General features: G+C 46.2%; 3 protein-coding genes across 12 annotated transcripts; 2 read left to right on the top strand and 1 right to left on the bottom strand.

The window, feature by feature from the left end:
• The first annotated feature begins 42,100 nt into the window (after window positions 1-42,100).
• TMEM37 (transmembrane protein 37) lies at window positions 42,101-49,519 on the top strand. The gene is made up of 2 exons (XM_082689848.1): window positions 42,101-42,242; window positions 47,342-49,519. The coding sequence occupies exons 1-2, from the start codon at window positions 42,222-42,224 to the stop codon at window positions 47,912-47,914; spliced, it is 594 nt and encodes a 197-aa protein (XP_082545974.1). The 5' UTR covers window positions 42,101-42,221; the 3' UTR covers window positions 47,915-49,519.
• Window positions 49,520-50,138: 619 nt separating this feature from the next.
• Window positions 50,139-139,258, bottom strand: SCTR (secretin receptor). 6 transcript variants are annotated; one of them, XM_082689841.1, is made up of 13 exons: window positions 138,989-139,258; window positions 102,005-102,125; window positions 83,767-83,874; window positions 78,533-78,636; window positions 71,176-71,273; window positions 70,106-70,238; window positions 67,903-68,056; window positions 62,107-62,167; window positions 60,801-60,870; window positions 57,158-57,249; window positions 55,757-55,883; window positions 51,678-51,719; window positions 50,139-50,583 (listed from the first exon to the last, which is right to left on the bottom strand). In XM_082689841.1, exons 1-13 carry the CDS (start codon window positions 139,178-139,180, stop codon window positions 50,413-50,415), a joined length of 1,473 nt encoding a protein of 490 aa, XP_082545967.1. In that variant the 5' UTR covers window positions 139,181-139,258; the 3' UTR covers window positions 50,139-50,412. The 6 variants fall into 6 exon arrangements, with proteins under 6 accessions (XP_082545967.1, XP_082545968.1, XP_082545971.1 ...); XM_082689842.1 differs by having other exon boundaries at window positions 67,903-68,023; XM_082689845.1 differs by lacking the exon at window positions 138,989-139,258 and adding an exon at window positions 122,911-122,991.
• Window positions 139,157-226,050, top strand: CFAP221 (cilia and flagella associated protein 221). Of its 5 annotated transcripts, none has more exons than XM_082689829.1 (25): window positions 139,157-139,263; window positions 140,786-140,971; window positions 143,177-143,277; window positions 151,279-151,365; window positions 151,486-151,584; window positions 153,222-153,322; window positions 166,609-166,712; window positions 180,559-180,718; window positions 185,434-185,554; window positions 185,639-185,750; window positions 185,949-186,057; window positions 188,559-188,646; window positions 192,873-192,962; window positions 193,905-194,003; window positions 197,222-197,327; window positions 199,385-199,518; window positions 201,667-201,747; window positions 202,547-202,654; window positions 202,963-203,094; window positions 212,382-212,540; window positions 213,875-213,966; window positions 218,731-218,823; window positions 221,192-221,287; window positions 223,061-223,181; window positions 225,824-226,050. In XM_082689829.1, the coding sequence occupies exons 2-24, from the start codon at window positions 140,833-140,835 to the stop codon at window positions 223,167-223,169; spliced, it is 2,520 nt and encodes an 839-aa protein (XP_082545955.1). In that variant the 5' UTR covers window positions 139,157-139,263; window positions 140,786-140,832; the 3' UTR covers window positions 223,170-223,181; window positions 225,824-226,050. The 5 variants fall into 5 exon arrangements, with proteins under 5 accessions (XP_082545955.1, XP_082545956.1, XP_082545954.1 ...); XM_082689830.1 differs by lacking the exon at window positions 225,824-226,050 and adding an exon at window positions 223,321-223,401; XM_082689828.1 differs by lacking the exon at window positions 225,824-226,050 and having other exon boundaries at window positions 223,061-223,287.
• Window positions 226,051-226,577: the final 527 nt, after the last annotated feature.

The following is a 226,577-nucleotide window of genomic DNA, read 5'->3' as shown; positions in this document are numbered from 1 at the left end:
AATGTTCTATAACAAGTAATTCCCCAAACTATGCCTTATAAAAATAAGCACATACTTTGCACTCATGGGGTTGCTCTTTTGTTATGACATGAGGGACTTCCCTGAGATCATTGAACCTGAATCCAGGTTGAGGTTTGGGTTTGGGTCTGTTCCACTCATCTCCTTATTCTTGAACTAGCAGGTATCTGGGAAAATGTTCTTCTCCTGGAAGACTGCAGAAAGTTCAAGAGGCTGAACCAAGTTGTACAAGCACATTCAAAAGCTCCCCTTGGGTCACAGCTGCTCACATTTCATTAATCAAAACAAACAAACAAACAAACAAAAAACAAGTCTCATGGCCAAGCCCAAAGTCAACAGGGCAGGAATGTTCACTCTACTTATTCTATCGGGAGGCATTACAGAGTTTCATAGCAAAGAACATGGAAAATAATTCTGTGATAAAGAAGAGAAAAAATGGGAACAATAAGCTAGAAAAGAGAATAGGTTTAGGAGCTGGGAAGTCCTAGTTCACAAACATATTCCACTACTAACATACTTCACCAAAGGTCATTCTCCTGGATCCATGAAGATCATCCTCTCTCATCAAGTACCCAATTTGAGAAGATAGACATGAAGTGATGAGGGAGAAAAAGGACACACAAGGAGACATGATAGAGGGAACTTCAGCAGCCATATCGAACCATGAGGAAAATTTGATAATGGCTAAGAAAGATAAAAGGATCCTGATTCCTGATGACTCTGAAAAAGTACTGGATTATCCTTGGACTGCTTATCTAAAGACATCCTCCTGTCAAAGAATAATATCTGTGTGTTTAAACCACCTTTTTTCCAGGGCACTATTACTTGCAGCCAAATGCAATTTCTATGTGATATAGGTACTATGAATAGTCACAGATAAGGTAAGTATGGTAATAACCAAGTGTATGGGACCCAGGATTCTGGAACAGGAACTAATGTACTTATAGTTTATCTGGAGGTCTCAAAAATTTGATGTTCCAAGAGTAGAAAAAGAATAGGGGCATCTGACTGGCTCAGTCAGTAGAGCACGTTAACTTTTGATCTTAGGGTCATGAGCTCAAGTACCAAACTGGGTATGTTTATGGGTATGGTATGTACACACACACACACACACACACACACACACATATGTGCGCCTTAAATGTGTGTGCATACACATATATGTGTATATATATACATGTATAGGTATATATATATATATATTTTTTAAGATTTTATTTATTTATTTGTAAGAGAGAGAGAGAGTGAGAGTGAACACAGGCAGACAGAGTGGAAGACAGAGTCAGAGGGAGAAGCAGGCTCCCTGCGTCCCTAGGTATATATATATTGGGGTGCCAGGTGGCTCAGTCGTTAAGCATCTGCCTTCGGCTCAGGTCATGATCTCAGGGTCCTAGGATCAAGCCCCACATTGGGCTCCCTACTCTGCAGGAAGCATGCTTGTCCCTCTCCCACTCCCCTGCTTGTGTTCCCTCTCTTGCTGTCTCTATCTCTGTCAAATAAATAAATGAAATCTTTAAAAAATATGTATACAGGGGCACCTGGGTGGCTCAGTGGGTTAAGCCTCTGCCTTCGGCTCAGGTCATGATCCCAGGGTCCTGGGATCGAGCCCCACATCGGGCTCTCTGCTCTGCAGGGAGCCTGCTTCCTCCTCTTTCTCTGCCTGCCTCTCTGCCTACTTGTGATCTCTGTCAGATAAATAAAGAAAAAATCTTTATATATATATATATATATACATATATATAAAATTTATAAATAATATATATAAAATACATATACTTAATTACATATATAAAGAATAGAATATGAATCTAGGGGGTTCTTTTAAGTAAGAAAGATTTCTTAAATTTGGGTTGTGAGTACATATTTCAGTATGTGATGTATTCGTCTCTATACTTTTCTATATGTTTGAAGTATTTTTTTAGAGTGGGAAGAAAAGAAAATCACTTTAGTACCCCTCCAGGTCAAGTGGGCATAAAGAAAAATCCCTTCAAAATGGCCCCATTGGTGAGAGAAATTATTTGGTTTACACCATTGTGACAAAGTGGATGAGGGCTCCCAACACTTTACAACCTTCACGTAACAGAATTATATATTTATGCAACTTTGGGCATTGCTCTGAAGACCCTCCCTCTAGAATGGGAATAATTCTAATTTCCACTCCATTGACACTAGGTATGGTCCTGTGGTTTTCTTTGGCCAGTGAGATGTGATCAGACGTGATGCAAGCAAGAACTGTGAACATGCTTCCTTGGCTTCTTTTGCCCTCATATACTTTGCCATTTGCCATGAGAAGAATATTCCTGAGGAGCAGCTGTCCTGGGTAGATGTGAGAGGCAGGTGGAGCACACCAAAATCTAACCCACAGCCTCAAGTTAAGTCCAGTTGGTCTCAGAGAAGCCTGACAGAGCCACCATCAACTGAAGACCCGTGAGCTACTACATGATGATGATAAATGTTGCTGGAAGGTCCGCAGTCTTGGGAGTTGTTGGTTATGCAGCTTTTTTGTAGCAGATGTTCATAGAGGACATTCGATGCTTTTGTCTATCCAGCATCCCCACCCCCACTCTCTGGTTTGAACATATTTCAAGAGGTGGTTCTGGCAGGCTGCCAAGCACAGTACCTCATCCCAGAAGTGGACATATCTGAGTCCATTCAAGACAGTAGGAATACAGTGCCTAGGTGGCTCAGTTAGTTGAGCTTCCGACTCTTGATTTCAGCTCAGATAACGATCTCAGGGCCAGGAGATCAAGCCCTGCACTGGGCTCCACACTCAGTGGGAAGTCTATTTGAGATTCTCTCTCTCCCACTCCCTCTGCCCCTCCCCCTGTGTTCTCTCTCTCTCTTAAATAAATAAATAAGTCTAAAAATCAAAGACGGGGGAAGGAGGAGGAAAGGACAAAAAGACACCCCCTCCCATCTGAGGATTTCTGGTAGGCAGAATAATGATGTCCCAAGAATGTCCATGTTCTGATCCTCAGAACTTCTGAATATGTTAGATTACACGGTACAAGGCAATTAAAGGTGCAGTTGGAAGTAAGGTTGTTAATTGACGGACCTTAAAATAGAGAGATGATCCTGCATTATCCAGCTAGGCCCAATATAATCACAAGGGTCCTTAGAGCAGTCAATGTCACTGTGATGTGACACTGGCTTTGTGATCACACTGTGATCGCTGGCTTTGAAGATGGAAGGGGTCATGAGCCAGGGCATGTAGCTGCCTCTAGAAACTGAAAAAGACAAGGAAAGAGAGACTCCCCTACAGCCTCCAGAAGGAATGCAGCCCTCCTAATACCTTGACTTTAGTCTAGTGAGGTCTGGGTCAGACTTCTGAAATCCAGAACTGTAAGGCAATAAATCTGTGTTGTTTTAAGCTTCTAAACTTGTAATAATTTGTAGAACCACATACATCTCTGCTTGTGTCTCATCGGCCAGAATTTAACCACACGCTTTGCTACAAGACAGACTGGGCACCTTGTCAACCCAAATAGAACTAGGATGTTGGGTGGCTCAGATGGTTGGCTGTCTGCCTTTGGCTAAGGTCATGATCTCCAGGTCCTGGATTCAAGCCTCATATCAGGCTCCTAGCTTAGTGGGGAGTCTTCTTCTGTCTCTCCCATGCTTGTACTTTTTCTGTTTCTCTCTCTCTCAAATGAATAAATTTTTTTTAAATCTTAAAAAAAAAAAAAAAAGGGCTAGGATCTCATTAACAGGGGAAAAGGAGAGTATACTGATAGCAACCTAGGTCACAAAACTCCATTCCTTGGGCCACAGTGAAGACCCAACATGGTCATGACTCAACAGACTAGCTCTTACCTCAGATTTGATTTCGACACTGGAAGAAAAAAGTTATTTGTTGCTGTGTAACAAGTCACCCTCAACATTAGTGGCTTAGAAGAACAACGATAATTCCATTATCGTTCTCATGGTTCTGGACTAGACTGGGCTCTGCTGGATGGTCATTGTTCAGAATGGCTCACATGGCTGCTGCTAGGTGATGAAAGGGATGGAGATCTCTCAGAGCCTCATCACTCATACTGGTTCCTGGTGGTTGATCCTGTTGTCAGCCAGGACCCCTATACAGGGCTCTCCATGTAGAGGAAACTTCCTAATAGCATGAGTTCCCAGAGTGAGTGTCTCAAGAGACCCAGGCAGAATCTGTATCACCTTGCCTCCCAAGCCACATAGCCTCACGTCTGCCAAAGCTCACCCAAATTCAAGGACAGAGGACACAGGCCCCATGGCTCAATAGGAGAAATGTCGAAGTCCCATCATTGGAAAGGCCTGTAGAATGGGAGACACTAGTGCACCCATTTGCGTGTGTAGGGGGCTGTGAGAGTGTGGTAGTAATCTCTCAGAGATTCATGACCTTATCACAGGAGGCTTCCATCAAGCTGTCCTTTCTAGATAACTGAACCATTACATCCCCTTTTTGCTTGAGCTCGTCTGATGCAGGTTTCCATCACTTCCTGGTTACTACATTATAATGCACGTCTCATGGGGCTTCTCTCAGGAGAAGATGATTGATAATGCTTTCGAACTTCACATCACAGTGAGAACTCTAGGGACTCCCTAAGTGAAAGTTGTTCCCTTCCCCTTGTTCCTTCCCTTCCAGTGACCCTTCACTTCCCTGTGGATGATGGGAACTGGCAACTAATGCCATCTATGCTGCAAGACAACAGTAACAGCAACCTTTACCACGATGGACGGTTCACTCACCCTGCTTGCAGTCATACTCCTGGGAATTTTGCAATGCATTTGCTCCAGCCCAGTGTAGACAAAGTTCCAGCGGGAGTCCTCCTTCCTTCTACCCACTGACTTAATATTTGCATCAATCTGATCCTAAACAGGGACCTGCACTGTCTTCATATTATAAGCAAAAGATTTTGCAAACTGATTTTAAGAGTTTTTCAACAAACTTTTTTAAGGTACTGTCTCTTTAAATGCATCATACCGTGAATCCCCAGTAGACCTCTCCTTCATATCGTGAAAATTTTTTTCTAATTTGAAAAACAATGTGCATGTATAACAGCTAATTTGGAAAATACCAGAAACTATAAAAAGGAGAAAAAATAATCTCACATAGTCCTTTAGCATAGCATAGGGATCACATTATGTATAAAGTTCTATAACCTCATTTCTCTCCCCTAAAAGTATACCATGAAAAACGTCTGGGTAATTTCTGTATCACATTGTTGAACTGCCAATTGAATGAGTATCTTTATAGGCAATACCAAATATTTGCTATTATTATGACAACTTATAAAATATCTTCATATTTAGATCTTTGAAAATGTTTTGCTTTTTCACTTAGAAATTAATCTTTGGATATAACTTATGGATTCAAAACATAAGAATCTTTTTATCATATGTAAATTATCTCTATTAAAAAAAGCTGTTACTGGTTATATACCCAAGTGCCCTGTCATCACCATATTCTTGCCAGCACTAAGTATTATCATTTTAAAAATTGGTTTGTTTTTAAACTTTAGAGGGTAAAACATGGTGTCTTGCAGTTTGAGGCTCTTTCTTGGGTCCAGCTCTGCTCTAGACCATGTGGTAAGGAAAAAGAAGTAAGAGCCATCTAGATTAGAAAGAGAAGAAGCAGTATCATAGGATACAAGATCAATATTAAAAAATCAATTCTATTTCTATGGATTAGCAATGAACAACTGAAAATCAAATTAAATTAAAAAAAAACTTTAAAGTAGCATCCAAAAACATGAAATAGTTAGAGATGAATTTAACAAAGTATTTGCCAAACTTATACCATGAAAACATCAAAGCATTGTGGGTGAAATTAAAGAAAACTCAATAAAGAGGTATATAGTACTAATGGATCAGGGAGAGAGATTTCTAGATGGTGGAGGAGTAGGAGACCTTAGTTTCATCTGATCCCAAGAATTTAGCTAGATAGTTATCAAATTCATCCTGAACAGCTGTGAACTCAACCAGAGACCTAAGAAAAGAATAGCTGCTACTCTACAAATAGAAAAGTGACTACTTTCTGCAAGGTAGGAGGTACAGAGAAGTGAATCCAAGGCAAAATATAGGAAGATAAACTGTGGGACTGGAAGCCTCCATCAGCCAGATACTGGAAAGTGATAATAGCAACAGAGCACAAATCAGATCTTTAGAAATCGGTTCCAGTGAGAGCCATCCCCACCTGAAAGGTGTTCAGGTGGTAAATCAGGTGGGAATCCTAGGTGGTACAGTCTGATCTCAGGATCCTTGGGGTCACAGGAAGACTGGGGGGGAGGGGTGCCTGAGTATGGCAGAGCTCCCAGGTATTGGAGCAAGGAAGCCAGCGTAATCGGTGAGCCCAGGAGTGGAGTCTCAGCTCAGGCTTGCCATAAACCCTGAACCTCAACATGGTCAGGCAACTGCTCTCCAAGGAGAGGCACAGCAAGCTGCAGAACCGGCAAGACCCCCCCACCCCAATCCACCTTCCCCCCCAGTAGGAGCATGGGAGTGTGCTGCAGGAGTGTGCAGGGTTTGGAGACTCAAAACCAGGTCACATGCCAGAAATAGAAATGCTCTGTCATAGGCCAGGTGAGTACGGAGGGCAGAGAGGAGTGACTGACTACTTTTCCCTGAGAGGGCACTGAGGAGTCAGCTCTGGGCCAGAGATTGGGAAGCTGCCATTTTCATTCTCATCCTCTAAAGCTGGATGAAAAGTCTCCAGAGAACAAAAGTCACATAGAGCAAACTGGAGCAGATTACTTAGCCTGGACCCTGGCAAGGGCAGTGCAATTCAACCTGAAGAAAAGGCACTTGAAAATCAATGCAACAGGCCCCTCCCCCAGAAGATCAGCAAGAACATCCAGCCAAGACCAACTTTACTGATCAATGAGAACTGCAAAATTCCAGTGCCAGGGGAATATAGGATATAGAATTGACGGGTTTTTCCCCACAATTCTTTAATCTTTCAATTTTAATTTTTTTCTCTTTTCTTTTTCAAGCAATTTTTATTTTGTCAACTTTTAAAAATATTTTTTAACTTTTATTTTCACAATTACACTGTCCTTTCATTGTTTATATATATACATATATATATTTTTTTCCCCTTTCTTCACAATTCTGGGATACATTTCTCTTAATAGACCTAAATACATACAGAATCTAGCATATGGCTCTTTTCTTTTCACCCATCAGATCATATTCTCTTGGGTTTTTTTCCCTCTCTTCTTCTCCTTTATTGTTTTTTGTTTTGTTTTGTTAAAGTCTTTTTAAATTTTCATCTTTACAGTTACATTCTGTTCTTTCAATGTTAATTTTTTTTGTATATATGTAAGCTTTTCTTTCTTTATAATTTTGAGATGTTATTTCTTCTAACAAACTGACAAAAATACACTCAGGATATAGTGTATTGTTCTGTTCTGTACAACTGTCTATTTATACTCCTTCATTTCTTTCCCCTTTTTTTGTCTTTTAATTTTAATTTACAGTTACAGTCTATCTCTTCATTGTATTTAATTTTATTTTTGTACATATATAAGTTTTTTTCTTTCTTTACAACTTTGGGATCTACTTTTCTAAGAAATGGACCAAAATACACACAGGATCCAGTGCATTGCTCTATTCTGTTCATCTGATTATATTCTCTCTTTTTTAAAGATTTTATTTATTTGAGTGAGTGAGAGAGATCACAAATGGGGGGGAAGGTTAGAGGGAGAAGCAGACCCCCCCAATGAGCAGGGTACCTGACATGGGGCTTGATTCCAGGACCCTGGGATCATGACCTGAACCAAAGCAGACACTTAGCCTACTGAGCCACCCAGGTATCCCTATATTCTCTTTTTTTTAATTATTTTTTTTGGTTTTGGGTTTCTTTGATTTTGTTTAGTGTGTATTTCTCTAGGGTTGTTGTTGTCATTTTATTATTTTGTTCTCTGTTTATCTATTCTTCTCCTGACAGAATGACAAGACAGAAAAACTCAACTCAAAAAAAAAGAACAAGAGGCAGTACCACGACTGCCAGAGACTAATCAGTATGGATATAAGTAGGGTGTCAGAACTAGAGTTCAGAATAACAATTATAAAGATACTAGCTGGTCTTGAAAAAAGCATGGAAGACACTAGAGAATCCCTTCCTGGAGAAATACAATAATTAAAATCTGATCAAGTTGAAATAAAAAAGACTATTAATGAGATGCAATAAAAAACGGAGGCTTTAAAAAAATAGAGGCTCTAACTGCTAGAATAAGTGAGGCTGAAGAGAGAATTAGTGATATAGAAGACAATATGATGGACAATAAAGAAGCTGAGAAAACGAGGTAACTATTGGATCATGGAGGAGAATTCGAGAGATGAATGACACCATAAAGCAAAACAACATTAGAATTGGGATCCCAGGGACGCCTGGGTGGCTCAGTTGGTTAAGCTGCTGCCTCCAGTTCAGGTCATGATCCCAGGGTCTTGGGATCGAGTCCCGCATCCGGCTCCTTGCTCAGTGAGGAGCCTGCTTCTCTCTCTGCCTCTGCCTGCCGCTCTGCCTGCTTGTGTTCTCCTCCCCCCCCCCTCTGACAAATAAATAAATAAATAAAATATTAAAAAAAAAAAAAAGAATTGGAATCCCAGAAGAAGAGGAAAGAGAGAGGGCAGCAGACGGTATATTGGAGCAAATTATAGTGGGAACTTCCTTAATGTGGGGAAGGACCCTTATGAAAGAAATTGAGGAGGACACAAAGAAATCAAAAATGGTCCTTGCTCATTGATTGCAAGAACAAATATTGTTAAAATGTCTATGCTACCTAGAGCAATCTACACATTCAATGCAATCCCTATCAAAATACTATCAACTTCTTTCACAGAGTTGAAACAAATAATCCTAAAATTTGTATGGAACCAGAAAAGACTTTGAATATCCAAAAGAATGTTGAAAAGGAAAACCAAGACAGGTGGCCTCACATTGTGGACTTCAAGCTCTGTTACAAAGCTGTAATCACCAAGACAGCATGGTGCTATCACAAAAACAGACACACAGATCAGTGGAACAGAATAGAGAAATGGACCCTTAACTCCATGGTCAACTAATCTTTGACAAAGCAGGAAAGAATGTCCAATGGAAAAAAGACAGTCTCTTCAACAAATGGTGTTGGGAAAACTGGACAGCCACATGCAGAAGAAAGAAATTGGACCATTTTCTTACACCACACACAAAAATAGACTCAAAATGGATGCAAGACTTCAGTGTGAGACAGGAATCCATCAAAATCCTTGAGGAGAAAACAGCCAGCAACCTCTTCAACCTCAGTCTCAGCAACTTCTTCCTAGAAACATCATCAAAGGCAAAGGAAACAAAGGCAAAAATAAACTATTGGGACTTCATCAAGGCAAAAAGCTTTTGCACAGCAAAGGAAACAGTCAACAAAACCAAAAGACAACTGACAGAATGGGAGAAGATATCTTCAAATGACATATTAGATAAAGGGGTAGTATCTAAAATCTATAAAGAACGTATCAAACTCAACACCCAAAGAACAAATAATCCAATCAAGAAATGGGCAGAGGACATGAACAGACATTTCTGTAAAGAAGACATCCAAATGGCCAACAGACACATGAAAAAAATGCTCAACATCACTCAACATCAGGGAAATACAAATCAAAACCACAATGAGATACCACCTTATACCAGTCAGAATGGCTAAAAAAACCACCACTCCTTTCTTTGAAAAAAAAAAAAAAAAGTTCTTACTAAAAACAAGTTCTTACATTAAAAAGAAGACAAACAACCCAATTTCTAAAAATGGGCAAAAGATTGGAATAGTCACTTCACAAAAGAAAATGTGCAAAAGGTCGGTAAGTACAAGAAAAGATGCTTAACATCATTGGTCATCAGAGTTAGTTAAACCAACAAGTAGATAACATTACATATCCACTAGAATGGCTCAAGTTATAAAAGAAAGATTAATTGTACTGGGGTGCCTGGGTGGCTCAGTGGGTTAAAGCCTCTGCCTTCGGCTCAGGTCATGTTCCCAGGGTCCTGGGGTCAAGCCCTACATCAGGCTCTTTGCTCAGCGGGGAGCCTGCTTCCCTTCCTCTCTTTCTGCCTGCCTCTCTGCCTACTTTGATCTATGTCTGTCAAATAAATAAATAAAATCTTCAAAAAAAAAAAAAAAGATTAATAGTACTAAGTGTTGAAGATGTGGAGCTGCTGGAATTCTTTTACATTGCTAATGGGAAAGTAAAATGGTGCAACCACTTAATAATTTAGTAGTTTCTTATAAAGTTAAAACCTTGCCAGATGAGTGAGCAATTCTCTCTGGTATGGACTAAAGAACAAATGAAAACATGTCCATACAAAACTTAGTACACAAATGTTCATAGCAATTTTATTCTCAATGACCAAAAAAGAACTCTACTGTCCATAAGGGAGAACGGAAAAGCGAACTGTGGTGTATTAATACACTGAAACTACTCTTCAACAATAATATGGAAATACTGGTCCAAGGATGAATATAAAATATATCATGATTGAGAGAAATCACAGACACAAGAGTACATATTTTATATTTCATTTATCTGAAACTCTAGAGAAGACAAATCTAATCTGTAGGGTCAGAAGGCAGATCAATGATAGCCTTGGGCCAGGATGGAAGCTGGGAAGCATTGACTGAGAAAAGACACATGGAAACTATTTTGGATAATATAAATGTGCTCTATCTTGATGATGGTGGTCGAACATGGTTATATACATTTGTCAAAATTCATCAAAATATGCATTAAAAATAGGAGCACTTTATAGTATCAAAGTATATCTTTATAAAGTTAATATTTTGGGATGCCTAGGTGGCTCAGTCAGTTAGACCACTGCCTTCAGCTCAGGTTGTGATCCCGGGGTCCTGGGATCGAGTCCCGCATCGGGCTCCTTGCTCAGCAGGAAGGCTGCTTCTCTCTCTGCCTCTGCCTGCCTCTCTGCCTGCTTGTGCAGATGATGATGCTCCATCTCTTTCTCTCTCTGACAAATAAATAAATAAATAAAATCTTTTTTAAAAAAAAGTTAATGTTTTTATAGTAATAAAAATGAGCATTAGAGGCAAATATAAAGTTGTACTTTAATTACACTTTGTATTTTAAGCCTATTAAAATCTGGATACAGGGGCGCCTATGTGGCTTAGTTGGTTAAGCAACTGCCTTCAGCTTAGGACATGATCCCCGGGTCCTGGTATCGATCCCCTCATTGGGCTTCTTGCTCAGTAAGGAGCCTACTTCTCCCTCTTCTGCTACCTGCTACTCTGCCTGCTTGTACTCTCTCTCCCTCCGTCAAATAAATAAATAAAAATTATTTTAAAAATAAAATAAAATAAAAATTGGATACATTTCCAATCTTTCTATAGTGAGAAAGGCTATCACATATATGATAACTATACTAATATAAATTATCATATGAGAGGCCTGTCTTGGGGCAACATGTGCTAAATAGATTTAATTAGTGTTTCAGAAACAAAGATAATATGGGCACCTGGGTGGCTCAGTGGGTTAAAGCCTCTGCCTTCGGCTCAGGTCATGATCTCAGGGTCCTGGAATCGAGCCCCGCATTGGGCTCTCTGCTCAGCAGGGAGCCTGCTTCCTCCTCTCTCTCTGCCTGCCTCTCTGCCTACTTGTGGTCTCTGTTTGTCAAATAAATAAATAAAATCTTAAAAAAAAAAAAAAAAAAAAGGAAACAAAGATAATAGGCAGGGATCCTTATGATCCAGCAAATTATCACCCTGGAGAAGGCAGAATTTGAGGCAGACATTCCATTGAGTAGAATCTGTGTAAGAAGCAGAAGACGGCATTGGAGGGGGGAGCAAACCCAAGCTTGAAGCTATGCAGGTGACCATGGCCATGATACTCCTGCGGGAGGAGAAGGCTGGGCTGTCAGGAGACCTGACTCCTGCATCTCAAGCAAAGGCTGGCCAGATCTACCCACTATCTCATAGGAAGGCGGGGTAGGAATGGAGACAGTCCATCAGTACATTGATAACCATGATAAAGTGTAATTTATCAGTTAGGCACAGTAGGAGATTAACAGAAATAACTAATAATAAAATAGAAGATTTAGAACAATATACTGTAATAAAAGTTAATGTGAATGTTGTCTCTCCCTCTCAAGACACCTTATAGTCCTATACTCACCCTTCTTGTGATGCTTCGAGATGATAGAATGCCTAGATGATGAGATGAATTGAGGGGAATGACAGCCACAGTGACGTAGCAGCAGGCTACTACTGACCTTCTGATTATACGTTGGAAAGAGGCTCCTCTGCTTCCACAGAGCGGTTGACTGCGGGTAATTGAAAACACAGGAAAGCTGGGTCTAAGTGGAGACTACTGTAGTCATGAGTGGACATTTATGGGAAGCCCTGGTGCGCCCTCTGGAGGCCAAGGGAAGAACGATGACGGTGCCTATCATACTTCCCAGAGTCCCCCCCCCTGGAGCTTCCTCAAGCCCATCACTCAGCTCGCTGGGTGGCTTCTCGGTATGGCAGCATTGTGAGAGTAGATCTCTGCTGAATCCTGAGGTTTTCGTGCAGAGCTCAAGCCTAGACCCCAACACCATCCTCTTGCCAGCTGCCTGGTGGAACCTGAGGGATGTTTGCTTCTCTAGACCACCTCCTGGTACTCCTGCCATCCTTACCCTCCCCCCCACCAACTACAGATGCAGGGGGCCTCAGGCTGTTCCCTCCTTTCCCCTAAATGGCAACTGCCTCCTCTATCCCACCCAGTCACATGGATGTACTTCCATCACAAGATGCTGTAAGTACGGTATTACGACTATTTGTTAGCACAACTCCCTGCTCCCTCCTGGATGAGGTCCTGGAGGGTCCTGGTGTCTTCTCTGTCTCTGTATCCTTGGAGCTTAGCCACGTAAATCCTCGGTGAATACTCGTTGAATGAACGGATGGAGAGTTGTAAAAATTCCATCTTCTTGCCTTTCTCCCCTCTCCCCCTTCAAAGATACTCCAAAATAAATCGATAAATCCTCACTGCTATCCACCATTACCATAATGAAGGTAACATCACGGGCTGTGACAGCTAAGCCAAAAATCTCAGTGGCTGACCACAACTACAACAGAATTGTATTGCTCACTCAAAGCAGATGAAGCGCAAAGCAGATTTCCCACTCAGTGGATGGTGCCCCCCAGATTCTGGCTCTGCCTTCCCTTCCCCAGCCTTAGAGTTGTCCATAGTCAGTGTGTGGACTGGAAAAGAGATGGAGGGGGCACCTGGGTTGCTCAGTCATTAAGCATTTGCCTTCCACCTGGGTCACGATCCCTGGGTCCTGAGATCAAGCCCCACGAGGGACTCCCTGCTGAGCAGGGAGCCTGCTTCTCCCTCTCCCTGCTGCTCCCCCTGCTTGTACTCTCTCTGTCAAATAAATAAATAGAATCTTAAAAAAAAAAAAAAAAAAAACCAGAAAGAAAGAAAGAAGAAAAGAGATGGAGGCTTTTGCAGGCCAGCTCTGAAACTGACATGCATCGCTTGTACTGATGTTCCATTGACTGGAATTCAGTCACATGGTACCCTAACTGTGGGGGTGGGGAAATGGAGTCTGGCTGTGCGTACTCAGAAAGAAGAGGAAATGGGCTTAATTAGTAGCCAGCCAGTCTCTGCCACAGCACCCTACTGAGAATTCTTTTACTAAGGGAAAGATGTGGGAATTTAGATTCTTTCATTTACATGAGTGGAAAATTATAGGATCAGAAGAACTTTTTCAAGGAGAGAGAAACACTTCCCATCACTTATATAGGAATTCATGCTTTTATTAAACAACACAATTTTAACAAAACCACATTGGGAGAATGACTTTTTTTTTTTTTAAGATTTTATTTATTTATTTGTCAGAGAGAGAGGGCCCAAGCAGGGGAAGTGGCAGGCTGAGCAGGTAGAACAGGCAGAGGGAGAAGCAGGCTCCCAGCTGAGCAGGGAGCCGGATGCAGGGCTCAATCCCAGGATCCAGAAACCATGACCTGAGCCGAAAGCAGATGCCCAACAGACTAAGCTACCCAGGCACCCCCATAACATTCTTCTCACTATTGAAATACATTTAAAATGCTGTCTTTTTGTATTTATATAAACATTTCCAACTATTCTTATGGTCTCTGGTCTTTTTAGACCAGACCTGCTCTTCACAACTACAATTGTTATTCAGCTTTGACACTCCAATTGTCCTCAGTGGTTGCCAACTGTCACAGTCTGGCCAAGCAGACCCTTTGTTCTGTTAACACGACCTGCCCCTCCCCACACCCCTGGCCTCCACCCCCACATTTACGCAACCCTCCATTCCTGGATGCCAACAGCCAGATAGTTGAGGCACATTCCTATCCGTTTCTCTTCCCTGGACATGGACTTCATTACCTTCTAATGGAGTCCTGATTCCCTTTAGCGCAGAATTATATTAAAATACCAAACCTGGCAACTTACAAATGAAGCAAAATCATAATCTTCATATTTGAAGTTAGAGACCTAGAAGGTGTCTTTTGAATGTTTCATTGTTCACCTTTCAAATTATTATTATTTTTTTACGCTGGAAAGACAGCAATCTTTTTTTTTTTTTTTTTTAGGTTTTATTTATTTATTTGACAGAGCCGAACACAAGTAGGTGGAGCGGGCAGGCAGAGGGAGAAGGAGAAGCAGGTTCCATGCTAAACAGAGAGCCCGATGTGGGGCTCTGGGATCATGACCTGAGATGAAGGCAGATGCTTAACGGACTAAGCCATCCAGGCAACCCTGGAAAAACAGCAGTCTTGAAAACTTGACTTTATGGAGAGAAGAGGTTTTCTGATTTCCAAAAATTTTCCCTCACTTATTGAAAGCAAAGCCTAGATGACAGAGAGTAGACCATTAAAATAAGCTACAATATAAAGAGGATATAGAGTCTGACCGAAGTGAGGAGTATTTGCACTTCCTTGGAGCAGGGGGAACCTCTAAGTAGGTCTGGGGGGAACAGAGAAGACAACTGGTAGGAGCAAGGGAGAGAGGGCAAGAGGTAGGTCCTGAGAACGTTCTCTTCTCTTTTCCCTTTTGTGGCTGAAGATGGAGGAGGGATATTAGGTATCCTAAGAGTAAAATACTGTGGTGTTTGGGGACGCTGACACAGCAAACAGTTAGCTTCCCCTGCTTCCAGGCACCTGTGGGGAGATCTGGGGAAGGTTTGAAGGCCTCTGCCAAGGAAAACAGTGTGCCCATGTTTCGGGGCAGGACAGGACAGCTCTAGGACCCAGACATGCCCATGGTCCCAGGAGGATAACCCAGGTGCTGATTCCCTCAGCCAAGTGCAAAGGGAGTCTCAGGAAGAGGGAACCAGGCCACCAGGTCTCAAGGATGGTCAGGCCAGCAAGCACAAGGTGAGGGCAAGCGAGCATAGGGACCCAAGAGCCCTGAGCTTGGGGCAGAAGGCGTCCACCCCTGCATCAGTAAGGGACTCAGGGGTGCCCCCGCACACAGCCCCAGGCCAAGCCCACCGTCTGACTATTAGGAAGGGTGGGAGGGAAGACGCCTTCAGAGAGGAGGCCTGATGCGGAGTCTTAAATTTGAAAACTTTTCGCAAATCTTGTAAACCGGGGGAGACCCGGTACCTTTAACCTGGGAGTTACCACCTCAGTTCCCATGCTTAGTGCGCTGGGGGCACAGCAAGGTTAGGCAAGGGGAACATCTGCCAGGACCAACGACTCATCCCCCGGGGCCTTGTCTTGTAATTCTCTTCCCTGTTGGATCTGAGAGGAGCAGGGGCCCGCGGGAGCTTGGACAGGGGCTCGCGCTGTACTTTGGGCACCTTGCCTCTAGAGGGCGCGCCGACACTTCCACTCGCCAGGCCGGCCAAGCATTTTTTTCCAGCCTTCAAGAAACCTGCGTTCTGCCTCGCGGGCCTGCCCCCGCCTCCCCCACCCGAACCTTCCCCCGCCTCGCCCTGCCCCCCAGCCCGGCCTCCGAAGTGCTCCTCACTCTTCCCAGCTTACCCCAGCCTCACGGATACTTCCTTACTTTTGCATGCTGTACTGCAGTTCGGTAGGGCTTTTCCCCTCTTTCAGACCTAAGTTATAATCCGATATAGTTTCCAAATCCTCGTGTTCCATCCCACTCCGGAGACTTTCATAACCCTACACACAGGCTTTTGAGAGTGACTCTGGAAGGCCTGTTCCCCCACGTGGCCATTCTCCAAGACAGTGGGACAGCCCCATTTACTTCTGAGGCTGTCTGCGCTGAGCATCTGGCCTGTGAGCTACTGCCCCAAGAATGGGAGGGGAACTCCCGTTATAGACACTCCCTGTCATGTCTCCATTTTCTGGGCTTTTCCCCCTCCTCTCAGCCTTTCTCCAGAAATTATTGGGATTTAATGCTGTCTAGGAACACCTGCTTTTCAAAAGGAGAAATGAGGACAAAAGCAATGTTCAACTCCAAGAGGGGACTCACTCCTCACTTGTGCAAGCATCAGACAGCCCGGGAAGCTGTGTCTGGGTGATGTCACCCACCTTCCCGGGGCCCCACCCGGCCTAGCTCTCACTGGCTCTCTCCCACCTGCACCAACGGAAGGGTTTGCCCGGGTGTTCAAGCAGATGGAAGAGCTGATCACAAGACGGATCGCTAACCTTGGGAACATTTAGCAGCTGTGTCCTGGGAAGGCTATTCTGAGCCTTTACAGTAGGAGATACTAGTATCCCCACCTAACAGGTTCAGAAACTGGGATCCAGAAAGTTCAGTAAGGTGTATAAGGGGCAGAGTGGTTGTGACCCAGGTGTCTGGCCCCAGAGCCCTGCCCCCTAATACTCCACCTGGCCTCCTCCCCAGGGCGAGATAGAAATGATGCCTCTACAAGGCCTCCTGTCCCCACCTCAGTCTGTCCTAGGGACAGGGACAGTCTGGGAAAGAGCTGCCATGGAGCCCACTCAAGCATCACATTGACCAGGAGAGGGGATTCGAGTGCCCTCGGCCGTGATGGGCACAGGGACCTAAAACATGGGGAGGCCAAGCTCTTGCCTTGTAAGGGGCATGGGCTAAAGCCAGGTCTTTGGACACAGAGGTGGGCAGAGATCCTGCCTCACACCACTGAATCCGACTTGCCCCTGTTTCCCAGAGTCCCCAGTCACCAAAGGACACTGCACATGGAACCACTGTTCCACCTCGGGTTCTTCTCACCAGCCATCTCCCCTCCCATCTCACCAAGACTCCAGATGGAGCTATCAGCTTTCAAGCAGTGCGGGAGACTGAGGAGAAGCCCAGTAAACCTCTCCAGAGGGAGGCAACCAGCACAATCCAGATGGGCAAATGCCACTGGGCAGAAACCCAGCTCTGTCCAAACTATGCCTGGTAGGGCCAAATGAGGGAGGGACGGAGGACCCCTATGAGTCAAATTGACCAAGGGCAATGCATGGACTGTGTGTGGATCCTGATGTGAACACAGTAAGTCTTTAAAAAAAAAAAGAAAAGAAAAGTGATGTGGGGTGCTGGGGTGGTTGACTAAGTATCTGCCTTCAGCTCAGGTCATGATCTCAGGGTCCTGGGATCGAGCCCCACATCAGGCTCCTTGCTCAGTGATGAGTCTGCTTCTCGCTCTCCCTCCGCCCTCCCTCCTGCTTGTGCTCTCTCTCTCTCTCAGATAAATAAATAAGATCTTTTTTTTTTTTTTTAAGTGCTGACATAATTAGGAAATGTGAATACTGATGGACATTGGATGATACTAGGGAATTACTATTTTGGTGGCAGTATGATAATGATAGTGGGTTTTGCTTTTTTTACTGTAAGAACTCTTATGTTTACATTTAACAAGACACACAGAAGTATTTCATCATATATGAAATATGATGTATTCACTTATAAATCACTGGGGAAATAACACCTGGGTGGCTCAGTGGGTTATGCCTCTGCCTTTGGCTCAGGTCATGATCTCAGGGTCCTGGGATCAAGCCCCATGTTAGGCTCTCTGCTCAGCAGAGAGCCTCCTTCCCCACCTCCCCTGCCTGCCTCTCTGCCTACTTATGATCTCTCTGTCAAATAGATAAATAATCTTAATAATTAAAAAAATCACTGGGGAAGGAGAGTAGGTAGTCACAGAGATAAGACAAGAGTGACCATGAGTTAGTAGTTGCAGAAGGGAGGTGATGGGTACATGGGGTTTTATCTCTGCCTCTGTGTAGAAATTTCCAAAACTACCATGTAAAATAGAAGTCTAAGAGCACAGGCATGTAAAGAATCAATGATCCTATCTGCAGCCCAGCCCTCAGGCTTGAATCCCCCCATCTGTGGAACCAGGCCTCTCCCACCACCAGGAATTGAGACTTCCCTGAATTCCTGCAGCTCTAGGGGAAGCCAGGAGCTTCTGTGTCTCCTGACACACTGAGCTGACTCCCTGACTTCCTGAGGAGCCAGAATTCCTGAATTCTGTAAGTAACCGAATCATTCCTTGACTACACTGAGAACAGTGTGAGCCCTGGCTGAGCGTTCCCTACTTACCTGTGTTCGCGTAACACGCGCAGCAATTCAGCAGGCGAGCACAACCGGCTTGGGGGACAGAAGCAGCTTGTAGCGGGCAGCCATTCATCCAGTTGGCTCAGAACTGTCCTGGTTTTAGCACTGAGAGTCCTCTGTCCTGAGAAGCAAACTCTCCTCAGCTCTGGGCAAACCTGGACGGTTGGTCACCCTGAGCCTACTTCTGAGGGGCCCATAGTCTTTCCACCATGTAACATGGCTCTCCCAAGTTGATGAGTAGAATGTTCTCAATGTTTTTTGGTTTTGTTTTTAAAGATTTTATTTATTTGACAGAGAGAGACACAGAGAGAGAGGGAACTCAAGCAAGGGAAGAGGGAGAGGGAGAAGCAGGCTTCCCACTGAGCGGGGAGCCGGATGCCAGGCTTGATCCCAGAATCCTGGGATCATCGGACTCAATCCCAGGACCCTGGGGTCATGACCTGAGCAGAAGGCAGACGCTTAACAACTGAGCCACCCAGGCGTGCCGAATGTTCTCAATGTTAAGGGCTTTGCCCGTATACTTTTTCTTCGTGGCAACCAATAAAAAATAAATGAAAAAATTAGTATTAATGGAAACCTGAGAAAATAATGATGAACATTAGCTTGACAGTCCATTTTTCCAAGGGGGTTTCATGGACTCGTGACCCCTTCATATAGTCATCTAGATCTTTAGCTCCTGGAGCCAGACTAGCCAGACTACAGAGAACTAGTGTGAGACTTTCTGCTCTATACTCCACTGCCTCTTTCTGACTCATCCCGCAGCAACTGCCCAGTAGGAAGGAAGAAACCAAACCAGCTTGGGGTGTGAACTCCCTGGTGCCAAGGGGCAAAGAGGGCAGGATTTGATAAGCTAATGCTTTCCTAAGCACTACAGGTAGCCGACTTTGCCGGAGACTGGGGAACACCCACAAAGGCTGGGCAAAGGTTCCTGGTTCCTGATCCCTCCAGCTCCACGCCACTCCATACAGGGCCTCAAAGGAATTTCTGCTCAGCATTGGAAATATGGGCCTAAACCCCAAACCCCCAAACCACAGCCTGAAAGCATTTGGAATGTGTTTTTCCTCCTTACAGGCATTATTCAGTTCTTCACTCATTCATTCATTCATTCATTCAACTCCTCCTATTAGTACAAGCTGGTCAATGGAAGCTTCCTCCATCCCCTTAGTGGTACCTTGGCCCCCACCCCTACAGCCTCCCTTCTGAAGGGTCCTCAACAGCCAGTGATGAAGGGTAAAGGCCAGCCCAGTGAGAAACCTCCAGGGCCCAGCTCCACCATGCCTGCTTCTGTACACCTGTCCCCGTTGCTAGGCAGGAGGTGTTGGGGGAAGGCACAAGCAAATTGACTTCACAGCACAGGGACCCAGCTAGCTCCTGGAGGAGGCCATCCAGCCCAGACGCTGAGAGTCCCAGAGTCCCACTGAATGTTCTGGGTCCCGCAGCCATCCAGGAGGAGGAATGAGCAAGGTGAACTAACACTTACAAAATGGCTTATAGGGTGTGATCAGCCCCTTCCAGTCCTCACAGAGTCCCTGTGATGAGTGAGCAGAAGGCTAACTGAAGAGACAGCAGAAGCTGACACCCAGCAACCTCCCCCACCCCCACTCCTGAGTGGGACACATGTGACATTCTTCCAGGAAGCTCCCAACAATCTTTAAATTTTTTTTTTTAAGATTTTTTATTTTATTTATTTGACAGAGAGAGAGAGAGAGAGATCACAAGTAGGCAGAGAGGCAGACAGAGGGGGCAGAGGGAAGCAGGCTCCCTGCCAAGCAGAGAGCCTCGTGTGGGGCTCAATCCCAGGACCCTGAGATCATGACTCCAGCTGAAGGCAGAGGCTTAACCCACGGAGCCACCCAGGCCCCCAAAGCTCCCAACTATCTTAATGTTAATGTCTTGCTAGAGGGAAGAAGACAACCTTAACCTGACAATGGCAAAGCCTCCAGTATCCTGTAGGTCCTCTTTAGCATATGAAAGTTCTTTTGAAAACTTCCCATTTTCCTTACCTCCCCCAACCCCAAAGTCTAATACTTCTGTTTCCTGCATAGGTATCGGGTTACCTATGGAGATGAGACCTAGGCATACATCCTTTTGGTGGGAGAATCAAGGGTTGAGGAAGTGGGGGGAGGGGCTGGAAGATGGCGGCCTGGCGGTCGTTTCTATCGTCCCTCCTGCATTCCCGGAGCCACCGACCCAACAGTTCTGGGTGCTGCTCTTCCCTTTTACCCACTCCTCCTACCTGAGCAGGATGGGCTGCCTACGCTACAGGCCCTAAACAAAATGGAAATGTGGAGCCCCTTGTTCAGACACTATTAAGAATTTCAAGGTGGTGGGGCGCCCGGGTGGCTCCGTAGGCTCAGGTCATGATCTTGGGATCTGGGGATCGAGGCCTGCATCGGGCTCCCTGTTCTGTGAGAAGCCTGCTTCTCCCTCTTCCACTCTCCCTGCTTGTGCTCTCTCTCTCTCTTTCTCTGTCAAATAAACAAACAAATTAATTAATTAAAAAAGAAATAATTTCAAGGTGGTAACAGCACAGCCCTGAAACAAGTATGGGTCTTCGGAGCATGGGGTGCTTTGTAACTGCATGGGCCAGCTCCTGTCCTGTGGTACGTGACAGAAACTGGTTGCTCAGGTGAAGCGCGAGATGGCACCTATGAGCACTCCCTGTGTTGTGTGGAGGCTCCCGGTACCTTGAGCCCTCAGGTTACCAGAAGGACAGGACGCTCTGCCTGTGGAGCCTTGTGGTTGATGAGTACAGTGGCCACGTTAAGAGCCACTCCTTACTCCGTGCTCGCTAGCAGGTTCCCAGACCCAGGCCAGAAATCACAGTTCGCTTACACCAAGCATGGGACTCAAACACAGCCCTGTGTTCTCCTGGGGCTCAGGGGAGAGATTTCACCTTCTCTGATAGTTATAACCCCTCTTTAAGCTGCTGTGGGCTTCTCTGGTGCCTTCTGCTTTTTCCCAGAAGTGGGCCGGAGGTGGTTCCCCACCGCCTTCTCCAGACCGATCCTGGATTTGAACAAACCACAAACCTTATGACCTATAATTTATAAGGTAGGAGGAAGACAAGATTAAAATTGTTTACAAAAATGCCAGGCACTGCGCATCTTAGGGGGCAGGCAAGGGTGTGTTCCGTGGATTATCTCATCTTCCGTGGATTATCTCACCTTCCTTGGATTATCTCACCTTCTGTCAGGGGATGGGGAGGGACCAAGTGACAGATTACCTCCTGGGTGCTTATCAGAAAATTCCTGATCTGCAACTTAAGATTTACATTTTTGGGAGAGGTTGAATCTGTGTTTAGGTTAAGTATTAGCTAGATGTGGTAACATTGGTCTAAGTGACACCATTTGGACCTTTGGCTTTCTTTGTACTTGGTCATCTTTTGACTGTGATATTCCAGTCCCTCAAAGGCAGAATGCGAGCTGGAGGGGGAGGGGTCCGGAGTGACACTTGACTAAGAGAGCTAGGTCTCTCAAGGAGCCGCAGGGGTGGGGGGCCGGCCTCGGACACATTCCTATGACACATGGCCACAGGAACATGGCAGGCTCTGGCTCCTGATCCTCACGGGTAAGACAAGGCTGGTCCTAAGAAGAGGACATAGTGACGCTAGCTTTAAAGATTAGAGGTCTTGGAGGGCCAGTGGAGCAGCCAGTCATAGCAAGATCCCCTTCCCCACTCCCCCTAATCTCTTGCTCACCCTTTCCTGATAGAGAGCACTCTGCTTGTCTTCCTTAACTTCGCCTCCCTGATACTGAGGAGAAACAAACACACTTTCCGTCTGTGCAACACTTGTTTAGAAGTTGGAGCCCAAACCCTTAACCTTGGCTTAACTGGACCTAGGACCTACCCCACCCCCCAGAAGAGCACCTTAAAATGGACAACCAGTGCACTTGGGTCTTAATCTGACTAGAGGGTACACAGGTATTTTGCATTCTGCATCCAATTCCAATGTGTGGAAGGACAGAGGAGGTTCACATTCAAAGTAATTCTCTGACACCGGCTGGGGGTCCTACAGTTCAACTCCACTCTGACACTATCTCCCCAGAGACAGCATCAGAGTCCACGGGGCTCCATCCCACAAGACTGCCCCCCACGGCCCCCCTCTTCAGACGCCAATCTCAGCCAGACGGTCCCCTGGGCTCCTGATCCCTGCCTGTATATCTGATATTCCCACAACCTCCTCCCCAGGTTCAATTAATTCGCTAGAGCTGCTTGCAGAACTCAGAGACACGTGTTACTTACCAGATCACCACCCCATATCATTCATGAAAAGATATAAGTCAGCAACAGCAGATGTTGGAGATGCGTGGGGAAACGTGGGGAAAAGGCAGGGGGCTTCATGTTCTCTCTGGCGGCACCCCTCCCCCAACACCTCCCTCTGTGTACAAACATCATAGTTCTCCCATCTGTCTTTTTGGGTTTTTCCGGAGTTTCATTACGTAGGCATGCTTGATTAATTCATTGGCCGCTGGTAACTGGTTCAACCTCCAGCCCTTCTCTCCCCCCTGCCCCAGGCAAGAGGCTGGGGGTGTGACTGAAAGTTCCAACCCTCCAATCACACAGTTGGGCACCCCCTTACAACCAGCCCCCATCCATTGTTGCATCTAAAATTCACTTATTAATCTAAGAAAAGACACCATTATCCCTCTTATCCCTTAGGGAATTCAAGGGTGTTAGGAGCTCTGTGCCAGAATGGGAACAAAGATCAAATATATATTTCCTATTATAAACCAAAATGTCACGATGGATTTCTTGAGATTCTCAGAGGGCTCTGATTTGCGAAAGAGATCAAGATTGGACATTCTTGAGTTACTCACATCTTGCCAGCTGAACTCTCAGTTTTCTCCTAGGCTGGAGGTTCTTTTAACATATTTCTGGGGTTTGAAGGAATGTTCAGGAACTCACTTCAGGCCAGTTGCTACAGCCCCCAGAGCCTCAGAGAAGATTCCTTGAAGATGATTGTAGAGAGCAAGATGGAGTCAAAAGAGTGAGTCATGTCAAGGAGTGAGTCATGCAACTGCCAAGGGCGTTGCAGTAACATCACAACCAGAGGAGGTCTGCAAAGGCCCAAGACTGACTGAACTCCTTGAAAAAAGGAGCACTTTAGCAGCCAGCTGTGGGACTCTCCAGATGCTGACCCTTCCGCACTGACCTCTGAACAGAACAGAGTTCCTCCACCCTGTGTGTCCATCCTGTCCCACCCCCCCACCCTGGGTGCCTCCAAGAGCTGAGCTCAGCTGCTCCTGATCTGGGCCTCACCCCCACCATGCCACGCTCAGGGACTCGCTGCAGGTTTGGATCATTAACATCTTACCCCTTATCGTATCTCGTTTGTCGTGTGACTTTGTCTTGTGCTTGCTTTGTGTGACCTGTATGAAGCCAAGTTAAATGGGTGTGAAATGTCATTGACTTTGGAATCTTGGATCTGCTTTGCAATTACATTAACCTTGAATGGATCAAGCTGACATTGTGGAAAGACATAGCCTTTGTGTGCCCCTCTTTGTGGCACGCTGGTGACAGCGGTACAGATGCTGTGGTGTGGGTGACTGGGGATGGAATATACCTGGAAAGACAGACTCTTTCAAGAATTCTAAAGCAGATTAATTCATTCACCTCAGAAGGGTTCAAGGAGCAGGCTGCTGAGTAACTGGTCCCAAAATGTTCCCTCGATGGAACAAAACCGCAGCTTTGACAAACATTCAATACAATGTTTTGGGGTTTTTTGTTTGTTTGTTTTTAAAGATTTTATTTATTTATTTGAGAGAGAGAGTAAGAAACAGACAGAGATAGTGAAAGAGAGCGGGAGGAGGGAGAAGAGGGATCCCTGCAGGGCAGAGATCCCAATTCGGGTCTCCATTCCAGGACCTGGGATCATGACCTGAGCCAAAGGAAGACACCTAACTGACTGAGCTACCTAGGTGCCCTGATACAATGTTTTTACTGGATAGCTCTTACCCAGGACAGTGGATGATTAGTTCTGTCCTCAATCAGATCACTGACATGGTGTCTGAACATAGTAAGCAAAGGAATTGATCTTTTTCCTCTGGAGTTCCACCCCATTTGGGTGGCTGGAGTACCAGGGACACACATTCAGGAATAATCAGTGGCCAAGGCACTCCTGAACACTTTGGACATTTCCTCAAATCAGATCAATTGTAGTAAGATACAAGATATACATGATTTGAAATTTATCACCTTGATCATGTTTAACTATACAGTTCCGTGTCAATATATTCCCAGCACCGTGCAGCCGTCACCATGGTCCATCTCTGGAACTTTTCATCTTGCAAAATTATACCCATTAAACACTAACTTTCCACTTCACCATCCCCCTCCCCCTCACTCCCCCCCCCCAACCCTATCCCCTAACAACCACAATTCCACTCTTCAATTCTAGGAATTTTACTACTTTATACTTTTTATAAGATTTTATTTCTTTATTTGACAGAGAGAGACACAGCGGGAGAGGGAACACAAGCAAGGGGAGTGGGAGAGGAAGAAGCAGGCTCCCCAGTAAGCAGGAAGCATGATGTGGGCTCCATCCCAGGACCCCTGAGATCATGACCTGAGCCAAAGGCAGATGCTTAAGTGACTGAGCCACTCAGGCATTGCAGAATTTTACTATTTTAGATACCTCCTATAAGTGAAATTATGCAGTATTTGTCTTTCTATGACAGACATATTTCATATAGCCTAATGTCCTCGGGTTTCATCCATGTTGCAGTGTGTGTCAGAATGTCCCTCCTTTTAAAGGCTGAGCAATTTGCCATGGTAAGTATACCCTTCATTTTCTTTACCCACTCATCTGTTGGTGGACACTTGTGCTGCTTCTACCTTTTCATGGTTGTGAATTCTGTGAACGTGGGGGTGCAGATATCTCTTTGAGACCCTGCTTTCAATTGTTTGGGGTGCATACCCAGAAGTGGGATCGCTGGATCATATGGTAATGCTATTTTTAATTGTTTGAAGAGCCACCATTCTGTTTTCGATGGCGGCCGCACCTTTTGATGTTCCCAGTACCAATGCGCAAGGGTTGCAATTTCTCCACATCCTCACCAAAACTCCTTGATATCTGCCTTTTTGATAGCAGCCCTCCTAAGGGGTGTGAGATCCAGAGGCCCAGCTTGTACCTGTGTCTCTCATACATAAGTTACTCAGCTCGGTAATGCCATCCAGCCACCTGCATAAAATCTGTCTGTATTTGGGACCAGTGCAGAGTATGGAAATAAATGCTAATACTAGGAGGAGCCATTAAGTGGAGACTCCAGGAGCCATGCATATCTCAGAACATTCCAGCACCAACCAGGTGTGGTCCTGTGGCAGACAGTGCCCTTACCACCGACCTGATATCCACGCCCCCTTTCCTTCTTGCCACAGGACACCAATTTTGCATGAGGAAGCCGGGTACAGTGAAAAACTACCAATTCCAGTCCCATCTGCAGCTAGAAATGGCCAGTTCTGAATGTGGAAATGCAAGGTTGTGAGATGAGGCAGCTGAGAAAATCCTTTGAGAAAGGGCTGGCATGTGTCTTTTGTTCTTAGCTCTGCCCTCTCTTTCTGCCCAGAATGGAAACACCATGTTGAAGGTGGAGCGGCTACTCCAGGCCCACAAAGAGACAAGTCTGAGACCCAAACACACTTGCTAAAGCTGGTCAAGCAGGAAGATGGAGTTTGAGCCCCACAGTGGCATGTGGAGTTGCTGCGTCAAGCTGGGAGGCCCTAATGCCAGCTTTTTTGACATGTGAGAAAAAAAATTCGGTTTCTGATGAAGAAAAAGAAGAAGAAGGAGGAGGAGGGGAAGAAAGAGGGGAAGGGAAAGTGGGAGAGGGAGAAGGAGAAGGAAGGAAGGAAAGGGGAAAAAAAAAAAACCATACCATATTTCTACTTTCCATTGTAGACATTGCTGTTGGGCCCACCAAGGGGTGGTTCCATTTTGGTCCTGCCCTGATATGTCTTGCCACAACAACCCTTGTTCCAAACTTTTCGGAGAAGAGTAGGAGAGAAAATCAAGAAGGTTAACATTAGATGGATTTCCAGAAATTCAGTAACTAATCATTGGCTCAACCTCTGCAATAAAAGATAATTTATTTATTTATTTTTTTAATATTTTATTTATTTGACAGAGAGAGATCACAAGTAGACAGAGAGGCAGGCAGAGAGAGAGAGAGAAGCAGGCTCCCTGCTGAGCAGAGAGCCCGATGCGGGGCTCGATCCCAGGACCCTGAGATCATGACCTGAGCCAAAGGCTGAGGCTCAACCCACTGAGCCACCCAGGCGCCCAAAGATAATTTATTTTTAAGGAGAAAGAAAGAAAGAAAGAAAGAAAGAAAGAAAGAAAGAAAGAAAAGGAAGGAGAGAGGAAAGGAAGGTAGGAAGAAAGAAGGGAGAGAGGCAAGGAGAGGGAGGAAGGAAATCTTTTCCTGTGGAAGACTTTTGCCACCATCCCAGAATGCCGAAATGATGCAAGCTTTAGATCGAATCCGCACTCTTTTGTTTGGCCTTGCTGCGTCTGGGACACGAGCTTGAGGGCGAGGAAAGTCAAATCTCCGCCCTTTGTGGGACACCCTGCCTCGGTGGGTCGTGTGTCACAGCCGGCAGCTGTGTGGACATGAGGAGAGGAGAGGTGCTCCTGCCCTACGGCCCCAAGCCACATCACCACGGAAACGGAGTCTTCACTTGAGGCCTTCCCACTTCAAACACACCGGACCAGAACCCCTGGAAGCAAGGAAAGCGTCTTCACCAGCTCAGGAGAGCGTGAAAGAACTTGGCATTTTCACTGAGGGGTACACAAAAGGACACATATAAGAAATGTTTGAAAAGCACCAATTCAATGAATGCTAACAAGCAGCGTGCTCCCTGACCGAGCGTTCTCCCAGGAACACATGGCCAGCTGGTTCAGCCGCATCCCAGGGAAGTCTGAAGATGGAAAACCCTCCAAGGAACCCCTAACTTCCTCCTTTGGGGGGCCTTACCTCCACTGGTTCCAATTCACACAGTGAAGCCTGCGTTCTGTTAAGGAACCAGGCCTCTCTGGGTCTAGGAACTCCTATGAGCCTCCTGCTCTATCCCCAGTGGGTTTCTCTAGGCACTGGCCTTACAGCGGGTGGCCTGGCTTCCTTATTATGTGGGAGGAGAACCAAGCCCACAGGGAGCCCAGGCTCTCAGCTCCTCCCCAGGAGACCCCAGGAAAAGGGGTCTTTCACAGCATACACCTTTAAGGCCCCACCCAGGACTACCCTGTTTGGGTTATGGATCCACCCATCAGGCACATTGCTGTCACTGCCTTGGGATTCTGTGATTTGTGGCTCTGTTGTAATGGAGAGACATGGACAGTGGGACAGAGCCAGTCCCCACTGGCCCAGCCCAGAGGTCTATAACCAGGTGGTGTGTGTGTATATGGAAGGCAGTTGGGCGCCATGTTTTGGCGGGGGAATAATACATCGATCTATTGACTGTAATCTCAGGCAGAGGCCAGCAGAGGGAGATGTTGTGATTTTTCTGGAATTTGTGGAGTCCGGGGGCCCAGAGACACGACTTGGAAAGCCAACTCTGTGCTCCGCTGGGACAATTCTGTTGGTGGTATTAGGGAGGAAACATTTTCATCTACCCTTCAAGGTTCTAGTGGTCCAAGAATTAGAATGACAGATTAACAGGAGAAAATAAAATATAACTGTGGACCTGTGGAGAGTCTGCATAAAAACAAGATTGCAAACACGGAATGAAGAATACACGTTATCCTGAACTAAGGAGACGTGCATAGGGGTCTGGGGCTTCAAAGAGGAGGAAGACAATTCACAGGAAGATGAAAGAGTAAATATTTGGTAAACAAATATTTGCTGGGTCCCCTCAGGAACAATGAGACAGAGGCATTGTAACAAACAGACTTTGCTGAATTCCTCCCTGTCCACTAGCCTCGGTTCATAATCATACTGTGGTTCTCTATGGTCATAGCTCCCTTCCTCAAACAGTTGCGTCCATTACCTACATACTTCTAGGCAGTTAAGGGGAAGGCTTGAATTTCTTCTTAAGTCTTTTGGGCCTTGATTATTTTAAGCTTGAAATAATTTGTAAGGCAAAGTGGTACATCTTGGGGTGACTCCTTCTAAACCCCCAGAGTGGTGTGACCTGGGATAAGTGGCAGAACAGTTCAGCCCAGTCCCCCTGCCCAGGAGGGTGTAGGGTGGGCAGACTGAGAGCCACAGACACACAGTCCTCCTGCCTGGTACACTTTCCAATGACATTTTGCCCAAAGAGAGGCATTTCCAGGTTCTTCACTTGCCATCTCTGCTCACCACCTAGAACATTCTGGAAAGCTCTAGAAAATAGACTTAAGAGACTCTTTGAATAAGCACTCTTTTCCAAGCAGTGAGTCTGGGTTGAGAGTGACATGCTGAGGTTCAGAGTGCTGACCTTGCAAAGAGGCCTGGGTTTGACCCCCCAAAATGGTATCCATTACCATCTGTGTGTGCCTGGGTCTGTTGCTTAACCTCTCTGAGCTTGTTTCCTCCCTCCAAATGGATATAATCATAGTTCCTGCCTTAAAAGGGGGAGATGAGGAATAAATCAAACAATTCACTCTAGCATGCTTGGCATGGGACCTAGGACATAAGTGCTCGGCAAATATTACTATATTATTGCACCTCTAACACAAACCACACATGAATACCTTTTTTATCTGAGGGTGCATAAATCAGATTTCCAAATATTTGCAGCTAGCCCTGTCAGGTACGGGTGACTTTAAGTCTTTTAAGCCCCTCATGGGCTCCTTGTCCTCTTAAACTTTTCCCATTGACCTGAGCACATAGGAACACGGAGCAGTGTAATAAGTGAATTCAGTACTAACTCCCCGGACTCTGTTGGGGAATTTTTGGAGGACTGATTTCCCAGTTCTTGCTTGTGTTTGAGCCGTGAGACACTGCTGGGTAAATGGATAAGCAAGGACTTTTGCGTCTCAAGAGAGATGTGCAAACAGGTGTCGCCATCTAGATCCACACCGTACATGCCTACACACGTGTGGTCTCTGACTTACAACGTTTACCGAAACAAAGAGCCAACACCCACCCTGCCCTTCGGAACCCACCTTGCTTTGTAAGTGGTGGGAAGCAGACACACAAGCAAAACTCTAAGGTCAAAATGTTATAGGACTTTTTTTTTTCCTCCATGGCTGCCTGTGGTTCTTGGTCACGCCCCTTCAAAGAATGATGAGGTAGACCAGAGGGATGGGCAGCAAAGCAAAGTGTGTTGAGCAATAGCTAAAGGATAGTACAAGCTCCCTGAGGAGGGAGGGGACCTGAAAGGGTTGCCGTGGGAGGTTTTAAGTTTAGGGGGTTTTAGGGGCTTCTTAGCAGGCTGTTTTAATGTGATTAACCCTCCTCACGCCTGTCATCTAATCAGGATTTTGTCACATGGAACAGGAGGGAGGGATCCTTGCAGGGCGGGGCGGGAGGGGGTGGGGTAAAATCCTTTTTTTAAGGGTAGTTTTCTGTTGTGGGTGCCTGGGTGGCTCAGGTGGTTAAGCATCTACCTTCAGCTCAGGTGCTGATCTCTCATTCCTGGGATCGAGCCCCGCATTGGGCTCCTGGCCCAGGGGGTGTCTGCTTCTTTCTCCTCCCCCTTGCAGGTACTATTTCTCTCTTTCCCTCTCTCACTCTCTTTTTTTCTCTCTCTCTCAAATGAATAAATTTTTTGAAAAGGGGGGGGTGGTTTCCTCTTAGGGCGGGGTTCCCTTGTCTCTGTCTGCCTGCCTTCCAATTATCCTACATCAAGAACATCTTCTGGGGGCACCCGAGTGACTCAGTCACTGAGCATCTGCCTTCGGTTCAGGTCATGGTCCCAGCGTTGTGGAATCGAGCCCTGCATGAGGCTCCCTGCTCCAAAGGAAGCCTGCTTCTCCCTCCCACTCACCCTGCTTGTGTGAGAGGGATCTCTCACTGTGTCTCTCTCCGTCAAATAAATAAATAAATAAATAAATAAATAAATAAATAAATAAAATCTCTCAAGAACCCAGAAGAGAAGAAGGTAAACAAGAAACTAAGGAAAGCAAAAAGCCCTTAGGACAGAGATTTTCAATCTCAGCTGCATATTTAAATCTTCTGGGCACCTGGGTGGCTCAGCTGGTTAAGCCACCGCCTTCTGCTCAGGTCATGATCCTGGAGTTCTGGGATTGAGTCCCATATCAGGCTTCCCCTGCTCCACAGTAGCCTGCTTCTTCCTCTCCCTCTGCCTGCCACACCCCCTGCTTGTGCCCTCTTGCCTCTCTCTCTCTGTCAGATAAATAAATAAAATCTTAAAAAAAAAACTCATCTGGGAAGCCTTAAGAAAGAATGTCCATCCGCAGCCCCACAGAGACACTGAATTGATTGGTCTGGGGTGGGGGTTGGTCTTGGGTGTCTTTTTACAAGTTCCCCAGGTGATCCTAGTGTGCAGGTTGGGTTGAAAATCCTGGTTTAGGGTCTAGCATCAGCCTAAAAACTTTCTGTAGTCCCATTTTTCTACAAGGCCTGGTAGTGTTCAAATTAGGGATCTGTCTTGGTATACCAGTATCTATCTGCATGTTAAAAGTTTACTTCCTTGAGGGAAGTAAATTGACCATCTACCCACTTAATGTTAATGGTTCCTCACACCCAGTTGAGTTCCAGGTCAATGAAGGAAGGAAGCTGGGGAAAGGGGAGTAGAGAACGTTAGGGAGGGGACCTGGGCAGGGTGTGCCCCAGTCACAATTCTAGAGTCTAGGACAATGTTTTTAACTGAGCAGCCCAGATCATTAAATCTAAACTTCCATCAGCTGAGCAGCCATAGTAAACCAGTTGGGGACCACTGGTATATGGGGAGAAAGTCACCAGGAAGCAGACTGGTAATGACAGAAGATACTGTTGGGAAACAAAGTTTTCCCCCACCCTCTTACGTTAGATCATTGGGCCCTGTGAATTAAAGAGACAAATGACATGGGTGCATGGGTGGCTCAGTGGGTTAAGCCGCTGCCTTCGGCTCAGGTCATGATCTCAGGGTCCTGGGATCGAGTCCCGCATCGGGCTCTCTGCTCAGCAGGGAGCCTGCTTCCTCCTCTCTCTCTGCCTGCCTCTCTGCCTACTTGTGATCTCTCTCTGTCAAATAAATAAATAAAATCTTAAAAAATAAATAAATAAAGAGACAAATGACAGCTTAGCAAGAACAAAGACGGAGTTTAATCATGTACAAACAGGGGTGTACACACACACATACACACACACACAACATGACTGAAAGAGGAGCTGGAATTTGGTGCTTCTATGCCACTAAATAGAGAAAGGAGAGAGGAAGAAGAATCTCTTGAAAAGAGCCAATGACTTCTTAAAAGGGGAAGTAAGAGAGAAAGGGCACTTACAGGAAAACAAATGACTTTGGGGAAAGATCAACAGGCTCTTAGGAGAGCAGATGGGAGATGTGATATGGTGACAACTTCTGTTTAGGTGGGATGCTGACTTTGTCTCTAGCGATAAGACTTCCATTGTTGGACTTCCATTCCATTTTCCATTGTTGCTCCCAGGGAGCGGATTGATGATGATTGGGTTAGAACGGTAGCAGAAGATGCCATCCCACAATATGCCACTTTGTCATAAGGATTATTTTGAGCTGAAGGCAACCGAGAAAAAGCAGAGACAAGAGAAATTCTCTGGGGCACCTGGGTGGCTCAGTGGGTTAAAGCCTCTGCCTTCCGCTCAGGTCATGATCTCAGGGTCCTGGGATCGAGCCCCACATTGGATATCGGATTCTCTGCTCGATGGGGAGCCTGCTTCCCTTCCTCTCTTTGCCTGCCTCTCTGCCTACTTGTGATTTCTGTCAAATGAATAAATAAAATCTTTTTTTAAAAATAATTTAAAAAATTAAAAAAGAGAAGTTCTCTGTCCATTCGCTATTTCCCTAAAAGCAGAACATAAACTTACCAAGGTGTCCATCCTCTCTTCTCTACCAGTAAGGATAAAACTTCATCACAGGGGACAACTGTAGACCCCTACCAGCTCAGACATGGCCCCAGAGGAAGCCACTTCACAAGATTACTAACTGGCCCTTACCTTCCACTAATCTCCCCCATGGATTTGCCTCCCCACGACTCACTGCCCTGGAAACTCAGCCTTTTTCCTTTGTCTTGCCATTTTTTTTTTTCACTTGCATGTGGAATCTAAAAAGAAAAAAAAAATGAACAACAACAAAAAAAGGGACTCAAATACAGAGAACAAACTGGTGGTTGGGGGAGGGGAAATGAATGGCATAGGGAAAGGGGATTAAGAGGTACCAGTTTCCAGTAATGAACTAAATAAATCACAAAGATGGAAAGCACAGCTGAGGGGATAGAGTCAATAGTATTGTAATAATGTTGTACGGTGACAGAGGGATACACTGACCGTGAGCAATGAGCAGTGCATGTAACTGTCCAGTCTCTAAGTTGTATATCCCAAACTAATCTAACATTGTCACTTATATTTCAATAATAAATAAAAATTATAAAATAAATGTAATATTCTTTTTAAAATGCTGCAGGGCCAAGTTCTAACCCACTTCTTTGAGTTACTAATCACTGAGAGCCTGCCTCCCCCCTGCCCCCAACCCAGTGTCCGTAGGTGATACTCCCACTAATAAACTATTACTTGTTTTTCTCTTGTGTATCCATCTTTTGTCAGTCCAGTTGACAGGGCCCCAGACAATGACCCAAAGATGGGTAGAGGAAAAACAGTGTTTCCTTCCCTTCAAGTTCTTTTGAGGCTCTGCTTTTAGGTGGATAAGGCAGATCAGAAAAACAAAGAAACATACAAACACAGCAACCTATTCTCAAACAACTTGAGTTCCAAAGGGTTTTGATGTCCCAGTGGTGAATTCTGAATCACTTCAACATGAAACCCTTAACTTCCGTGAGACCTGGGCTTTTTTCCTGGGAAAATGATAAAAAATGTCTTTTTCCCCTCCTATTCTCCAGTTCTCCAAGATGGCAGCCCTGGGGCCATCTTGGGGCCAGCTCTAATGGGCCAGGCCTTTTCACCTTGCCGCCATGGATAACCAGCTTCTAGGAGGGGCACAACCAAGTCAAAGCAGGAAACTACCCTCTGCTCCCCCTGTCCCTCCCCCACCAAAAAGTTTGGAAAACAAAAGGGGAGAAAGTTTGGAACCTACTTGGTTCCAAGTACCTCCATGGTTAGGAAAACCTTTTTATACCTACAAATAAATATGTAAATGTGTAATAAATACCTCTGTCATGAATTATAGTCCATTAGGAAGTTGAAGTTTGGGGACCTTCTCAGTCCTTACCATGTACTCATCACCCCACCATCCCCACAGAGCGCATCAGCAGGTCTTCAGACTGAGAACAGCAGTTCTTCGATACAGTCAATAGTTTGGACCAGTGGTCACCAATCATCATGGGAGGCAGAACTGGAAGAGCCTTTTGCAGTGCATGTCTAAGAGTCCACATGCAAACGTGTACTTTTCCCAATCAAGAAACTATCGTGTCGGATTCTGAAAATTTTTTGGAGTTATAAACATGCTCTGGTTTATACCCATCAAAATAGCAAATTTTAATAAAGAGAATAGAATCAGATGTAGACAAGGATGTGGGGAGACACAGCTGACACAGCTGTGGGTGCTGGTGTGCACCGAGGACTCATTCTGGGGAGCGACAGGCACATTCGGCATATTCAAGTACATATATGGGCGTCGTGCCCTGGCATCTTGGGAACAGGTCACAGGCATTTGCTAAATTGTTCGAGAACATTCAGTTCTGCCAGAAAAATGGGAAGGATGAAATTCAGAAGGCGTTGAGTACAGATGGATAGGACACAACAGACAGACCAGAAGATGGTACCGGGAATGTAGACAGAAGGGGGTTGAAGGAGCAGAAGATGGGAACTATTCCCGGTATGTTACATTTCCCCAGGGGCACAGACTAGTTATGAAACTAGGTATACACAAAGCATACAAGACATCTGATACTCATGATTTTGATGGGGCTTCCCACTGCTGACCCATTCTGCCCCCGGGGTCCTCTGCCAGAGAAAGTCCAGGGCTGTTCGTCAGACTCTTGGTGAGTTAGAGCTGGGTCTGGCCCACTATTCCTTTGACCCTAATAGAACAAGGGCACCTTCTGTCTTCTGGGCCCCTTGCTCAAACCTCAACCCCTGCCGGTTTAATTCACCCTCAATAGAAAAGGCTAATGTCAGGGAGAGAGAGAGAGAAGACAAATGATATGAATACCCAGTTAACGTAGCAAACATTTTTCTTTTAAAGATTTTATTTATGTATTTGACAGAGAGATAGAGAGAGAGCACAAGTACACAGAGCGGCAGACAGTGGGAGAGGAAGAAGCAGACTCCCCTACTGAGCCAGGAGCCTGATGCAGAACTCGAGTCTGCTTGTTCCTCTCCCTCTGCCACTCCCTCTTCTTGTACTCTCTCTCTCTCTCTCTCTCAAATAAATAAATAAAATCTTAAAAAAAAAAAGAAAGAAAGAAAGAAAGAAAGAAAGAAAGAAAGAAAGAAAGAAAGAAAAGGAAAGGAAAGGAAACAGAAGAAGATTGATAGCCCAATGCCACTTAAGAATGCCAAAGGCACACGTCTGTGTGTGCACACACGTGTATCTGCCCGTAGTTAAGGATACATAGTGAACACATTAAAGGGGGTGCCAGCAGGGGTATGAACAAGAAGAAGGTAAATGTTAGGCGGATCTTGAATGCAAGGATCTTGTCACTATGCCAGGCCCGGAGCAGAATGGTTGATTATGCCCTCAACGGGGGTCCGACAAAACAGAGCTGGGGTGGGAGTCCATCTCTTGGCTGAAAAGTTGGAGAATCACATAAATCTCTAGAAATACGTAGGAGCTAGAGAATGCCACATTTAGAATTCTTGAAATGCATTAATAAAATCAGTTTATAAGGGTCAGAGACAAAATATCAACCAGGGCAAACTTGGAAGCGAGGTAGAAGCGTCCTTTCACCATCGACAAAGAGATGCCCTCTGTAAAGGAGGTGTGGGCTTGGAACCTTGCACAGAGGAGCATTGGAGGCATGATTGGTCAGCATATATACCTGCCTTGCTCCCATCCCTTCCTTGCCCACAGCCTCTGCTGCCCAGGGGGCCATGTCTCATACCATGTGACCCTGTCCCCAGCCCTTGGTCACAGATTTTCTGGACTGGGTGGGCCCTAGCCCGAGAGTAATCAGCACTAGCCTGTTAGGTTCTCTTTAAAATGAATAGGGGGGCACCTGGGTGGCTCAGTTGCTTAAGTGTCTGCCTTTGGCTCAGGCCATGATCTCAGGGTCCTGGGATCAAGTCTTGCATGAGGCTCTCTGCTCAGCAGGGAACCTGCTTCTCCCTCTCCCTCTGCCTCTTCCCCTGCTTGTGCGCTTTCTCCCTCTGTGTCATATAAATAAATAAAATCTTAAAAAATAATAGTGATAAGCTGACCAGCTTGGCTCTCCTGGACTGAGGGGACTCTGTCTCCAGACCCTGAACATGGAAGAGAGATATCACTACCAGAGGAGTGACAGCTGCTGCAGGACAGTCATGAATTTGGGCAGGAGAGACTAGGGTGGGTCTCAGGCAGGCCAGAGTTATGGGGAACCAAAACCAAGGCCAAGGAAGAGAAGGCCGTGGTGGGGGTGGGGGGAGGTAGAAATATGCAGACACTGAAAACATGGCTGGGTTACTTTAGGAGTACAACGCAGAGCTGGGCTTACACACTGAATTCTTACAAGGGCCAGGCAGGGGACAGACCCAGGGTAAGATCAGTGGTGCCCACAGAGCCCAGTCTGTCCAAAGCGCATTCACCCAAAGTGGCCAAGAAAAGGACCCTCAGGGTTCCAAAGTGTTGTGTTTTCAGAAAAACTGGAAATCAAGGATTTAGAAGAGAGCCTTCCAATTTTTGGATTGATGATTTTTTTTTTTTTGCTTTTATTTAGGAAACACTGGACAAAACGTGTCCATGGATGGAGGATGGTAAGCAGTGAGCTCACAGAGGCCACTGCCCCTCTCCTGGCGAGACGGATTCTCCCCGGTGAATTCCCTAGAGATTTTTGTCTCCCTTATCACTCCTTCCAGATCCTTTGACCCAGCCAGTTTTTCTTGTAAACATCAAATCTAATAACCTGGGCGGAGGGGTGTTTCCCGGGCTTCCCCAGAGCTTAGGCAAAGCCCCGTCTACACTACTTAAATTCCCCTCCATTCCTGCGGTCTAATCTTGATTTCTGAACACTTTGATCTCGATGGGGTGCCGTGATTAGGGAAGAACCCTGCCTTCTTCTCAGGGCTGGGCTGGCAGTCTGCTCTTTGTGACTTCTGAAAGTACTAGGCTAATAGGGACCATCCCCAAGAGACCGGCTGCCTCACAGTATCCCAACAAGTCCGGTGTCCCCGTCTGAAAAGAAGGTGCTAGAAGTGTCCCCAGCATGGGTATGAAGTCTGTCTGGAAATCTTTGGGTCCCTGTAGCCTGGGGGCCTCCCATCTCAAGGAAGGACTTGCTTTAGAAAGCAGAGACCGCTTCAGAAAGGTCACCTTCACAGGGGCGCCTGGGTGGCTCAGTGGTTAAGCCGCTGCCTTCAGCTCAGGTCATGATCTCAGGGTCCTGGGATCGAGTCCCGCATCGGGCTCTCTGCTCAGCGTGGAGCCTGCTTCCTCCTCTCTCTCTCTCTGCCTGCCTCTTTGCCTACTTGTGATTTCTCTCTGTCAAATAAATAAATAAAATCTTTAAAAAAAAAAAAAGAAAGGTCACCTTCACAGACGGGTGGCATCACGACGTGGAGAAAATTGTTGGCTCAGCTGCCTTTAAAACATACTTTTGGGTGTATATTCTTTTTTTTTTTTTAAAAGACTTTATTTATTTATTCGACAGAGAGAGATCACAAGTAGGCAGAGAGGCAGGCAGAGAGAGAGGAGGAAGCAGGCTCCCTGCTGAGCAGAGAGCCTGATGTGGGACTCGATCCCAGGATCCTGAGATCATGACCTGAGCCGAAGGCAGCGGCTTAACCCACTGAGCCACCCAGGCACCCCTTGGGTGTATATTCTTTATAGAATGTCCTAAGGACAAAAATGCCTCCGAGAAATTTAAATCTGAGCTCCTTATTGGTATGGTTATTTTGAGACATTATAGGTATATTATAGGATAAAGCAAACGATTCTGCTAAAGTGGTTAGGAGACAAGAATTTTAGCCTAAGAGGACATTTTAAAAATCAAAGAAGTTAAGTAACCCTCTGGAATCTTAATGTTGAATTGATAATATCAGCATAAACTTATAAATTTTCATTGAAATTAAAAAAAAAAAAGAAGGTCATCCTCAGAGGTCCCATTGTCATCAGTCCCTGCCACCTTCAACATGTATGTGCCTCTGTGTGTGTGTGTGCGGTTCCTGCTTCATTCCTTAACACCTGCGGCTTGCCTGGGAGGAAGGAGGGACCGAGGAGAGCCCCGTGGCCCCCAGCCACACTAGAATGTGGTAAACCAGGCCTGTGTGTCGCAATCATGGGGCCTGCGACAGGGAGGTCAGAATGCAGGGCTGGAGTGCAGAGCCTAGGAGGCAAAGGGCAAGGAGAAGGCCTGATGAGGAAGGGACAGGGACTGGCCCAGAGGAAGGGAGCTGGGAGAAGAGGAAGACCCCGTGGGTGAAAGCAGGACCCTGGGAAGGAGGCACGGAGGGAAGAAGGGAGAAGGGAGAGGCAGAGGGAGATGCTGTTCTGTCTCCAAGACCAGAAAGCAGGCAAGAGTTGGAGAGGTCCAAGTACAAGGTGAGGGGCAGACTGGGTTAGTCATCAGCTTTCAAGCTGCTCAGTGAACCGCTGACTCCCTGCGTGCCTTCCAGGAGGGTCTGCCTCTCTTGCCCCTTAGACCCCAGCCCCAACCCCTCAAGGGAGACAACTCCAGGGCAGAGATCTCCTTCTGCAGGCTGACACTCCCAAACAGCAGGGCTGGAGCCCTGTCTCCTCTCTAAGTATCCCTGGTCCCTGGGGTCGGGGACAGTGGGAAGTCTAGACCACAGGACCTCAGGCACTGGTTTGCCAGACAGTCTTTCGGGCACTTCACAACAGTTGCCTCCTGTGACCCTCATGACACCAGGAGGGGTAGTTTCCCCATATGACATCAAAGAGGGGCTTCCAGAGGGGAAGTGATCAGCCCAGAAGGCATCTGAAGCCTGGTCCACCGCTCAGTGCACTCTGAGCTTTACTGAGGGTCCCTGTTTTTAGGACTGGCATGCAGCAGTGAGAGACAGTCCCAGGTCTCAGGGGGTTTCTGGTATTTTAGAGGGGAAGACAAGAAGCAAATAGAGAAATTGAGCTAATGACAAAGAGCATACAAAGGTCGTCGAGAGGGGCAAGCATATGGGGGGTGGGCGGCTGCTACTTAGGCTGGGAAGTCAAGCGAGGCCTGGGCCCAGCTGATGTCCCTGCCCAGTAGACACCCAGGAGCCGGGAAGTGGGAGGTCCTCCCGCACAGAGAGAACACAGTGAGCACGGAAGCCCTGAGACCAGGCAAGGCAAGGGAAGTAGGCAGCGATCCGACAACTCCAGCCTCATGGGCTTTGGGAAAAGGGGCTAGAAAGCTGCAAGAAGGAATAGAGGAAGTGGGGAGTGGGGCAGGGAGACCAAGCAGGAGGCTGGTCCACAGACATCGTGGGCTCAGAGATGATGGGGCCCATCGTAGGGAGGATAGATGGGATCCAAGGTGTGAGAGACTATGGGGATGGACAGCGTGGCCGGAACTGGATATGCCAGGGAGGGAGCCGAAAAAAACGGGGAAGCAGAATTTGACCCTAAACCCAAGCATTTTACCACTGGCAGAGACTTTGTCTTTTTCTCCCTTGTCCCTCATTGGCCAGGACAGTGGTGGGTACATGGTAGGTATTCAACCAACTCATCCATGTTCTCAGCGAATATTTATTGAGCACTTACTATATGCCTGACTCTGTCCTAGGCACCAGGGATATACCAGTGTGCATGGCAAAGTCCTTGGCCCCTTGGAGCTTATGCTACAGAGGGAAAGGGGATGTGTGTGTGTGTGTGTGTGTGTGTGTGTGTGTGTGTTGTGTGTGTGTGTGTGTGTGTGTGTGTGTGATTGGTGACTAGAGGTTTTAGATGTGGTAGTCACGGTAAGCCCTGACAAGGTCATCTCTAAGCCTAGATCTCAAAAGAATGGTGAGGCAGGGAGCCTTACAGGTGTCTATTTTGAGGAAGTACATTTCAAACGAATTTTTTTTAAATGATTTTATTTATTTGACAGAGATAGTGAGAGAAGGAACACAAGCAGGGGGAATGGGAGAGGGAGAGGCTGGCTTCCCGCTGAGCAGGGAGCCTAATGCAGGGCTCCATCCCAGGACCCTGGGAACGTGACCTGAGCCCAAGGCAGACACGCTCAAGGACTGAGGCACCCAGGCACCCCACAAAGTACATTTCAGACAGAAAGCAAAAAGTACAAAGGCCCAGAGGTGGGGGAGTGCTTGTTGACTGACCAGTAGATCTGTTACTTCAGTTGGTTGATTTATTAACCAACTGATCTGTTACTTCAGTTGGTTGATTTATTAATCAGCACCTGTGTCTCTGCCTTGGAAGTCTCTGAGAACAATGCCTTGGTCTTTCTCACCAAACAAGAGTGGTCAGAAGGGTGGAATGGGAGTCACTTCTTTCTTTCCTTAGGCCGTCCCTTTTTCCAACACCGGCCCAGCCTAGAAGCAGAGAATTGGGAGGAACAGGTATTGAAGCTGTCACGATGCCTGGAGGAAAGGCAGAGAAAGTCAAGGAACAGGGCTAGTTCTGTGCTGTCCCCATGCTATTTCTGCTTTTAATTCCTGGGGAACCCACCCCATCACCCCACCCCTTGTCTCTGCCCCTGCTGTAGCCCCCAATGGCATGGGGAACTCCTTGCCTCTCCAGATGGTCATCTCCTGGAGAGTTATTTGCCTCTCTCACCATGTCAGTAGGAATTAAGTGTACCCCAACGGGGTGCTGTGCGCCCACTTGGCCCCAAGCCCTGGGCACCAAGGTAAACTCCGGGATTCTAGAATGTAAAGGACCAGCCCAGGTGACCAGCTTCCAGACTTGTTGCCTGGTTCTCAGCACAAACTCCACCCAGACTCCTGGCTGTGCCCCCGCCTTCCTATGACAGTAGAATGACAGTCACTTCCTCCTTATGATTTCTAAGCCATTTCTCTTCTCTAGCAATCTTGCTGATGAGACATGTTCTAAATTCCACTGATTCAAGATTTTCTGTTCTTACCAAGGAAGCATAACAGGCAATGTATCCCCAAACATGCCTGACCACACATGGAATCTTAGAAAGCGTGCGAACACACACGGTGGGGGATGGGTCAGCCATCCTGACAGTTCTTCCTAATTTTGAGTCCAGGCACTCCCCTCTGGGTCAAGTGAAATTCTTCAGGTCCCAGAAACCCCAGAAAGTCCCTTCCACAGGGCATCCTAGGGCTCTGGAAAGGGCACCCCAACAGGGCCAGGTCCTCTTTTCCTGTGTGAGGCCCTCCTCTAGAGCCTAGGGCTCTGGAGGAAGGAGAGCCTGGCTTCTGGGGGCTGCAAGTGGAGGAGAAGGCCAGTGAGAGCCAGGGAGGAAAGGCCTCCCCTCCAACAGAGAGGGGCCTACCTGGCTGGGTCTGTCTGGCCAGCTGTCCTTTGCTTAGCTCAATGGTTCTCCTTTCATGGCTCCCAGACCAGGAGGAGCCATAGCCCCCTGTTGGAAACACACACACACACACACACACACACACACACACACACACACACACGTGGGGTCTTGCCCTCCACCTCCTCCATCAGAAATTTGGGGGTGGGGCCCAGCAATCTGAATTTTAATAAGTACCCCCCCCACACACCAGTGATTTTGGTGCATCAGCGTGGGAAGAAGTGAAACCCGGACTGGGATGAGCAATTATGTCCAGTCCTGGCTCTCCGCTGGACTTCAACCTGCGAGGCTTTGAGTGACTTTTGTTTTGTCCTGTTCGCCTTTTCAGTGGTCCCTAGGGCCAGGAAGTAGCCAGTTTGTATATCCCCCTTTGGGGGAGACAAAACCGATGCAAGGACTGCCCCCAGAAAGTTCCACTACGTTTATACTTACTGCGGGCCTCGGAAGACCCCGACCTTTCACAGATGTTTTATTTATTGACCCTGCCTCAGAGACGTTACACAAGCAGCCCAAGGCCACACAGCGGGTGACGAAGGCAGCAGAGCCCGGGCGCGGACCTCGCCTCTCTGGACCTTACCGCCCCCTCCGGACAAGCTGGGACTGGAACCGGCTCGTGTGGCGCCGGGCTGGCCCTCCCTTGAGGAATCAGAGCCCCAGGAGTAGTCGCCCCCCTAGGTTCAGGAGCAAGGAAGTTAACTCCCGGCGTCGAAGTCAGCCGGGTCAGCTCTCCCGCGAGGGCCGGATCCTCCTCCCTCAGACTGGAGGGGGGGTAGCGGGGGTAGGGGGGTGGGGGGGGGCCGGGGGACCCTAGCCGGCTCAGGCCTGGTCCGCGCCCCCTAGTCCGGAGCCCTCCCTCCCCGCCCCTGCCCCTGCCCGGGGGCTCCTCTGGGCCGCCAGCGCTGACTCAGCGTAAACCGAGCCGCAAAGGGCGGCGGGGCCAGACGTGCCCGCCCCGGGCTCAAGTGCTACGCTTTGATTGCCCTGTCCCTCTCCCCCGCCCTCCAGCCTCTCTGCCCCGCCCCCGGGGAGAGATCCAGACCCAAAGCAGCGGCGGCCGCGGAGCGGCTGGAGGGCGCGAGGAGGAGCGCGCGACCGAACCCGGCGCAGCATGACTGCCATCGCCGTGCAGGTAACCCCGGGGACCAGGCGGGGCGCTGAGCCGGCTGCCCCCGAGCGCCCCGAGGCTCTGCCCCACCGGGAGGCCGGAGGGGACTTTGCGCGGAGCACCAGACGCAGCCGCGCGGGAGGACAGGGGTGCCGGGAGTGCCGGGAGTGCCGTGTAGTGCCAGCGCTCTGTTGCGAGCTTGAGGGGCTCGGAGGAAGGTGGGCCGGAAGCAACCTGGGGCCCCCACCCTGACCCCACCATGCCCTCAGCCCAGTGCTACTCCTGCGCGAGGTCTCCTGCGGTCCCGCAAGCCCCCGTGGCTCCCAAGCTTCTTGGAGTAGATTTTTCTACTTCTTTTTTGGGGTCACCTGTAACCGTGGTGAGCCTCACCAGAGCCTTTTTAAAAGGGAGGGGTGCGTCTGGGATGGAGGAATGGGCACAGTCCGCTTGCAAAGTGAGGCAAGTCTTCTGTAACGTGAGGATGCGTCTCCGGAGAAGCGGGCACTTTCTCCCGCAGGGGCTAGAAAGCCCACCTCCCAGACGCGTCTCGGGGGCTGGCGCGGGGACGCACTCTCTGCTGCGCGCGGATACTTTATTAATAGAGAAGGCTGTAGCGAGGGGAGGTACCCGCATCCCCGAAGGTTTGATTTCTCAGGCTGATGAAAGACGGTTTAGTTGGCTGAGAACCTACCCGTTCCTGCCCCCTTCCTCGGGCGCGCTGCTGTCCAAAGGCAACTCAGTGGCGGGACAGCTAAGCTACCCTGAGAGCGTACTTCTCCGCCGAGGCATTTCACCAGCTCGCCCAGTCCCGAGTCTTCAGGCGGGACAATCCTAACGATGGGAGAGGCTCGTTGACTTTGCATGCAGATGCCCAAAGCCCCGCACCCCAACACTGACTCTGGTAGATGCTGTTCTGCCCAGTTTATAGACAAAATAACTGAGGCTCAGAGGTGAATTAGCCAGCCCACTGCAGCCGGCTGAGCGACATAATCGAGATTCAAAGCAGGAATTCTTGGCTCCGAATCCTACTTGCCCTTTCTGCTTTTTACTAGCAGGAGAAACCCTACCCACCAGTCACCCCCCACCCCAAACCCCATCTAGCCGGGACACAGCATCCTGTGCCCTGGCGAGAGAGAGCAAGTGCTTCCTCTTTGTTCTGGATCAGAACCTTGTGTCTTCAGGGGGAGCGTCTGGGACGGGCCCTGGGGAGAAGGGGACCCACAGCGAAGGTTGGGACTGGGTGTGGTTTCTTCCCTCCAGTAGCTCCGTGGTCCACTGCGGACAGAGACTTGTAAACAAGGATTCAGAAGACCTGTGAGGAAGTGAGTGCTAAATTAAGAGGTGCAGAATGGACTGGCTGGATTAACAGGGTGGGGCTTTGCGTGCTGGGCCTCGAGGGGCCAGAAGACTGGGAGCAGGGGAGGGACCTCGTTAGCGCATGGAGAGACAGGGAGGGCCATGGATAAGGGGGCATAGAGCACAGGCTGCCCCCTGCAGGGTGGGCGCACTGGACGCTGCACCTTGCAGACGCTGATTGTGGCTGCTCTTTTCCGAGCCCCTTAAAGCTGTGCCAGGGGCCGTTTTTAGCTCTTGTGATAATTTCTTCCTGCCCTACCCAGAGGAAGACCGCTGTATCTTCCTTTATGGTAAGAAAACCCCCAAGAGAGGGGATGCATGCATGCCAGAGCAGACAGCAAAAAGCAGGCTCGATGGGTCTGTGCAGGCCAAGTCTTCAGGAAGCTGGCTAAGAAGTTTCTGGTTAATAATGGTGGGGGCTTGACCTGGGCCTGTACAGAGTGAGCCTGTACAGAGGTTGTTGAGGATGTGAGCAGGGCCTGTGGGGTTGAGGGGAGCCGGTGGGGCCCTGGGGTATGGAGGAAAAGAAGACCTTGTCATTGGACTCAGTGGTGCAGGAATATTGAGTGACCCTGTCCTGAACATAGAATCATTCGGATTTAGAGATGGAAAAGAGAAACACATTTTTTCGCAGAGGAAAAGAGATTTAAGTGCCTTGGCCAAGGTCCCACAGCTGGAGGTCGGCAGGGCAGGGGCAGCTCTAGACAGCCTTGATTCCCTCTTGTCCATTGGCCCTCGGCTGAGCACACTGCTGCGAGCTGCCCTCCGGGAGGAGGTTTCAGGCCCTGGGTCACTGCAAGTCTGAAGAGGGGCAGGACGGAATGAAAACTCCAATATGCATTATTCTTGTTGCTCGTATTATCAGAGGTCCCCAAGTACCTTTACATATGTGATCTCATTTAATCCTTGGGAGTTTTCTAGGTGATTAGAGAGTTTACAAGAAAGCCTGCACAGAGGTGGGAGGGGAAAGAGATGAAATGACCTGAGCTGTTTTCTCTTTGATCTCAGTGTGGTGTCTGAAGGGTTGGAGACTAAAGTCCAGTCTGTGCCCAAGACAGGTGGTGCTGAGTGGGGCACAGAACATACCTGTTTTCTGGGTCCTGTGTCCTGTGTTTCATGACTTGATTGGGGTCTTGCATCTGGGGCTTTCCCATCTCCCAATCTTACCAACCGACTTTCTAGGGGCGTCTCCTAACCTGGCCAGGTAACTTCCTGGCACTTGGTCTCCTGCGGGGGTCACCAACTCCATTTTGTAGATGAGACACCCGAGGGCCAGAGAGGCTCAGAGAAACACTATGGGCAAACCCAAGAACAAACACCTTTAATGGTTTGTAGACACAGAAGTTTCAAGATTTCCTTAGTCTGTTTCTTAGCAGAAAAGCCGTTTGGTTTGGTTTTGTTGTTGCTGTTGTTTTCTGATGCAATTCAACATAGACTCCTAGGCTCCCAGTGTCTCCAGCAGGTAAGAAGGGCCTGTTGTGGTTGAAGTGGGGAAGCAGTCCTAGCTGGCCCACTCAGCGTCCTCTGGCCCCATCTCAGCCCCTGGAAGCCGCTTAGGAAGCAAGGGGTCCTTGTTGGAGAACCACAGCCGACTCCACTGGAGTGTTCTTTATAACGTGCCAGGCTGCCTTTGTGTGGGGTGTGAGTTAGGGCCCTGACCCTGCTTTGGGCATCCCTCTGCACTGTCTACTACTTTCCCTCACCAGTCATACTGAGCCCCTAACACAAAGGCCCCCATCACTGTGTGTTGGGTCACTGTGTTGGCCGGATGCATCCCACGCCCTGTACAATATACAGTTTTGCAGGCAGCGTAACGGTTTTTTTTACTGTGATTTAGGTGAGTGACGTGGGGGAGGTCATCTGACCTCTGCGTGACATAGTTTCCCTCCTTACATACCCCCGGTGGAGCTCCCTACTCAACCAGTCTCACAGGTTTGAGTAAAATAGGGCCCTGCTTTGGTAGAAGTGATGAAAGCAAACCAGGACCTTATTCTTTTATCCCTCGGGCTGAAATTAGCAGTGACTCTTGCTCAGGTGGGCAGGTTAGCCACCGACCTGATGTTCCTGCTGGGGCTGTGACAGCAAGAGTCTCCTTGGAGCATGGCTTTGCTTTCTGTTACCACCGATTGCTTTTGGAAGCCTCCATTCATACATGGTGTAGGGAGCACACTGTACGTAGTCCCTGTCCGGTTTCCCCGCGCATGACTCCCCGCTTTGCTTGCTTCCCAGACTGGGCTGTCGCCTGGGTTTCTTCCATATACGCTGTAAAGGGGGGGTAACTTATGACCGGGCAGGAGACTCATTGAGAGAGAGCTTTGGATGGCGGGGACAGTGGTGGCGATGACTGTTCATTCATCCTGCGGCTCCACTCAAACGCTCACTGAATGCCCAGGTCAGGCTCTGCGCCACAGACCAGGGATGCCTAACTGGGGGGCCCTGCCCTCTTGGAGAGCACAGTGTCTGCATGCAACAGGCAATATATAATCAGTACAAGTCAGAAGGGAGTGGATGACTGGTGGTCTGAACCGTGAAGAAGACAGAGCCCCTGACAGGAAGAGACCTGGTTTGGGTGGGGTTGGGGAGGCAGGAAAGCTCTCTGTGAGGAAGGCACATTTCTACAGAGACACGAAGACTGGAGAGAAGGAAGTAGCCTGGAGAAAAACCTTTTAGGTGGAGGGGCCAGTAGGTCTGAGGAAAAAGGCTTTGTCATTCGGTCTGGGTCTTTGGGTCTGTCTTTGGGTCTTTTGGGTCTGTCTTTGGGTCTGCTATCTCTGAGCAAAGGGGCCAGGAAGAGTGTGCTGGGGAGAGAAGTGGGAGAGGGAGGCAGGGCAGAAGAAGCAGGGCTTGTAAGCAGTGGTAAGGAGTTTGACTCTTTGCAATATTTTTCTTCTTTTGCTTTCTGGTTGGGGATGGAACCCATACCTGTTGGTGTCCCAGGGCTGTGAGATAAGGGACACCTCACTGGATGCCTGGCCCAGTTTCCAGAAGGGAGGGGCGGGTGCACCCTTCAGGGCTGGAAAGGGCCTCAGCGACCTCTCCATGCCCAGAAGCTACTAGACAGACATACTGATTGACAAACTCTGGGTGGGGTTCAGGTTCAGGCTGGACAAGACTGAAGGGCAAAGTGCAAACATCATTTTCAGTACTGAGGAAAACAAGGTAATAACATGGAGTCTGGTACGTGCAGAACCAGCTGGGTGGAGATTAGGGTAAAACTGAAGTGTACTGGGAAGTCCTGGGAGAAGGGGAATGTAGCTTGTATTAGCATGCTAATTAAAAAAAAAATACTAATAATCCGGTGCTCAGATTCTTGTTTTGTGTACAAAGAAACCCAGGGGGTACTGCAAATTCAAGGTCACACTAGCCTGGCCTGACAAGTTTACTGAATTCAGAACCGACTAGGATCTGCCAACCTGCTAGTCAATGGAATTTGGGTCTCTTATTTGTGGAGATCATTAAAGAAAGGTCAGGGAACTTTTCATGCCTGATGAATAGTTGGGACATTTGGTGCTTCTAGGTCTTGAATGGAGGACAGGGAGCAGGTAGAATGGGGGAAAGCCTCCCCAAGGAGGTGGGTCTTTGCTGAAAGGCAAGGAGGAGGGGGGACAGAAGCTACTTGCAAAGGTTGGCATTCTGGGCCTTGAAGGCAACTACAGCAGAAACTAAGGCTTTGGGAAGCTGGGGGCATGGATAAGAGTTTTTCCTGAAGAGGTTGGAGGGGTGGAGCAGGGCCCTCTTCCTGACATGCCCTCCGTGATATCTTCCAGGCCCAGAGGTTGCTGGCCCAGAGGAGGCCCCAGCGGCCCTTCTTGGAATCCTTCATCCGGGTCCTCATCATTGTCTGCGCTGCCCTGGCCTTGGTCCTCTCCTCTGTCTCCATCTGCGATGGCTACTGGCTCTTGGATGGAGACCACCTCTTCGGGCTCTGGCACTTCTGCACTTCCTCCAACCAGACGGGGACACACTGTCTCAGAGACCTGAGTCGGGCACATGTGCCTGGGCTGGCCGTGGGCATGGTCCTGGCCCGCAGTGTGGGCGCCTTGGCCGTGGTGGCTGCCATTTTGGGCCTAGAGCTCCTCATGGTGTCCCAGGTGTGTGAAGACCTCCACTCACGGCGCAAGTGGGCCATGGGCTCTGTCGTCCTCCTCATCTCCTTCATCCTCTCCTCCGGAGGCCTCCTGAGTTTCGTGATCCTCCTCTGGAACCATGTCACGCTCACTGGCTTCACCCTGATGTTCTGGTGCGAGTTCACGGCCTCCTTCCTCTTCTTTCTGAATGCCATGAGTGGCCTGCACTTAAGCAGCATCACCCACCCCTGGGGCCAACCAAGGAAATTTTAGGCCCCCCTCCTAAATCCGAGGACTTTGGTTTCTGCAAGAAAGTGTGGTCAAGATGGGACTTTCCCAACAGGAGACCTCCGGTGGGGGTAGGGGGAGCGGCGGGAGGGTGGGGCAATGACCTTGAAACTGCTGTCTCTCAGCCAATAACCTTTCGGGTGGTTGGCCAGAATCAGCCTAGCAGCCTTTGCAGCTGGCCTGCGGGGGCCAGAGGCCAGGATTGTGCTTCCGTGCCCCCAACTGCCCAGGCATAGCCAAGTTAGTAGGATGTTGGTTTTAGAAAAAGTAACACTTTAAAAAAACCCTTTTCTTGAATCCTTCTTCTCAGGATGGGAATAGATTTGCAAGCAGCATGGGAACCGGTACCTGGGCTGGCTGCAGAGCTAAGTGCGGCCCCTACTTGTTTTGTTGACTCTGTGCCAGGATACGGGCTCTGGGGTCTCCTGGGGCTGCCCAGAGTGGATCATTCCTCCAGCAAAGTGTATCTAGGCGGTGCCTCAGACTTTCTTCACCAGCTCAAAGGGCCTTATGGGCACATTTCCCTGCTGTAGCTTGGTCATGGCAGGGACGCAGAATTCAAGATTCCCTCGATTTCTTGCATATGCTGGGTTTTCAAACCATTTGATTCGATTTGAACCCTGCCCTTCTGGTTGGTGGGGGTGCATAATCCTTGAACAACTGGAGCTTCCAGCAGCCGGCTATCCCGTCTGGGAATCCTTCCCCAACCCTTCCAGCAAGCTTCCCAGGACAGCCCTCTAGCCTTCCAATACTTCCCATAGCCTCCTCCAGAGGCAAGGGTGTGTGCGTGTCTGGCTTTGATAAGGGCCAAGACGGCATCAGGTGCCATTTTTTATTCCAGAGCACATTTCCAAAGAGCACGTATCTGGGCCTGTCGAACTCCGGAGGGGTGAGGGGGCATCAAGGGGCCTTAGCAGGCCTTGAGTAATGATTAACAGCCGTCCTGGGAATGAGTGAGGGTGAAAGGGACCAGGGACCAGTGGAGATTTCCATCCTCACCCTCAGATGTGCATTTCTGGGTAACCAGTTGCCCCCTTTCCTGTGTCTTTTTTTCTGCCCCCAGAGCTGGGGTTTCTGCCTTCAGCCATTTCATTCCACACTGGTGCCTTCCCTCTGCACCGGATCTGCTCTGGCGGCTACTCCTACCATGGATTTTTGGTCTCTGCCCTGCCTTGATCATTGCAGGCTCCCCTCCTCGGCTGGTGCTCCTGTCTGTCTCTTGTGGGTTTTTAAAAAACTTTGATTCCTAAATATATATGGAGTCCATGGAGGTCACTGTAGAAAGGTGTCACGGGCCAACCTGTTTTTCAGAGAGTGGAACTCATCAAACAGACGGGCTGGGTTCTCTGCCCTGGGAAATAAGCACCTAACTTTATTCCTTCCAGGAGTGTTCACCAAGCGCAAAGGGGTGAACTTCTTGTCTCTGTGGTGGGGAGGTGCAGAGATGGGAAGCCAAGGCCCTAAGTGGGACGGCACTTGTCCATGGTCACCCACCAGCAAGATGCCTTCTCTATGTTGAGGCTTCTGTCCAGAATGCTTTCCCCGCCGAACACTGGGAGGCTTTGTTTTATAAAAGGGTTCAAATGTTCAGTTCACTTTCCTCCTTAACATGGTTGGTGGGGAGGGAGTGCTCACAGTGAAAAGAACTGAGATCCAGAGAATAAAGGGGAGATAGATCTACATAAGACAGGGAGACAGGCTCCTGTCCCCCGCCGAGTAAAGAGACAGATGGAACCTTGGAGCAGGGATTTGAAACCAAAGGCGCTAGACTGAACTGCAGCCCCTTCTTGCTGAGTATCTCAGGCAAGTCATGGGACCTTGGTGAACCTGTTTATCTTTTCTGCCCCATGGGATCATGTCCCATTCCCAGCTCTTCTGCCCCCAGGGCTGTAGATAACTGAAAGCAGCAGGAGGAGAGGGGTGCCTTGTACCATGCTAGGCTTACTAAGGAAGCTGGGGGTCTTGGGGCTCTCTTGGCCTCGCTGACTTGGTCAGATGAATTTAGTTGTCTTGCGGTTGTAGGGTCCAAGCTACTAGACAGGTGAGTTGTAGGGAGGGTCCACCTAGGGCCAAGGGTCTTCCATTTCTCCTGTTTCCTGCTCTTTAAACTTACCCTGGAAACTCCAGGAAGGAGTAGGGAAGTGAGTGGGAGTGTCATCCTTCACTTTTGTCTCAAGGGCCAAAAGAGTGGGCAGTTACAGACCAAACCTGTCCCAGCTACCATTTATTTCCCTGTCTTCTTCTGGAGCCCCTGACTTGGGCCCTCTTCCTGCCCCATGTGTCCTCATTCCTTTCAGTTCTAAGGAACCTTATCAGCAGAGCCCCCTGCCCATCCCAAGGCTCAGGGGAGGTGGACGGTTGGTCACAGGAGAAAGCAGGTGATGTCTGCTGAGAAGACGGGTCCGGGACTGTCCCGCAGCAGTGTCTGGCCTCCTCTTGACCCGCCTTGGCGTCTGTCCCGTGGATGGCCCTGCTCCAGACTCTCAGATGACACTGTTCCTGCAGGTGGCCCGGCTCTGCTCTGGGATGCTGGCCTTGGTGCTGTGGGCGAGGCCACTGGAGCCGTTGCTGAAGGAGGAGCTGAGGGCCATGGGGCGCAGTAGGGACTCACGAAGGTGCCACTGGCGCCACTTTTTCTGAACCTCCAGCTGCACCTGCCCCAGAGACCAAACGTCAGCTATGGAGACAGACACCCAGGTCCTTGGGACGGGCCCTGCCTCTCCTGCCCAGGGGGTCCTGCCTTCCCCTCTCCCACAGGCCACTCAGATGGGCCGTTTCCAGCTCCAATGTCCAGTATGGATCAAGGGCCCCCTCTCCTCTGGACACTTCCTCCACCTGTCACCTTACAGCGTGTGTCCTGACGAAGGGGCTTTGGGGTGGTCTCACAAATTCTAGGACTCCCAACATCCAGATCATCATCCAGGACAATGGGACCCATTCTCATACAGCCACCCTAGCTCAGACCTTATCTGGGGACCCTGGAGTTGCTCTCTGGAACTGTCCTTCACAGTCCCCAGCTGTAACAACCCAAACCTTTGAAGCCAGGCTTCAGGCTAGACTTTCTGGAAAACAAGATGTTCTTCCCATTCAAGTGTGGCGAACCAGATAAATGGTCAGCTGTTACAGGAAAGCCTGCCTTGGGTGAGGCACTATTTGACTAATGTGGGTTACATGGCTTGTGTGTGTCCCCATCCAACCGAAATGCCCTGGGTTAGGGCAGAGACCTCAAGGTTAAGTGTGCAGCCCACTCAAGGAGTCAACACTCCTGTGAGGTTCGGTGAGCAACTGAGTGTCAGAGATGGCATTGTTGAGTCTCTCATTTAACAGATGGGAAGACTGAGGCCCAGAGAAGGACAGTGAGCAGGATCCCCCATCAGGCAAGCAGCAGAACAGTCAGGAGCCTGGATTTTTGTTGGGGTGCCTGCACTTGTCTCTAGTTCACGGACTCGCTCAAAGATAAGAATTGCCTTGTTACACGTTAAATGCTTGTTAAACATTTTCAGGCTCCAACCCAGACATAGAATCCTTTTGCAGAATTAGAAATAGAGACAGGGTGGGGAGGAGTAGGGCCCAGCAATTGTTTTAACTGGGCCTCCTAGTGCTTCAGGGCTCCTAGGAAGTGAGCTCTGGAGACCCAGGCCTCCCCCAGCCACACATCCATCTCTCCCCACCAGCCCTCCCAGGGATCTTCTGAGCAGGAATCCCGAGGCTAGGGAGCTCCTCCTTCCAGGCAGCCGAGCTCACTCACCTCCCCGTTGAGGAAACAGTAGAGGACCGCCACCACCAGGCCCTGGAGAGGGGTCAGAGGCAGCGGGGGGTCAGGGGAGGCCCTCCAGCACCCGGCCTCCTCCCTCCAACCTCCTCCCATGTCCTCCACTTGCCAGTCCCAGGCTCATTTCCAGCACTCCAGAACCTTCCCACACCTCTCACCCCCGGTGGTGGTGGTGGTGGTGCTGGTGGGGGCGGGAGGTGGCTGGGACTACCTCTTCTTGGGTCGCCATGGTGCCCCTGGCTGTGCTGGCTTCATCGGGCTCAGCTCCTTGGGGTGGGGCTTGGGTCCACCCTGGTGGCCTCGAGCACGTGGGATTTCAGAGAAGCTGCTAACTTGGGCCCGTGGGGACTGGGCAAGTCACCTGAATTAATAAGGTGGGCCATCTGGGAGAAACAGGGAGAGGTGGCCCCTCTTGTGCACCTGTCCCTCAGGTAGGGGGTGGGGCCAGCCCATGGGACACCCTGTGCCCCCTGTGGGTGGGCTCATTTTCCAGATAAGCTGGAAGTTGGGACATGGGCAACAGTTCAGACTGAAACACGGATGTGTGAGCATGATGTCAGGACCAAGCCCAAGTGTAGATTCTGACCAGTGAGGAGTGGGCTGTGACTTTTCTGCTTACATCACCTTGGCTAGGGGCCCTGAGTCTGTATATACTTTACGGGGTAGGGGTCAGTCCCTGTTAGGACCCTCCCTCCCTAGTACCTGGAGCTCCTGTTTTCCCAGGAGTACCTTCCCCTGTCCCCCAGTCCTGGCATGGAGCTCTTCCAGGGCAGGGACTCCAGTCTTGAGATGCAGGATTGGAGGCCCAGAGGCCTGCTGGGGACCATAAGCCATGGGCAGGGTCTCTGCAGTGCTGGTCCTGCTCCCCACCTCAGGGACCCTCCTCCAACACCCCTGCCCACCCTTCTGCCATGAGGGTTCCCCAGCTGGTGAGCACCCCCACCCCGAGACCTGGGTGGCCTAGCTCTGATCTCAGGAGGCCCTAACACCCCCTTCCGAGTCCCATCCAGGCCCTGAGTCCAAATGTCTGGGGATGATGTAAGTATACCAGCTTTGAAAACTCCTAGATGGTTCTAATGGGCATTCCCAGGTGGAAACCACTGTCTAGAGGGTGTGGAAGGCTTTGAGAGGCGGCCTGGCCTGCATACTTGGGGGGTTCTGGGTTCCAGGTGCTTCATTTAGTCCTTGCCAAAGTCCTAACAGGGAAGACCCCTGTCTCATTCGGGAAGAAACTGAGTCACAGGGGTTTCAGCAGGACAGGTGCTATATGTGCTCGGCCAGAGCTGGTGGTCGGCTGCTGGCTGCGGGGGCCACCTCTCACCAGGCCCAGCGGTACCCGGGCCTCCGAGGTCCTGGGACACATTTGCACAGTTCAGGTGAGGGTAGGAGCCCCGAGGGAGGGAAAGTTAGTTGTGCCCCAAGTATCCACAGGCCAGCAAGTTTAAGAAATTCCAGTTTTTATACAACTGCTAAAAAATGAAGTCTTGGGAGAACTTTAATGATGTGAAGAAATGTTCACAACAGTTAAGATAGAATTAGAACAAGCAAGACAGAAAAAAACACACACAGTGTGGCCTCAGTTGAATGGGCTGTCCTTGTGTGTGTGTCTTCCTGGGTAGGAAAGAGACTTAGAGCTTAGATGTGAACACACCATTACTTTAACCAGTTATTTCTGGGGTCATGAGATTACAGATGATTTTTTTCTTTCCTTTTTTAACTATTCCTTATTTTTCAGATTTTCTACAATAAGTATTATTTCTACAGTCAGAAAAAGATCAACTTTCTGGAAGCTTCTGGAAGCCTGTGACAGTGATAATATATGGTGGTTCTGTGTGTGTTGCTCTTTAAGCCACTGTCTTCTAGAGATGCATATTAGAATATTTACATTTGAGTAAAACCATCCCTTTGATGTGCTTAAAATGATGGGGGAAGGTGTGAAGGGAGCAGATGGAGACAGAAATGGAACCAGCTAGGCCTGGAGTGGGCAGTGGTCCCATGGGGTTTACGACTACTCTCTTTGCTTTAATATATGGGAAACATTTTCTATAATACAGGGTTTTAAATATATATAAAATATATATTATAAATATTTTAGATATTATATATAAAATATTTTAAATTTTATTTTATGTAGTATATAAATATATATTACAAATATAATTATAAAATATATATTTTAAAATATTAAAAATATAGAGAATATTCATGTATAATATATAATAAAGTGGTATATATGTTTGTATGTGAACAAATGTTAAAAAAATGTCAAAGATCCGTTTCCTGTGTAAACATTTCTATGGGAACATTGGGAAGGCGCTTTTGATTTTCTCTCAACAAATCATTTCCTTAGAAGCCAAATGGCTTTCACTGGCAGGCCTGGGCCCCAACCACCAGCCCCAACTCCAGGGGACAGGAAGTACCCTTTCTGTGTGGGGAGGCCGACCTGAGTCTCCGTGCTCTCAGTGGGATTACTACCCATTTCTGGAAGCCAGGTCGAGGTCTTCCATTCCTGTGGACCTGGAACCCCCACACCTGCTAAATGGGCCATTGTGTGAGTCCAGCCTCATCACACAGTACAGGAGCAGGTGGGCCTGAAAGCTCCTTGGTCCAGAAACAAAGATTACCCAAGAGGCTGGGTTCTCTGGAGGCCTGAAGCCCTGGCAGGGAGTGCTGTGCACAGGAGATGCCCAGTGAGGGCAGAGGGGACAGCCCTGGAGTGGGGTCTGAAGGCAGGGTTAGGACAAGACTGGACTCCACTCAAGAATGTGTTCCCAGTGATGGGTCCTTTCTGGAAAGTGAAAGGAGGGTGACCCTGACAGGACCCCCTGACCCTGAACCGAATTCAGGGACTGAGGGAGACTCTGAGCCCCATCCTGAGACCAAAGCCTACCCCCCTGAGAGGACTTTGCAGGATAATCAGTGTTGTTGAGGACAGGCTGGTTTCTTGAGGAAAATCCCCCAGAGAGAAATTTCTCTCAGGCCCTAAAGCCTATCATATCTGGGCTTTCCCCAAGAATTGGCTGTTCCCATTAACAAAAATTGTAAATCTTGGAATGGATTGCATTTCTGTCTTTGCTTTGGCTACTGAAAAGCTCCAAACCAAATGTATGACCCATCTCTCCTGCCTTCATAGTACTCTATTGAATTTGAATTTGCTTCTCTGTCTGAACTCAATTTTGACTTTTATTTTTTCACTGATCCTTCATCTTTTTTTTTTTTTTTTCCTCTATATGGTCTTCCTGAAAGCTACATCGTATTATCTTTGGAAGGAGATAGCTATGAGAGTGTAAACAAATAACATTGTGAAGTTTGGGATTCATGTGAAGACTCCTTCTGTCCAAACGTGTTTACTATTTTTCTGGTGGTGGTGGTTGTTTTTACCCTTTGTTTTTGAAGCCTCACAACATCTTTATGAATCAGGAGGTCGGTGATTTCTGCCCTCACTCTCCTTTTTTTTTAAAGTAGGTTTTCATCTTTGACATGTTGTGTGTGCCCATAGTTTCAAAGAGTCCAGTGATTCTCCTCAGGAAAGGAGAGCTGCCTCGGAATGGCCCTGCCCCCATTTCCTGTGCCTCAGAGACAGCTATGTGGAATTCTCTAAGCTGCTTCTGAATAATATGCTGATGCTGCTCCTTCTGGATTTTTCAGTTTGGGGCCCTTTCACGGGCTTCCTAGAATGAAGAGGAGGACCTTATCCTCTTTCAGATGCCCTCCCTCCCCCATTCCCACAATGCTCATCTTCCTGCCCTGCTTTTTGATGGCTCAGCCATAGCCCTCTGGTAATGTCATTTTGATTTCCTACACACCCTTTTTGTCTTCCCTGGAGTCAAGTCTCTCTCTCCTTAGTTTTATCTCCCACCCGCTAGTTGACTGGTAGAGGGGACTTGGGTCCCACTCAGGGTCCCACAACACAGTGAGGTCCTGCCCACCTCCTCCTGCGTGGGTGCCCAGTGAGGCTGGACCCTTCTGGGGAGACCTGGCTTGCTGTCTCTATGGCTCCCGTTTCTCTCGAAGGAAAGAGAGAACTCCTGAGGGCCACAGTCCCCAAAGCTTACCTGGAACGAGCCAAGGGCCAATTCGAAGAACCACTGGACCTCGATGGCATCCTCCGGGGAAAAGGCAAAGATGATGTAGTGGACTCCAAAGAGGGGGATCAGCAGGAGGGTGGACTTGGCCAGGCGCCTGCAGACACAGACCTGCTGTGGTGTCCTGCCCCTCCCCATGGGCACAGCTCGAGAGCCCCACCTGCCCCACTGCGGAGGCCAGCAGCGGTGCCCCCAAACCTTTGCGGTTTTATCTTTTATTCTGGAGAATTTCCAACCCCCACATACTCATCACCCAGGGCCAGCCCCCTACACTTTCTGATCACGCACCCCACCAGGAAAAAAAAAAAATGTGAACGCCTATCCAACCAAACAACTTTATTATTTGTAAATTACGTGCATGTGTCATTGAACCTATTATTCACAAAACCAGCATTTTTTTTTTTTGATAATACATATCCATAAGGAGACGTTCTTTCATTTTCTTCCCAGATCCCAGATTAGGATTGCTAAATTTAGCAAATAAAAATACAGGATGCCCAGTTCAATTTGAATTTCAGATAAACAACGGATAATATTTTTTGAAAAATATTTTGATGAACACCATTTGTTGTTTGTCCCAAATTCAAACTGAGCTGGGCTTCCTCTATTTTATTGTGGGCTTCCTCTATTTTATTCCTCTATTTTATTGTGGGCTTCCTCTATTTTATTTATTTTATTATAACTTAACTTGATCCTGGATGCCCAGCTCTACTGCACTGTGGAGCCCACTGCCCTAAAGAGGTTCTGGAGAACCTGTCACCAGGCGGTCCAGGTCACTGCCAGATTCTCAAAGCTCAGAACATCACAGAGAAAGTCTTCACTGGACACCGACTGGCCTTTAACAGTTCTGAATTACATCTCCCCCACCCAAATTCATCCACTGAAGCCCTAACCGCAGGACCTCAGGCTCCAGAACTCCGAGTAAATAAATTTCTCTTCTTCATGCCATCCCGTGTGTCGTGGTTCTTTTGCTACGGGGCCCTACCGAACTAATACTGCTTCTCCCTTTAACATCTTAAAGGTTTTAAAGTATTTTTGGATCACACATCTTGATAATCTGATGAAAGCTAGCACCTTTCTCCCCTGAAAAACACACAGACCTATACACATTTCTCTGATTTTGGGTCCCCGAAGCCCATCGTTAGACTCTCTAGCATTGCCCCAAACACAGATCTCTGCTCCCTGGGATCCTGAGAGATTTCTTACCTTCCGGCCACGGGGGCAGTGTCTAAGGCTTTCCCCTGGAACCCACTCCTCCCCACCCTCATTCCCAACTACATCATAACCTCCTTGGAACTAGGGCCAGTTTTGTAAACCATAGGCACTCGTAAATACCTGCTGAGCGGGCCTCCGACTTTGCCCTTCACTTACTTATAATGGTTCACTTCATTCCCTCTGGTTTCTTGGGTTCTAAGTTTTCTCATCAGGATTCTTAGAATGTTTATAAAAAGGATGAAGTTAATCTGTAAAACACAAGAGGGAGGAGGGGCTGAAGGTGATTGCCACCTCTCCTGGCCTTGACCCCTGGCCCTGAGGCCAGAGAAGTCATTGCAGACCACACCTGGGATTGCACATTGCTGAGACACTCTGCCCTCCACCTGGCCCCAGAGAGTTCCGGGGGAACAGGCTGTCTGAAGGTGATGTCTGACCCAGCATCCGCGCCTATCCCGGGCTGCAGGAGCTCTAAGGGCTGCTAAGCTGTGGCAGGGGTCACTCACACTGGAATGCATTGGCATCCTCCAGGGGTCTTGTTAAAAGGCAGATCACCAGTGACCTGAGAGTCTGCATTTCTTCTTCTTCTTCTTCTTCTTCTTTTTTTTTTTTTTAAGATTTCATTTATTTATTTGCCAAAGAGAGCACAAGCAGGTGGAGTGGCAGGCAGAGGGAGAGGGAGCAAGTCTTGCTGAGCAAGGAGCCCCATGTGGGACTTGACCCCAAGACCCTGGGATCATGACCTGAGTGGAAGGCAGACACTTAACCAGCTGAGCCACCCAGGCATCCCAGAGTCTGCATTTCTATCAAGCTCCAGATAAAGCAAAAGCTGGTCCTTAGCTATACTTTGAGTGACAAGGATTCCTCCCTGCAGAGGTTCTTAACGTTTTGGGTGTGGATTAGGGGGCTCCCTCCCTCAGAGTTTCCAGGTCAGTAAATATGGGGTGGGGCCCCCAAATTTGCATTTTTAACAAGCTTCCAGGTGATGCTGAAGCTGCTGGTCTGTGGGACACACTTCTAGAACCACTGCTTCAAAGGCTTGTAGAGTCACTTTGCAGTTGAATCACCAACTCCAGGAAGCCACCCTTGATTATCTCTTTCCTGATACATGGCAGTAGGGATCATGTTATTGGGTAAGCATGTGAAATATTTGAAAGAGGCCAAACCAAACGTAGGCATCTGTCAAACTTGTGTGTCTATTTATCTGCCAATTCAATCATAACTTACTAAAGGACAGGAATACTGTCTCATTATTTCTTTTGGCATCCCCTCCCCCAAGCCCAGTGCCAGGACTTTATAAAGGTGCTCACGTCCTCCTCTCTCACCCACCTACCAGCTCCAGCACCATTTGGGGAAGTCAGGATCAGTGGAATCCCCCTGCCAGGTACCCTCATTGTTCCCACAACCCATCTGGGGCCTGGGAACGCTGGCCAAAAGACAAGGATTAGTGGTCCATCCAGGACTCCTAGCCCAGCCGCCTCTTGGGGAAAATTGCTTCTCAGCTTCTTGTTTGTTTATGCATCTTGCTCGGAGCTGGTTATGCATGGTGTAAATGAATAAAGGTTATTTTACTTTCATCTATTTTTCGGCCTTAGAATTACATTTAATTTTATAGGGAGCACCTGAGGGCAAAAGAAAAAAAATCTCAAGAGCTTAAAGTCCCAAATGGTGGAATTCTAGGCCCCATGAGCTACTGGTTGGGAGATGATTTTAAGTTCTTATTTATTAAGACATCACGACCGTAAGATCAAGAGTGCGTGCTCTTCTGATTCAGCCAGCGAGGGGGCCCCTACTGGGAGATACTATGCATCAGGAGTGCCCACCAAACAACACTAGAGAGATCACAGTCTGGTGAAATCCACCGGGACCCTGGGGCCCATCGTCTCTCTGCCGGGGTTCCCCTGGGCTGGGCCTTCAGATCCCCAGAATGACAGCAAGGAAACTGGCCTAACTAAATAAGGAAAGACCCTGGGAATACTACGCAGCCAGAGCACATCGGTGGATCAAATCATTTCAAAGGCCATGGGACAGCTCACATCTACTACTAAGTGAGAAACACAAGCAAGTATACAAAACTATATTAGGCATTTTGAAAAAAAGGCATTTGGGGTGCCTGGGTGGCTCAGTGGGTTAAAGCCTCTGCCTTCAGCTCAGGTCATGATCCTGGGTCCTGGGATCGAGCCCCGCATTGGGCTCTCTGCTCAGCAGGGAGCCTGCTTCCTCCTCTCTCTCTCCCTGCCTCTCCACCTACTTAAGATCTCTGTCTGTCAAATAAATAAATGAAATCTTTAAAAAAAAAAAAAAAAAAAAGAGAGGCATTTTGAAAAAAAGCTCAAATTAAAAAAAAAAAAAAAAAGATAGGAAGGAGGGGAGCCTGAATGGCTCTGTGGGTTAAGCCTCTGCCTTTGGCTCAGGTCAAGCCCCGCAATGGGCCCCCTGTTCAGCGGGGATCCTGCTTCCCCCCACCGCCCCCCGGCCTGCCTGCCTCTCTGCCTACTTGTGATCTCTCTCTCTCTCTGTCAAATAAATAAATAAAATCTTAAAAAAAAAAAAGAGAGATAGGAAGGAAAAGCATATGTGTATTCCCAGTGTGTGTCTTGGTGCTGAAAGTATGTATGATTTTTTTTTTCCCCTTTTAGAAAACACATTTTGTATCTTCCAACTTCTTCTTCTTCTTCTTCTTTTTTTTTTTTTTTAACATGCATTCAATTATTTGGGGTGGGGGGGAGAAGAAGAAAATTAAAAAGAAGGAGGTCCTGGAATGACCCCCTTCTCCCAACCCCCCCCCCCCACCAAGGTCACCAACCAGCCACTGAAAGGTGGGGGCTGGAGCTGCTGCCCTGGGCTGCCCCCTCTCCCTCTCCAGGGAGCCCAGGAAGGGCACTTCCTGTCAAAGTTTTCTGCAGCCCAGGAGACAACCCTGGTAGGTCCACCACCCTCTATCCTCCTATTTCCTGTCTGTACCAACAGGCTCAGCTCCAGGCCTCTGAACCCAGAGAACTCACCCCCCCACCGCAACCCCCACTGGGCACACAAGCATTGAGCGTCTGCCTTGGGCTCAAGTCCTGGAATTGAGCCCAAGGTCCGGTTCCCTGCTCAGTGGGGAGTCTGCTTCTGCCTCTTCCCCTGCTTATGTGCCCTCACACACATACACACACACACACACACACACACTCTCTCTCTCTCTCTCTCTAATGAACAAAATCTTTTAAAAAATTAATTAATTAAACAAATAAACCCCAGGTGATTCTGAAGGGCAGCCCAGTGGAAAGACGCTCTGAGTTCCCTCTCTATGAGAATCCTGTACTTCTCCTTGGGGGCCACCCCTCCAGGACTGCAGCCCCCACCAACAGCACCCCAAGCCTCACTGAGCTTTCCCCAGCCCCCAGCCTATGATCGCAGCTCAGTGATTGTTCTCCGTTTAACAAGAGGAACATCTAGAAAAAAAGATCAGGACCCAAAGATCAGAACGGGGGAATTTCAGGCCAGCACAGAACACGGCAGTTTAGGGCAAGGAGCTCGGCTCACCACATCTTAATGGCTGCTCACGGACCTAAGAGACTTCTGTAAACTTTTGTCTCCTGAGTGCGCCTCATCCCACTCCCATCCCCCATCCCCCATTCTTCCATCCACCATCTAGACCCTCCAGGCACTGACCAACCTCTGGAAGCTCCCTGGTTTATACCTCCCTCCTGGGCTCCTGGAGGGGGCCATGCTAGCGCTTTCCCTTGGCCTTCAGTCCAGGCCAGTCACTCTCTCCACCTCTTTCACTGGAGCCCAACCTGGCAAGACGGCCACTCACCAGGATGGAGAGGATCACGGGCCCCCGAATGACCCACCAGATGGATGCATTGGCGTTGATGTCCCAGCACCTATGGGGGGACAGCCAGGCCTCATTAGGAGTGGAGAATTGAGGGGACGAGGAAGGACTAAATCCCGCAAGCGCTCTTCAGATGAAGGGCCCATGCTGGTGGCCCCGAGCTCTGGGGCTGGGGGCCCAGCACTGTTAGAACGAACCCTCTCCTAATGCCACGGAGCACTTCTGAGGCCATTGGAGCAGCACCCCCATCTCTGTGCAAGCTCTGTGTGCACACCTGTGTGGCATCTGACCGTCAGAAGATCCCAGAATCCCAAAGTGGACACAGTGACAAACTCAACTGCCAACAATGGCCAGGCAGGTGGCATCAGTGAGTGAAGGGGCTGGGTGATTGTTACGTGGCCTCAGGACCCTGGGACCTCCTGCACAGGAAGGTTACTGGGCAAGCTAGAGAGCATGTGCCTGACCCAAGGCAGCCACAACTCGGCTCCGGCTGATTTTTGCCACAAGGGAGACTGAGAGATATTGGTAGAACTTCCCATGTTCTCCAGAAGAGCTAAAAATCCATATTTTGCACAACATCAAATTCACCCAATTAAAATAATTATTTTGAAATTATTATCTGGGGCCAAAGATGGACCACAGGACACTGGCACACCTCCTTGGACCTCATCCACATCCTGGGCTTGTCATGTCAGCTTTCTCATGAGAAACTACTTCTGCTCTATCCCGCTGCTGCCTTGCTTCCTCCCCGGCTTCTTTCCACGGGCCTACTTCCCAGTAGGTGCCCTGGGCTTACCTCCATCCCCAGCACCTGGGAGCTTTAGAGAACAAGACTAGATCTCTCTGTCCCTATTAGGAGTCCCTGGGAATGTGGCTGCCCCTCTCCTGTGCCCACCTCAGCTGGAGTCTCAAAGCCCCAGGTCTGGGGGGCGGGGTACAGGCAGGGAGGAGTAGAGGAGGGAGATCCCAGGAGGAAAGAAAAGCTGGAAAGCTGGGCTGACCCTGAGCTGCCTCCCTGAGTGGCACCTGCCTGGAGCATCACAGCTTCTGTCCAGCCCCTGCTCTTGCCCCAGAGCTGATGGCATGGGCAGGCCCAGGAGGGTGTAGGTGCGATGAAGGCCACCCCCCCCCCCCACCTATCTGCAAGCTCACACCAGCCCAGCATTCCAGAGTACTTGCCTGTGTCCCCCCCAGTTTGAAAAACAGGCCTCTCCTAGATAGCGCCACCTGCTTGAAGAACTCGACATTATAAAACACACTCCTGTTACCTCTCCTTCAAATGGCTTACCCGACATCTTCCAGAAAGTGCCTGCTGATAGCCCACGAAGCAACAAAAATGGCGGGGGAACCTGTAGAGTAAAAACAAAAGGAAGGAGAGGGGAGGGGGGACTCAATTTTCAATAGCCCCCCCCATGGGGACGGGGGCAGTTTGCCTAGCCTAGCAGTGAGTAGGTACCACGGAAACCCCCTTGTAAATCTTGTGCAAACGGGTAGCCTCCTGCTTCTAGGGTACCCAGACTTCCCCGGGAACTGAGGCAGAATCAAATGGTTCTTGAAAGCCACGAGGGTCTCAGGCTGTCCTGGGAGCCTGGGGCAGACTAGGGAGAGAAACTCTGCAGGGAAGAGAAGGGAGAAATGATGGTCTACACCTGTGCTGTCCTGGGCAGTGGCCACTCACCCCACGTAGCTGGTTATGGATACTTGATATTTGTGGCTGGTCCCACTGGAGATGTGCTGTACATGCAAGACACCCAACTCTTGAAGACTTAGTAGGAATCAGAGAGTGGGAAATCTGCTAATTTTTATATTTAACTATATGGTGACATGACAATATTTTTATACCGGGTTAAATAAAATAGATTATTGGGATTAATCTTACATGCTTCTTTTTATTGTGTTTACTGTAGCTACTAGAAGATTTTTAGGATATATATGTGACTCACTCTGTTTCTAGAAGACATGATCATCCGCACCTGAATGGTAAACCCTGTCCCAAGGCTGCTCAGGTTTCAGACCTCCAGCAGCCGGGTTTACAACCACGCAGGAGATTGAAGGATTTTTCTCTGGCAGAATCCAACAGCCCCAGACAAAGGGCCTATAGATGGCAATGCTGGAGACCCCCCCAACACAGTGGCCACTTCCAACCCAGTCTCCCTTGAGAGACATGCCATGCGCACACAGACCCCCTCCACCCCCATACACGGGGACTTCGGTCTGTTCTGAAGTGACTCATTCTTAAACACGAACAGACAGTCAAGGTCACGGACATCTGAGGAAAGCTGATTACATAAAAGACAAGGACCAAAACAATCAGAGAGAAGGAACTCAAAGGAAACAGACCATGCAGGCTGTAGGAGGAACTCGGACAAAACAACTCTAAGGAATATCATCCGAGAGATAAGAAGAAAGATTACATCTGCAAGACCCAAACAGGATGCCGAAAATAGGGAGCAGTCTGAGAACAAGGAAGAGAGCTTAGAAACGGAATATATGATAACCAAGATAAAAGACTCCATAGAAGGTTGGAAGATAAAGACTAGGCATCGCTGGGAAAGCAGGACACAAAGAGTGGGATGAAAAAGAGAAGAGACAAGGAAAAAAATCAGAGGTCAATTCCAGGATGCACTCCATCTGATTAAAAGTTTCAGAAAGAGAAGATAAAAACCAAAGGGAAAGAAATCAAACAGGTAATACAAGAACAAGGTCCAAGAAATGAAGGATGTGAGTTTCCAGATGAAAGGACCACCGGATGTCAGTAAAAAGAATGAAATCAGCTTGCATGGGTGTGCCTCCCTAGGGCATTTCAAAACTCAGGGGACAGAGAGAAGATGCTGCAGCTTATGTAGAAGGAGATGAGTCAAAATGCTCAGGGAAGAAGAATAAAACTGCAGGGACACTTGAGTGGCACAGTTGGTTAAGTGTCTGCTCTTGTCCTGATCCTGGAGTCTTGGGATTGGTCCCACGTCAGGCAACTTGTCTACGGCAGCCCGTAAGAAACAGATAGAGTGGGAAGAAACCAGACATATAGGAACTAATAGATTTCCTGTTGGTGTGGGGTGATTTGGGAAACAGCACTGGAGGGTCTTCCAGTTCCATGGGAGAGCTGGGGAGAATTAAGGACAGCAACGTAAAACAAATAAGTCAATCAAAAGTGACTCCATAAAAAACAAAAGATTAACTATTGAAAGTAAAATGGTTATACACCATGTGGCTCAGCAGTAAGCTTTTTTTTTTTTTTTTTAAGATTTTATTTATTCATTTGACAGAAGAGAGAGAGGGCAAGCACAGGCAGCAGGAGCAGCAGGCAGAGGGAGAGGGAGGAGCAGTCTCCCCTCAGAGCAGAGGGCACATGTGGGACTCAATCCCAGGACCCTGACATCATGACCTGAGCCAAAGACAGCTGCTTAATCGACTGAGCCACCCAGGTGTCCCTCCTATTTAATTATTTAAACCAAGGATGTGCATGACTTTTAATTATATATCTTTTCTTTTTTTTAAATCCCTGCCTCAATTTTGGGTGCTTTGGGCAAAGAACATGGGCTCTTAAGGGCCGCCTATGGTCTTCCATCATTAACAGTCCTGGAAAACCAATAATGGCTGGAGTTGGGGTTTCTTAGAATGGTCCCCACACTATCAGTTTCAGCGTCACTTGGGGCCTTGACAGACATGAAGAGTCTTTGGCTACACCCAAGACCAATTGGCTCAGAGGCACAGGGCGTGGGGTCCAGCCAGCTGGGCTCGACACACCCTCCATATAACTCCGACGCTGGCTCCAGTTGGAGAGCCACCAACTCAGTGAGTGGGACCTTGGTTCATCCCCAGAAGAGCCAGAGGTGTCACCCTTTTCAGGATGAACACTGACACCCCAACATCCTTGTAAAAGTAAAAAAAAAAAAAAAATCTTCAAAGTTGGGGCACCTGGGTGGTTCAGTTGTTAAGTATCTGCCTTTGGCTCGGGTCATGATCCCAGGGTTTGAGATCAAGTCCCTCATGGGGCTCCCTGCTCGGCGGGAAGCCTGGTTCTCCCTTTCCCATTCCCCCTGCTTGTGTTCCCTCTCTCACTGTGTCTCTCTCTGTCAAATAAACACATAAAATCTAAACAAACAAACAAACAAAACAAAACAAAAAACCAAAAAACAGCTAAAAATAAATAAATAAATATAAAAACCTTCAAAGTGTCCATTCCTTCTGATTCAGTGATCCCAATTCTAGGATTCCATATTACATATGGGAATAAGCTTTGTTCATAAAAGCATTTATCACTGTTATTTATAGTAGTGGAAAATTAAAAACAACCTAAATGTCCGTATAATGGGTATTTGGTTAAATACATCCATAGACTAGTTAAAAAATGTTTATGGCAGAGGTGGAAGAATACAGAGCACACTTGTGGGTTAACTGAAAGAAACAAGATTCAGAATTCTACATATAGAATGACCACAGCAGAGGTGCCCGGGTGGCTCTGTCCATTAAGTGTCTGCCTTCCGTTGGGGTAATGATCACAGGCCCCCAGGTCAAGTCCTGCCTTGGGTGGCTTGCTCAGCAGAGAGCCTGTAGCTCCCCCTGCTTGTGCATGCGCTCTCTGACAAATAAATAAATACAATCTTAAAAAAAAAAAAGAATGTGGAGAAAAACTGAGTAGGAAAAATAGTTTGCAAGGAAACCCTCAAAAATGTTTGTTAGATAAGACCAGGGTAATTTTTTTCTACTTAATTTTTTTTTTTTTTCAGTCTTACAGTGAGTGTGTACTCATTTAAGCAACCTGTCTCTGGGGAAACAAGTTGCGTACAAATTGAGAAGGGGCCCCTGCTTTTGTAAGAGAAAGGCCTCTCCCAGACAGAAAACTCTGGGCCTTCCTGAGTCCCTTCAAGGTCTCCTTGGGGCTGTATAGGCAGACAGGCCAGGAGGGGAGGAACCACTCTTTCCTGTGCTGTTCTGTCCCCAGGGCCTGGCATATAGTAGATGCTTAATAAACATTTGAGGAAGAAAGAAAGGCTCTCATGATCTCACTTAAACCCTTCCTAACAATCTGAGGGGTTCCTGGGTGGCTCAGTCAGTTAAGCATTTGCCTTTGGCTCAGGTCATGATCTCAGGGTCCTGGGATTGGCTTAGTGTGGGCTCCCTGCTCAGTGGAGAGCCTGATTCTCCCTCTGCTCCTCCCCACCAGCTTGTGCTCTCTCTTCTCTCAAATGAATAAGCAAAATCTTTTTAAAATAAAAAAACATGAAATAATAAAACAAGATAAGCTCTCCTAAAAACCTGTGATGGAGATGTCAGAATGCAATTTTGTCTCCCCACTAGACTATGACATCTTTGAATGATGGAACTATTTTTGTTTCTGTAATCTCTAGAAGCCCCTCTGAGCGCAAAGAAACACTCGAAGAAAGTAGAATAAATTGTGATCCTGATATTACAGATAAAGAAACTGCCTATGTTTAAACAATGAGATCCTGGCAGATCTGAGAGTCAAGGTCAATGGACAGGTTCCAAAGTGGGTATTTATTGGGGAGTCAACTGCATAAAGCAAGTCCCTGGTCCCCCAGTACTCTTGGAACTACTGTCCTCCGAAGAGCCCCACAGCTCCTGCTGGCCAAGCATCGTGTGCTAATTAGGCTGCCAAAGTCTGTAGGAGGGCTCTGTGTGCTCTGGCAGCTCTGGCTACTTCCCCGATGTGAGTCGATAGGGCTCTTGCATGGAAGGATTTAGACAAGGAGAAAAGACAGGGCTTTCCTGGCAGGGGCACTTCTTAATTAAAGGCACTAAGGAGAAAGCAAATGAAATTGATGGCTAGTACACATATCTATCCATGTAAGCATATGAGTCACTCAGGGGAATGTGGCTATTTTTTTAGAACCTAGTGGGTAACTTATATATGTTTATCAAATGAGCAATGGATGGATGGATGGACAGACAGATGGGTACACAGATGGATGTACATAGATGGGTACAAGGATGGATGGATGGATACACGGATGGATGGATGGATGGACGGACGGACGGACAGACGGACAGGTACATGGATGGATAGATGGACGGATGGATGTTTGTTAATGGCAGAATAAGAGTTAAGGGACCTTTGGAAACAGATAAGCCTTGGTTTGAATCATGGGTCTGCCCTTGTCTATAGTGTGAACATATTACATCCCATCTTTGAGCACGTTTCTTTGAAAGGCCTCTGGAAATTGGGGTGGCAATTAAAAATGCATGTAAATGCTCTGCTCAGAGTAAGTGCTCAAGAGATGGAGTTATCATCTTCATTGATCAGAAGGGACAGGGGGAAGAGATGGAACGGGGCCTGCAGTTGGCTACTTTTCCCTTCCTTCCTACAAACGAACCTTGAAATTCCTTTGGGAGGCCATGTGGTTTGAGCACCTTAAGCCAATCAGTGTATTCCATTCGCTCAGGTCTGTGATTGGTTCAGGGATGTGTCTGAGACAAGCTAGTCCTATCAAGATGAACCTCAGAGTATTTGCTGGGAATGCTGGGACATGGCCTTTTTCTTTCATTAGAAATAACAAAGAAGCTGGTACCCCAGAAGCTGCTGGCAATTATACTGGGAACACCAGCATAACGATAGAGCTGATGTTACAGAAGGTGAAGTGGAAAGGCACAAAGTAACATTGTTGAGCTGCTGGATCCAACCTCACCTGAATTTGGCAATCTCTGGACTTTTCAGATATATGACCCAGTTGCTTTCTTTTATGTTTAAAGCTGATCTAAGCCAGATTTTCTGACAGCTACAGTCAAAAGTACCCTAATTAATAGAGAAAGGAAGCAAGGATGAAAATATATGAATGGAATGTCTAAGGAAGATGAAACAACAAACGTAGTATGAAATGGTAAGTTGGGTGGTGTCAAATGGTAAGAGACTTTGGATGGCCAAAATTGGGGCTACATTTTAACTGTGAATTCTTACTTGATGTACAAATAAACCAAAGCCAGGGGGTTAAACAAGAAGCAACTTGCCTAAGCTTCCACGAGTTAGCTAACTTAACTGAGCGTGGGGCTGCAACTAGAAACCAAGTCCTCTGGCTCAGTGCCTTTCCCCACATTCCCCAGTCATTACACCCACGGAGAAACGTACCCCATCCGAGGGCAACAAATCCCTGGAGGCACTTCCTTTCCGAGAAGAAGGAGATGACGAGGAGCGTGTGAAGGTAAAGGCCTTCCACCAGCAGCCAGGCGTAGTTGGCCATGATGCAGTACTGGAAGAAAGCCATGACCAGCTTACAGCCCACCTGGACAGAGAGAGGCAGGTGAGCCCCAGGCTGGGCAACAGTGAGCTCCTCTCTGCCAGCCCCCCGAATGAAGCGACAGGGATTGATAGGGGTCGGGTCGCAGAGCAAGTCTCTATGGGCTCCTGGCCATCCCCTGTGGCCTTCCACTCTCAGAAGCCCAGGCCCACAGAGTTCTCTAGAAAGTGGAAGCCCACATGGCAGCAGACTCCGGCAAGAAGGCTAACAGGCCATCAGAGAAGCAGGAAGTGCATTCAAACCCGGGACTTGGCTGTCACCACTGAAGCTGTGTCAGATAGGGCCCAGGACCCAAGTTCCTCCTTTGCAGATGAGCACACGGGTGGACAGAAGGAAAGGGATTTCTGAGCAAAGGATTAATAAGATCCCTTCCAAGCTATTTCCCTGGAAACAGATGAAGGGACATACCAATTATGTTAGGAGGGCACCATTGATTATAGTGAGAATGGCCCCTGATTGGTACACCGCCACTGTTCTGGAGACTTCTGACTACCAGATGGAGATGCCAGTGCTGGCCTTGCCTGACTCAGTGACTTGTTAGAGGCATGTCTCTAGCAGGGATCACCAGAAGCTGTGCCTGGGGACTCGTGCGGCATGAGGCTTCTGTGCCAGCAAGCAACCATTCCTACATGACAAGGTCCCCTCTCCTTTCTCTGAGCTGTCCCTGGGGAGAGGACAGCTTCTGGGTTGGGCCGAGGAGGTCACATGCAGGTAACCCAGTGCTGCACTGCTGGTGGGCTGCAGTTCCTGCTCTACGTCCGCCCACAGACTCGGATTCTGGGTGGAGCCTGTGGTTGACTCAGGAGTATGATGTTTACCAAAACCCAAGAAGGTTTCCCGTGGGGGACTGCTGGACTTCTCCAGTACTGGTCAGTGAGGTGTGGGCCCTGAATTTACATCTTCTGACTCTCACTCTACTACTCGTACTTTGTCCTGCCCATCTCCCTAAGGGAGATTCAGTTTGAGTCAGAAAACACACACACACACACACACCCCTATAGAAACAACACAAACAACAGATCTGTAAGGGATTACAGATGGGAGTGGTGGGAAGTGACAGGCAGGTTGACCAAACCCATCTCAATCTGCCATCTTTTTCTCCCTTGTTTGCCTCTGCTATGGTGACTATGATGCAAAAAAACCTCGATCCTCCAGCCTCCTTTAGAGTAAGGTGTGGTCCCATGACAAGGTTCTAGGCAATGGGATGATAGGTGTCTTGAGGGCAGGCATTCTTTCCCACCCTAAAAAGGCAAAGCTACCCAAAGACAAAAACTGTTTAACCCTGACTCTCTTTCTTGACTGGAACAGGAATGTGAGGCCTGGGGCTGCAGCAGCCATATTGTAAAAAGCGGTATAAAGTATGGCATCAAGCACAGCAGAGCAGAAAGAGGGAGAAGGATTGTGTCCACCATGGCATCACGGAGCCCCTGTGCCACCTCTGGATTGCCCATCTGTGGACTGCTTATGTGGGAGACAAACTCCATCTGAGCCACTGATGCATGGTTTTCTGGTATATGTAGCAAAACGGATCCTCAGCTGATACACAGAGCAATATTGCAAAGAACTAAGAGTCATCTGAGCATTCAGAAGGAGGAAAGGGGTTAGATTAAATTAAACGACTGCTTTACTACAGACTTAAGTTTGCAGATACAGACATATATGCTCCCACTTTTCTTTCTGCACCACACCCTCAACCCTCTTCAGAGCTGGCCATCTGCCCATAGCTGGGACTTGGCAGGTGGAGGGAAAAGATGACCCTCCATATGTATCTAATTGCCAGAGTGGGAGTTGAAGGGCAGCCCCAGGGGCTTCCCGACAAGTTGTTCTCATACATGACCCCGACTGTGCACGTGGAGACATGGGACTCTCCCTGGATGCCCTGGCCCAGCCCCAGCACTGGTCCCTGTACTCTAGGCATTTAATGCAGCCTCGGGTGGGACTTGGAGAAATAGCAACGGGACCACCACCCTCTCCCCAGTTGGGCTGGGGAAGGTGTGCAGCCTGGCCACACTCTGGAGCATGCAGGCATGTTACCCTGTGGGCATCACATTGAGTGACATCTTCCGAGGAGAAGAGCACCGCATCCTTGATGAAGTTGGACAGGGCACGCAGGATGAAGGACACAAAAAGGTGCATGTGGATGTAGTTGCGGGTGCAGTGGAGCCTCCTGGAGGGAGAGAATGCAAGGCCATGGGGGCCAGAGCCACAGGCGCTTGGCCACTTCTTAGCCAGATGACCTTGACCTCGAGCAAGCCTTTACACCTTCGCAGAACCCGAGTCTCCTCCTCTGTGGGAGGGATCAGAGGTCCGTTATCCATTCCCCAGCTGCTGGTGCCAGAAGCAGGCTTTCTTACGGGGAACCTATTCCAGCTCTGGGATTGGGGTAACTCCATCCTCCCACCCTGTGGATAGACCCAACCAATCGGAGTACTCCAACCCTGGCTGCAGTGACATTCAGGTTGGGACTGTGACTCAAGCCAGGCGCATAGAAACCTCCCCACCCCCGCCCCAGGACTTTAACTGCAACTAAAGGGGAAGGGGCTCTCTCTGTCCTAGTGGCTAAGCCAGTGGAGTGTACCCCTATCGCTGTTGGTGGATGTCTCTGCCACCCCTGAGGAGAGCCTGCCTAAGGATGAGGCCGATGGAGAGTGGAGAGAGGGAGGGGGACAGACCTAGCTCTGCTGATACGTTTGAGCACCTAGATCCAGCCATTCCTAGAGACAGACACCCCTGACCTTTTCAGTTATGTGGGTCAGGATATCTTGGTTTTCTTAAACTGTTTTTAGGGGATTTCTGTTTCTTGCAACCAGGAGTCTGGCTAACACACTGGTAAAATGGGGGTAATGATACCTATCTTATAGCATTGTGTAAAAATGACAACCAGGACATCTGCAGTGAGTTGTTATGCTCAGTAACTGTGAATGAATAAAAACACGAACAAAGTCACAGGAACATCAGTGTTTTGTCTTGAGTAAGATCTAGACCAAGAGGTCACTAAGTAGCCCCCCCCCCACCTTCCTTTCTCTGGCTGAGTAATTTAAAGAGACCCAAATTCTGTGCCTGGGGAAGGCTGGGGAGACAGAGAGCTAGTAATGTGTTCTCACCGGAAAGCACAGAGGATGCTGAGGGCGACCAGGAGCATCACCAGGGAGGAGCTGTAGCCCACGGTGTACATGACCTTCAACTTCATTAGATACTGGTGCTGCGGAGAGAGGGGTGTGTTAGCCCCGCCCACCCAGCGGCTGGGCTTCTTGTACCTGCTTAGGCAGCTCAAACTTTTCAATGAACCTTTCAATGCCGCTGGCTATGCTGATCAGACTCCTTGGACCTCAATTCATAGACTAGGAACACCCTGGCTTTGGAGAAGATCTCGGGGATCGTCTGATGCCAACTCAAACTTCTACCCCATGCATAGTATCCCTTACCATCACCCTGAATCCAAGCCTTCGCTTGAATCCCTCCAGGGATGTAGGCTAACTGCCTTTTGAGGAAGTCATCTGGTATACAAGGGTGCAAACTATGCTAAAATCTATGACTTTTTTTTTTTTTCGTATCAGATGGGTAATGTGCCAAGGTCATAACAAGGTTTGAGGGTGGCACATGTCACACAGGAGCATGAACACCCAATCATCACGCTTCTGAACTACAAAAGGATCTAAAATCTATGACTTTTAAATTGTACCCTATTGGTTCTTTTTCAATACCCACTTCTGGAGCCGCTTGAAATAAATTGAATGCTTAGAGTTATTATTATTTTTTTAAATAAACTTTCATTTTGGAATGGTTTCTGAGTTCTCGAAGGGTTGCAAATATCATACAGAGAGATCTGTCCTTTTTTTAAAGATATATATTTGTAAAGGTTTTATTTATTTTTTTGACAGACAGAGATTACAAGTAGGCAAAGAGACTAGGCAGGGAGAGAGAGGAGGAAGCGGGCTTCCCGCGGAGCGGAGAGCCGGATGTGGGGCTCGATCCCAGGACCCTGGGATCACGACCTGAGCCGAAAGCAGAGGCTTTAACCCACTGAGCCACCCAGGTGCCCCAAAGATATATATTTTTAAAGATTTTATTTATTTATTTGATGGTGGCGGCGGGGGTGGGGGAAGCCGGCACCCTGCTGAGCAGAGAGCCCGATGTGGGACTCGATCCCAGGATCCTGAGATCATGATTTGAGCCGAAGGTAGATGCTTAACCCACTGAGCCACCCAGGCACCCCAAATCTGTCCCTTTTTTTTTTTTTTTAAAGATTTTATTTATTTGACAGACAGAGATCACAAGTAGGCAGAGAGGCAGACAGAGAGAGGAGGAAACAGGCTCCCCACTGAGCAGAGAGCCCGATGTAAGGCTCGATCCCAGGACCCTGGGATCATGACCTGAGCTAAGGGCAGAGGCTTTAACCCACTGAGCCACCCAGGAGCCCCAGATCTGTCCCTTCTTAATACAGCTCTTCTGCCCACTTGTCTCTCACATATAGTCTCAGCATTACATTTTCTTTCTGTGTATTCAATCTCTTTCCACGATCCCTCACCTGCCTGCTCAATTAATATGCTCTGCTAGCAACGGCCTTCCTAAGTAAGACCCCCAGAACTGAAAGCTGGAAAGCTCCAGTATATTCTCTGATCAAGAAGGAGTAGAGTGGGACCATCGCCTTCCCTCTCCTCTACACTGAACTCATTTTTTTTTTTTTAAGATTTTTAAAATTTATTTGACAGAGAGAGAGATCACAAGTAGGCAGAGAGGCAAGCATAGAGAAGGTGGGAAGCAGGCTCCCTGCTGAGCAGGGAGCCCGATGTGGGGCTCAATCGCAGGACCCTGAGACCATGACCTGAGCCGAAGGCAGAGGCCCAACCCACTGAGCCACCCAGGTGCCCCTACACTGAACTCATATTAATGAGTCTTCACATTACTGACTCATCTTTGATTTGGAAATAATCTCAATGGGATGGAAGAAGACCACATATAAACAGAAATGTAAAACCTGCATCATTTGGGTGCAAAAATAAATTGCATGACAGCCTGAAGAAGAATCAAAGAAATGAAAATTAAACCAATAATGCTATATCATCTGTTCCCAACCAAATGAACAAATATTTAAAGGCAATATTATCCTATGCAGCTGAGGGTAGAGCAGGAGCAAACACTGTTTCAGTCTCTCCTGAAAGTAGCATGTATTGGGGGCGCCTGGGTGGCTCAGCGGGTTAAGCCTCTGCCTTGGGCTCAGGTCATGATCTCAGGGGCCTGGGATTGAGCCCTGCATGGGGCTCTCTGCTCAGCAGGGAGCCTGCTCCCCCCCCACCCCCGCTTCTCTGCCTACTTACGATCTCTCCTTCTGTCAAACAAATAAATTTTTAAAAATCTTTAAAAATAAAAAGTAGCATATATCAAGAATCTTTGAAATGTGCATTCCTGTTGACCTCCTTTCTACCTCTGGGAATTCTAAGAAGTTAGCATGCGGGCGCGCGCGCGCACACACACACACACAAAGAAATAAGCACAAAAGGAAAAGCATATTTATACATCAAGATGTTCACCACAGAATGATGTGTGATGAAAAACACTCAAATGTCCAACAACAGAATAATTAACTGAATTATTTTAAATCATTATTTTGATGTATGCCACCATTAAAATGTTGTTTACCGAGAGTTTTAACAGATGTCAGCTCATGCTAAGAATGTAATGTTAAGTGAAAAGGCGGAATACATATTTTCTAGATACAGTGTGATTCCTGCTATATGTTTAAAAAAAATACTAAGTTGAATTACGTGAAATTGCCTTTTTTGTAGGTCAAATGATTGACTATCAGCCATTTGTGTGGTTCAATCACATACATGCATAGACCACAAGATTTTAAAAAGATGTGTTAGATGTTAATAATGGTTAACTTTGGATGATAAGTCTGTGGAGAGAGTTGTTATTTTTATTTGTACTTCTATACTTTTCATTTCTTTCCAGTGGATAAGTACTATTTTATAACCAGAATAAAAAGGTAATTAATTTTTAAAAAGGGAGGCACAAGAATAGTATTGGGGAAACCTTACTGACAGCTGTTCCTATGAGAATGACTTGAGGTTCAAATGGCCCAAGCTCCATGGTATTAAGAAGTTTACTGCAGGGAAAGAATGCAGGCTTCAGAGCTGAGAGACAGGGTTTCCAAACCCAAGACTGTTACTCACCAGCTGTGTGACCTTGGGCAAATTACTTAACTTCTCTGAGCCTCAGATTCCTCATCTGCATAATGGGGGTAATATCTACCTTGCAGGCTTGTTGGAAGAACAAATAAAGTATGAGGTAGAGTATCTAGACAATGGCTGGCACTTACAAGACACTCAGAAGATGTGGATTTTTTCCCACCTCCATCCCCCAGCCCCATCACCCACCCTTCAACATGAGTCACGGATCCAAGATTGCAGTAAGAAGTATGAGTTATAAAGGAGGAGTTTAAAAAAAAAATTAGACCTATTCTCAGTTATGATAATGGAGTGCTGTAGGACAGCAGGCAACATGGGAACGTTTGGAGTGTTTCGTCCAGTTCTGGGTGTGCTATTTTAAGAGGCACAGGAATAAACTGGAACATTTCTGGAGGAGGGAAGAGTGCATGAAAAACTGGGTACATTATACCCCGAGGAAATAAACGAGCAAACTTAGGCAAGAAGAGTATTAGAACAATTGACAGGTAGAGGCCTAAGACCCACTGTGTGGGCTCCAAGGGGAGGGAGCTAACCAAAAGAAGTCTGACTCAGAGTGACCAAAGATTTTCTGAGAGCAAGAGGCAACCTTTGATGGGACGGCTGCCATGTGTCATTGAGCTTCCCCACTGGTATGACGGCGATCCCAGAAGCCAGGAGCCACCTCTCAGGAATGAAGAAGAGAGCCAAAAGGACAGTAGGTTGCCCTAGATTCATGGTGGCTTGACTTTGGGACATGAAAGGGCAGTCAAATGTTGAGAAATAAGAGGGTCCATGATGTGTCAGCTTATAATCCTGCACGAGCAGGAGGAGCCCCAGCCCCGAGGGCACGAGCCTCACTCCTAGGATCCCCTAGTTTTGCCATTCTCAGTTCAGAAGCAGATTTGGGCCAGTCTGTGACAGCACGATGAGGCACGGGGTGACAGTATGGGGTGTTCTGGCTGAATGCTCCACATTGTCCTATGGCTAGGTTGACTGCCTGCCAGGGAACCCTCAGGACACCAGCCAGCTGCACTTGTCCCTGCATTATGTGTGTAAGTTCTGATCCAGAAGGAGCCCTGCTCCCTGGAGGCCTGATGTGCCCTTAGTGCACCTGCCCTCCACATCTGCAACAGGGACTCCCCCCAGGAGGGCGTGGGGGCCGGGAGCCTCACTGCTGTCTGTCCTGGATCGCACTGCCCATCTCTCTGCTGTCGTTCCTGACTGGGCCACCTTCCCTCTACATCCTCTACATCAGGGCTCAGCAGACATTTTTTGTAAAGGGACAAATAATGTGTGTCTTAGACTTTGGGTGCCATTTGGGCTTTGGCAAATACTCAGCTCCGCTCTTGTGGTATAAATGGCCATAGCCATGTCTCAATAAATTTTATTTACAAAAGCAGGTGGTTGGCTGGATTTGGCTCAAGGGCCACAGGATGCCAACCTCCACTCTCGGTAAGCAAGCCCCATTTTATTTACCCAAGCAGCAGCCTGGTCCTTTCTGCCAACCTGTGTGCACTGTGTGGGCTTTTGTTGGTGAATAGAGCGGTGCGTGCCAAGTAAGGAAATTGAAGAAAAGACAGCCAACAAGTGCTCATTTCCATCATCATTTGATCAGAAGAGAAAAGACATTTCAACAGTAAGAGACAGGATGACTCAGATCTCTGAGTGAGGGACAAAGCTCGTGGACCAGCATCTAGGCAACAGTAAATTACATGGCTTGAAAACCTTTCAGATCTTAGGGATTTTTTTTTTTTATATATTTTTAAAATTTTTTATGTGAGCTGAAGCCAAGGTAGTTCTCATTTCCACTATTCTTGGCCAATAAATATTCTGAATTAAGTCCAAACTTTGCATTTACATTTGTTAAATTTCAGGTCCTTGTTTTGGGATTTTAACAGTTTCTGCCCTGGATGAACATCATGGTTAATTAAGGCCTTGGGTTTTGTTCCCTAGCTGATGAGTCTAAAGCTAACAGTGTCTCCGATGTGGTTTCAGTAAACATTGCTCACAAAACCAAAGGCTCCCTGGGGTCCTCAGTAATTCTTGAGAATGTAAAAGGGTCCAATGGCCAAAAGGTTTGAGAACCAATGGCCGAGGCCAATCCTGTGTCCCATCCCTCTGCCGGGGATGGTGGCAGGGGTGGGCAGGCTCAAGTCACTTTGGGCCAGTGCGATGGGAGGACAAGCTTGCTGAGGTTTGGGTGAAGAAGCTTTCTTGCTCTTGGGAAGGAGCCATAGGAAGTCAGGCTGTCCCTCCACCTGGACAAGCAGGCATGGGGGAATATGTGGCTGTCATCGCCAATGGCCACCATCCCACGTCGAGAGGTGGCAGCCTTGAGAGGAAGCCACCAGGATAGCAGGAGGAGAGGTGGCAAGAACCTGGCCCTTTGGCAGCTTCTGAGTACTGCCTTATGAAAGAGTTCTGAAGCCTGTTCTCTGCACCCCCAGTTACATGAGCCACATCTGTTTATTACCCAAGTTGCAAATTTCTGTTTCTCGCAGCCCAGGGCATCCTTTTGAACCTCTGTGCTGCCATCCATCATTAGAACATTCTCTCTTAATTTTATGGATTTTGCCAGTGTGATCACATAAACTTCCTGCCCTTGTGTAAGTCAGTGATGGAAATGGTCATCTGCAGGGGTCAGGGCCCATCCACTCCTCTGAAACCTTCTGTCCCCACTGAGCAATCCTTGCCGGGTCTCGTTATGAAAGTACCCTGCTCTGACCAGACCTGAAGACCTCACATGTGTCCCCCAACTGGATGACAAACCCCGGAGGGAAGAAACCCAAGTCTCCACCTTGGTCCCCCACCCACTCTTCTTTGTACAGAGCAGGACTGACTGGCTGGAGAAAGTCCCAGAAAAGAGTTCAGAAGTGGGTATGGTCTGTCTTCCAACCTCATCCTTTCTCCTTTCCCTCTGCTGCTCCGCCTCATGCTTCTCTCACATGGCCTCACCCCATCCTCCAGGGGACCAGCAAGCCTGTCAGGATTCCCACTGGGGAGTTTAGCCCACGGGGCTGCAAAAGCCCATCTCCCAGGGGACACGCACCATACCAGAGCTAGAGGAAGGACTCAGGTTCTTTTGGGTACTAACTAGGTTTGACTCCTGCCTCTGCTAGTCTCTGAGCGTGTTCCTTTATCATTCTGAGCCTCAGTCTCCTCATCTGCAAAATGGAGAAAACAATGATCTTACGATGAATCCTTCTGAGGATTTAGTGTCATCATGTATCCAGGAACCGGCACATGGCAGGTGTTCAGACAACAACAGACATTCATTGGGCACCTAGTTAAGTGCCAAGCATTGTGCTGGGGCCTTGGGACCTGGAAATGAGTAAGATTCTGATCTGTTCCTGCGATATCTCTGAATCTAGACCCATGCCGGGCTCACAGTCAGCGCTTAATACATGTTTGTTAAGTGAGTTCATGGCTTTGAAGAGCTCACATTTTAGTGAGCGAGTTGAATCCCCATGGCACATGACGACAATTTCGTTCAACGTAGCAGGTAACATTTTGGAAACCAATACAGCATATCAAGAAAGCCCTTCTTGGGAGTGGGGAGGTGGGAAGAAAGGGCTTTCTGGAGTCAGTGGGCTAGAGCGGAGTCTCGAAGGACATTTACGAATTAGGCAGGGAAAGTCAGGATGCAAAGCTCTGATACTAATGGCCACTTTAGGGGAGGCCTCTGGAGGCACCTGGAGAAGCTCAGCGCACTGCTCAGTGTCCTCTCTCTAACCAGGCCTGCCCAGCAGCATGCAGCTCGCTCTTTCCCCTCAGAGCCTAGAAGCCCTGAGAGACAACATTTATTGAGTATTTCTTCTGGCCGGGCACCCTTCTTAGCACTTTCCTGGATTACCTCGTTTGGTTCCCTTGGCAAGTCTGTGAGGTCAGAACCATAATCAGCCCATCTCCCTGATGGAAAAACTGAGGCACAGAGAAGTTAAGTTCTCCCAACCCCCGCCAAGGTCACCGTCAGGGTTCAGACTCAGCACCCTGACTCCAGGCGTTTAACCAGTGGGTTGCTTTTCTTTCAGTTTCATGACTAAATCACCCCAGTCTTGTTCTTACAGTTTTTCTCGTTCTTACAGTTTCTCATTCTTATAGGGCAGTTCTTATTGTGCCTGTGCCCAGGTCTTCATTAACCATCTCTGGGCTGTGTCACCAGGGCACTGAGGTAGGCCCAGGGAGCCCCGGATGATGAGTGGGGTGGGTGGGTAACAAGAGCAGCTCCCGGTCCCCTGATCTTGACCCAGGGCTGGCTCCACTCTATCTTCTCACTTGCAGACAGGCTTACCCGCTTCTCATTGGATGAGTCGTTCACATTAACCCCACAGGCCAGGTCAGGCCTGGGGAAGATTTCCGACCAGCCGTCCTGTGTGCAGTTTCGAAACATGGAACCTGTGGGAGCCAAACATCCTGCAGGTGAGCACTGGGAACACGGGACAGATGGCCTGGGGTCCCAGGTACCCTCAGCCAGGCCTTAGGGGCGGCCTGGCATTTCCCCATTGCTCAGCCCTGGCTGCCTTTCTCTGAACCACACAGTCCACTCCCAATCGGCTCAGCTGGTCCTTGAAGACTATGTAAGGGTCAGTAAGAAGAGGCAGGAAAGGGATGCCTGGGTGGCTTGGTCGGTTAAGCCTCTGCCTTCAGCTTAGATCATGATCTCAGGGTCCTGGGATCAAGCTCTGCATCAGGCTCCCCATCCAGCAGAGAGTCTGCTTCTCCTTTTCACTTTGTGATCTCTTTTTTGCTTTCTCTCAAATAAACAAATAAAAATCTTAAAAAAAAAAAAATAAGAGTGGTGGAAGAGGAAAGTAGGGAGATAGCCCTAGAAAGTGCAAGGGTGCGGACGTGTGTGCACAGGTGAGAGAGAGACAGACCTGCGGACCACCGAGGCCTCGATTTACAAACCAGCCCAGCTCTGAACAAATAACCCTGTTAGCCTCCAAGCACTACTTGCCCGCCCCCCCCGGGGTCCCATAGCCTCGTCCATCCCCATGTCCCTCCTTGCCAGACACAGGGCTCTGCATACAGTGGGGAGGGCAGGACATATGTCACAGTACCCTCCGGTCCCAGCAGCAATCCTCCACTGGACTCTGTGTCCCCACCCCTACAGAGCTTCCCCTTACCTTTCCCCAGCACAGCTGGCTGCCCCTAGGCCCAGCCCCCGTCCAGGGTCTCTCAGGCCCTGGGGCCCACCCCCCACCTCCCCACCCTCCCACCCCCGCATCTGGCTGCTGCAGGTGTGGCAGGCACACAAGTGTGCCTGGTCACACCCCTGGAGATAGGAATTCTGACACTCCCTCAGCTCAAATTCGTACCCCCTCTAGGGGCCCCAGCCACCCTGCTTTGGCCTTGCATGCTCCTTTCTGACAGGCCTCGGGTCTGGACCACTGGTTCACAGGGTTCAGGGTCACATGGGTTCCACTGAACTCAAAAATGATGGCTGGCATTTCTAGAACCAGCCACTGTGCTCGTTTCCAGATTTTGAGCTAATCCTCCCAGCACTCAGGGAGGGAAGCACGGCTGGTTTATTTACCAGACAAGAAAACCAAGGCCCAGAATTGGGCATCAGAGTCCAGCCAGGATGTGACTCTTCCCTGTGCCTCCCTCCCACCTGGCCCTGACCCCTGGGGGCAGCTTCTAGCACCAGGAGACCTTGGCTTTCTGACCTTCCGGATCTGGGTCTGCCTGGCCCCCAAAAGCCCCTGAGACCTGGAGTACAGGCTTCCAAGTAGCCAGATCTGAGTGGGAAACTCAGCCCCCCCCACCCCTTGGTCACCTGGGTGTGAGCTTCAATGCCTTACTTCTCTGTGCCCAGTGACAATAGTCACCCACACTGCAGGACTGAGCAAGGAACCCGATAGCACCAGTAAGTGCCCAGCCTGGTGCCTGGCCCAGCGAGCCCCACAGTGTGACTCCCTCCTCCTTTCAGCCTTTCCAAAATAGACCTCGGTGGTGGGGCTTGGAGGCATGGAATTTAGGGGGCGGGGTGCAAGACTTCTACAGTTCAGTCAAGGGAGCTAGCGTGTCAGACGGGAAAGCAGGGGCCTCCAACTTCAGTTTGGTTGGATGGGAAATTGAATTAAGAGAACGCAAACTCCCCAGGGCCCAGAACCAGTTATTCGTGTGTTCCTAGAGGCTGGCCTGGGCTGGGCTGCCCGTTTTGGGGCCTTCTCCTCACTGACCCAGTGGGATTCTCCAGACAGATGCTGCATGTGACCCAGGCCGGGCGCCCGGTGTGGCTAACGAAGCAGTGCCCTTTGCTGACCAGGCTCTTGGCAGAACTGCAGAGGAGACGAGGGTTGGGCTCTCTCTGGAGAGCCCTTCAACCCCACCCACTTGCCCCGGGCTTCATTCCTAATAGGACAGGGGCCCTTGCTTACCCAGGTTCAGGGCAGTGTACACCTCAAGGGCCCCTGAAGGTACAATCAATATTTTGTGCATATACATCTGTACATCCGAAGATTTTACCCAATTCTCAAAAGGCTCCAGGACCCTAATCAGGTTAGGGACCTCCACTGTGTTAAGGCTCCAATCCCAAGATAGAAGAAGGCCTGACCCTGCCTGAGAAGCGTGTTTTCTAACAAGGGACTCTGGAAGACCAGTGCCCCGTAAAGAATCAAAGGAATGCATCCTGGAAAGAACATTCTAGACCTTGGCACACACAGAAAAATATCTGAAGGCAGATTCCAGCCTGCAGTTTTGGGAGGCACTTAGACAGCCATTCTGTCTGGGCCCCATAGTGGGCACCCTGGGAAATTATTAATTTATTATTATTATTTTCTTCTCTCAAAAGGAAGGGTCGGTCCAAAACACCAGTCCTCACAGGGCACTCCTCTCTGGGTTGGGTTGGGGAGCCCTGGGGTCCTGTGGGACACTACTGAGGGGAGCCCTCCTTCCGGAGAGGAGACCAGGGCTCTGGGATCTATGGGGAAGAAAGGTGGTGGTAGGAAGATGATTCTTGGTGACTAACTCAGGCGGGACTGGTCCTGACCCGTGCTGCTGGGCTGGCTGGTGCCCTGGGCCGGAGGCTGGGTATGAACAGAGTGGCCCAGGAGCGGTAAGTTCAGAAGCCTCAGCAGGCCGGGTCTCCCTGTGAAGGGGCAGACAGGAGGCTCCTGAAGCTCCACAGCGACACTGTGTGGCAGGAAGAAGAAACTGCAGCAGTGGCAGGCAGACCACCCCAACTTCCTTCCCTACAGCAGGAAAAAGTAGGACTGCACCCCTGGGTGAACACCGTGGGTCTGGAGCAGTTAAAGGGTTGGGGGTCCTCAAAAGGGAGTCAGTGGGCTTCTAGTTAAAGAGGCATACAGGCATTCTAGCAGTTGATTGGGGAGGATTTGACTAGGAGCAAGGCTCTGGCTGGCTCTTCTGAAGAAAGGTAGAAGCGACGTTGGTGGGGGATGCAGAGGCACTTCAGCTTTGGGAGGGCTGTGAAGGGAAGACTGGGAAAGGAGGAGAGCTTCAAGTCCCTCCAACTGGAGAACTCGGTCAGCAAGGGAGGAGCACTGGACAGGGAGTCCAGGATCTGGTCCTGTCCTCGAACCTGACCAACATGTTGCCTTGGGTCAGTCATGTGCGGATTAATCTCATGTGTTGGGAGCTCCATGGACCGCAGACATAGACATGGAAGGGTCACAGTGGGAGAAAAAGACTGTTGGTCGGTTTGCTGGCACCTGTGTGTAGGTGGGGAGGGGGAAGGCAAGAAGGGAGAAGAGAGGAAGAGAAAGGATGAAGGAAGATATTTAAAATTCATTTCCAGGGGCGCCTGGGTGGCTCAGTGGGTTAAAGCCTCTGCCTTCAGCTCAGGTCATGATCTCAGGGTTCTGGGATCGAGCCCCATCGGGCTCTCTGCTTGGCAGAGAGCCTGCTTCCTCCTCTCTCTCTCTGCCTGCCTCTCTGCCTACTTGTGACCTCTGTGTGTCAAATAAATAAATAAAATATTTTTTAAAAAATAAAATAAAATAAAATTCATTTCCAAGCACAGCCCTATAGACTGGTCCTGTTTATGCTCCCGCTTTACAGATGAGAAAATCAAGGCTGAGAATGGGTAACTAGGGCTCTCAGGCCTTGGAAACTGACTGGACCACACATTCTCAGGCCTTGAAACCTGCCTGGACCACACTTTCCCTCGTCCCTTGCAGGTTGGTGTCACCAGGACTGAGTTCTGGCAGAGGCCATGTGGGCAGAAGCAGGCTCATTCAGGCCTGGGGCTAATCAAGAGCAGCTGGTTTGCATGTTAGGTGGGCAGACATTGTACGTATGTACGAAGGCTTTGAGATTTGGGACCTCTGTCTGTTTCAGCAAGCGGGCATTATCCAAGCAGTAAGTGGAGATTCGGGACTCAGACCTGTCTCCCTGGTGCACCTATAAGACTGAGTGGGACAGGGAGCTACCTCAGTGTGCTCCCCAGATTGAGAGTGTGTGTGCACATGCGTACTAGAGAATTATGGAGCGAGCAATTTACACTCCTCTCCCACATTGCATGGTCTTGATTTCCTCGCTGGTCACCCATTCTTTCCTTACCTGGCTTTGAGACGCTCGTGGGTTTTAGTGTGAAGACCTCTTTTCTGGTTTCATTAGCCAGCATTTCCTGCCCCACATAGATGGGGGAAGGGAGTGGCAGACTTTAGACTTTAAATGACCTCATGGAGGACGGGGGCCAAAGGCTGTGAAATTACCTTGCCTCCACCCAGCATCACCCCCCACCACAAGGCTGTAGTCCCTCCTTGACCGCGGCATCGATGACAGGGTACTGGTTTTGAAGTTGGAGAAATCTGGGTTTGAATCTTAATTTCTCCATCTTCTAGCTGTGAAGCTTAGGCAATGTGCTAAGGTTAACTCCTCTTAACTCCCTGTTTCTGTTGCTCCTTCCTGGGTCAAGAGGAGGAGTCAAGGTCTGTCATTGGCAGGGGACTTGTGATGGTTCAGTGAGCCCGTGTATATAAAAATTACTGGCATGTGGTGGAGTGTGAGCCCGAGTTAGTCTCCGAACGTCCCCTGTCTGAGACCGTCTCCCTCTCTCCCTGCCTCAAATTAAGAAAATCCTTGTAAACTGCAGTTTTCCTCAGGCAAGAGATCACCCAGGAGGCAAGGGGCTTTCAGAGAGGGCACAGTCTATCAGCTGGGCCTGGCAGAATGGACACATAGAAAGGAAGTGTTCTGGAAAGCTAGGCTGTGCCCCCGTGGCACCCAGACGTGGGGGCTGGAGCAAGGGTTCTGGTTGCTAACGGGGCAGAAACATAGAAGGAAGTAGGGGAGCCCAAATGGGGATGTGGGTTTGAGAGAAGCAAGCCCAGTCTCCTCTATCACTTCCTAGCACATTGCCTCCTGGCCCCCTTCCTTGGGACCCTTTGAATCAAGCCAACCCCACACCCCCAAGCCAGGCCTTCAGTCCTCAGGAAAGACCACCTCTCACCATTCCATTCATCGCTTGTCCCCAGAGGTTCTTGGCCTCCAGGCCAAGGCCCCAGCCAGAGGGTCACCCACTGCCTCGCAGCCAAGACCCCCAGGCTGAGCAGTTACCATTTCTGCCGGTGAACATCCGGAGGAACTGGGGGCATCCCACTTCCACGATCTGTCCCAGTGCAGAGGACGGCCAGCAGCTCATGTTGTCCCACAGTCCCTTACAACCTGCCAAGAGGAGCAGCAGTGTTAGACAGGGAGCCAGCATGGGCAAAGGGCCTCCCCCACCGCCTGTCACCATCCCCAGCACTCTAGCCTGCTAGCCTTTCCCATTAGGGACTGACTCTTTGAGATCAGGAACCAGTGGGGTCCAATGTGCCCTTTTATCTTTGGCATCTACACAGTAATCGCCCATGTTGAAGGCATGAAGAAAGGAGAGAACACATGTTATCTCGTATAAGCCTCACCACTCACCAGGGCAGCTCTGGATTTCTCTAGAACAGAAGACAGAACACCTCTTGGCCTCGGGTTGCATTAGACTCGACAGCAGGGCTCTGGCCTGGCCTCACAGGGTAACCATCTAGGGAGCTTTATTTTATTTTTTTTAAAGATTTATTTATTTGACACACACACACACACACACACACACACACACACATACACGCAGAGAATACAAGCAGCGGGGAGCAGAAAGGAGAAGGAGAAGCAGGCTCCCCCACTGAGCAGACAGCCCTACCTGAAGATCGATCCCAGACCCTGGGATCATGACCTGAGCTGAAGGCATTTGCTTAACCGACTGAGCTGCCACCCAGGCACCAGAACACATAGAACTGGACCCTGCATCCAGGGATCCTGATTTAACTGGTCTTGGGAGGGGGCTGGGCCGCTCCCCATATGCATTCCTTGGAACAGGCTTTGGTCAGATCACTGACTTCTGAATTCCTTGTTGGGGTCCTGGCCTTCCAGTCCTCTGCCTGCCAGCTGGGCTTTGGTGCTAGTGGGAGTCCGTCACCCTGTGCTCTCACACATGTAAGCTCATCTAACCCACCGCAATGCTCCACGGCAACTGGCCCTGTCCTTGTTTTATGAATGAAGCGATAACACAGAGAAGAGAAGGATTTTCTGGAGTCACACAGCGGGGAAATGCAGGGGCTGGAAAGTGGCTGTCTAGCTACCCTGCTCTGTGCCACCTCCCAGGCTTTAGCCACCTGCCCTATCTTTTAGGGGCACCAACCCCAGCTTCCAAGAACCTTCCTCATGGAGCCAGGCTAGGGGAACTGGAGAGGAGCCAAGAGCTGGCGGGGATCCAGGGGGTGGGGTTGGCCCAGGAGGGCAAGAGGGAGGATGCAGAGAGAGGGGCTGAAGGGGGCCTGCCCCCAGAGGGATGGGGGGAGAGAGAGGAAGTGTGAGGTCAGGATGCAGGGCTCTGGAGGCAGGGCAGCCCCTGAGTGACAGACAGACTGTGGCCCCGGGACTAGGTTGCTGGTATGGAATGGGAGAGAGCTTGCACACAGAGGCAGGGCTTGGACGGGGCTTCCCCAGGACAGTGGAAGCATCTTGGGACTGAGGACCAGGGTCTGTGTCCCTCGAGGAATGTGGGAGATGAGCAGCCCCTAGGATGTCGCTGCTCCTTCACCCTGACTCTCACAGTGAGCCCTGAAAGAGGAGGGGCTGGACTTCTGTCTGAGCGCGCCACAGAGCACCCAGGCAGGGTTCTGTCACCATCCAGGCAACTGGTCGTCCACATTCCAGCCGCTGGGGACGCCGCTCCCCAGACCTGAGCAGGGGCTGCCCGAGTTTGCAGGGTCCCTGCGACCCTGGCCTCCCAGATGCTCCTGGGACGGCAACCTCAGCCTACTGTGACCCACTGTGTCTGTCTACTTGACTTGAGCCTGGAGGATGAGGCTGTCCTTGCTCCTTCTGCAGAAGTCTCCCTGTGACAGCAGGCTTCCTCATTTACAAGGAGCCACATGTCTTGTATGAGAAGCAGTTGGAAGGATTCAGGAGCCTCTTTCATCACTTTGGGAGCAATGAATTCAGGGTCGCCCCACCAGGTCAGCCAGGGAATGGGGGTCCACAGCTCCTGCCCGTGAGGCTAGATAGCCCCCGTCCAGTTGGCCAGACAGATGGCAGGCTTCCTGACCTGGGTCATGTGAGGCTGGGCTCATAGGGACACTGCCTTGGTGCTGACAGTAGGTGGCAGAAGAGGGGCTGGTGGCAAGGGGGAGAAGGCTCTCCTCAAGGTGAGTGGGGTCCCCTGACAGCCGGTTCACTGTCATGCCTTCTGTATCAACCCTGCAGAGAGAAAAGGCTGGAGGTGCATGGGACAATGTGGAACCTGCAGGGGTAGGGTAAGGTCACTGCCCCACCAGAGGTGATGGAAATGAGGAATCCAGGCTCCAAGAGGCCAAGGGACATAGGTGCAGGGGGACAGAGCTGATACCGGTGGCGCTGGTATCACACCCTCCGGGCTGACCCTTGGTTGCAGCAGACTGGTGCTTCTGCCTCCACGTGACATTTCTCATGTCCTGAACACAGTGGCATGCTGTGAAAGGGGTGACGTCCTCTTCCAGCCTCGATGCTGGGAACAGACCTAGTGCTCCCAGTGTGAGGAGCCCATCCCTGGTGGCGTGCTCTTCTAGCTGGTATGTGGTTGAATGCTTTTCATTTTAATAGTTACACTTTTTTTAAAAAAGATTTTATTTATTTATTTGACACAGAGAGAGACGGCAAGAGAGGAAACACAAGCAGAGGGAGAGAGAGAGGAAGAAGCAGGCTTCCTGCTGAGCAAGGAGACTGATGCAGGGCTTGATTCCAGGACCCTGGGATCATGACCTGAGCCAAAGGTAGACACTTAACCAACTGAGCCACCCAGGCACCCTGACAGTGGCACATTTGTTTAAAAAAAGAAGAGAATTTAATATGTATTAAGCAGTTATAAGATGAGCATATCACATCTGTGATTTTATAGCTATTAATATTATATATTATAATAATAGTAATATTATATTATATATATATATAATATTACATATATTACTATAAAATGAGGTTAAGTTAAAAAATAGTCAGTTGAAGAAGTTGGTTGAGCTCCTGACTCCTGATTTCGGCTCGGGTCATGATCTCAGGGTCTGAAGATCAAGCCCCATGTTGGGCTCTGCACTCAGTCTGGAGTCAGTTTGAGATTCTCCCTCTCCCTCTGTCCCTACCCCCTGCTCATATTCTCTTTCTCTTTATTTGAAAAAAAGATTAATTTTTAAAAAGTGGGGCGAGAACCCTTGTACGCTGTTGGGGGAATGTAAACTGGTGCAGCCGCCATAGAAAATAGCACAGAGGCTCCTCAAAAAATACAAACAGAACTACAACGTGATCCAGCCATCCTGCTTCTAGGTATATACCCCAAGGAAAAGAAATCAGGACCTCTGATCTCTGCACTCCCACGTCCACAGCAGCATCGTTTTCAGTCGCCAAGGTGTGCAAACAGCCTATGTGTCCATTGAACAATGATGGGTAAGGAGGATCCCAGTGCAATATTACTCAGCCTTTAAGAACGAAATCCTGCCCTTGTGACAACACAGATAAACGTGGAGGACACCACTAAATAAGCCAAGCCAGACGCAAAAAGATAAATGCCGCGTGATCTCATTCCCATGTGGGATGTGAAAGATTCAAGCTCATCAGAGCAGAAAGTAGAATGGTCACCAGGAGGCTGGGGTTGGGGGAGACGGGAAGATGTTGGCCAGAGGGTATGAAGTTGCGGTTAGGAAGGATGAATGAGCCTAAGATGTAATGCACGACATGATGAAAAGCAAAGTCCATTGATTGAAAGAGAAAACATTCAGACAGGCAGTACAGGTGGTGTGCTGGGCTGGAGGGACCGTGGCCAGGGCAGCCAGCTGGTACTGCGTGGTTCCTAGCTGCTTGCAGGGACCTGTTTTGCACTAGGGTGTGAGTGGAGGGTGTGAGCGGAGGGCCTCAGCTCCCACTTTCCACCAGGCTCCTGCTCTGAGTAGGGGGAAGGCCAGCACAGGTGGGACAGGGATGGGAGGACAGGAGGGCATCCTGGCACTAGCCCTTCTGGGGCTCCTCTGGGGGCTCAGAACTTGGGTTGCTGCGGGCTCCTGGTGGGTTTAGATCTTGAGCCCTGGAGCTCGCTGCCTGAATTGGGGGTGAGGAGGTGTCCAATGAGATAAGGGATGGAGGAGCTTTGTAAATGGGGGTCCGGTTCACTGAGCCAGTAGGGAGGGGTCACTGTCTCCAGAAAGGCAGGGCTAGAATGCCTACAGATGAGCTGCTGTGTGGGCAAGCAGGGCTCAGAGCAGCGTGAGCGGCAGCTCTCCACCATTGCTGATGGACACTGTCTGGCTGGAGGGCGGGGATGGAAGGCTGGGGATGTTCTGAGTGGAGAGACAAGACAATGTTGGCCCACAAATGCCATCTGGAGGGGTAGGGGGTGCCTGCCAAGTGCCCGTAGCCACAGAGGACAGCACTGGAGCCTGAGCTGAAGCAGTGTCATGGTGGAGATAGAGTGAGTTTTGGACACAAATCTCCTTGAGCATGCCTCTTACCTCTATGAGCCTCAGTGTCCTCATCTGTAAAACGGGCATAGTAACATTCCCCCAGGATTTTGGTGTGGATTAAACGATTTGTGTGTGCAGGAGAATATTTTCTGATCTATTAATCTCCATTCCGCCCCCCCCCCCTTTTGTCCTTCCTCCTCGGCCTGTTGGCTCACATTCTCAGAAGTGGGCAGATAAACTTGGAATCTTCCTGGCTTGGGTTTCCAAAGGCTGTGGTGGGGGCGGGGGTGAGTTGGTGGGAGTGGGGTGGGGACAAGAATTCTGGTGTAAACAAAATGCTTGGCAGAAAACATAAAAGGAGCAAGACTTCCCTTGGACTGGGGAGGTAAGGAGAGCACGCAATGAGCAGGACCTATAAGGTTCCAGAAAAAGACTTGAGTACCCTGCTGCCCGGCCAGCCCTGGATGGTGGGGTAGCCCAGAGGAGAAATGGCTGTAGGGACCTGCCTGGACCAGCAGGACCACGGAGAGCCTCGCAGAGCCCACACTTCCCAGAGGAGTCCAGAAGTCTGTTGGCCACCGCCCTGTAGAGCCAAGCTCAAGACCACTTGGGCTCCCCCAGATACAGCGGTGCCATGTGAATCTCTGATAGTCCAGCCAAGTTGTGGGGAAGATCCAGAAAATACCAAGGCTTAGGTTATCCCCTGTCCTAGGAAAGTGGAATCAGAATGAAAGGTCCAGAAAACGGAGAAAGTTGTTTTTGCCCACTAGAGTTGATGGATAAAGATTGGTCTCCTTTATACTTGTGAAGCCCCTGGCACTGGGCCAGGCCCCAAGCAAAGGCTCAGTGGCCTCTGCTCCCTCTGTCCCATAGTCCTGCTGTCCTGAGTCACCCACTGTGCCATAGAGAGGTGGCCCCGAGACAGGTCTGGCGATGGGGAGGGGGCTGAAATGCAGGTAAAAGTGACCCAAGAGGGCAGGACCAGGCCTGGGGCATCTCTCCATCCCCACCCAGCCCAGTGCCTGGCATACAGCCAGTCGTCTGCTAACTGCATGTCTGCCCTGTGTCCACCCAGAGGGGAGCACCTGTCCTTGATTTATTTATAAATGAGCTCAGATGACCTGACGATAACCTGGGACTATTCCCGGAGCTATGTGTCAGGCTGCAGTGCCATGGGGCCAGGACCAAGCCAGGCCCCCCAAGGCCCTGCTGGGGTGGGCAGGGTGTCCTCTGTCCCTCCAAACTCCCTGCACACTTCCCGGCTAATGGAAGTCACCAGGGAACCCAAGTTCCCTCATGCCTTGCCCCTCTGGTCCTCCCCTAGCTTCTACTTCTGTGATAACCCTCTCCTCTTACCTAGAGCTGCTATATCCATCTCTCAAGTGCCTCCTGCCCCCCGTCCCTGCTCACCGCCATTCACCTGTCTCCTCCCCAAGACCCCTCAGTGTTTCAGGGACCCCTGCAGTTGCCTGTTCCCTGGCCTCATCCTGTCTCCCTTTGCCTTTCTCGGCTACCCTGGCCATCCAAGGGGCAACCTGGTGAGGTTTTCTGGGCTTTGCTAATGAGCTGATCTGTAGCATTAAGTCAAGAAAGGTATTGCCCTCCTGGTGGTGGCTGGACCACACAAGGAAGTGGTCAGGACAGAATCAATGGGACTGAAGTCCCAGGTGGCAAAGATATTTCAAAACCCAGCACAGGGAGGAAGAGCTGAACAGTCTGGGGGCGGGGGGGTTCTTTTTAAACCACAAAACACAAGCCGTTTCCGGGGATAAAATGTGTTGGGAGTAGTGAGTTCCCCACCACTAAAAGTATGCAAGCAGAGAGGAACAGGATTAGCAGACTGGGAAATAAATACTTCAGACATTGCATGGAAGTTGCGGGAGGTAAGAAGAAGGACCCTTCGATTTCGAGGCTGAAGGCTGCTTTCTTTGAGGCGAGCTCTTGAGCACTGTATGCTGAGCCCTTCCCCCCCTCCGGCACTGGGCAACTGGACCCTGACCCCATAGAATCCTCCTCATCCACCCTGATAACTCTTCTTTACCTGGCCTGAAGGTCTTCATTTCATGCCACCTCTTACATTAATTAAAGATTAATTGACACTGGGATGTCTGGGTGGTTCAGTTGTTCAAGCGTCTGCCTTCAGCTCAGGTCGTGATCCCAGAGTCTTGGGATCGAGCCCCGCATTGGGCTCCCTGCTCAGCAGGAAGCTTGCTTCTCCCTCTCCCCCTGCTTATGTTATCTCTCTCACTGTCAAATAGATAAATAAAATCTTTTTTTTTTTTTTAAAGATTAACTGACATCAATAGTCGGTTTTTTTTGTTTTGTTTTGTTTTTTTCCTGATTTCTAATTCTTAAATCCCTTCTTGGGAGAGTGAAAATATCAGTCACTCACAACTCAGTCTGAGTTGCAAACTACAAAATCCTTAGGATTTAGAGTCAAAAGATGGGGGCTGAGAGTCCTGTTTTAGCTCTGGGAGATCCTGAGTCTCTCGGTGCCTCTATTTTCCTCATCTGTGAAATGGGTTTAATAATGGTACTTACTATACAAGTTGGAAACTAAAAAAGAAAAAGCCTGAAAAGTTACACAAAACTAAGTTACTTGTTTCTGAAAAATGAGCCAAGATCTCTTGTGCCCAGGAAAGAAGCTGCGGGGTGGTGAGCTGTGGGCAAGGTGGGCGTGTCAGGCACTGGGGGTGGAGCCAGAGGGAATCCAGAAAAGGAGGAGCTGGGAATGTTTGCTAGAAAACATTGCATGACAGGGAGCCCGATTTAGGGCTCCATCCCAGGACCCTGTCCAATAAACAAAATCTTAAAAAAAAAAAATTAAAACAAATTTTAGAAAACATTGTGTGAAAAGCCAGCATGTCTGAAATACTGGTGCAGGCTACGACGTAAATGAACCTCATAAACCTGCCCAGTGGAAGAGGGCAGATACAGAAAGAAGGTCACCTACTGTAAGATTCCACTTAGAAATCCAGGGTCAGCGAACCCAGAGAGACAGAAAGCAGAATCGTGGTTGCCAGGGCAGGAAAGGGGGGCAAGGAGGAGTGATTACTTATTGGGTATGGGATTTTCTTTTGGAGTGATGAAAATGTTTTGGAACCGGAGGGGTGCTGGCTGCACAGGGCTGTGAATGTCCGGAATGACACTGAATTGTTCTCTCTACAATGGTCAAGTTACTATGTGAATTTCATCTCTTTCACCCCTTCCTCCTTTCCCTCCAGCCCTCCTGCCAAAAAAATCAGCCTGTTCCCCGCTGTCCATGTTCTTCAGGACTGGGGAACCAGCTAGCAGAGTCAAGAAGAGAAAGGGCGTGGCATGTCACCACTTGGAATGCAAGGATACTACGGCCCAGAGAGGATTAGTGTCTTGATCAGAGTCACACAGCCCCTAAGAGACAGAGGAATGCACCTGTCTTTGTGATTGTGGAGCCCACACCTTTCCTGATACCAACTCTCTGGAACATTCTTCCCTACGGAGAGCCAAAGCCCTTCCACCAGGCAGCTTGTGTGTGTGTGTGTGTGCGGGGTGGGGGGGTATCAGCTTCTGTAAACAGAGCAATAAATAGCCCGGTAGAGCAGTCCACACAGCTATTAGGGTGACCCTGAAACGTTCCCACAAAATGCTGGGAAGGACTTGGCCACCTAACCCGGAATAGCTGAAGAGTTAATTTTTTATTTGTGATAAGTGTGCTGGGCTCAGTGACAGCTCCGAGAGTGGCATTTCCTGTGACTCGTCTGGGGATCAAATATTAACCTCCTCCCCGGGGGAGGACAGGACAGCTTAACCATTAACCCCGGGCCCCTAGCCAAGAGTCCCACTGGCCCCTCCCACTTTAGACGCCAGAATAGATCCTTGTTAGGGCCGGAGGTCCTGAGGGCCCGTAGGCCTGGGTCGTCCAGGGACCTGGGCAGGCGGCCTAACCCCAGCCCTCGGCCGGCCTGGTTCTGGTGTGGACAACCGCTCCAACAGTTTGCCCCCTTTGCAGTTTCTCTTCTCCCTCCATCTCGGAGGGAGCTGTCCCCCCACCTGGGCCACACATCCATCCCAAACTCCGGGATGCATGCTCTGCTCTGTGTTTTCAAGTGCTCTGCAGAGCGCGCCAGAAGACTTTTCCAGCCAGCTGGGTACTCGGACATCTGCCTCTAGGGCTTTTAGATCAGGCTTTCAAAGCAACAGATGCCCTTTCCTAAATGGAAATTGTGGAAGGCCAAAGTGCCAGATCCAAGAGGCTGAGCCCTGTGTGGTGGACAAGTAGGGAGGGTGTGGGAGGAGCCTGGCCTCTTTCTCACTCACCTGCCCAGGCCTTGCCAAACATTGTTAAATACTCCAAACTCAGCACAGCCCTCTTCCCATACTAACTCCCAAACCCTCTCCGGAAGATGGGGTGGGCTCAGGGCCTTCCCCACGGCTTCCCATGGGGGTTAGAGGCAGAACCAGGGTGAGAGTCCCTCATGAGCTTTCTCAGACCTGGGTGCACAATCAGGACCACGTGGGAGCCTTAAGGAAAAGGGATGACCAGCCCCGACTCCAGATCAGTCAGCCCAGAACCTGGGCCTGGGCACACTCACAACCACCCCAAGCCCTGTGAAGGGGAGGTAGGCATCCATAAGGCGCCTGGCTAGCAGTTCATAGATAGAGGAGTCTCCCGGGGCATGGCTGAGCATGCAGGCAGACAAAGGGCCCAAGCAGATTCTACCCTTCTGTGGCAGAGGTCAGCTGCACGGCAGAGCTGTGGGCATTGAGGAAATCATTCCTAGAGGAGCCTCAAAAGCAGAATGCTTGGCAGAGTGAGGAAGAGGGAATGGTGTTGTGGCAGAGGGATCAGCATGTGCAAAGGCCTGGAGGCACAGAGAATCTGACATCTTCAGGAAACTGTAGACAGTGTGGTTGAGCCAAAGGGAAATGCTTGAGATAAAGGCATGGATGAGGGCCAAGCTAGGCGCTAGACTTCATCCTGGAACCACTGAAGAGCACGGGGACACTTCAAACACATCACATGCTCATTCTTCTAAAATAAGCGTCCCTTACAGTCTGTCTAATTTATGTACTTATCTTTTAGTAAGAGCTGAAGTTTTCAGGGCTGAATGAAAGACCCATGGCCTGTTGCTGGAATTTCAGGCATTCCTTGGGGGACATGCAGGCAGAGGCCAGCTGCCAGCTCTGCAGCACCAAGGTCTGGTCTTGTGGGTACCTCATTCTCTCTGGTTCCAGACACCGCGTCAGGGGTAGCAGGAGGGCTCAGGGAAGCAGGAGCCTCGGGCTCAATGGCGCCCCCCAGTGAGCACCGCAAGACCACAATCTGCCTTCCTATGAGCAGCTTTAAAGCCAGCAGAGAGGAAGGAAATGCTTGACTGTGGGAGGTTATCTGATCCCTGCCCCTAGTGCAACAGATGAGCGTTGCAACATCCGACTGTTTGTCCCCACTGCCCAGCACTCCCCGATTTTCCTCCTGCCTTTGACTGCTCCTGACAATTGTGTAACCTGGACCCCCCTGCCACCTGTACAGAGGAGTTCCCCAGCCCTGAGCTCTCCTCTGAAGTCGCAGCTCTGCATGGCTGACATTCACCTCCTGATCTTTGTCTCTCCTCCCCCCAGAATACCTGGCCTTCCTTAGCCCCATCTTCCTGATACGCAGGCGGGACACTCAGGAGTCATCCTGGACACGCTCCCTCGCACCCTGCTGCCAAGGCTGTTCATCATCACGTCTTGCCTGGGTTACCATCCAGACCTGTCTTTCATATGTCCACTTCTCTCCACCTCCACTTATTCCTCAGGAGCAGACCTTGCTCATATCTCCTTGGTCTTTATCTTTTCTGCACACCCCAACCTCATTTGCAAATTGTTAGCCCCTGAATCCCGTTGTCTGAAGGGTTTCTCTAGCCACAGGAGCCCACTTTCCCCCCAAGGACAGCAGGTTGGGAGGGCAGGGGAATCAATGCTCCCACCCTCAGAAGCACGTTCTAACTGATGGGGAATTGGTGGGTAAATATCCCAGCTCCTCTGTCCCCCCCATCCCCCAGGCGTGTGTCCTGAGCTGGTTCCTAATGTATCCCCACGGCCTACAAGCAATAATGCAGCCCATCTGCCCCAGCGTGAATGGCCAGCTAGCACCATTCGACAGGCTTCTAATCACTTGCCCTGTTTGGAAGGCATTACACCCCTTCTTCATCCTGTTCTCCCCCATCCCTCCGTATCCAGTATCAAGTTGGCAAACACTGCCAACTTGAGCCCCTTGGGAAAAGATGGAAAACCGTCTTCACTTGAGCAGTGGTTACCAAGCATCTGTTAAAGTTCTAGCTGTATTGCGCATAGTAATAACGCCACCGTATTTAGGGGACTCCTTCCCTTCTCTGCCTCAGCTCCCCCCAGTCCTCCACTGGTGGTTCCTGGGGTAGCTGCCGAATTAGCTGCTTGCGTTTGAATCCTCCTCCCAGTTCCTGCTTCCAAGAGCCCAAATGACCATAATCTATTGCCTGGACCACTAGCTTTCCAGTGGGCATCTCAGAATGTCCCTCCGTCTTTCTCCAACCCACCTTCCAGACTTCCCAGTACATCTCACCCTTTCTTCTGGTAACTTTTTTTCCTGCCAGAAACAGGTACTCTTCCCTCCCGCCTGGAGGTATGGCAGCCTTTTTATGACCATGAGGCAAACAGCACACGTTAAGCAGAAAGACAGAAGGATTCTGGGCTCTGGTGATACCCTGGAACTTTGCACAAGTTCTGAGTTTCTGTAACGTGGGAAAAAAAAAAAAAAATCCCATTTGATGAAGCTAGCCTAGCAAGCTTCTGCTACATGTGGAAAAATACATCCCTCAGTGATTAAAGAGGAGTCTGTGGTCCTTTTTTCTCGCCATTGTATCCTTTGTTCTCCTCATTCCCACCTCATAACAGTAAGTGCTATATTTCATGAATGAACGCTTGTAATTTCACATCAACTTCATAAAAAAACATCTGGAAATGGAGGCCCAGAGACATTAAGTAACTTGTTCAAGGTCACACAGTCTGTCTAATTTATGTACTTATTTTTATTTTATTTTGAGACCGAGAGAGCGAGCAGGGTGGAGGAGGGGAGGTGCAGAGGGAGAGGAAGAGAGAATGTTAAACAGATCCTCTGCTGAGCATGGAGCCCTTACATAGCTCAATGAGAGACTTAATCTCACAGCCCTGAGATCATGACCTGAGCCCAAATCAAGTCAGACGCTAAGTGATTGAGTCATCCAGACACCCCCAGTCTGCCTGGGCCCCCCTCCTCCTCTCCCCTCCTCTTCCTCTTTCTTTTTAAACATTGAGGTAAAATTCGCATAACAGAGATGGAGGCTGCCTTCCCTTTTAGCTCACAGCACATTCCGCAGTCATTGCCACCAGTAGTCAGGTGCCCTGTGAAGGTGACATGGGAAAGGCTAAGAGAGGAGAAGGAGGCTGAGGCAGAGGAGGGAGGTGAAAGGAGGGAAAAAGTATTGTGTAGCAGGCAGAGCTGCTGGGGCACAGCCTAGTTCTAGAGAGTGTCTGCTGGAAAGGGGAAGGAGTCCCCGACCCGGCCATGAGGCACCGTGAGAAGCTGGATGACCAGGACACCTGGGTGGCTCAGTTGTTGAGCCTCTGCCTTTGGCTCAGGTCGTGATGCCAGGGTCCTGGGATCAAGCCCCACGTCGGGTTCCCAGCTCAGCAGGAACCCTGCTTCTCCCTCTCCTACTCCCCTTGCTTGTGTTCCCTCTCCCAAATAAATGAATAAAAATTATTAAAAAAAAAAAAAAAGGGAAACTGGATAACCAACAGATCAAGAATTTCAAGAATAAAGGCCATGACGTGGAGGGAAGACTTTTGCAAAAAGGTGTGTATGGCCTGTACCCCAGCAAACTGCATAAACTAGATGAAATTGTTAAGTTCCTATAAACACACAACCTACTGAGACAAGCAGGAACGGCTAGAAAATCTGAGCAGACCTCTAGCCAGTAAAGAGATTGAGTCAGTAATAAAAAATTTCCATTTCCCAACAAAGAAAAGTCCAGATGGCTTTGCTGATGAATTCTGTCAAACATTTAAAGAATGAACACCAATCCTCCTCAAACACTTTCAAAAAGGAGAAAAAAAGAGAACAACTTCAAAATCATTCTAGGAGGCTCTCATTATCTTGTTACCAAAGTCAGACAAAGAAGTCAGACAAAGATGATAAGAAAACTACAGACCAATATTAATGATGAACAATAATGCAAAAATCTTAAACAAAATACCAGGAAATTGGAATTGAACAGCATAATCCATTAACAAAAGGAAATTAAAGGATCCAAATCGGCAAAGAGGAAGTCAAATTATCACTCTTCGCAGATGATATGATACTATATGTGGAAAACCCAAAAGACTCCACTCCAAAACTGCTAGAACTTATACAGGAATTCAGTAAAGTGTCAGGATATAAAATCAATGCACAGAAATCAGTTGCATTTCTCTACACCAACAGCAAGACAGAAGAAAGAGATATTAAGGAGTCAATCCCATTTACAATTGCATCCAAAACCATAAGATACCTAGGAATAAACCTAACCAAAGAGACACAGAATCTATACTCAGAAAACTATAAAGTACTCATGAAAGAAATTGAGGAAGACACAAAGAAATGGAAAAATGTTCCATGCTCCTGGATTGGAAGAATAAATATTGTGAAAATGTCTATGCTACCTAAAGCAATCTACACATTTAATGCAATTCCTATCAAAGTACCATCCATCTTTTTCAAAGAAATGGAACAAATAATGCTAAAATTTATATGGAACCAGAAAAGACCTCGAATAGCCAAAGGGATATTGAAAAAGAAAGCCAACGTTGGTGGCATCACAATTCCGGACTTCAAGCTCTATTACAAAGCTGTCATCATCAAGACAGCATGGTACTGGCACAAAAACAGACACATAGATCAATGGAACAGAATAGAGAGCCCAGAAATAGACCCTCAAATCTATGGTCAACTCATCTTCGACAAAGCAGGAAAGAATGTCCAATGGAAAAAAGACAGCCTCTTCAATAAATGGTGCTGGGAAAATTGGACAGCCACATGCAGAAAAATGAAATTGGACCATTTCCTTACACCACACACAAAAATAGACTCAAAATGGATGAAGGACCTCAATGTGCGAAAGGAATCCATCAAAATCCTTGAGGAGAACACAGGCAGCAACCTCTTCGACCTCTGCCGCAGCAACATCTTCCTAGGAACAACGCAAAAGGCAAGGGAAGCAAGGGAAAAAATGAACTATTGGGATTTCATCAAGATCAAAAGCTTTTGCACAGCAAAGGAAACAGTTAACAAAATCAAAAGACAACTGACAGAATGGGAGAAGATACTTGCAAACGACATATCAGATAAAGGACTAGTGTCCAAAATCTATAAAGAACTTAGCAAACTCAACACCCAAAGAACAAATAATCCAATCAAGAAATGGGCAGAGGACATGAACAGACATTTCTGCAAAGAAGACATCCAGATGGCCAACAGACACATGAAAAAGTGCTCCATATCACTCGGCATCAGGGAAATACAAATCAAAACCACAATGAGATATCACCTCACACCAGTCAGAATGGCTAAAATCAACAAGTCAGGAAATGACAGATGCTGGCGAGGATGTGGAGAAAGGGGAACCCTCCTACACTGTTGGTGGGAATGCAAGCTGGTGCAGCCACTCTGGAAAACAGCATGGAGGTTCCTCAGAATGTTGAAAATAGAACTGCCCTATGACCCAGCAATTGCACTATTGGGTATTTACCCTAAAGATACAAATGTAGTGATCCAAAGGGGCACATGCACCCGAATGTTTATAGCAGCAATGTCCACAATAGCCAAACTATGGAAAGAACCTAGATGTCCATCAACAGATGAATGGATCAAGAAGATGTGGTATATATACACAATGGAATACTATGCAGCCATCAAAAGAAATGAAATCTTGCCATTTGCGACAACATGGATGGAACTAGAGCGTATCATGCTTAGCGAAATAAGTCAAGCAGAGAAAGACAACTATCATATGATCTCCCTGATATGAGGAAGTGGTGATGCAACATGGAGGCTTAAGTGGGTAGGAGAAGAATAAATGAAACAAGATGGGATTGGGAGGGAGACAAACCATAAGTGACTCTTAATCTCACAAAACAAACTGAGGGTTGCTGGGGGGAGGGGGTTTGGGAGAAGGGGGTGGGATTATGGACATTGGGGAGGGTATGTGCTTTGGTGAGTGCTGTGAAGTGTGTAAACCTGGTGATTCACAGACCTGTACCCCTGGGGATAAAAATATATGTTTATAAAAAATAAAAATAAAAAAATTAAAAAAAAAAAAAAGGACTATACACTATGACCGAATGAAATCTATTCCTGCAAGGTGAGGATGGCTCAACATATGAAAATCAGTCAGTATAATACACAACATTCAGGAACAGAGAACAAAAACCATATGATCATTTCAACTGACGTAGAAAACGCATGTGACAAGGTTCAGTACATTTCATTATAAAAACACCTAACAAACTAGGATAGAAGGAAACTACCTCAACATAATAAAATCCATACGTGAAAAGCCCAGAGTGAATATTATACTCTTTGGTGAAAGACAGACATCTTACATCTTCATGTAAGATGAAGAACAAGGCAAGGATGGCTGTTATCACCATGTGTGTACAGAGTAGTCCTGGAAGTCCTACTCATAGCTATTAGACCAAAAAAAAGGAAATAAAAGGCATCCAAATTGGAAAGGAAGACGTAAAATGATCTCTGTTCACAGACAACATACTCTTATATGTAGAAAATCCTAAATATTAAAAAAAAAAAACCTGTTGAGCTAATAAATGGTCTCAGCAAAGTTGCAGGATAGATACAAAGTCAACACACAAAAATTAGTTGTATTTCTGTACATTAATGAGGAACAACTGGAAAAGGAAATTAAGAAATGAATCAAGGAGTGCCTGGGTAGCTTGGTGGTTGGCATCTGCCTTCGGCTTGGGTCATGATCTTGGGGTTCTGGTATCAAGCCCCAAGTCTGGCTCTCTGCTCAACAGGGAGCCTGCTTCTCCTTCTCCCTCTACCACTCCCCCTGCTTGTGTGCTTCCTTTCGCTCTCCAATAAATAAGTTAAATTTTAAAAAAAGAAAAGAGAAATGAATCAAAACAAAACACTCAGGAATAGACCCAACCAATGAAGTTAAAAACTTGCAAGCTAAAAATGAAAAAATGTTGCTAAAAGAAATTAAAGACACAAATAAAAGGAAAGACGTGTTGTGTTCATGGATCAGATGACTTAATATTGTTAAGATGTTGATACTATGCAGAGCAACCTATAGATTCAATGCAACCCTTATCAAAATCCCAATAGCATTATTTGCAGAAATGAAAAAATTCTTCCTAAAATTCATATGGAATCTCAAGAAACCTGGAAATAGCCAAATCAATCTTGAAAGAACTAAGTAGTAAGTCTCGTGCTTTCTGATTTCAAACTTACTACAAAACTACAGTAACCAAAACAAACAGTGTAGTGCTGGCAGAAAGGCATATAGACCAATGGAATAGAATAGAGAACTCAGAAATAAACCCTCATATATATAGTTAAATGATTTTTGACAATGGTGTCAAAATCATTCAACAGAAAAAAGTTTTTCAACCTGTGGTATTGAAAAAACTGGATATCCACAAATGAAAGAATGAAGATGGACACCATAAACAAAAAGGAACTCAAAATGGACCAAGGACCTAAATTTAAGAGCTAAAATTATAAAAATCTTCGGATAAAATATATGGGAAGAGCTTTGTGAGATTCAATTTAGTAATGATTTATTGGATATGACATCAAAAGCACAGAAAACGAAAGTAAAAAATAGATGAATTGCACTTTATCAAACTCAAAAACTTCTGTTCATCAAAGGAAACAATTAACAGAATGAAAAGGCAACCTATATAAGAGGAGGGATTATTTACAAATCATAGAGGTGAAAAGGGGGTAAGACCCAGAATATACAAAGAACTCCTAAATTCAACAGCAAAAATCGTAAACAATCCTATTTTTAAATGGGCAAAAGACTTCAATAGACATTTCTCCAAAGAAGACATACAAATGACCAACAAGTACATGAAAAGATGCTCAACGTCACTCATTATCAGTGAAATGCGATCAAAACCACAATGAGTTATTACCTAACAGTCATTTGGATGGCTACTATAAAAAACAAACGAACAAACAAACAATAAAATAGCAACTGTTGGTGAAGATGTGGAGAAATTGGAACTCATGTGCACTGCTGGTGAGAATGTGAAATAGGAAAATCACTATGGAAAAAAACAGTATGCCAGACCCTGAAAAAATTAAAAATTAAGAAAAGAATTACCATATAATCCTGCAAATGCCCAGGGTTTGGGGGGAGAGAGGGATGAATAGGTAGCACACAGAGGATTTCTAGGGCACAGAAACTACTCTGTCCAATACTATAATGGCGGACACACGTCATTATACATTTGTCAAAACCTACAGACTGCACACCAAGAGCGAATCCTAATGTAAACCATGACTTTGGGTGGTAACGTTGATCAATGTAATTTCATCAATTGTAACTAGTATCACTCTGTTAGAGGATGTTCATGGGGGAAGTCGTGTTTGGGTAGGGAGGAGAGAGTATATGGGAACTCTACACTTTCTGCTCCATTTTGCAGCAAATTGTTCTAAAAAATAAAGTCTATTTAAAAATTCAAATAACATACAATTAGCCATTATCCATTCTAAAGTGTACAATTCAGTGGAATTTGGTACGGAGTATCATGCAACCATCACCTCTATCTGAATCTAAGATATTTTCACCACACCAAAAGGGAACAGCTAAGAATTACTCCCCATTCCCTCTCCTCTTGCCCCTGGAGGCTACCCATCTAATTTCTGTCTGTATGGATTTGCCTGTTTTAGATATCTCATATAAATGGAATCATACCATTCATGGCCTTTTGTAACTAGATTTCATCACTTAACATGCTTTCAAGATTCATACATGTTATAGCATGTATCAGTACTTCATTTATTTTTAAGACTGAGTAATGTTCCATTGTGTGTATAGACTACATTTCCTTACCCATTCATCAGTTGATGGACATTTGGGTTGTTTCTGCCTCTTGGCTATTGAGACTAGTGGCACTGTGAATACCTGTGTATAAGTCTTTGTTTGAATACCTGTAATGGATTCTTTTCTTACTGTTACATGCCTCCTTATCCTTAGATGGGGGGGGGGGGAGTTAAAAAGCAGCATAGAAATAAAATTACCATTTAAATATCAAATTAATGTTATTTTTAAATGATTAATAATAATGTTTAAATGAATAATATTTAAGAACTAAACAGTACTTAACACACTTTATCATTTCGTCATTATAATCCCAAAGTAGATATTATCACCTCCATTATATAGATCAAGAACCCGAGTCTCAGCAGGTTAAATAACCTGTCCGTGGTTACACAGCCAGTGAGTGGAAGCCAACATTGGACCCCAGGTTTTTCTGACCCCTCGCTGACTCTGTGACTATCTCACTCATCAAACTGGCAGAGGAGACGAGAGAATGGATGAGAGGTACACTGCCTTAAAAACACAGACTATATCCACGAGCCCCGAGGAACAGTGAGTGGTGATGATCTGGCTTTTTGGGTATGTATCAACTGCTCGTTGGGATCATTCCAGGCCCTCTCCAACCCATCAGGTGATTATCTGAATGAATACAGCTAGTCTGGCTCCCTCCATCCCCAAGTATCCCAGTCTCCCTTACCCGAGTGGGATTAGTGGGACTAGTCCAAGCATGGACTAATGTGGGTCACATACCTGGGGCTGGCTGCTCTGTGCCCAAGTCTCCTGGATTCTCTTCAGAGAGTTCCTGTAGGCACTGGTCCTGTTCCTCTTGCAGCACCCGCATCACATCACACAATCCAGGGAGGGCACCCACCTGCAAGTCCAAAACCCAGATTGCTCATCACGGCCCCTAACTAATGTGTACCACAAAAAGACTTTCTGTGCATGAAAATGGGGCCAAACAGTGGGGATTCAAAATGAGGGAAGCAAAATCAATGCCAGGATAAAGCTCCTCACAGTGAGGTGGAGGCAGCCACTCCTCAAAGAGAATTCAGATCAGGGCTGGGACAGCCAGGACACTTGAACACAATGTAGCTTGTCCACTGAAAATCTTGCTCTTAGGTTTCCCAAGAGTCCTGAGCCCAGTGAGTTACTTGCTTTCAGGGCACGCTACCATTATTAGTCTATGAGACTTCATTTGTTCCAACAGTGTTTATTTCTCAGGTTTGGCAAATTTGGTTTTGGTTTGAAGGTCTTTGAAAGCTGTGCTTGACTATCTCCCAGTTCCCTAGAAGAGCGTCTATGGCCACCCCAGGCAAACTGCGATGGACAGAGGAGTTGGACAGGAAGGGTTAGCACACAGCCCTGGCTTCCTAGCTCTTCCTAGAGTAGATTTCCAGAGCATGGCTCGCTTCTTTTATTCATACCTGACACTTGATAAATATGTCAGTGATTGGGTAAATGAATGAATGAATGAACAAAAGAACAACTGAAAAGATCAATGAATTAGACTCCTACTTTACTTTCTACAGTGTATGGAATTTTAATATTAGAGTCTTCTCACACACATTATTACCTTATTTAATCCTCAAAATAACTCTGTAAAGAGACCCAGGAAAGGCAACTGAAACCCACTGTGGTTAGGGCATGTGACCAAAGGCCAACACGTAAGGTTCCTGATTTCAGAGACCAGCCTTCTAAGAGGTCAAGGGCCAGCTTTTATATGCTCCTGTTGACCTTGCACCAATGCTTTGCAGGTGGAAATGTCAACATAATGGAGCAGGGGGAGAAGTCCCTGGGGATAAGGCCATGCTCCGAAATGGCACAAATCAACAAAAGATCTGGCCAGAGAAGAGCAGCTAAGATAGCACTGTCTTCCAATGATTCCAAAGACAAACATAAATTATCTGATTATCTCTTATTTTGGGTCTTCCACACTCTTCACTAATGCATTCAGAAATTATCTATCTGCAGGGTGCCTGGGTGGCTCAGTAGGTCAAGCATCTAACATTTTATTTTGGCTCAGTTCATGATCTCAGGGTCATGAGATGGAGCCCTGTGTCAGACTCCGTGCTAAGCTTGGAATCTGCATGAGATTCTCACCCCCTCTGCCCTACCCCCTACCCCCTCTTGGCACTCTCTCTCGGGGGAAAAAAAAAGTATCTATCAGCTGTCAGCAAATGCTCTTCTTCAGCTACTCCCTGATACCAAGTGACTGGGTCTGTGATGCCCATGAAACACACACATCACATCCCCTGGCCCAGAGCTGTGATCATCTGCAACAAAACTACCACAGGAACACCTGTGCCCACCCAGCATAAAAACCATACTGTGCTCATTCCTTCCCCAGTCATCCCCCCTACATTTCCATCTCACCTGACAACATAGCAAATGACTTCATCACATTGCTTTGATGACTCTTATATTTAGACTCTTAACATTGAAACAAGTGGCTTCCCTAAGAAAACAGTCATTGTTAGAACCAGCAGGCAGCCCCATATACTCGTGCTCTTGTCCCCTTGTGGGGCTCTGCCCAGTCCTTGCTGAAGTTCATCATCACCAGCAGCCTCTGGCTTTTTGGCATAGGCAATAAAAGAGTTTCAGTGGAAAAATCCACCTACAGGTTGGCAGGCTGCCTTTAGTTCACTAAGGATCTCAAGTAGGCACACATTCTGTTCAGTGCCACTTTGAAACTGAGATTACCCTTAAAAATGTGAGTGACTGCTGGAGGTAGTGTGAGCAGGTACAATCTTTTAAATGTCATCATATATTAAGTGTCACAAAAATGTTCATACCCTTTGGCCAACTGACTTTACTTCTAGGAATCCATCCCTTATAGGAAAAGCTTTATATAGAAAGATTCTCTTGCAGCTTTACATTTAGTAGAAACAAAGAGATAAACTTCAGCTTTCAGGAAGATGTAGTACATGTACCTTTTCCCTATTACTCCCGTTAAGTACAACAAGAAATCCTGGACATCATATACAAAACAAGCATAAAAAGATTCTGGAAGGTGGAAAGAAGGCAAAGTGGCTAAAGACCTCCTGACTCAAGGAAGTGGTAAGTTCCCTGAAGTTTCTTTTCTCTTTGTATAACCCATTATTAAAACTGAATAAGTTAGCCATAAGAAAATGCAGCCAGAGGCAGACCAAAAAAACCCCCAGTAAAAGCCTGCTCTCTCAAGCCAAGGACCAGGAAAGAGGGAAGGTAGCAAGACTGAAAACATATAGACAACAACTGCTTTACAACAGCCAAACACCACAGAAAAAACTGTGGTCAGCTGGGGAGCCAGGACTTCTGCCTTCCCTGGGCTGTGACATCAGTGCCCAACCTCCCTGCCAAGGTCGTGGCAGAGATGGCCAAGTGGGGAGCTGAAAATTCATCCCTGCTGTGTGCTAATAAAGGTCCCCCAGCCTATGATGTTTGTAGAGACTGGACTTCCACCCTAATCCAGAAGTAATGAGGTGCTCCTCCATCTCCCCAGTGGGGTGCTGTCTCAGGTGCTGAATGAAAAGAATGGTCATCCCAGAATCCTATACTCAGTAAAAGATATCTTCAGAAATGAAAGGGAAATCGAGACATTCTTTTTTTTTTTAATTTAAAAGATTTTATTTGTTGGACAGAGATAAACATAGCAAGAGAGAGAACAAAAGCAGGAGGAGTAGGAGAGGGAGAAGCAGGCTTCCCACTGAGCAGGGAGCCTGAAGCAGGGCTTGATCCCAGCACTCCGAGATCGTGACCTGAGCAGAAATCAGTCGCTTAAGGACTGAGCCTCCCAGGGTTCCAAATCAAGACATTCTTAAAGGATAAGAAAAACTAAAATAATTCATTGCAGCACCCTATCCTAAAAGAATGGCTAAAAGAAGTTTCTCTAAACACAGAGGGGGGCCTACTGGGCACTCACAATTTTCACCACCAGCAGTGGTGATGAAACACCACCCACTGCTGTGTTATAAGATCATGTGCGAAGCTGATACTCCCACCCCTCACTCAGCAGTAAGGGAAGATCATCTCTTCCTTGCCAGTGTCTAGTAAGGCAGAGTGGGGAAGCTGGAAGTCTACCTGTCAGAAATGGGGTAGCACCCACCCCCTTCCCCCATCGGGAGAAGCCAACTAAGACAGGTTTAAATAAGATGCAATCTAACAGCAATACAAAATGTCCTGTTTTCAGTCAAAGATCACTCATCATATTAAGAACCAGGAAAATGTCAAACTGAATGAGAGGAGGTGATCCACTGATGCCAACACTGAAGTGACAGGGATCTGAAACAATTTGAAAAAGACTGTAAAGCAGCCAACATAAAAATGCTTCAGTGAGCCACCAAAAGTATACTTGAAACAAATGTAGAGATATAAACCTCAGCCAAAAAAGAAAGTCTCAGCAAAGAAGTAGAAGATATCAAAAAATCAAATGTAAATATTACAACTGAAAAAGACAATAACTGAGGTAAAAAGCTCGGTAGACGGTCTCAGCAGAATGTTGGTGGCATGGGGGGACATACAGAGGAAAGAGTCACTGAGCTAGAAGACAGGACAGTACAAATCTCTCAATCTGAAGAACACAGAGAATAAACCAAAAATAAAAATGAACAAACTTTGAGGCACCTGGCTGGCTCAGTCCGCAGAGCATGTGACTTTTGATCTTAGAGTTGTGAGTTCAAGCCCCATGTTGGAGCTTCAGTAAAAAGTAAAATAAAAAAATTGAATAATTCAGGAAGAAAGAAAGAAAGAAAAAAAGAAAGAAAGAAAGAAAGAAAGAAAGAAAGAAAGAAAGAAAGAAAGAAAGAAAGAAAGAAAGAAAGAAAAGAAAGAAAGAACAGACTTTCAGGGTTATCCAGGACAGCAGAAGCACAATCCCATAATAGGAAAAATGGATACATTGGACTTCATTAAAAATTAAAAACATTTCTGCTTCATGAAAAACCATATTAAGAGGATGAAAGGTGGGACGCCTGGGTGGCTCAGTTGGTTAAGCAGCTGCCTTCAGCTCAGGTCATGATCCCAGCGTCCTGGGATCGAGTCCCACATCGGGCTCCTTGCTCGGGGGGGAGCCTGCTTCTCCCTCTGCCTCTGCCTGCCATTCTGTCCACCTGTGTTTGCTCTCTCTCCCTCTCTCTCTGACAAATAAATAAATAAAATCTTTTTAAAAAAAAGAGGATGAAAGGATGAGTTACAGATTGGAAGAAAATATTTGCAGTCACATATTCAAGAAAGGACAGGTATCTAGAATTTATAAAAACATTCAAAACTCAACAAAAAATCTAGTTAGACATAGGTAAAAGACATGAAGAGACATTTCACAGACAACATACAAATGGTAAATAAGCACATGAAATGGTTTTCAAAATTATTAGCTATTAAGTGAATGCAAGTTGAAACCACAATGTGTTATCACTATACATCTATCATAATAGCTTAAATTTTAAAAATAGTAACAACAGATGTTGACGAGGTTGTAGAGAAATTAGATCATGCCTACATTGCTAATGGGAATGTAAAATGATATAGCCACTCTGGAAAACAGGTTGGCAGTATTTTAATAAAAGCTAAATATGCAACCTTTATATGACCCAGCCATTGCACTCCTAGGCCTTTATCTCAGGGAAATGAAAACTTATATTCATGCAAAAATCTGTACATGAATATTTATATATAGCAGCTTTATTCATAACAGCCCCAGATTGAAACAATCCAGATGTCTTCCAGTGTGAATAATTGAACAAATGATGGTGAAACCATAGTATGAAACCACTCAGCAATAAAAAGGAACAAACTATTGATACAGGGGCCAACCTAGGTGAATCTCCAAGGAAGTATGTGGAATGAAAAAAGCCAATCCTAGGGCACCTGGGTTGCTCAGTGGGTTGGGCCTCTTCCTTCAGTTTAGGTCATGGTCTTGGGGTCCTGGGATTGAACCCTGCATCAAGCTCTCTGCTTATCAGGGAGCCTGCTTCCCCCTCTCTCTCTGCTTGCTTCTCTACCTATTTGTGATCTCTGTCAGATAAATAAATAAAATCTTTTTTAAAAAAAGGAAACAAAGCCAATCCCAAAATGTTACCTACCATACTGTATGATTCTGTCTATATAACTCTTGAAATGACGAAGTTATATAAACAGCAGATTAGCGGTTATCAAAATTAAGGAATGGGTAGGAGTGGGAGGGAAGGGGCTGTGACTGTAACAGGCACCGTGAAAGATCCCTGGGGTCATAGAAATGTTCTGTACCTTGACTGTATCAGTGTCAATGTTGGGGTTGTAATAACGTACTACCTATAGTTTTGTAAGATTTTATTACTGGGAGAAATTGACAAAAGGCTATGGAGGGGGGAGTCATTCTTATTATTTCTTATGGCCTATGAGTATCTCAAAATTAAAAGTATAAATCTTGAAAAGAGACAATCTAAATACCCAAGGGAACACTCAACTAACATTCAACATGATATGTAATGCTATTATCCTTTTTTAAAATATTTTATTTATTTGGGAGAGAGAGAGAGAGAGTGCAAGAGAGAGAGAGCCAGGAGAGAGGCAGAGGGAGATCAGACTCCCCGCTGAGCAGACAGCCCAATGCAGGGCTCAATCCCAGGACCCTGAGATCATGACGAGAGCTGAAGGCAGACGCTTAGCCAACTGAGCCACTCAGGCGCCCCTATAATACTATAATCTTGAAATTACATTCAATGTGATAGTTTCAGCCATGATAATTCAGAAAACTATTCAGCAGTATAGACTATTGATGTTGACCCCAAGATATTAAATAAGCATGACACAAAGTTGTATAATAGTATGATTGTAAGGATGTACAATGTACCATATTTTCAGAGGAAACCTTGAAGAGAATACATGAAAGTATTATGAAAATTACAGGAAATTTTAAAAACAATATGTAAATATAGAGAAAGGTAGACACTTCATTCCATGTCTCCATTCCCATTCCTACCTCCAGCTATAACCTCTCTGGCAGAGACTACTCTTTGTCTCCTTAATAATTATTATTCCTTTCCTCCACTGCAATCAGAATTTAACTGGGCATATGGTTGCCCATCTGGAAACTGGAGTTTCCAATTTCTCTGCAACTAATGCGTGCCCACGTGACTAGGTTCTAGCAATGGATTAGAGCAAAAGACATGTGTGCAAATGCTATCTTTTGCTTTTAAAAGGAAAGGAACACACTTCCCTCTTTCATGTGTGGATACAGTGATGAGCCATATTCAGTCATGGTGAGGAGGGCAACACTTCAGGCTTGACTCCCCTGCCAGATTCAGAGGACAAAATCCATCCTGGACTTCACTGGTGAACTTCCACATGCCACAACAGACTATTGGTATTAATATAGACAACATAGCTCATAACAGACTTTGGAAATTTACTGCCAAGGACAAGGAAAGAGGCATTATCCTAATTAGAATCATTGGTCTCAATTCCCTATGGGAGTTTATACGTATGACCTCATGGTGGATGGCGGATGGAGTATACTTCCTCACGTGGACTTGACCATGTGCCTGGCCACTGGGATGCTAGTAGTTGTGATATGAAGAGAAGCTTGAAATATGTTTGCACAGATATGCTTGCTCTCTTGCCTTTCTGCCACCTGGGTTATCCCGCTGGTCTTGGAAGAATGAATAATACACATGCAGCAGACTTGAACCTAACCCTGGGGGCTGGAGCCAAGCCAGCTGGATCAATACAACACCTATTGTTGTATACTACTGAGATGTTTATGATTGTTACGCAGCATAGCTGACTAACACAGGGCAGGAAACAGATTCTAGGGCAGCATTTATGGAGTGAAGTGTGCCATTTAGGGAGTGAAGTTCCCTTCAAGACGTGGTGATTTGCACTATGGGATTCAAGAAAGAGTCACTCCTGCAGAGAAGACTCTTGAAAAAATGGAGGAAGGTTAGAAATGAGAGGACACCTGCACTGGAAATATCTCTCCAAGAAAAGTTCAGTTTCCTTGGTGTTTTCCCCTTGGACTACAGAAAAAATAATAATCAGAGGACAGTTAAACTTTTTCTTCTTACCCTATGTTTCCTTTTTTAAAAATCGTAGTAGAATATACATAACATAAAATTTAGTGCTTTAAAATTTAGAGATAGAATATACATAACATAAAATTTAGTGCTTTTAAGTGTACAGTTTAAGTGTACAGTTCAGTGGCATTAAATACATTGACAATGTTGTGCAACCATCGTCACGATTTCCCGAACTTTTTCAACATCGCACCAGGAGCTCTGTACCCATTAAGCAATAACTACCCATTTCCCTCCTTCCATGATGACCTCTGGTCTACTTTCTGACTCTACAAATTTTCTTATTGAAGGTATTTCATGTAAGTGGAATCATGGTATGTGTTCCATGTCTGGTTGACTTCCCTTACTGTGTTTTCAAGATTCATCCATGTTGTAGCATCTATCAGAATAGCATTCCATTGTCAGGCTGAATAATATTCCATTGGGTGTATACACCACATCTTGTTCTTCCATTCCTCTGCTGATGGACACTCGCGTCTCTTCCACCCCTTGGCTATTGTAAATAATGCCGCCATGAACATGGGTGTGCAAATATCTGAGTCCCTGCTTTCGATTCTTATGGGTGGATAACCAGAGACAGAGCTGCTGGATCACATGGTAAATCTATGTTTACTTTTTTAGGAACCACCAAAGGGTTTTCCACAACAGCTGCACCATTTTACATGCCCACTAGCAATACACAGGGGTTTTGTTTTCTCCACATCCTCATCAACTCTTGTTTTTTTTTTTGTTTTGTTTTACTTTATATTTTTTAAGACTTTATTTATTTATTTATTTATTTAATGAGAGAGAGGAGGAGCAGAAGGACAGGAAGAGGGAAGGGAAAGAATCTGAAGCAGACTCCACGCTGATTGCAGAGCCCAACATGGAGCTCAGTTTCACGACCTTGAGATCATGACCTGAACTGAAATCAAGAGTCAGAGGTTTAACCAGCCCCGCCACCCAGGTACCCCTGTTTTACTTCATATGTTTTTAAAGTAGGTTCTACACTCAATGTGGGGCTCAAACTCAGGACCCTGAAATCAAGAGTCACACATTCTATCAACTGAGCCAAATAGGATCCCCTATTTTTGTATTGTGTTTTAGTAACAGCCATCCTGGTGGGTGTGAACTGACTCATTCCACATTTCTTTTACCCCGATCCTTCCATTAAAATGTAATAAACCAAAATAATTCTGTGTTGTAGTGGCCTGCCAGCAGCAGCATTCTGCTGAAAGGACTGAGCCCATGGCTCCAGATGGTGAACTGCAGTTAAGAAAAGGGGCCCTCGGGGAACCCCTGGGTGGCTGTGTTCAATGGAGCAACCACCCAGGAGAGGCACTGGAGGAAGAATAAGTGGAAAACAAGACCCCTTATGATCTAAATTAACCTAGAGAAGGGAAGGAGAAGTTGCATGTGTATTTATATGCATATTTCTATATGATTATTAAACATAATTTTACTTAAAATTCACAGGAGAGGGGCACCTGGGTGGCTCAGTCATTTAAGTGTCCAACTCTTTGTTTTGGCTCAGGTCATGATCTTAGGGTCCTGAGATGGAGCCCAAAGTCGGGCTCCATGAGCTCTTCCCGGAGTCTGCTTGGCATTCATTCTCTCCCTCTTTCTCTGCCCTTCCCCTCCGTGGTCTCGCTGTCCCTTTCTAAAATAAAGAAACAAAACCTTTATAAATAAATAGATACAGAATGAAATAGAATTCAAGGAGAAACAAATGAAGATGAAAGAACTGCTAACATTGTCCTCAAAACAAGAGCTACTAGTCCTCAAAAGATATCTTTAAACAGTTAAAAAGTTCAAATTTGTGTATATGTGTTTTTTCTCTTTTACTTGTACTAGAGCCAAGGAGTTTGTCATGAAAAATAGCAGTTTCCTTCCCTAACCTTTACCTACTTTCCAGAGGCAACCATTTTCAACTCTTTAGCGGCTCATTTGGTTTTTATCTCCATATTGTTTTTAAGATTTTCTTAAAGTAATTTCTGCACCCAGCGTGGGGCTCAAACCCATGACCCCAAGATCAAGAGTCACATGCTTCTCTGACTGAGCCAGCCAGGCACCCCCCATATTTTAAAATTATATTCTTACACTGCTACTTCTTGGTTTGTTCATCAGAGACACTATTTAAAACTCTGTTACGGAAGACAAAGATTTAGATGTTTTAAAATCTTCCTACATACACTTCTGTCCCCCAAATGTTTAGTTTTTAATTTATATTTATATGTATATTTAATTTGAATTTTAATATTTGATTTAATTTTTAGTTAAATGAATGGTCTATATTTATAATGTCTTGTTTTGACTGTGACATATCGTTCACCGCTAAGTCTAGCCATGTAAAATGATTATGTCTCTTCTCGTACATTTTGTTTTTCCTGAGGTCAATAATTACTTTGTTTTTTTCATTTGATTAGTGTTCTCTGTACATATGGCTAATTTTTCCCAGTGCTCTGACTGCTTCAAGAGACATCTATCAACAGTTGTATTTGTTTTACCTCTAGGGACCTAGGGACCTCTCTGCCGGCCCTCGCTCCTCTCACTCCAATCCGGGCCTGATGCCAGGCTGTGGCTTGGGGTACCCTCTCCTCCACTCTTCTTTTTTTTTTTTTTTAAAGATTTTATTTAAAAAAAATAAAAATAAAAATAAAAATAAAAATAAAAATAAAAATAAAAAAAGATTTTATTTATTTATTTGACCCAGAGAGAGAGATCACAAGTAGGCAGAGAGGCAGGCAGAGAGAGAGAGGGGGAAGCAGGCTCCCCGCTGAGCAGAGCACCCCATGCGGGGCTCCATCCCATGACCCTGAGATCATGACCTGAGCCAAAGGCAGAGGCCTAACCTGCTGAGCCACCCAGGCGCCCTCCCCCACTCCTCTAACTAGTCTTCACTTTCATAGATTTCAAGTCATTTTCCTTGCTTCGCTTCCTTGTTTTGCAGAAGCACAGTCTCTAGTTACTTCCTACGAAAGCATGTGTGGGAGATAAACTTTGAAATCTCGGCAGGAACAAACAAGCTTTTATTAATCTGATAATTAATCAAATTTGGCAGAGAATTCTGGGTTGAAAAGAAATTTCCTTCCAAGTTTTGAAGGCATTTCTCCTTCTTTCTTCCAGTATCGGTAAGAAATCCAATTGGGCTTCACGGCCTTTTGTACGTGACTTCTGTTTTCTCTATAGAAATACTCAGGATTTTTCTTTTTAGTTGCTTTTAAATTCATTGCGGAAATGCTTCTTTTTTTATTCATTGGTTAGATACTCAGGGGACATTTCTATTTGAAGATTTGTGTTCTTCATGTCTGGGAATTTTTAAAATGTTATGTGATTTATTTTATTAGTTCCTCCCTTCATCGTCTCTATTCTGTCTTCCTAGAATTCATATTATTTGAATAGTGGACAACCCAGATGGACCATCTAATCTTTTCACCTTTCTCTACTCTCCTACCCTTGTGTCAGATGCTCTTTTTCTGAGGTACTTCCTTAGCATCACCTGTTGAGTTTCCTAATAAATGTTTTGTTATTATACACTTAATTTCTACACAGCTTTTCTTATTCTCTGGTGATTCGTTTTCTCTAACACTCTCTTTCCCACATTCTTTATTCTTAGATCCGGCATCCTTTTTTTTTTTTTTTTCAAATTAAAGTTAGATTTATTTATTTTTTTAAGAGAGAGCGAGCATGAGCAAGGAGAGAGAGAAAGAGAAAGGGAGACAGACTCAGGCAAACTCCCTACTGAGTGTGGAGGCTGATCCGGGGCTGAATCCCAGGACCCCAAGATCGTGACCTGAGCTGTAGTCAAAAGTCAGACACTTAACTGCCTGAGCCCGGTGCCCCTACATCTGGCACCCTTTTTAAAGGACTGTATTTCAGAACATTAACTGTAATCATGTGACCTTTTTCTCCTCTCTGCATGGTGGATATTTCCTCTTTTCCTTCTGTTTGTTTTCACATTGGAGGACTTTCTCAGTACCATATGTATATACGTATATACACATAGACACACACACACACACATATTATCATATGTGATATATATGTATATAATATATATAACATATATGTGTGCATGTATATGATTGAAGTATGGTTGACACACGCCGCTACATTAGTTTCAGGTGCACAACATAAGGATTCCACAAATCTATACATTAGTGCTGAGCTCTCCTCCAGAGTAGCTACCATCATAGTCCCTTTGGTTATGGTGCCTGTGCTGTGCTCAATGCCATAGTTAAGACTGAAGCATTAATGGGATCCTTAGAACCATGGTGAGCGTGAACAGTTTGTTGCCTTTGCTGTACAATAAATAATCAGGCTGAGTGGGTCCCCACAATCAGGACCTATATTTCTCCTCTATGCTCAGAGCCTTTCCAGGGCTCTGCAGGCCAATGGGACCACTGGTCATCAATCTCCCTCTTCCTGGCACACATATGTAGGTTGGTATCCCCCCCACCACTGCTACCCTTACATCATTCACCGTACATTCCCCAAGATTTATCTCTGCTTCATTGCGGTCTCGTCTTGTTCCCTTTGACTTTGTGGGTTTCTACCTTTGTGATTCCTTTACTAGCACATTGAGGATGCTTCCAGGGACAGAGTAGATAAACGCCTGCAGTTAATTTGTCATTTGAAACTGTCCTAATGTAACACTTACACATCCTAATGTAACACTCAAATATAATAGAAATGTGTATTTGGTGTTCGTCTCTGGTTCCTGGCATAGTGCTCCTAAATCCCCTTGCAATTTCCTGAGCATTAGGGGTGAGAGAAGCATCTTTTGTTATAATATTGGGTCTTATGCCTCAGTTTCTAATACAAGAGCCTCTAAGACCCTTGAGATCTCCAAAGTGAGGAGTGACTTTGTATATGCTGATAAGATGACTGGAGGCTGGGGGCCCTAGATATGGGGGCTGGTTACCAGAAAGACCAACCATGTGGTGAGAGATTGGAACTTCCGGCTGCCCTTCTGACCACAGGAGATGGGAGAGAGGGCAAAGATTGAGTAAGTCACCAATGGTCAGTGACTTCGTCAATTGTGCCCCTGTCATGAAACCTACATAAATTTCCTACACCAGGGGTTTGGAGAGCGTCCATGTTCCCCCTTCCCCACCCTCTGCATCTCTTCCACTTGGCTGTCCCTGACCTGTGGCCTTTATAATAAACCAGTAATGGCAAATAAAATACTTTCCCGAGTTCTGTGAGCCTTCCTAGCAAATTACTGAATCGAAGGAGGAGATCATGGGAACCCTCAACGTACAGCTGATCAGCCAGAAGTATGGGTGACCCAGGCTCGTGATTCAGCCTTTAAAGTAGGAGCAGTCTTGTGGACTGTGTCCTTAACCCACGGGGTCTCTGCTGATTCCAGAGGGGTAGAGTCAGAACTGACTTGAATTTGATTTTTTTAAAAAAGATTTTATTTATTTATTTGAGAGAGAGAGCACATGAGCTAGGGAAGGCGCAGAGGGAGAGGGAGAAGCAAACTTCCCACCATCAGGCTTCAATCCCAGTCTGGAGATGCCATGCTAGGACTCAACCCAGGGACTCTGGAATCATGACCTGAGCCGAAGACAAATGCTTAATCCACTGAGTCACCCAGGCGCCCCAGAACTGAACTGAATTTTAGAACACCCGGCTAGTGTCTGCAGGGTTGGAGGATTGGCTGTCAGTGTGAGGAAAAACCGCATATATTTAGCACCATAAGTGAAATATTTTGGGCAGAAAATCCCAAAATTGTTGGTACCAAGAACGGGATGCTACTTGGTATTAAAAAAGGCACCTCAGACAAAAGTACACTTAAAGATATGTATTCCTCCTAAATTCCCTAAGAGAGTATAAGAAAAAAGAACTTTGCTAAATGGTATTTTTCTTTATTATTGTAATTAACCACACAAAAACACACATTACAGGACTTTTCCTCTTCAGTTTCCACTTACTCTATACCCAGCAATTGATTCATCCCTGGGGACATGAAGGTAGATGGGACATAGTTGCTGCTCTTGAAGCTCCTGGCCTGAGGGGTCCAGAGAGGCCAACTGTTCAAGTACACATGGAAGGCAGCGGCCAGATGGCAATGGACCAAAAGCGGAGGCAGGGGACTGACCCTCTAGGAGGTGACTCCAGCACTTTGGGAAGAAGTGAAAATCACTTGACCCAGAACGGCTGTACCAGAACATCCCATAAAGAAAAAGGCCTGGATGTGACAGTGGGCAAGCAGATTCTCCAGCAGTGGGCAGTGGATTGAATGTCGGGGTGAGGGCAGAGGACAGTGTGACTCCCATGAGGCTGGTTTGGGTGCCTCCCTAGTTTCAAGAACAGGAAAAACAAAGAAAAGAGAAGAGGTCTTGGGAGCTGGGGTAAGATGAGTCTGGAAGACTGGATTTATGACAAGGGTAGGACTGCTGAGAGAGATCACACCGTAAGAGTGAGGAGAGCAAGGACAAGCCTGGGCAGAGATCCTTCCAGGACCGAGAAGACAGAGTGCAAATGGCGACTGCAAACCCGTGAAGAGCAGAAGCCAAGAGAGTGAGGGTGGAAAGGAGGGTCCCACACCAGATGTCTCGAGACGCCAGGGTCCCGGTGCCACTTTGCCAAAAACAGTCAGGTGTATGCCTGCAGTCTCGGCATCATGATTTACAACCTCCCATCTCTCTCATAAATCCTTTAGTTTGGACCAGAGCAGAAAGGGTATAATGAAGACATCAAAATGAAAGTTACACAGGAGACGGATTTCAGTGCGTGGTGGGGTGGGTGGCGGTGGGCTGAGAAATCAGAGAAGGTGGAGGCAGGCATCATGGATGCTTCTTCCAAGAAGCTGGCCATCAGGGGCAGAGATGGAACTGCGGCTGGGAGGCCCAGAGTGCACCTCCTGGGCTGCACAGACCTGGGCAAGTTGACCAGCTGGTGGGGAAAGGCACTTAGTGGAAAATGGTAAAGACTGGGCACAATGGCTGTGTCCTCTCAGGACAGGAACCCTTGTGGATTGGAGTGGAAGGGCTGGGAGCACAGGTGCAGGGACTGGCCAGACTAGCCAGAGAAGTGCCTCTCTTCCACTCGGATGATGCTAGGGACTGAATGTCTGTGCCCCACCCCCACTCCCCAAATTCCTATGCTGAAACCCTATCCCCCATGGGGCTGTATTTGTAGATTGGGCCTGGAGGGCGGTAAGGAAGTTTAAACACAGACATAAGGATGGGCCCCTGATCTGACAGGATTAGTGTCCTTCTAAGAAGAGACAATGGAGAGCTCACGCTCTGTCTCTATGCACCTGCTCAGAGGAGAGGTCAGGTGAGGACAAAACAGGAAGAGAGCTCTCACCAAAACCAACTCTGCCGGCTCTCGATCTGGGACATCCAGTCTCTACAACTGTGAGAAACAAATGTCTGTTGTTTGAGCCTCCCAGTCTGTGGTACTTTGTTACAGTAGCCAGAGCTGAGTGACACAGATGGGAAGGAAGGGGACAGGAGGGTACAATTTTTTTTTTTTTTAAGATTTTACTTCTTTATTTTAGAGAAAGAGAGCACAAGTAGGGGGAAGAGCAGAGGAAGACGGAGAAACAGGCTCTCTGCCAAGCAGGAAGCCCGATGCGGGGCTCGATCCCAGGACCCTGGGATCATGATCTGAGCTGAAGGCAGACAGGTTAAGACTGAGCCACCCAGATGTCCCAGGAGGGTATAGTTTAGATACATCTGTAAGAACCAGATGTTTGTTGGTCAGAGGAAGTTCATTCTCTGACTCCCAGGAAATAAGAGACAAGCTTATCTATGGAAAATGAAAGAGGGGTTGGTGAGGTCAGGAACATAGATATCGGGAAGAGCCCACCAGTGAGGGATCGACGTCGGACATCCAGAGGATTCTAGAAAAGACAGGAAAACTTGGGAATGCTGGCAGCATGGTGTGCTGGGACTTCAGGACATGGCCAAGCAGAGATGTCACTTCCCCAAATGCCCCTTGGAATCTTCTGGACACGGAATGCTGAGACTGACTGGGCCTCAGAATATTATTATTTTCTGGAGTCCACAGGAAGGCTGAGCAGCCCTGTTTGTAATGTAAGCAAGTAGATAGGATCTGAGTGTTGTGGGTTTTACCTTGGGCTGCAGGTTGTCCCAATGCCCGAGTGAAGGTCAGTGGGGAGAAGCCTCGGCTTGCTAAATAAAGGCAGGGAAGTGAGGAGCAACTCAGGGGACACTGGAGAGCGCCACTATGGTGGTGTCACTCTCAGCCTGGTAATGAAGTCTGGGCTTTCAAAGACAGGTGCCAGAAGAGAGCTCCGCCCTCCCTCCTCCCTGCCGCCAGCTAGAGGAAGCCAGAGGGCAGGGGACCAGGGGACTGGGTGGAGAGAGGTGGGCTCCATGGGGCCACTGAAAGATGATGCCAAAGCTAAGAGATGAAGCTCCCTAAAGAGTCTGGGAAGTGCACCACCTGGTTGATTGATTTTGTGACCCCAAGCTCATCTCTGGCCCCTTTAATAAAATGCTGGTGTAATTCATCTTTGTGTTTTATAAATTGATTAAATTAAACAGAAATGAATGTCACTTTGAGAGTGAATTGGGAGAGAATTTTGTGACAGCACCTTGGGGACAGAGACCAGTGCAGGCCTCTTTCTGGGAGATGCCGGTGCTGGTTAGGAATCTCGGAGTTGGGTCCTCACACCACATCTGGGCGTCTGGGCGGGCAGCCCTGACTAATGGCTTCACCTCTCTGAGCCTCTGCTGCTTCTTCTGCACAATGAGGGTTATGAGAATAAAGTCGGATGCTGTGGGCAAGGACTTGGCTGAGTATCTGGTGACAGGAGTGCTGGATAAAGGAAGTCCTTATCATCATCCTCATCATTCACATTTATCTTAGAGACAGTAACAATTCCAAAAGAAATCCACAAATATTTCCCTAGAAAAAGAGAAGGTAATTTTTCGGGGATATAAAAAATCCCAGGGGTGCCTGGGTGGCTCAGTGGGTTAAGTGTCTGCTTTTGACTCAGGTCATGATCCCAGGGTCCTGGGGTCGAGACCCGCGTCAAGCTCTCCACTCAGAGGGGAGCCTGCTTCTCCCTCTTCCTCTGCCTGCGGTTCCCCCTGCTTGTGCGCTTGCTCTACCTCTGTCAAATAAATAAATAAATTCTTTTTAAAAAATCCCAGAGAGCCTCCTCTGAAGAGTTGTCCGTAGCCAGCTCCTCAGGTGACCCTTGCCAGTCCTCCTGAAATTCTGCTTCCGGTTGTCACAGAGCTTGTCAGCAGCCCCTGGAAGCAGGAGCACCATGGGCTGTTCCCCCAAGCCAGGACTTTTTCTGTCTCGGAGCCATCCACTGATACAAGATAGAGAGAGGAGGGAGAGTGAGAAGGAGGCTGGAGAAGATCAAGCCCATTGTTGCACAAGCCATTTTGTCTGCAAGTGGGTGTTCATCGGGTACCTTGGCTCCAATTCCCTGTCACCAAACCCATGGTCCTGAATCCCACATGCAATAAACCACTATTGCTAGTTCTGCTTGTGCCTTTCCCCTGACACAGGACAAGCTTTAAGGCAGTGGTTCTTGACTGGGGGAGTTCTGCCCTCTCTGCTTCCCAGATGACATCAGGCAACGTCTAGAGACATTTTTCTGTGGGCACGACATGGAGAGGTGCTCCTGGCTTCTAGCGGGCAAAGGCCAGGGATGGTGCTAGATGGAACACAATTCACGGGGAAGTCCCCCATGACAAAGAAATCTGTGATTCCCCTCTCTCTTCCGTGTCCCCATTATTTCTTCCCTGTGACTTTCTCTACGCTGAGGGAGGGCCGAGCTCCCTTCCTGGCACCCCTTGCTGAAAGCCCAGATTTAATATCCGGGGTTACAGTGTCAAAGTTAAGAAACCTCACTTGAAGGAAAAGGCAGCCCTCTCCACCCGATTTAACTCACTAAGATTATCAAGCTGGCGGTTTGCCTGCTGCCACGGATTTTAAAAAGCCCTACCTTGAGTGACTGTTTTGCATTGGCTTCATGCACTTATGTACAATTTTCTAAGCAACTTGCCTTCAAGGTGTCCTTGTTTATTACTTGGCACTATACGGAAGTGCCCCAGTTTAGGACACTCCTTTTGGATGTCATCATTTCATTCATTCACTCAACCAACACACGCTCACTGAGCTCCTCCTTACACTGTGACAGGCTCTAGGGAGAGGGGATGAATGAGACAACATGTCAAAGTGTGCGCACTGGGGAGCAGGAGGGGGACAGACGTGCTGGTGAATAATCTTGATCTAGTTCCAATTAAAGGTCCTCAGGAGATTCATGGGGGTGGGACAGCAAAGGGAGGCGTGGTCCACGTTTCCTATGGAGGTCTCAGAAAACTGGCCCCTTCAGCCATAGTCACTTTCTGGTTTCCATTTACAAGTGACTTTCCTGACACTTCACTGTGTAGAAAGGAAAGGGGGTAGGCTGGGTAGCAATAATAAGCAATTTGGTCTAATGATGCCTCGTTAGGAAGTTGCCTATAACCTCATTCAATGGGGGAACCGAATGAATAAAAAATTGGTCAAATGTCCTTAAATCTCCAAATCAAATGTTTGAGTCAAAGAAACAGAAGGTAAACGGTTTCAAAGGCTGGGAAATACTCCAACCAAAGTAGGTCAGTTCCATTCTTATTTATTAAAAGAGTTCTTGCCAAGAAGTATAAGAATTCAGGTCTGAATAAGCCCATAAAATACCCAGAGGACAAAGACTTAGACATAGGAAAACCATCTTGTGATAATACAAGGCAGGACATGAGTGTATGAAAATGACATGTAAAGACCAAGGACACAAGGGAGAGTGCCCTGGGTGACCAGGATCAAGAGATCTGGGTTCTAGCCCCAGCTTCGCTGCTAACTTGCTGGTTCAGGGCAGCTCTCTTTTCTCTGTGGGTCTCAGTCTGCTCGTCTGTAAAACAAGGCAATTGATCCAGAGGATCATGAAGCTGCTTTCCAAGGCACACTGAAGACTCACACCAAGTGAAAGTTCTCATTTCCCCCTCTGCCTATTATTGACATAACCTGGGGTCCCCCCAAGACTAAAAATGTAGGTACAATCTCAGTCCTGCGGCCAAGGCACCTGGTAATTTCTTCTGACAACCTCAGGGTTACTGCGAATACTTAATTAGGAAGGAGGGGGAAGGTGATGAGGAAACTATTAGCTCTTCCATCCCTGGGCACTGAGTACAACATACCCAGAGGCTTTGAACTGTCCCCAGTGTCCTGGGTGGCATTTCCTCACACTGGGAGTTCAGATTAGTGAGTGGGTACTATTGTTCTAGCACCTTTCAACCACCAGGCCCTGCCACTGGTGAGAAGAGGCTCCAGGGTTACAAGGGACCTGGGAACGAGGGTCCTAAATTTCTACTGTTCCAAACTACGGCTGCTAGAATGTCACCACACTGTCACTATCAACACTCCCATTAGCTCTGGGAGGGAACATTTTTCTTATAATCAACCAGGAGAGGACTACAGGAAGGCAAGGTCATTGGACACCAGGAAGGACTCACCCAGGACAGAGACTGGAGACTCTGAATTGGGTCCCCAAGCACTTTTCCTGGGGAGTTCTTGGGACAGAGGCCTTGAGGGCCAGTTTGGAATGCTGGTAGGAAGAAGTGGTTCTGGAATCTGCATCCCCCCCCTCCCCACACACACACACTTCCCACACCACCACCCCTTCCCCATTCCTTCCATCCTGGCTGTCTGGGTGCAGCGACTCATTCACAAATCCCAGTGGGAGAGGCCCTGGATTCCAAAGAGTTCCAGTGGGAAAGGAAAACAAGCCCCCCCCCCCCCTGCCTTTCTCTTCTTTTCCAGCTCCTCCCTGGACACACACCCCCACCCCCAGACATTCGACATTAGGGAGCCAAATCCCAAAGGGGAGGGAGGGGGCTGCAAACGGTCCCACCATAGACAGACCCGAGATGTTCCAGCCAGAGCTTTCTGAGGTTTTCCTTTCTGCAGCCCGTGTGTGTGTGTGTGTGTGTGTGTGTGTGTGTGTGTGTGTGTGAGAGAGAGAGAGAGAGAGAGAGAGAGAGAAAGAGAGAGAGAGAAATGTCAAGGCTTTGAGACCGACAGACCTGGGTTCCAATATCAACTTTCCTTAGGGCAAGATTTTTTGGTCTCTTAGAGTCTCCGTTTCATAAAGAGAGGGGGTGACAATATCAACCTGGCCAGCCGATCAGGAGGTTTCAATGAAATAATTGAGGCAGAGTGCCCAGCGCACAGTGGGCTCTGCCGGGGGTGTCTCCAGTGTTTCCGTCGAGGCACAGCCTGAAGGAAGGGATGGCGTGGAAGGGAGAGAGGTTTATCTTAGGGCTGGCTCCCTTTGCCCTATGCACTTGCTGTTTTTCTCTGGGGGCGAGGCTATCTGGCGAGAAACTGATAGAGATGATCCTGGGGGGGCGGGCAACGGGGTGTAAGAGTTCCCCCAGCTCGCGGAAGATCTGGGGACTCCCCCACGCCCACCTCGCGTGGGACCCGCGGAGGGGAGCGGTACTCACCGTATGTGCAGTGCAGGCCAGCAGGAGCAGGAGCAGAGGCGGCGGCCACAGCAGCAAGCGGGGACGCATGGTGCCCAGCGCGCTCCCCGAGGGGCGCCTCGACAGCCGCCCACCTCTGCGCACCCCGTGGCCTTGGAGCTCAGCGCCCTCCGCGGGGTCCCGCGCCCCGGCCGGTCGCCGAGTCCGGAGCAGCCATGGGTGGGTCACCCGACCCGCGGTGAGCCCCAGGACTGCTCCTCCTCGGAAGAGGTGGCTGCGCACGCTAAGCCGCCCAGCCCATCGATAAGGACCAGCGGCGCTACGGGCGCTCCTCCACCCAGCCCAGACTGGCAGGGGGCCGGCGCACCAGGAGCCCAGGGGAGGAGGAGGAGAAAGAGGGAGGGCGCGGGGGGGGGGGCGCAGCCGGCTCCCGCAGGCTCAGCCCGGGGCGGAGGGGACCAGGAGAGGGCACGCTGCCTTAGCTTCAACGCTGCAACACCCTGGAGTCCGGAAAGCGCGCTAAGTTCCAGAGCAGCTCTGCCGCACCCTGGCTGGCTGCGGATGAGCTACGGATGACACCTTTTAGAGTCTCGCATCTATTGATACCCACATTCGAGTTAAAAGGTTGTGCCAGTGCCCTGCAGACATAGAGGGTGCTCTGTAAATGCCTTGGCATCTATCGGGTTGCACAGCGACGTGGCACTCCATCTCCAATTTTCATTTTGTGTTTTATTATTAAAGTCATACCCGCCTATTCTAGAAAATTTTCATTCCCATGCGTGCCATTGCACAAGGCGGTGTGAATGATCAGGTGAGACCCAGGTGGATCCTGTGGGACACCCAGGCGTTTTGGGGGGCTGCACTGACGATAAACCCCTAGAGGCTTTGTGCTCCTGGTGTCCTCAGGCAGGTCTCCCTACTCTGAGTGCCCGAGGACTTGGAGGCTGGCTTTTAGCCTCTCAGTACAAGGTACCCTTAAATGGCTCTTACCCAATTTTTTCTTTCTCTGTTTTTGTGCCCATTCCTTCCCTCTTGGCTCTTCCATCTTGACCTTTCTCCCCACACTTTTCTAAGGGCCTATTTAGCCAGAGCGGCCCCACCCCGGTTGAACTGCCATTTTGTTGTTTATGCTGTAAAACTTAAATTGACCCTGCCCCCTCCCCGCCACCCCAGAGGAACTTACTTAAAAACCAGTCCTGGAAACCAGTCCTAGGTAACAAAGTCCAAATACAAGGGTGGGTCAGGCCAGGTGGAGGTATTCAATCAGTGGGGGCACATACTGTCTGTCTCCTAGCTACCAAGGAGTATGGGCCCCGCCTTTTGGGCACCTTTTGGGTGCCAAAAGGTGATAGACTGGTTCAAATGTCTACTAGGGTAAATTGTAATTCAATTGGTCACTTATGTGTGACCTAACATGATTGTGCAGCTTTCTCTGGGTGTTACAATCTCATTGGCCACCTGTGTGTGGCCAGGCCCAACCACATGGCCTTTGCTCTATAAAAGTTAGCCTGTGAAACAGAGAGAGGTCACCCTCTCTTGTAAGAGGTTCGGCCCCGAATGTTCAGTTTGATTCTTGATGCTTGGTGTGAAATAAAGCTTAGCTTGACCTTCACTTTGTATCAGTCTCGCTCTTTTAATCACGGACCCATTATTGGCGGACCCAACATTGGGGACCCAACAATTTAAGTACACATCAGCCACTTGAGTTCCCCCCAACCCCCTTAGGGACATTATGCCTGTTTGACAGAGAAGGGCACTGAGGATGCAGGAAGGTCAATGATGCTGCTGGGTCCCCGGAATTCAGAAGGTCAGATGGGAAAGCCTGGCTAACCCTGATACCCTGATTTTCTGTGCCTGACCTCTGGTCAGATGACTAATCTGCCCTTTAATTTATTTTATTTTATTATTATTTTTTAAAGACGATTTATTTCACACACACACACACACACACACACACACACACACAGATCACAAGCAGGCAGAGGGCAGACAGAGAAAGGGGGAAGCAGGCTCCCCGCCAAGCAGAGAGCCCAATGTGGGGCTCGATCCCAGGACCCTGAGACCATGACCCGAGCCGAGGGCAGAGGCCTTAACCCACTGAGCCACTCAGGCACCCCAATATTATTATTTTTTAAAGCTAACTTGCTCTCAAAGCAACATATTCTAGCCCTTAGCAGCCTTCCTTGCCTGAAGAGGCTATTGATAAGGTAAGGTTGGCAGATCGCAGCAAAAACAGAAGGGGGAAAAACTGCTTTCAGCTCTCAAGTCCACAGTCAATGCCCAGGATATATCAGCCTAAAGTATATATGAACATGAACTCCTTTGTAAGAACTTCTGCTGTGGAAATACTCACCCAAAGACTCAGTGCACTATGTGCAAGGATGTATGTGGAAGCACGAGGACGGTAGTGGAGAATAGGAGGTGAAGTGTGTGGAAGGGGAACACACTGCCCCACCCTTGATGTTTCCTTCCTCCTTGAGTGCAGCCATTAGTATAATCCTCCTGACCTTTCTGTACCCCCTCAGTCAGGCCCTCCCTCCCTCTCTCTCTCTCTCTCACACACACACACACACACACACACACATGCAGAGGTGGGGAGAGCTCTATGTGACTCATGCATGTAATTATGCAGTTCAGTTTCAGAAAACCCGCTTGCCCACAGGTATAAATGCATACTCCAAGATCAGCTTTATCGCTCATGAAAGTGATATTTGACCTCATCTGTCTTGAGTTTCTTTCTTTTTTTTTTTTTTAAGGTTTTATTTATTTGACAGTCAGAGATCACAAGTAGGCAGAGAGGTAGGCGGGGGTGGGGGAAGCAGGCTCCCTGCTGAGCAGAGAGTCCAAAGCAGGGCTCCATCCCAGGACCCTGAGATCATGACCACCTGAGCCAAAGGCAGAGGCTTAACCCACTGAGCTTATTTCTCAAATGGTTCAAGACTCAGGCTGGAAAGAATGTTGTTGCTCCGTAAATGTACATCAGAAACGCATGCCATGGGGACTTGCCATTTTTGCTGTATAGACCTTGTGTTGCTCAAATATGTTCTGTAACCACAGTGTGAATTGCCTTTTTTTTTTTAAGATTTTATTTATTTATTCAACAGAGAGAGATCACAAGTAGGCAGAGAGGCAGGCAGAGAGAGAGCGAGGAGGAAGCAGGCTCCCTGCTGAGCACAGAGCCCGATGCGGGACTCGATCCCAGGACCCTGAGATCATGATCTGAGCCGAAGGCAGCAGCTTAACCCACTGAGCCACCCAGGTGCCCCGTGAATTGCTTTTTTGATAGGAAGAAATGTCAAGAAAACAATACAAAAATGGAATCTGTGCTCTATACCAGATCCTCATGATCTCCGGTGAAATAGCAGAACCACATTTGTTCTGGACATTTAATAAATTCTGGCCTATGGCACGCCATTCTGCCTTACATGGGAGGCTCTGCCTCTCAGAGCATTGAGAAAAGGGTCTGAAGTGTTTCATGAGAAGCCCATTTACAAGCCACTGATGCAGTTAGTGGCCTTAGAAAACCTATCTGAGAAAACAGTTTCATAATAGGGGTGGAAGGAAAGAGGGAGGGAATTAACAAGGTAGTTAGCACCTGCCAGGTGCTAGCTGGAGAACCTTTTAGGCAGTTAGAGTGTGTTACCATAGCTAGTCCTCCAGGATTGTATGAGCGATGTTTACTTTCCTCGATCAATGAGATGGGAACTCACGGCTTAGGGAAGGTAAGTACTCACCTCCAATAACACAGCTAACAAGGGGGTAGGGGCAGGATTTGAACCCAGCAGCCTCTGCCGTTATCTTTTGCACTGTACTAGGGTTCCTTTCCATTATGAAGATGACTTTATTACCCTCCGGCTTCCAAAGTGTTTTGGAACGCACCATCTTATTTGACCCTTAAAACAGCCCTGTGGGGGTGGCGGGACCAGCAGCCACGGCCTGGCAGGAGAGGGAGAAAACTTTGCACAGGCGGTTTCACTGAAGAATGTTTAATGAAAGAATCATTGAGGTGCGGGGGTGTGGGAAAGGTTAAGGGAAATAACCAGGGACAGTGAGGTGCCAGGGACTAGCAATGACGAACCTGAAAAGGATGGCAAAAACTCTTTCCTTGATGAAACTTGAGCTCAACTCCTCAGAGCCCTCTTCTCTTCTAGGCCAGGACCCCTCTGTCTCTGGCCTGCCCAGCCCAGTCTCAGCAAGAGTCCCACCATCCTCAGCTTAGTGACAATCCCTCCAACTCTGTTTTTTTCCCCCCTTCCATCTCTTGATAGATGACCATCCTTGATTTCTGATGAAGTTCCTCATCTCCCACCTCTGGTATCCCAATCCTGGCCTGCCTTCAGCAAGAGTCCTGCTAAGTCCTGCTAGCAAGAATCTCCCACCCTTGATGTCTCCTCTCTTTATTTATTTATTTTTAAGATTTTTATTTATTTATTTGACAGACAGATCACAAATAGACAGAGAGGCAGGCAGAGAGAGACAGAGAGAGAGAGAAAGAGGAGGAAGCAGGCTCCCTGCTGAGCAGAGAGCCCAATGCAGGGCTCCATCCCAGGACCCTGAGATCATGACCTGGGTCGAAGGCAGAGGCCTTAACCCACTGAGCCACCCAGGCGCCCCTTGATGTCTCCTCTTAATGATTTTCTGTCCCCTGTCCCCATTACCCTGTTCTTTGGCCATAAATCTCCACTGGTCCTTGTTGTGTTCCAAGCTGAGCTGGGTTTTTCTTCACTGTTGCAATATCCCCATAGTAATAGTCTTGAATAAAAGTCTTCCTTACCATTTTAGCAAGTGTCACAATAATGAGATGTTATGAGCCTGTAGCTCAAAATCCCACATTTGGGAGGTTGCCTTGCTGGTACCAGAACTCTGATCTTCTGGTCCCCAGCCCTGAATTGTTTCTGTCCCCCACGCATCACCCCCAACTTTAGTGATGGAAAACCACAGAAAGTATTTATTATCATTTCACAGCTCTGGGGGTTGACTGCCCTCAGCCAGACAGTGCTTATTCAAAGTGTCTCCCAGGGGCATCTGGGGGGGCTCAGTTGATAAAGCAGCAAGCAGCAAGCAACCTGGCTCAGATTTAGATCTCAGGGTCATGGGATTGAGCCCCAGTAGGGCTGCGTGCTCAGCGGGGAGTTTTCTTAGGACTCTCTCTCTCTCTCCCTTTGCCCCTTTCTTCATCCCCTCTCAAATAAATCAATAAATCTTGAAAAAAAAAATTTAGTGTCTCCCAAGGTTACAGTCAGACTGTGGCTAGGACCAGAGTTACCTTGAGAGGCGCTTGGTCACATGGCTAGGGCTGGAGCAGCTGGGGTTCCTCAGGTATTTCCTGCTGTTTCTGTGTGCTTTCTCCACCTGGTCTCAGTGATAGGCAGCTTCCTAGAGGCTCATGATCCCAAAGGTGTGCATCCCAAGATCGAGTAGGAAACTTGTGTTGTGATTGATGTTGTGACTGATGACCCAGCCCTGGAAATCCCCAGGGCTGCTTCTCTTGCTTTGTATTGCCTACATTGCCAATCTATCATCATCACTAACTCAGAAAAGGAACTGGTGAGGCCTGGCAGGCTCCACTGCCAACTGGTTACATCGGGGTGTGGGGGGAGCGGACGCGGTTGGGGGAGATCACAAAATGGGCAGACAAATTGATTGAAAGGAGAGTGCTGCTGGCTGGGTTTGCCCACACTGCTTCTCAACCAACTCAAGATAAACTTGTGCGCAAGAGGAGCCAATAACTCAAGAGAAAGGGAGAGATTTATTTTGAGTGCCTACAGCACAGGGAGGTGGCTTGCTCAGTTCTTAACAACCGATCTTCCCAGCCCACAAGATGTGATGGGATTTGATGTTTGAGTACGGGAGCAAACTATCAAGAAAGAATCTTTGAGATGTTTTCAATGCAAAAAAGTGGTTTTATTAAAGCACAGGGACAGAACCCGTGATCAGAAAGAACTGCTCTGGGATTTTAAGGAGCAACTGATTATAGGCTTTTAAGCTGGGAGACAAAGGAAGTTTCCAAACGGACTTTCATATGTGAAAGAAGACTGGACGCCTGGCTATTGTCAAACTAAAGTTGTTTTCCTGTACAAGGTATTAACATTAAGACAGTTGGGAGTTTCTGGAGGAAGGTCCTACTCTGCCTATCTCAAGTATTTGACCATGGGCTGCGGGTTATACGGAAATTTAATTTTATCTACTATTCTTTTGCCTTTGTTCTCCGCATCAAGATGGACATCTAGAGTCTTACAGAGAGAGCTTGCAGGGGTGGGGCATGCAACAGAGCAGGCACAGAGCAGTGGTCATAGGTGAGGGTTAATATGTGTTCAACCCACGATCATGGTGGGGAAGGGGTAGTGTGGGATGTGGTCTTCTAGATATTCCATTGCTATAAGGGCTTTTTTGCTCTGGCGCCTGAAATATTCCAATTATTGCAAAATGTCTCGTCAATGCCTCAAGAAAGTGTGATAAGAAATAAGCACAATGGTTTTAAGTTAGAGCTGAGTTAAGGGGTCTTGACTATTTCTGGTTATAACTGTTGGGGTCTATAGTTGAGCAAGAGGGTTCACTGACATTCAGACAAAAGCCTGCCCAGATCCAGGGAAGGCAGCATAGACTCAACCTCCTGATGAGAGAATGAAAAGATTCTGGAAGAGCGTATGAAACCATAAACACCGTTTTGACCATTGGGGGGAAATGCCAAAGTATACACTCTCTAAACTTCATTATAACCCCCATGAGTGATGGAGAGGGGCCATCTCTCTGTCTCTCTCTTTTTTAAAAAAGATTTATTTACCAATTAGAGAAAGAGTGAGGGTGGAGGACAGAGGGAACAAGAGAATCTCAAGCAGACTCCCTGTGATTGTGGAGCCCAACCCAGGGCTCAATTCCAGGATCTTGAGATAATGACCAGAGCTGAAATCAAGAGTCAGACACTTAACCGACTGAACCACTCGAGTGCCCTATCTCTTTGATTTTGATGACTTTCTATCTAGGTCTTAATTCTAATCCTTTTCTCCCATTACCCCTGCCTGTAGAGTGGGACATAAAAACCAAACCTAAGTTATGAACACCCCAAACATAAGTTCACCTTTTCATGACAATAGTTTAGAAATTACCCTGAGGATGGAAGATCCTCTATTTGGTTCCAGGGTAACTTGTTCTCCATTGGTTTCATATAGATATTCTTATCACCCCAGTGAGGCAGAACTCTGATGGGTACCAGAATGTGTGAAACCCATCAGATATGCCATTTTACACCAAATATGCCATTTTGGTGTAAGGATTATTTTGAAAAAGCTGATGAGAACTACCAGCCACAGGAAAAGCTCTTTTCCCAACCCCTTTCTGACTGCCTAATGATAAAAGTATAAATACTCCTTTTTGTAAAGAAAATTTACATTTATAAAGGAAATTTTCACTTGCTAAAAAAAAGTCTGTACCTGGAAGAGAGTTATGCCCCAAGAGAACTCCTATCACCTGAAAGACACCCACGTAACAATCAAACCTTATTCATCATGCATTTCCCTCCCTCCTCTTCCACAACTTGCTTCCCCCCAGCCCAGAAGCCCTCAAACCTCTAGTTCCTTTGTTTAACCTAAAATAGTATCTATACTTCAATCATCTGACTGCCTCCCCAAATTTCATTTCCTTGTGAAATTTCAGTGGTCATTACAACTGCTTTCGCTTTTGTTAACCTGTCTTCTATCAGATTGATTTGCAAGCTTCAGCCATTGAGCTCTGAAGGGTAGGGATAAAAAATTTTTCCTCCCCTGCAATACAATCCCTCAAAAGCTAAATTTGAAAAATCTCTGGTGCCTGAAGAGAAAAAGATCTTTTCTCTTCTTCCTTCTTTTTTAGCATTTCCTTTAGAAAACTGGTAATTAGAAATCACCTCCATCTCTTTGAGATGTATGTAAATGCTTTTTAAAATCAAAATGAACCTATTACCAGTTTTGAATCTGGGAATGGTTTTCTTGAAGACAGTGAATCTACGTCTGTGAAAATGGATACCAAGGCTCGGGGATGTCCCAGCCCTCTGTCACTGTGGGAGGTTAGCACAGACACTTGGCTCCAAGTTGTAATCTCCTGCTTGTCAAAATGATAGAAGTCTTTTTATTTTCCCTTTGGGTAAAGACAATTAACTTGTGTGTGTAAGGGATTGTGTGTGCCTGGCTCTATAAAAGGGTAAGATTTCTATTTGTCTTTGCCATCTCTTTTGTGGTTTGTCAATGATGTACATCTCGGGCTGGTTTAACGTTTAATAATAAAACCGAGTCATTCTTTTCTTCCTTTGGTGGCGAAGATTCACCTGCTTGACTAGAGATTTTATTTTCAATTACTTCTCCAACATGAAATCATTTTTTTTTGTATTTTTCCAGGAGCAATAAACACTTGTTAGAGAACTAATTAAGCAAAGTCATTTCATGAATATTCATTGATTACCTATTCTGTTTCTTGGGGCCCTGCCAGAACGATGGAAGCCTAGGGCAATTGCCCGTGGCGATCTCAGCCCCTTGCACAAAGCCTGGGGTACTTTAATTGCAACCCCTTTCAGGAGGCCCAGCAAGATGATGGAGGCTGGTGGTCAAGGCTTCTGAAGTTTATGTAACCCCACAGTTAACAGACCAATTGGTGGGCTGAAGTGAGCAACTACGGAATGCATGGTGGAGGAGATTGTAAACTATGATACATTCTATAGGAGCCTGTACTGAGGGACCAGACCCAACCTTGAGGGTGAATGTATGAGGTCACCCTTCTCATGGGTAAAATATATTTCAATATCGATAATTTTATAAGGTTCAATCTAATAGACATCTGTTGGTGTGTCTGGCCAGCCTCCATTCCCCCTTCTTCTAGTACAAGGATCTTCCCTTACCCTCCCCTACTCTCAGAACTTGTGGCTTGGGTGAGGCTTTTACCAACAGCAACCCCAGGGTGAGCACATGACCCAGACCTAGGTGAAGAGAGGCCTCACCACCAGCTAGCACAGTAATTGGTTCAGGGATGGGCACATGACTGATGCTAAGCCAATAAGAGTGGCACCACTAAAACCTATGCATGAGCATTATACTAAGCTAGCAGCAAGATGGCAGCCCTCCCACATCGTGAAGAGTCCTGGTTGAGAATGAAACCAACATGGAGTAGAGAACAAGAGACTAAGAAAGACAAGATCTTAACACCATCTCTGGCACCTAGATGCAGCTGTGACTGAAGCCTCCCTTGATAGAAGATAGGTAGGTAGAGAGACACAATTTTAACTTTTTTACTTTTTAATTCTTTCTGTCACTTAAATCCATTTCTGTCACCTGTAACAATGTCCCCTGGCATACACATAAGGAAGGCTTCTCCAGGGAAAGTGACTTTTGAGCAGAAGGACTGATTTGGGGATAGGGGTGGAGGACAGCATTGGGAGTGAGGAATCGGCTGTCCCTGGGTCTCTGGGTTTAAGGCCTTCACCAAATGACTACACCAATGAAATGAACTTGCTCTGCCCCTTCAGCTGCTCAATAAACCAAACAAAGAGGTCTGTCCTCTCTTGAATGTGAGCTTTTCTGGAACCCAGCTAATGTATTACTGATGAGCCATAAATAATGGGGCAAGCATGATTTCCTATTCAGTGCTAAAGTACAAAGGTATAACACTGACATTTTAATGAGGTTTTTATGGTCCAGCTCACTGTTTACACTCTGGAAATGTAGGTTGGCTCTCTCAGGAAAGCAGTTTTTCCTTTACTTTTCTCATTTTCCTCCTCCATTTGTCAGCATCCTTTTAAATATTTATGTGAAATATTATCATTAAGACAGATCAAATAAAGGAGAGCAAATAAAACCATATCTGAAAGACAATGTTCCCAGTGTTCCCAAGGCCTTATCTTCACTGGAGGGAACAAAGAAAGATCAGGTGTACCCCGATCTCCCAGAGGCCCCCACATTTCTGCCTGATTAGGCAGTTTGGCTTGGCATACAGAAAAGAATGCTGGCAGCAAACAAACCTGGATTCAAATCCTGACTTAGGCATCAATTTGCCATGTGACCTTGGGCAGTTACCTAAGCCCTCCAGGGCTAACACCCTCTTCTGTGTAATGGGGCAAATAACATCCATCTTTCAGCATTATCACAAGGTTGAAAAAAAAAAAAGATCAGTGCAATTAAACGGCCTGCATATACAACTTCAGTTGCATTTGGCTCCAGGTAATGGACAAACCAGCTCAAATTGGCTGAAGTAGTGATAGGGATGAAGAGTGGCTCACATGACTGAGAGCCCAGAGACAGCATAGTTCAAGGTGGACTCATGCGTGGTTCAGGTTCTGTTTGCATGTGGGTCTCTTGGCGCGGTCTTCCCTTGATTTGAATAAGCTCAGGCTGATAGCAAGATGGCTACAGCAGTTCTATACCCTCCCATGCATAGTCAGGGCCAGAGAACAGAGAATGTGGTACTCCCTTAAGATACTGACACTTCTCCATTGAGAGGTGGAGTCTGTTGGGGAGGAAGAATTTACTCTGCCTGTCGAGGTCCTTCTAGCTGGACTAGGAGTCTAGTGGACCCAAAACAGATGAACGGGAAAGAGTCAAATTTAATATCATATATTTGGGGAATCCACACAGACAAGAAATTCCTAAGACAGGTGAAATAAGTTATATATGTCATTCTGAACTAAGAAGGGGGGGTACAGGTCAGGGACTTCAAAGGGAAAAAAAGCAATTCCCAGGAAGATGAAAAAGAGTAAATGCTTGGTAAACAAATGTTTTCTGGGCCCCTCAAAAACAAGGGGACCTAAAGGACTTTGATCAAACAGGCCTTGCTGGGTCCTTCCCTGCATGCCATACCTAGTTCATAGTATAATGTAGTTTTCTTCCTGGACCAGTTCCTCTATCTACATTCTTTTCAGGGAGTAGGTGGGGAAGATAAAGAGCTTTTCCTATATCTGCTGGGTATTGATTATTTGCTTTTTAAATCAAAATAATCTTCATGCCAGAGTGGCCCATCTTGGAGTGGCCTGCCCCTACAAGTCTATGCAGGGGCCAAGGGCAGGCCACTCCAACCCTGAGATTAAGACCTGAGCTGAGATCAAGAGTTTAGTGCTTAACCAATTGAGAAATCCAGGGGATCTGTGGGGATACCTGAGGGGATTTGTGATATGGCTCAACCAATAGAATGAGTTTGGAAGTGGTCCTGCACAACTTTCAAGGCTAGGTCATAAAGTTGGCTTATGCCTGACTCTCTTCTGGAACATTTGTCTTTGGATCTAGTGAACATTTTGGGAGAAAGTCCAGGCCACGTGTGGGTATTTTGGCCTAGAGACTCATCTAGGTCCCCAGCGGTCAGCTTTAGCACCAACCACCAAATGATGCCTTCAGACAAGTCCACCTCCCAGCTTTTGGGTCTACAAGCCATCTCTGCTGTGCCCTGTCTGAATTCCCTTCCCACAAAAACCATGAAAGAATAAAGGATTATAGTTCTAAGTCACTAAGTTTTAGGTACTTTTTTATGGAGCAATACACAATGAATACAGCATAAAATTTCTTTAAAATCCTAAAAGACAAAAACCATTAAGAGCAAAGTCAAATGATAAACTAAGGAAACTTTTTGCAACAAAAGACTGTAATATAGAAAGTGCTCCAGTGATTCAATAAGAAAAAAATCAAGAACCGTATGGGAAATGAGTAAAGGACATGAACTTGCAGAATAGGCAACATAAATGTCTTATAAACATATGAAAAGCATACTCTGTTTTACTTATCATTAGAGAGCTACAAAACAAATCCATACTGAAAAACTACTCTTCACCCACTGGACTGACAAAAACATGAAGGTTTTATAATATCTTCTGGTAGTGAGGTCATAAGGAAACCAGTCCTCTGATACCTTATAAGCAGGAGTAAAATTAAGACAAAGGCCATGGAGGGCAACCTCAATAGTTAATCAATATTACAAATGCACTGACCCTCTGACCTAACACTTCTACTCTGGGAACTTTTCCTATAGATACACTCACATGCCTATGAATGAAGGTATGTACAAGTTTATAGAAATGGCACGTGCACTTATATAAATCATTACAACATTGTTTATATAGCAGAAGATCAGGAACAACCTCAATCTTCAATAATAGCAAACTGATTATAGAGTTATAGAATTTCTGCAGCTAGAAAAGAACAACGAAGAAGGGGGTGCCTGGCTGGCTCAATCAGTAGAGCATGTGACTCTTGATCTCAAGGTTGCTAAGTTCAAGCCCCATTTGGGTGTAGAGATTACTTTAAAAAAATAAAATAAAGTCTTTAAAAAAAAAAAAAGAATGAGGATAATACTTCATGCACAAATATGGAATGATTACCCAGATATATTTTTAAGTAGAAGAAAAGAGGAAACAGAAGAGTGAGCTATTGGGGCTTCTATTTTTAATTTACTTATTTTTAAGGAATTATTTACTTATTTTAGAGGTGGGAGAGCAGCAGAGGGAGAGAGAGAGAATCTCAGGCAGACTTCCTGCTGAGCATGGGGCCCAACATGGGGTTCAATCTTATGAGCCTGCAATCATGACCTGAACCAAAATCAAGAGTTAGACACTTAACTGACTGAACCACCCAGGCATCCCTATTTGGGCTTTTAAACAGGGGGTGAACTTCTTATAAATGCAAGCATACGTATAATGGCTTGTGTATGTGTAATGTATTACTAAAAGACAAATAAGAATCTGGTGGGTGCCCAAAGGGCTCTTTGTTGAGAGTCCAACTTTTGGCTTCGGCTCAGGTCATGATCTTAAGGGTCATGAGATCAAGATTCTCTCTCTCCTTCCACTCCTCAGCCTTGCTGCCACGTGTGCACACCCTTTCTCTCTCTCAAAATAAATAAATAAACCTTTGAAAAAAAAGAATTTAGCAACATAGGTTGCCTCTGGGAAAGGAAACCTGGTGATTAAGGACAGGGGTAGGAGGGAGTTTTTTTACTTTTCAGATTTTGAACCATATAAATATATTGCCCGTATTCCAATTCTATACATACACACACACATACATGTATACGTATATATAAATTTAGATCTCACTTGGCATAACTCATTAACGACTTTATCCTACAACTGTCTTGGAAGTTCTACCATGTGCCAGGCAATATACAAGGTAATGAGCATACAGTGATAAACAAGTCAGCCTCTACTAAACGGATATTTCAGTAAAGAACTGCTATCTCAGTAAAGAACTGATAGTTCAGTAAAGGTCAGCCCCATTGGTCTAGAACCACGTTCTGCAGGAAGCGCATTGAAGGGAGAGTACCCAGTGCAGGGAGAGAAGATGGTGGGGTAGGGCCTGATTTAGAAAGGGGAACCAGGGGGGCACCTGGGTGGCTCAGTGGGTTAAGCCGCTGCCTTCGGCTCAGGTCATGATCTCAGGGTCCTGGGATCGAGTCCCACATCGGGCTCTCTGCTCAGTAGGAAGCCTGCTTCCCTCTCTCTCTCTCTCTCTGCCTGCCTCTCCATCTACTTGTGATCTCTCTCTGTCAAATTAAATAAAATCTTAAAAAAAAAAAAGAAAGGGGAACCAGGGAAAGCCCCAAAGAAGATCTCTTCCAAAGAAGAGATCCTTAGGCTGAGTAGGAATTAGCCAAGTTTCTCGTTATTTATCACTGTAGCTATATCTATCCCAAAGCTTATAGGCTTGAAATCACAACCATTTTATTATTTCTCATGAACGTTGAGATCAGAGATTCAGGCAGGACTGGATTGGGCAGATAAAGCAGCCCCAGACCCACCCACATTCAAGGGGAGGGCACAGGGACCCCTTGAGAGGAATGTCAGAATTTTCAGCCTGCTTTAACCCACCACACCAGGCCAAGGGGATGTGGTGGGGTGGAGGGGTGGAGCACACAGGGTCGGGGCGGGAGTTGGGGTGTTGGGGGGGGGGTTGGGGAGAGGGTAGTGTGCATCAAGGAAGCAAGGAGAAGGTGGAGAGAGAAGGTCATAAGTAACATCTTAGAGAGCCTTGCAAACATTTTTCTTTTCTGTGTTAAGAATTTTACATTTTCTTTTCCATACAGTGTGAAGATATCAAGGAGTTGTTGTTGTTTTTTTAAGATTTTATTTATTTATTTGGCAGACACAGATCACAAGTAGGCAGAGAGAGAGAGAGAGAAAGAGAGAGAGAGGAAGGGAAGCAGGATCCCTGCTGAGCAGAGAGCCCAGGACCCTGGGATCATGACCTGAGCTGAAGGCAGAGGCTTTATCCCACTGAGCCACCCAGGCACCCCGACATCGAGGAGTTTAAAGCAAGGATATTATCTGTTCCCCAGTGCTTCTGAAGCGGATGCTTATAGTTTAGAGTTTCTGTGCCTGTCTTCACACCCATTTCATGGATTTAGTTTGGCAGAGGCTGCAATACCTTTGTATTCTGCTCGCCAAAAACTCTCAGTAAAATAAATGAGAAATACATAAGCAAATTGGTTAAATAATTGATCATTGAAAACAACTGTAATTGTAGGGCATTGGTACAGTGATTCTCAAACTTTAATGTGTCTGTGAATCTCCGGGGTATCTTATCAATATGCAGGTTCTGATTCAAGGGTCTGGGATGAACTGAAATTCTGCATTTCTAACAAGCTCCTGTGCAACATTCACACTTGGAGGAGTGTTTAGAAATCATTGTATGTCCGGGCACCTGGGTGGCTCAGTTGGTTGAGCATCTACCTTCAGCTCAGGTCATGATCACAGGGATTGAGCCCTGTGTTGGGCTCCCTGCTCAGCTGGGAGCCTGCTTCTCCCCCAGCTCTCCCCCTCTCCCCTTCCTGCCTCCTCCCTCCCCATCCTTCTGCCCCTCCCCTTCCGTCCCCTCCCCTGCTTGCTCTCTTACCCTCTCTCAAATAAATAAATAAAATCTTTAAAAAGAGAGGGAGAGAGAGAGATCATTATATGTCAGAATATTTTCAGTTGAAAAAAAGAGATAATGGGATGTGGGTACCAGGCAAACAGAGGTGAGATGATGTCATCCATGTCCAGAATCTTCCTGCCTCCTGCTCACCAGCTTCACCTTCATGCTCAGGCCCCTCCTGGCCTCTGATGGCTGCTGAGTTTCCAAGGAATCACTTTCGGAGACTACAATGTCCAGAAAGAGGAAGATACTGTATTTATGTGTGTTTCTTTCTTAGGAGGAAACCTTTTCCAGAGGTATCCCAGAAGTCTTTCCGTAATGTCTCTGTGGCCAGAGCTGGTTACATACTGAATGGTAAATCAGTTGTTGCAAGTGGATGGGGAGTTCCATGACAGGTGTGGACTAATCAGCAGCTACTGCTAGGAGTGGGGATCTGGGGAACTGGAACTGGGAGAAGACTGAGCAAAGCTGGAAGGTGGGAATAGACAACCAGCAGTGTCCACTATTTTATAATACGCAATATGGTGAATTATACAGAGACCTACATATTATATCTCTATCCATATCTCCATATCTATTTTTATGTCTATATTTACCTATGAAATAGAGAATTCACCACTTTTTATAAAAAAAAACTTTAGGACAAATTAAAATGTGTTACCCAATACCCATTAACTAGTGTACAGAAACAAGCATTTGATGATTTAAGCTGGAGTGGAAAGGTTTGGGACTGTGGGAAACAAAGTATTTATTCTAAAATCTACAACCTTGTTGGGGCAACAAAGGGGAAAGAACTAAAACAACACACTGTATAAACAAATGGATTTTTTTTTCACCCACTTGGCCAACAATTACTAGATAATCACTATAAACAAAGATCTGCGGGAGATCCAAAGATAAGGCACAGTGCCCTCCTGATAAGAATTTTGCAGTTTAGGGGCACCTGGGTGGCTCAGTCGTTGGATGTCTGCCTGCTGCTCAAGTCATGACTCCAGGGTCCTGGGTTTGAGCCCCACTTTGGGCTCTCTAGTCGGAGCAGGGAGGCCTGCTTCTCCCTCTCCCACTCCCCCTTCTTGTGTTCCCTCTCTCACTGTGTCTTTCTCTGTCATATAAATAAATAAATAATCTTTAAAAAAAAAAAAAGAATTTCACAGCTTGAGACACACAAGCAGTAATGGGTGCAACATATAAGAAGATAAGTGCCGAAAAAGATGCTAAAACAAGCGTATGGAACCCAGATTAAGGAAACAGTACTTCAGTCTACGGCCATACCACCCTGAACGCGCCCGATCTCGTCTGATCTCGGAAGCTAAGCAGGGTCGGGCCTGGTTAGTACTTGGATGGGAGGAAACAGTTCTTCTGACTGGGAGGGCTACGGGGAGGGTAGACGATACCTCCAGACTAGCCTTGAAAGATGGGGAAACTTTTAACCAGTGACCCCGGTGGCAGGGACGGATTGGAGAATAGGAAGATGGGAAAAATGAATATTCCCAGTGGGGGGGGGCGGGGGAGGGAACCACATACAGCACAAGTGATGTGGGTGTGGAACAGGCAGATACTCTTATTGGATTCCTACTCTAATTTCTTATCAACACGAAGCCATAAATAATATCAAGCAAGTGTCAAGGCAGACAATGAAAAAAATGAGACAGGGACAACTCCTGGGAAGAGAGAAGCTTGAAACATCTGTGTAAGGAATAGTGTCCACGGGTGAGCAGGATGGAGCAGACACGGCAGGAAGTCTGGGGAGCAAGTCCAGGTTTGTGGTTTACAACTCCTAAATATCAGTATCAGAACAGAAACAGTTCCTTCAGTGAATAATTTGCAACAACAAAAAGCTACGGAGGGAGCATCTGTCAACTAAAAGACACCTAAAGGACCTATCAGTCTATTGTAATGTGTGTTTTATTTGAATTCTGATTCATCGTGGCAACTCTAAATGTGACATTTATGACACTCGTGGGGCAATTAAATTAATTTTTTAAGGCACTGGAATTGTGGTTACGTTTTTAAAGAGTTCTTATCTTTTGGAGGTATTTCTGAAATACTTATGGATGAAATGATCCCTGGGATTTTCTTCAAAATGATACAGGTTGTAGGGGAAAGGTGCAGACGAAACAAGATTGACCATGACTTGACCATCGTTACAGATAGGTGTTGAAGGTTCATCGTACTATTCTGCCTACCTTTTTACGTGTTGGAAATTTACATAACGGAAAATGTAGAACAAACTATACCTAAGTATTCAGCGATTCCATGAATGGAGGTGTGCCGGGAAGCCCCGCCCACTGAGCTGGGGAGGCCCCGCCCCTTTGGGCCCGCCCCCCCTCCCGCGGTCCGCTCCCTCAGGGTTCCAGTTTACGGTGTCCCCCGACTTTCTCACTTCCCCTCGGGAATCCATTGCCTTCGCACCTCATAAATCGCTCTTTCTCTGTTCTCGAGCCCCTCCAGACTGCTCCGAGTCCCCAGAAGTCGCCTGCGGCCTCCGGACCTCGAGCCGCCGCCGCAGGGCCTCCCCCGACCGCAACCTCCGCCCCACGTCCCTGGGGAGTTTGGTCGCGTCCGGCCGCAGACACCGCGCCGGGAGCTTGTCCGCGTCGTCATGGCGACGCTCGGAGCAGACGCCGACGCCTAGGCCGACGCCAGCATGGGCGCCCGCCGAATTCCGCCCCGGAACCATCTCTTGTGTGAGCCGCTTGGGACCTGGGGCGCGGACTTGGCTCCCTGGGCCGCCGCTGAGGGGCTCAGGCAGCCTGAACCCGGGGCGGGTGTCCCGCTGCGGGTCAGCCTGGGCTGGGGTCAGAGGAGAGAGAGGTCGGCCTAAAGGGTTGTGTGAGGATGGGGGTGCTGCGTGGGTCTGGGGTCGACCCCGACCCCTAGCAGGAGACGGAGTAAAGGGGCTCTGAGGGGAGCAGGCGTTTGGCTAGGGTGAGAGGGCCTGCGGGTAGAGAGGATGCGGCCAGGGGACCAAGGACGGGGGCGTGCGGAAAGAGACGGGTTCACCCCGGAGTGAGTGAACTGGAATAGGAGCTCTCCTGAAAATGGTTTAGCCCTTGTTCCTGCGAAGTCCAGGCAGGGAACTTGAGGCAGCCACGGAGAGGGAGCCTGGAAGTGAACTAGAGGCAGGTGCTGTTGAAGGGATGGAGGGGAAGTGCACTGGTGTAGGGGAGGCTGTGCTGAGGGGGAAGTCTTCAGAGATGCTAGTGAGAGGAGGTGGGAGGAGGTAAGGGGAAAGGAGAAACTTCCAGGCAATGATTATTAAACATTGTCTTCAGTGTGGTTACTGTAATTTGTTAGGTCCTGTGGACTGCAGGGAATCTAGAGTTATGAGCCTTCTCCAGGGGAAAAAAAAGAGAGAGAGAGAGAGAGAGAGGAGAAAGAAGCACATAAAGATCCACATATGATTTTACATTCACTCTCAGAGACATCGCAGAGCAGCCCCCCAAGCATGTACAAGGACCCCCAAATTTAGAGACTTAGCTGTAGAAGGTGGCAAGATATATAGGCTTTATAAAGAGGGCACAAGGCAATAAATCATTAAGACCCAATGAGTAGTAGAGGCGTTAATTGCTGAAGAATGTGGAAGGGTGTTGGGGTCCGCATAGACTTTATGAAGAGAGTGGAACTTAACATGATAAGGAAAAGCAAGTCTGACAAAGGGTCCCCATGAACCAGGACCCTAGATCCTAGGGCAGAGCTCCTAGGAATGCCTTCTGTGGTGCTGGAGGAGGTCCACCGGCCACTCCAACTTCTCATCACCCCAGAGACGGACCCTGGAAGTTGGCCCCAGGATGCCAAATGGTAAAGGGTTTCATGGTCACATGTAACTAAGAGACCGATTTGGAGAAATCTCAGAAGAGGCCTGTTTAACTATTTACTTCAAACTTTTCCAATTTGATTTATTTTTCCATTCATATACCCCCCCAATAGCTCAAAAGCATCTAAGGACTACATTTTGGGGAAAGCTTTTGAGGAGAGAGAATGAAGGACAACAGAAGGGTTTTGAGCAAAGGCATGATATTGGGTTGTGATGTGTGACACGAGATTAATGGGACATCTCTGTGTGGGAATGGAGTGGCCAGGAGAGGCAGCGAGGCAGGGAGGGCCTGGTACACACAGTCACAGAGGTACATTTGTCAAAGACTGAGAAAAAAACAACTATGTGTGTGATTTCTCATACTGCTGTTGTTTGGTCTCCCCCACCCCCAGGAAATGACCTTTGGCTCTAAAAAGAAGACTCGATTTTTCATGATAAAATGGCAGTGGTGAAAACCCCCAGCAGAGATCTGGGCAATGCCGAAGAACCATTTACTAATGTATCCCCCCTCCTTTTGAAAAGGCTAGTGGAGGAGCCCAAGAAAAGAAGGGAAGTACCTAATCACCTTCTAGAATCAAGTAAGTGAGTAGAAAAGAGATTTGCTTTACAATTTACATCTTACCAGAGGATCCAAAGTCCAGAAAGCACAATGGTATTTTTGGTGCTGATTTCTTTATATTGTTTAATGGGTTATATTGTTTTATGGGCTTACAATAGCCTTTATTATTAAGCTATTATGGTTCTATTTAGGTCCATCCACTCGTGATAGATTCTTTTGATGTAAATGAGTCACCAAGTCACCAAGTTCTATTGCTTCCTCTAACAGCTTACCTGTCTGTCCCCACTGCCTTGTTCCTCATCCTCAGCAGGGTCACTGGGTTATCCTAGTGCTCTCCTCTGTATCACCTTCACACCCCGTCAGTTTCCTCTGTGCAGTCATGGCTGGCCCTGCCCCTATCTTGCTCAGATACGTTCAGGGGTTCCCTTGCATTGGGAAGAGAGTTGCAATTTCCTTCACTAGGCATTTGGCCCGCTCTTCTGTGGATGCAAGCCTGCCCACCGAGTACCATCCCCGCGCTGTGCACTGCTCTTTCCCAGCTCCAACCACACAGTTACTCCTGCTTCTTCAAGACCACATGCACTTTATACCTGCTTGCCTTTTTCCATGCACATCCTTTCCCTGCCATGCACATGGAAAGCCTAGTAAAATCTTGTAGCTAGTATGTAAGAGGCTAATCATTTTGCCTACATTATTCTCACTTAATCCACACAATGTCAACGTTCAGTTTTTATCTTACTGGTGGGGAAGTTGAGGCTCAGGGAGGTCAAAGGAATTATCCATGGTGGCACAGCTGGGTGGAGAGGTGTTGTTCTGTCACGGTCGACCAATCTCCAGCTCTCTACCATCATACTAGGCCGCTCCTCACTCATCTTTCAAGGCCCATCACAGATGCTGAAATGTGGTATTTCGGTGTGGCTTTTTCGTCACCATAGAACTTACTGAGTGCAAATTGGTAGACTTGACTCTTTCTGGGCATCAACAGAAAAGTATCGGTTCTGGGTCTATTTTGCGGCCCTAGTATCGAAAGCAAAATGTTCAGCATTTAACAAGTTTACCAGAGAAGGTTCATTTCAATACTTAAAAAATTATCAAATAACCTACAGTGATCACCCATCCCCCAGAAACACCATCCTGACCCCATCCCAGCCCTTTGGTTTGGCCCAAACCTGATGACAGTGTCAGGTCACCTGGTGAGAAGACCACCAATCATTTCATATGCACTCCAAATGTTTATAAGAATCACAGCAGGCTAAGCAATGGGGGAGGGTGTCTCAGGCTCATGTGTGTTTGGCAATAGCCAAAGGTAAAAGGTCATTATGTGTAAGAAACTGAACAGCGCCTTCATATTAAGAGAGGCTGTTCAGTGGTTGGAATCGGACAGACCTGGGTTTGATTTTTAACTCCTGGCCATGGGCAAGTTGCTTAATTTTGTTGAGTCTCAGCTCCTTCACCGGCACAATGGAAATAGTACCCACTGCATAGGGCTGGAACAAGGATTATGAACAAATGCCTAATGGGTTGCCATGGGTTCTCGGTGTCTCCTCTACACGTCTCAACTCCTGCCTCATGAAGAGCTGGGGAAAGTATTATAGACCTGGACACTTTTGTGAGATCGGCTGTTTTAACCTCGTTCTCAGAACCAGAGAAAAATAAAAAAGATATTCACGTTACACTAATAGCAGTTTGAGACTTTACTGTCCAGAGCAATAATGACTCAGAGCTTTACGATTATTCTATCACATTGTAATTCTATTTGGAGGAAATCCAATGATAACAGGTAAATAATCTAGTGATGAAACTAAACACTTGGAGTCTTTAAACTGTGTATTTGTTACATAATAAGTCACATAAGGGTTACACAGAGCAGCAAAGTTAGGGTGTGTGCTATTGCAAGCTCATGTTTTGTTACGAAGACTTGTATAAAATAAAAAGAGCAGATTATTTTATTTTTTTAAAGAGCAGATTATTTTAGTGGGTAATAAACAATACATGTGAATTTGTGTTGTGATGCTGGTTATCTCCCAAATGATGTGTAAATATAGAAGGAGAAGCAGTGCAGTTCATTTGGAATAGATCATTGATCTTGTATCCTCTGTCTGAAATTTCCATATGCTAAAAATACCCTAAATTAAAGAAAGCTCACATTAATAGGATCTTCATTTATCTAATATTTTCTCTTATGTCTCATCTTATGGTGTACTTACCTACATTGTTTTTATAGAGGTTTATGCGAAAGTTGTGAATAATAAGGTTATACAGGCAAAACCTGGCATATTGCATTTTGGAGGCTACGAAGTTGAAAAACACCACCAACAGATTCTGGTAGGTATTTTTTAAGTGGGGTAATTAATCATGGTAACAAAATGACACGAATGTTCTGCATTTATAAAACTCATTCATTTAAAGAGCAGCATTATCTGCAGAAGCACAGATGTGAGTTGGGCCAGAAAGTTGGGTCTAGGATGAGAATTTTTTTTTTAAGATTTTATTTATTTATTTGACAGACAGAGAGCACAAATAGGCAGAGAGGCAGGCAGAGAGAGAGAGGAGGCAGGAGGCTCCCCGCTGAGCAGAGAGCCAGATGCGGGGCTCGATCCCAGGACCTTGGGATCATGACCTGAGCTGAAGGCAGAGGCTTTAACCCACTGAGCCACCCAGGCGCCCCTAGGATGAGAAATTTTAAAGCCACACCAGTGTCCTTGGACAAACTACTTTCCCCCTGCCAAGGGCTCCTCATAGCATTCTTTCCAAAGAGGTGTCATTGTTGACCCATTCTTAGGGGCTAGCAACTGTGCTTGCTGTCTCATGGTGATCACGTCTCACATGATTAGATTTCATCCTTACCCCAGCTCTGTGGAGGCTGTGATATTATTCTCATTATATGGATGAGGAAACCAGGATTCCAGAAGTTTCAATAGTTGGTTCAAGAACACACAGCTAGTAAAAGTGATAGAGACTGACTTTGACTTTTAAGCTGCCTTATTCCAAACCAGTGCCTTCCTCCTCCAAGCCTACACAACCAGGGAGAGGGGTATCCCTTTCCTAGGAGGCTTCAGTGAGCATTCTGTTTCACGTGCTCAGGTCCAGTGCTCATGCCTTAATCAGCCATTCTGGCCAGAGAGATTCAAGCCAGGTCTGGGTGGCAAGGATCCATCCTACTGGATGGCTCCAGGAGGGGCAGTTGAAAGGATGGACTACAGCCCACCACGGAAGGGTCCCCTCATTGACCTGTGGGTTCAGACTGGGTGGGCCTGGGGTGGCTCCAACATTCCTAACTCCTATGCTTAGAGGGACCTGAAATTATTTTTTTTAAGGGATGGGGAGGGACTGAGGGAGAGGGAGAGAGAATCTTAAGCAGATTCCACATCCAGCCCACAGCCTGTCAACCCTGAGATCATGACCTGAGATGAAATCAAGAGTCAGACACTGACTGAGTCAGACCAACTGAGCCCCCTGGGAGCCCGGGACCTGAACATTTAAACTCTATAACCTCACTGACTTCACTTCAGTCCCCTAAAGTCACACTGAGCAGGTGTCTCAGAACTACCCCTGCTGGGCTCTGGGTCTGAGCCAAATGACCTCTATGCCTGGTTGGAGGGGGGCAGAGGCAGCCTCCCTCCTCATGAGTCCTCTGAGACTCCAGCTTTGTATACGACATTCCACCTCTGGCTCTGTCACCAACAACCACAAAAGTCTCTACTTTTAGAGAGGGGGGGAAGCTGACAAATGCTAAAGCTGTCGGGAGGTAAAGTTCGGTTTCTATCAAGTAGTCCCCAACAGAGGATGCCATTTCCATGCATCCTAGTGCATCGAAGTGGGTAGAGAGAGAATAAACCCAGAGAGAAATCTCTTAGGTGCCAAGCGTTTCCTCTCAGAAAGAGGGTAAGGTTTTAAACCAGTCTATTAGGCAATCTGCCGGTCAACCTACAAGCATGCACTTCTTAGAACGGAGCATCAAAGACCAAGGTTAGGAAGTGGTTTCGGAGCCTACTTTTTCTGGTGTTAGGTTTGATGTCTCCATGGTGATAGGGTAGATCTAAAATAATTATCTTTCATAATTGTTCATTGTTTATAATGAATATAGGAATAAATAATTCACTCCCTACCCTCCAGTTCCCTCACTCCTCTTATTCCCTACCCAGTCTACCCCTACCCTAGGCAACTGCTCATCTGCTTTCTGTTGGCATAGATTTAACTATTCTGGATTGTTCATATAAATGGAATCATGTAACACGACGAAGTCTTTTGTGACGGGCTTCCTCCATTTAGTGTTGTTTCCCAGGCGCATCCACCTTGTAGCATCTATCAGTACCTCATTCCTCTTTGTGACTGAATACTATTCCATTGTACGTCTCTACCACATTTTGTTTATCCATTCATCAGCTGGTGGACGTTTAGATGTCAACTTTGAGGCTATTATGAATAACACTGTTAGGAACATTCCTGTATGTATTTTTATGTGACAGATGTTCATTTCTCTTAGATATATACCAAGGAGTAGAATTGTTGGGTTGTAGGTATATTAGTTTTTTGGGGGCTGCTATAACAAATAACCAAAAATTGAGGGTCTTAAAAAAAATAGAAATTTATTCTGGAGGACAAAGTCCAAAATCAAGGTGTATGCAGAGCTGTGCTCCCTCCAGAGGTGCTTGGGGAGAATCTGTTTGCCTATGGCAGCTTCTGGCAGGTGTTCCTTGGCTTGGGTGTATGTAACTCCACTCTTTACCTCTACCTTTATATACCTTCTCTGGCTCTGTGACTTCTCCTCTTTTAAAAGGATACATCATTGGACTAAGGCCTACCTGGATAATTCAGGAAGATCTCATCTCAAGGTCCTTAACTTAATAACATCTGCAATGATCATTTTCCCAAATAAGGTCACATCCACAGGGGCTAAGTTTTAGGATGTGAACATACATTCTTGAGGCCACCATTAAACTCACTGTTTGTTTGTTTTTTTAAGGTGATAGAAGCTTATTGAATGCACCACAAGGGAGTGGCAGGCAGGACAGCAGAGGAGAAACCATCTGCTCAATTCACTATTTTATTTGTATTTTTTTATTTGCATGCTTTGTTTGCATTTCCCTAATAAGTAACAATATGGGGGGGGGCTGATGGAAACTTCCAGCTGGCTTAGTCAGTAGAGCATGGTACTCTTGATCTCTGGGTTCTAGGTTTGAGTCCCACATTGGGTGTAGAGATTACTTAAAAATATTTTAAAAAACAAAGAAAGGAAAAGCTTGTGGGAGAAGAAGCCACTTGAAATAACCCCAAGGAAAGAGAAGTGGGAAGAAGGTATTCAGGGCATAAAGGAAGACATTGAGAGAGGTCCAGGGTGTATGCTCCTTATTTGGACACGAGTGTACGATCTAGTTTACCTGGATTGTAGGGTTTGGGGAGGGAGATAAAAGCTTCATTCTGTTGAAGAACAGAGACCATCTCTTTGATACAGCACAATGCCTAACACATAAAAGTTACTCAGTAAACACTTATGAATGACATTGAGTTCACTTCATTGGAAGAGAATGACTTGGTGAAGACTCACACACTCCCAAGTAAATACAGTGTAAAGTCTATATAATCATACTGCTTCTTTCAGACATGAAAACAAACAGGCACAGATAAAAGTACAAAATGATTTCATCTTAATAACATTCTGGGAGATCTTGGGAGGGTCAGCCTCCTGTTTCCACTAGCAAAGTTAAGCGGAAGCCTAAGGCAATTACCTTGAGATTCTTGCCAAAGAAAGGGGAAAATCCAGCTCTGCTTTTATCTTGGTTTTGCTACAGGAAACTGCAAATTGCCCAAGAATGGAATGATTGAATGTGGGTTTACAAACCACAATAAATTGTTCATTAACATTCGAGATTGATCTAGATCAGGTTAAAGGATTTAAAGCATTTTACTTGGATTCATAGTGAGATCAATGCTTTGACTTACTTTAAAACTTGAAAGAATGGTTCCCAGTTTTCTCAAAACAAAGACCTCTTAAATTCTTTTTTCCTCGCAGAAAGATTTTGTTTGTCTGGAAAACTATATTTATTAAATAAATAATTAGGTTTCTCACGAGACAACCAGTGTTGATGTTGCCAACCTAAAACAAAATTGTTAGAAATTAACAGTTCCTTTAGGCTTTCTGAAATAATGGCATTAGTTTTCAATTCCCTGTTGCAACTTTTAACACCACTCCCCACCATATAGCCAAATATTACATCTTTTATTATAATGAATGGGATCTATGTTGTTTGATTCTTTAAAAAAAAATTTTTTTTTATATATATCTATCCATTTTAGAGAGAGAGAGAGAGAGTCCACGTGCACAAGCCAGTTATGGGGAGAGGCAGAAGGAGAGGGTAGAGAGAGCCCCCAAGCAGACTCCTTGCTGAGTGGGGAGCCAGATCCATTGCTTGATCCCAGGACCCCAAAATCATAACCTGATCCAAAATCAAGAGTCAGAGGCTTAACCAACTGAGCCACCCAGGTGCCCCTTTAATTTATTTTTATTTTTATTTTTATTTTTATTTATTTATTCTGAGAGAGAGAGTGGCACAAGCGAGGGGTAAGTGGTAGGGAAAAGGCATAGGGAGAGCAAGAATCTTAAGCAGGCTCCATGCCCAGTATGGAGCCCAACACCAGGCTCTCAATCTCACAACCCTGAGGTCATGACCTTAGCTAAAATCAAGAGTCAGAGGCTTAACCCACTGAGCCACTCAGGCACTCCCCTATGTTGTTTAATTCTTTAAGAAATGAATTCAGGGGGGCTCCTGGGTGGCTCAGTGGGTTAGAGCCTCTGCCTTCGGCTCAGGTCATGATCCCAGCGTTCTGGGATCGAGCCCCACATCAGGCTCTCTGCTCAGCAGGGAGCCTGCTTCCCCCTCTCTCTCTGCCTGCCTCTGCCTACTTGTGATCTCTATCAAATAAGTAAATAAAATATTAAAAAAAAAAAAAGAAAGAAAGAAATGAATTCAGGGGCACCTGGATGGCTCAGTGGGTTAAGCATCTGCCTTTGGCTCAGGTAATGATCCCAGGGTCCTGGAATTGAACCCTGCATAGGGCTCCCTGCTCTGCTGGGAGCCTGCTACTTCCTCTTCCACTCCTCTTGCCTGTTTTTCCCTCTCTCACTGTGTCTCTCTCTGTCAAATTTTTAAAAAAGAAAGAAAGAAAGAAATGAATTCAGTATTTTCTAATTGGTAATTTTTTATTCATTTGACGATGTAGATATTACCTACTGAATTCCAGTGCTTATCCTTCACATACAAATGAGTGGCGGGCATATTTGAATTTGTTCTGTCACACTCAGGTTAGAGGAAGCAACAGGTTTCTATTTTATTTTATTTTATTTTATTTTATTTTATTTTATTTTATTTTATTTTATTTTATTTTTTTAGTTAGGATGTGCCCCAGCCCTCACCCACAGGTGCTGGTTGTATTTTTCAGTCTCAGGAGAGCCAGCGCCTGTCTCCTCCCTTGGGACCATTCAGGGATAGTGGAACACCTGAGCCCACTCAGCGGCTTTGAGCACAGACCTCTAGTCTCCAGCCCGTGACACTGCTTGTTGCAAATTGACCTAAACCCACGGAGTGATTAGATATTAGGTAGATATTGAGAACCTGACCCTGATGGGAGGTGGGAGCCAAAGGTCCCCTCCCAGCAGCCTTGCGACCAGTTGTATCTGCGGCTATGAAACAGGTGCGGCTATGAAACAGGTCCGAGAAGAAATTCTGCCATGCATATGACACTCACTAGCAAGCAGGCAAAAACGAATGACCATACTTGACATCTCCAGGAAGGCCCAACCATATCTCCTTGCAAGGAAGCTTTGCTGGCAGCAGATCTAGTAGGTCTACTGATAGGATTAGCCTACCTTCCAACCAGATGACAGGATTTTTTTGTGCTGTGCAAAACACAAGACCCGAGGGAGTCCTGGGTTTTTGAAGGTCATGCTAAAGGATCCTGGGTTTTGGGCTCACTGGATTCCCAGATCCCTTTTGTTTAAGAGCAGGAATGCCTGTATGAAAGTTCTGGTAAATACACTTATCCTGATATTGTAGACCCTCTAGTGCCAGTTCAGGTGAGAAGGATTGAAATGGCCGGAGTCACAACCTCTGGAGTATGGATTCTGGATTAGGCTCCCACATTGTCTACTAAGCACTCCTGGAGTGCAGATTACTGATTTCTTCTAAGGTTTACCACCCTTGGGATGCATATTAAAAGCAGTCCCTACACCCTTGTTTGTTGCCCTGTCCTTACTGGATTTAAAAAAAAATTTTTTTTTTAAGTGACAGCCAATATAAGTGCTTCTGTTCCCAGTTCTTCCTGGACTCTCCACTCAAGGCTTCCAACACCAGGGATGACAAGCATGGGGACAGAATTCTTTGTCAAGGCTTCCAGGCCCTGGGGCTCTATGGCTACCTACCCATCCCCAGGCAGGTCCCACCACCCCAGGATTCTGGGTGTGATGGGCACAGGCCCCAGGCATCCTGGGTCCCAGCATACCTATCCTCCCTCCCCCCATCTCTCTTGGAAGGACCATCTTGTCCATGGAGCCCCAGGAGCCCACACCTTCACCAAGACTGCCCCTGTGCAGGACCTTTTGGAGGTCCAGAACAGCCTGGAGAATTTTTTTTTTTAAGGTTAATAGCATATTGAAAAAAAAGAAGAGATATGTCAAAACAGGGCATAAAATAGGGTCACTTTAGGAATGTTCACAGGTGACAAATAAGAGTTTTTAACAAATCCAAACACCACTGTAACCTCATCAGGAAGTAATGCCTGAATTTTAATTTAGGGCTTCAGTGACCATGAGGCCTTGGGCAATGAGCCCCATATCAGGCCCAGCCTCTGGCCTGGACTTTGGAAACAACGGCCTCTTAACTGTCCCCTGGCCCAGGTGAAGACCCAATCCCCAGATCCCGAGGTTCTTGGTCCCATCTCAAGCAGAGGGGGAAAACACTCCTATTTAGAGACCCAGTTATTTTATAAAGCAAGTTGTCCTGCCTCACAGTGGGGGCCTTCTCTGGTCATCATCGGAGAACTCCTGACTTTCCTGACTTCCCACTTCTTTTCCATTTGCCCCAGGCATGTATTGGAGGCTGCCTTAGCCACACACTTTTTCCTGATTTTTTTTTTTTAAAGATTTTATTTATTTATCAGAGAGAGAGAGGGGGAGAGAGCGAGCACAGGCAGACAGAATGGCAGGCAGAGGCAGAGGGAGAAGCAGGCTCCCTGCTGAGCAAGGAGCCCGATGCGGGACTCGATCCCAGGACGCTGGGATCATGACCTGAGCCGAAGGCAGCTGCTTAACCAACTGAGCCACCCAGGCATCCCTGATTTTTTGACCACCATAGTGTCGCCGGGCCCCCAGGATCAGTGGCATGTAATTTGAAGTAGTTGTGGGAGGTGGTGGGTGGCTGACTTTCTAGCTGGATCAGAGGATGAAATGGAGTTGTGAAAATTCATAAGTGATAGGAAACCTGGTTCGTGATGGAGTCGGGAGGCTGTCACACCCCGCTATTCCTCTGTGACTGCAGACCCCGTAGGAAGAGATGTACCTTGCAAGTCCGTACTTTAGGTACCACTTCACTGACTCCAGCAAGAGGAAGGAAGATTTTCCTTCTCCCCTAGCAACAGCCCAGCCAGTGAGAAACAGTCACAATCAACCAGTGAAAAGTCCCTACACTTCAAATTCCCAGTTTACTCCAATGGACTTTTGTTTATAAATAGTCCTCACCCCCTTCCCTCTTGCATCTCCCTTGGTCTGGGACTTGTCTATGGTTTTGCAGCAGCCTTCTTGTCCTAGTTTGCAAATCTCTGTTATTCTACATAAACCCACTTTTTGCTGGCAGAGTAACTGGTGGTTTTTTTGTTTTGTTTTGTTTTTGAGGTTAACAGAGCTTAACAAAAAGGCACACGTGGTAACTGGTCAGAATTAGGAATGAGAGGTGTATAGAGGAGTTTACTGTCTGGGGGCTGCAGGTTCTAGTAAAGTCCCTAATCTGGGCAGAAGGCACTTTGGTAAGCTTTATTATCCTTTATTGGGTGTTGTTTTCAGGGTACTTGGCTAGCTCAGTTGGTAGACCATGTGACTCTTGATCCCAGGGTTGTGAGTTCAAGCCTCACATTTGGTGAGGAACCTACTTCAAAAAAAATTGTAAGTGGTGCTGTGTTTGTTTTACTATTCTTTAAATGGTGTATGATGCTTTCAAATCTTCTAAAAAGTGAAACAATAAATTTTGTCTCCTCAAATTCCTTTAGGAACAAGATGATGAGATATGCAGCTAGCTAAAACAATGTTTTCCCTAAGCACTTCTCTTTCTCTCACAGCATCTGGTCAATATTTCCAATGAAGACGTACATGTGCATATTTTACCCCCTCAAACCAAATACTTTCAGATCAAGTATGTGAAAACGGTAAGCACGGCCTGTTGCCTGTTCTCCATGGGGCTCTCTTTGGACTGTGACTTTCCGTGTGGCGGGTCCGCTTGGGACGCATGTGTAGTATGCCGCCACCACAGCCCGCTTATCTTCTAGGAACACCGACTCGTTCCTGGCTTGTCCCTCACTGTCACTGTTACGTTTTCTCCAGATGAGTGGCGATACTATTATGATTGCATTCGGGTTCACTGTAAGGTAAGTTTTCTTAAGATTGTTTTTTTGGAGGGTAAGGGATGAGATGATGTCAAAACTTATACTCTGAGGGAAGAACAGAGGGAAATGGGGCAATAAGTGTGGTTTCTCACCCAGCGCGTGTGTTCCTTGGGCAGCCAGTGTGAGTAGCATGAAGGGTCCTTGTCCGGTGACTTGGGTTCTGGGTGCAAGAGCAAGAACCAAGAACCAGGGAAGAGCCATGAGACATCATTTGCTTCAGGTTTCCAGCCTGCCCTGACCTGGAAACTCTATCACGAAGCTGTAGGAGTTGAATTAAAATTTAAAAAAAAAAAAAAAAAAAAAAAAAAAACCTTTGTCAAATAGCTTAAACAAAGTCCTTGAAGTACTAGGCTTCCAAATGATCAGGATCCCCGAATTGTGATTACGAACCCCAGGGACTAGATGGCGTTGTGTTGGAATGTCCTCAGAGGCAGCCCCGTGGCCAGCAGGGAGATAGGAGCCTGGTAGACTGACCCCAGATGGGGCTGTGTGGGTCCCTGTGAGCCTTTTCAAGGTCACCAAATCATCCTGTGGCCTCCAGCCAAGGCCAGCTCCATGTGCTGTCAATCCATCTCTTCTAGCGGCCCCCCAATATGTCCCTTTGCTCCCCTAGGTCCAGTTCTTGCAAGTTGAGAAGGCTTAAGGGGAACTAAAAGTACACCTTAGTAACCCATGAGTTCCAATCTTTAAAAAGAAAATTAAAAAGCTAACCTGAAAACAAAGGTAGGGTATGGCTTTCAGAAGGAGCACCTGCACCAAGAAGATGAGTCTCGAGGACAGACATGGTACAGAGGGCCAGGGCCCATCCCCTGCTACTCAGGGGTAAGGCTAATATAATACTCTGCACGGATGTAATGCTCTGATCTCTTTCAGGCCATCATCTGCCTTAATTCTTAAAAATACCTTTATTTTGTTTTAAAAATTGTTTAATCTTTAGTTTTTTTAAAAAAGATTTATTTATTCATTTGAGAGAGAGAGAGAGCATGAGCAAGGGGAAGGGAAGAGGGAGAGGAAAAAGAGGGCTCCCCGCTGAGCAGGGTGCCTGATGCAGGACTGTATCTCAGGACCCTGGGATTATGACCTGAGCTAAAAGCAGATGCTTAACTGGCTGAACCACCCAGGCATGCCTTAAAAATACCTTTAAAATAAAGGCAGAAGTATTCCCATTTTGCAAAGGAAGAAACAAGGCTTGGAGAGGTTTTGTTTGAGGTCAAACATGAAGCGGGATGGCCAGCAACCCTCTGGGCCCGATGTCAGTTCATGGTTTATGGTTCATTGATCTCTGTTTCTTTTGGGCTCCTACAAACTAGGTTTGCTTATAATTTTCTCAAATAGAAGTAGGTAGATTACTGTCTTGGTATCTATAGGAAGACATTGTTATCTTTAGCTTTACTGGATAATAGTGAATATCACTTCAAGGAAATGTACTTAAAATTTCCTACAATTTGTTTATAGTTGGGAAAGCTCAATATTTCTGGTGTTATGTGTAAGCATTCAGGTTTCTTAAGGAAATGTTTTTTAGTGATAGCAAGCAACATAAGAAAGTACCTACAAGTTCATTTTTGAAAATTAGAGCCTTCAGTATGGTAAACTTGACTTTTTCCCTCCATTAATTTTAGGGAGATGACACTTTGCTTATTCCCATCCATGCCTATCCTGTCATGAACACATTGGACTTTCCCTCATTTATAAATCTATCCAACGTTTTCCTTGGTGAAAGGTGAGTTACCAAGATGAACTACCAAAATGTTATAGGTCATGAAAAGTTAAGGTATATGTGCATAGAAACTTGGATTTGTATTTTTCCTAATGGCAGGTTGTGCTTGTAGCTGAGTTAGACTGGACTTATAGTTGGAAAGGCAAAACAAGGGGCCCCTGGATGGCTCAGTAGGTTAAGCATCTGCCTTGGGTTTGGGTCATGATCCTGGGGTCCTGGGTTGAGCCCTGCATCAGGCTTCCTGCTCAGTGGGGTGTCTGCTTCTCCCTCTCCCTCTACTGCTCCCCCTGCTTAAGCTCTCTCTTTCAGAGATATATATATATATATAAATATATATATATATATATATATATATATATGAAGTCTGATCATTTCTAGTACAGGCAGCCATCACCACAATCAGTTCTTGAACATTTTTTTCATTACCCCAAAAGGAAACCCATTACCCATCTCTCATTTCTCCTTCAAACTTCTAGTCTCAAGCAAACTCCACTTTACTTTCTGTCTCTATAAATTTGCCTATTCTGGACATTCATATACATGGGAGCATACATTAGGAGGTCTTTTGTGACTGACTTCTTTCAATTAGCATAAGGTTTTCCTGGTATCGGTATTTCATTCCTTTTTATTTCCATTTAATATTCCATTATGTACACATACCACATTTATTTATCCATCAGTTGATGGATATCAAGTTGTTTCCATGTTTTAAAAAAAATATTTTATTTAATTATTTATTTGACAGAGAGAGAGAGAGAGCAAGCAAGAGAGGACACACAAGCAGAGGAAGTGGGAGAGGGAGAATCAGGCTTCCCACTGAGCAGGGAGCCTGATGCAGGGCTCAACCCAGGACCCTGGGATCATGACACGAGCCGAAGGTAGCCGAAGGTAGATGCTTAACGACTAAGCCACCCGGGTACCCCAGTTGTTTCCACTTTTTGGCTACTTTGAATAATACTGCTGTGAACATTTGTGTGTATGTTTTTATTTGGGTATATACGTGGTTATTTCTGTTGGGTATATACTGAGGAGTGGAATCGCTTGGTTATGTGGGAACTCTATGTGTAACATTTTGGGGAACTGCCAGAATTCTTTCTAAAAGGACTGCACCATTTTTAATTCCTACCAGCAGTGTGTGAGTTCCAGTGGCACTTATATTTGTGAATGTCAGAGGAGAGCAACTCTACCTACAGCTAAAGAGAAATTCCTGTATATTATGGAGAAGGACAAAGGTTATGGGAAAACACAAATCTAACAGAGGTAGCTTCAGAGAATGTGTTTTCTCTTTGCATGTAGAATCTATTCAGACAAAATTGCCAGAAGTTACGAGATCTACATTTAATACCACCGAGTCTGCTTTCTTACTATGAGGTTGCTTCTGGGGAGAAGCAACTGTGGTCTGGATAGGGCCTCTCTGAGGACTGGATAGCCTTTCCCACAAGATCATGAAGTGTACTTGTATATATTCATCAACCACATTTGCGACTGGCTGGATTTGATGGTTGTAAATTTTCCTTGCTGAAATAAAACTCTATGTGGACATTTGCCTCTAAACAACCATGGCAGCTTAAGATCTGGTAAAATGTATTTTGACAGCTTCTGTAAATAACAAAAAATTTGCATTCTGGTCTCTGTCCAACATCTCTAAACCAAACACTTTGGGGTGCAGAGGACTTTTAGTTCTTTTCCCTTTTGGGAGTTGAAACTCTGCTTTATAACTAGTCTAACCACCATGGCTGATTAAATTTCATAGCCACTTTATATTTTACGGAGTATTATAGACAAAATACAATTTTCCCCTGGGGTGCTTGGGTGGCTCAGTTGGTTAAGCATCTCCTTTCAGCTCAGGTCATGATCTCAAGGTCGTGGGATTGAGCCCCACAACCGACTCTCTGTTCAGCAAAAAGCCTGCTTCTCCCTCTCCCTCTGCCCCTCTGCTCATGCTTTCTCTCTTTCTCTCAAATAAATAATTAAAGTCTTTTAAAAAGTGCAATATTCCCCTTCCTATAGATGCAAGTAACTAAGAACATGCTTTTATTAGGTGCTGAAATTTGGTATCTTTCCATTCCTGTGGTTCTAAAAAGATTCACATAGATTCATCAAGCTCTGTAGTTTCTCTAGCAGTGTCTACCTGGTACCCAATAACTGGTCAAAATCTGTAACAAACCCAGTCAGTTGACCAGTTCTCTGCATGCGGCATCAACATGTCTTCCTTGCACCAAGATGACTGTTGTCCAGTTGGTTAGTGTGCTCTAGACAAGCTTACATGAAAGTCACCTGGGCCCTTTCCTGGACTCCCTGTCACTTCCCCATTTTCCACTCTGGACCTGGTTGGTCCCATGGGCAAGCCAGTCATGTTGCTCCAAAGCAAGTGGAACTAAGAGTCCATCTCGGGGCTGCAGATGCTGTGTAGACCACAGGGTCACATTAACAACACCAGCAGAGCAGGTCCCTGGCTACACCATCCCAAACCCGGGCCGGAACTTTTACATCATTAAGTTTAAGAATTTACCAAAGGATGCTTTTCTTTAGGCAGTGAACCTCATGGCTCATTTCAGAAAGTGTGGGAATACCCAAGGTCATAATAGGATGTCCAAATGAAACCTAGTTCTCTCACTGCCCTCTGGTTGAAAGCATATGGGCCACAGGAGAATGTGAGTAGCACTGGGAGGGAAAGATCAACAGTGAGGGTGACTGGCATAGACAGCAACCGGGTCCTGTTTCGAATAGTGCGAGTAAAGAGCCTCTGCTTGAAGGGCCCACAAACCAGCTGTAACTGGGTTAGAATGAAGGGGTCAGAATGACTGCAACACAACATTGATCTTCAGAAGGATATTTTTGAAGCCCTCCCTACTCAAAGAGAATAAATTCCCATTTTTCAGTTCATCCAGGGAAACACTGTCCTTATGCTAGGGACTCTTTTTTTTTATGTCCCAGAGTCAAAGTTGACACAAAGGAGCAGTGACTTTTTATGGAAATATTCTGACAAGGGTGACTTGAACTCATCAACACACCTGTGCTTTATTTCAGCCCCTACTTTGAGTTTATCGAGCAGCCGTGAACTTGTATTTCAAAATTGATATTCGGAGGAAAAAAGGCACTTGATAACAGCCTGAACTTTTACTATATAAAAAATTCTATCATATTTTATAGTTAAAATTGCTTTGATTGAATACCCCTTTGCTGACCTAATATCTTATGCCAGTTTCTTTTTGTGAATTTTAACAGGAAATGAAAACCATCCCATTCCTAAACCTTAGGGATCTATATCAATAGTGGAAGGGCATAACTGCTTCCCCCTTTCATTCAGCAGAAGTGGGTGCCAACTTGAGACAGTCACCAAAGGAAACTTTTAATGGAAAGGCTACACTTTTTTTTTTTTTTAACAAAATGTTGAGTTTTAGACTTTTGACTCCTAGGGAAAGTGATGGAAAGGCTAGAAAACTGAAAATGTGGGAAGCAGTATTGACCTTATTAAGGCCTGGTTTGAATATTGTAATACTCTGCTTTTCTCCCTTAGATTTTGTACAAATTTGATTTGGAAAATTGCTTGATTGGTTTACATGGGTCTAAGGGACAGAGTGGCACCAATGTTTGGCCAGCACCTAGAACAAATGAATGCGTGCATAGGGGTAGTAACGAAAGGTGGGTTATTTCTGTTGCTTAGGTTCCTGTAGGCATTGAATACATTCTTGGAATGATTCCTTAAACTCCATAGCATATACATTTTGTGACTTATATGAAACTACCAAGCTGCTATCGTGAACTAAGCAGTAAGAATATTTTTTTAAAGATTTATTTGAGGGATGCCTGGGTGGTTCAGTGGGTTAAGCCTCTGCTTTCGGCTCAGGTCATGATCTCAGGGTCGTGGGATAGAGCCCCACATAAGGCTCTCTGCTCAGCAGGGAGCCTGCTCCCCGCCCCCACTCTCTGCTTGCCTCTTTGCCTACTTGTGATCTCTGACTGTCAGATAAATAAATAAAACCTTAAAAAAAAAAAAAGAAGAAGATTTATTTGAGAGAGAGAGCACGAGCAGGGAAAGAGGGAGAAGCAGACTCCCCGCTGAGCAGGGAGCCCGACACGGCGCTCAATCCCAGGACCCCGGGGATCACAACCCAAACCCAAGGCAAATGCCCAACCGACAGAGCCACCCAGGTGCCCCAGCAGTAAGAACTTAAAAAATGAACTACATTTTAAATTCTACAAAAAATATCCAGGGGCCAGTCCCAAATTCTGAATTTAAGAATATAACACAAAGAGTTTCTGTGTCTCCCTAAATAAAGCACATTCCTGGAAGCAGCAAAGACAAACACTGTAGTTTTTGGTGTTGGAGAGACACTCCTAAATGGAAAGTGTTTTCTGGGCATGTCTCCTCCTTGCTTGGTTTATACAGCAGACAGATCTCCCACCAAGCCCTGTCCAAGAGGCCACATCTGGTCACCACTGCTGCTGTTCTCCATGCTCTGCATCCAGGTCTCGGATACCTGCACGCATGCATGTGCACATGCACACACACACACACATACACACACAGTGTACACATACCTGTGCGCTCTTCCCACAGTTTCTAGAGGAGCACCTGGGTTGCTCAGTCAGTTAAGTGTCCAGCTCGGTGTTGGCTCAAGTCCTGATCTCAGGATCGTGAGACTGAGTACCGCGTTAGACTCCAAGCTCAGTAGGCGTCTGCTTGGATATTCTCTCTCTGCCCCCCACCAAGTAAATAAATCTTTAAAAACAAGACAAAACAAACATGGTTTCTAGAATGTGATTATTTCATGCTTGTCGGAATACTTAAAGCAGAGTAACTAGCAACAGTCAACTGAATTGTGACTTTTCTTAAATAATTGCTTTTTCTTCAACATGCCCGAAATAGCTCACAGAAATTCCTTATCTACAACCATTGCAAGATCAAAATTATTTGAATGCAAATTACTTTGCTTTAAAAATTCATGTCTTACTCTTCCTGTGAGCTTTTTGTTCTAATAGTTGCTAGTGGGTAAGACGCAAGACCAAGCCAGGTCCCCTCCGTGCTGTCAGGCCCAGCGTGACAGGTCCCTCAGCTCTGAGGAGGTATGCTTGGAATGCAGTCAGCGTGTGGCTCCTTGTGCCCCCTATTTTAAAAGAAGAAAAAGCCAGCAGTCGTTTTTAATGTATCCTCTTATCTCCAAATAAATGCTGTATTTTTCTCAATAGAAGAAGAAATCAGCCTGCAGGAGGCTTTTCTTCTACCCTCACATCACAATTCAGTTGTTTCCTTTCCCTTGAACGTGACTTTCTTTTTTTTTTATAAGTATTTTTTTAAAGATTTTATTTATTTATTTGACAGAGAGAGATCACAAGTAGACAGAGAGGCAGGCAGAGAGAGAGAGGAAGCAGGCTCCCTGCTGAGCAGAAAGCCTGATGTGGGACTCAATCCCAGGACCCTGAGATCATGACCTGAACCCAAGGCAGCGGCTTAACCCACTGAGTCACCCAGGCGACCAAACGTGACTTTCTTCCTGATGACAGATGTCCCTATTCTCTGGTCTTAGCCATGGGCCCTGCTCTGACTCAAAGGAGCCACTCATGAATTTCACTCCTTACTCCATCTTATCCCACATTATCTACAACTCGAGTGAGTTGTGAGGTGCTGTTTTTTCTAATATGTATTATTTATAATACTTATTAGAAATAATTATTTTTATGAACAAAATAAAAATTATTTCATTTTTAAGTGAAGTCGATGTTTAGTTTTTGTTTTTGTTTTTCTTTTAAAGATTTTATTTATTTATTTGACACAGAGAGAGAGCACAAATAGGCAGAGAGGCAGGCAGCGGGCCAGGGAGCAGGCTCCATGCTGAGCAGAGAGCCCGATGCGGGGCTCCATCCCAGGACCCTGAGATCATGACCTGAGCCGAAGGCAGAGGCTTAACCCACTGAGCCACCCAGGCGCCCCTGACGCTTAGTTTTTCAAAGCTATTTTATATTGTATGAAACCATTTATATGAGGTACTTGGGGTAGTCAAATTCAGAGACAGAAAGTAGAAGGTTTGGGGGTTGCCAGGGGCGAGGAGTATTGGGGGGAGGGGAGTTGGCGTTACTGGGGACAGAGTTTCACTTTTGCAAGATGAAAAGAGCTCTGGAGAAGGAGGGTGGGGATAGTTGCACATCAGTGTGAATGGTTTGATACCACTAAACTGTATACTAAAAAATAGTCAAAATGGTAAATTTTATGTTATGCATGTGTTAGCATATTTTGTTAAAGTGGTTTTTAAAAAATATATATGTGAATAGGGCACGTATTATCTCTGCAGAGGGCGAGCATGTCACAGTCACCTCTAACTTTCTGAATTCAGTTTTATTCCAGCCCCTAAAGAAATGCCTTACCTTCTTATACCAAGAATGCAGAGGTGACCCCTTTAATTCTGGTTGTTCCCTGGGGTTCCACCTTTTCCTAAACTACAGAGGCCTGAGGGAGGGCAGGGAGTAGGGAGTTTTAGCAACAGGGAGGACTAAGCAATTAGGTTGAGGAAAGAGTTGAACCAGAGGCAAGAAAGGCGCTCAGAGGCCAGGCCAGCAAGAGACAGATGTCGACCCTCCCTGAATCTTTGACTACTTCTTGCTCTTTACCTCCAATACTGGTCTAAGCTTAGGCTAAAATGAGGTTAGTGTTTAATTCTCTCAGTGTAAAAAATAAGTAAATGCCTGTTACTTGAGCACTTCTTTATGTAAATCTCTTTGTCTTTATTTGACTATATCGTTAAAGATCGTGGGTCCCCTCTGCTTCTCATTTGAGGCTCGAATCCCAGTGAGATTAATTGTGTCTTTGAAAATAAGATAAGCAGCACATGAAAGTTCATAAGAACATACATCATCTTAGATAAAAGGACATACTTTGAAATTTGAAACATAATTTACCCTCAGCTCTTTATATCTTTTCAAATCGTTGCCTGCTTAGGGGGTTGGAGGTCTGGCTTATCAGGCAACTAATCATTTTGTCTGATTGCCTTCTGGTTTTGGAGTCACATTCTGGATACAACAGTTTACATCTACAGCTTAAAGGAAAACAACCCATCAGCCTCCAGATTTCTTCCTTTGTCTCTATGTATGTAGTAGTGCTTGAAGGGAGGTTGGTAACATTTGAGAACAAGCCTTGGGATTTTCTAGGCTTTTCTTGCCTGTGGGATAATTAAAGGAAAGGCCTTCTAAAAAGCTCAAGCTTCTAAAAAGCTCTTTGCCATAAGGCAAAGAGGGCTCAGTTTCACAGAGAATGTCAGTAGAGAAGAGGACTACAGTGCACACAGTGAGATGTCATTAGCTATCCCTTTAGAGACCAGAGAGGTAATGAAGTATCGCAGTGAACAGCTCAGGTTCTGGGGTCCCACCTTTAATTTCCACTCATCTCTTATGAACTGCTTGCCTTTGGACTACCCTGTAGGTCAGTTTACTTATCCATAAAATGGGCATAGCAATAGTACATATCAAGTCGTCAGAAGGGTTAACCAAAATTCAAGCCTAGTGGTGACTGGTACCTATGAAGGGCTAGTACCAAAAAGGAAAAAAAAAAAAAAAGGGCTTTAAAGTTGCCAAATTAAGGTTGCAACTAGAAATGGGGGATAAGGTGGTCATTTACTAAAGAAGAAACAAGACAGAGAGAATGCCACTTGGGTCCATTTTCTATTGCTTTGTAACAAACCACCCTAGAAGGTAATGGTTTAAAAGAACAGCGATCCCTCGTTTTGTTTGTGTGTGAACCACGTGGAGAAGCTCAACAACCTATGGGGGGGGGGCAGGGAGGGTGCTGCCAGATCCACTTTCCAAGATGCTGCACTCATGTGCTGGCTGTTATCTGGGTCCTCAGCCGGGCCAAGGGCTGAGAGCCTTGGTTCTCTCCCCAGGCTGCCTGGGCTTTCTTACAACACAGGCAATAGGTTGCAGAGTGAGCCTTTTTTCTTAGACTTGGCCTCAGGAAAGGAGTACAGCATCCTTTCCAACACATTCTGGCAATTGGAGCCCAGATTGCAGGGAAGAAGACCTAGACCCCCCTGTCAATGGAAGGAGTGTGGGAAGAGTTCACAGAGTTGTTTTAAAGTTATTACAGCATGTGATCCCAAAGTGTGCCCGGATGTGATTTTTTCATGAGTCTCCTGTCAAGACTGTGACATGGATACATTGTTGCTGCCCACATCTTTGGATCTAACCATAATCCTTCATTAGTGAGCACTTGACAGAGCAAAAGTCCTATAAAATTGACATGTGACAGTCAGTGTTATAGTTTAAATTATTCATACGCCTCCGTGATAGTTTAAGTTATTCACACGTCTCCGTGGGGAGACCTCCGTTTATCTTGAGGGTGTGTCCCTCAGGTTTTTATGTAGGCATCACAGCTAATGAGTGGTTAATTTACTGTGCGGTCTGAGTCCAGCATCTTGTCATAAGGTAGCATTAGTCATGCTGTTGTCAGTTAACCTGCATTCTCCCCAAAAGAGTCAGATCCTGTATATGGCAAAGTGCTTCTTCCCCCTCTCTGCATACTGCGATTTTGGAATTAAGGAGGAAATCTGATTTTACGTTATCTACAAATTCACGAGATCATTCCTTCTCTCAAAAAAGGCTTGATTAGCTTCTTGACAAATGTCATGTTAAATTTTAGAGTGAATGATAAAAATAACATCAGACTAAGGTAAAAACAAATGTTATATAATTAACTGGAAACCCATGGGATATTTGACCCTTACTAGCATGCATTTAGAGAAGGGTGAAGGAAAAAAATTAAATTTATATTGTTATTTTATAATATCTAATTTCCGTAAGTCAAATGTGTACTCTCTTCTAATAGGCACACAACTTGTATATAATCATGATATTAAGTCTAGTATTTAAAAGGTTTGGGTTGGGGGCACCTGGGTGACTCAATGGATTAAACCTCAGCTATTGGCTCAGGTCTTGATTGCAGGGTTGCGAGACTGAGCCCCATATCGTGTTCTCTCTCAGCAGGTGTCTACTTCCCTCTTTCCCTCTGCCTCTCCCCCCACTTATGCTCTCTCTCTCTCTCTCTCTCTCTCTCAAGTGAATAAATAAAATCTTTTAAAAAGAAAAACTATGAGAGCCCCTGAGTGGCTCAGTCAGTTAAATGTCTGCCTTTGGTTCAGATCATGATCCTAGGGTCTTGGGATCGAGCCCTGGTTGAGGCTCTCTGCTCAGCTTGGAGTCTGCTTCTCTCTCTCCTTCTGCCTACCACTCCCCCTGCTTGGGCTCTATCTCTCTCTCTCTTTGTCAAATAAATAAACAAAATCTTTAAAAATATATTTTAAAGGTTTGGGTTGGGAGGCACCTGGCTGGCTCATTTGGTGGAACATATGACTCTTTATCTCAGGGTTGTGTGTTTGAGCCCCATGTTGGCTGTAGAGATTACATTAAAAAAAAAATTAAAAATTAAATAAATGTGATGTAATGAGCACTGGAGATTATGTAAGACCTGTGAATCCCTGAAGTCTATCTCTGACACTAATAATATACTATATGTTAATTAAATTAATTTAAAATAAAAAATAGTTAAAGAATAAATAAAAGTTTTGGGTTGGATTTTATTCAAAATAGGAAATAATTCTTTTAAAGTATTGGGTATATTTTTATACATCATTTTAAAGTACTTCATATTTATACATGGCCTTAGTGTAACTGATAAAATATTTAGATAATAAAGTAATGGGGATAAAAGTTGTGGTTAACTTCAAAAATACCAGCTTCTATATGCTTTTGATATTTCAATTGGCTTCTTCCTATAAGTTAGAAGAACTCAGATTTCTTAATATAATCTCTACAGCCAACATGGTGCCTCAGGAACCATAGGTGTAAGATGTATATATTTATGTTTCTTCAGTATAAATCACTTTTAATGGTAATTAACATGGGTGTTTAGAATCTCTAAGTCTCCTTAGAATCTAATGGGATACTGTTTTTTCAAATATGAAGAATTTCTAAATAAACTAACCTTTATATTTATCAAAATTCCTTGTGACCCAAATTCACCTAGACTGTGCTTGATTCACAATTATGGCCGTCATCCATGCTGATTCGGCACCCGTAATAACAAGCTGCAGTAATGAAAGCAAATCTGTATTACTTGCACTGCTGTATCTCCTTCTGAATCAGATTACTTGGAATTCTGTGCCTTTAGGGAATTATTTGTTTTTCCAGATTGGTTAATGCATCAGGAACCTGGCTTCACATAATCATCGCTAAACAAATATCCTGACACCTTTTCTATGGGAATTATCAGAGCTCTAAAATTAGTTTTAAAATGGGCATATATTAAAAGTCCCAGCAGTATTTTTTTGGTTTTAGTTCAGGAAAATGCAAATATGCAGCTCTTAGTAGAACATTCTTGAGCAGCTGACTTGACCTCGCTGGGCAACTCTGAGCAGATCACTGGGGTTACCAACCCAAGTGCCATCTGGCTCATGTGGCTGTGAGTCATGAGTCATTGGCCTGATCTTCAGAGACTGTGTCTGAGCCATTTAGACTTCACATTGACCACCTGGAGAGCATTTTGGCCATAGCTAGTAAAGTTGATCATTTTACTTTACTACTATCCAGCAATTCCATTCCTGGGGTATACCTGGAGTAGCTCTGGTACTGAGACACAAGGAACCCCAAGCGAGGATTGTTATTGCCACGTCACAATAGTGAAAAAATGCAAATAACCTAAATGTCCTTCAGCAAGAGAATAGGTAAGTGGGAATGAGATAGTCATGGAATGGAATATTCATCACTAGTGAAATGAATGAACAGTACTTCATGTGTCATAGATAAGAATCATATATCATGGGGATACCTGGGTGGCTCATTCTGTTGAGTGTCTGCCTTGGGCTTATTTGGTCATGATCCCAGGGTCCTGGGATCAAGTCCCACTTCTGGCTCCTTGCTCACTGGAGAGCCTGCTTCTCCTTCTGCCTGCTGCTCCCCCTGCTTGTGTTCTATCTGTCTCTGTCTCTGTCTCTCTCTGACATATAAATAAATAAAATCTTTTTTTAAATTTATATAATGGATAAATATTACACAGATAGCACTGAACAGCATTAACAAGTTTTAGAATGATACTGTTGAAAACAATATAGATTTTGTCAGTACCTACATGTGTAGTGGTGTTATAAAAATGCATGGGAATGATGGACAGTGGAGACAGGGTAGGGGTCAGCCCTGGGGAGGGACAAAGTGGAGTGGGGGAGAGGTGTACAGGGAGTTTCAAGTGTTCAGCAATGTTTTACTTTTAAACTCTTTTAACACTTTTATTCATTTATTTATTTAAAACATTTTTTAAATTTTATTTTATTTTTTCAGTGTTCCAGGATTCATTGTTTATGCACCTCACCCAGTACTCCATGCAATACGTGCCCTTCTTAATACCCACCACCAGGCTAACTCATCCCCCCCCCCCAAAAACCCCCTCAGTTTGTTTCTCAGAGTCCACAGTCTCTCATGGTTTGTCTCCCCCTCCAATTTCCCCCAACTTACTTCTCCTCTCCATCTCCCCATGTCTTCCATGTTATTCCTTATGCTCCACAAGTAAGTGAAACCATATGACGATTGACTGTCTCTGCTTGACTTCTTTCAGTCAGCATAATCTCCTTCAGTCCTATGCATGCTGATACAAAAGTTGGGTATTCATCCTTTCCGATGGCTGTGTAATATTCCATTGTATATATGGACCACATCTTCTTTATCCATAAACATTTTTAAACACTTAAACATTTTTGGTTTACCAAAGCAGATTTGAGAGCTTGGTAGTGGATAAAGGGATCTCTATTATATTACTCTCTATATCTTTCTTTCTTTATATTCAGAATAGTCCACAAATTTTAAAAAGGTAGTGAATTTAAAGCCAAATAAAAATGCTCTTGGCGTAATTTTTAAAACCACATTTGACTTATACCGTATCCCCAGAATTACTATGGAAAAAGAGTTATTTTACTTTGTTTCAACAAATGTTTGTTGAATGTTCAACAGATGCAGGGTCCTGGAATTTTGTTGAGGTTAGGCTGGAGAAGCAAGCAGACTCAGCTCTGCCTTCATAGGACTCAGAGTCTCCCAGGTAGACAGGTGTGGGATAGGTAAGGAAGCAGGTCCTGGTGGGGAAAAGTCCCCGAGGCAGACAAGGTCAGGTTGGGCACCACCCAGAAGACAGCATGCTAGCTGGCCTGACAGTTCTGCTTAGCCCGATTGTAGTCTCAGTCTCCCACACAGACTGGGAAATGGGAGGGAGAAGTGTTGGCAGGAAGGCTCTCACTGAAAGGTCAAGAGGTGGAGACCAACCGCTGGGCAGGAGGACAAGATGGGCTGTGAGGGTGCAGGAGTTTCGAGGTAGAGAAGGGAGGAGGCAGAAGGAAATACAGGGATAGAGGGCAGGACTGAGCTCAATGTCCAGCTGCTGAAAGACGCTGGATCACCTATCACACCAGCTCCATATCTGTGGGGAGGCCAAGTGCTAGAAGCTCAGCTTCTCCATGCCTTACTCACCGCAAACTCTGGCCCACCTGGGCTTGGCCTGATAGTAGGAGAAGACATGATGAGAATCTCAGGGCCCTCTGAGCAATGGCCCAGCTATAGCAGCTCCTGCAGTACCATAAGGGACAACCTCAAGCACACTCAGAAGTCGGACTAGTCTTGGTGAGGGAGCATTTCCAGGTCCTTGGTGAGGGAGCATATCTGGGTCCTCTGCTGCTTGTTGGCCTTCTTACCACATAAGAAGTCTCTGGCACATTTCAGTCCAACACAACCAGAAGTGTGGTTTCTTCAATGCCGTCTAGGTCCAAACTCCATAAACACCAGGGGCTTCCCAGGCTTCTCTGTGTCAAGCCTGCTCATGCCGTGTTCCCTAGGTTCCCTGGGGCCCATTGGGTGGCAGAGAAGCCCTTTCCCTGTAACTATGGGTGTCCACAGAAAGAACCTGACAGTACTCAAGAGGCAGCGTGGACAGAGGTATTGGGAATGCAGAAACTGAGCCCGGTTGACCTGCCTTGAAGCCCACTTCTGCCATGAACTAGCTGGGTCACCTTGGGCAGGGCACTTACCCTTTCTGGTGCTTTGTTTGCCTTGTCTGTAAGTGGGAATTGTCACAACACCACCTCACGGGATTCAAGGAGTTAATGTTTGGGACATGTATGTGACGGGAGGCACCCAGAAGTTACTCTAGCTGCTGTGTCAGCCTTCACTGTTGTGGTTGTTTATTATGTAACTTGAGTCTCTATTCCTTGCGATCAAAAGAACCCATTATTAAGAAAAATTTTTTTTCCTTTTTTTGTTTACAGCAAAAAATATGTTATCCCTTTGCAGTGCAGCTGCCCTGTCGATTTTGAGTTTCATATCACTTTGATTCAGTCTCATGAAGCCTTTACTATTGATCCAATATCAGGTAAGGAGAGTCAGGATTTCAAGTTTCCTATTTCCTTAGGGTTCTCAGATCAAAGGGATTTGGAGAGTCAGTCTCAAGGTCTAAAAGAGAATAAGCTACACTTGAACATGATATCTTCACATGTGTAATGGTAACAGATTTGACGTGTCTGACATACTGTAAATTGGGATCGGACACATGAGAATGAGGATACTTTGGGATCATTTGTATTGTGCAGATAATTTGTAACAGTGTCCAGGTAAATTTCTTCCAAGATCAAAACTTGAAATCGGAAGTTAATCCTTTCCTCTTCTAATTTTGGCCCTTGGTTTATCCTTGGGGTGTCCGTTTCACTCAATTTCAGATAAAATGGGAATTGCATCTCTTACCCAGCTTTTGGGATGTTATTGAAGTGTGTCATGAATTTACTACACACATGGTATGGACAATCTGCCTTTTCCTGCCCCAAAGGGCATAGATCTTTGTTCTGCTCGGAACTTTTGAAAGAAAAATCTCCTCTAAAGCAATTACTGCTTCCAGTTTCTGTCTCTTTTGATGTTTGGGTGTGGGCTTTAAATATCTGTCCACAGTGTTCTGCTGTGAACACTAAAATAGCTTTATTCTCCAGTGTCTGGGTATCCACTAATCTCCTGATTTTGAGTGCATATGTGAGTGTTCAAAGCAGAAATTTTGAATGACTTCTAAATTATGAGATGTATATAGATTATTTCCTAGAGAACCAGGAGCCATTCTAAGATTTCTGAAATACCATGTAGCTTACTATTTATATTGCAAAAAGCAAAACAAAACAGGTACTTGATTCTCTTTCCAGAGAGAAGCTTTATTACTTTTAGGCTTTTTAAAGAGGAAAGAGAATAAGTGGTTACCAAAATTATACTAAACAAGATTATATTTCTGCTTTTAATTATATTCGGTGTTCTCCCTATAGGCCTTTTGGTAGAATAATAAAAGTAGCACTTACTTAGTGACTGTTATGTGCCAGGCACTATTCCAGGTGACAGATATAGATACATTTGATATATGTTGAAGCACCTGTATATTTAATCTATACCACAACCATGTAAGGTTGGTATAATTATTATTTCCATTTTACGGACATAGAAATGAAGCTCCAGGGACACTCGGGAGTAAGAGGCAGAGGTAGGATTTGAAACCAGTGATTTTGGTTCCGAAGCTGGTGCACTGCCTCATAAAATACAAACTGAATTTCCACCTTCACTCTGAAGAGGTTATAAGAACTTGACCTATGATGGGGGGTGCCTGGGTGGTTCAGTCATTAAGCATCTGCCTTCCGCTCAGGTCATGATCCCAGGGTCCTGGGTCTGAGCCCCACATCAGGCTCTCTGTTCGGCAGGAAGCCTGCTTCTACCTCTCCCACTCCCCCTGCTTGTGTTTCCTTTCTCACTGGCTCTCTCTCTGTCAAATAAATAAATACTAAAAAAAAAAAGAAGAAGAAGAATTTGACCTATGAGGTAAGTTGGTAAAGTGAACTAGCTCCTGTGATCTTAGTCTAGACTCTACTTGAGAGATGACAGCAAGACAGAGGAGGGACTCCTGTCCTTCCCTGGGCCACCAGACCACATTGGACCTCTGGGAATGTCCCTGAAAGCCAGGTGCTAAGACAGACCCAGATAAACCAGGGAAAGAGCATCAGGTCAGTGTAGGAATGAGAAGAAGAAAAAGGCACTGGACACAGGCCGGCTGTGTCAGTAACAAGAATCACTATGGTGTAGGGGCACCTGGGTGGCTCAGTCAATTAAATGTCTGCCTTTAGCTCCGGTTGTGATCCCAGAGTTCCAAGATCGATCCCTGCATCAAGTTCCCTGTTTCTTTCTTGCTCTGTCTTTCACTCTGCTCATTCTCTCTCTCTCTCTCTCTCTCTCTCTTGCTCTCTCATTCTCAAATAAATAAATAAAATCTTTTTTAAAATTATTAAAAAAAAAAGAATCACTGTAGTATAAAAAGGAATGGCCTTGGGCCTGGCAGATCCTGGTGCATCATCAAAGATGCTCAAATAGGAAATTGATCTCTTATCATGTAGCTAGTTCACCATCACTGAAGACTGGTGGGAATGTTGTAGAGGGGAGTCAGCAGATGGGACTTAGAGCAGGGCAGTACCCCAAGACATTGAACACTTATGACAGCTATGAAGCCAAGGGACCCATCCCTGGTCATTTGCACTTATAGCTCTGGGAAGGGTCTGGTTTTCTGTACTGGTAGCAAGCACCTACCAGTGATCCTGATGTGGACATGCCTCAGAGTGGTGTTTGGCAATCACTAGACTAGGTTCATCTATATGATCCTGCCCCTCTTGATGGTCTGTAATTCTGTGAAACTCCATAGGCAGAAGGGAACCACCAAGATTTCTGAGCAATTGTGATAGGAGCTGTTTTTTTGAAAGGTCAGAACTGTTGCAGTGTACAGGAGTGACTGGGGCTGGTAGAGGCAGGAGACCAGGAAATCATTGTGTTGGGAATGAAATCATGTAGGTCTTGAGAGCCAGAACTAAGCTGGTGTCAATGGCACGGAAAAGGCAGGGGGAATTGGGAAGGAAGTGAGAGGTTCTTATGGCCAAGGCCTACTTCTGCAAAGAACTATGTCCCAAGATATAGAATATTAATCTACTGAAAGGGTTTTGAAACACAGCCTATTCTAAACCCAAGGACAGGTGAGAGGTGGGAGCGAGGGACAGAAATTTCCACGTCACCTAGGTACTAATTAAATGGACAGCCGTGAGACAGAGAGGAGGTCACCCGGGGAGTGGGTGTGGCTAGACAAGAGAAGTGGACAGAGCACTGAGCCCTGAACACATAGGCCTTCAGGGGACACGGAGGGGAAGTGGGTCTGGGATAGTGATCCAAGAGGAAAATCAGAAGAGTCTGTTGCAAGCAAAGACATGAGTGAGGGAGGGAGCTAGCAAATGAATGAAAACAAATGAGAACAAACTAGGGCTCTTGAACTTTGCGGACCCCACCTTTACGATTTGAAATGTTCTGCATCATGTGGATGGCCTTGCTGATGTGGCTTTACAAAATGATCTCCTAGGCTGGACCCTTCAGCCTCCTTATGAGGCTTAGTGCAGGACACTCTTTTGGGCAAATCTTAGTAACTGATTATCTAAAGGCCGTGGAGACATGCGTCGTCCACAGGATTATACAGCAACATCTTCTCTAGGAACTAGGAGCGTCATTTATTCATGCCTTCCAGGCATTCTGTGCTCAGGCTTGCCAAACGAAAAAATTTGGATAGGATAACTCCACTTATAAGATATGCCTCTGACATAGGGCCCCCAACTTTAACTCAACTGGCCATTTGCCCACTGGGCATCCTTAGGATTCATGTGTGCCCTAGGGCTTCCAGAAGCTGGCTCTGTTGATGGGGCCAAGATCTTCCTGAAATTGGGGAAAAGAAGTAAAGTATTTTGTGAGCTTTGTATTGCTGACAAGAAATCATATACAATTAAAACATCAAGAATACTCTCGATAATTTTGGAAGAGCCAGCAATACATGACTTTGGCCAAGATCTTATTAGTGTTGGAGAAGAGCCAAGTGCCAGAAAAAAATTGTAGAACTTGTTTACTTTGACCACTTTGAGATCCTGGCCATTTGCTTGGTGTCACATACATCAAGAAGAATGCATGCAATTCATATCAATGGCAAATTGTAACCTAAAATGGCTAGTTAAGTGTTCCTGAGGACTATTGGCCAGAGTTCTTATGGAAAATTTTAATACTTTTGTTCTCTTTTATCCCCCCAATTATGAGGACTAGATCAGCCATTAGAAATAATTTTATATTTTGCATTTTCTTATGAAATGCAAATTTATAACCATTTTATATTGATTTGGGAGTAATCCTAGAACCTGTGGCCTTGCTTTGGACCCAGACTGCTTTTGGTTATAAGCATTACCTGTAGGCCCAGGTCCACCAAAGGAGTTTCCCTTCACCTGAGATGAGCACTAGGACACTGTAAACACTGAACCCTACCCGTCAAAGTCCAAGGCACCTCTGTATACCTCCTATTCTGTGGGGCGGGGGGGGGGGCGGTATAGGGTCTTGACCTAGTCCAATCATGTGATCTCAGTTGGATTCATTCATTCTCCCACAACACCTGCCAATGTGCTGCCCCCCCCCCCGCATTTACCTGTTCAGGTTTCAAAAGAAAGTGAATGTTAACCCACTTTTTTCCTCTTTCTTCTTCAAAGCCCCCTTCCTCCCTGACTGAGGTATTTTATCATATAACAAGCCTCAGCAACAGGGTCCAGATGCCTTTGGGCATCCATGAGCAAACCCTTTCCTTCCAGACAAAAATATGAATGGGGAAGTTTGCCCTGCTTCTCTTCCCTGCCTCACTATACACCAGTGAATGGGTGAGACAGGAGACCCCTGGTCCCCAGCACAAACTGTGCAGGGGACAGGTCAGGGTTGTCAGAAGGATGGTACGACCTTTGGATCTTTGGCACACAGAAGACGCCCCCATAAAATGTTTCTTATTGGTGGCTAAGACCATCATGGGTAGCCTCATCCCAGAAAATAGTGCTGATTATATGGCTATCCAGAGAAATGGAGACATCCAGGTATGTCTTTGGCAAGTAATAGAAATGAGTGAGATATACCAGCGAAGTGCTTCTGATCACCTTCCAGTTCAGCCAATTTGAGAAAAGCCAGAGGCTATAAGCCAGGTTGAAATAGAATGCTAATGAGAAGTAAAATCAAGGATCAGACGTTTTTATGACTTTCTAAAGCACCAAACTGAATAATGAGGAAGTGAGAACATTTAAGGACAGTTAATACACCGAATGCAAATGGGTTCCTTATGCCCCTTATTTAAGGGCATATGTAACTGATTTGCAGTAGCATACTGAAGAAAGCAGGAAAAGCTAGAGAGGCAGGTGGCGGTTCTTTACACACAGGCCCTGAAGCAGCTGTGTCACTTTGGAAGCGATGTTACATTTTGCCGGACATTAGGTATGTCCTTGACCGGTGATGGTGGTTCTACACAGAGCTGCGGGCATAATGCTAAGAATCACTCCCATTTATTAATTGTTAACCACGTGACAGGCACCGCCCCATTGCCCCCCACAATCCTACGAGGCAGGAACTAGTAGCATCATTTTTTACTGCCAATGTCGCCAAGACTCAGGGAGGCCAGATGACCTGCCCAAGGCAACAGGGTCTGTCTGACTCCAGACTCGAGCTCTCACCCCTGTCCCCTAAGCTAGAAGGGTAACAAAATGAGGACACCTTGAAATAGAGGAGAGGAAGACAAACAGAACTGTATCACAGACCAAGAGTTTAGGAAAATTCTATTTTTCGAGAGACAGGCTAGGGAGATTAATAATAGCTCTCCACCCAGCCTTGTGTATTCTTCCTGCCTTTGGGATCCCTAGGTATTGCCTGTTTGAGATGACCATTTGATGGCCTGTCAGTCTGGGCTGGTTTGAGCTTGGTTGATCAACAGCATTCAGTGAACTTCACCCAGAGGCCAATTCCTGTACCTAGACTGAGCTCTGGATCTCTCCTGCCCATTCAGGGGTGCTAGCCCAGCAAGGCCCAGGGATGGGCCAGGGATGGCTTACGCCAACCTTTTCTCCTGGGAAAATCCTGTCTTCCAGGAGACTGAAAGGGAATGCCAGCTTCGCTTGCAGGAGAGCAAGCCTTTCTGGGGTTCCCCACAGGGATGGTCCAGGAAGGGTGATATGCCCCAGACCAGGCAACAGCAACAACAGAGTTAAACAAAGAAGATCTCTGGGTGGAAAGGAGTGTGGGAGATAGGAGGTTGAGCAAACATAAATATTTCTTTAAGAAGTGGCTTTATAAAAATGAAGTATGTTATAAAAATATGTTTCATGACTTGATACTGATTGAAAAAAAACAAACAGGAGAAGCCAAAGGAGTTGATGAACTACATGGATATAAGTGATAGTGTTAAAATTTACAGCTACAAATAAGAGTATAAAAAACATCAAGAGGTCAGAGCTACTATCTTGCATGCTTCAACTCCAGCAGGAAACCTGGTGGTGCCGACAGAGCTTCCATGCTCTGTGTCTCTCTCCCTCCTCAATGGCTTCACCTTCTGTAAGTTTATCTTCCCTTATCTGAGCTGATAGCATTTGCACTCTGTCTTGTGACCAGAAATGCCACAGTTACTTCGTTTCTATTTCAGTGGAACCCGCGTGTCCACCTCCATTCTTTCATCCACTTTTCCTCCATTCTAAGTTCTTTATGTCCGTTCTTTCCCTGGCTTGTCTGGAATGTGAAACCAGCAGCTTGTTAACCAGAGGTTCCTGGAGGCTACATACCAAGAATGCTTGCATGTTTGACCATGTCTCTGCAGCCTGTCATCTTGAAGGACAACCTGACTGGGTCGAAGAGTCTTGGTTTACCAAGACTGTTGGCCTCAGAACTTTGTAGACATTACCCAAGTGCCCCTTGCTTTGAGAATTTGTTGGGAAGTCAGCGGCTGGCCAGAATCTTTACCTGCCCAAAGTGAATTCTAAATGCCCTTGGGATTCTCTTTGTTTTTGTGTTTGTTTCAGTCTTGAGGTTAAGTAATCTGCCAGGCATTTCTCTGTATCATTTGTTTTCCTTGAATGCGGCATATCCTTCCGATCTGAAGAAAAAGGACTTTTGTTATTTTAGGAAATTTTTCAACTATTTAAATGGAGTATTTTAATCTATTTGCTTTGTTCTCTTGCTCAGGAACATAAATTACGTGTACGTGTTGGTCATTCTTTGCCCTTGGTATCTGTTATCTTCCTTAAAATAATTGAATTTTGTGGGGATTCCTCATTTCTTCCTGCCATGGCTCTACCCATGTGTCCATGCATGTGCATTGTGTATGTGTGTGTGTTTTGTTGTTCCTTCTCATGCCGTGTCTACTTCAGTGACCCTTCCATTTCCTTTTTCTGTGTGTCTCCCAAACCCACCAACTCTTTTTATCTCCTTCTAGTATGTTCCACCATCACTTCCTTGAACCTAGTAACTCTCGCTGTGGGAGGGTCAGGCTGTCTGTCATTTCTTTAAGACTCTGGTGAACCACCTGAGTTCTGAGGTAATCCGTCTTGTGATGTTTTTATGTGTTCTTCACCTACTTTTGCTTATGTCTCTTTCCTTCTCCAAAGCATATTCATTCTTGAATGTACAGTTTTCATGCATAATACCTGTGTTGGTTCTACTCAGCATTTTACTCAGCTTTGAGTGGGGCCTGCTGCCAAAAGAAGAATAAAGTGGGAAAGGAACGATGATGATGAAAATAATTATAGTAGTATCTAAGGCTTGCACGGCCCTTACCCTGTGCCAGACTCCAGCACTGCTCCTGTCATACTCCCAATCACACTCATCAGGCAACACTATGAGTAGGTCTGCTTTGCAGGTGAGGAATCTGAAGCATGGGTGGTTTAGGTGGGTTGTCCAAGGGCTGAGCTAGGATTGGAAGCCTGCGTCTGGCCACAGTCCCACATCCTGACAGAAAACTTCCTGTTGCTGCCCTGGGCTCACAAAAGCCAGGTGGATCGTCTGTGCTGCGTGCTGCCATCGCAGGGTTGCCTGCTCCACTCTGTCCCCATCAAGTCACCTCCAGCCTCCGGGTCCTGGGTCTAAGACAATAGAAATGTCGGGGCAAGGTAAATACTTCTTCAGCTCCCTCCCTGCTACTCTAGGATGCTGAGGTCCGGTCTCTTCTGTCCTCATCCCCCCTTCTCCAGGGCCCAGCCACATTCCCTGTTTTGCCACTTTAATCAAAGAGGAGGTAGATGTATTTTTTTCATGGCTGTTTCCCTTCCCCTTTGGGAAATCAGTTGCCTTCCTGGCTCTCTGCTCACTCCCACACCTTACTGTACAGTATTTGGGGAGCATCTGCTTTTTCAGGCGTTGGAAGTATAGTCATTTCCCTGGTTTAACAGAAGATTTTCCTTCTCTTCCATTTTGCACAATTTTTTCTTGTTTTGGTGAGTTTGACAGGAGGGTAGTCAAGGGAAAACAGCTTCACTTGACCATCTTTTATCAGAAACAATGCTGGGTTGAATCCTGTCCTGTGGCCCCACATTGGCATTTATTCTAGAACTAAGCACTCAGCGCCTGCTGTCCATCAGGTGCTGTGATAGGTGCTGGCTGCCCCGGGGAGCAAGAAAGACCTGCCCCCAGCTCTGATGTCCCAGTATGGCGGAGAGATACAGGCACCCAGAGAGGACATTGCCCAGAGTAGAAACGGTTGTGACAGTGGGGGATGGGACCAGGAGACTGCTGTCATCCAGCAGTGAGGAGCTAGGGAAAAGGGTTTCAAGCAGAGGAAGTCCCCAATGCCATCAGGTTTGAACAGGCTTGTCGGGGTCACGTTTGAGGGAAGTCCCAAAGCCCAGACTGTCTGGATGGTGCACCCAAGCAGAAGAGGGCGTGCCCCAAGGGAGACCAAGTTGGAGAGGCCTCAGGGACCTGAGGAGGGTAGGAGTTAGGGTTTGGTTCTGAGCTGGGAGGGAGTCCAGGAGAGGGTTCTCAGCAGGGGGTGGTGGCTTGACCTCATTATGTTTCTGAGCGGGGACTGGGTTGGAGTAGCACAAACGGGGAGCTGACTGTCCCCTTAGGAAGAAAGCCCAGGTTGTACTGGATGGGTGCCAGCCATGGAAATGACAAATGGTGGCATGGACAGGCTTTGCTGAAGGGTTGGTGAGGCTGGGGACGTGGTCAGGGGGAGGCTCCTGGTGTCGCTGTGAGCAATGAGAGAAGGCGGGTACTGTGCGAGGTGCTTCAGGCAGCTCATGAATTCAGCCAGAAGCATCCCCATGCAGTCTCTCTGGCCTCCCTAAGCTGTCTTTGCGCTGCTGGACAGCGCCCAGGAGAGGGGCGTCGTAATACATGAGGGCGGCACTCACGGCTCCCGGCCAGCAGGTTACAGGCTGGACAGAAAATGAGTTGCAGGGCTGGCCTGGCTCTCCCCAGCGTCCTTCTACTCAGACTGCCTGCTCTGCAGCTTCCTTCTAGTAGAGGCAGGGCCCCCAGGCTGTCTGCTCCTGCTCCCCATGTCTCTGCATTTTGGGTATTTGGTGGACAGGGAGGAAAAGGGAGATCCCAAAAGACTCCATTTTACTAATTATTTCTGATTTCAGCCACCAAGGCTTGCTGGAGGGAAGGGAATTAAGGATTAAAATAAGCACTGAGAGAAACACCTGGCTGGCTCAGTCTGTCACCATCTCTACATCATGAGATGGAGCCCCCCTCCTCCCACCCCCCTCCCCAGCCCCCACGTCAGCTCTGCACTCAGCACAGTCTGCTACAGGTTCTCTGCCCCTCCCCCCACTCTTGCATGCGCAAACACTCTCTCTCAAATAAATATATTCTTTAATAAAGTGAGTGCTAGAGTAACTAACAGTCAGTATCTGTTGTGGCTTAGCAAGTTGGTCCTTCCCAGGGAAACCTAGAAATGAACTGGTAACTGAAAGTCTTGGGACTCCTATTTTGCCCTTACCAGAAAGTCTGAGGACTCAGTGTTTTGTCTTTTTTGTTTTGTTTTGTTTTGTTTTTGAGAAGAGAGCATGCGTGTGTGCACTCGTGAGCCAGGTGGGAGGGGGTATTTGGGGGATGGGACTTGGGAAACCGAGGGGGATAGATTAAGGAGAGGCTTAACTGATTGAGTCACCCAGGCCCCCCCATGGCCTAAATTTTAAAGCTGACCTTCCCAGAGGCAGCTCAGTCCTTGTTTCCTGACTTGTAGAATCACCTGCTTTTGGGAAACTCATCCCAGAGACTTGGCATCAGGAGGCAATTGCGTCTTCCTTCTTTAACACTCAAATGGGTCAGGTGCTGCTAACCCTTGACAGCACAGGTTTGAGTCATGCCGGTCCACTTCTATTCAGATTTTTTTCAATAAGTACAGCATGACTATAAATGTATTCTCTCTTCCTTATGATTTTCTTTATATTTTCTTTTCCCTGACTTGCTTTATGGTACGAATATAGCATATAACACATAGAACATACATACAAATGTGTGTTGTTTGTGATTGGTACGACTTTGGATAAACAGTAGGCTTTTCATTGTTAAGTTTTGGAGGGAGGCAAAAGTTACATACAGATGTTCGACTTCATAGGAGGTCATTGCCTCTAACCTTCATGTTGTTGTGTAGTCAACTGCGTAAGTTTTTCCAAGAACTATTTCCTCTTCCTGACATTTTATTTTATTTATTTTTTCAAGATTTATTTTTGGGGGGGAAGGGGCAGAAGGAGAGGGAGAGAGAGAATCACCAGCAGACCCCCCACTGAGGCAGAGCCTAATGTGGGGCTTGAGGTGAGGCTCAATCCTAGGACCCTGAGATCACAACTTGAGCAGAAATCAAGAGCCAGATGCTTAACCTGGGTTCCCTGACAGTTGATTTTTTTTTTCTTTAAATAGACTCCATGCCCAGTGTGGGGCTCCAACTCACAACCCTGAGATCAAGAGTCACATACTCCACTGACTGAGCCAGCTGGCTCCCTCTTCTTGACATACTACTAATAATATAATACATAATAAATTATTACTCATTTTACTTGGCACAAACTTTGGGAAGGACACATTCATAGGACACACACTCTGTAATAAGTACATATTATCCCAGACCTGTACATTCTTTTCTTCTTTAAAGCTTGTCCCATTTTGCAGATGAGAAAACTGAGCCACAGTTAAAGTAACAAGCCAAGTCACAGAGCTCCTACAGGACCCAACAAATCAGGGTCTGTGTTATCCGCACACCCTGGGGGTGGTGGTGGCGGCCCGTGAGTGTCCCAGTGGGTGGTGTGTGACTCGTGGTGGTTAGGTCAGATGGGAGGAACATTCTTGAAGCTGCCCCAACCCCACTGTAATCCAAAACACTGGAATCATCGATAGCTTGTTCATGGACAATTTTAAAACTACACAGCTATTAAATTCCCACACAAAGCTTAAAGAGATTAAGAAATTAACCGAACAACACTCAGCTCGTAAAATCCTAAATCCTGGAAGATTAGGACCAGTACTTACTAACACTTCAAGCATGGGACTTAATAGGGCTCTGTGATAATTTCGGGAAGATGATCTGTGCTTTCTGAGAATTTCAAAGAAAAAGTTATTTTAAAAGTATAACAATATTGTAATGATGCCATATGAACCTAAAAGAAGAAATGTTTAAAAAATGATCCCCACCACGGGCCTAACTGCCCTAACACCGTACTTTTATTTTTCCATCTCCTTTTGGTGACTGGCCATATTTATGCATACTTTACATAATTATTGTCAAGGCAAAGATCCAGTGGAATTTCCCAGTCAACCATTAAACATAGCATTTTTCAGTGTCGCTATGTTTTCTTCACTATACCCATTTTATCGATAGAGTAGGATTTTCTTAGGCTTTCACTGAGTTCTCCGTTTTTCCCTTCTCTCTCCCTCTGCCTCAACAGCCTCCCTGCCCTGTGATTTCACATGATCCCTGCTGATGTTAAGGGTTGCGATCCAAAATCGGCCCCAGACAAAACTGGACTGAAGCCATAAAATCGTAGTTTGGGTTTTTGGAAAGGAAGTCATAATTTGGGGGCAGGGGAGCCTTCCCACTTTTCAGATGTGACACTTTCTCTCCTTTCTCCCAGCATTAGTTTTGCCAAGCAGTAATTTGTCTCTGTGAGGCACACCTTTAAGAGCAGTTAGCCTCTGTCAGCCGCAGCCAAGTTCCGTTAAAGAGCCACACTGATGGAAAAAGCAGTGTACCTGGTCACCCGGGCTACGCCTCCAGTGTGCTTTAGCCATTAGCTGCAGGCTGGGAGCACTTAAAAATAAATCAGCCAGGTCAAGGCAAACATTAATCCTTGCTCCAGAGCTTGTTAATTTTTTAAGTTAATGAGCTGGAGCAGAAGCACTAGAATGTTCGCAGTCGGAAGCGCCCCACCCCCACCTCCTCCGCCAGCAAACCAGAGGTCAGACAGTGTATTTTCTGACCTAGTTGGGTGGTCGATGTCCCGAACTGTATGCAGCAGTTTCTGTTCTGCTGATCCTAGGCTGGCCCACAGAACTGAGCTCTTCTGCTGATTCACTGTCCCCCGCAGCGAGCTCTTGGGTCACTAGTGGGTAGCATTTCAAGATTTGGACTTCTGCAGGTGCCTCGGTGGTTCAGTCAGTTAAGCGTCTGCCTTTGGTTCAGGTCCTGATCCCAGGTTCCCGGGATTGAGCCTTATCCATCTCCCTGCTTCTCCCGTTCCTCCCTGCTTATGCTTGCTCGCTCGCTCTCTCAAATAAATAAAATCTTAAAAAAAAAAAAAAAAAGATTTGGACTTCTGCTCTCAGGAAGTTGACAAATACCTATTTCTGAAGCCCTGCACTAGGGTTCTGGGAAGGTGAACGAGCTTTGGGGCCATGTGTCAGCTCTAGGGGCTTGCAGTCAAGTGGGAGAGCTCTAAACTCGAGAAGGCAACAGTTCAGGGGGCACATGGGTACTGCAGGGCTGACAGAAGTGTAGAGGAGTGAAGGCTTCCAGGGATGGAGAGTCAAGAGGAGTTTCATTCACTTATTCAGCAAATATTTATTGAGTTGGGGACATTGTAATGGACGTTGGTAAAACTGCGTTTGAGTCTAGGATAAAGCAGATGCCAAGACAGTGATTTTGGAAAGTAGGATTAAGAAACTAAAAGAAGATCTGGAGAAAGGGCTTTCCAGACCGAGGGAATAGCAGGTGCCAAGGCCCTGGGGCAGCAGAAGCCCACTCCGGGAGAGTTAGTGCATAGGCCCCTCTCCACCTTCAGGTCTTGGCTGCAACATCTCCTCACCAGAGAAGCCTTCTCTTCATCCTCTCTCAAATAGTACATCATGTTTCACTTGCCTCCCCCACACCCTGCTTTTTTTTTTCTTGTTGGTATTCATGACATGATTTTATATTTTATATTCATTTTTGGTTTGCTTGCTTGCTGTCCCCAGCTAGAAAGTAAACTCTGTGAGATCTGGGACTTTGTTCTGTTTATTCCTATTTTTCAGGTGCCTAACATTTGCCTGGCACAGAGTAAATGCTTAGTGAATGCTGAGATGGCCAAATGAAAGGTTCATGTGGTTGAGTAAAGAGAAGAGGGGAGACAGTGGTATAAGATTCAGAGGACATAGATGGGAAGGAGGGAGCGCCAAGCATTTATGAGGGAATTGTGTGAATGCTCTGTAGGGACCATGCAAACAAAAGATGCACAGGGGCCTAAGAAATCATCTAGAAGGCGAACCAAAGAGCCCTCCGTGGGAATCACAGCAAGCGGTAGCCCTTCTTGTGCCTACTACATTGATCTTTCCTCTTTTCCTCCCCCTCGCCCTCCTTTCCTTTCTCTCTTCTATTTTTCTTCCCATGTTTGTTGAGCACTTACTATGCTCCAAGCCCCACTGACCCCAGAGATACAAAGAGGAACAAGACATGGTGGGATATTTGACTTCAGAAAGAGCAGTGGCCCAACCCAAAGATTTGGAAGGAGACATTCAAATGATGCCCAAATGTAGGGAACTGAATTATTTGGGCAGAAACTTGTATGTGTGTTCCTAGTTTTTCTTACAGCTTAGAGTGTTAACACTGACATCTGATAATTGGCTTAGAGATTATAGTTCTAGGAGTTCATGTCTGACTCACTAACGCTGATGGATGTGTATATATTTCTATAACTGAGAGTCAAATAATTATTATAAAGAATTAACGTAGCAGTTGGCAAATAAGATCAATGTAAACATGCGAAGTCAATTCACATGGATTTAATGAAAAGGCTATATAAGGATAATAGAAATACTTGGGCGTACTAGGGGAGGAGTGTGTTTGTGTGTCAACCTCTTTGATGGGACTTCGCAGGAAAAAGAATTGTGTTGTCTCATTTCCTTCCCCTCAGGAATAATCCCGGCTAATGGGAAGGTGAACGTGACAGTCAAATTCACACCACTCAAGTACGGGATTGCACAGATAAAAATGCAGCTGTGGATCTCACAGTTCAACTCTCGGCCGTATGAATGTGTCTTCACTGGAACATGCCGTCCCAACATGGCTTTACCGTATGGCTGCTTTGGAATGTCTTTGTTTCTTCCTAAAACTTTGTAAAAAAGATCTGTGTCTCCATGTCTTCCATTCTTTCTTTTATAACAAAATGCCATCAAAAACCATACTTAAAATGATGCACTTTCAGAAAATACTCTTTAAAGTCTAACAGTAATGCATACAATAGCTCTAGGCTTGTGTCGGTAGCTGTTCCTGCCACGAGGGAAGAGATGATCAAGAAAAGGTAGATGGAGGGATACTTGCCTTCACTGAACCCTGCTGCTGTGCTGGTTGATCATATGACCCGTTTTGACCATATGTGTGTATTATATATGTGTGTGTCACATGTATGTATATCCCTGACCCTATGTATTATGCTCTTCAAAAATTTTTTTAAGATTTATTTATTTGAGAAAGAGAATACCTACTATGGGGAAGGGCAGAGGGAAAGGGAGAAGGCATCTTAAGCAGACTCCGCGCTGAGCACAGAGCCCAACATGGGGCTCCCTCCCATGACCCCGAGATCACGACCTGAGCCAAAATCAAGAGTCAAACACTTAACTGACTGGCTATCCAGGTGCCCCCACTCTTTCAAATATAAATCATAAGACAGGAGCAGCATAACTATTTTCAAAATTTCATTATAACATTATAATGAAATGAGGGCCTGCTGTGTGTGGTGTCCACTGCAAAGCCCCATGGAACATGGTCCACCTGAAGATGCTCCCAGCAGAGGGACCAAAAGAAGTCATGGATCACAAGTGACTTCAGCATAGGGCAAAAATGAGAACGTGCCACATGGGAGGTTTTGTTGGGTTTTGTTTTTTAAGAACCCTCAGCATTCAAGTCTGTGTAAAGATGTGAAATGGGATTAAGTTTTACGTCATAAAAATTTTTTCCAAACCCCTATTTCTGTTTGAATGTGAGCTTGTATTTTTATATCCCAATGTACCTGGTTAAAATGGTAAGTTTTTCCCAATATTCATGATACTTATAAAAGCTGAAGGATGGGGGCGCCTGGGTGGCTCAGTGGTTAAGCCGCTGCCTTCGGCTCAGGTCATGATCCCAGGGTCCTGGGATCGAGTCCCACATCGGGCTCTCTGCTCAGCAGGGAGCCTGCTTCCTCCTCTCTCTCTCTGCCTGCCTCTATGCCTACTTGTGATCTCTCTCTGTCAAATAAATAAATAAAATCTTTAAAAAAAAAAAAAAGCTGAAGGAAAGCTTGTCACAGTTTTGATCTATAAAGAAATCTATAAGGAAAATCCTTATAGATTTTTGAAAATGATAAAGAAATAGCTGACCATTCCTTCTCTCCCCTCACACATAGATAAACCTCACATAGCACCCTCATTCGGCATATTATTATGTAGAGTAACATCCTTATATCAAAACATAAACTAACTCCATGACTCATTATGTATTTATATCATGATCTTCTTCCGAAAACTTCAAAGGAGCCTGAATCAACCGTAGGATGTTAGGGTGGCCTGCCGAGCCCAAATCCTGCAGGTGCTATAGGAGAAAGAAAATCATGCCAGCAACAAACACGTAGCACTGTATATAAATAAAAGACCGTAGTAATTTTTCTGCTATTTTCTGGTCAAGAAAATGTGATTTGCCATGCCACGTCACATGCTGCAATGTACAAATGACTTTTTTTTTATGCTCTATAATGTCAGTTTTATTTATGCTTTTAGAAATCTTCTTAGAGCACTTTGGAGTTCCAAATTTTTAATCATAAGCTCTTCTCTCTTGGTAGTATTTTATATTTTTTTTTGTTTCTTTTGGATATTCTTAATATGATTTTTCTTAAGAATAGATTAAATTTATGTAATAGAGTAAGCTTTCTTTAAGGGAAAACTGCTTATCTCCTTAAAATGGAACCTTTAAAATACTCATGCCAGGAAGTATTAAGTAAACCATGAATCTGAGTTTTAGCTGTGGTTATGTGGAAATTGTTTCCTATAGTCTTCTTTTTTTTTTTTTTTTAATTTGTTTTCAGCATAACAGTATCATTATTTTTTCACCACACCCAGTGTTCCATGCAATCCGTGCCCTCTATAATACCCACCACCTGGTACCCCAACCTCCCACTTTCCACCCCCGCCACTTCAAAACCCTCAGATTATTTTTTAGAGTCCATAGTCTCTCATGATTCACCACCTCTTCCGATTTACCCCAACCCCCTTCTCTCTAACTCCCCATGTCCTCCATGCTTTTTGTTATGCTCCACAAATAAGTGAAACCATATGATAATTGACTCTCTCTGCTTGACTTATTTCACTCAGCATAATCTCTTCCAGTCCCATCCATGTTGCTACAAAAGTTGGATATTCATCCTTTCTGATGGAGGCATAATACTCCATAGTGTATATGGACCACATCTTCCTTATCCATTCATCTGTTGAAGGGCATCTTGGTTCTTTCCACAGTTTGGCGACCGTGGCCATTGCTGCTATAAACATTAGGGTACAGAAGGCCCTTCTTTTCACTACATCTGTATCTTTGGGGTAAATACCCAGTGTGCAATTGCAGGGTCATAGGGAAGCTCTATTTTTAATTTCTTGAGAAATCTCCACACTGTTCTCCAAAGAGGCTGCACCAACTTGCATTCCCACCAACAGTGCAAGAGGGTTCCCCTTTCGCCACATCCTCTCCAACACATGTTGTTTCCTGTTTTGTTAATTTTGGCCATTCTAACTGGTGCAAGGTGATATCTCAATGTAGTTTTAATTTGAATCTCCCTGAGGGCTAGTGATGATGAACATTTTTTCATGTGTCTGATAGCCATTTGTATGTCTTGATTGGAGAAGTGTCTGTCCATATCTTCTGCCCATTTTTTTATATGATTGTCTGTTTTGTGTGTGTTGAGTTTGAGGAGTTCATTATAGACCCTGGATATCAACCTTTTGTCTGTACTGTCATTTGCAAATATCTTCTCCCATTCCGTGGGTTGCCTCTTTGTTTTGTTGACGGTTTCCTTTGCTGTGCAGAAGCTTTTGATTTTGAAGAAGTCCCAAAAGTTCATCTTCGCTTTTGTTTCCTTTGCCTTACAAATGACTTTCTTAAGGACATCACTTGAGTGGGATTTTTGCTTCCCACAGACGTGTTCTTAAAAACACAAGAGCGTTGCATGGAAGAATCACCACGTAAATGCAGGCATCCCCTCTTTCTAAACTACTATGTTTTGGTCGTCCAGCTGGAGTTTAATATCTTATTTAGTGCACTCCTGAAGTTTTCAAGGACTCCGTCTCAAGACCTGCATGTCTCCGCAGACTGCAGATAGTACTAGAACCTATGAGTTTTTTCCATCCAAGAAAAAAATTAGCCGGGCTATGGCATTCTCTGAAAAGTGTCACAGGTAGCTTTCTGTTGTTATTTTCAGAATGAAGTGTGTGAGGGACTTTACTCAGGTCCCACGAGTAACTCCTTAGGAAAATGTATCACTTTCTTAGACCCCTTCGTTTCCATTGTCAGCAGTTAGATCCTTTAAGGAAACTGTTCTGTTTTGTTTTTTAAGAGTTTCAAACATTTTTTGTTGTTCCCCAGTATTTATAGCAGAGGTGATGTCAGAAAGTTCTGATGAAATATGGGTGGAGGGCCCCTCCTGGCTCCCTAACCCAGTGCCTCCACTGTGCCCACCACAGCCTGTTGGTCAATGTGTATGTCACCAAAGATCACTTCTTTCAGGCCATTGACATTTCAGGATTCTCTTTTGTTGGCGATGTTAAGTTTGAGATGGCTGGCACGTCTCCTGTGCTGTGCAGTGGGGTCCATTCAGGAGATGTTCAGCAGATGGTTTGTGACCATCAGAATGAATTGAATGTCAGTGTATTCTTATTTCTGTAATATCAGGGACATACATAATCCTGCAAAGCAGGCATTCACATATTTTCACCTAAAGAAATGCTTCATAGCACCGAACATGAAGTAGTTCTAGTACATCCCATAATATGACTCCAGAAGCTTCTGTAGGCAGGCTAGTAGCCCTGTCTGTACCTACATATGTCCAGAGACTTTTCAGTTGCAGAAAAGATCTCAAACATTAGTCAGAGTCACTTGGGCATAGTCATTCTTTTATTAGAAACATACATCAGTGGAAGAACTTTTTTTTAATGCAGTAGATTTAGCTATTGAAAACCAACAGCTGGGAAACAAATCACGCTAGAGCAGGAGAGCATTTTCTAGCCTGTCATGTTATCTACTTGTTATGTTCTTTGAGAAGGTAAGGAGGAGCTGCCATTGGTAGACGATTTGGGCCTGTGTGATTACAGTGTGGTACACTCACATTGCATTCATTTTAGTAGACCACTGTTTTAGCACACAGATTTATTTTCAGTGTAGATAGACTCACTACTGGACTGAAAGTCATTATATTATCAGAAGGAATATAAAAATAGGAACCTTGTGGGACACCTGACTGGCTCAGTTAGCACAGAGCACGCAACTCTTGATCTCGAGGTTGTAAGTTCGAGCCCCATGTTGGGTGGAGAGATTACTTAAAAAGCCTTTAAAAAATAGGAACCTTGGGGTGCCTGGGGTGGCTCAGTCAGTTTAACCTCTGCCTTCAGCTCAGGTCATGATCCCGGGGTCCTGGGATTGAGCCTCGTGTCGGTCTCCCTGCTCCGTTGGGAGCCTGCTTCTCCCTCTCCTGTTCCCCAAATCCTAAAAAACAGTAGGAACCTTGAGTTGTTGGATTATATAGTAATTTAATATATGTTTTAAACTATAGATTAGAAGAATTTGAAAGATTAAATGCTCTTTCTAAGAAAGTGGACCATCGTCCAGAAAAGGCAGTGACACGCATACATTTTCAGCAGCTTCCACCAAAACTAAAGCCTCTGAAGATTAAGGTAACCTGGGCGTTATGCTCAATATGATGGAAGGAATGACAGAGAAGCACAATAATGACTTGTCCCTCCTGATCTTGGTCTCAGGAAATTGAATATCAGAACTTGAGATTTCCGGTAGATTTATCAAATCCATATGCCGTGGCAACTGTTTTAAACCAAGAACCAGGAAAACTGAAGATTAAAGAATTAAGAGAAGGTAACTAGCTGATCCGTGGTAAATCAGCCACTGGCAGAATAGGGAAGAATTATTGTTCGTCACATTTACTATTTATGAACAACAACAGCAAAACCCAGTTAGGTTGCTGTTATGTTTTGCCATTAGAAATGTGTTTTTGTCTTGGCAAATGATGCTGATTTGATTACTGACATAATCATTGTTTGCTCTTGCCCTCAGTTTTGGACCAAGGCAATGAGATTTCAAAAACAAGACAGATGAAGGAAGCACTCTTTGAACAGAAAGTCAGACAGGACACTTATGAAGAGATGGAAAATCACCTTAAGTGGTAAATATTGAGCAGTTATTTATATCAAGGGAGAGGACAGCGTTTTTAATAATGGCTTTTTATACATGAGACATGATGAAGTGTAATCGCTTTGTGCCCTTTGAAAAGTTTCATTATTTCCTCTCCTCTACTGGACCTGAGACGTTTCTCTTTAGCATAAATCACCATGACCAAACCATGCTCTTTCCTAAGTGTGACCACATAGTGGCAGACACAGAGTAAACTGTAGGAGACACCAGGACACTGCTCCCTACTGACCACTGCTGCCAGCATCCTGTCTCTCCTTTAGGGGCCCCGAATCTCGCCCCCCACCCCGACTCAGCCCCCTGTGCCCTGGGGTGTCTGCCCAGGTGCCTCTCGGGATCCCAGCAGTGCAGGCTGGAGTGGGGGAGGCTCTGGGTGGAGGTTCCAGAGCTCAGCTGTGAGACCTGTGTCCTGTTATTCTGTGGTTGAAATACATCTCTGTCCCCAGGTTTTTACCGGATCATACCAGAAGTATTCATGTGCCCAGACCCCACTAAAGTAGTAAACTTTAAAAACTCTTGAGCTGAGCTAAAAAAGAAACCCTGAGAAAGAGTTTTGGAGAGGCCACTTGCCCATGCCCCACAGACATACTTCTCAGGCAGAGAGAACACAACCAAACTCCCGGGCCTTCACAGATGTCCCCCATCCCGCCACCCTGCTTGCCCAGGGCAGTGCCCTCCGTGTCTCACAGAAGCGTCTTTCCTTCCACAGCAGCCTCTCCGTCATGGTCTGGCCCTGGTTAAATGCGAAGTACACCAAGTCACTGCAGATCATTTTTTAAAATACTCTTTCCCTATTACAAAAAATGGCCACACTGTCAGAATAAATGAATGTCAGTGTATTCTTATTTCTGTAATATCAGGGACATATATAATCCTGCAAAGCAGGCATTCACATATTCTCTCTTAAAGAAATGCTTCATAGCACCGAACATGAAGTAGTTCTAGTACATCCCATAATATGACTCCAGAAGCTTCTGTAGGCAGGCTAGTAGCCCTGTCATTGTAGAAAACCTGAAAAATACATATATATTTTTTAAGGGGAGAGAAGTGGGGGGAAAAAATCTGTAATGCATTGACTGCTGCCAACACTTTCCCTCTTTCGGTGCTTTTTTGTAGCGTGCCTGAGATCACATCCTCAATTGAGTTCTGAAGGCTCTGTCATTCACTGAGTATTTTCTTCCGGCTTTTTCTTATCAGAAAAAGAATTTAAACCTGCCAGTAACACCCACATACATTAGACAGCGGTTCACTAGTTGTTGACATTATGCCACATACACTTGCACTGTCTACACACACACACACACACACACACACACCCCTGCCTTTGAAGCATTTGAAAGTGAGTTGCAGACATCACAGAGCTTTGCTCTTCAAGGCGTTAGCACGTGGCTCCTAAGAACAAGGACATTCTCCAACAGTAGCCTCATCACCTCCAAGAAATCTAAAACTGACACCATAATATTAGAATCACCAGCCTCTCTGCACGTTTACCTAGTGGTCTCAATAATGTCCTTTCCATCTGGGCTTTTGTTTGGTTGGTTTTGGGAGAGGAAGACTCCACCATCCAAACAAAGGTCAGACCATTTGTACTTAGCTTCCAGGTCTCTCCAGGCTCCTTCCGTCAAACAGTTCTCCAGACACCCCGTCCCCTTTTAAAATCATAGCAACTGTTTATTTTAAACATGTGCCAGGCTCCGTGATCAATACATTACATACCAGAATTTTCTAAACTCTGCTAAAGTTCACAAAGCACACATTTCACCATGTTAACCGTTATAACGTGTACAATGCAGATGTTCTTATTGTATTCACAGGCTCATTCAACTGTCCCCATCATGCTACACTAAAACATTTGCATCACTCCAGAAGGAAACCCCATACCTATTAAGCAGTCACTCCCATTCCCTCTCCCCTCCATGTCCTCGGTCCTCTTTCTAGCTCTATAGATTTGCTAATGCCAGACATTTCAAGTGAATGGAATCCTACATACATAGGTGGCCTATTGTAACTGGTTTCTTTCATTTAACATGGGTTGAAGGTTCATCTGTGTCATAGCATCTGTCAAGACTTTGTTCCTTTTTTATGGCCGTGTAATGTTCCATTGCATGGATTGACTACATTTTATTTACTCATTTATCAGTTGGCAGACATCTGGATGTTTTTCACTTTTTGGTTATTGTAAAGAAGGCTGCTGTGAACATTTACATGCAAGCTTCTGTGTGAACACATCTTTTCAGTTCTCTAAGGTGGGGAATTGCTGGGTCATATGGTAAATCTATGTTTAGCATTTGGAGAAAGAGCCAAACTGTTGCTGTAGTCCCTACAACTTCTCTCCTGCGTGGCCCTCCTCCAGTTTCTCCACACCCGCTTTGGTTGCTGAGAATAGCAAAGACACTCCATCCCCAAACTGGCCATGGTATTCTGAAGGGCTCTGGAAGCTGGGTTTGTTTGTTTGTTTGTTTGTTTCCTCCCCAGGCAGGTGCACCTCGGTAGAGATCATATGTCTTTTAAATTTAGAAAAGACCTTGCTGAAGAGCGGCAAAGAGAAAACATCAAATATAAGGTCAGAGTCGCTAATTCAATGATACTGATTGCACTAAATAATTTGAATTCCTGCTATATGCAAGAGGCTACATGGTAAGAAGGAACACATAGTTCCGTTGGGAGGGGAGGAGGCTGATGACAAGTTAATTGTTAACCATAAATCAAGGCTGGCTGTAGATGTCACAAGAAACCGCTACTAAATATTGTGGGGAGTCAGAGGCCAGAGAGGAGAAAGAGCTCATCTAATTGAAAAGCTTCCTCCAAGACATGGTATGATTTTGAAAGGCAGTAAAGAGGACAAAGGCATTCAGTTCAGAGGGAGGGCAATGCCTCAAATTCAGGTTGGAGTTCTGGGTGTGGCGTATGCCTGTCCCGTGATCTGCAGACCAGAGAGTAAGAGGGACCCACAGACAGGGACCAGGAGTGACGCCAGAGCCAGAGCCAGACAAAAGTTCCAAGCCAGAGACCCTCAAGGGGAGCTGAGCAGAGAGAATGACAAACTGGTTGAGGGGAGGGGGCCACGGCTCGCTTGTCAAGGCAGCACCTGCAGATTCAGGGAGGGGAGGGGAGAGACGGGAATGGTGGAACTGTGCCACACCCCTGGGCTCACCGTGTGTGAGAGACCTCGTTTCCTGAGAGCAGTTGCGGGGGTTGCTGGCCCATAGTCACTGAAGCAGAAGATACTCATGGGCCAGAGGAGATAAGGCTCAGCTCCGGCTTCCTGTGTCAGGGGCTGGGACTTTGTTGGGAGGACTGGCAGAACCATCCTGTGTCATACTAGTCTGCTCAGGCTGTGGTAACAAGTACCAGCCTGGGAGGTGTAAGCAACAGAAACGTGTTTTCTCACTGTTCTGGAAGCCCAAGGTCAAGGTGCATGAGGGAATGATCTCTCTTCTCGACCTACAGACCATCTTTTCCCTGTGCCTTCACATTTTTTTCCTCTTTCCAAACTTCCTCTTAGAGAAGACACCAGTCACACTAGAGTAGGGCCCACCCTGTGACCTCCTTGTAACTTGATTACACCTTCAAACACTGTGTCTTCAAACACAGTCACATTCTGAGGTGACTGCGGGTTAGGATTTCAACATAGGAGTTTTGGAGGGACATAATTCCGCCATAACACATATATTTAAGCTTGGGATTGTGAGCTTCCCATGGTCAGTGCTACACGAAGTGGCCACACTGGGTGGGAGGGATTAGGGAAAAACATGGATCTTGTTGGATAGGAATCTATTTTTCTTCCTAGAATACATTTTTCTTACAGAATACAGTTTTCTTCCTAGAGCTTCTTTCTGATTGGATTCCAAATCAGATACTCGAGTAAATTTATCTTGTTTTTCTTTATTTTTTCCAAGAGAGAATGTAAAATGACTGCATTAGTAAACCTTAGCATTTAGGGAAGGCACGTATTAGATTGGCATTGAAATTTAGTTTGATTCTAGTTCTGTTTCTCTACATTGGATTTTAAAAACGAAACATTGAGTATTCTGTCCACCCCCACAACGGGATGATACTTTATAACCATTTTAGAGATGAAGGTGACACAAAACGTGGCACAACTAGGCAGGGCAGTGTGACAGCAAAGGCTGGATTGCCAGCCTTTGGTCTCCAGGGAACTCAACTGTGTTTGCCTTGCAAGCATGTTTAACAAGTGCTCTTTGTCTGTAAGATTCTGCTAGTGAATGAGCCACTGTCCCTGCCCTCCAGAAAGGCACAGTCCACAAGGGGCACAGAAATATTAAGAGATGATTTAAAATGTGCCAAGTGCTGTCACTGAGGGGCAAAGAAGGGAAGGGGATCGAATGGTTCACAGGCATCCCGCTTAGGTATAGGCTGGCGATTTTTTTTTTTTTTTTAAAGATTTTATTTATTTATTTGTCAGAGAGAGAGTGAGCGAGAGCGAGCACAGGCAGACAGAGTGGAAGGCAGAGTCAGAGGGAGAAGCAGGCTCCCTGCGGAGCAAGGAGCCCGATGTGGGACTCGATCCCAGGACGCTGGGATCATGACCTGAGCCGAAGGCAGCTGCTTAACCAACTGAGCCACCCAGGCGTCCCAAGGCTGGCAATTTTAACCCAGTGAGCCACCCAGGCGCCCCTATGCTGGTGATTTTAAATGAGATCCCAAATACAGAAGAGAAGTTCAACTTGAGACATGTTACACATGGAGGGCCTGGAGGGCATCCTGGTGGTGGCTACAGGAACAAGTATACCTCAGTAGAGAGGTGGAGAGTAGACACAGAACAGCGCCATGGCCTGGGGAAAGTTTAATAGAGTGAGAAGCTGGTAGCTCCAGGTGGGAAAGCCAGAGAACCTCATGATTTGAGGGGAGAGCAGCAGATAGCAAAGGAGCCAGAAGGAGAAATGGTCAGGGATGTCAGGAGAACCGGGTGACACTGAAAAAGCAGGCAGGGAGGGATCCAGGATGGTGGGGCCCAAGAAGTACATGGTGTGTTGGACCACTTAGAAGGCTTGTTTGGCCGTGGCGATAGCCATCCCGGGAGAGAGGTGGAGACGAAAAGCCAAATGGCCATGGCTCAAGGAATGCAGGGAAGTGAGTGGCTGGTTTCTTGAGAAGCTGAGATGACCAGAAGCGAAGAATCAGGGCATGGACCATTCCAAGGGGATGTGGCATCAAAGAGGAGGTTTCTAAGTTGGAAAACTCCAGCATTTGTACGCTGAAGGCAAAAAACAACCGCAGAAGGAAGGGCTAAAGAAATTTGGGAAGAGGCCCTGGTCGGCGGGGAAGATTGACCTTGAGGAAGGACATGGTGTCAGGCTTGCATGCCGAGAGAGGGCCGTTGAAGGCTGCATGTGGCCTTGTCCTTCTGGGTGTCCCGGGAGGCCAGGCCGGCTGTGGAGATAGCCATGAGCACTGGCTGGAGAGAGGCCTGCAGAGAGGAGCTAGTAGTCACAAGGGTAGCCAAGGAGAGAAGGAAAGAAGACTTCATGTGCTTAACATCACACTGGGCCCCTGAGCCCCAGTATAGTTTGGCAGCAAGTGCTGAGAGACCCTATTCTATGTGTCTGGGAGCTCTCATCAGGCAGCTGAATCCTGGCGGGTGACCCAGTGGCAAGGAACACCTGAAGGCCCAGGCCATGTGGCAGAAAGCTGAGACAAGGGAGCTGGGCGGGGAGATGGGGGTGTGGGGAGGGCAGGGAGTAGAGGGAGTGGGAGTGGGCAGGATGATGGGCTTTTACCCAGGAGATGGTTGATGATAGTAAATTTCAAAACACATCATAATAAATAGAGTCTTCATATAAGACCTCACCCTCCTCTCTTTTCTAGCTATCAACCTATTTGCTAATCCCTCCTTTAAGATGCTATTTTATTTTATTTTATTTTTAGTGGTAGTGGAGGTCTGCGTCTCTTCCCACAAAATCTGTCTTTTGAGGCTAACATCCATAGCCTCAGTCTCAGACTCAGCTCCCTGATACGTGCAAATCAGAGCTAGACAGCTCACCACCTGGTGTCAATAACACAACTCTCTCGTTTCTTCTGTTAATGTGGGGTTTGGAATAGATTGCTTCCAGTTAAGTCTTTAAATCTGATGGCAAACAGCATACATACAAGCCAAGCTAGATCTGGAAGTAATTTAACAAGTAATAAAAACCACAGATAGGTAAAAACTAACAAGCTTTTGCTGTGGACACAGTCCCTTTTTCCATGGAGGCAGGTGTATGCAGACACCAAGCCAAGCCCAGCCAGCCAGCCTTCCAGGGGAGTGTGCCGTGTCTCCTGGGTAATGGGCCAGAGAGCTCCAGGGTCCTGGGGAAGCAGGAGGTGGGGCAGCAACCTGGGAGAAGACACTTACTCCAGGGAAAGGGCAGATCCCACGAGAGGGGAGGACTTAGGCACCTTTGTTAAACCCCGTACTGGGATAATCAGCTCTGAGGAGGAACTTGAAACTTTAAGTTCTTTTTTAAATGAAATCTCCACACTCCCGTGGTTACGCGGTTTCTTAAAATCCTTCTGGTGAGTTTTAAATGCTTTGGAAATGATTTCCAGAGCCATTGTCCCCTGGTTATGGAAAGAAAGCTCTGGGTCCACTCAGCTGTTAGAACCCCCTATGTTTAAACAGTGAGTATGATTATAATGAGCCCTTTAACTCTCTGTCACCCATTCCCAGCCAGAACTTCGTGTGTGGATGTGACTGATCCTTTGATAGGTTTCTATCAGCTTTAAAGAGATATACAGTTGTACGTGTTTGTCTTCAATTTTAATATTTTTGGTGATTGAAAAACCCAGATAGATCGAGGAGATCCTGTTTTGGACGAGGAATTTCAGCGCATCAAGACAGAAGTCCACCAGAAACGGGTTGTTCGTAGTCTAGACGAAGTGGGTAACTTTCCTTTATTTGGGAGCTAATTATCAATAGCCCTTTATATTCTTCTTTTTAAAACACTAAACAATTTTATAGAAATGCTTTTACCAAGAGATATTTACTAAGTTAAAATTTGCATTTTAATTTTTATTTTCAGAGTGTTTTTTTACTATATATTTGCAAGTGAAGTATCAAAAATCATGATGTTTCCCTTAAAATTAACAGCATTAAATTCTTTGGCTCCTCCTACTTTCTCTTTCTTGGTCTTCTTTTTTGTTTCCCTTTGCTCTCTAAGCCCCTGTCTGCAGGTCCTTCCTGGTGGGTCCCTGAGCCTATGTTCCTTGCCTCCTGCCCTTGGTGGGAAGGATTCACAACAGGAGGCCAGAAGCTAGAGATTCTCAAGCTCTCCTACAGATTTGGGACCTGGGAAAAGCCCTCTTTGTTTCTGTACCTCAGTCTCCTCAAACATAAAATGGGGACAGTGGCTCCTTTACCTGAGTGTACTCTGTCATGTGATAGTGTCTAGTTAAAACCCCAATTTTTAATTTTAACAATGAGACAATGCGAGAGACAGAGAGAACACAAGAACAGGGTGAAGGGCGGAGGAAGAAGCAGACTCCTAGCTGAGCAGGGAGCCTAATGGGGGCCTGGATCCAGGACCCGTCCTGGGATCATGTCCTGAGCCAAAGGCAGATGCTTAAACAACTGAGCCACCCAGGCACCCCTACACTGTCAATTTGTTAAAACCCAAATTTCAAATTTCACTTTGGGCTCCCAACCCAAGAAGTATTCCCTATACTGCTACATACACTAGGAGTGTAGAATAAATGTTCATTCCATGGTGAAACAGATAAGTCATAGGTTGATTTAGGATCAGGCTCTGAAAAATTTTTATTAGGTGCTCCTACCTGGAGTTAAATTTAAACCTAAGAAATGCCTGTGTTCTATTTTCACAGAAAATCAAGGAATTCCATCCTAATTTTGATCCACTCGTTAATAATACCTGGGTCAACAGGTTCAGGGCACAAAAGCGCTTTCAGCAAGCTGCACGCAAGGTAAGTCCCAGCACCAAAGGGAAATTTTAATTGGCTTAGTCCTCAGCACAAGAAAATCGAATGAGTTTTTCTAACAGTTTTATTGAGATATAATTCACTTACTGTAAAATTCACTCTTGTAAAGTATACATTTTAGTGGGTTTTAATGTATTTACACAGTTCTACAGCCATCAGCACGATCTAACTTTAGAACATTTAAAAAATTTTATTGAAGTGTAGTTAGCATACAATGTTATAGTAGTTTCAGGTGTAAAATATAGTGATTTGACAATTAATTTTAGAATAAATTTTTATCACTGCAAAGAGAAACCTGGTTCCCATTAGCAGTCCCTCTCCATCCTCCAGTCCTTGGCAACCAGAGATCAGCTTTCTGTCTCTATGGATTCACCCTTTCTGGACATTTCATAAACATGGAATCATAGGGCACATGGCCTTTTGTAACTGGCTCTTTCACTCAGCTGGTTTTCAAAGCTCATCATGTGGTAACCTGTACCAGTACTTCATTTCTCTTTTATGGGTGGATACAGTCCCATCATCCCATCGTGCACATACGCCATATTGTATCTTTTCGTCCGCTGAAACGTTTGTGGTGTTCTCACTTTTTGGTCATTATGAATAATAATCTTATGAACATTCCATTCGTGTACATGTTTGTGGACATGTTTTCAGTTCTCTTGGATATATACCTAAGAGTAGACTTGCCCTGTCATGTGGTAACACTAGAACATTAGAACTTTGATCAGTTACTTCTAGAGAGAGCAATCGCGAATTCCTGTGAGATCTAGTGTCATCCAGGCTTATGGCTTTCCCTTCAAGATGTGTCATCTCATTTCACCCTCATGGTGGCTTTCCACCCAACCCATTAGAGCCTCCAATGGCTTGCTGTGATCGGGATAAAAAATAAAAGGTGTCAGTGACTCCCTAGTCTAGCTGCAGCCATACCTCTTTAGCCTAGCCCCACCCTCCACCCCGCTCCCTACCTCTATCTTCTGTGTGGTCCCAGTCCTCATCTCCCAAACACACCAGCCCGTTCCCTACTACAAATGTTGTCATGCTTCACCTGAGGAGACAGTCCGTCTCCTCTCCATGTGCATACTTGTCCTGTGGGCCAGTATGAGCCCACTGAGCCATCACCAAGCCAAGGTGCCTCTTGCTTCTTATGCTGCTGGTAGATCCCTTGTCCCAGCCACTCGAGTGCAGCTGCCTTGCAGAAGAGAGCCATTCTCAAGCAGGGGAGAGTCATGCTCGAGGCCTGGACTCTGGAGCCAGGCTGCCTGCCCCTAATTATTCTTTTTCTTTTTCTTTTTCTTTTTTTTTTAAGAGAGAGAGTGTGAGAGAGAGCGTACATGTGAACAGTGGGGAAGAACAGAGGAAGAGAAGGAAGCAGACTTCCCATTAAGCAGGGAGCCTGACACGGGGCTTGATCCCAGGACCCTGGGATCATGACCTGAGCCAAAGGCAGCCACTTAATGACTGAGCTACCCAGGATCCCCTGCCCCTAATTCTTGATGCCACTAATGAGCTTTCTGATCTTGGACAAGTTCTATAACCTCCATTAGCTTCCTCCTCCTCCATAACTGAGGATCACAGTAAGACCTGTCTCGGAGTTGTTGTGAACATTTAACTGGGCGAATATGTATAAGGGCTCCAAAAGTTTATAAACTTTCTCCATTGAGCAGTGTTTTCAGCCTGGACTGAGGACAGTCTAGGGGAGAGGCAGAGCTCACTGATCAGTGACCTGCGCACCAGCCTCCAGGGTCTGGCGGGACCCTATCCCTGCTGAGACTCTGTCTGGGTAGGCTGCTATGTGCAGAACAGAGGTGGCCACAAGGAGCTCAGTGTGGGGAAGGAAGTGGTGGAAAGAGGCAGGGCAAAGCTGTGCTCTAAGGGAGGAGGGCACAGCTGTTGACAATGGGCAAACAGCAGCGATACTGGCCAGGCTGGCTTCTCCATGAGTGCGACCACCTGGCCTTTCTGGGCTGAGCTCTCCAGGGTGATAAAGGTATTGTCAGCTGTTTCATGCTTTGCTCTGAGCAATGGCTCAGTCTTTCCCTCACTTCCCAGGTGAGTCAGATCAAGGTGCAGATACATCCCCAGCCTGATGACTTCCTGTCATCTCTCCACAACTCAGCCACAGCCCCGTCATCCCCTGCCTAGACCAGTGTGACTCTCCCTGCCTTCCCTGCTTCCAGTCCCCGCCGACAGCAGCCACAGTAGTATTCCCGAAGCCAAAAGGCGAGGGTACCCCTCCTCCGGTAAAACCCTCCAAAGTCTTCCCATTGCAACTGAAATGAAGCATACAACTTTTTTCAAGGCCACAGGCCACTCTTCTCTCTGTCCCTTAGACCTGTCTCATTTGTTCCTGCAGCAGGATCTTCCTCTTTGCTATTTGCTCTGCTCTGAATTCTCTTCCTCAGATCATTCTCTCCTCATCATTCCAGTTTTAGATCAAACCTCACCTTCTCAGTGAGGTCTTCTATCATTACCCTTGCAGCAGTGGCCAGACCACTCCCCTCCCCACATCCTCCCCCCATCATGCCCTCGGGTGTGTGAGCATGCACGTGCACACACACACACACACACACACACACACACACAGTTAGAATGTCAGTTCGGTGCAGGCAGGAACAACCGCATCTGATAAGCCTTGAACAGAACTGACCAGGGCATCAGCACGTCATACTATTAATTTGTTAAATGAGAGCCCCTTACAGGATGGAAAGGGCTATTAATCATGGAAGGAATGGTCCCTTTGGCCACAGCTCAGAGCACGGGCACCAGACCCCTCCAGTAGCACGCACTCTGAGCGCAAAGCACGTGGTATACATTTAGCATTGCCCATAATCCACAAGAACCACCCATTTATTTGGTCCCTCTGCTCCAAAAATAACACAGTGGAAGCATTGCTATTCAGATACACTGAAAAGAAGCAGCGTGGAACTGGTCATTCTTTCCACTCTGGAAATAGAAGAACAGGGCTCATAAATTGGGCGAAACAAGGCCAGATGACAACTTAGTCTTCTTTTTTTTGTATTCAGGCAAGTCAACATGGCCGAGACCTTGAAGTCCCCGTGGCCTCTACCTAGGGCAATGCGCCACGATCCCTGTGAATTCCGACTTAGAGCGCGGGCCTCAGCCCTTAGCTGTGGTTGGGGAAAGGGAATCAAACTGAAAGACAAAATGAGTGAATACTTTGAAATCATCCCTTCTAATTCCAGGTCATGATTCACAGAAGATTAATCAGTATGCTGAGTGCTATTCATAACATGGACAAAGAGAACATACGCAGAAAACTGAGCCAAGGAAGACAGTCAATAATAACAGGTAGAACACAGCTGCCAAGTGCAGTGAAGCTTCAACCCTAGGGCTTCTGAGCATGACATCCTGTATAAGGCGTTTAGCTGTGCAGAGGTAAAATATTTTTGTAAATCACATCCATTAGTTTTTTTTTTTTAATGGCCACAGTTATGAATCACCACAAACTTAAGACTTTAAACAAAACAGATGTATTATCTCACATTGCTGGAGGTCAGAAGTCTGAAAACCAAGGTGTCAGCTAGGGCTAGCTTCTTCTGGAATTTCCAGTGAAGAGTCTGTTCCAGGCCTTTCCACATCACTCTGCACCCTGCTTCAGCTGTCACATCACCTCCCCTGACTTTGGCCCTCCTGCCTCCTCCTCATATGGGTCCTGTGACAACACGGGGCCACCTGGACTACCCAGGACACTCTCCCCATCTTCAGATCTTTAACTTGATCATACCGGCAAAGTCCCTTTCGCCATGGAAGGTGACAGAGTCATAGCTGCAAGGGATGGAATGTGGACATCTTTGGGAGAGGACCACCATCAGGCCTACCCAGGACATAAATCAGACCTCCAGGCCTGATTGGATTTGGATGAAATGCCTACCCAAGTGAGAGTCAACCAGACTGGCCGACCTAGCCAAGTTGTGACATCTATGGAGTCTGGCCATGGTTTGACCTCTTGTTTTGTGTCCTCAGTTCTCTCCTGTCACCAGAGAGACCAGGGTGGTCAACATTCATACTTGTTAACTGACTGGATACATCTAGTGTTGTCACAACCTAGCATTTGCACATAAAGCTTTTTTTTTTTTTTTTCCGAATAGACTCCATGCCCAGCATGGAGCCCAACACAGTGCTTGAACTCACAACTGTGAGATCAAGAGTTGACTGCTCAGCTGACTAAGCCACCCAGCTGCCTCACACATAAAGCTTTTGACCTCGTACAATCTTTGCTAACTTAAAGGAATTCCAGTCCTTGGATGCCTGGGTTGACTGGGCTATTGGAAGCACACTCTCAGTGGCTTTTGGGCTAACATCAGCATCTTCTCTTCCCCAAGGCTCATCTGCAGATGCATGGGCAGGCCCCAATCCTTCCAAACCCTGCCTGCCCTCCCTAGTGGGAGCCCCCAAACCTGACTCTTCAGTCTTCCACTCCTTCAAGACCTAGATGGATTTTTTTTTTTTCCAAAACATTTTATTGCATTTTAATCCCTTTCCCCCTGCCTTCTTCTTTGGCCTGACCCAGTGCTGTTTATTGAATCCATCATCGGGCAAGGACTCACTATTCATCACAAAAAGGGGTGGGCAGGGATTCACCACAGGAGGGTCTTCCAAAGGGGTGGGTTGGGGGACAGCAGGTGTGAGACTTGGGCTCCTGCAGAGGACCAGTAGTCTGTCCAGCCCTGGCCTGCGGACACACTTGACAGCCGCTGGGCATGGCATCCAGCAGGACCCTGTCCCTCCTCACCGCAGACAGTGCCCCTAAACAATGGCTGGGCCCAAGACCCCCAAGGCCCCAAGGGAAGAAGGAGCTCTGGTGGCCCAGGCTCAGGTCTTGAGCATCCGCTCCTCATCTTGTCCCCTTCAAAATCCAGATGCGTATTTTGTTTCTTGTAACCTTTTTTTTTTTTTTTTTGCTCTTTTAGTTATACTTTCAAAAAATTTCTCCTATGTTATTATTACATCCAGTATTATGTTTCTAATGAAGAAACGCTTGTTTGAAATATTGTAAAATTCATCTGTGAATTATGTATGGACCCCTGTAAAATGTCTTCATGTGTTTTTTAATGCAATCTTTTTCTTGACTGATAAGGACAAAGAAGATTCATTAGAGAGCCTTTCATGGGGAATTGTAGTTTTTTTAGGAAGTGAAAAATAAAGCTTTAAAAAGGAGAAGGGGTGGGTAAAGAACAAAAGAAAATTAGAACTGGGCCCAGATGCCCATAGACATATATATTCTTTCCGAGCTGGCATGTGACAAGTGCCCACCGATTGGTGTATGGCAGATAGGAAACTGAAGACGGTGGTTTCACACAAAACTACTGTAAGAACTTCCCCCCAATACTCTTCTGTTCCCCCAGACAAGAATGCCTCCAGATTCCTCCTGGCTCCGGTCAGTCAAGATAATTATTCCAGTCGTTTCTCTGTATCCCCCAAGGAAGTACTGCCCTTCGCCTTCCCGTCCTACAGTCCTCCTCAGAGCTCCAACGAGTTGGTGGGTGCCATTGGGCTGGGGACTGGGGGCCGGGCACGATCAGAGGGTTGTTAGATGGCGGCAAGACTTACTTCAGGCTTTGTCCCTTTGCTTCCTCCTGAGAGGCTCCCTGAGACACCTGTGCCCAGGGAGTTGCGATCACTGGGAAACCTGAGATCATCTAGATTCACCTGTGCCGAGCTCCGTGGTAACCTGGGCTGGGTGCCTTCCAACCTGGAACCCATCAAAAAGCCCCTCCTGACAGCCCAGGAACTGGGCCTGAGAGCAAAGGGGCAGATGGAGAATCCAGGAGGGCCCAGTCTAGGGAGGCGGGCTCTGCTCAGCTGGACGCTTCTGCTTTTTGGGCAGATGGAAAGTGTCTGAAGTGCACTTGTATCAGTGCATTTACTCTTCAGCAAATTTATGCGATAGGTTTATCATCTTACCAACGAGGAAGAAACTGAGACACAAGGCCACATGGCTGGTAATAAAATGTTTCCTAAGCTGATGTAGCATGTAGTTAGCAATAAACAGCATGTTTAAATTGATGTTGAAAGCACACACGTGGGGCGCCTGGTGGCTCACTCAGTTAGGCGACTGCCTCTGGCTCAGATTGTGATCCTGGAGTCCCAGGGTCAAGCACCGCATCTGGCTCCCTGCTCGGCAGGGAGTCGGCTTCTCCATCTGACCCTCCCATCTCCTGCTCTCCCTCTCAAAAAAAAAAAAAAAAAAAAAAAAAAAAGCACATAGGCAAATTAATTTTTTAGTTTCAAAGAATGAACTTGCCATGTACATCCTACATCGTATATTACACATCACAAGTTAATCTACTCGAGAACTGCAGGACCAACTTTAGAAATTCCATGGGTTTTCTGCATTAGATCATCAAATGACCTAAGACATCAAACTGTGTAGTTCCTAGGAAATAATAAATCTATGATTCTCAAGCATGGATAAACACACTTAATAATTAATGGGGTGGAGGGGCGCCTGGGTGGCTTAGTCAGTTAAGTGTCCCAACTCTTGATTTGGGTTCTGATCATGATCTCAGGGTCATGAGATTGAATACCATGCGAGGCTCTGTGCTCAGCAGTGAGTCTGCTTCTTTCCCTCTCCCTCTGCCACTCCCCTCTACCACCACCGCTCACACCCTCTCTCTCTCTAAAACAAATACACCTTCAAAAAAAAGATTCTCTGCCTCTGCCCCTCTCCTTCCCCACTCACAAGCACATTTTCTCTCTCTAAATAATAATAATAACTAACAGGCCAGAAAGGGTGATAGTGATGAGTAGATCACTGTGTTGTGTAGCCTGTCTCATTATTTTTGAGTAGTTCCCATCTTACACTTTCATTTGTTGCCTTAGTTCTACAAAGACTTCTGTGGCTTGTGGTTGATGAAAGATGGAACAGTCAGCACTCCTGTCTATAAAGAGTTTTGTAACTCATTCTATACTTTATTTCATCAGTTCTTTTTATATTTAGCAGCTTTGAAATCAATAAATGTCATATAAGCAATGTGTATTAGCAATGCATCATATTAATTTAATGATGATAGATTAGGCAAAATACAGTATTTATTGAGGGGTCCGTAGTATGTCAGGAGCTGTTCCAGGTTCTCTGGGTGACCAAGGCAGACAGCAGGCAGGAAAGTAGTGCTTTGGAGATGAGTCCCCATGGAAGGGACTTGGATTGGACAGGGAGAAGGAGAGCAGCTGTCCTGGACTAAGGCCTCAGCTGGACTCGTGAGGAGCCCCGAAGCTGGGATGGAGGGAGAGGACCTGGCATTTCTACCTTTGTTTCAACTTGTGGTTGGTGGCAGGCTACCCTAGAAGGGGCACACGACCTTGAGGGAGTCAGCTCCCTTCAGCCAAGGCAGCTCCTGAAGAGGGCTGACCCCTAAGAGTGTTTCTGTCAAAGGACTCCAGAATTCTTTGAAGCCCGCAGGGGATTCTGGGTGGCACGTGGCAGCAACCACAACAGCAGAAAATTAAAAAAGGATCCCATCCACTACAAGATAAGGAGGAGAGGTTGGTCAGCACAGCCTCCCTGCCCCACACATCGGGTGGAACTGAGGTCATGGAAAGTTTATCAAATGTTTCTCAGCAGAAGCACAGCAACTTTTGCTCGGTGTTGATGATGTGTCAATGTTTTTGAATTCCCGCATTTTAGGCTCCTGATGGCCTTGGACCAGTTCCAATTAAATCTCAAGAAACTCAAATCAAGCAGAGTTTTTCCTTCTTCAGTCTGCAGGTCAGACCCACCATACGGTATCAGTTAATAGGTTTCTTGTGACATGAACAAAATATTCTTGAACTTGAATTGTACCATTTTATTATTTTTGTTCTGTTGTAGATTATACACCATAGCATTCTGTGTGTATTCTTCTGCTGTTATTTTATGGTATGTGTGAGGTATAACATATGTGGTTTCTGGAAACCAGGATCTTTACTCTGGATATACGATATATTATGCATTTGCAAAACTATCCGAACAACATGTGTTAGAAACTTTAGGGAACACAAGATGAAGTGAACAAAAATTAGTTGGCCTTCCTTGACATATAGCCACTCCCTGTTTTGAAAATGTAAATATTTGGGGGCACCTGGGTTGCTCAGTGGGTTAAAAAGCCTCTGCCTTCGGCTCAGGTGGTGATCCCAGGGTCCTGGGATCGAACCCCGAATTGGGCTCTCTCCTCAGCAGGGAGCCTGCTTCCTCCTCTCTCTGACTGCCTCTCTGCCTCCTTGTGATCTCTGTCCATCAAATAAATAAATAAAATCTTTAAAAATAAAAAAAAAAAAAGAAAAGAAAAGAAAATGTAATATTTCAAATCCACCAACCAGTGTTCAGTGTATTTCCACAGGTAAGCCCTGTGGTAGAGGAGAGTTACTGCAAATGCCCAGCATTTATTCAGGGACCCAGAGCAGGGCCCCGGAGTGGGGCTGGGACTTCTCCCTTCAGGAAACTCCAACATATGCTTATTGAAAATTAGATCCCTTTAGTCAGTGACGGTGTTTAAGAACATTCTATCAGTTGTCTTCTTCGACCTCAGGTTCCTCAGCTGTACAAAATTAAAGGCTATCAGCCTTTCTGTGTCCAGAAGTCGTCAACAAGCTACAAACCTCAAAAGCTTGCCCGAGCTCTGAAGCAAGGGGCCGAGGTAACACATCTCCACCTTTAAGAGTTGCTCTCACACTTCCCCTCTTGTCCTGGCATCAAGACCAACACACTGGGGCTCCTGGGTGGCTCAGTAGGTTAAGCCTCTGCCATCAGCTCAGGTCCTGGTCTCAGGGTCTTAGGATCAAGCCCCACATCGGGCTCTCTGCTCAGCAGGGAGCCTGCTTCCCCCTCTCTCTCTGCCTGCCTCTCTGCCTCCTTGTGATCTCTCTCTCTGCCAAATAAATAAATAAAATCTTAAAAAAAAAAAAAAAAAGAAGAAGGCTAACACACTACTTGGTCCCTTAACAGGATGAAGCCACGATCATAACCCTACCCAAGCAGGATGCCGCACCTCAGCTCCCCAGCAAAACCTCAGTCTTGGGCATGAAACCACCAGAGGCCTTAGCCGTGTCTCCAAATTATGACCCGCTTTATATTTTTGTAAGTGACAACTGACAGAAGTCTCTCGTGTTCTATGTGTGTCTATCTCAAGACTTACTTTATGAGAAAACAGAGGCATTAGGAATATTTTTCTGTCTTTGGAGTTACAAGTATGAAATGGTATCTCACCTTTGGAGTTGCTTGCCAGCATTTATCGGGAAAATATCAGTGTTTCTGTCCTTTTAACAATTCCAGCATTTGTTTATGTTTATGGCAATAGCTTTATGGTCCTTTCTAATTTCATATAATTATACATATGATACGTGTGTGTGTATATCTGAAGCTATCTGAAATACATACATTAGAAACTTTAATATATATTAAATCATAATTTTATATGATATATTTTATATTATATGTTTATATAATATATTGTATAATATAATTATAAATTATAATAAAATATTATTATTATATATGTGTGTATATATACACACATATATAGTGTTAAAAAAAGAAGAAACAAACAAACAAAACAAAACAACGGAAAGAGAAAGTAAAATCAGCCTAAACCTCATTAGTCAGAGCTTAATCAATTCCTTATTCCATCCTTGGGCAGCACTCCCCTTCCATACTTGTGCCTCTGATTCCCAGATTTGTCGGTTCCACTTTGTTTCTGTGGCCACACTTAATTAACTTCCCTGTAGCACATCCTAACCATGCCACTGTCCTGTTCTGCATTCTTCACTGACTCCCCATTTTCTTCCAAATTAAGTCCAAGCATATGGGAGGCCAGCAACATAACCACCCCCATTCTCTGCACCCTTGCGTAAGTCTCTGTTGAACTTGGTGCACTTCCCTCCTTCCCCAGGCCCTTGCTTCTGCCTGTCTGCCCTCATGGGGTCCCCACTCCCACCCTTAAAGTTCCTGCTACCCAAGTCCTAAATGAATGGAACCCAGACAGGGCACCTGATGAGGTTCTTTGTAACAGTGGGCTAATCAGTGAAATGCCACAGTAGTTGCCCAGGTTCTTTTTTTTTTTTTTTAATTTATTTTCAGTGTAACAGTATTCGTTATTTTTGCACCACACCCAGTGCTCCATGCAATCTGTGGCCTCTCCAATACCCACAACCTGGTTTCCCCAACCCCACCCCCCCACCCCTTCAAAACCGTCAGATTGTTTTTCAGAGTCCATAGTCTCTCATGGTTCACCTCCCCTTCCAATTTTCCTCAACTCCCTTCTCCTCTTCATCTCCCCTTGTCCTCCATGCTATTTGTTATGCTCCACAAATAAGTGTAACCATATGATAATTGACTCTCTCTGCTTGACTTATTTCACTCAGCATCATCTCTTCCAGTCCCATCCATGTTGCTACAAAAGTTGGGTATTCATCCTTTCTGATGGAGGCATAATACTCCATAGTGTATATGGACCACATCTTCCTTATCCACTCGTCCATTGAAGGGCATCCTGGTTCTTTCCACAGTTTGGCGACTGTGGCCATTGCTGCTATAAACATTGGGGTACAGATGGCCCTTCTTTTCACTACATCTGTATCTTTGGGGTAAATACCCAATAGTGCAATGGCAGGGTCATAGGGAAGCTCTATTTTTAATTTCTTGAGGAATCTCCACACTGTTTTCCAAAGTGGCTGCACCAACTTGCATTCCCACCAACAGTGCAAGAGGGTTCCCCTTTCGCCACATCCTCTCCAACACATGTTGTTTCCTGTCTTGCTAATTTTAGCCATTCTAACTGGTGTAAGGTGGTATCCCAATGTGGTTTTAATTTGAATCTCCCTGATAGCTAGTGATGATGAACATTTTTTCATGTGTCTGATAGCCATTTGTATGTCTTCAGTGGAGAAGTGTCTGTTCCTATCTTCTGCCCATTTTTTTATATGATTGTCTGTTTTGTGTGTGTTGAGTTTCAGGAGTTCTTAATAGATCCTGGATATCAACCTTTTGTCTGTACTGTCATTTGCAAATATCTTCTCCCATTCCGTGGGTTGCCTCTTTGTTTTGTTGACGGTTTCCTTTGCTGTGCAGAAGCTTTTGATCTTGATAAAGTCCCAAAAGTTCATCTTCGCTTTTGTTTCCTTTGCCTTTGGAGACATATCTTGAAAGAAGTTGCTGTGGCTGATATCGAAGAGGTTTCTGCCTATGTTCTCCTCTAGGATTCTGATGGATTCCTGTCTCACGTTGAGGTCTTTTATCCATTTTGAGATTATCTTTGTGTACGGTGTAAGAGAATGGTCGAGCTTCATTCTTCTGCATATAGCTGTCCAGTTTTCCCAGCACCATTTATTGAAGAGACTGTCTTTTTTCCACTGTATATTTTTTCCTGTTTTGTCAAAGATTAATTGACCATAGAGTTGAGGGTCCATATCTGGGCTCTCTACTCTGTTGCAGTGGTCTATGTCTCTGTTTTTATGCCAGTATCATGCTGTCTTGGTAATTACGGCTTTGTAGTAAAGCTTGAAATCAGGTAATGTGATACCCCCAGTTTTATTTTTGTTTTTCAACATTTCCTTAGCGATTTGGGGTCTCTTCTGATTCCATACAAATTTTAGGATTATTTGCTCCAGCTCTTTGAAAAACACCGGTGGAATTTTGATCGGAATGGCATTAAAAGTATAGATTGCTCTAGGCAGTATAGACATTTTAACAATGTTTATTCTTCCAATCCAAGAGCTTGGAATGGTCTTCCATCTTTTTGTGTCTTCTTCAATTTCTTTCATGAGTGTTCTGTAGTTCCTCAAGTACAGTTCCTTTAACTCTTTGGATAGGTTTATTCCCAGGTATCTTATGGTTCTTGGTGTAATAGTATATGGAATCGATTCTCTAATTTCCCTTTCTGTATTTTCATTGTTAGTGTATAAGAAAGCCACTGATTTCTGTACATTGACTTTGTATCTTGCCATGTTACTGAAGACACACACACACACATACACACAATTAAGAACCTTAGATACTGGTTGAGAAAGTCTCCTTTTGAGAATCTCCAAATAAGAATCTGTATCTGTAATGTGGGCAGAGATGCTGATAATCATGCCCAAGGTCTCTTGGCCAGTCAGTGAGAGAGCTCCGAGCTAGTAGAAAGAAAGCTGCCTGTTTCCTGTTTGACTGGCTCAGGGGCTCTTCCTCTGAATTGTGCTGCTTTCCTCCTGAGATCTGTGATGTTGGCTTTGGTCATTGTGGGGCATTTTTTCATAGATTCTCCTTGGCTAAGGGAATGGTCCTCAGAGACTCAGAGTCTTGGAGCTGGGATAACCTCACCGGATGTTTAACTCAAGGCTTTTCAAACTTGATGTAGTGCCAGAGCCCTCGAATCAGCTGAAACTTGACATAGAAAGTCAATATGTAATATACCTAGAGTCTTGCTTACTGGCTGGGAATAGCAGGGAGTAGGGGGTTGTCCTGAGGAGCGTGTCCCTGCAAAACTGTGGGGTTCCCCACAGCAAGGTTGAAAAACATTCTTCAATCTCTTGTGAATCCCCTAGATTCACCATTACCATCCCCTCCCCATTCTAAAAGTGAGGAAACAGGTCTAGAGGAGTTACAGGAATTTTCCAGTCACACTCATACTTCCTTGGAAAATATCAGCAGTTATTTATTAATTCCACAAACACTGAGAGCATGGCTAAGGTTAAGAACCTAAGGTTAGGGGCAGTTCATCAAAGGGACACAACAATTCCACCTAATAATCCACCTAATAGTTTCAAAATACATGAAACAAAAATTAATTGAACTGCAAAGGAAAAAAAGAACACACAAAAATCCACAATAATAGTTGATTTCAATACCTCTCCCTCAATAATTGATAGAACAAGTAAATAGAAAAGAGTAAGGATATAAAAGTTTTAAATACCATTATCAATCGTCTTGACCTAATTGGCATTGCTAGAACACTCTACCCAAAACCAACAGAATGCAGATTCTTTTTTTTTTAGATTCTATTTACTTATTTGCGAGAGAGAGAGAGAGAGAGAGAGAGAGAAAAGCGCGCACAAGCAGGGGGAGCAGAAGAGGGGGATGGAGATGTAGACTCCCCGCTGAGCAGGGGAACCCTAGACAGGTCTTGATCCCAGGATCCTGAGATCATGACCTGAGCCGTAGACAGATACCCAACCCCCTGAGCCACCCAGGTGCTCCCAGAATGCAGATTCTCTTTAAGTATGCACAGCTTTGCCAAGATAGACCATATTTGGGGCCATAAAACAAGGCTCAATAAAATTGAAAATATTCAGATCATATGAAGTAATTTTTTTATGGCTTTGAAGAAATTGAATCAGAAATGAATAGCATAAAGATATCTAGAACCCCCCCCCCCAAATTTGGAAGCTGAATTAAATACTTTAAAACAGCCAAAGGGGATGCCTGGGTGGCTCAGTTGGTTGGACGACTGCCTTCGGCTCAGGTCATGATCCCTGAGTCCCGGGATCAAGTCCCACATCAGGCTCCCAGCTCCATGGGCAGTCTGCTTCTCCCTCTGACCTTCTCCTCGCTCATGCTCTCTCTCACTGTCTCTCTCTCAAATAAATAAATAAAATCTTGAAGAAAATAAATAAATAAATAAATAAATAAAACAGCCAAAGAAGAAAGTCAAAGTCTAGTCCAAAGAAGAAATCAAAAGAAAAATTGGAAGGTATTTTTAACTTAATGGAAATGAAAGCACAAAAAATTTAATGGGAAATTTATAATGCTATACACCTATATTTGAAAGTAAGGATGGGACTTAATGTCCTTGGCTATCCCTTTAAACTCAAAAAGAAGAGTAGATGAAACCCAAACTAAGCAGGGAAGAGAAACAATAAAGATTAGATTGAAACCAATGAAAAAGAAAAGAAAAGCAATAAAGAAAAACTGTTTCTTTGAGAAAAAATCAATAAAATGAATAAACCTGATGTAACTGGTTGGGGGATAAAAGGTAAAAGACAGGGGCACCTGGGTGGCTCATTGGGTTAGGGAATCAAGCTCTCTGCTCAGTGGGGAGCCTGCTTCCTTCAGTCTCTCTTTCTGCCTGCCTCCCTGCCTACTTGTGATCTCAGTCTGTGAAATAAATAAAAATCTTTAAAAAAAAAAAAAAAAAGGTAAAAGACATGAATTATGAATACCAGGAAAGAGTTATCATCACTGCAGAGTCTACAAATATCAAAAAGATAATAAATTAATATTCAAGTATGTTCAACAAGTTAAATGGACAAATTCCTTAAAAGGCACAAACTTTTAAATCTTATTCAAGAAGAGGTAGATGACTCTACTATCTCCATATCTGTTTTAAAATTGAATTTGTGGTTTAAAAAATTCCACAAAGAAAACTCCAGGTGCAGATGCCTTTACTGGGGAATTCTGCAATCTTTTTAAGGAAGAAATAACACCAAATCCACAAAAACTCTTCCAGAAGATGAAAGAGATTACTTACCAACTCATTCTAGAAGTCAGTATTATCAGAAGTCACTCTGATGCCAAAGCCAGACAGAGACATTACAGGAAAAGAAAAGGATAGACCAGTATCCTTCATGATTCATGAGCATAGAGATAGACAGAGAGGTAGATAGATAGATAGATAGATAGATATTAACAAATTCTATTAATCATATTTACCATATTCATCATACAAAAAAGAATAATGTATCAGGAAAAAATAGGAATCCATGCCAGGAGCATGAGATTAGTTTAACACTCAAAATTCAGTGTACCTCACCATATTAACAGACTAAAAAAGGAAAACTATATGATCATCGTAAAAGGTAAGAGAAGTAATCTGTCATTCCTGATAAATGCTGTCAGCAGTTAAGGTACAGAAGAGAATTTTCTCTACATAATAAAGAGCATCTATTAAAAACCTGGAGCTGTCCTCACTTCAGCAGCACATATACTTAAAGTGGAATGATACAGAGATAATTAGCATGGCCCCTGCACAAGGGTGACACACAAATTCTTGAAGCATTCCATATTTTTAGTTTGCAATAAATTTATTTACAATAAATAAAATACAAACAAACCTGGAGCTGACATCATACTGAATGGTAATCAACTGAATGCTTTCCCCTAAAATCAGGAATAAGGCAAGGATGTCTGTTCTTACTAATTCTATTAAGATTGAAACTATAGTCAGTGTAACAAGGTAAGAAAATATATATATATAAGGCATCCAGATTTGAGAGGAAGAAGAAAAACTATATTCACAAACAAAATTATTGTATATATAGAAAAGGAGGAATTTGGAAATCCTAAGAAAAGAAAAAAAAACAAAGGGAGAGAAATACCAGTCAGAACTGGAAAAGCATTATAGCGAAGTCTTGGAATGATATTCGTGCATTCAGCCTGGAGGAGGGAAGGTAAAGAGCTCTGGGAGAGAGATTTGGAGGGAAGGGTAGACTCCACACACTAATAGTCCAGTTGAGAGGATGGAAATATTCAAGGATTTTATAAAGGTTCATCATCCAAGCAAAAGAAAAGGCCATTATAAACTCTAAGGGGAGAAAATCAACTAAAAATCGGTATGTGTTCTGAATAGGAAACCAATCTAAACCAAACTAAAATTTGGTATGATTTTTAAGAGTTAATCATAGGAGTGCCTGGGTGGCTCAGTTGGTTAAGCCTCCAACTCTTGATTTCAGCTCAGGTCATGATCTCAGGGTTGTGAGATTGAGCCCCACGCTGGCCCAGCATGAAGCCTGCTTAAGATTCTCTCTCTCCCTCTCCCTCTGTTCCACCACCCCTCTAAACAAACAAACAAACAAACAAAAAAGGGTAAATGGTAAATAAAAGAAAAAAATAGAATCCATTTAGCCTTGCTACTAAAACACTTCTCCATGAGTGCCCCGATATTGAACCTTCACAAAAAACTAATCTGAGCTGCTGCTTGGCCTGATAAAGAAGCATATTTACACAGTTAAGACAAAGTAAAACCCGTTGACTAGTTTCCAACTCTCAAAGACAACTTATGAACAAAGCATGAGGTCTTGGTTGTGGTTCCAGAATGCAAATGTTAACAATCTCCATAACACAAAAGCAAAGTTGTGGAAGAGGGTGGAAAGGTACAAGAAAGCCTGGGAATGGTCATGTTTTCATTTCATATGATGGGGAGGAGTTGAAACACTCAACTAAAGATGATGAAGCAAGAAATAGGGGTAGTAGTGCATTATTTCAAATCCCAAAGATAACTCACAGCAGAACTAAAAATGGTGTGATTTTCAAAACTGGAAGGAGGAAGTTTGGAAGGAGCATTTGTGTACATGAACTAAATCCTTACCTTGCATAGGAATGAGTCAATGGATACCGTCTGTCTGAGGTTGAAAATAGAGAAATGGAAGAATAAGCATCATGTTTAGAGTAGTGACCATCAGAGACACTAAACTCAGAAATAATGGAAAGAAACGACCTCTGGGATATGCGCCTGGGGATAAGACGGAGGAGCCCCATTGCTTTTCATCTTTCCAGATCCTTCCAGCCTGAGTGAGTCACTACCACATGCATGCATTAGTTTGAGAAAAATTAAAAACTTTATGGGATGACCACTCAGACCACTTACTCTGGCAGCCATGGCCACCCAGGGGAATCCGAGGTATGACAGCTACTAAAAACAGTAATACTGGGCGCCTGGGTGGCTCAGTGGGTTAAGCCGCTGCCTTCGGCTCGGGTCATGATCTCAGGTCCTGGGATGGAGTCCCGCGTCGGGTTCTCTGCTCAGCAGGGAGCCTGCTTCCCTCTCTCTCTCTCTCTGCCTGCCTCTCCATCTACTTGTGATTTCTCTCTGTCAAAAAAATAAAAATAAAAAAAAATAAATCTTAAAAAAAATTCTTAAAAAAAATTTAAAATTAAAAAATAAATAAATAAAATAAAAACAGTAATACTGTCATTTCCAAAAATATTTCATCGATACACTTGGCCCAAGACAGAGCGAGAGAGCTGGTCACACAGCACCCTTATACCCTCTGCATAGGAAACACTCCTGCAAGCCACACAGCTCACTCCCCCTCACTGTTGTTGTGCCTCTTACCCCTATCACCACCAGACTAGGGTGCAGCCAGCCCCTCCCCCATCACACTGTCTCCTGGTCTCACAGTGACTCTCTCCAGCTGGAGTCTCAGGCGCTCCTGCCCCAGTTCCCTTCCTAGGCACCTTCCTGATTGGCCTTTCATATCTTGGGATAAGGTGGGGGTGGTGACTCCTGGCAGTGGGAGTCAGCAATTATCAGATACATTACATGCCGGTCACTGTGCTTTCCCAGGAAGTGGAGCTGTGCTCCTTTTTCCCTTCTTCAGTCCTGCCAGTCTCCCCCACTTCCTGGCTGCGGGAGGCCAAAGGTCTCCTTGCTCTACTTCTGGGGTCTCTCTGCTATAATTATGTAGAGGACCTGGTCTTCCCAGGGAGGGTGGGGAGGGCTCCCTCTGTCTTCTGTCCTTGGGTTCTCCTTCTGTAATACACTGGAATGGGAAATGTCCCCTCCCCACACCCCCCACCCACCCCCCACCCCCGCCACACCCTCCCTGCCCTCCTTCCTCCTCACCCACCTTCCTGTATGTTCTCAGACCTCCCCTGCCTGGTTCCCCTAGGGCCCCAATGTGGAGTTTTGTTGTTTTGTTTTGTTTTGCTTTGCTTAAAAAAAAAAAAAAAAAGCCTTTAAAAATTATACAAATGAACCAAAAGAACAAAATGCCAACTTAGTGGGTCTGTGTGGGACAGGAGTGGGGTTTGCTGGACTAACCTCAGAAGGGACATTAAAAGACTCTCTATTTTCAAATTTGATGTAGTCGCTCTGGGTCTCCATCAGTTCTGTTGGGAAATTAGGATAAAACAGGCTCTCCCATAAAACCAGATACTGCATCCAAATGGAGCCTTCCTGAATTAAAAACATTACCCAAACAACATTAAATGTTGACATTTCCTGATCATCAAATGTCACCCTCTTCTTCGTCTTGTCTGTAGTTTTTAAGAAGCTATTTTTGTTTTCCAAAACCAGAAGCTTCTTTGCTTTTTAAAACTAGTTTGCTTAGTTAATAAAGTCCCCTAATTCATCAAATGTAGAAATAAATACAGAACTTTAAGCGGTTTTAAGCCCTCGCTTCTGCAGTATTTGTTTCCATGAGAACTTCGTAAATCCATGTGGCATGCGCTGAGACTCTTAAAGCAGGAGTGACATTTATGAACGACCATGACTGCTGTCCAGTTTGAAAAACGCTCTCTTCAGCTGCAGCTCTTTCCCAGACGAGCTGACAGGAACCCAGAGTGTTAGTGCTAGCGGGAGCCACGGACAACATTTGCTGCCGCCTGCCTGGCTTGGCTGGGCTTAGAAACCTGTAAACAAAAGAGATTTTCTCTCTCTCTCTCTCCTACAGAATCCCAACCCAGGACTATTTGCTGTGAAGCACCCTCTGACCTATGCAGAAACCTTGATAGATTACCATCTGTGCCCTCACCCCAAGTACAAGTTCGTCAGGGAGTCCCACAAGGGCTCCAGCATTCCTCTCACCCAAAAGCAATTTCTCCATCACACGGTAATGGCAGAGCTGGCCCTGGGCTATGGGGAGGGGCGGGCGGACAAGCATGGGTGGGCACAGCTGGAGTTGGGGGAAGGTCTGCAGCCACAGTCACAGAACAAGAATGGTACCCTTTCATACCACCAGCCTCGGCTCTGCTCTTGTCCTGTCCGTATCCCCTGTACAGGCAACACGTGGCCCTTCTTTCAACCTTCTTCTTTTCTTTTGCCCTTGAAAGCTGTGCCTGATACTCATTTTAGTCCTGTTCCCACCACGTAAAAAAAATGGTCACGCGCCAGGTGAAACCCCACGGTCTCATCTCCTCTTTCTTCGGCTCCAACAAGCATAACATCAGAATGGACAAGCTGGTGATGGGCTAATGCACAGTCTGGGAGAGGTTCCAGGGAATTCCTTCTCCCTTTAGATGACTGGCCTGACCTGAACGGCCAGACCTCTCTTAGGGGTGGCCCTCAGGCCCTGCAAGCTCACCAAGTCCCTAACAGCTCATTCTCTCTGCCCTGCTTCTGCTGACCACACCTCATTCTGCCTCCTCTTCCTCGGCTACCCACTCGCCTTTCTGAACTACATGTTCTTGTGCCGCGACCCACATCCCTGGGACCCCTCCCTCTCTTTCATTCCCCATTTCCACCCATCACCGGATCCCCCATCTGCCCTCCACAGCAGGCAAATCTCCTGCTTCACCCCACTGTGCAGTGCCCCCCCCCCCCACCAAAGCTCTCCCTTGACACAAAGCAGGTCTCGTCATTTTCCAGTTTAAAAACCCTCAGTCGTTCCCGCGGCCCGATGGAGCTGCTCCAAACCATCAGCTTGGCCCACAGGCCCTTTGTGCCCTGCCTGTCTTTCCAGACTCACTTCCCACCAGTTCCTGTCTGGCGGTGCACCGCCCCCCCCAAACGCCACCCAGCTGGTGGTCCCCTGACAGCGCCCTCCCTCGCATGTCTGTGCATTTGCAGGCACTGGGCCCTGCCAGGAATACCATCTGATGAGCGAACGTCGCTTTGAATATCACTCTAGCATGTCGTTCACAAAACAGATTGTAAGGCCCGATATGTTTTCCATCACCAGGCCCCGTTTCTTTGTGTGCCTGATGAATCAGGGGGAGGAAAATCTCTCCTTCATCCCTACTTTAGTTCCCATTGCTTAATGTCTTCTGCTAGGAAAGTCGTCTTTAAGCCTCAGAAGAGCAGTGGAACTTAAGGAAGGTATACATTTTGGAGCTCAGCTTTGACTGAGCCAAAAAGCCCACTGAATGAAACAAAAGTTCTTCCTAGACTTGACCGCTCCAAACAGTTCCCTTACATGTGGGACCCTGTGCCCGGCTTTTCCTACAGGACATTATTCCTGGGATAATGCATTGGAAGAAGTTCCAGCCCCTGGCTCTCTCCTCCCTGCCCGAAACCTCGAAGACAGAGACAGCCCAGAGGTAAGCCACAGCTCATCTATTCATCTCCTGGAGGTCTCTTGGCACCACAGATTACAGAGGCTGTGATCCTCAAAGTTAACTGCCAATATGGTCTCAAATCCTACTTTTAGGGTTTTAGGGAAGTTCCCTAGGTGGAGAAACACGATAATGCATTGCAGACTCACACATTCTGAATTCTTTTCATTGAGATCTACTTCTTAAAAGAATGAATGTCACAAGTGGCTGATCATCCCTGTTTCAGTAAACCACCTATCCAAAGAACTCAGCTGAAATAGTAATGGTCAATTTTTAATGTTCTTGAATTGCCAAAATTAGCCTTCTGTGCCCTCCATATACAACTTCAGGGGGGTTCCTGCTCTCTCCGCCTCAGCCTACCATTCCTGGGAGGCCCCAGCTACCATCATACACAGATGGAGCTCAGGGGCAGAAACAGAACAGACCAATGAGCATATTGTTGGAGCAAAGAAAGAAGGAATCTAGAGTAAACACATTTTTGCTAGTTTGCTCATTTAGCTCCTCTTCAGAGCCCTCAGATCTCAAACAAGGAGTCTGAGGCCTTTTCTTTAGGACTCTGGCCAGTCAGTAACCCACTCCCAAGCCTCTAAATCTGCTTCTTTGGTCTGTTGTCCTTACCAACATACTTAAACAGGTTATTCGTGTGTGGAGGTGACTCGTATCCAAAACAGTGGCCATCAGCAGTCACCTTTCCTTCAAGTCCTTTGATCCAAAATGAGGCGCACCCCAAGTGCGTGAGCTCTGCTCCTATGGGATCAGCAGGCACCCCCACTCCCACCAGCATTTCCTGGCTCCTCTGAGGCAGGAACTCAAGCCCCTCTCTCCCCAGAGTGCCCAGTCCTGCAGGAGCTATGTGACATCAGCCCCACTCCTCGGCCTCTTCTCCCAGTCCTCTTGGCCATTAAAACAAGGGGATGGACATTTTCATTTTAGTAGGAATGAAAGAGCTCACTGGGTGTCCCGTGCGCGACCCTGTATACACTACCATCTATCCCTCGCCCCCACCCTCGGGGAATTTGAGGGGCATCGCTGAAAGCACATTTGTGACTTGAGAACACTGAATGTTACTTCTTCCCTCATTGTCAGAGAAAAGCTCCTCCTGAATTAAGCAACATTCAGCCTCCCTTCCCTAGGTGCTGCCAGGGGCCGTCGCTTTGGGATTATTTCCTCACTGCTTCTCAGCTACCGTCCTCCGCCTGGAGATTTAACAGGAGACAAGCAAAAAGTGCCCCGCCTGGGGTGTTTGGCAGGAGCTCAGAAAAACAGGAGTTCCCTTTCTGTGGGTTCATCCCTGCTTCATCCCTCCTGGAGCCACCTAGAAGAAGCTCAGCATCTTTGTTCTTCACTTGAGCACAGTTAAAATCTGAAAGCTCTAGAATCAGGGAAGATAGTGGCACAGTAGAGAGAATGAACACGTTGGAGGGCCTTGGAGACTGCCTCTGTTCCTCTGTTCCTCATGACCCGCTCTGGGTCCTTGGGCGAGTCACTTATCACTGAAGCCCTTTGAACAATACCTTTCTGGTCTGCGAAGCTGGGACAGCCATGGCTGCCCCCACCCCCACCCCGGCCACTAAGCATTGCGGTGGTTCTGCTGCCACCAGATGGCAGTAGTCTGCAACCCGGCCTGCTCAGGCGGTGGGGTGAGGACGCTTCAGCCCCATAAACCAGACAGAGCTGGCTGTGGGGTAAGGTCAGGAGACTGAAAGAGCAAAATGACAAATGAATAAATGGCCAAAAGTGGCCACCAGCTGTCGGCACGCACAGCTCTCAAGAATTAAAGAGGGGGAAAGTCCCTTTTTTTCCCACGCTTGGTCCTTGGAAAAACCTCCTGAGGCTGTTCTTTTCAAAAAGCAGTCAGCAGCAGTTACCTTGGGCTTCAATTAACCATGAATTAAACATGAATTCTACATGAATTAAAGAAAACGCTCCAAGTAGGAGCTGTTACTTTCAACTTCTGTGCCTGAGTGCTCTGTTGGGCCAATTCATTTCAAGATAAACCGTAATTGCATAAGAGATGATAAAATCAAGAGAGGATTCTCCATTTCCTTCTCATAGATTTCTAGGATGTAAGCTTCTAGACCCTGTTTTTATTTTTAAAAGCAGTTACAAAATAAGAATGGTATTCTTTCTTAAGTTCCTACAAATCCATTAATGATACTTCAACCTTGCAGTCCTCTGGCTTGAATAAATTACCTATTACTTATGAGATGTTTCCTTTGCCCCTGAGAATATCTGTTTGCTGTCAAACCACATGATAGAGCTATTTACTATTTGTTTATTCCAAGTGACTTTTGCATTCATAATAATCAAAACATCTCACTTGGCTTCTTTGCTCTTTAATAAATTCAGTGAGAACTTTTTGAGTCTCTCTAGGACTTTCATGAAAATCTTGCAAATCAGCAGCAGCCGAAGACATTGTCTAATCCAGTAGTGCCCTGGCTTTCAGATTTTATAGACGAGTGAAATGTCCAGGAGAATTTTTTAAATTTTCCTTTATGTAAATTAAATTAATTAACATACAGTGTTGTCCAGAAGAATTTTGAAAACGATTTTATGGCCATGAGAGTTATGCTTTGCCAACAAAAGCATTAAAACCAAGGAAAGCAACACGAAGTGTCCGACCACCATCTACCGTCTCCACCATTTCAATTTCAGAACGTATTAACACACACACAAAAGTAAGAGGAACGCGGGCTCAGACTTTAAAACTTGGATTAATTTGGTCTCATGAAAAAGACGTGGCTGTGGCCAGGCTCTCTTCCCAGACTAGTCTGCTCTCTGGGGAGAGGTCTGGGCTTTCCACTTCTTAGTACCTCTGCTGGGCAGGAATGCCCCAGACCACCCCACTCTAAAGCGGCAGTGGGCTTGGCAGGTAGGACCCACATGCTTTGTCAGGTTCCCTTTCGGGAAGAACGGTATGAAAACCGAAAGCTGGATACAAGGTGGACACATTGCTACTGGGTGGCTTGTTTCTTGGCTTCCTCAGCAGACCAGCCTGACACACACACATACATAAGCACACATACACACATTTCAGAAATGATGAATTCACACCGGTGCTTACAATTCTAGCCTGCATCCGTAAAGCTACTGCCTGCTTTCCCCCATTCTGTGTTTGTCCCTTCTTCCACTGTGAGATCCCTGGCTCCTAATGCATTTACTCATTAATCAATTTCATAGAAGTCCAAAATAGTTTCACAATCGTCTCACCTATAGCCATGTTAATGAACAAGCATGATAAATAGAGGTCAGGTTTGTTTGCAGGTTCCCCCAAGTTTATTGTACATCCCACCAAATCTATGACTATATAGTCAAATACAGTATTTTTAAGTTTCCTGGATTAATGCTTTTTTTTCCTTGTTCTTTCTTTCCTTCCACCATGATTATGGAATTCATGTGAAATATTTGCTTCAGTTTACTTTCAATTTGGGGGTTTTCCCTCCCTTCTCTTATTGATATAATCTTTTTTTAAGTAATAGGTAGAACAATAACATGCTTTCTTTTTTTTTAAGATTTTATTTTTTTGAGAGAGAGTAAGCAAGAGAGAGCCCGAGCTGGGGCCGGGGGTGGGGGGCGGGCGGGGGCAGAGGAACAGGGACAAGCGGACTCTCTGCTGAGCAGGGAGCTGGAGGTGGAACTTGATCCCAGGACCCTGGGATCATGACCTGAGCCAAAGGCCAATGCCTAACTGACTCAGCCACCCAGGTGCCCCATCAAAGATACATGTGCACAAGCCAAAACCCCTTGTTTTCTGCATCTGCCTCCTGCCTTAACCTCCACTCACAATCTTTCTAGGATCTGGGGGAAGCTCCATTTCCTTCCTATGTGTTCTACTGTCTGTCACTATGTACTCTTCTTCATGAGACAACACTCTCCCCAGCTTCCAAAATTTAGTCCAGAAAACTGTTGAAAACTCTTATCCATGTAGGTTTTTTCTCCTCTTCTTCTTTGTCATGTGTTCAATTTTTTATTCCTTTAAACGTCATAAGGGGGGGCACCTGGGTGGCTCAGTTGGACAAGCATCCGACTCTTGATTTCCACTCAAGTCATGATGTCAGGGTCATGGGAGCTCTGTGCTGAGCAAGGAGCCTGCTTAAGATTCCCTCTCTTGCTCTCCCTCTGCCCCTCCTGGCTCATTCTCTCTCCCTCTAAAAAATTAAAAACCAATAAATAAAGTTTTAAAACATAGAAGTTTTTAAGTAGTTGAGACCAAAAAAAGCAAATGCTTGTTCTACCATCTTGAAACAGAAGTTTGCTGCCAATTTCTAAACTAATCATATTTATTCTACCTATTTTAATTATCTTAATGTGCTCTATTCTCAGGATTTTATAGAAAGCTCTAAATCTATGATACCAAATAATATATCTGGGGGTGGGGAGGAAGGTTTGAAACAGAATGGAACAACTAAGGAAGACTGTAAAGTTGAGGGGAAACTATTAAGAAAAGTGAACGGTCCCAGTACGCCCTGTGCCCTCCAAGAAATAATATTAGACACTACTAACTTGAAAGTTCTGTTCCTAAACCCCAGAAAATGGCTTACTTGGCCACATGCTCTAGGGTTTGAACAGTACCTATCACACACGCTGCCTTTGTCCATAGGCAAACACAAGTGGGTTTTCAGGAGTGAGGGACAGAAGGGGAATGTCCTGCCCAGTAGGAAAGTACAAGCACTTTAGCACATGGTGTAAAGCTCCCAAGACTGCGAATGTGAGCATTTATCCTCCCCTGCCTGTGCGGTTCTTCCACAGCTGTGATTCCTTCAACCTAGTCATGCTTCCGGAAAATGTCCCTGCCGTTCTCGATGCCCTACCAGAAGAAGACAGACTGGAAACGGCTGAACGGTACTTTCTCACCTTTGCTTTCTAGTGTAGTCTGTTCTACCAAAATGCACCAGGTGCTTCAAGAGATTTCAAAAGAGCACACGGTGCCCAGGTCTGCAACCCAGATGACTTAGGGCTAACACATGCAGCCAGAGCCCTAACTAGGAGATGGCAGGCTGAGTTAGTGGTGTGGAGTAGATGGTCTCTGCAGCCTCACATTCACTGATGGGAGGGAGCTCCAGGGAGGGGAGAGCAGAGGTGGTGCTCAGTGGGCTGGGAAGGCTTCATGGTCACATGCACTTGGGTTAGTCCTTGAAAGAGAGTAGGATTTGGAGAGGCATAAAAAACTATAGACCCCAAACCAAGGTGCTCATGTTTCATTTTACTGGTAGGCATCCAACAGCCTCGAATCTCCTGTTGCTGTGCTGATTTCAGCATTTGTCCATGTAAATCATCAATTAGTGAACTCCTGAATATCTGAGGTTTCTCTCCGGGGCTAAGACTTGTCCACGTGCCGTGACACTTGGCAATACCTGAGCATTTGAAGCTCCAAACCGGGGAAGGTGGGAGCGCCTTCTACTGGAACCACTGTGCAAGGACATTGGTGAGGACACTGGTGAGGATGCTGGAGCCTGGACGGATGGTACCCGTCTGTGTGAGGTTCAGAGGAGTATGTCCTGTCTGGCAGGGCTGTGGTGCCCAGCAGGCTGCAGCTTAGCTGACCCCTCCTCCACTTGGCACTGATGTGGGAACCATCGTGACCGAGTTCCCCCATCTTTGAAATGATAATAGTAGAACCTATTTCCTGCAAGTTGTCAGAGTTGCAGAAGATAATGCTGATGCTGATGACAATCACAACATTTACCAAGCACTTCAGCACAGGGCTTTGCCCGCAGTCTCATTTACTCCCCACGATGAGGTCTTGCTGTTATCCCTACCTTAGAGACAGGAAACTACTCACAGGAAATTGATTCTTGCAGAGCACCAACATGCGGCTGCTTAGCAATCATTAGTCTTCAGTCACAGGGGACTGGAACAGTGTCTATGCCTTCCAAGGGTACTTTCCGTAATGGAACCTTGCTATGCCACTTCAGGGTATCATGGCTGAATGGTGTTCCTGCCCCCCCCCTTTTTAAATTTTATTTGTTTTACAGAGAGAGAGAGAGAGAGAGAGCACAAGCAGGGGGAGCTACAGAGGGAGAGGGAGAGGCAGGCTTGATCCCAGGACCCTGGGATCACAACCTGAGCCAAAGACAGATGCTCAACCAACCTAGCCACCCAGGCGCCCCTGTGCACCTGCTTTTAATTCCAAACTTTGAAGACTTGGTTGATCTTGGAAGCATTTCTCTTAACTAAGCCATTATCAAAAAATCCATTCTCTTTTTCTAAAGTAATAGGGTTGTTGAAAGTAGTAGTGACATTTCCCAGCCTCCCTTGCAATAAATTCACCCATTTGGCAAGGCCCTAGCCCAGGGAATGCGAGATGGGAGATATTCCACTTCTGACCATGACCACTGAAGGAGTGAGTGTATCTCCTCCATGGTCTCTCTCTCTCTACTTTCCTCCAGCTAGAACCCACACATGCAGCAACTACACTTTAACCATCAGGCCAGGGGTCAGCAAACTATGGCCCATGGCTGACTCTGGTCTGCCACTTATTTTTGTAAATATAGTTTTATTGTAACATAACCACACCCATTCATGTATTATTTCTTTGGGTTCCTTTCATGCTACAAAAGCAGAGCTGAGTAGTTACAAAAGAGATTATATGATCTACAAAGCCCTTTACTGAAAAGCTTGCAGACCCCCATTCCAGCAGATAGCAGACCATAAGACAAAAGTCACCTCAAGCCCTTATGCTGACCACAAGACAAAAGTCACCTCAAGCCCTTTAATTTCTTCTTTTACCAATAGTTTATTTGGAAATATATTACTTAAATATATTAAAATTATATTAAAGCAGTTGTAGGTTTTTTGGGTTTTTTTAGTGAAGAAGATAGTGATCTCTTCACTATCACTTTCTATTTAAATTTCATGGTGGCCAGAGAACATACTGTGAATGATTTCAAAAAGATTGAAATCATTCAGGCTTTCTTTACAGTCCAAGATATGGTCAGTATTGGTAAATATACCACATGCACTTGCAGAGAATATGAATTCTACAACCCCACTTTAAAAATTGCTTTTTACTCTCTGGTTATGATTCCTACCATTGTAGGTCAAAGCAGTTTATCAGCTTTATGCTTCTCTTAACATAAACTCAACAAAAGTGGGTAGAACTAACACTGAAAGCCAAAAGAATTGCATGATTCTTAAATGATCACAATATTTCTCTACTTTATTTGGGGAAGGAAAACCCTTTCCAGCTAAGCATGTTCTTCCTTTTCAGTGAGCTCTGCGAACAGAATATCGAAGTTCTGTTGACTCCGGAAATGATCGAAGCAGAATTCCCTATGTTGGACCACAAGGACCCCAAAAAGGAGAAGTAAGTGGATGCTTTATGCCTTCCTTAGGAAGAGGCAGCCTTCTGATAGAATTGGTCCTCCATAAAGGACAGGAATTGTCACGTCATCTGAACCTAAATACCTCAGGCTTAAAAAAGAGAGAGGGGTGTGTCTATCTTATTTGATGCACAATTACGGTCTCTCAAGTGTGGTTGGCAGGTAAACATTTAAGGACTGGACCCAATTTTTCCATTTGCTTATCATCTAATTTCAGAGGTGAGTTTGTTATTGATAACTGAACGAGTCTCCTCCGGCATCAGGAACCCGGGCTCTGGAGCCGGAGGAGACCCGTGGCCGAGGCTCAGCCCCACCATTTATGCCGTGCGAGCTCTCCGGCCAAGTTTCTGACACCTCAGTAAACTGAGTTGCGGTGTCCTCATGTGCGCCATGCAGGAAATAAAGTCTCCCTCACAGGCCTCACAAGTGTGAGGAGTAAATGAGACACCAGTGCAAGGACGGCCAGCCAGTAGCTTGATGTGAACTGGGTGTTTGGCAAACGTGAGCGCTTCCCTTCGCCTCTCCCTCAGGGGCCGGAGAGCAAACACATCATCACTATCCCTCAAAAAATTGGTTTCTCTTTTTTTTTTAATTGTATATTTATCTGAGAGCGAGAGAGAGACAGAGAGAGAGAAACATGAGCAGGTGAGGGACAGCCGGAGAAGCAGGCTCTCCACTGACGAGGGAGCCTGGCGTGGGGCTCCATCCCAGAACTCCCAGATCATGACCTCAGCCAAAGGCAGACGCTTACCCAACTGAGCCACCCAGGCGCCCCGAGGGAACATTTTAATTCTTCATTTTCAGGTATTTCTGCTTTTTCTAAACTGCCAGGCATTTGCCAGAACTTTACATTTCACCCTGTTTAGAAAACGTTCCGGAAGCACTTGAGTTTATACTGTATTCTATCTAGGCAGATCACAGAGCTGACTTCACAGTCTTAAGACATCTGTCCTTCCAACCAAATGCACTCCTCAGTTCCTTCCCAGATATTTGGAATATTCTACCAGAAACCCCCTTGCCACACCCAGCAAAGGGCTGGGCTCCACATCAGCAGCCACCTGATCCAGGTACAGACTCCCTGACTCCCCCCACTTCTGGAGCCACTGTCAGAGTCAGACAGGTTACAGGCCTACCTTATTCATAAACATGAAGCAGCAACGAATGCTGACTGAACCTTTAGAAGACATCATGTGAGTGATTTCTCCTTTCACCTTCTTGACAACACTGGCAGATGGGAACTACCACTGTCTGTCCATCTGGAAGCAGAGCCTGAGTTACAGAACTTGGCCACACTAAGAAGCTCATGGAGCTGAAATCAGAAGCCAGGTTTGAATCACTTACCAGCCAAGTGTTTTCACTAGTAACAAAATTATCATCAAACATAGTTTGAAATAGATATATGTGATATCAATTCTCTAAAAAAACATAAAACAAGTCCCCAGGGGTGCCTGGGTGACTCAATTGGTTAAACATCTGCCTTCGGCTCAGGTCAGGATCCCAGAGTTCTGGGATCGAGTCCTACATTGGGCTCCCTGCTCACCAGGAAGCCTGCTTCTCCCTCTCCTTCTGCCCCTCCCCCTGCTTGTGCTGACGTGCCCTTTCTCTCTCACAGATAAATAAATAAAATCTTTAAAAAAAAAAAAAGTCCTCCAGGCTTCACTATTCCCGTGACCCTGAGCCAGCTTCTGGGTGTGGGTGGGCAACCTGAGCTGCTACCAAGTGCCCTCATGTGTCCCTGTCGGGTGTTTGATGTACAGAGAGATCAAAGAGCAAGCACAACCTACGGAGAAGCCAGGAGAAAAGATGCTGGAGGAGATGAAGATTCTACGGGGCAAAGCTCTCAACTCGTACCTGATTCTAGGATAAAACCCCCAGGAGGTCAGTTTCTCTCATTGGCTTCCTGCTGGTCACTGTGTCCGTTGACGTTCCGGTCATTTGAGGAGTTAAACTCTCTAGAGAATAAAATTGAAAGGTGGATGATGTATATATTTGTAAGTAATCATTTTTCTTTTGAAAGATAAGACGTTACCAGTGGGATGGCAGTGTTGGAAAGCTCCTTGGTGCAAAAATTCAATGCTGGCACGAAGACTTCTGGAGCAAGCCACAGGCCACCTACCATGTGGAGAGCCCCAAAGCCTTCTGCACGTGGTGTGGTGCTGGGAGGGGGGCTAGGCGGGCGGGGAGAGGGCAGAGAAAGGTGGGTACGGAGCGGGTCTGCTCTCTCACCTCTGCATGGAAGCCGCCCCTTGCCCCTGAGCGCCCCAGCCTTGGTGAGGACACTCACTTCCCAGGCATCTATGCAAGGGCACAAGCTTGTCCTACATTTGTATTTGCCAAATCTGCCAACAGCGTTCCGCACCTAGCAGTCTTGGGAGAGATGCTGTGCAAGTGCATGCCGGGCTGGCTGCCTGAGGAGGAGAGGCAGTAGGTGATGTGGGAGTCGTGTGTGAGGTGTGAGGCAGGCTTTCCAAACGAGGACAACAGTTCCTTTTTCCCTGGAGTCTGCCGCATGCCAGGCCCCCTGTTGCGGGCCAGCTCTTCAAGTCCACACATCCTCCCAGGGAAGGGAATCCCAAAGGTCCCAGGAGCCAGGGGACCTATCAAGCTGGTGAAAATCCACAAGGCCTGTACTTCAAGGCTGGGCAGAATCAGGGAGGGAGTCTTCAGGCGCCCAGAACTCCGGCGACATCAGCCGTGCTGGGCAGGAGGGGCAGTGGGAGACAGGGGCACTGCCTGCCTCTGCCTGAGGACACCAGAGTCTTCATTCTCGAATCACCCACAACAGACCCACAACAGAACTGCCACCTTCTCCTCCTGTCTTAAGCTACCAAATTGTCCTGTCTCGTCTGCTTAAGGAACACAAGGAGGTCACATTACTTTTACTGTTCAGAGATCACAATTCGTATCTCCCATCCCACCAAAACAGGAAGATCACACTCGCCTTCCAGGGGGTCCTTTTTTCTTCCAGGATAAGGCCAAGCACCCTGGAGAGTCCTACTTAGCCCAAGGGGCTGGTCCTGATGACCTGCTAAGGAGCCCAGGCCTTTGACTGCCCCAGCTCGGTGTCCCGCAGTCTGCTTTCAGCAGGATGCCTGTCTGCTGTGGGGACAGAGGCTCGGCCATCACAGCTGGACAAATAGTGGTTCTCCAGGTGGAGGAGGGAAGAGTGGCCTGGGGTATGGCACACAAGCACACATACACACACAAGGATGTACACACAAAATACACACAAGACACACAAAATACAAGAGAGTTGCTGAGGGCCATCCAAGAGCTGGGCCTGGATCCTGGTCCAGCAAGCGATACTACCCCAAGCCTGCCCTGTGACAAAGGGGACACACCATCAACAAAAAACAGATTTTACGTTTGTGGTATAAAATCAGGGTATGATAAGTGCTACAAAGAAAGACTAATGTAGGGGCGCCTGGGTGGCTCAGCCATTAAGCATCTAACTTCCACCCAGGTCACAATCCCAGGGCTCTAGAATCAAACCCCATATTGCACATCTTGCTCAGCAGGAAGCTTGCTTCTCCCTCTCCAATTCCCCCTGCTGTGTTCCTTCTCTCACTTTATCTCTCTGTCAAATAAATAAATAAAATAAAATATTTTTTTTAAAAAATAGGTTCTGCCTTCAGCTCAGGTCCTGATGCCAGGGTCCTGGGATCCAGACCGACATCGGGCTCCGCGCTCGGTGTGGAGTCTGCTTAAGATTCTTTCTCCCTCTTCCTCTACCCCTGCCCTCCCCCACCACTGCACACTCTTTTTCTCTCTTAAAATAAATTAATAAATCTTAAAAAAAAAAATCCAGGTTCATCTTATATTTTCTCAGCCTCAGCCCTGGAGTCAACTATTTCTAGCCCTAACTCCTTTTATTGATGTTGTTATGAAGGATGCTCAGAGACAATCCCTGGGTGTTCATTGTTCCTGGGTCTCTGTTTCCAGGCTCTCTCGGTGGACAGAGCTGGGACACCTCCGTATTTTTACCAACCTACACATACATAGCTCTGTAGCTCACTCTCCACATCTATCAAGAACATGAATTGAAGGGCACCTGGGTGGCTCAGTGAGTTAAAGCCTCTGCCTTCAGCTCAGGTCATGATCTCAGGGTCCTGGGATTGAGCCCCGCATGGACTCTCTGCTCAGTGGGGAGCCTGCTTCCCCCCCACCGCCTGCCTCTCTGCCTACTTATGATATCTTTCTCTCTCTCCGACAAATAAATAAATAAAAATCTTTTAAAAAATACTATATAAAAAAAAAAAAAGAACATGGATTGATTCTGAGACTTCTGATTCTAATCACGTTTGTTTCAGCCTTCCTTTTAACTCCTTTGTAACCCTCCCCCTACAGTGATAACCCCATTCTCATTATCTACAGTATGTTTATTTGTTCACTTTTAGCACATCCGTGAAGGGATGGCCCAATTGTTCACATATCTCCTGTGAGAAACCGATGTTGTTGGTTTGGTTTTTTTTTTTAGTTAGTTTGTTTGTTTTTTAATATTTTATTTATTTGTTTGACAGAGAGAGAGCACAAGCAGGGGAAGAAGCAGAGGGCGAGGCAGAAGCAGGCTCCCTGCAGGGCAGGGGAAGCCTGTTATGGGACTCCATCCCACGACTCCAGGATCAAGACCTGAGCAGAAGGCAGTGGCCTAACCAACTGAGCCACTCAGGTGCCCAAAATCCATGTTTTGACTAGATGACAGTATTTGCCTTCTTGTTGTCATTAGCATTACAGAGTTCAATAAAAATACAATTTTCCAAAGTTACGGCTCTTTTTTCCCTTCCACGCATGTCCATGTGGTTCTGCCATACATTTGGGATGCAGTTAGGTTCGTTTGTTCCTGTTTCTATTCCATCTCTGGTTCCCCAACATCCTAGTTGGGTTTAATTATTCGTTTATATTTAGGATGTGCACAGGGTTCGCACATTCCCGTGGTTCTCACAGCCACACGAAAGAGGTGCTCGGGGAAGGGCCCGTCCCTCCTCATCTTACTACCCTGTTCATACCCACCCAGTAGGTAACCAGGCTCTTTAGTTTCTGGTTTATCCTACGAATCGGTAATTCTCATAAACCTCTGTAGGGCTGAAAACCTTACTTTCCCGCCCTGCATTCCTCCTCCTCACTCAGGCCTCTCAGCAGTTCCCCAAACACAGCCCGCTGGAGCACACCCTGCACCTGGGCCCTTGCTGTTCCTGAGGGGCTGTTCCACCCCCTTCCAGCCTTCCAGCCCCAGTTCAGACTCCCCCTGGCTCCCTGGCCTCGGGTTCTCCCGCA

The sequence above is a fragment of the Mustela nivalis genome (genome assembly GCF_964662115.1).
Source record: "Mustela nivalis genome assembly, chromosome: 11".
In the NCBI taxonomy this organism is placed as follows: domain Eukaryota; kingdom Metazoa; phylum Chordata; class Mammalia; order Carnivora; family Mustelidae; genus Mustela; species Mustela nivalis.
The sequence above is the reverse complement of the archived record's forward strand: the minus strand, read 5'-3'. Positions and strand labels throughout refer to the sequence as shown.

What these genes read in the sequence shown, in the direction of transcription:
- TMEM37 (XM_082689848.1), top strand. Translation starts at nt 42,222, where the DNA reads ATGACTGCCATCGCCGTGCAG. An exon ending in TGACTGCCATCGCCGTGCAG is followed by an intron (nt 42,243 to 47,341) that starts GTAACCCCGGGG and finishes GATATCTTCCAG; the next exon opens with GCCCAGAGGTTGCTGGCCCA.
- CFAP221 (XM_082689829.1), top strand. Translation starts at nt 140,833, where the DNA reads ATGGCAGTGGTGAAAACCCCCAGCAGAGATCTGGGCAATGCCGAAGAA. An exon ending in TACTATTGATCCAATATCAG is followed by an intron (nt 166,713 to 180,558) that starts GTAAGGAGAGTC and finishes CCTTCCCCTCAG; the next exon opens with GAATAATCCCGGCTAATGGG. An exon ending in TTCAGCAAGCTGCACGCAAG is followed by an intron (nt 194,004 to 197,221) that starts GTAAGTCCCAGC and finishes TTCTAATTCCAG; the next exon opens with GTCATGATTCACAGAAGATT.
- SCTR (XM_082689841.1), bottom strand. Translation starts at nt 139,180, where the DNA reads ATGACGACGCGGACAAGCTCCCGGCGCGGTGTCTGCGGCCGGACGCGA. An exon ending in GAGAAAGAGCGATTTATGAG is followed by an intron (nt 102,126 to 138,988) that starts GTGCGAAGGCAA and finishes TTGGACTTGCAG; the next exon opens with GTGGGTGCCCTCCCTGGATT. An exon ending in ACTGTTTCCTCAACGGGGAG is followed by an intron (nt 50,584 to 51,677) that starts GTGAGTGAGCTC and finishes TCTCTGGGGCAG; the next exon opens with GTGCAGCTGGAGGTTCAGAA.